This window comes from Pongo abelii, chromosome 11, assembly GCF_028885655.2.
Source record: "Pongo abelii isolate AG06213 chromosome 11, NHGRI_mPonAbe1-v2.0_pri, whole genome shotgun sequence".
In the NCBI taxonomy this organism is placed as follows: Eukaryota; Metazoa; Chordata; class Mammalia; order Primates; family Hominidae; genus Pongo; species Pongo abelii.
In genome coordinates, this window is record NC_071996.2 from 62,735,622 (window position 1) to 63,023,979 (window position 288,358).

Sequence of the window (288,358 nt, forward strand, 5' to 3'; positions counted from 1 at the left end):
CTGATGTAGCAGAGCTGTATGTATGGGTGAGCTTTGTGTTGTTAAACAAAATAATCATTTTAATATTACAATTCGACATATCTATCAACCTCCCATGGGGCTCCCCAAAGAGGTAGGATATTTCAAAGGAGAGAAGCAGTTAGGGCATAGAGTAGATAATGGTTCAGAATGGCTAAGTACAAAGCTGAATGCCAGTAGTGTGAAGGACAGTTAAGGGCCTTCTTTCGGGAACTCCAACCTAAAATAGCAGTCTGGGCTGGCCTGCCTGGACTGGCAGGCCCACGCACTGTGGCCAGGTTGGGGTGCCATGCCTGTGAGCAGGCTGGATGGATCCCCAGATGACCTTGGCCTGTAGTTAGCTCTTATAACTACATCTTGGGTGTGGCTGATTTCCAAAGTAGCAGCAATGGCAGCTGACAGCTTTGGAAGTGTTTATTTTCTGCAAAGAAAAAGTGCCCATAAGAAATACACCTCCCAAGTGGTTGTTCCTCCTGGTTTGACTAAGAGCTTCTGTGGCTGAGAATATGCCTATGGTTTTTGTAAAGCCATTAAAAAATTAATCGCTTTTTTCTTGAGTCAAAATGCCTTGAATCTCTTAGGTAATTTAGAAAAATCAGTGTAAGTTCTAACCCTGGGAAATATGTCAAAGAAATGCCTGCTTGCACGCTTTAGTTCATTAGAGTATCTTTTCCCCTTCTGCATATCACAATAAAAGTAAATTCCAATACAAGGATTCAAAGGCAGAGAAGGAACCTAACCCTAACAATCAGATTAGAAATAAATGCCTTCTTTGAGGATCTGAAGTTGGAATACGAGATTCCACTAAGTTTGAGGCTCTCTGATTAAAAATTCTTGCTGTCACCTACAGCTCACAAGGCCAAAACATCTGGTGCTAAGTTTACTTTAGTGTATGGTAAATGGGGAAAACATTGAGAGATTGCAGTAATAGGATTTTGTTTGTTTGTAAATTGAACTTTAGCTATTGTACTTCATCCAGGGAACACTAGAGGGAGTAAGTCAGATAGAGGAAAAAGATTACAATGGGAATGAATGGGGAATGAAGAAAGGAGAACTCTAAAGAGGACGGCGTTTTTGCATATCGCTAAGGCACAAAATTTTCCTCAGGCAGACACCAATATTTGTATTATGACCAAGTGACTTTATATTCAAAACAATGTATTAAAAAACTTTATGATCTTCTGAGCCTGTTCAGAATCTAAAATAGGAGAGGAAAACTATTACTTTCTGACCAGAATCTGTATTCTGTCCATTTTAGGCATTTTATGAGCCAATACAATATAGCTCTACCTGTGATTTTTTAATTTTAGAGGGTACATTATTTGGATGAATAACCTTTCACAGATATTGGATTTTTTTTTCTTTACAGTGGTCATACTTCCAAAAGTTCTCATGGTGAATAGCAATGATACCCGGCATTTTCAGACACTTGTAAGAATAAAATATGCTCTTCATAGATAACCTGAATTGGAAGCTCTTTTCTCTCCATTTTCTCCATAATTCTCATGTATTAGTTCTACACTAAAACACCATTTTACAATCCAGAGATACTGAAGTTAACTGGCCCAATGTCATGCATATGTCAATGCAAATATGAACTGATATTTATTTTCCTGTTTTAAATTTCCAGTTCTTCATTTCCTTTATGCCTCTTGAAGATGCCAAAAAAGTTAGTGAAGACTAGAGTCTCATCACTGATTTATTTTTTAAACTTTAACAATTAATAGCACAATCAGAAACAAATATCTTAAAGTCTTAACGAGAGACTGTTCAGCTGGTTATTAAAATATTTTACTGAATAATGAACTAAGGCTTTTATGAAATACTGTCTTTAAACCATAGCAGATTTTTAAAATGCAGCTGTTAAAAGCATATGTGAATCCAAATATAAGAAAAATCACAATAAAGCATGCTAAGTTAATAAGGATCTGCTCTTTTACAAACCTTGGGGTAGGCTCACCTGGACGTTAATATCAAGAGAGTAGAAATGACATTACGAACTCCCTAAGGCAGCGTCTGTTGGAAACGATAGGTGATACTGACAAGAAACACTCAGCTCTGAAATTTGGGTTTGCATTTGTTAGCCATGCATTATCCTACTTACCTCTCAGGGTAGAACCTTTAATTTCAGAAAGTGCTGGCATGCATTACTGCACCCGTTATCAAAAGTCTTTGGCAGAAACGCCATTTATCCTTGTTGTGGTAATGAACAGATTTAAAACATTCTGGTGTCACCATCCCTGAAAAAGCACATTCATTTGAATATTTCTTCCACCAGCATAATGAAATATTTCATGAAGGCACATGGGTGTAGAATACTATGGAGAGATATTGCTGGTGAATGACAGAACGTCTGGTTGATTTACATGAAACCCCAAGTGCTCATATGAGAATAGGTTAGGTTTAGATTGACGAGCAAATGTGTAACCAGACTTCTGGCTGACAAATGGCAGAACTATGCCAGTACATTAGCTTCTCTGGAGAGAGACCAAAAGTGAAATGGGAGGATCAAGTTCACTCCATAAAGGACATTCAAACCTAGTGGATGGCAGTGTGGCTGGGATATTAAGCACTTATAGATATTAATACCCCAAAATAGTATTGAGTTTACAGTTGAGCTGGCCAACTGTCAGCCAGTGGTCAAACTCTTATAAAGCATTGCCGTATGCTGTGCGTGTATATTGACATTCCTTCAGGAGGATCCTGGTGTTTTCAAGATAAGTCTATTTTATTGGCAGCTTTGGTCACTAACTCTAAAAATGGATTGTTTGGGTAAACTAGAAACTGAAAATAACAACTGATGAGATTAGTGTAAAACATGGTGCCAAGCATTTAATGGTCCGGATTGAATTAGATTTATTTTGGCGCAGCACAGCCGTGAACAGAAACATCCACACAGGCTTTGTAGAGAAGGATGAAGAATTTGGACCCTTACTCTCTTTTCCTGACTAAGACTGAAAGTTCAGGACTTCGGATATGCATTCAAGGAAGTAATATGATAGTAATAACAGATACTTCTCAAGTTCCCATGGTTAGCCAGGCTCCCTGCTTGGCACTTAGTGTACATTATTTCATTTGATTCTCACCACCACACTGCGGGTAGGATTCACAATGTTTGCTTTATAAATGACCCTTAGGTTCAGAGACGTTGGTTGACTTATCCAAGGCCATACAAGTAAGTGACCAAGTCAGGATTTAAACTCCAGTCTGACTCGAAAGCCCTTTCCATCATGTTACAATCCTTCCCAAATGTCTGATGAACAGTACTGGTTAAGGTTTGCAGCTTGCAGGCCCTTTGGTATTGGCAGAGCATTGAGGCAAGAACAACAGACAGAGCCAAGAGTCTTGGGTTTGAATCCCGGCTCTACCATTTATTTGCTGTGTGATCTTGGAAAAATATCTAACCTTTCTGGGCTCTATCCTCATCTATAAAAATGTGGGTATGTGTTGTGTGGTGGGTAATAGAAGATTTATAAGCTACCTTTCATTTCTAACTTTTGATGATTTTGTGAGCTTTCAAGGGGCTTTTAATTTCCTGTAATTGAGGTGCATGTTTGGTCTTTTGCTCTTTAAGTAACTCAGCTGTGACGAGACACTTCCATTTGAAATTCAAGAACTGACTTAATTTCTGCCATAGAGACATTATTTCTGCCCTCTGTAAAATTCATTTCTCTAAGTGGGTTGTCTCAACACAAACTACCTTTTATTTTCTTGGTGGACAACTCCACTGTGTACTGAATGTGGTGCTCTGCTCATAAGTGCACCATAACGAGGGTCGTAGGACATGCTAGGAATACAAAATGGTATATCATAATATTACCACAAAGGAATATCACTAAAGTTGGCTTTCACATGAAGGCAATAAATATTACTTCTTGCGGGTTAGAAGACCAAATATGCAGGGAGCTGCCTATTTTGGATGTTTTGGTTTATTTCTGTAAATTAATGAAATTTTATTTATCACATGTCCCTCCTTATTTATAATTCTGTACAATATGCTGACACCTCTGCAAATGGCTGTCTATGCTTACAGCGTACCACTCATTGCTAGTTTGGCCTGCACCCATTCCTCCTGTTGATGGAAATGTATACATTGGCTCTCATGAACATTCATCACCCACTGCTCTGCATTCTTGAAGATCAAATGACATGGGCCATGCTGTATGTGGGGAGCAATGTTTCAGAATTCCTTTGATGTTGCTCCTTGTGACAATGGCTAAATCCAAGCTTTTGCTATCTGACCAAATGCCAAATGTGTTAGCCTGAATCTCTACGATCCTATAGATAGCTGGATGGAAAAATAAGATACAACCACTGCAAAAACCTATTTTCCAGGGCTAATTAAGGTAAAGTTTTGATTAATTGAAAAGATAGCTGAGCAGGGTGTTCTTGCTAATTAGGAGCTAATGTATAACACTTAAAAAAATTCATTTAATATATACTTTGTGCCATCTATGTACACAGTATTAAGTATTCAAAGAGGGGAAATGTTCCTATATTCTTTGTATCCAAAGCACTTTCTGATTTTCTTCCACCAATTACTTCTGAAAAATTTGTTCTAGTTGTTCTAGTCCTTTCTAAGGCTTTTTTGTTGTTGTTTCTGTTACCAAGATGTGATCATGTAGAATATGTATTTTGAATCAATTTTTATTCATTTAACATTACAAGAATTTAACCCAAGTATTCTGTTAAGTGTATATGACAGTGTGCTTAAACATTCCCTATTTGCTTAAAATTTGGATTGTTTCCACTTGTTTTCCATGATAAAAATGCTATGAAGAAAAGCTTTACATATAGAGGTAAAGACAAATTTTCATATGTGGAATTATTGGATCAAAGAGGACACTTTTAAACGGTCAATATTATCAATATATTAATTGCAGTTGCTTTCCAAAGGAGTAGTACCATTTTATACTCCTTCTCTCATTGTGTGATGATAAGTTTCTCCTTACTATCTTCATCAGCATTGGAGTTTTGTTTACATTTTTTGCTTATGCAACAGGCAAAGTTCTTTTGAAAAAAAAATGTAACACCCACTATCTATTGAATTCACCCAATAATCTTACAAAGTCAACAGTTTACAGATGAATAGATACTGAGATGATTAATTGATTTGCTTAAGTTCATATAACTATTATCAGAGCTGGACCTTGATCTTGCTTCTTCTGAATCCGGCCCTGTTGTGTGTTTCCACTCTACCATAGCTACGCACTACGTAACAGGAAGGGTAGAGGCTAATGAGCCCTTCAAGATAAGCTTGAAGAAGCTCAGTGGTTGGTGTGTATCAAGGTGGAATAGATGAGCAGGACTAGAGAGTAAAATGTCCAAATGGCTTTGTTTCTTAAAAACCAAACATTTCCTCAAAAAGAGTGAATAATTTTGATTAATTTATACATGCTGTTTCACTCATCCACATGCACATTGAAAAGGTTTAAAAAGAAAACAAGTATGTTATTTAATGGCGGCTAGGTGTTGGAATATTTTAACTAAATTCAGATATATATGAGTAACTCCAGTTGGAAGTTGTTCATGCATATCTGAAAGCAGAATGTGGCCTTTTGACTTTAGCCTATTACACACAAGAAAATTCATAGTTAAAATTCCACTCTTAACTCCCCAGCCAAGATGGGAATGGCCCCAGCCATAAAACATGATGGACAAGGCTGCTACCAGGCCCAATAATCTGTTGGCATTATAGAGTAGGGTAGGCAAACCACAGTAAATCAAGGCCTCGCCTTCATTTTTCAAAAAGCCGAATGGATTAAAAGTGTGTGCGTCATTCTTTACAGTGAGAAGGCAGACAGGTTTTGCAACAAGCTGGAGGATGGTGTGTGGAGTAAGTAACAAATGCCTCTTGGTCGGAGGCTGTTTGATTGCTTCAGGTGTCCATGTGGAGGGTCATCTTGAGAAAGGGACTTGGGACTATGTGCTTTCTTATTCTTTGCAGGCATGAAAAAGAGGAAAACCCAGTTTGGAGGCCATAGTCTGTAAAATGGCAGGATCTGCCAGCCTTGGCACCGCAGAGTGTGGCTTTGGGCAGAGCAGTTTGTGCTTCTATTTATCTGGAGTTTCCTGGTGTGTAGAAGCCCCACCCCTGTGCACAGCAGGAGGTTGAATAATGAGGATTGGCAAAACACAGGGATGCGCTCACCTCCCTAGATTATGAAATCCCATTGTCTAATCAGACCATCCCATAATGGATATTAAAAACAAACAAACAAAAAAACAAAACCACAAACCAAGAGTATTTATTTTTCAAAGAGATGATTGTGACCGTGGATGGCAGAAATAATGTCTTGCTAAAATGACTCAATTCCTTTTAGGTAATTGCAAGGGCGGCTGGTTTCTTCAAGCATTCAGATGAGCTCCTCTAGAAGCTTTTCACAGGGCAGTGAAACTGCTTTGGTGCCTCCTTCAGGGCTGAGACCATGATTTGGATTCACCCTGCTTTAAAGGAGAAAAGCTGGAAGCAGCAGGAGGCATCTGCAGAGAAGTAGCGAAGTGAACATCTCTAGGTCCCTTGTTTTGTAACCAGATTTTAATCAGTGAGGAATTCTGAAAAAATAACAGATAGCAGTTTGGAAGAAGCTTTCATTACAAAACTGTATAGTCATGTCTCCAAGCCACCAAAGTATTTTCATAGCCATTTGCCTGAAATGTCAGAGTAAATAGGCATATCGTCCAGAGCGCTGCCTGGAACCGGAGTCTCGTTTTGTTGGAGGCATTAGGGGAAAGGCAAGGGAGATCAGCTCCAGGGGTATTGCGCCCTAGTCTAGTCTAAATGGCTCTTCTCTCTGATGTGACTGGAGTGTTTTCTGTCACCTCTAAACATTGCCTGCAGTGATAACATTCATTCCCCAGGCTCAGGCCCCCTGTGACAGTCAGGAATGCGCGGAAGAGGCCAGAGTGGGACAAGATGGCTGCCCCGCCCAGCCCGCTGCTGGCCGGATGTGGAGCTGGGAGGAGCTGACCCTCATTTTGCCCCCTGTTGTCTTTGGAAGGCTTTCGTTTGGGTTTTGACTGGGTGGTCCCTTAGGTCTCCTACTACATTCCAAATATTTCCAAAACGTTCTGAGAAATGGTGGTGCAACTAAATGAACATACTCTCCTGACTAATGTGGGAAGCTGCGTGGGGCTGGCAGTTCCTCCTTCACATCCCCCACTTTCGTTGACACATAGAGTGTGTCAATGTGAAGTTCTAAGATTCTGGGTGCAGATTTTTTTATTTTATTTTACAGCCCCTTATGGTTTTAATGCTCAGTGGTTTCCATGCTTTTTGGATGGCTCACTGGATTCAGTAAAATGTTTTTAAGCAGATACTCCCAATACTTGTTATTTGTAAATTATATATATGTTATATGTACTATTGAACTAATATATTATAGTAATTAAAAACAGGGAAAATGTTAAAGAATGAAGCAAGGAGTTCGGGGTGGTGGCTCACACCTGTAATCCCAGCATTTTGGGAGGTCGAGGTGGGTGGATCGCTTGAGGTCAGGAGTTGGAGACCAGCCTGTCCAACATGGTGAAACCCCATCTCTACTAAAAATACAAAAATTAGCTGGGCATGGTGGTAGCTGGGCATGGTGGCGCAGGCCTGTAATCCCAGCTACTTGGGAGGCTGAGGCAGGAGAATTGCTTGAACCTGGGAGGCGGAGGTTGCAGTGAGCCGAGATCACACCACTGCACTCCAGCCTGGGTGGCACAGCAAGACTCTGTCTCAAAAAACAAAAAATGAAAAAGAATGAAGAAAAGATGAAATAATATTATTTTATTGATGGTACAAAACCCCCTTTTGCTTTTTGCTTTCCTATTAAGGTTCTATACTCATTTTATATTTATATGTAACTGAACTGAATATGCTTCATTTGAAAAGTTTGATATAACACTTTGTGACACAATTCAAAATCTGCTTCTAAGATCAGTCTGTTTTGATACCTGGCTTTAGTGATGCTCATGGTTGAAACAATACTACAGAGATAATGCAAGAAGGGCATAATTGGCTGTAATTGCTAAGTTAGACTCACTTTTTTACCCACATCCACCAGCTATGCAAAGGTTCTGTTGAAAGTTTACCAATTCATTTTCATCTGCCTTGGGTCAATCAATAGTTCTTATATTCTAATCAAAGTGCTTCCCATTGACCAAACCCAGAGAAAGTCAGAAGGCAAAGAAGTCTGATTGATGCACCATTTTTACGTAGATAAATAGAGACAGAGATAGACAGATAAAGATATATTCAGTGTTCTCTGAAATTGTACATTTGAAAGATTTTTAAATAATTTAGAAAAACCCCACTTCTCAGTTTTTTTACACTTTATTTTAATTGAGGTAAAATACACATTTAAAATTTACCATCTTTACCTTTTTAAGTGTACAGTTCAGTGGTAATAAACACATTTATATTCTTGTTTTCCCTTTCATCTCTCCCTCTTCCCTATCTTTCTTGGTCTCTGGCAATCATCCACTTTTTTAGCTCCCACATTAGTGAGAACATGTGATATTTGTCTGTCTGTGCTTGGCTTATTTCACTTAACATAATGGCCTCCAGTTCCATCCATGTTGCTGCAAATAACAGGATTTTATTCTTTTTTATGGCTGAATAATATTCCATTGTATATATATACCACATTTTCTTTATCCATTCATCCATTGATGGACTCTTAGGTTGAACCCATATCTTGGCTATTGTGAATAGTGCTGCAATAAACATGGGAGTGGAGATATTCTTTTAATATATTGATTTCCACCCTTGTTTTTGGACATAAAGATATGTCCAAAGCTCTCTGAAATTGTACATTTAAAAGGTTTTTTGTTTGTTCATATAAGAGATGATCTTGCTGTGTCACCAGACTGGAGTGCAGTGATGCGATCATAGTTCATTGCAGCCTCGACCACCTGGGCTCAAGCAATTCTCCCACTTCAGCCTCCCAAGTAACTGTGACTACAGGCAAGCACTACCATGTTCAGCTAAATTTAAAATTTTTTGTAGAGTCCGGGTCTCACTTTATTGCCCAGGCTTGTCTTGAACTCCTGGACTCAAGTGATTCTCCCACCTTGGCCTCCCAAAGTGCTAGGATTACAGGTATGAGCTAATGTGCCCAGCCTACATTTAAAATATTTTAAAATAACGTAGAAAAGTTCCATTTCTCAGTTTTCGACACATGTACATATTAGAATTTTTAATAACGGTAACACTGTTTTCAGAACCAACATTTCTCAATGGTGGAAACAATTCTAAATATCCACCTTCAAAGTGTTCTCTCCATAGCATACATTTCTTTCGTCAAAGCAGTCAGTTTCTCATTCATTAGTTACAATTCAGTACCTTCATTTTTGCAGAGCTGTTAGGTTGCATATTCCAACAGCTTCTTGTCACCATGGAAATCTTAGAAAATACTTTTTACACAGTAATGTGACAGAAATGGGCTCACCTGATAAGCCATTTTGGTTTATTTCTGCTAGATAGGATTACATTTTAGGAACAGCTCAAGCAAATAGTGAGGGAAACAAGTGGATCCATCTAAGTTCCTGTAAGTAACACCTGGTGCACTGGGGTGGGGTGACTGAAGAAGAGTCGAATAAAGGCAGTTACAAAGACATGTGCGCAGTTCAGAGAAACCAGCAGTGATAGGGAAGCAATAGCAGGGGCCCTTCCTGCTTTCTCCTAAGCCTGAAGGGGTAAGGAGAGGATGCTGTGATCCAAGCCCAGGGAGAGAACTGGAGCTCTAGGAGTAGGGGCATGGACTGCAGCTGTGACTCTGGTAGAGGGATTGTATTAGTTTGTTCAGGTACCATAACAGAATCGCACAGATGTGATAACTTAAGCAACAGAGATCTATGTCCTCACAAGTCCAAGATGCAGGTGCTGGCAGGGTTGGTTTCTTCTAAGGCCTCTCTCCTTCCAGTCTTCACATGGTCTTCCCTCTGTGCCTGCATCTGTGTCCAAATTTCCTCTTCTTATAAGGCCACTGGTCATATTGGATTAGGGTCCCACCTAATGATCTCATTTTAACTTAATTACCTCCTTTAAGGTCCCATCTTTAAATACAGTTACACTATGAAGTACTAGGGGTTAGGAATTGAACATATTAATTTGGGGCACTTAATTCAGCCCATGACATGGACACTGCCAACCTGTGGCCCACAGGGAGGAAGTGTTAATCGATCTTTGCTCCAGCCCGCCTGGCAGCCTACTGGTCTGCCAGCATCTCTCATTGGCCAAACCAGATGGAAGTCAGAGGCAAGTAAGCTTGTTTAATGCCATCTTTGAAGGTCAGTCTCTTGAGATATAGACAGCAGAAAACAGTAACCTGCAGGAGCAGAGAGTTTCCAGCTCACAAAGTCACTGAGCTGAACTTAGAACACAGAGATTTCATGACAGGCTTATGAATGATTTAATGTAGAAAGAGGGAAAGAAGTAATGATCAGAATGAGCCAGGGTGTTTGGTTTTGTGGATCTCACAAGAGATGCTAATTTCAGGGAACTGCTGTTACTAGGCTCAGCACTGCAGTGACAATTTGAATCTCTTGTATGGTGCTAGTCCTTGTGAGAATTAGAAAAAGGCATCCCCTACGGGCAGAGAAATGAGAAAACATTGCCTTCTGCTGGACCAAGCAGTCTTTTTGGTATACAGCTTTTGGTGAGCAACCTGTTCATCCTACCCAGCCAAACACGCACTGTATGACCCTGTCAGCACCCCTTACCATGGGCTCAGCTGGAAGGCCCACACTCTGCCAGCCCTTTCTTTCCAGCCCCTAGCAGGAACAACTTGAGGACAAATTTTGATGTTGTGCCTGCTATAGTCTGCAAACTGCCAGCCTCCTAGTTCCACATGGAAAAAAAATCATTAAGCCATGAAAAAATTCAAATCTATCACTGGCTGTTTTATTAAATCATTCAAGCCCCTTGTGCTGGCAGTTTCTGGCTGATCTGAACTTAAGTTTTTGGTGGATCTTCCACCTAAAGGGAGTAATTAATGTTAATTTAGATCATTGTTCCTTGTTAGCACTTCTGGGAACCCCATTTTGAGAGTTTAGAATTATTAGCAAAAATGAATATAAGCATTGGCTATAAGCATTGGATTTTTTTCATCCATCGAACAGACTGCAGCTTACGGTGAGAAAGCCACACACTGCACAACTCTGGGGGCGCCATTCATGTAGTCATTGTACATTTGTATGGGCTTTCTGACAATTTTCTAGGAGATGGCAGTAAAGACTTCTAAGAATAGTGTGCCTCCTCCATCCCCAGTTGATCTAAAATTGCAGTTTGAGTAAGTGGCAGGTTAGGTATCCATGTGTGTGAGGCACTAGGAGTGGGGCTGGGGAAAGGAAAGGACCCAGTGAAGACAAAGGCATGATCCCCATTTCTCAGTACAGTGGAGGAGGGAGACATATGGGCACCCCCTTATGAAGCCTCAGCTTCAGAATAATATACCCAGATGCACTCCTTCCATCTGGCCCACCCTATCTGGTTCTGTGATGAGGTGTGAATGAGAAGAACATTCCACCATCCCACTCAGGCAGTGGCAACATAGGGCTATTAAAGCTATTCTTCAGGCTCATAGGGCCAAGACTCTGAGAGACCCATGATAGCCACTGCCAGGCCAGGAGAGGGAGAGTTGCAGAGGCCCAGGGGACTGGGGTGGACGGTGAGCACGTGGCAGGCCCCGGAGCAGCATGGTTGGTTCTCCAGCTGCCACGGCTGTCTTTTGAAGCCACTGGAACAATACTCAATGCACCAGAGCCCCTGTAACCAAGAACTGCATCCTTGCTTAGCCAAGCCTAGTTTCCTTTTTTAAGGAGAAAGGAGGGGAGCTCTTTTGCAGTATCCACAAAGCCAATACAACTACACATGGGAAGCCGCTTATATCCCTGCTACCCTAAGCCCAGCTCCCCACTGCCCATGAGGACTAGCCCCCTCTCAGCTGCATTCCTCGGGCTCTCTGCTGGTCTTTGCCAATACTCATCCTCTAACCCATGGGCTCTTCCTACTGTTCTTTTTATGACAGATGCAGCAAAGAGGTCATTAGATAAGGATTCTTTTACTTGAGAATAGGATTCTGACCCTCCATGCATGAAGAGCTTGTGGCAGATACTAGACTGCAGTAAGACGAGGTGGAATGGAAGGTGGGCACATGGAGACAAACGGGGTTGGCAGCACTGACCAGTGGTGCAGAGAGCCAACTGGAGGACAAAACAGATGAGATGAATTAGATTGGGGAATTCACACTTCCCCATGACCACAAGGTTGAAGCTCTTTTCATTCTCAAAAACTCAAAGGCATTTATCTTAGAAATTTAAGAATTAACTCATGGTTAATGAGATGGTTCAATTGGTGAGGATAAGTCTCTGTGCTCTGTGAGGCCCTTTTCTTGGGAGGCACTTGAAAAATACCTGGGAAGATCCAGAGGCTGCTGCATTTGAGTTTCTGCAGGAAGCTGGAATTGTGGCCTCAAAGATAGTAAAACTCACTGCTGACATCTTAGAAATATCACTGTTTCCTTAATTTAATACATGCCAAAGTTGGTGGCTGAGAGATTGTATCTTACAAGCCTATTACCAGCCGATTTAGTAGGCCTTCGGTAACAGCTTTGGAAAGGGGAAGTTAATCAATCGTTCATTTTATCTTCTTTTTCTCCTACACTTTTTACTTTTTCTTCCTTATATTATTTTCTCACTTACCTCCCTAAGTCTTTCTTTTCTACTTCCTTTCTCTCCTTTATGTCACCCTCTCATTACTTCTCTTTATATTTTTTTTTCAGATTTTACACTTCCACACCCTTCCTGCCCTTCAACTCTGTTTCAAACTTTTAGCACATTCTATATGACAGTGAGACATAAGCAGACTTCATGGGGCAAATTTATGGCATCACAAAAGGTCTCTTCTTGTGGAGGGTACTTGCTCTCTTATGGCAGAATTACTTCTATTCTTTAATATGTGGTTCCCTTTTGCTTCTGGGCAGAGAGTAGGAGAAGAACCAACTTGCTCACCACCTCCAAACTCCCACACAGAGCAAGGTATCAGAGCCTGAGCAGGGTGAGCTGGGCTAAGGCATTGCATGGCAAAGTGGCTGGTGCCAGCAATGGGAGATTGGTTGCACACAGGGGGACTGAGCAATGAGTAAGTGTATTAGTCCATTCTCACATTGCTGTAAAGAACTACCTGAGACTGGGTAGTTTATAAAGAAATGAGTTTTAATAGACTTACGGTTCTGCATGCAGGCTGTACAAGAGGCCTGATAGGGAGGCCTCGGGAAACTTACAATCATGACAGAAGGCAAATCAGAAGCAAGCATATCTTCACATGGTGACAGGAGAAAGAGCTACACACCTTTACACAACCAGATCTTGTGAAAACTCACTCACTATCATGAGACCAGCAAGGGAGAAGCCCACTCCTATGATCTAATCACCTCCCACCAGGTCCCTCTCCAAACACTGGAGATTACAATTCAACGTGAGATTTGGGTGGGGACACAGAGCAAAACCATATTAGTAAGTAGATCAAAGATATTGGGAGCCAGGCTTCTTACCGTCAGAAAACTATTACAAAAATTGGAAGGGGCTAGTCACAGTGACAATCCCAGCATTTTGGGAGGCTGAGGCAGGAGGACTGCTTGAGTCCAAGAGTTTGAGATTAGCCTGGACAACATAGTGAGACCCTCTCTCTGAAAAACAAAAAATAAATTAGCTGGATGTGGTGCTGTGTGCCTGTAGTCCTAGCTACTTGAGAGGCTGAGGTGGGAGGATTGGTTGAGCCCAGGAAGTGGAGGCTGCAGTGAGCTACATAATGGCACCACTGTACTCAAGCCTGAGTGATATAGTAAGACTCTGTCTCTAAGAGGAAAAAAAAAAAAAGGAAAGGGAAAATGAAATCTGTGGTTGAAAATTCATGCTTTCCAGTATTTACAGACAAGGTATAAATATGTGTGTGGACATACACATGTGTATATACATACTCCCTAACCCTGTCTACTGACAAGACTTGGGAACAGTGACATGCAAGTAGCAAAGAGTATACCTAGTACCTAAACTTTAGCTTCTAAATGTCATTCTCCATCAAAAGAAACTAGGGCTGACTGGGCATGGTGACTCATGCCTGTAATCCTAGCAGTTTGGGAGGCCGAGGTGGGCGGATCACTTGAGGACCAGCCTGGCTAACATGGCGAAACCCCGTCTCTACTAAAAATACAAAAATTAGCTGGGCTTGGTGGTGCACGCCTGTAATCCCAGCTACTCAGGAGGCTGAGGCATGAGAGTCGCTTGAACCTGGGAGGCAGAGATGGCAGTGACCTGAGATCATGCCAGGAAACAGGGCTCTTTGGAGAATTCCAGGGCTGGGGCAGGGAAAGTACAAAATAAGCCTGAAACATCTTGTGGTGCCAGTAGGCAAGGCAATGCTTAAAGAATGACAGGGACATGTCTAAAAACTAGACGCTGGCTTGCAGGGCTCCCACAGGCCAAACTGGGGATCATTTGAACATCAAAACAAGTAATGACTGCAACCGATTAGAATCCACTGAGTAAAACAGGAAATTCTGAGTCCATACTTACATAAAGTAAATGAATAAATTAAAAGTTTGAGGACGTTTGGGGTATTTCCATGGTTTCAAAGCACTTCCTCACAACATATTTATTAACTGCAAAGTGTGAAAGGTAACTTTACAGTGGAGATGCCTGGCAGACACCACCTTAATTAAGTGATCAAAGAGAGAATCATAGGTAATGAAACATAGTGAAATCACTCACCTCCTGATGGGGTGCAGTGAGGAGAACACAGCTTCACTTTGTTGATATTCCTGCCAAAATTGGACCACGCAGAAACTTCAAACAAACCAATCTGAGACACTCTGCAAAATCACAGTCTCATAATCTTCAACTGCGTCAAAGTCATGAAAGTCAAAGAAAGACTGAGGAGCTATTTCAGACTGAGAGAAACTTAAGAGACATGACAATTAATGTGTGAAACTTGACTGGGGTCTGAGGTTTAGTTGGTAGTAATGAGTCGGTGTTGCTTTGATGGTTGTGTTGTGGTCATGTAAGAGAATGTCCTTGTTTTTAGCAGGTAATGGAGCATTTGTTCTGTGATCTGCTCTCAGGTAAATTAGGATACAAGTTCTTTGTGTTGTACTTGCAACTTTTGTGTTTCAAAATTTAAAAATATTTCATAAATCAAATGGTATACCCACTTTGGGAAAAAATAAACATTATCAGGTAAACACAAAATTCCCATTAATTTAGAACAAAGCACGAGAATTTTCGGAAATTTTATGTTTATGGTGGGCCACACTGGGCTATCTCTGCCTTGCATCCCTGGGGCTCTCTATTCTCTCTCCTCGGCTCTCAAGGGTCCTTTGATGGCAGAATAAAAAAGCACTATGATTTGTGAAAGCCCTAGCTACAGTATTAGGTAATGGAAAGGGTCATCATCTTACCTCCTGACTCACTGGCCAGAGGAGGGAGCGACTGCCCAAATCAGCCAGCTCAGGGACTCACCTCTGAGCTGCTGCTTTGGGTGGAATGGAAGAAACTGGTTGGTGTCTTAGGTATAACATGAAGTGCTCAGTAAATGGCAGGAGGACTTGTGGCTTGCATCTCTTTTCCCATGTGAAGGGCCGAATGTGGAAATAAAAGGAGGATGCAGAACATTTTTGCTGTTGCAGAGCTGTTTTGTCCTTCAGAGTCATAGCAATGGGCTCTGTGAGAGGTATAAGGTATATCACCTAAGAACATGTGACGAGATCAGAATACCTATTATGAGTCTATAGCCTACCAGAATCACTATCACGAAATGGTGCCTTGCTGTGCCGCCCTTGACTTTTATGAATGAGTCCTATCTGAAACAGGCTTGGGAAATTGTCATTGTATTGGTGGAGAAATGTGGTGGACACTGCCCTGTACCCCCTGCAGCAGCCCCTGTACAAAGCTAGTAAATACTATCTTTCTCTAGAGAATCTGGCAGGCTTTATTCTTTTTGACAGTAAGAGCTACAGATGCAAGTTCTTTTCTCCCTTTTCACCTTGGCTGCCAGGAAACATAATTATTGAAGTTTAACTGTAGTGATGGTGGAGAACTTTTGGCCTATAGAGCTACATTCTGTGTACTCCTTATGTCTCTTCCCTGTTAATTTATCAAGTCCAGATTTCTATGTTTGTAATTAATTGTGTTTCCTATACAGTTGCCTCAAATCTTCGTAAAATACAGGTTTGTAAAACAAAATAAAACAAAAAACCCAGATCATTGGAAGAATTAAGTTGAAGGATACAAAATCTTATCAATAAAATTGAATAAATGTTAGGGAGAAAATAACAGTAATGGAAGTTCCTTCACGTATTTCTTGGGAAAAACTGTTGTTCCTGGCTAGGAGGCCAGGAACAATATTTATGGTCTTGAACATGTGTCAAAGACATGAGTTACAAAGTGGATAAAATGGGATTCCTGCCTAGGCTTCCCTGAAGAAAATAACAAATAGTTCTCAAGATATATGAAGGGCATGGGAAAACTATACAGGTGTTTGCAAATCCATAATCTGATGTGTGGAGAACACATGACCAAGGGTAAAAGAAGTCAAAATGACATTACTTGGAAAGTATCCCACACCCTACTTGATTTTTTTTTTTTAATTTTCTAAAAGGACAGTTCTTTCTTCTTACACATTCCAGTATTTTCGGAACAGAAGTGACAGCAATGTCAACTCTTTGGACATCTGCTCCAAGTCTCATTCTGGCAAGGGCAGAGCTATCAAAGACTTTGTCTGTCTGCCTGACAATTTCATCTCTCAGAAGGTAGAGGAACCCGTGAGGAAAATGGCTGCTCTCAAGTGAATTCTGATCAGTAAAAAAGGAACTGGTTGGAAATGTGGAAATACTGAGAATCTCAGGAGAGATGTTTTCATTATCTTCGCCCCCTCACAGAACTCCCAAAGCTCTTTATTTAGATCTTTTCTTACTTCTCCTTATAATATTGTCACTTATAGACTTGTGTCTCTAAGATTGTCCCTTGAGGACTGGGACCATATCACATCATCTTTGTGTCTGTATTGCTTGGGGCAGTTATCTTTTAAACACACAAAAAAATCGATCAAATGTGCTTAGTTGGAATATGAGCACAGCGACTTGCATAATTTCAGGATAAAGTGACGACACTCTTTAAGAATATTTTTTCTTGATCATAAAATGTTTTCATGGTTGAAAACTGGAAAAATCATTCAGGGAAGTATAAATGAGAAAATACACACTTTCTATAATCCTCCCACTTGATAAGCATTTTGAAGTACTTTCTCCTTGTTATTTATTCTTGAGACAGTGTATCTCTCTGTCACCCAGGCTACAGTGTAGTGGCGTGAACATAATAGCCACTGCAACCTCAAACTCCTGGGCTCAAGCAATCCTGTCTGAGCCTCCCAAGTGGCTAGGACTACAAGTGTGTGCCACCATGCCAGGCTAATTTTTAAAATTTTCTTGTAGAGATGACTCTTGCTATATTGCCCAGGCTGGTCTCAAACTCGTGGCCTCAATCAATTCTCTGGCCTTGGCTTCCCAGTGTTGAGATTACAGGCATAAGCCACTGTGCCCAGCCTCTCCTTGGGTTTTATACTTATTTCATACTTTTGATCATACTGTATCTACAGTTCTGTTCCTAACACTTTTTATTCACGTTGTATCCTAAGCATTTTCCATGTCATTAAAATGTCTTCATTTTAAAATGACTTCATATTATCTTGCATGTCTTTAGCATAAACACTGTCATTTAAAAAATAAAGCAACGTAGGGATTTTCACTGGCTACAAGTTCTAAGAATTGTGGTATGTCTGAGAAGTCAAAAAGGAACCGGCAGGGCAGGGGAGACAGGTGAAGTCCCAAGTTCTTCCTCCGGTTTGGGTTTTATCCTGAGTCAACTGTGGTACATCTGGAAGGTGAGTTGATGATGTGGAGTGACCAGGGCTGACGAGGAAGAGTTAAAGCTGGAAGGAATGCTCAACCTAGAGAAGAGCAGAGCCATGGAGTCACGTTTCCACACTTGAAGTATGACTGACTGACTCTGTGGCATCCCGGTTGGCAGCACTAAGGCCAGTAAGTGGGAATTTCAAAGCCACAATTTGGACTCCTCTGCAAACAAGTTTGAGAGCTGTTCCCTAAAGATACCTGATGCCCTGTGAGGCAGGCAGTGCCTGATCCCTGGAGGTGTTCAAGTAGGGCAGGTGGCTTCAAGGATACTAGAGAATAGGAAATCCCTGCAGTCTGGTTTATGGTGTGGGTCTTGTGTGAGCACTGGAATAGCCTACATCAAATCTTAAGTCTCTCAGAGTCGCATAAAAACCCTATTATTTAATTCAAAGCCACGTTTTCAATTCTGAGCAGCCCAGAGACCTGCCATCGCTTTCTCGCGCCGAGTCACGTGGTCTGGCAAGGCGCGCGGTTTCCTCCCTAGCCGCCCTCAGCTTCCCTGAACCTTCAAAGTCACATTTCAGTCACTCCCCAGTCTGACCAACAACGCTCACAATGAGGGCGCTGCCAGCACAGGCGACGGCCTGCGCTCCAGTCTTACGAGGAACCCCAAATTCAAGACCCCTGTGACCCAGCCTGTGTGCCCCGAGAGGCTAAACCTCCGCGCAGGGGCTTCCCGATGTCGGCTGCCACGGGTCTGGGTTTTCGGCCTGCAGAGCTCGCGTCTGACGGCTGAGGAACAAAACGCCCTCCCTCTAGCGGCTCAAGCGCACACACTCTCTTGCCCTCCACAGCCCCTGAGCGAGTCACGGTAGACACTCTGGAGCCATTTCACGGGGCTGGAATTCCTTCGCCCGGCGGAGCTCGGCGCGCACCCCTCAGCTGTGCCGACGACCCTGCGCCCGGGGCGCCCCGCGGCCACGTGACCGCCGTCTGGCTCTCGGCCTGGACTGAGGGGGCTGAGCTCATCGCGTTGCTATTCGAGGGGCAGAGACTGCCTGGCCTTCCTCAAACCCTGAGCTCCCGCCTCTCCTCCCTCCCCCACCTACTTAACATCTCAGGCTTTTTGTGGAAGGGGCAGGGCGGTTGAGAGGTCGGTGACCTTTGTCCCAATGGCGCTGGCTCTTTTCCTTTTTGGCTACCCTAATGGAATGAGGATATAATCAGTCATATCTTAACATTCATTGAGCCCCGGCTCAGGCTGGGAGGCACTGCCTTTCTCCCAGTGAATTTTAAATCAGTATTTGTGGGATTTAAGCTCCAGCAGATAAACCTAGAGCCACTGGCCATGAAGGGTGTGGCAGTGGGGTGAAAAACGGGGCTCCTGCCTCCACTCTCTGGCTTTCCTCATCCCAGCCACTATAGAGGGGAAAATACGTAGACCACAGAGCAACGGCCACACCCTCTTTCCTCTCCTCCAACCCCAGAATTTCACTTCAGTCTCAGAGCTTTCAGCTAGGTGGGGTTTATCCCCAAACGGGCCACAACCCCTCTAGTTATATGCGAGCGGTAACTGTGAACCACCATCGCTGGCTTGATCCTCCCTTTTCCGTGGATTGGTGCTCCTGAGTGTGTTTATCGGTTTCAGTACATAACACAGCCAGATGGAGGGCCGCGGACTTCAGCGGCGAGAAGCTACAACACAAATAAGGTGAACAAAAACGAAGGTGCCCAGGAGCCTGAATTGCATTTCTTTCTTACCTTTGGTCATAGGAAGGAGCACTTAGGCGTGTGGCTGGAACGCAAAGTGAGACCAGAGCTTACATTCTTAGCAGCCTGGGTTTGTCTCAAGAAGCCATGCTTCTCTCCTGACAAATTTGCTCTCAGAAGCACCAGTTAGCATCAGAGGAATGTTGTTTCCTTCTCTAAAACAGCCATCAAGTACCAGCGCTTTCTTGGCTCCGGCAAGTTAAGTGCTCTGACCCCTCCCTTATCTAACTCACCCCGCACACCATCCACATGGCAGCGGACGCAGCCAGAAATGGAGCGGACTGCATCTTTTCCTTGCCCACTCTTTTTATCACCATGACAGAGCCACTGGACGCCAGAAAATAAATACTGAACCACCACACTAAAACGTTTACTCCACTTTGGGCAGAAGGAGCCTATTTTGCATGTCAAGTGCCTCCTATAAAGCAGTCAGTGAGGGAAAGAGGAGTTCTCGCTCCTCTCCGTGAATGCTGCATTCACGGTAACAGTCGGGAACAGCTGCCTCCAGTCGGGAACAGCTGAACAGGTAGCTCTGAAAGAGGACCTTGGTCATAAACGCATAGATAAGATTATCCCGAGGTTCTCGCCCACATGCTTCCTTACCACAGGTGGGAGGGCTGCTGTTAGGCTGTCTTCCTTGCTGAGCATTGACAAGCAATGAAATAGTTGAGGGGTAGCAGCAAGAAAGGAGGAAGAAAAAGGGCCTGGTTCTTTGGTCTTTAAGAACAGACCACTAGTGGTGTATTTTGGGCTGGATATTTGCTGAGCCGACCGTTGACGTGCTGAGCCGACCGTTGACGTGCCGAGCCGACCGTTGACGTGCTGAGCTGACCGTTTACGTGCTGAGCTGAGGGTTGACGTCTCTGGTCATTACACAGATTTAAATAACCAGCAAAAGTGGGGTGGAAAGGTTTTTCCAGTTGTTTTCAAGGAAATGTATTTTGAGGATACATTGAATCTGACATAACTTTCAACTCACTTTCAAACCAATCTACTGAGCTGAAGAAAGAGATCAGAAATGAAATTCTGATATATACTTAATCGACTTAAAAAATTGACAGGAAAAATAAAATTTCAGATGTTTTTTATTCAAAGGTTCTCAAAAGAAATAAAACAGAAAAGCTAACAATCTGATCAAATGTACAGTTCAAAAATGTCTTTTGGCGTTTAACAACAAGTCCTAGGAAAGAAAACTACAGAGTTATCTTGAACCGGACAAATAAGTTACCACTGGCAAGTCTGTGGCACTAGTAAAACAAAAATAAAAAATTAACTCTCTTGATCATATAGATATCTCTATGAAAATCTTTTTTTTCAATCTGTACAAAAGGTCTTTCTTCATAAATTAATTTTTTTTATAATTTAATGGCTGTCTACTATGTGATGTTTAACTGATTTTTTTTATGTACAGAGGTTATGTTTCCCAAATCTTACCCAGACGAGTATGGCACTTAGTTCAGACATTTCTAGCAGCAGATTTCCCCTCCCCTCTAACCGAGCTATCAAATTTCTGTCTTAACTAATGCAAAAATATCAAGTAGTGAGAGACCCAGGTTTATAACTGTACTAGGTACACAGAGGGTGCTGCGTTCAGTCTGGACTTTCACAAAGCAGTAATATTCCAGGGAGCATAGAACCAATAATACCACAACTTTAAAAAATGAAACAAAAACAAAAACAAAAACACATTTCTCTTATGACTATGTAATTTTCACTAGAATCTACACTTCTCAGAGCAGCAAGGACTTTTGAAACTATGAAATGTCACTGACATCTGTCATCAAATACAAGCATAAAATTTAAGAACTAAAAAATACTTGAAAGAAATAACTGCTTAGCCCTAGCTCCTGAGCTAGGAGGATTTGGTCTGTGGAAACAGGGAGGGCCAGCAACCTGTCCCAGCACAAAAGAAAATAGACTCTGAGGTAGATAACTGATCATACACAGCTGACCAGACAAGTACACAGTTTTGGAAGACAACTTAATTTACCATTGCTTTTAAAACATATGCAATTGCCTTAATAAAAGAGCTTTAATAACAGTGAATTATCTTATATGTACTAAAGTAGAAATAACTGTGTATTTATGAATCAGGAATTTCATAGTTTCAAAATTGGTTTTCTTTACACTTGAACACTTGTAGTGATGATGTAAAGTGTGGCACTGCTTGGATCCAAATCTTCCTTCATGCTTTTTTGTTTGTGTGTGTCCATACATCAATTAAAATTATAAAACCTAAATGCAAAGGTACAAAAAAGGCACATTCTCCTAACCGCAAACTGGTCCGGCAAAAATAAAGAGCACAGAAGATGTGATGCTGAGACAAGTTGGAGCTACTGGTTACTGGCTCTTCGGTCTTTGGTGAAGTTACCTTTAAAAGTGCCAAGTCATTTTTATTTTTCAAATTTACCTAATAGAGAGAGAGAGAGCTAGTAGCCAATCGTTTTGCTTCTATTCGTATCTCAGCTTATGTTTGAAGATAAATCCTTACTTTTAGCTTTTGCCACTTTGTTGCAATAGCAACATTTTTCGATTTGCCAGATTTCAGGCATAATTCTCATTCTAAAGCACTATCATTAGTATAAAGGAAGGACAAAACATTCAGTGACTCCCCTCCCCTACCCCCCCGTCCCCAACCCCAACACTACCTACACTAAATCTAGTACATCAAGTTAGTTTTTTTTTTTTTCCTGAAAAAAGGCAAAAGACTTTACATTGCATCATACAGCAGATATCCTAAATCAGTCAAACTATCAGAGGAAACTGTTGGCGTACAGCCTTACAAACAATTTACCCTAATAAAAGTTCCCCAGTCAGAAAATGTGTTTCACACAAAACATTTTTCCCTTCTTGCATTTCACTACCTTACACATTATGTGAAAAATCATTAAAAACACCTACTACATATTTAAAAAAGCCAAAATTTCAGCAACTTTTATTGACTACCTTTTAAAAGCCCTATGCTGCTGTTTTACAAGGCATAATAGACCAGCTCATTTGGTCAAAGCATTCTACATCATTAGTTTGAACTAACTTTTACTGAAACAGCTACAGCATCAAAAGAGTTAAGGCAAATTGGAATTCATAGAAAAGGATAAGACACTTCACACTACGTTGAAAGAAAGACAGAAAGCTGAGAAAAGAGACACTGACGGCAACACTGAATTACAGCAACACTCGCACTGCAAGCACAGAACACCATGGGTGAAGTCGCACTATTTAAACTTCAGAAAGCCCATTTCATACAGCTGGAAAAAAAAAACACACAAATTAAACACAAAATGAACAAAACCACAAAAATCCGGTCATGCACTTGGATAAGTCTTCATGGTCTTTGTGCATACCCAGAAAATTGAAGTTTTCTTTTCTTTCTTTTTTTTCTTTTTCTTTTTTTCTTTTTTTTTTTTTGCATCATAACATTTGATAAAAATCTTTTGTTTTTGTTTTTTGTTTTTTTTTTTTTACTAAAATAAACCTGTTCGGGGGAACAGCTACTAGATGAATTTAAGGGTTTTATGCACCTTATAGAACTTATAGCAAAAATAGTTTTAGTTGATTTCATTATAAATAACGTTTTCAAGAACCTGTGCAAAACTGTCAATAATTTCCTAAAGCACAATTGATCAGAAAAATCCATGATTGTTCAGCCTTCACACCCTTCTTCATGTAGGAACACCTTTCTGTACATCTGGAAGAGAAAAATAAAAGACAAATGCTTTTGTAGATGTGGTGTGATACACTACAGAGCTTTGTAATCTGTTTCTTGTTTTAAAGAGATATGTGTTTGAAAAAGGTTATGCTCATCACTGATGGTAGACTGATAAATGCAAACTCTGTAACTGATGGTTACTTTCAATGCCTGTCACATCCAGGACTTGCAAAATACTTTCTTTTCTAATTTAGAGCCAAAATTCATGTGGGTCTCTAAAGAGTGACTTTATGAAATCAAAAATACATGTTATCACCAGGGCAATCCAGAAACCAAGGTATTCTGTATCACCAGGGCAATCTAGAAACCAAGGTATTCTAAGTTCTACACAGCTATTTTATTACAGTCTGCATGGTAAAGCGAAAAGTTTTGAAATCTGTGGTTCAAGTGAGAGCTGGAAATATAATCTTTCAATCTAAGGATATTGACATTTATCTAAATTCATAATCAAGATGTTGCTAAACTTGCAATGCTAGATTAAGCAACATTTTGTGCTATAGGTCCTCCAGTTTCTGAGTATTAAAGTAATATGATATAGGATACTTGTATTACAGGACAATTTTGGTTCTTGGTGTTCTCTGATATTACAGATTTTTATTTTTTTCTTTTTAGTGGGGAGAGTAATTATACATTTGGCTTCGGTATAAAGCATTCTTTTCAGACAAAATGATTAATCTTAAATTCATAAAATCACTGATTTTAATATTTCAACAAGACTGGATGCCTTGGCCACGATTAAAACAGTATGATAAAATCTGAGTTATCCCAATCACCATTCTGATTTTAAAAAAAGCCCCATAGATTGTGCTTGATTTGAGCCCCCCAGTTATGAAGACCTTTCCTTCATACCTCACAGTTACTTATTAGGTTGAAAGGTATATGGAGAATGGTCATTAGACGTCTCGACAGCCACCTGCTGTTGACCACTTGCCTCCTACAACAAACAAAGCAGAATGGATGAGACATGTTAGTGAAAAAACCTCAGCTCTGCTACTTAGGCCTGACTGAATCCAACAGTGCCTTAAAAACAGTTACTCTTTAAAGTAAATTTCTTCACGTCATGTAGAGCTTTCAAGGTTAATCATTTCCCTAAGCAGCTGGCATGTCTAACAGACCCAAAGCACCTCCCATCCAAATGTTTATGACTTTCCTATTCTTATCAAGCTACAGCATATCAAACAAATTTCTTACCCTCTTACCCCTGGGGACAGATGTGATTTGGAATTCAGTACTTTCAGATTTTATAATCTGAAATGTGGTATGCATAATGCTGTATATGATATAATGCCTCCAGTAGTGTCTAGGGCTGCACCTCATAAGCAAACATATTAATAGTTCTACACTGGAAGCCATGAAGCAGCACAGTTAAGTGGGATCAAGATTTTGTCTCATCTCAGTTCAGGCTGAGTTTTGCCATAGGTCATGTTTTATGCTAAAGCAGTTACAAAGATAATTTTTATTTTCAGATTTCTTTTTGGGTTTCAGATTGCAGGTAAGGAATTGTAGGCTCTGGTAACTGTGGTTGTCAGTAATTGCACAAACAAGTAAAATACTACTACCACCACCACCTCCACCAACACCTACTACTGCTACTGCTACTACTATCACCACCACCACCTCCACCAACACCTACTACTACTACTGCTACTACTATCACCACCACCACCACCACCACCAACACCTACTACTACTACTGCTACTACTATCACCACCACCACCACCTACTACTGCTACTACTATCACCACCACCACCACCTCCACCACCTACTACTACTACTACTATCACCACCACCACCACCACCTCCACCAACACCTACTACTACTACTGCTACTATCACCACCACCACCACCTCCACCAACACCTACTATTACTATCACCACCACCACCACCTCCACCAACACCTACTACTGCTACTGCTACTATCACCACCACCACCACCTCCACCAACACCTACTACTACTACTGCTACTACTATCACCACCACCACCACCACCTCCACCAACACCTACTACTGCTACTGCTACTATCACCACCACCACCACCTCCACCAACACCTACTACTACTACTGCTACTATCACCACCACCACCTCCACCAACACCTACTACTACTACTGCTACTATCACCACCACCACCACCTCCACCAACACCTACTATTACTATCACCACCACCACCACCTCCACCAACACCTACTACTACTACTGCTACTATCACCACCACCACCACCTCCACCACCACCTCCACCAACAGGCCAGAGTCCTACGATCCTTTCCTGGAATTGGAACCTTTGGGATGTGCCTAGTGGATAAGATCAACTGGATTGATACATTTCCTTGAAATTGTAAGGATACTTTGCAGGAAAATGCTACGTTTTCTCTCTAACCATAATACAAATGCTAGACTTCTTTCTTTCATATCAGTATCTTCCATAACAAGAACAGTTATCTAGCCACACTAACAGCCTCTGTAAAAAGAGGTATGGTTTCTTCTTCATCCCTGTAGCAGTTTCAAAACAGCTTTCTCTTTTCCACTAAGTATCTTAACTACAACTGATTTCTTTTCGTCATTTTTATCATTGATACGATCTTTAGTACTGGGACTGCAAACTCCAGATTTATCTTATTGTGTCTGTAGTATCATTTTATGAGAGACAAGACAGAACCTCCGAGGGGTATGAAAGGCACTATAAGCTTAGAAAATATTTCTGGGAGTCTTAAGAGGTGTGGCCTGGATGTTGTTACACTAATTTGTCATGATCATAGCTCACTGTAGTCGCAAACTCCAGGGCTCAAGGGTTCTTCCTGCCTCATACTCCTGAGTAGCTGGGACTACAGGTCCATGCCACCATGTCTGGCCAATTTTTAAACAATTTTATTTTTTGTAGAGATGGGATCTCACTATGTTGCCCAGGCTGGTCTCTAACTCCTGACCATAAGCAATCCTCCCTCCTCAGCCTTCCAAAGTGTTGGACTTACAGGCATGACCCACCACATCTGGCTAAATGCAATTCTTTATGCAAATATTTGACGTCTGGTAGATTTTTCTGAGTTCTATTTAATTTACCCATTTCTGAAACTACTTATAGCCAGAATGGTCACGGGATGGTCTCTACCAACCTCAACAGGAACCGCTGTCGTCTGCATATGTGCATACTGTGGCAAGTAGGCTCCTTGCATAGCTGACGTTGCAGGCATGTACTACAAAGAAGAATGAGGTCAGAATGGGCAATGGTAAACCATGCAAAATTTGGAGTACGTGGGGGGATTGTGAGATGGATATAATGTATTTGGAAATCTCAAAGAAGAAATTTAAATGAGCTACCTCAAAGCTTAAATAGTGCATATAAATATGTCATATGGAAGGCAAACTGTTTTCTACTTTTTGAATCTGCTAAACTAAAAATTCCACATTTCTTTGGATTTGCTAACAAAGTGAAGATAAAAAAGTTTATCATGGGTGAAGATAAAAAAGTTTATCATGGATGAAGATAAAAAAGTTTGTCACTCTCAATAATTCAGTATCACTAATGTGTGATTTTAGAAGATCTCTCCTCAAAGGACTTCATTATTTTCTAGCAGCCCCCTCAACTAGTACCTAGTATTGTTTCTATAGGTGGAGCCCACAGGGGTAAATGACTTATTAGACCTCTAACAGGTCACTGCAGATTAGGCAGCAGAGCCTGGCTTTTCTGACACTGACAGTCATCTTTTCCCAAAGGCAGGAGAAATTTCTAGTCAATCTCATTGGATATGTGTGGCCCTGGCTTAGCCTTCACAAGAAACGGCTGTAGGTTTTGAGTGTCTAAGGGGAAAACGCACCACCCTTTGTTCTTTTAAGCCACTACAGAATACAGGCTAAATTAAAATCCTTTAGCCATCTTACCAGCAAAATGCTAAGCATCAAACCTGGAAGCTGATCTGGTGCCAGCTCAACCTCATTACCCAAAGGAGTCCCCTGGACTTTGGTGAAATATTTCAATATAAAGATCATGATTCAATGCTCCCAAACTCCATAAAAGAAGAAACAAGCGAGAAATAATTCCCTGCTTGTTTACCTTTTATTACCTTTGTCTTTTGCTTCATGACACTGCCACAGGGACGGTGGTACTAGTTATATAAATGTCACTAGTCATAAAAGGCTAGATGTGGTCATGTGTGGGTGCTATATTCTCGTAAAGGAGAGATACCCAGAGAATAGACTTTCAGTTCATCAATTAATCAAGAAATAGCTGAGTATTTACTTTATGGAAGGTCATGTTGGGGGAAGAGAGGGGATTAGACATGATCTGTTATCATAGAGCCTGTCATTTGATAGGGAAGATACAGGCTGCATTAATTTACCCTCCTCTGTTTACAGAGACACATGATAATTATTTGCCACCTACTGTTCCGGTGCTGCCTAGTGACAGATGACTCATCTGCTGGGCCAGAGGGCTGATCATCGATGCGGGCTGTAGTGACATGGTGTGCTCCATTGAGGGAGTTAACACGGCACCCTGGGGAGTTGGAGACAGGAGCAAAATTAGACAAACTGAGGCAAGAGTTAAGATCCTGTAATTACTTTTTGCAAAGGAAATACCTTAGTTTGTTTAGGAATGTGAAGCAAAAACAACCTCCCTCAATCTTGCAAATGGCATCACAAACAGTTTCCTAAAAATCTTCTAAATTGCTCTTTCTGAGAGTTTTGTAAGAGCATTAGGGGAAATGATATCTTGGCATTCACTTCACAACAATCCCTGTATTAAAGGCAGTGTCCCTCTTCTCCTTTCCTTTCCCTTCACTTCCAGTAACTGGAAGCAAGCTAGTCCAGCAGGAGGAGCTATCAAAGGAAAAACAAACTGATTATCACTGCCTGCCTAGGGTTACAAAATGCTTTCTTAAAAAAAAAATCTGGAAAAAAAAAGGCAGTTGATGTTTTCTCCAGTCACAAAACAGTGTATTATATTTAATAAGATCAATATAGTATTTTGTTTAACAATGTTCTATCCAGATAATCGTTTGGTTCAAGATCAGGTTGTTAGGATCGAGAGCACATTTCTTCATTCACTCAGTGTTTCTCAGAACTTTAAGTTACATTTTGGTGCCTGGGAGGGAAGGCAATTCAGATATGATTAATAATCTGAGTCCAGATTCTTTTATTTAATTTGAAAAAATGTTGGTCATTAAAATCAAATTAAATATATTTAAGAAAATAGGAGGGGAAAAAAAAAACAATTGCTTCTAACTCAGCCAGTCTAATACAACCACTGTTAGCAATGTCAGGGTACTACTGCCAGATCATAGCCTGTGTGTGTTTCTGTACAGGTTCAATCAGAGCACATCAACAATTTCATATCCTGGGTTTTTGGTCTTAACTTAGCATTCTAACCATTTACCTAGCTTGTTGAAAAACTATCATTATCATCATTTTTTTAATGGTTACATTGATTGCATAAACCAAAATTTAATGAACTCTTTATTTTTGGACTTTTGCAATCACCTCATTATCTGAGAATGCAAGTATTCTGACACGCTCTATAACTACTAATGTATGTTTTGGTATCGCTGTACCTGGCATCCCTTAAATACAACTGTTATTTATTGATAATTAGATAGACAATCTAGGACAGAGTTAAGTATACAGGAACTTTAATTCTGATTTAAATCAGGCAGTTTAAAGCTGGGTGGGGAAAGGTAATGAATCCTCAGATAGCAACCTTCTGCTTACATTCCTAATGTCTCCTCAAAGATGTTAAGCTCAGATACGTGCAGTCTTTTTCTCAAATGTTGCCAAAAAGAAAAAAAGATATAGATGTGTGTCAGAAATAATGTTTGTCATTAATACATTCTGTTAGAAATTTTTTTTTTTAACACGCATCATCAAAAAGCAAGTGGTAACACGGAAATGACTCAGAAGCCTAGAAGATGGTGGAGGAGTTTCCTGCTCCTTTTTCTCATTCATTGGCACCATCTGTAATAGGAAGTCCTCAAATTCAAAGTAGGTTGATTTCCAAGCATTCCAAAATAGGGTAGCATGGAGTATCAGGGACACAGATTGCTACGGGCCTGTGTGGATCAGTGCATGTATATTATGTACACATGTACAGGTAAGTGTGGGTTTGAAGATGTGTCTATGTATGTGCACATGTATAGATCTATATGTATGTGTATATATATCACACAAAACGTATACATATATCAGAGAGCGCCTCTCCTATGTCATCACCTAAACATGTTTTATCTGCTTCTTAAAGGTCATCTCAGCAATTTCTCATTCAGAACCTCTTATCCCTGGATTGCTATTTCATATACATGGTCTTACATTGCAGTATCCACTTTAAAAAGGGATCCCAAGACAAATTGCTGTTTGAACATAAGGCCAAGAATAGAGTTCTTTTTCTAAGCAACCAAATCTGTTTTTATTTTACACATATTGTGAACTGTATTACTTACCAGGATTCCCATTTTGCATCAGTTACTAGAAAGCTTAGAGCCAAATTTGTGATTTTCTCACGTGAGCATGCAGGTCATTGTGTTGGACATCCTTAGCCTTATTGTAACTTTGTTCTCCATATGTATTTTTCAATTTTCAAACCCTTCTTCCACAAACTACATCTTATGTGTCTTTGAAAAACACATGAAATACACTATATAATAAGTATAACTCACTCAATTAAAAAAAATGTAATATATATGAATGCTCACGTCATTAAGAAATCACATTTGTTATTTACCAAATAATGTGCTACCACTTTAGTATTTATAATCTCCATAGAAAGGCCAAGTAACACTGATGAAAATCTTCATCTCGGTTTTGAACTTTATATCTGCATTAAACAGAATGTAAAAAATGAAAGCAGTTTTATCCCAAGTACTATTAAAAATGTAGCCTCTCATTTGAATGATCTCTAAAGAGCTGGTATGAATAAGAAAATGGTACCCTGCCTCAAATATGATATATTTTAAGTTCTTATAGAAAATGTAACTTAATATCTTCTACCAAGTTGTTTTATAAGGATGAGAAGTTTTATAATGAAATTGTACATTCTCATATTCCATGTTTAAAATTTCCCAAATCCTATACCACCCTTGGCAAATGGTTTTAACCCAGAGAATATATACACATAACTTACTTGTAAAACACAAAGTCATTAAGATGAAAAACTTACGGGGTGCTGTAGAATATATGGTTGAGGTTGCATCCAAGAAGGACTTTGCACCTAGAAAAGGGAGGATTTCAAAAGAAATATTGATTTTCATTGTAAAGCTTACCTATTTCTTTAGAACTCTTTTTAATCATGTTAAAAATCTACAGAAAGAAAACAAGGAAACAACACTATCAATGATTAAAAAGATTAAGGCAGTCAGAATTCTTGGCAAACTGGTCACTCTGAACAGGATGAAATGATTATTTAGAAACAATTTCTATTTGCCCACTCAAGAACTAATTGTTGAGTATCAGGCAACAAAGAGAAAAAGGAGAAAAAGACATGGGCCCCACCCTCAAGAAATTTACTATCTATGCAAGGGAGATAAACACAGCAACAACTCAAATAAATAGTGAAAAGTGTTAACAATCAAGGTATGAACTAGGTGCTTTAGAATTACAGATGAATAACGATTAATTCCAGCACATCTTATTAGAAGCTAACCCTTAAAGTATGTGCTTATTTAATACAAAAAAAAATTCAATTTCTCTTTCATACCTAGGACATTAACTTTAGAAATCTTGCATTGTGGTCAACAATTTCTAGTTAGTGCAGAAAATAAAAATCTGAAATTCAGATTAAGGAAATTAAACTTCAGTGACTAGATTTTGACATCTATAGTCAAATGGGCATCCACACAGTAGACCCTCTGAATTGAGAAATAGATGTGAGAGTCAGGTTTTGTGGCAGGAAAGAAAGCATGTGTAGTCTGCCACTCAAGAGAAAAACATATCAGCCCATTTCTTGATGCCCAGAGCTTTCCAGAGTCTAAGTAATTTTATAATAAGTTTCAGTTTCCAATTCTTAACAACAAAACCCTCCTGCATTTTATCCCCTATTGTTAACTTCAGAGGTTCAACAGAGAGGATATGGGGAAGAGTCATGGGGGAAGAATGTATTGTGATTTACCTTGATAGCAGAGCCCCGATACTTGTTTTCTCTGGTTTCCTTTGCCACCTAAGGCAGACCAAAGTTAAGTGCTTCTGCCTTGTTAACATTTCAGTTATCTGGACTGTAGCCTTTCCCCATTGGGGTTGGTGGTTTCTTGCAGCTGCTAATTTCTCAAATCCAATTGCATAAGCTTATGGTGGTTTAGTGGAGAAAGGCCCACTCCAACACGAGTGCAGGGCCCTCACTGGATATATGATGGGAAGGCAAACAACTCCCTACAGACCCTAATTTGGGCCAGATGCCCCCATTTTTTATATGCTTCAGTGGTCTTAATAATCTAATAGCTTATAGCATTACAGGATTAGGGAACTATGACATCTAATTTTCTTTCTTAAGCAGCAAATCAGCTGCTGTCAATTTCTATTCCTCAATTTTCTAATTATAAAATGGGAATAATAATGTTTTGTAAACTCTTTACTATTGGTTCTTAACTTCTTTAGGTTCATGGAGCCCTCTGAAAACCTAATTAGGGAAATAGAACATTTTTCCCCACTTAATTGCACATACACAAGCAACATTTTGCAAACAACTTAAGGAGTCACAGATCACTTAAAGCTCATCCACTGACCCTACTAGGTCCCTGAACTTACGTAGTTAAAAATCAGTCTTCAAGGCTATGGCACTGAGTGTCAGGCAATGCAATGAAATTCCATATGTATCTTAGAGAAATACAGAATGCCCAGGAGAGGAAATAAGGCCTCTGAAATAATATGTTGTTTCCAGTTAGCTATATCAAATCTATTACTGACACAGATCTCCTAATTTTTATTGTACAAAATGGTTCTGTGGCCAAAATGCACACTGGTTTTATATTAAAGAGGGAAAAAGAGGTGTTGGAGAAATGTGTTAATAGCTGTAATATCTATAGCAACATAAATTCAAATTAATACTTACAATCTTTCATTTGCCCGAGAATAACTTACACTTGCCCCTATTTTTAGTGACATATAAATGACAGAGGTTTCCAAGTTCAGACAGTTAAGAAAGACTACCTTTCCATACCAGACACAGGAATTGTTAATTAGGGAAGTGCACTAGAGCAGATCTCACTGAGTCTTATACAGTCAAGGAAAGGATAGGAATCCTAAATCCAAAACAACTAAAGAGGCATTAAATTAGTCAATACTACGCCCAGCAGAATGAAGCACCAGAATAAGTAACATAAGAATCCAGAGAGAATAAAGAAAAGAAAATGAGTGACAACTCAGGGAAAGGAGGCTGTAAGAGCCTAGAAGCTTAGGAGACTGTGAATGATAATGCCAGCCCTCAGTTTTAGTGCATCTAATCACTTCTGTTATTCAAAACCATTTTTATGTTTTTAGACAGAATTAGTTATATGACATTGCTTATTTTGGACAATTCATTATTTAAACATATAACTAATGTACTCTTATTATCAGCCACCTAATCGTGCATATTAATGATAATAATCATAGCTAACATTAACTGAGTGATAATGATATGCAAGGTCCTCGGCTGGGCTCTTTATACAGTCTCATTTGGTTTTCATAATTCTCTCAAGCCTATGAGATAGAAACTATTATTATCCCCATTTTAAAGATGAGGAAACTGAGGCTTATAAAAGTTAAAGTAATACAACTATTAGATTACATATTGTAGTCCTCTAACCCCAGAAATTAGGACTGCAACAATCTAATTCAATTGTTTTAAAATCAAGAATACACAAAAATTTAGTCACACAGGATCCTGACGGTCAACAAAAGGGAACTCTGCTCCCACATGTCTGCAATTGAACTCCATTATAAGGTTCCTATCTGGGTCCAGGAAGCAATCCTGTTAGAGGTTTTCTGACACAGGAGGAGAAATGCATGTACACTACTGGGTTCATGGCAGACAGGAGCTACCTCTGCATTAAAATCAAATCAAATCTTGAAATACAAGACACTTCAAGAGTTTTTGTTTCAAAGTTGGGAATTTATTTTAAGGTAAAGCCTCCTCATGTAATAACCTAAACAGGAAGTCACCTTTTTGCTTTTATATTTTTACCTCAAATGTCAGCTGCATTGCTCACTTAATGCTACCTACTAGAGACACATCTTTATGTATTACCATGTTTACTTGTTCTTTTATCAGTTCCTGCTGATGAATAAACAAAAGCAAGGGTACACACCTATTCTGTATTATATCTAATGGCAATTATCTTAAGTTTCAATTTTTGGGACACATGGTGTCCAAAAGCAGGGCCCCTTGGTGAAGGAAGTGTTTGGGTTCATTCCAATTCCAAAATGCTATGATTCCAAGGACTGACCACTGACATTTTCCCTTGCTTTACATTCTCCTATACATAAATCACTCTGCCAAATACAAAGCAGCTCATACTAAATAGGGTATCCAAGCTGCATAATATTTGACTCAAATTTCATAAACACTCAAAATTTTAAGACACATAAAAATGTAGCAGAGATTCATGGTCCGCAAGTGGTTATACTGCTGACGAATCCTAAAGGTACAAACCTGGTAGGCAGATACAGGAGATGCAATATAGGGTGTAATAGAAGTTTGAGTGATCATTCGGTTTGTAGCAATACTGTATGGTGAAGGATAAAATCTAGAACAAACACAAAAACCTTTATTAAGTAATCCTTTAAATAGAATAATTCATGGAACAAATGTCTGATATTTTCCACCTTCACATTTTCCCTCAAGCCATTATGGATTTATCTTAATGACATACCCGTTCTGTATAGCAGCTGTAGTTGGGTCGTAAGTAAGTGTCATTCCAGCCTATGGGAAAGAGAAAGAAATATAAACATTCATCTAGAAAGGCATGATTTAAAAATTCTATTTTTAGCCGGGTGTGGTGGTGTGCACCTGTAGTCCCAGCTGCTGGGGAGGCTGAGGTGGGAAGATCCCTTTGAAGCCCAGGAGTTCGAGGCTGTAGTTAGCTATGATTACATCACTGCACTCCAGCCTGGGCAACAGAAGGAGACCCCTGTCTCTTAAAAAAAAAAAGGGGAGGGAAGGGAATTTGTACTTAGAGTCTAGTAGCATTTGATAAAATTGGGAGTTTCTGTTAGTCAAAATGACTAAAAATATGAGAATTAATCTCTGGACCTGCACTGTCCCATGTGATAGTCATAAGCCACATGTAGCTATTTAAAACTACATAAAAAATCGATCTCTCTAGCATAGTAGCTACATTTCAAGTGCTCAGAGAGCCACCTGTGGCTGGTGGCTGTTATTGGACAGTGCAGATTCTAGAACATTTTCCCTAGACATTCTTGGATCAATATGTTATTGTTTTTAAAATAATAATTCATGGGAAGTCAATACAGGGAAATGGAGGTCCAACATTTTATTAGGAAATTGAGAGTTTTAATTAAAAAAAAAAACTATTCAAAAGAGAGGTGAAAAAAACCCCAACTCGGTGATAAATGTACTATTTATATATATTTAGATTATTATTTAGGATAACTTCTAAATATTATAAATATAAACCCCTCTAAGAAACCATGCCAGCCTGGGCAACATAGTTAGATCCTATCTCTATAAAAAATTTAAAAAATTAGGCCAGGCACGATGGTCCACGCCTGTAATCCCAGCACTTTGGGAGGCCGAGGTGGGTGGATCATAAGGCCAGGAGATTGAGACCATCCCGACTAACACAATGAAACCCCATCTCTAGTAAAAATACAAAAAATTAGCCAGGTGTGGTGGTGGGTGCCTGTAGTCCCAAGCTACTTGGGAGGCTGAGGCAGGAGAATGGCATGAACCCGGGAGGCAGAGCTTGCAGTGAGCGGAGATCGTGCCACTGCCCTCCAGCCTGGGCGACAGAGCAAGACTCCATCTCAAAACAAAACAAAACAAAACAAAAAAAATTATTTTAAATTAGCCAGGAGTGGTGGCATGTCCCTGTTGTCCCAGCTACACAGGAGGCTGAGGTGGGAGGACTGCTTGAGCACAGGAGTTCGAGGTTGCGGTGGGCTATAACCATACCACTGGACTCCAGCCTGGGCAACAGAGACCATGTTTCTTCCTTTCTGTTTTTTTTTTTTTTTTTTGAGATGGAGTCTCACTCTGTTGCCCAGGCTGGAGTGCAGTGGCATGACCTTGGAACACTGCAGCCTCTGCCTCCTGGGCTGCAGCGATTCTCCTGCCTCAGCCTCCTGGGTAGCTGGGATTACAGGCATGCACCACCACGCAGGGCTAATTTTTGTATTTTTAGTAGAGATGGGGTTTCGCCATGTTGGCCAGGCTGATCTCTAACTCCTGATCTCAGGTGATCTGCCTGCCTTGGCCTCCCAAAGTGCTAGGATTATGGGTGTGAGTCACCGCGCCTAGCCTACAGAAACCCTGTTTCTGAAAAAAACCAAAAACAAACCCAAATCACTTGTGTTTTTCTTATGGCAATTTAGAATGCTCTTCTACTTCATGTATAGCTAGCTGGTAAACACAGCTGCTTCCACCACCTATTGGTCCATCTGGAGAATCACTCCGTTATCACCATATATAATGAAAAGAATTTTAATTTGACATCACTTGAATTATAATGTACCAAAAGGAAGATTTAATCCTGGCACCTATTTCAGAAGTGTGCAGCCAAGTCAAGATGCCTTTTTGTGTTACTTTTCATGTGGGCATTCAAGATCACACACCCCCCACTAAAGTTTCAGGAAAGGACTTACAAGTCTCACCTCTCCTTCTCTATGCCATGGTCTTCCATTAGGGATGTATTTGTTTGGGTTCTGTCTCTTTTTCTGTCCTCCATCAGCAAACTTACACAATAAAGGTTCTGTGGGGGCTAAGTAAACAGAGAAAAATAAAATGAAACCACAATGACATGTGTATGTGGATGACAAAATGTATTACAAAAATAGGAACAGTGTTCATGCTACAAGAAAATTCATACAACACTTTTAAGGCAAAAGTAGTTTACTCAGACCTTTGTAAAACTGTCCACGGTGAAAAACATAGTGCAGAAAAACATACTAGTTATTATTTCTGAACATTTAAAGAACTATTCTGAGGAAGCAAAAGAATCTTTTGATTCACTTTCACGCTTAAGAGCAGACACATTTCTTTTGGTTTTGGGCCCTCTCCAATTCCACCTCTGGACTGTCACCAAAATAATCTTCAAATTCAATAGGATTGTGCCATCCTCTCCTCCCCCAACTTAAAATGGTCCCTTAGCTTCCCATTATAATTCCTAAGAGGGACCCTTCACTTCTCCCAGTAGAAAACAAGTCACCTCTTCACTGCTCACACACATATTTTTATTCACAATTTGTAACAATTGGTGAGTATGTTTACTTGTTTGGTGTCTGTTTCCCCTTCTAGACTATATGCCCCATGGGGGCAGTAACATTTTCTGTTTTGTCTATCACTGTATCCCCAGTGCCTAAGTGTCTGGACTTTGTAGTTGCTTATTATATCTTGGTTGCATCAATGAATGAATAGAAATAGGTCTCATGTTTATTTTTGGGATACGTCAGTGAAGATGGCTGTTGTGAGAAAGCTAAAAATACTCGTCCACCCTATTTAAAGGTTTTCCTGTGCCTTTAATCATACAACTGGGTATTGCTTTACTATATATCTATACCACCATATATAGATCTGTGTATTATTACTGTATTACTTATAATATATATTACTATATATCTATACATTTATATAAATTCTTCTTACAGAATCCATGAGGCCAAAACAGAAAAGCAGAAGATGTAGAGAATATTTTCAAGGATATATACTCATTAGAGTTAAAAAAAAAAAAAAAAAAAGTCTACAGACAGCACAATAGGGCACCAGCGACTTTTCCTTTTCTTTGCTTTTCTGCAATGGAAATAGCAGTGTATTCCAGAAAGTTGTGCATTTTTCTGTGTTTCTAGTTAATGTAATAAAGGCAATCACACCTTCCTGTCTGGTTCCCACATTCTGTCCTTTGTCTACTGTAGAACCATGATTACTACTTTCAAGTTCTGTTTCAAAGTTAAATAACCATGAAGAGAAAAATATTACTTGTGGAAAATTTACTCCTTTCTCCTGTGCCTCTTATTATCCTAATTCATCTCTTATTTTATTTCATGATTACCCACCCACTAATGACAGGGTGGAAGCAGTAATGTCTTTCAACACTTCTCTGCCAAAAAACAAAACAAAACAAAACAAAAAGCCCAACTGTAACTCCTTCTGGGTGAGCTGTCTGGGCTGCCGCCTGGCACTCCTTTCTTCTTTCCCTGGTGTGAACCACTCTGGAGGGATGGGTTGGAATGCCAACTCACTTCTGAATGACAACTGGACTATGGGTATGAAGAGTCAGGAACAAAAATGTTAGGTGTCTGGTGAGACTATCAGCAAGCCTTGGCCCAGATCTAGAGAGGTTTATCCACTGACATTTGAGGTTGTAAGATGTTGACTCCACATAATCTCGTAGAGCAAGAGAGAAGATAATAAATTTGGTGGTGCTGGCACATAGTGGGTCTTCTCTAAAAAGAGGTGCTTTTATCTAGAGGGTTTATGAAAACTAGGTCCTAGACTCAAATTTAACCTTTTTTTTTTTTTTTTTTTTTAAAGAAGTTACTTGGCTCAGCAAGTGATCCCAACTGGCCGTTTTTCTCCACTGGCATAATTTCTTTCAGAGACAGTAAATGATCAGGTTGGACTCATTCTAGAAGTTCAGTGCAGGCCACCTAAACAGGTAGGTGTGAATAAAAGCAGGTAAGCAGCCAGACCCTGATGCCTGCCTAAGCTCAACATGTGCTGAATGACCAAGTGTCCCCATCTGTGGATAAGGTGCTTCTAACACATTTTCCTTCATCTAGACTCCGGCCTGTCAAAGAAAAATAAATCTCAGGTGACAATAAAGCCTGCTAAAAATGCATAACAATGAGGTAAACATCAAGTGAGTGATGACATATTTGCAAATAGATCATTTAAAATAAACAAATGGAAGAGGATATAGCTGAATCTTTCAAAAAACGAATTATATTTACTACATGATTCTATGCTGTCATTAAGCTATTTTTTCCCCTCTAAAAGCAAAAAGGGAAGCAGTTACAACCGTTTGTATACTGGCAGGCATTTCATATCTTAGGAAAACAAGCTTTTTAAGAATTATAACCAGTAAAAATGACACATTTCTGAGATAGTTGCTGGCTGCTTGTTCAGGGAAATGGGAGTACCCCAATATTCCATGTGAAGCAATATAAAATTCTAACAGCTTCTTTCCTCTTTAAAATTCTCTTGGTCTATTTAACCACCAAAATTTTAACTTAATGTCCACTATGTGCCAAGTACACAAGAGCTGGGGATACAGTGGTAGATAAAATAGGGTCCTTGCCTCCCTGGGGCTTGCAGTTTAATGGAGAAAAGAGTGTACCTGATCTCATGAAAACCCATTTAGTCATTTACGGAACAGAGCATTGTTTTTAGAGGTATTTGTTTTCAATAAAAATGCTAACCAGAAGCAAAATACTTTTGATGCAGAAACAGCTGTACTTTGACAACTGCTGTTCCATTTATTTGAAGGACATTATTAGAAACAGCTTCTCCCTATAAGTTCTTAATGTTTTACTCATTACAAAGATTGTCCATGTACCCTAGGAAAGCAAATTACATGAAGATTTAAGAAATTTTTAGGTATTTTAGGGTGGCAAAAGGGCCTGACTTACTGTAATTGATAGGTGGTCTTACCATGATGTTGAGCAAGGGTTAGATGATCTGTTAGATTTTTGGGTAGGAAAAACAAACAAAACACACAGATGTCATGATCCACTTATTTTTAAGTGTGTGTGAGCTTGTTACAAAATGAGAGATCCTCATTTGGCCAGCATCTCCTGTGGCTTCTACCAAACCAGGGGTAGTCCTTAGTTTGCCTTTTGGAGCTGAATATACAGGTTCCAGATTGAAGAATCAGGAGATCCTATGTGATAGCAGCTTGTTCTATAGAGCGTAACTTTCAGCTGAACTCCAATTGTTCTTTACAAGGGAGAGATACCGGAAGACTGACATACAGAAAAGGAAGTGCCATAAATACTAGTCATATGACTTTGAGTGATATGTAAGTTTGGCCAAATTAATATAAAAATTAATATGTAACTGTCAATCTTCTATATGCATGGTTACTTTTCCAGATTAGCAACTTTTTACCTTATTCTGCAAAGCAGTGATTACAAAGAATTCTGACAAATGATTTGTGATTTAAGATGTATTCCTGTATTAAAGTACTATAAAAATTATATAACCTACCCTTAAATCAACTGATTTTGCCAAATATGCAGAGCATTCTAGGTTAAATTTCCCCTTAATTAGTTGTGATCTTTTGGTTTTGTAAAGGGATTCTCATTCTCATCACCCAAAACTAAAGAGTTATTTTCCTGTTCATCAGAACCAACAGGAACATGCATCTCCAACAGCTTGAGAACTGCAGTGTTACCTTGAGCATTTGTTAAAGGCCCCAGGCAACACTGCAAAGCAAACACTGATCTAATATTTTCTGGCATCTCTTAAGAGCCATCTAAGGTAATCATGTCACTAGATTCTCCAGTGTGCTCTCAACAGAGCTTTGAAAGTGGGATGGTCTCTTACACAAGCTTGATTTTGTGGTACTAACAATCCTTCCCGAGAGACTGTGTGCTCCATGGATAAGGCTCAGGCTGACTTGCTGCCCATCTCCACCAAGTATTTTCCTTAACGATCTCCTGAAACTTAACTCTACAGTGATTTGTGCTCCAGTGTCTTTCCTTGATATTCGTACTAAAAAATCACTTCGAGAATGCCTGCTTTGAGTAAGCACTGTAGCTCATGATGAGATCTGCAAGTCCTCCTCACTTATCAAACAGCTTGGAAGGACTTGGAGCTCTCTAGAGTTTGTAACAGAACCGATCTTTTCCTCAGTAGGTTCTAACGAAGGTCTTCTCCATGCTTTTCCCCGTCAGATGCTGACAGCAGTTAACAGCTGGAGAAACTGCCACTTCCAAACTTCCATCTTTCTAGTTATGCTGTAATTTTATCCTAATCAAAACACTGTAAAATGTAAACTGCCCTTGATAGAAACTTCTCCATCCACTGTGGAAAACTAGTCCACTCAGCAACTGTAATTAGCTTTCTTTCTGATAATGTTGGCTACTTTCAACACTCCTCAACTCACAAAATGCAAGGAACTAGCTGCTGCTTTTAAAACATTTCAGTAAGGATCCAATAAATATTATCTATTTTTTATGGGCACAACATCGTTTCCTGTTTCAGCCCTCTCCTTTTCTAACTGAATTCTGTTGACTTATTCAACCACTAGGAAGAGCTACAGCTTTTCTCTGTGGACCTTCTTCCTCCCGAGGCTGTTTAGGTTTCTCCTCCTCCCCTGTGCCTTAGGTAGTGTTTCTATCTCCAATCCAGTTTGAGAAGAGAGTAACATTTGTAATATCGTCATGTTACAATCATGTTACCTGATTATACATAGTCATGCTTTGCTCCTGCTGGGTTTGAGTTTTCTTCTTATTGAAATTCTCCTTCACCTCACTTCCCAACCCATCCACTAAGAGTTGTTTATCAGTAAAACAATGATTTGACAATATTAAAGTCATATTAAATACAAAACAAAAACTCCATACCTCCCATGACTCCAATAAACACATTTTAATTTTCTATATTTACTACTTTTCTAAGTCTATGTAGAGCCATTTATTTTTAACATTTGCAATGATAGGTCCTTTTTTTCTACCATTTATGTTGTGGGTCCTTCCCTACCTTGTTTAATGGTGACATAGTATTTTATTTGTATAGTTTATTATTGTAACTAACACTGCAAGAACATCTGTGTGTGGATCTTAATCTTTTAATTCCAGTGCCAACTGCTATAGTGGTGGGTATACCGTATGGTGGTATTCTAACCAGTATTCTAACTGGCTCATAATTAGTCTCTAAGGGTTTAAAATTCTGCTTTTGTATTTACTTGCTAGTGACTCTGGGAAAGTTATTCAATGTCTCTGGTCTCATAATCTCTGAAATGGGGATGATAATAGTGCCTACTTCAAAAGATTGTTATAGTTAACATAACAAGTGCTTAGAACAGCTAGTGTTCTTACTACTGTGGCAACAGGGGCAGCTCAAATTTTTGAATTATGGCTCCTCCTCTTGTTTTCGAATTAAGAAAAATTCTCAGGAGAGGGACACTTCTGGTTCAGAAGGTCTAAACACTTGGGGACTGGCCTGTTATCCATGGGATTTGAATCTGAGAGATTTAAGGAGCTGGCTAGAGTTGCTGCCTTGGCTTCTCACAGAATGAAGAAATGTTGAAGTTATAGTTAAGGATAAAGTTACTCGTCAATGTCTTTTAGAAAACTGTTACACAGTAACACCTACAACTTCTATCCAAGAGCCTTGTGCTTTAATAAAATCTTACTCCACTATTTACTCCTCATTGGCAGAACCTGATCGTGAAAGGGTGTAAAATGTTGATTTGTGAGGCTGGCTGTAGGCTGGGTGTGATCGATGGTGATAATTGTTATAAGGCAGCCTCACCATAAGCCTGGTGTGGGGACTAGAACACTGGCACATCTCAGGTTGTGGGCCCCTGTCACTTTTTAAAAACTAGTCTTCTCCTCTTCAGTAGGAATGAATTTGAATTCTGGATCTGCAAGACTGCCCTTGCCCTACTGGCCACCTAGGCCTGTTCCAGCGCTTTTGCTGTCACAACAACAATTCTTCTTAAGAGTATAGCCCTTGAAAGGTACAGCTCATGATGCCGTGTGAGTTCAGATCCAGTTCTGTTGTATGTACCGGGTGAGGGAGATACGTGACTGCACGTCCTGAAGGTACCAGGGACATTGCACATGTCTTCAAGTATTTCTTTTGTCCTAGAGCTACCAAAATTTTCTGTTTTTACAGGGTAACAACGCTTAAGAGAAATATTAAGGGAATAAAATGGGCAATAAAAACCTTTGAAAAATCTCCAGGCCTTTTACTAGATTCATAATTTTCCCTCTAAACATTATCTTTTCTGCTACCTGGCACAGGACAATGCCCTCATAATATCACTATACACACAGAGTTATGAAATGTGGGCAAGAGCGGTTTTCAAGCCCCACTGGACACATAACTAATTGGAAAAGTCAGAGTAACACAGAAAGCAGATGTAAAACAAGCTGAAGTCTTTGAAGGGAGTCTGCCAGCAGACACATATGCACTTCATTGGGGCTTCTCTGTGACAAGATGAAGCTGTGAGCGATGTGGCAGAATGATAACAGTGCAACACTGAGAATCTAACAGGCACTCCCTGCCCTTAGCACACAGGGACTTATTCACACTCCATTAATGTCATGGAGAGGTTCAGAAAGCGAGATGGGAAATCATACTGTCTCCTGCAGCACTGAACACACTGTTAGCCTTTGTCTTTGAGAGGGGGTGGTGGCAGCGGGGGGAGAGGCGTTTGTGCAGGGAGTCAGGGCGCCAGAGCTGTTCTCAGCTCTAGGATAGTTCCAGCTCACATGCCATACGCATTAGTCTTCTAAAAGACTGTACTCTCTTCCAGGAAGGTCCTAGAAGAGCATTTTTAGACAAACCACTGAATCATGATCATGTGTTTCAGTGTTTTTGCCTGAGGCATGTCTCCTAATTTGGACACTGGTTCTAGATAACTAAAACTTCCCATCTCTGTTTCTAACATTCATTGTGTAGAAAACTGCTACCATAGTATTTCTGCATAATGGAATTTTTATCAAGCAAGTATTAAGTGGTTGTGGAAAACCTCTGTGGAATTCACCTAGGCTGTGTCATGAAGAAGCCATGGGTTCTTTTACCCTGGTTGGGGACCTTCCAAGTAAATCTGACTTACTACAAACAAGCCACCTGCAATATTTCAGGAAAAAACGCAGGACTGGGTGGGGAAAGACAGAAGGAAAGGCCACATAAGCAATTTTTTTTTCCCCAACAAACTATAATATACATTTAAAGAAACATCTGCTATAAGAAAAGATAACGCCTCTGTTAAAATTTAGTGACATCAGACACAAAAGCACAAGATTTTAAAAGAGCATTTCAGAAAGCAGACGGCACTAGAAATTGTGACGTGGTACATTAGAGTTTTACAAAACTGTAACCATGTGCTATATTATGTGCCATGCCCCAGGCCAGAGTGGGACATGGCTGGCATGGGGGACCCAGCCATGCCACCAGGGTATGGAAAGAATATGGTGGCAGGAGGGCAGGCAGTGTAGAAGTGACAGCTCATGTGCATAGCTGACTTCCTCCTGCTTAGTCATCTAGAGACTTCCTTAAGAGTGTCACAGCTAGGATGAGTTCATTGTTCAGTTTGTTCATTTTAAGAAAGTATCTTTCGGGAATTTTGTCTAACGTGGGTTTCTTTTCTGTACTTGGCTCCAATGTCATGGGCAAACTGCCAGCCATGCAAGAATCCAAGTACTCTGACAGGAATCATCCCAGATAATTCTGCTTATGCCAGCTAAACAACTTGCATCATTAAATAAACCGTCTTCTCACTGTATTTATGAAATGTTATGTCTACCTAGCAATGAGACTACATTATGCAAACATTCAAGTGGAGGCTCATTCAACTGACCCCTGCCTGACAATATTTTTGTTTTTTATCTGGTTCTTCTGATAATAATCACATGCCCTCCACAGAGAAACTGATGCTATGGAGTAGCCATTCAGGGGATATAAAGAAAGAACAGTATCTAATACACAAACTGGTACTCAAAAGAATTCTGAAGTCACCATGTATACAAAAAAAAAAAAAAAAAAAAGGAAAAAGAAGTCCAGAGAAGTTGAAAACTCTTTCACATTCTTTGTGGATTTTCAAGTCTACTGAGGACTTGTTTTTGGGAAAAGCTGAATTCACTGTGACAGTGTGCTTCCAAGTCTGGCATTATAAATTTAACATTCATGCCTAAAGGCAATTTAACCTCCTGTGCAAAAAGGTGGTATCCAAAAAGGCCCTCAAATTAGCAATGATTCTTGGGAAGAGCTCTGCAGGAGAAATGCTCTTAGAACCCCGTTGGTAACTTCTGGTGGTAGGGTGATGCACAAGCTCCCTGAGTCTAGCACAAAATTAAAAGAAAACATAGCTCCTGCCCTCAAAGAACATGCAATCTAATTGTCAACCAAGACTTATACACTCAAAAGATCATTACACATTCAAAATGGCACAAAATTAAGTGCTAATTCAGAACAAAGAGAACAGCTTGACTGAAAAACTGTATCCCTGCAGTAATGCTCTCAATGTAGAAGGAACTAATCTGTTTCTTGTGCTCCATTTGTAACTTGGCACAGCTTGGAAGAAACTCCTCTTTACTAGCTGTGAAGGTGAAGAGGATCCTACGATCATTTACATGTGGTTTGGAAATCTAGGGCTTTTATTTCCCTTGAATGGATGTGACCAATAATCTGCAAACCCCCTTCAAAGAAAACACCAATGACAAAACCATGAAGTTCTTCAGAGAAAAAAAGAGACTGTCTAACCTTGATCTGTGACGCCCTGAGATCTACTTTACTCAAGGAACTGAAGAGCTTTTGTTGTTATTAATTTAGCAAACCATTCCTTCAACAGGGAAGATCTTATCTTAGACGATACACCATCAAAACAAAAGTATCTTAGATGTTTTTCCTTCTCAAACTTTCCTTGGTGCACACAAGAATGAGTTAAAAAAGCAAAGAGGTCACAAGTAGGTGGATGAATAGGTGGTCACAAGTAGGTGGAATAGTCCCTTCAAAGGGACTAATGTGTGGGGGCCCTGCTCATGCAAAGGCTGACACAGTAGAAGCAAGAAAACACCAGCTGGGCACAGGTGCTCAATGCCAGAGGCTGACAGGGTAGGTTTTACAGAAGACTCCCACGTACAAAATTTCTCCTTTGTCTTTACTTGGGCAGAAGTTAAAAACATTTTCTCTTTCCATGTTTTTTCAACTCTACTGATGTTGATGGGAAAACAATACTAACTTAAAAAACAAAAAAAGGAATCTCTTCCACTAGATTGAGTTTCTTGAAATAATTACTTCTAGGTTTTATATTTTATGCTCTAAATTTGTGTATGTAAGCAGTTCAACTTCAGATACAGTCACTGATGCAGTGTGCTCTCAGGTTTTAGTATTACAAGATCAGGTGTAGCCTGTGGAACTGCACGTACAAATTAGTTTCTCTATGAAATGAAAAGCAACTGAATACAGAAAATTAAAGTGAATTTCTAATGCCAATCATTAGTCATCTAGCTAAAGATAAAACAGTGGAGCTACAGCAGAATAAATACTAAACACTAGTTATACGCGCACAGCCTTGGAGAAACTGCTCTCTTCAATGACTTCTGGCTGGAATGAATCCAACTTCAAAACACCTCAATGTTTCTTGGCTGTCTCTCATGTGAAAAACTGGGATAAATATTCTATATGGCCTCTGTGCTTGCTTTCAAGATTGGGCCTGACCTGTTTTTTTATGTTATTTAATAAGGTTCAATTCACTGAATCTATTAACTTCAGTGTGTACATATTTTTGCATAGAAAAAGTGGCAAAAATCTGTGTTTTGGCAAATGGGGCACTCTGTTCTAATTCTTGTGGATTCTGTGGCAGTTGCTCACTTTAGAGACTCCTCCCCCATTCAGAGATGAGCACCAGTGTCTGCTCTCCCAGCCTGAGTATTCGGGATAAATCTTGTTGCTATGGCTAATCCACTTGAGACTCCAACAAACAGGTGGCCAGGGTAGCAGTTAAAGGCTCCCTCTCCAGACCTGTACCTAACACTAAGTGAAACCTCAACTTTAACCCTTGGGCATGCTTGAGCAGAAGCTGGAAAGTGGGACTTTTAGCTGACATGGACCTAAGGCTCAATGAAGACTTGCTGATCTGGGATACAGATTGGGAAGTGGAATTACAGATATATTATGCCGGCTAAGGATAAGATGACTAAAATTACAGGGAAGAAAAGATGGAGGAGGGTGTATGTGACTTTTTTTCTTTTTCCCCATTTTAACAATTTCATTACCTCCCCCTCAAAGCAAGGTGATGTGGTTTCTAAATTTTGAAACTTTCTCCTTTCTGGCAGGCGGCATGCTAGTGGCTGGCTGCAAATCAGATCAGAAGACATTTCAATTTCCCCCCACATGGTAGCTGGTTAAGAACATAGTATTGGCTTGGTGTTACAGTGTAGTAAAATTTATTCAAAACCAACAAATATTTGTTGTTGCATAGTATGGCTCAAATGTTGTGGTGGGCATGAAAATAAAAAGCTGAAGATACAGTTTCTACTTTCAAGGAGCTTCTAGTTTAGTGGGACTGACACATGTAAACATGTTAAATGCCACAGCACAGGGAGGTGTCCTCAAGGTAATGATCTGCAGACAGAGCATAACCCAACTGGGTCAGAGGAGGTCCCTGCAGGGAGGAGGCAAGCCCTGAACACAGTCTTGAAAGCTGAGGAAGAGACAGCCAGGCTAAAAGGAACCAAAGGGATCCGGGTCATTGGAAACTGTGACAGAAAGCCAAGAAAAATGATGCAGCACGCTGTGTTGGGAATACCATTTGTAGTTCAATGTTGGAGGAGGATAAGCAGGAAGGCAGAGGATGGAGGGAGACAGGACTGCAGAAGTAGGCAAGGGCTCCTGTCACCTTTGGCTTTCCATGCCATTCCAGGAATCCTCGATCTTTCCTTCTAACTGAGAGGGTTGCATTTTTAACAATAAAGTGACACATAGATATATATTTTATCTAAGTCTCTCTGGCTACAGTCAGGGAGAATACCTTAGAGAGGTAAGAAGAAATAGGGCTGATGCAATGGTGCAGATGAGAGATGATCAGAAATTAAACTAGGCAGTGGCAGGCGAAAGGGAGGGAGAGGGTAGAGTCTAGAAATAATCAGGAAGAAAAATCTGGGGACTTGAATGATTATTTGTATGTGAGATACAAAGCACAGGGGAGGTAGGGGAGTCCAGTCCTGGGTTTCTAGCTTGGGAGTCTGGGTAGATACTGGTTCTACTAACTGAGAGTAGGAAAACAGGAGGAAGAGCAGAATTAGATGGGAAGTGAGGTAAGGGGGACTAGTGTAGTTCTGGAGAGGATGAATGTAAGGTAACTGAGGTCAGGCAGTCTGACACTCTGGGGAACAGCCAGGATGAGAGATGAATGAGAGTCAATGACTATGAATATAAGTAGTAGTTAAAACCTTGAGAGTAGATGAAATTATCAGAATCCTGAGCCAAAAATCGAATTCAAGGAAACACTAACAATTAAAAGCAGATAGAAGAAATAAGTTTACAAAAGAGAAAGGACTAACACAAGATGGGAAGAAAACAGAGACAGGTATAAAAGTAGTCAAGGGAGGATGCACTTCATGGATGAGTGAGGGGCCAGCAGTCCCAAATACATACAGCAGACAGACACAGGATAAAAAGAGGGGAATTCTCCAGACGGGGTAATCAGGAATTAAGAGTTACAGGTTGAACTGTGTGGAGTCCTAACACCCAGCCCTCAGAATGTGATCTTACTTAGAGACAAGGTCATCAAAGTTAACGTAAGATCATGGCGAGGGGGTAGGCCTTCATCCAATATGGCTGCAGTTTTCCTAAGAAAGGGAAATCTGGGCACAGAGACAGATGCACAAAGAGGGAAGGTGCTGTGAGGACATTCGGGGAGAAGACAGCCATCTACAAGCCAAGGAGAGAAGCCTGGAACAGATCCTTCCCTCATAGCCTGGCTTGGGAGTCTGGGTAGAAGGAACCAACCCTGCTGACATCTTGATCTGGGACTTCCGGCCTCCAGAACCCTGAGACACTAAATTTCTATTGTTTAAGCCACTCAGCTTGTGGTACTTTGTTATGGCTGTCTAGCAAACTAATACTGCACGTTTACCAAGAGGAATTTCAACCACACACCAGGGAATGTCAGATTGGAGAGAGTGAGGCATAAATGGGAAGTAAGGAAGTGAAGACTACACTTTTAAATGTTGACATGAGAAGGTGCTGTAAGGAACCAGAGTGCTTAGTTTAGTTTCTAGATTGCAAAGACTTAAATGATTTCAAACACAAATGGCTATCTTCTTGAATATTTTTGGCATGAAGTAGTTCATAGTTTTTGTTCACTGAATCCTGTGATTTTAAAAATGTCTATTGTAGTTATGTTCACAAGTTTTGTTCCTAGTGTTACTTGTTTGCATGTTTCCCCCCATTTCCTCACCAATTAGTCTTGGTAGATATCTATTTTAGTAACTGAAAATCAAATTTCTTGGCTTTGCTGAAAAAAAAATGAACAAAAGCAAAAGACAGAGACTGAAATTATAGGAGAGCAAGGCAATGACTGGCAGAGCAATGTCTCAATGAGACGGGACCTCAAGGACAGCTTCAAAACCCTTGTCCATGAGACTTTAAGAAAGGGGACCGGTAAGACTAGATGTGGGTGTAGGTCCCCTTGCTGGGAGAGAGCAGGAAGCTGACGGAGCTTCTACCTGGTGATTTCAATTTTATTCATCAAGTAGGAAGTGAAGTCATCCACTTGAGATTAGGGAGGGGGTTAGGTAGGGGACTGAGCAGGCTGGGGAAATTGAGAACTGCTGCTAGGGAAGAGTAAGGAAGCTGAGTGAGGACTGGTGGTGCTGAGCAATTGATTAAGCTGAAGACATTTAATTTGTGGTAGTGCCGATCTCTGGCTGCATGGATATAACAGGAGTGGTGTGCGTGAATTATAGCAGGATTAACTCAGGTTCAGCATTCTGTCATGACAGTGTGAACAAGGGATGGGGTGCAAGAAAAAGGAGAATGCCACTTAAGAAATGATTTTAACACTCAAAAATGGAGACCAGACTTAGTAGGAAAGAGAAACAGGTAAAGGAGGATGAATAAACAGTGAAAAGAGAAGGATCCCTTTGTATTTCAGATCAGGTTTGTGGGAGTTAGAGTAAGTGTGACATTGGAATGAAAAACCCCTGAAATGTGGTGTTCTTGGTAATGACAACACAATGTAAAACCATGGGAGAAAGTGGCTAAAGTGGAGTGGACATAAAGGCCATAGGAACTGAGGTCCAGGCACTGCTGGGATAGAAAGGTACCACAGTGCTCAATGGATATGATCAAATGAAGGGAGGTTCACTGAGGATGGTGATAAGGTGGTTTAGAACCTGGCTGCTGCATCAAAAGAGGAGTGAATTGCACAATGCTTTACAAGTCAGCTCCTTACCACTGCTTCCATTAACATTTAAACATCCAATGCCTATGCCTAGGGAGAGGTGAATTTTTAAGTCTTATTTGTAAATCCAACAAAATGCATCTTAAAGAGTGAAATGAGGGGTTTTTGTTCTATTGAAGAGTCATCATGTGCTAAAGTTAAACATACATCATATAGAAGACTACTGATAAAGTTTCAGACAAACAACATACCAGAAACTCCTGGTGGTGTCTTAATAAATTTTCCATTAAAATGACCAATAACAGCTTCACATTTTTCTGTTGATTCCATCCTATTTATAATAAAAATAGAATACATAAATATTTAAAGGTCTCTTAAGTTTCATCTTGTTTGGCGCATGCATAAACATTCTTATAGGTTTTTTGTATATAAATGAAACCTAGTAAAAATGTGAATATGATAAAGGGTCTATTCTACCTTTTATCTAACTGCTGCTTTTGTACTTCTATAGTAAAATGATAACTGATAACAATATATTCTGAAGCAAAGCAAGAATCAATTATATTGAGTGTGTAAGATCAAGTATATCAAATGGATAATTTTATTGTAATTGTTGTAAAATTGAAAAATCAATACACAATAGCTTTGTTAGCCATAACAGTGAATTGAAGAAACAACAGTTTAAAATACTAGGGTATTTTCTACTTGCTAAAATACTAGTCATTTTAAAATTGTCTTTGCTTTCATAAATTCACAAAATGACAGACTAAAAAGTCATGATAACAGCCAGTATCAGTGAGAGGGTGCGCCTTATATGCTTCTTACATTTGCTTCAGGTTTAAAATTAAATTAGTGAAGTCAACTATATACCTTCTTTGTCACCTTGGCTTTGGAGGAGTAAAGGCTGGAGGCTAACTTTACAACTTAGTCTATACCTATAGGTGGCTGAAAGTATCTGAGAAACATTGCTGGGAACTTAAATTACTTCAAATCATTTTTCTTTAATGGATGAAACACTGAATAATCTATTAAAAATGCTCTATACTCCTGGACTACTCAGAGAGTTACACCTTAGTTTTAACAAACAGTGATAGTTTCAAAAAACAAGGTAATTTAACTGAATTCTGTCTTTGGATACAGAAATGATACGACTTGATCTGTTTTCAGAACACCCACAGAGGTGACAAAATGATGCTGAGCTATTCAGTGACTCACTTGCATCATTTTAACCAGTGAAGCATACACTGGAGATGCTGGCCTTGGTGACTTACTACTTCGTAGGATGTTTTAGTTTTATGATAAAATTATCTGGCCTGATAGAAACAGCAATGAACTAAAATCCAGATGAACCAGGTACTTGCCCCTGCTTCATTATTTGGCAGTTAGGTAACTATGGAAAAGTTCCCTTTTTTGTCTCAATTTTCTTATATATAAAACAACATAATAATAATGCTTTGTTGATATATAACAGGTCTGAGGTAAGATGTGATTGTCATTTGTGTATAAAAGCAAACTCTCAGAAATTCTTCCTACAAAATCAAAGTCAAAACTTTAAAATATGTATACATTATTTGTTATTGCAGAGTATTAATAAGTTTCTAATTAATGCATCATATAAAAATCAGCTTTTATACATGGGCTTTTAGATTAGAATTCTGATCAAAATCAAAGAGCTTTCTATTTAGTATTTTTCCATCAGAAACCAAAATAACCACTATTCTGAAGTGTTTTTTTTCTGGGAAGAAAAAGATAAAAAATTAGATGGAAGGAGTGAGGGCACTTTAGTTATAACTAGACTTTTAGACTTTTTTTTTTTTTTTTTTGAAAGACAGGTCTGTCACCCAGACTGGACTGCACTGGCATGATCAAGGCTCACTGTATCCTCCAATTCCTGGGCTGAAGCAATCCTTCTGCCTCAGCTTCCCCTGCAGCTGGGACTATAGGGATGTGCCACCATACCTGGCTAATTTTTAAACTTTTTGCAGAGAAAGGGTCTCGCTATGTTGCCCAGGCTGGTATCAAACTTTTGGGCTCAAGCAAACCTTCCGCCTTGGCCTCCCCAGGTGCTGGGATTATAGGTGTGAACCACTGCGTGCAGCCCCTAGAAGATTTTATTTATTTATTTATTTATTTATTTTAAGACAGTCTCGCTCTGTTGCCCAGGCTGGAGTGCAGTGGCGTGATCTCGGCTCACTGCAACCTCCATCCCCCCAGGTTCAAGCGATTCTCATGTCTCAGCCTCCCAAGCAGCTGGGATGACAGGTGCCTGCCACCAGGCCCAGTTAATTTTTGTATTTTTAGCAAAGACAGGGTTTCGCCACGTTGGCCAGGTAGGTTTCGAACTCTGCCTGCCTGGCCTCCCAAAGTGCTGGGATTACAGGCATGAGCCACCATGCCTGGCCTAGGTTTTATTTCTTGGAAAAAAAAAAAAAAGTCTGAAACAGAAATTATAAAATGTTAGTATCTGTCATATCTGTGTGGTGGTTACACAGTTATCATGTCCTTGTCTTACTTTTCTGAATGTTTTACATATTTCATTTTAAAACCTAACTCATTTACTTTATTGATGAATCAAATTTCCATCGAATAAGAAAAAACATACTGATTTATCTATTGAATTTAGGAGACTGACTGTTATTTTTAAAAAGTTAGAAGCATCCTGATCTAAGGACACACACATGTTCAGAACTTTTACTCATGTGATAATTCCTTTCCATAAGGACCCAAATATTTAGTGTGCTGAGCTTCATGAATTCTAATGAACTTGCAAAAGATCTGGAAAAATGCAGTCTGGTATTTACACATAATTTAAGTTCACGGTGCAACTGCTCCCTTAACCCTAGCTGAAACTCTCTCTTCTTGGTCATTTTTAATTTTCCAAGATAACTTGGCAAAGCTATTATTGTTGACATAATAAAGACCGGGCAGAAGGCTTACCTAGCAAAGCCAACACCACGACTTGTACCACTGGAATCACGTAGTATCCTTGTAGAAATAACTTGTCCAAATGGTTTGAGCATATTTTCTAGTTCTTGCTCATCCATGGAGAGTGGCAAATTAGAAATGTAGAGGTTGGTAGGATCTTGTTCCTGTTGCTAAAACAGAAGAGAGTGTTGTCCATTAATTTCCAACAGAAGGTGAGATACTTATGTTAACACACCTATTTTTATTAGCTACTTTCTTTGGTCAAGTCCTTTTAAAGTACTCAGAACCTCAGAACACCAAAGTCACCTTGGACGCTTGAAAATAGTGTCTGAAGCTTGGACAATCTGTGCAGGCCAGACACGATCCCACCAAGCCCTTCTTAGCAGATCTGGAAATGGCACTACTGAGTTGGAGAGGATGCCCTCATGGAAACACAACTCTCAGTTGTTTGCGGTGTTTCTAAAAATAACCGATCTCTCCTCCACTGTTATTTTTAGGAGTCCATTTCAGGCACACTATTGCGCAGGAAGCTATTATTTCAATTTAATTATTGCTAATAATTCAATTTAGAGATACATGAAGGATTCTGGACCAAGTCATCTAGAGTCCAATAGGGATCTGCCCAAATTCCCGTCCTCTGCTCTATGGCAAAGTTCACATTACTTTTGAGTCATGATCACCAACAGTAAAAACAGATAATTTAATGAAAACAAGAAATCACAAAGCCATATAACATAATCAATTCTGGGTAGAGAAAATTTTAGACTCTTGGAAAAGCTGAACTCAGGAGTAGATGGGGAAGGAAATACTTTGTTCAGAGGACATGGCATTGACTTGGGACCCGAAGATCAAGCAGAAGTCAAGAGGCTTGCAAAAGGCTATCTAAGGAGTTTGATTTTACTTTGTCAGTCACTACTGCTTCAGCTTTCCTACTTAAGCAGGGCTAAAAGCAAGGAGAATAATTATGTAACTGTAGGCAAAAGGCAAGGTAGCCTTGCCAGAGCTGCAAAACGTTCTTGAAGTCTTGTGTTTTATCTTAAAAAAAAAGTCATGTAAATTTTGCAATCTACTTCCTATCTAAGTTTATTTTAATAGAGAAACAATGTTTTTGACCTAATACCAGTAAGTAATACTGACACTCCAGGAAGATTAGCCATGCTTATCTTGTGATACTATGCACATGAGCTGCATAATGACATTTCAGTTAATGGCGGATGGCATATACGATGGTGGTCCTCTAACAGAGATGAAAACTTCCTATCACCTGGTAATGTCTTGATGATCCTGACACTGTGTAGCCCTGGCTAATGTGTGTGTTAGTGTCTTAGTTTTTTATAAAAAAGTTTAGAAAATAATAATAAATCTTAAAATAGAACAATGCTTATAGAATAAATGTATAAAGAAAATACTTTTGTACAGCTGCACAATGTATGTGTTTTAAGCTAAAACGCACACATTTGACAAAAGTCAAAAACTTAAATTTAAAGGTTTATAAAGTAAAAAAGTTACAATAAGCTAATTCATTAATGAAGAACAAAAATTTTTCTTTTTTTGAGATGGAGTCTTGCTCTGTGCCAGGCTGGAGTGCAGTGGCACGACCTCAGCTCACTGCAACCTCTGCCTCCCGGGTTCAAGCGATTCTCCTGCCTCAGCCTCCCGAGTAGCTGGGATTACAGGCGTGTGCTACCACGCCCAGCTAATTTTTGTATTTTTAGTAGAGACGGAGTTTCACCATGTTGGCCAGGATGGTCTCGATCTCTTGATCCACCCACCTTGGCCTCCCAAAGTGCTGGGATTAAAGGTGTAGGCCACCGTGCCTGGCCAGAAAGAAATTTTTTAAAATAAATTTAATGTAGTCTAAGTGTATAGTGTTTATATAAAGTCTACAGCAGTGTAATGTCTTAGGCCTTCCCATTCACTCACCACTCACTCACTGACTCATCCAGAGCAACTTCCAGTCCTCTAAGCTCCAGTCATCGTAAGTGCCCTATAAGGATGCACCATTTTTATCTTTTATACCATATTTTTACTGTACCTTTTCTATATTTAGATACACAAATACTTATCATTGTATTATAACTGCTAACAGTATTCAGTACAGTAAGATGTTGTACAGGTTAGCAGCCTAAGAGCAAGAGGCCATACCACATAGCCTAGGTGTACAGCAGGCTACACCATCTGGGTTTGTGTAAGTACACTCTATGATGTGCACATGATGACAAAATCACCTAACAATGCATTCACCAGAATGTATCCCCGTCATTAAGCAACACATGATCGTATACTGGTAGGTGACGGGGAAACAGGAGGAAGAAGAAATTGCAGTTTGAAAGCTACATCTTGAAAAATAGGGTGGTTTCGGAGGCATGGAAGCAGGGGAATGATATGATCAAACCCATCTTAGTTTTGATTTTAGGTTCTATCTTTTAATGAAGATGGGGACCCCTTAATTAAAGGGCACTAAAACACTCTTTGGACAGAGATATGGTATAAAAAATGTTACAGAAGAAACACATATCAAAATATTGTGAGGCCAGGCACAGTGGCTCACACTTGCAATCCCAGTATAGGCCAAGGTGGGAGGATCATCTGGGACCAAGAGTTTGAGACCAGCCTAGACAACACAGTGAGACCTCATCTCTTAAAAAAAAAAAATTAGCCAGATGTAGTGGTGCCCATCTGTAGTCCCAGCTATTTGGGAGGCTGAGGCAGGAGGATTGCTTAAGCCCAGGAGTTCAAGGTTGTAATGAGTTGTGATCATGCTACTGCATTCCAGCCTGGGCAACAGAGCAAGATTGTTTCTCTCACATATGTGTGTGTGTGCGTGTGTGTGTGTGTATGCGTGTATATATACATATACATATATATATACATACACACATATATATGGAGTATATATGGAGTGGTCTTTCTTTTAAAATTACAATTAGGAAAATCTAAATGACATATTTAAGAATATTCATAGGATAATTTGTTATGTATGAAGAATTTTTAGAAGGGGATCGACAATGTAGGCACTAAATCTGTGTTTTAGTTGCTTCTGTTATTAAAATATTATTAAAAATATTACACATGCTTTAAAGTCTTGATTCAACTTGAAAGTTTACCGATGAGGAAATAATATTGAAAAATGCTATAAATCAGAATCCCAGAAAGAACTGGGCTCTTAACCCACTCTTCGATATAGTGAAATAGAGTAGACTAACGCAGGTAAGTATTTCCTATGATGTTAATGCATTTGTTTTCAATAGCAATGACCCTGTCAGTTAGAAACCTAATTTCATTTGGGATGACCTTTAGCGCTAATGTTATTTATGTTTCTTTTCAAACGGCCAATATATCCTACAAACATTGTCCACGAAGTTGCAGTAATTTAAAAAAAAAAAAAAAAGAATGGGAACAAACTCCAAGCTGGCAGCACATGCCACAAAATAACAAAGTGTCCATGAATTCTTTTTTTTCTAATCCCTTCTTTTCATGGGTGTTTTTTTTTTTCTTTTTAAATTTTACTTTCTTTTTAGTTGTTGTCTATGCATTCTTATAACCACACATTCACTGTGAACAGGACATATAATACGTGCGATAACTGGTGGTGGTTCTTGAAATGAGGATAGTTTAGTATCTTTAAAATCAGTGACAACCATAACTGGTTTATTATTTACAATACTATGTCTGAAAAAAACACTTATTCTTTCAATTATAGGTGACCAAACATAAAAATAGGGTCAATGGGCCTCCTTTGTCCCTAGGCATGGAAGGGTTCAAGGGCTTCCATAACAAGTAGAAAACTAGATCCCACATTGGCCGTCAGAGCGATAAACAGCTACTAACGTTCATGTGAGTAGAAAAGCCAGGCTCAGAAGTCCTGCACAGCGTAAAGCACTCAGTCATCATCCAAAAGAAATTAACAAAAACCTCCCCGTGCGTGTGGAATGGTTCCTAAAATGCAAGAACGGGGACTTGGCAGTAAGAGCAGACATCTGTTTTCTCTTGTACAGAATAGGTTCAACAACCAGCAGATAGCCGGTCACTGGCATGTGACTGCAAACTGCTCAGAGCATGGTGAAGCTCTGGATGGAGAGGGGGGATTACATTCCTGCTCGTGTGACTGCCTATTTATTGAAAAAAAAAAGTGTAAACTTCCCAACAGCCAAACAACATATGAGGATTTGCTGACCCCCATTAGGCCACAGGAGGAAATGAAAGGCCTACAGAAGTCACTTTGTTAATAGATACAAACAATGTCCATTCGCGTTTTCTGTCTTTGTAGCTCGATATCTGCGTTTCTTTTCCTTTTATAGAATGTGAGTCTTTTATTTGAAAGATGTACACCTTTGTAACATTTGCCTAGTTTAACATAAACAGGTTTTCCAAAAGGCCCAAGGCCATTAGGTTAAGGTTCATCAGTGTACTTGATGGATATAATTTTAAACTGTCCCTTTTTAAATTCTCAATATCTGCCCAAGCTTGGAAAAAAGTTATTTTCTCAATTAATGTATTTGATCATCAACAAAACAAACACTTAAAACCCGCCACATGGCAGGTACCAGACAAAGCACTGACAATTAAAACAAGAATAAAAACCAACCACTGGTCTCTAATGCTCTCATTTTGCAGTTTTGCAATTTAGTTTTGAATATTTGTGGGGTTCTTTTTCAACTTAGGTACCCAGTATGTCAAACAATATTATATTTCTGTCCCATCCTCTAAGTGATTGCTCTTAATTTTTTTCTGATTATATAAAGATGAAAGACTTTAATATATGGCAATATGAGTTTTCAACACATTATAGTATCCTGATTAGCTCATTAGAGGAGAGTGGAAAGTGACGGGTACCCTCCCTATCACCCAAGCACAGGGGCTGGACTTAAACTCCTTTTAAAAATCATTTCCCTGCTGGGTGTGGTGGCTCATGCTTATAATCCTAGCACTTTGGGAGTCCTAGGCAGGTGGATTGCTTGAGCTCACGAGTGCAAGACCAGCCTGGGCAACATGGCGAAACCCGGTCTCTGCAAAAAAATACAAAAATTAGCCAGGTATGGTAGTGCGTGCCTGTAGTCCCAGCTACTCAGGAAACTGAGGGTGGAAGGACTGCTTGAACCCGGGAGGCGGAGGTTGCAGTGAGCCGACATCACCCCACTGCACTCCAGCCTGGGTGACAGAGCCAGATCTGGTCGCAAAAAACAAAACAAAACAAAACAAAAATCATCTCCCTGAAAGATGTGTTTCAGGTGTTCCTTTATCCAGACAGCATAAAGGGGCTAAGTCAAGTCTAGATACTCAAACTCATGGTTCTATGGTATAGAACAATAAATGACTGACATTTAAAATACCTCTTGTAACTATAATGATATCATAAAAAAGAAATCAGGTCTAGGAATCTCAAGTCATTCTACAGGGACCTAAAGAAATTCACAATATGCAGAATGTTGGCAGCTGGCCAGCACCTCTGAACCTGAGTATTGGTCCTCGCCACAGATGATGGAGGAAGGGGTCCTTTTCCTTAGCCAATGTATAGTATCAAGCTTTCAAAAGAGGTCTTTGAACAGTGCTCATTTTCAGCCTGGGGGAAAGCTAGTATTTGAAGAGCGCTGTAGACACGACATATAGTGCCAATCCATACCGAGTCCAGTTTTGAATAAATGCATTGTAAAGGCTTCTTCAAAACAGTGTATAGTTAATATTCTATGCTGCTTAATATTATAGGCATTGAAAATGATGCCTAGGTAAGTGTTCAGGGGCCACTCTAACTGAAGCCTCTACATTCTTAACAGATTGCTAAAATAGAACTCTTTCTAATTCTGTTTGAGGGGAGACCACAAAACAATGGGTGTCAGGCACTCCCACATTCCAGAGTGAGAAATCAGACCACCTAAAGACAGCCTGAAAGGAGCTGGCTGAGAACTGGTTTGGGACACTTAACTGACCGCTCACCTCCTGTCTATGTCTAAGAGACTGGAGAGACTGAGAGTGAGCATTTATGGGGAGAGAAATGGTGAAGCGTTCCAAGTCTCACCATGTGAATCGCTTTCCTCTCACCATCAGTCAAGCAAGAGGGGGCGACCACTCAGGGAACTTGATCTGTGTCTCAGGAACCTGAATGGATACAATAGATAGATGTCTAACTTAAAATCTAAGGGAATCTTCAAGGAGAAAGGCTGAAAGGCTGAGAAGTATGGCTGGGAAGTAACTCTCTCCTAAGGATGACTGGCAAAGGTAGATCAGATGTGGGCCACACAGGTAGAGTTGGCCCAGGGTTGTGTTAGATCCTCCCAAGAAGGCTGCTTCGAGGGGAAGAAATCCCAGCAGAAAGGGGCTGAAGATAGACCGTTAGATTATCAGGAGCTGACCATGTTAACCTGAGGACATGTATTCTTTCACTTCAAGGAGCTATAGGAGAGAAAGATCAATTTAGGGAGGTGGGGATGGAGTTGGTTAAAGATCTCAGAAAACCAAAGCATTCCATGAGAGAAAACATCAGCATGCTGCTTGGCTAGAGAAATCAACATCAGATGACCTCACTGTCAGGTCATCCTTTTCCAGCACACCATCCCTGGAGGGGTTAAATGAAGCCATGGCTAGTGAGCTGAAGGAAGAGTGAGAAAAACACAAGCTTTGGAAATAGGAAAGAAATGAATCATTTGCTCATCTCACTATAAGCTTGCTACTTGAAGCAGAAGGGAAGGGAGAAGCTTCAGCTGAAGATTCACTACATGATACTCAAAATTTTTGTCAAGTAAACAGTATTGGAGTATTAAATTACAGGCATCACACACACTTAACATCATAATCTGTTCCTGAAAATCAGAAATTCAGCATCAAAATGTTAACCGAGAGCCTATTTCACATTATGTTAAACAGGAAAAAATTATAATGTATTACACATCAGTCATAATCCTCAACCAAATTTTCTAAAATGTAACTATTTTATTTTCCTATTTTTCTATAATTCCCTAAAATGTAACTAAATACAATCATCATTACATCTGTCTCTGTATGCGTATGCACACATATAACAAATGGTTCTGTTGGGATGGAAACACTGCTTCCTGATCACCAAATAATCAATACGGATGTCAGCCAACAATTGCTTTTTAGGCTGTGATGTCTCTCTCAGCACCAACAATATCCAAGACACACATCCCTTATGTTGACTCTCAGCAGTTTTAAAAACATCTACATATGAGTCTGACATTCTATAAACTGTATTTGCTATGTAACTTGAGACTCTGACTGAAAATGTATTGAAACATATGTATGCTTCATGGAGTTTGGCTATGAAAAATTGAGGCATTCTACCAAACACATATCAACCAGAAACACCTGAAATGAAAGAAGATGGAGGAACTTCTTGAAATAACGACAGTGGCTGCGAAGTCATGAGACTTGCCCTGGATTTTATCCAAAAGCAAGGCCTTCAGTGAGTGCATTATTAATAGAATGGACAGTGGGGGAAAGAAGAAAGTTGTTTTCCGAGTGTGCCCTAAAAGTCCTGCTTATACAATGCCGGGTTACCCATTGTTTACAGAACCAGATTAAACATTCTGCAAATCATTATGCAACATAGGTATCACATAGTCACAATAAACATATTTAAAACCTCATAATCACTGTCTTTCAATAATGTCACAGAGAATCTCTATATGATGGACAAATAATCTGAAAACCATGGTGCTCAATATTTACACTTTCTGAGGCCAGGTGTGGTGGTTCATGCCTGTAATCTCAGCACTTTGAGAGGCTGAGGCAGGCAGATCGCTTGAGATCAGGAGTTCGAGACCAGCCTGGCCAACATGGCAAAACCCTGTCTCTACTAAAAATACAAAAATCATCCGGGCGTGGTGGCACGTGCCTGTAATCCCAGCTACTCAGGAGGCTGAGGCAGGAGAATCGCTTGAACCTGGAGGGACAGAGGTTGCAGTGAGCCAAGACTGTGCCACTGCACTCCAGCCTGGGTGACAGAGCGAGACCCTGTCTCAAAAAAAAAAAAAAAAAAAAAAAAAAAAAAAAAAAAAAAATCTATATATATATAGTCTCTGTTTATTTTAACTGCTTACTCTGGAGTTTAAGAAAATCTAAAGTAAGTCCAACTCAATGCAAAGTTTTAAAAATATTAAATGGCAATGGCTACTTAGAAAGGTGATTCCTCTTACTAATTACTGAAATCTTTATGTTGATTCTTTCATTCAAAGTACATCTCTACCCTACAGCTGCACACTGGTTCTTCAACATCCTTAAGGTCCTGGGAGGTAACTTATCTGCTTACCAGAGTCCTTTAACTTCTATGAACCTTCTTATGTGTATGTAAATGCTTCTCAGGGAACAATTACGTGCTATAATTCAAAAGTAGCAGAAGACAGTATAAAATTACTTTCCTCTTTACTTGAAGAAGCCAGATAATATAAAAGTATTGCTCTTTTAAAAAAGAATACTCAAAAGATCAAACTGCTGAGTTTCAGGCTTGAAAATATTTTCTGTAGCAACTGAAGAACTCAGGTTTTAAAAAATTTACGTAATTACACAGATGTCTTAATAACTGCACTGTAGGTAGTAGGTATTATGATGTAACGCAAACTTACATTTGGGTAATAAAGACTGGGACATAAATATCAATTTATTCAACAGGGACTCCTAAATGTGTTTGGTGCATAACGGAATGTGTATTATAGAAGGTAAGCACTTAAGAGATGCATGTCATTCCAAGTGTGACTCTCGTCATTGAGCCTTAGCTCTTTTAATGAAAAGGCCATGCCCGTTTGAAAGTGGGGTTGGGGGCAGATGCACAAGACAATCTAAGGTCCCTCCAGCTTTAGAATTATGACTACACCTGAACTAGGGATTTAGATCATGTAAGGCCAACTTTTTCAAGGCCATCAAGTCTATCTAAGGCATCATTACTTTTGGAAGAGGGTCTGAGCATCTTAAACTAACTTTCAGGATGAACCTAATGCAAAGAGAAAGACACAATGACTGGCTGATCAACTCCATTTACATCCAGAAACTGTGATATTCAAAGTCAAAACCATAGAGGGAAACTACCATAATATGAAAGTTTTCAAGAAAAATGTACCTTATCATAATTAACATCCATGTGTACTGTGCTAAAATACATTTTAAGCATGAAACATGGTCTCCCATTTTATAATCCCCTAACATTCAAGCAAATTACTCACCTGAAGAAATTTTCAACAATATTGCTCATCTAAAATATGCTAAAAGTTCATCAGAAATAAGTTTTGAATAAAGTCATTATAGAACTACTAAAAAGTAGATTTATATCCCATTAATAATCAATACCTAAAAATGTCTCTCTATTGTACAGTAGAAATAGCATCTGTAGCCCACATATGCATTAAAACTACTTGTTTTATTATTTGTATAATATATGTGCCAGTTATATATATTTTTGAAATACAATATGTTATATGCTATACACAATTATCTTTTGAAACATGTCTAGAAGTGTATTCATTCCTTGGGCATTGACATTCAAATTTAAAAAAAAACCAACGAACAGTACAGATCTTAAAGACTCACAAATACCTAATTACCTGAGAAAATATGCTGCTATTTCTCAATTTACTTATGGGGTTACATAATTTACTATGTAAATTTTATATATTTATAAATCCCCCTTCATAGATTAAGTTACAAGGAACAGTCCTCTGCACAATAGTGACTGTGGAGGCTGTGAAGGCACAGGACAAGTGTCCAGAAGGTGCTGTGCTGAGTGGGATGAAGGGGAGATTGCAGATGCAGACAGAAAAAGCAGACCTGTTGGGCTTCACAACCAAAGCTGTGGAACAGAGAAGCAATTGCTGGCTCTCAACTCACCTTTGCCATTTGAGCTTGAATCCCACTGGCCTTCAGGGCAGACACAGCTTTTTGAGCTGCTGCAGGGCTGTCAAAGTCGACAAAACCATAACCTGAAATGCAAAAACACACTTAGTATTTAAGCCATTATTCTGTGGTTAGGTAAAGGGTAAAAGAACAGCTCTACTTTGTTTCTGGTGCGGGCAAGAGAGATGAAAATGTCCTGAGGGAGCTCAGGCGTTAACAGCTGCAGGCCAGCGGCCTCCTGGGCCCTTCTTCCCTGTAGTCTATCACCCGTCTATCACCAGACAGACAAGCCTCCCTTCAGAGGGAGTTGGGGGAGTAAAGAACCAGCGTTTCCCTATTCAAGATCTTACGTGTCTTGTATTTACTGGGGGGGAAGACATCTAAGTTGCCAACCAAGTTTTAAAAAAAGAAATTTTAAAAAAAAGGAAGAAAAAAATCAACTTCAGGGAAATAGCATTTTAATGATTCGGTAAGAAAGATGGAGCCATCCTACAGAGTTTACAAATGACAGAAACAAAAATTATGTTTATTTTGTAGATAAACTTGTATTTTTAAAAATTAGAATAAGTACAACTATTAGACACCCCCAATAAAGTTTAGTACTCGGTTAAAGATATCATATTTATTTTCTTAAAATACAGCTCATCACACCCCTTCAAAATAAAGAAGAGCTGGGGAAAATGCCTCAAGACACCTAAAATATGTTTTGGCAGTTCATGTTCTAAAGTCTAAAAACAAAACCTAACAAAACAAACACATAAAACCTCCTTAGAGATGCTCTGGTTCAAAGTTTCCTTATCCATAGCTTTACAAACATTTTTAATGAGCTGGTCATCTGTCTTCCCAGGGCAAAACAAGTCAAAAGCAGAAAATTAGGGGAAAAGGGGGGCTGGGGTGATGGCAGGTCTGCTACAAAGTAAGTATATGAATGGCGTCTAACAGTGAAAACTACTAACAAGCAATAGAAGAGAAAAACTATGCAAAGCATAGGACTTACACAGCATAAGCACTAACAGCCTCATGAATCTCAACAGATCCCATGAGTATCATTGTATCAACATAGAGAATCACAGACTTTTCACTGTGATAATTCTTAAGTTATTGAGAAAAGGGTCAAGTTATATTTAGTAGACTAAAGAAACGGTACCAGGCAAAATACCAGAGCCTTCCATGGAACTCAAACTAATTATAAATGAATAAGAATACTTTGCAAAAGAAAAGCATCATTGGAAGGTTGCTTAGAAGAGGAGCCAGCCCTATCATTTACTTACAGAAATATTACTAAGTAGTAGTAATTTAGATAGTATGATACTAGTGACAAAATCAACATCAATAAAGTCAAACAGCTCAGAAACAGCTCAAAGTCAGTTTTGCAGTATTAGTACCAAAAATATTGCCTGGTAATGAAATAAGTTATAATGAGATGGAGCAGACTATTGACTACAGAAATAGATGTTTCAGGAGAGATGAATGTTACAGCTGAAACAAGAAGCAGCTTCCTTATTTATTACTTGGAATTGGGCTGAAATAAGGCTTAATTTGATTTAGACAGTAGAGAAATAGCCAGGCTGGAGAGCAAAAGGAAGAGGTTGATCTAGGTAAAACAAAGAATGCTACTCAACTGCCAGGTTAGAAATAAGGTTAAACATATCTTGGATGTTTTTTTAGACATCTGTTGTCCATGCTAACATGCAACAAAGCTCTGTGGATACACACACGGGCGTGTACATGCACATACTCTCTCTCTCATACAGTTTCAGCAGGTCATAAATGAGCATCCAGCTACAATGAAATGATACAGCTTTTACTGATGGATATTTAAGTTTTTTCCTTCAATTTTGCTATTGTCAACAAATTACAGTAAACAGAAGATCTCAATTTTGATGTTATTGTATTTGAAGTTACTATCAACTCAGGTAATATTTGCATTCTGTTATCTGTTACCTTCTTATAGAGAAATCCATAATGCCTGTATTTTAGTTAACTGTTTACATCCTTTTCTGGCCTTTCCCAATGCCTACCACACTATGGCTGTTTTATAACCATTTGCTGAAGACAAACATAATAGTTAAGTATGCAACCTTGTGCTCTTTCATGCTATCTGTATTACTTTCAAGTAAATAGAAGACAATATAAAATTTGAGTTATACAGACTCTATGGATTTGATTATATAAATAGGTGTAAAGACGTTTTTGAAGGCAGGGTTCACTAAATAACATGGCATCCTCTCACTGAGGCTTCCCAGGAGAATTCCTCTCAGGTTTCAGGACCAGGAATAGTTATGTAACTCCTGCTCTCCTCTCACATTGTGATGACTGAATCATGGGGAGAGCTATGTTTTCTATTTTTGCCTTGGCCAGTAGGAAACACAGGGACATTTGGTAATAACTTAAAGCTGCCCGCTTTTACCCTTATTTTTCTTGTTAGTCTAATTCATCCTGAAACTATTTTTGCTAATGTGTATAAGTGTTCTGGTCTTACATGCACTTCTGTAAGTATAAATAATGAATCAATCAATTTCATAACCAATCTTTTGTGAGCTTTTCTTTTTGTCCTGAACTGACATATTTACCAGTATTGGAGGGCTTATAAATGCCTTTTGTTGGCTAAACTTTGAGAGAAATTGAAATGTAAAATAGCAACTGAATTGTGAATTTTAAAATTTAATAACTTAGGTACATGTTATTCTGTTTCCTTCAGCTTAATTCTCTTGAAAATACACGTTCCAAAAATATGTTTTGTGGCAAAAAATGTTCTGTAACCCTCTAAGATCTCTCATTCCCATATATAAAGTCCTTTGATCTGCTTAATTTCAAAAAATTAGTACATAACACAAGTACCTTTCATTTATATTAATATTCTATAATCTTTTATGCATTTATTTATTTATATTCATTTATCAATCAGTCATCTATATGCCTATCTATCTACCTATCACGTCAAGTTATCTTGGGTAACACGTTATCTAACTTTATTATGAGCTAAGTTAAGTGTTATTTCTTCTCATTTGTCCTGAAATTACTTTTTTCTTGCTTCTAGGATTTTATAAACCCACTCTTACTTACCCTCTCCACTCACTCACTCACCTACCATCTCAACCCACCAGATATCTGTTGACACCTATTGCTGGGAGGCTTGTGTGAAGCAGAGAGCCCTGGAAGACACCCAAAAGCAGTGTCTCCCAAAAACCACTTTAAAGGAAGGTCTCCAGGAGACTTCTTGTATCTAAAATAAGTTCTGAATTAGTCCTACCCTTAGAAGTCCATAAATCTCTCTACTATGGACCCCTACCAACTGTTAAGGGTTTGTATTATGACAACATGTTAGATTTAGCATTAGTTTATTTTTTACCCATACCTTTTCTAGATCATGTAGAGCACTTTGAGGAATTTTGGCTTCTATGGAATAGGTTGCTTTTGGAGCAGAGTGTAAAATAGTGTGGTTTTAAGTTCAGGGATGTGGTGAAGCAATCAACCTCTGTGTCCTTTCTTTTACTTAATTAGGTCAGCTCTGCTTTTTAACACACTGAGCCGACATGTAAGATTTCTTTTGGGGTGGGGAAGAAAAAGAGAAGAGGTAGGGTATGGATAAAACCACTCGTCTACTCTGATTTCTCTCTAGTTTCAAAGTGATGTTGGTGATCAGCCTCCTATTTTTATTCCAGCAAGAGTCTATTTTTCTTTATACAACCAAAAGATTTTTTTTCTGTGTCTCTGCTCTCCCAAATCATTTATAAATGTTAAATAAGACTAACCTTGGAAACTAAGTATATGCATTTCAGTCTACAATTTGACTCTCTCTAGTTTAATTCATTTAAAATATTTATTGGGTACCACTCTGCATAAAGCACGCTCTATTCACTGTCCCAAGGCAAAATTGCCTTAATGTGCCATGTTGATTAAACATGAGCTTAGCTATTTGCTACAATAGCTCCTTTAAATTTAGGCACTTTGAAGAAGAGACAGAAATACAATGAACCACTTCAAGTCTAGATTAAAGGAAATGCTTGGCTTATAAGGAGAGGCCCCTACCATAGGGTTCATTTATGTTCTCTGCCTTTTTCAGATTGTGCTAAGCCACTGCCCCGTCACCACTACTTGAAAAACTGGGGTCTAATTAATGAGGAGATTTGCCTTCTCTGCCTATTCCTGTCAAGTTATTTCAATTCATGGGGTCAGTAGTTAGATTCAAAGTCAGCTGACTCTATTCTTCCCTTTTCCTAGAAATCACATGCCTATTGTTAAGATGCTGGATCATTAAAAGTCAGAACCACAGAGCATCAGTGCTGCCTACTGTAGACGCCTCCTCTTCCAGCTCATGGGGCTGGATGAGCTCATCCTAATTACATGGGAAACTGAAGGTCAGTGCATCAAATTAATGCAGCAGCATATTTCAAAGGGGCACATGACCTCCCCTCCCTATTACAATTTGGTCAGTGAAAATGGTTGTCTCCTCCCTGCTGCCAATATTGTCAACAGGCATTCAGCAGAGAACAATTGGGAGTATTGAAACATGTAATTAAGTACTGCTTAAAACTACTCTATTCTAATTAATAGAGCCAATTTGCACAATATGTAATCTTTTCAGTTCTTTAGTACAGTCCAATGGTCTTCAGTAAGCAGCTCTAATCTCCTCAGGCTCAGGAAAGAAAAGCTATTTTCTAACTCTACTCCCGTTTTAAAAGCAAGGGCTAAATGCCAACCCGTATTTTGCATGTTAACTCTACTGGCGTCAAATCTGGAATTCTGGCAAACTGCTAGCTGCTGTTGGGTTTGTAGCCAAAACCCAACCAGGGACAAATGTAAGTAATATGCTGACACTGTGCAAGACAGAAACTGGGTGATATATAAGATCTGATTTTTAATAAAACGAAGGTGGTTTTGAAACCAAAGATCAGGTTTTAAATTCCATCATTTTTCTAAAGCTATCATTTACCAAATAACCAGCCAAGAAAACATACCTTTGCATTTGTTCGTTGTCTTATCCAAAATTGCCTTTGTGGAGACTATTTTCCCATATCTAAAAAAAAAAAAAAAAAGGAAAAGAAGTTGTAACGAACCCTTATTAATGCCTAAATCCAAAGAACACATTCTTTTCAAACATCTGCAAACTTTAGAGTACAAAATGTTCTTTACTAAGAGACAGGAAATGAGAATTCTAAACTCAAAACTGAAAAAAAGGGAATGGCTAGGCCTCTTGTTTGAATTGTGGGATTGCAGTTTGAAGTTCAATTCTGAAGAAATCAGGTACTCACCTGACAATCTTAGGACAGAAACATGGGATGTGAGCTCTATACAAAATATTTTCTTCTAATAACAGTATATCAGTGGTAAAATACAAAGCCAAATGCAAGGTTATAGAATTCTAACAGGAAAGTACCGTCCTATGATCCATACAGCTTTTATGAAATAGTAACAGGGGAAAGCTGCTTGCATTATTCTATTCATTTTGGTTCTGTGGACAGCAGTGCAAGGCTCCATATCGCCACAGAAAGGCAGGTGTGCACGCATGTTTATGTTTAGCACACTTAATGGTGTCAAACAGATCCTTTTTACTGAGGATTTTTATAACTGTTAATAAATACACTTATTTACACCACTTGTAACTCAGTAATAATAATTACACAGTAAACTCACTAACTTTGTGTGCATGCACATGTGTCTAAGAAACGGACAATCAAGAATATAATGAAGAAGAATATAAGAATTAATCAGGGATTAATCATTAATTTTATGAAGTTTCTATGAGAAATATGTTCAAATTCCTTTATGTGCCATAGATGCTGGGGAATATAGGAAAAATTAAGAACATTAAAATTTAGCATACTGCTACTGAAAACGAAGCGACAGTATAATGTAAATATGAATTGAATCCCACACTCTCTCCATAGTGACCATACTATAAGGAAAAGCACTGTTATCTATGCTTGCCTTCTAAAAATTGAGGAAAAAAAATTTTGAAAGATAACTTTTAAAATTGTTTCTTAAAAATCAAAGTAAGGCTGGGCACGGTGGCTTACACCTGTAATCCCAGCACTTTGGGAGGGAGGGAGATGGATCACTTGTGGCCGAGTTCGAGACCAGCTTGGCCAACATGGCAAAACCCTGTCTCTACTAAAAATACAAAAATTAGCTGGGTATGGTAGTGCATGCCTGTAGTACCAGCTACTTGGGAGGCTGAGACAGGAGAATCGCATGAACTGGGGAGGCGGAGATTGCAGTGAGCCGAGATCGCACCACTGCACTCCACCCTGGGCGACACAGCGAGACTCCATCTCAAAAACAAAACAAATCAAATCAAAGTAAGACTCTGGGAAATGCACGTAACTTACTTGATGCATCTGAGTCTCACGTTTCCTCATTTACAGTCTACTTTCCTAGACATTAACTTCAAAAATTCCACATTTGCTCTACTTTAATTTTCTCATGAATGATGTTGAGGACTAAAAAGCATATTAACATTTTTAGGAAATAGAAGTATTCTGTAGCATTTTAAACCATTGTGAATATTACACACTTGTATTTTATGCATTGAAACAAGCTGAAATATATTTATCTAGAAGAAAAAAAATGGCTTGAGCCACTTCTCTCCTTCAGTTAATCTTCCTTATGTTCACTCCGTGTAATCATGTAATCAAATGATTACTAACTAGGCATGAAAGTAAAGATAATTTCAGGTTCAAATGACAATTACATCTAAGAGGCATAATGCTGCACAAACACCTTCAATTCCCTGTTGAGATTCTGAGCATTTTAACAATATTAACACAGATCACTAGGCTTACAAAGAAATAATTTATAAAAATCTACAAATGAGAAAAAAATAAGTGATTTAAAGACAACCTTTCAGTAATCATTTATCTACCTAGGTTACATGCTTGATATTTACCAGCTCCTATCGTTTGAATATTTCACCCATCCAAATCTCATGTTGGAATATGATTCCCAGCTGAGCATGGCGGCTCATGCCTGTAATCCCAGCACTTTGGAAGGCCAAGGCCAGCAGATGGCTTGAGCCCTAGAGTTCAAGACCAGGCTGGGCAACATGGCACAACCCTGTCTCTACCCTCCCAAAGCACAAAAATTGTCTGGGCATGGTGGTGTGGGGCCTATTGTCCCTGCTACTTAGGAGGCTAAGGTGGGAGGGTTGCTTTAGCCTGGGAGGCAGAGGTTGCAGTGAGCCGTGATCTCGTCACTGCACTCCAGCCTGGGTGACAGAGTGAGACCCTGTCTCAAAACAAAACAAAACAAAACAAAACAAAAACTCCCAATGTTGGAGATCAGGCTTAATGAGAGGTGTCTGGGTTGTGAGGGTGGATCCCTCATGAATAGCTTGGTGCCATCCTTGTGGTAGTGAGTTCCTGCTCTATTAGTTCCGGTGAGAACTGGTTGTGCAAAGAGCCTGGCACCTCCTCCTCTGTTTTCTCTCTTTCTCTATGTGATCTCTGCACACATCTTCTCCCCTTTGCCTTCTGCCAGGAGTGGAAGCTTCCTGAGGCCCTCACAAGCAGCAAGCGCTGATGCTGTGCTTCTTGTACAACCGGCAGAACTACAAACCAAATAAACCTTTTAACAAATTACCTAGCATAGTATTCCTTTACAGGAACACGAAAAATGGACTAAGACACCAGGACTCTCTCATGTGCACAAGTCCTTGACAAAAGCACTTTTAGATTGTATCCCTGCTTCATACTTTTCCAAAAGCGGGGGGACGGTAGGTATGACTCCAATTTGGGGTAAGGAGATTGAGAGTCACAGTGATTAAGAGACTGCTCGAGCTCTCAGAGTTCAGGGCATTTTGTAAACCAAACAGAAGAAAGGCTATTTAGGAGAAGGAAGGTAAAGAGTTGGCCTTTGACACTTCTAGTTCTGCTTTCAACATTTAATGATGGGAAAGACAGGAAAAGGCATGGAGAAAGGGGAATGAGGAAGTAGGCAAAGAGAAAAGGCTCAGTAGTGCTGAATGCAAGCCATGCCACACCCTCTCTCAGCTTGTTTGCTATGTCTGGCATGAGTCTGCTATGCCAGTGCACCTCCCTTCTCTGTGGCAGGTACTCCCCCATCTCATTCCACCTTTCACAGCCCTCTTTCAGGCGTTCTTTGCCCATTCAGCTTCCTCTTCTCCCTCCTTAACTAAGTACTTTCATCAAATTTAATATTTGGTCTTCAACTGTTCCTTCTCTTAGGAAATTCATTCAGTGCCATAGTTTTAATTAATGAATCTCCTCTGATGCTGCTCAGTTCTTCCTTGTGTGTGTATGTGTTTTTTAAAACTCACCAAAGCTTTGGTTTTTCTCTCTTCCTCTTTCTACTTAAATACCTTAATATTTTATTAGGATTCTTAAATATCTAGTGAAATATTTAAGTAGTGAAATATCAAGCCCACCACTTTCTAAATCTCATCTTCAATAGTATCTCAAACATGGCTTTCCCTGTCTCTCTCCATATCTCTTTTCATTCACTAGCACTTTCACTCTCCCAATCTCCTACCAAGCTCAGGGTCCTTGTGCCATCACTAACTCAGTAATTCTTGAATCCAGGTGATCAATAACTCTTCCGAATTTTGTCTTTGATACGTTTCCAATATTCACTTTCTCCCTTCACTGTTTCTAGACACATGCAAAAAACACATAATAGTTCTCCCTGCATCCAGCTTTTCAACCCTGTCTGTTGCATTAATTTACCTTAAATACCACTTTAAACACCTCTCCATTACCTAGTCTACCCATGCTTGAACTTGAACATTATCTTTTCCATGAAACTATCCCTAATCTCTTCAACTATTTAGTTGGCTATTTTCTAAGAAACTAGAAAGGGCATTACATTTGTTGACTTCCTACTTATGTCCTAGACACTGTACCAGGTACTTTGCATGTATGCTTTTATTTAATTAATTTCACAACAATCTTATGAGGTAGGTGTTATTATTCCCATTTGTGCATGAGAAAACAAAAAGCTCATACAAGTTTTGAGCATTACACCTTGCCTGAAATCCCAGAGCTCACAAATGAGTAAATTTTCATGGCAACTTATCAATGAAATGATTTTGAGAAACAATGCCCTCTGAGTATGGAAGAAAGGGTAATGGAAGGTCTGTACAGTACTCAAATATTCATTTTCCAAGAACAGGAAATTTTTTACTCATTTGTTTTAAACATAAGAAATAAAACACGTGGCTTATGGTTGAAAGAGGGATAACAAGACAGAGGATGGTGAGTAGAAAAAGAGTGATTTCTGACATTTATCAGTTTTACTTTCTATTGTGGTTTTCCTTGCAAGTTGTGGAGTAAGACTGAAAGACTGTGATTTCACAGAACATCAGAAAACAGATTCCACTCTGTCTTGTGGGGCAGCTGCATACGGGCCTTCTGCAAACAAGTGGCACAGGAAGCTGCTTATTTGGATTTACCTAAGATGCTGAAGGGCTTCCCTTTCCTAAAATATTCTTCTTTTGGGCTGTCCACTCAATTATACCACTTCCAGCACAAGAGGCGCCCATTAAAATACAGACCCCAGAACTGGAAGATGCAACCCTTGAAATCCATCAGGCCCTAGCTAAGTTAGCTCCTCAGTGGGCAACTTGGATATCTTATTGCGGCAATGGAGTGTAGAACCAGTAGTTTTTGATGTCATGACAAAAGGGCCAGGAAAGGTCCAGATCTAGAATATGAGGAGGAGCCATATATCAAATGGCACCTCAGGGACTGGGATAACGAGTGGGAGGGTTCACAGCAGTCATCATCTCTCTCTACTCATTTTACTTGCAGTAAGATTTAAAGTGAGGGGTGAGGGGGAGCTGTTACAGACAGTGAACATTTAATCTAATTCTGTTGTCAATCACCAATGCCTGTAAGAGTAACAGACATCTGGGTACAAATTCATAAAGCAACCAGATCTTCACCTCCCCTTGCTCCTATCTGTAGCTTATTTTTTATTTATTTATTTATTTTTAAATCATCGGCCAGGCACGGTGGCTAATGCCTGTAATCCCAGCACTTTGGGAGGCTGAGGTGGGCGGATTGCTTGAGCTTAGAAGATCGAGACCAGCCTGGGCAATGTGGCAAAAGCCCCTCTCGACAAACAATACAAAAATTAGCTGGACGTGGTGGTGCGCGCCTGTAGTCCCAGCTACTTAGGAAGCTGAGGTGAGAGGATCACTTGGGTGTGGGAGGCAGAGGTTGCAGTGAGCCAGGACTGCGTCACTGCACTCCAGCCTGGGTGACAGAGTGAGACCCCCTGTTTAAAAAAAAAAATCACTGTTACAGAATAGGGACATATGATGTACTAGGAGAAACAGGCCTCCTGACTGGCGGAATTCACACTCTAAGGACACTAAGAAAGTGCATGACCAAACAGCATGATGTAGAATTTTATGAAAAACAAAAACAAAACAAACAAAAAAAAACTGTGACTATTAAGATTCTTTGGATTTCATCTGGCTTCAAAGTAACTGGGTGAGACCACAGCCCCAGCTACCCAGATTATAATATTCTTTGCTAGAGTAGATAATCCACTCCAGAGCAAGCTCTGACAGTAAAAAGATGAAGAGTAATTAAGAGACATGACTATATAATAATATGAATTTCAAAGGGAGAGGATAACAGGTAAAAGCTCATGTTCATACCTCTTGGCCCCAGTGAACTTGGCTAATAAAACCTTTTGCTTAGAATTTACTAAAACTTCTTTAGTTTGCACCACAGTTTTACTCATTTCTTTCTTTCCATTTAGATCTCCTCTTTCATCTGCCGCAATATAAAATTTAGGTATATCTCAGTTTGCACTTAGTATATAAAGCTTAATTTTCTCCTCTGCTTCTACCACTTAGTTCCTCCTAAATTCTACCTTTTTCGTAATTTATATTACAAAAGAAACACAAGCTTATTGTAATTAGAAGACAAAGAAAAGTAGGTTGAAAAATTAAAATCACCTGAAGTCCTGGATATGATTATTGGTGCATATCATTATAGATTTTATCCACTGGCACGTACAAATGTATAAACGTATGTGTGTGCGTGCATGCATGCACGCGCACGCCCACACACACACACACACACACACAAATTTTCCTGTGTGCTAGGGAACGTGCAGCTTTTGAAGAGTCCCAGTTATAAGCCAAAGCTCTGGAGAGTGGCGTCCACTCCAACCACCACCAACAGATGGCGACAATGGTTGTTAAGTTATTTTAATATTGGTCATTTCAGTTGTAAATTCATTTAAGGCACATGGGGTCATTTGCAGTGCTTGTGCTAGTTTTAGAATATTTTATGAACATTATTAAACCTGAAAACACAATGGGTGTGTTTAAAACAACAGTAAAAAAAAGTGATATGTATAAACAAAACAGATACTTTAACTTTGAGAAAGGGCAGAATATCGCTCATGCATATAGGATGACAGTTTTCATAATAACTGCTCCTGAAGGACAAACAGGGATTCACACATCCCGTAAAAGATGCTGTGCCTATGTATATGACCATAATTAGCAAGTAGGAGGGACAGGGGATTGAAATGAGAAAAAGAAGAAAAAAATAAAACAACATCAGAAAACGTATGACCTGGCGAGTTAATTCAGGGGAATAATAAAAGTAATTACTTAAAGGTATACAGCTCCTACTCTATGCCAGGCACTATTCTAAGCGATATATATATATATATACACATATATATGGCATATATATGTATATATGGTGAATATATGGTATATATATGTATACATGGCATATATATGTATATGTGTATATATATGCATATGTATATATGGCATATATATGCCATGTATACAGACATATATGCCATATATACATATATATGCATATACATATATATACATATATATGCATATACATATATACATATATATGCATATACATATATATACATATATATGCATATACATATATATACACATATATATATGCCAATTATCTTAATCTTCGTAATCTTTTGGGGAAGTGGAGTATTACTCCTACTTTGTAGATGTGAAACTCAGGAGCAGAGTCAGTAAGGGACATATTCAAGATTACACAACTAAGTAGCAAAGATGGGAGGTAGAACATTTGCTTTGGAGTTTAAAGGCCAAGCACGTTGACAGCTATAGAAACTTGGGTCACCCACCACAGATTGAAAGTAATTCCCAGTTTGACTCTGCACACAGCTCCAAAAGAGTAAGGAGATGAGGGGTGGACTCTGTAATTGCTAAGGTCCTTAAGACAGATGCTGATGACATTCAGGAAGAAGTTACCTGCCTAAAGACCTTCTGGATACATGACATTGGTCTATCTTGGAATAACACGCCCAGTAGAGCACATACCTCAGTGAGGGGTCGGCAGGACTGGCTTTAAAGCTTAAAAGGAATAACTAATGTATCTATTTGAGGGAAATGAATTTGAGGACTACAAGTCAAACCCCCTCTTGTTATTTTGGAGTTGCTGGGAAAAAAGAAAAAATACAATACACGCCCTCACACATGTACACACAGATGAATGCAGTTTTCTAACTCACTTTTTTGGCTGCTTTGTTTTTTCAATGGCCTCCCAGACAAAGGGGATTTCCTAAAACTTGCTTTAGCTCTTTCAACAGTGGTTGGATAGGGGAAGGAACACAAAGTATACATTACGTCTGTTCAGCAAATAAAGTTTTTTGGAGAATGAGGCCCAAAAATAGTAGAAAGGGTCATTACCCATGTTATTCTGAATTCTCACTACCTGGAATAATTCAGGTGGTTATATTTCTTTTATTTACTTGGTATGTAAAGTGGTATTTGGAGATGAGACAGAAGATGTAAAAATTTATTAGGCAATCAAAATCAAATAAATTTTATATGACATTTACTTCTTTTGCCTTGATGATTTTCAATGTTTCTACTTCCAAGACACAAAAATTAAGGGTATAGAAAGATATTCCCCATTTCATTTGGTTGTTCTGGCCTAACTCTTACATTAGATAACTGCCCCTCTTCCACTTGTGTTATATGGCTGAGTGTACCTTTGTGAATAAAAGATTCCTGGTGTATGTAGAACAGGAAGCTACATCTTATGCAGCTGGAAGTGAAGCCAGGGTTTAAAGGAGAATGCTTGGCAAGAAAAGCTACTGCAGACCTAAAGGTCAGAAACAACTGAAAACCAGGCGCTGAAGGTGAAGGGATTACAGGAAAGATAAGTACAGTCAAGAAAGGAGATATCAAACCAAGAAATCAACTCACAAATATTTATAGCATGTTTACAGTATGCCCTTTCAAGGCCTATGCAAAATACAGCGGATGCCACACCTACTATTAAGGAGGACAGTCCTTTGGGGTATGTAAAAAACTTTTAATACTAAAAAATAACTAAAAATATGAGACCCTGTATGATGGATGCTAAATAAAGGAGGCATAAACATAGAGGGAAGGTCAAGTTGAGTAAGAAAAACCGGGGAAAACAAAAATCTAGGTGGGCTCTGTAGGACAATAAAGAATCTAATGCAAACCTATGTAGTGAGTTATGGAAGCTTAAGTCTCCAAAGGTCTTGGAGGACTCTGCATTCTAAGAAAAGGACAGAGAGAACAGAATGAGACTGGAGGATTTGGAACTGTAGAATGAAATCACAAGAGCAATTATTTTAGTAAGATTAACAAAAATTTTTGTCCAGGATTAGCAGAGAGAGATGCCACATTTTATTTATTTTCTTGCGTTTTGTACTTTGGCAATAACACTTAAGTTCAAGAAATTACAATGAGGGATGACGAGATGGAGGGGGTGAATGGAAAGGCTCTACAGGGCAGGAGAGATTAAAGACAAAGGATTTCTTTGAAGAAGCCTTAAATGCTTAACTTGACATCTGAGAAAAATAATCCGTGGTATCTGTGCAATGGAAAGCCAGTGGCTTGTCTCTGTGAATTTAGAAGATGGGGAAAAGGAAACACAAAGTTCACTTTTCTGAACTGTCCTGGAAAGGAAAACAATTTCAGCTCCAGCCACAGATACAGAGCCTGCAGATTTGGGGTGATTTAGCAGAAGTTCAGACAATCCTCATGTGGTCTAACTCTCAGCTAGCCTAGCTGCCTTACAGCATGTGAGCTGATGAAGAATGAATTACAGAAGCATTGGGACAAAGTTATCACATTTTTTCAAGAGAAGATACAGACATCTACATACTTGATTTTTCATAACTTTGAAACTTTCAGATCAACACATCCTTTGAGAGTACAAATGACACTGGTCATCTCTACCCAGATTTTGAGACTAATAACCTTTTCTCACTAAATTGCGAATCATTCCTGTTAATGTCTTATCAACATTCCTGGGTGAATCCATTATAAATAGTATATAAAGGTAACAATTGATGCTGTTTACTGTATGTATAACTTGGACTAAAAAATTCATATAAAACACTAAAACTACCTCATTAAAAATCGCTAAGATGCATTTTTTTGCCATAGTCTATGAAAAACTTATAACCTCTCTTCTAAATAAAAGAGCATATTATAAAGCATTTGATTTATTACACAGACTTGCTATTACAGTTTAGTATCAAGTCTATTATGATCTGCAATCAAGGTAAAGTAGCTTTACATTATTTTATGGTCTTTTAAGAGCACATTGCACACAAAAGGTCATTTACATTATCTTATGACAACATTTTTACCACAAGTCACTGTACTGCAGTACTTAAGGATGCAGTCACAGATGGCCAGACCCAAATTAGTGCTCCCGAGTACTAACATGTCAGAGGAAAATAATATGTGCCGAAAATGAAACCCCGAATTTTGCAAGTAAAATGTATATTATCTATCATAAAAATGAATCCCTAAATGTCTCAAACACTGATTAATGTCCAACTCTTAAAGCAAAGGCAATTTGATTATAGAAAGTGGCCTTTTATTTCTGAATTGAATTTATGAACTGACAATAATTATTTCTTAAATTTTCTTCCTCTCCCACTAAAACTTGTAATGTATTTTCTTTGCTCTGACAGTGTCACCTTTGTGTTTATATACTACTTAACTTTACTGAAACATAAGGAAGACAATGTTATAATGGAAAGAAGACAGAGTTGCCACCAGAGACACCATATCAAGTGCTGATATGGCCAATGGGCAGCCCTGTGACTCTGGTGTAGTTAGTTGCCTGGCCTCAGGATCCTCATCTGTAAAGTTGTATGATAATGTCTCCCTCACAGCACTGTTATAAATGACCAGTACGGTGCCTGACATATAATGAATATTCAATGACTAAGAAATGTTATTCTTTTCTCTCATACCCTTCAATTAAGGGCACTTCTAATTCTAATTACTTGAGACTTGAGAGCATTTACCTAGACTACCTTCTTACCCTAATATCAATGTGATCCAATGTGGCAAAATGTTGACAAAAGAGAGACCCAACTTTTTTGTAACTTTTCAGCACAGTTTTTTTATTTTTCATATTGTAACCTCTCAACATACATTGGTTTGAGTGAATAAAATATAAACATGTAATATGATTTTCCCCCCAAAAGTGTTTGGTGTGGGGAATTGGCAGCAGTGAGGAGAAGGGAAATACATTTTGCCTTAGAAAATGAATATGACCTCATATTTTATGCCAATTTAGCTCATAAAATCACAGGAGGGAAGCAAGGCAATTTAGGAACTTAAAATGGAATTAAAAATTAGCACCCTCTCTCTGCCCCCAACACCGCAGAAACAAAACTACAAGGGGCCGGGGTGGAACACGCGCAAAAAACCCAGAAAAGCTTTCGTTCCTAAACTGTTTTTCAAGTGTCTCTAAATTTGTCACTGCTTTTAAAGTAAATCACACAACTGGAAATCTTACACACACATACACAACCAGATAACTGTGTCAGAATCTGTAGAAAGTGAATGCATTAAACTCCAACACTGAAAACCATAAATGACTGCTTCATTCAAAACAAGAACAGCGTGACAGAGAGTAAAAGTAAACACCCTCTCTGAAGCAAAACAGAGTTATCTGAAGCTATTAAAACAGTGTGCAAAATTACCTAGAAATTTCTCTTGATTCTGATACAAGCTAAAAAGGCAAGAGTCAAATTGGACATTTCTTCGACTGAACACTAATGCTGGCTTTGATCCAAAACACTCCACCAGCATATTGATTTTCAAACGTAGTCCATCCTTTTCTCAAGTAATAAATCCTGACTGCCCTGTGACCTTGAAAAGCCAGTCTGAAGAACAGACTGACATGGAAAATGATATCTATTTTACTCACTTCAGCTCTAAAAAATTTGGGGATAGGATATAAACATATCCCTAGTAAAAGACACACTTGGACTGTCTAAGCAAGGGAATGCTACCACAGCCTGCCAGCAGAGTTGACGTTTCTAAACTTAGACGTTTAGCTCAAAGGTCACTTGTGACAATGGTTACAGCTGTAAGAGCAGATCTGATGGAAAAGGATACACAGCCCCCCATATTGATTTCTTACTGGTTTGTCTGCAAACTACCCCGTCCTTAGATACTGCAGATAAAGATGAGCAATCACTGCGGAGGTAGGACAGTACGGCTCCAAAAATTCACAATCTTGAAACTTAAGAAAATCAGACAGGAATTATCTTTATATGAAAACATGTAACTAGAAAGAGCACCAAATGCTGTAAAATTACTTTAGTATCAGTTTCTCACAATTACCGTATCCTAAACGAAGTTTGTAAAGATGCCTCATCCTCAATAGAGCTTGAATCCACTGTTTTCCAGATAATGATGTTCTTCTGCTTGTAGTTGGCAAGTGTAGGGTCTGGGTATGGAGATCAGGGCTAAAAGTGTTTCTTATCTATATGATTGTCAGTAAGCATTTACCAATCTTGTTTTGAGAAACCTTGCATAATAGGAGAGCTGTTGATAGGATGGCAAAATGCTATTCAGATTCCTTAAAAAACAAAAAAACTAGATTCTAGAAACTAAAGGCAGATAAGGCCAATGTTGATCTGAGGCAAAATTCTAGATTGGATTAGTAAACAGAAGGTCAGAGACACTTATGAAAAGAACAAGTACTAGCAAAGTCCTTAAGAGCAAGTCATGACACCTTAATTTTAGACTTCTAACCTCCAGAACTGTAAGAACATTAAATTTTTGCTATTTCTCTTTGGGGGGTGGTGAGAAAATCAGGGCTGCTTAGGAATGTTACATAATGTATTCTGATTTGAGTTAAATAAAAAATCATTATTTGCTCACAGATCAGATGAAGAAACCTGGGAAGATGAAATGTGGCTTGAGTGAGTGGGTAACTGGATGAACGAGTGATTGAGTTGTCAACTGTTGGTTAGCAGTCATGGCGAACATGAAGGGAGGCATCTGGAGATATGCCATACAGCTCTGTTCTTGGCCAGCACTTGTAAAAGACGTTTTAAACAATGACATAAATCAGGTCATTGGTGGCACACTTATCAAATATATAAATGTCCCAAAGCTGGGGGGGATGGTGAATGTAAGATGACAGAATTAACACTTTCAAATTATTTCAACAGGCTAGAATGAATACTTAGCCAAAGTCAATAAAATAATATTCACTAGGGAAAAATAGGTCTTATATATAAGTTCCAAAGGGGCAAAATCAACTGTACAAATTTAGAAAAAGCCTTGGCTTGTTCACATGAAAATATCTGTTTTTTTTTGTTTGTTTGTTTGCTTTTGATTAAGCACAAGTTCAAGTTCCCAGAATAACTAAAATATAGGTTGCACTGAAAAAAAAAAAAAAATGAGCCGATCGTAGAAAGACATTATGCTCTTGGGCCTTTCTGCTCACCATTCTCCAACACTCACTGTTATGGGTTGAACTGTGTTCCCCCAAAAGATATGTGGAAGTCCTACGCCCCAAGACCTCTGAAGGTGATCTTATTTAGAAACAGGGTCTTTGAAGATGTAGTCAAGTTAAGATGAGTCTCTCAGGGTAGGCCCTAATCCAGTGTGACTATTGTCCTCATAAGACGGAGATGTGAACAGAGACACATGGGGAGAAGGCTATGTGAAAACGGAGGCAGAGATTAGAGGGAGAGATTCCTGCAAGCCAGGAACTTACTAAGGATTGCTGACAAACTACCAAAGCTGGAAGAGGTAAGAAAGCATGTTCCCCCACAGATTTCAAAGGGAGCATGGCCCTGCTGACACCTTAATTTTGGACTTCTAGCCTCCACAACCGTAAGACAGTAACTACTAGTTGTTTTAAGCTACCCAGGTTGTGGTACTGTGTTACAGCAGTCTTAACAAATGAATAAAACTCCAGCCAGCTTGCCTGTATATCGCTATACAGGTCCCTGTCCTGCCCTGCTCCACCTTAATTTCCTGCCTTTTAAGATTTTCCTTCACCAGGGAAATTTAGCATCTTTCTGCAAGACTCAGTTTAATGGCATTCTCTAGCAGCAGGCCTTTTCCGACCTTCCCCGGCTGAGCTGAGTGCTGTCTCTGCACTCTGCCCATGGCATCCTGTCCACGCAGCATCTTGGTGCAGCAATCAGCACACTGCTACATTATCTGCATGGCTGTCATCCCCATTAGGTGTGTGCCCTTGGACTGTGTGTTTTCCTCCTTGTATATGAGGCCTCAGCATAGTGCCTGACAAATAATAAACATTTGACATTCAGAAGAAAGGAGTGGAGGAATAAATAAATAAGAGCCTGTTTTCATGAAGTGTTTTCTACATTCAGCGCAATTATTCTAAACATCTCCTTTAACCTGATCTTCTGAGCTCTTTCAGAAGAGAGTAAGCACCATAAACAAAGAGCTAGAAATCACATCCTACAAGGAAGGAACAGCTGAAGGTCTTACCAATGCTTACCTAGAAAAGGAAAGACTATAAGGCAGGCCTTTCCAAAAACTGGAGTCGAGTGTTTGCAGCCACTAGAAGTTTTCTAGCAGAACTAGCCTGGGTCAGGGAGGGTGCTGCAGAGCAGGGTTTCACGAAAACTAACCTGGGGAAAGATGATCACCACTGTGTCAGCAGAAAAATAGGTGCCATGGATTTGTCAAAAAATTAAGTTCGATTATGTACTCCTAATTTTTTTGGTAGTGAAATGGTCTTTCTTTTTAAGAAAGAGTGATAAAAGATGGTGGTTGTTGCAGTTTGTGTTCTTTTTGACTCTATGCTGGATCCCTAACCCTAATTATTTTTGTTTAGTTTACTGGTCCTTAAAATCTAAAAATCTAGGAAACTACTAAAATATGGTGGGTTGGTGGATAGAGGCTTTGATATCCCTGCTTTGAAAGAGGACTGGACATCCTGTTGATACAAGATGAATGTCAGTAAATGTAATGGTTACATGTATAGAATTACTGAGTAAAAGAATAGTGGCAAAGATACCTTTTAAAAACCACACCTCACAGCATTCAATTTATTTTAATTTCAAGTTATAAACTAGGACAAAAACGGCCCAATACAATTTTGTAAAATTGTGTATGAATTGACCATGCCACAAACAAAAATCCACATAAGAGAAAAAAAAATCAAACAACAGGGAGAGGCATCTGATTAGCTTTTCTCCTCATTCTCTCTGGGATTCAGCTGAAGTGAGCATGTTATCAGCAATGATGCCTCCTCACACTTCCTGTGACTATCCTGCTGAATTAGCAGAACACAACCCCTCCACTCCCCTAACTTCCTGCTTCCTTTCCCGCTTTGTTCAGGGCTTACTTAACTTTGTATGCTTAAATGGTCAGGGTAAAAATGGGTCCTGAACATCCATGCAGGATTTTACAGGTCTGTCAAAAGACCCCTCAGAGCCAAAAAGGAGTGAATCCTCCAAGGGGAGCTGAGATCCTAGTGATACTAGAAAATCACTGAAGACATGGGGTCAAAGCATGGAACCAGAAAGCTTCTTTAGATGACGTGGTTTTTTAAATATATATATATATAAAGTATGTTTTTTATATATATATATAAAAAATATGTTTTATATATATTTTATATATATAATGTTTTATATATATTTTATATATATAGTTTTATATATTTTTTATATATATTTTATGTTTTACATATTTTATATATATTTTTTATATATATAATGTTTTATATATATAAAACATACTTTATATGTGTATAAATGTATACACGAGTGTGTTTATATAGGCATACACATACACTCATATGTGCATATGTCTATACACACACATACATAAAATAAGTATAAACTATTTTATACTTTAAAAAGTAAATGTACCAGCTCTGGCATTAAAGTGGGATTCAAGACGTAAGGCAACCTAGGTGGAGGTGAGCTCACTCTTTGCAGACCTCACCCCAGAGGCTGCTGGGTGATGATGGAGGTGGGGGCAGAAAGGGTAGGTGGGCTTTCTTTGAGATCGAGTTGAGGGAAAGGCAGGGATATGAAATGATTATCTCTCCTGTGTTATTTGAGAAATAGGTATTATAAATCATCTATATTGTGATCCTAATAATAATAATTTCCATTCTCTTGTTAGGAATACAGTATGTGTTGTAGAATGGAGGTACAATAAATGATACAGTCCTGAAGAAAACTTATGTGCCCTTTCCCACTACTTAACTGCTCAGAGCTCAGCTTATCAAAATATTTGTTTTGTTTTACCTGGGTCAGCCCCCACCAGGCCAGCCTGGGACCCTTCCACAGGCCAGTCCCTGTTCCAAACCACATCCAGAAGGTGATAATGACCCCGTCAACACCCAGGCCTGCACTGGGCTCAGTAATTGCTCCAGGCCCCTGCTTCTTTCCTCTCACAAATACCTTAACTCAGAAGGAAGGCAGGGAACGGCTTGAAGCTGAAGCTCATTTCCTAGACCTAACTCCAAGCTCTTCCCAAACCACACACTTCACTGATGGAGCCAATAAGACAGGAACGGGGCAAGTGAAGTACGGGATGGGTGGTGAAGGGTAATAAGCACTTTTAGGTCCATTAAATGAAAAATCAAATTTCCTTCTAGTGGCTGAGCATAAAACAGAAGAAACAATCATAGAAGAATCAGAGAGATGTTGTGATGGAAACTCAGGAGATAACAACAAACCCGTTTTTCTAAAACCAACAAGTACTTCAGAGAGATGAAGCCACATAACATTTCAGCATGAACTCTAAATAGTGAACTTAAAAAAAAAAAGAGATAAAAAGTGCATTCGTTTTAAATGCATGAAAACATGAGTGGTACAGCACTTATTCTAGTACCACAGAAATGAGATGCCCATATTTATAAATCCTTTTTTTGACAATGATTATTTTGAGAACTCAGTTCTATCAACATTTTCATTCTTTCTAATGAGGAAATCCTCCATCACTGTTCATAGAGCATGTATCTACAGTACTTAAAGATTTCCATTTAGCTGACACAACATTATGTAAGGAGATTTTGCAGAAAAGGAGAATAAGATGTAGTAATGCATTTTAGGTGCTCAACAAAATATTTTTGAGTAACCATATGAGCTAACAGAAGGAGAATTTGTTATTTCTAATGAGTTTAGCAATGAATATGTGGGCAGTTAGAGTAAAAACCAGGAGAGAGCTATGACAAGTACTTGACTTCTATGACAAAGTTTTAAAAGTACTGTCACATTTGACACATTATCTTGTCCAAGCCTGTGGCAACCTGGCAAAGGCGGTACCATTAATCCTGTTCTACAAGGAAGGAAGCTAAGGCAGAGGGGACAAGTGACTCATCTTTCCCCACTGCACTGCAGTTGAAAGAAACCAGAAAAGAAAATCAGGTTATTTGGTAGGTCCTCAGTAACAAGAACGAGTCTGAGTCAGGTTCCACTGAAGCTCTTTGAGTAGCCACTTCCAGTGACTGTGTGTGTTAAGGAAACTGTTGGCTAAGAAGGGAAGAGATCATTACCAGAGCCAAGATTGGACCCGAGCCAGGAGGAATGTATGGAGCCAAGGAAATAATGCAACACAGCCCTCTTCTTTAGGGAGATGAAACAGAAAAATTTCAACCTAAAATTCAACCCTTTAGTCACCATTCCAGGCTAAGTTTAAATCACAAGTTTTAAATGTATACTAATATGAGTAGAGATTTGAAGTGATTCTGGGGGAAAACACAACCCAAAATGATAGTTTTTGAGACAAACACTTAAAGCTATAATGGATACCTAAGATTTTATCCTGAAATGTGAAGAAAAAAAAAAAAAGGGGGATCTTTATCTCAGAAACAAAAAGGTCAAAACCCTTCAGCTCATCACATAATAAAAGCAAAGTAATGAGGATTAAAATCTGTTCCAACCAATCCTGTAGAAGAAAGAGGATGATATGTTTAGAATCTAAAGAATATGGTTTGTACACACAAGCTCAACAGAGAGATAGAAATGATTCCTGGAGAAATGGCATGTGGTGGACCTATCCACCACTTGAAAAGGGGATGAGAGAATGCATAAAACATCATTTAGGGGGAAATTTTTTTAATGTATTTTATTATCAAACTAATGAACCAAGTGAAAAAATGCAAAGGTATAATGATTTGCAGGACCATCAAGCTCCTACTCAGAATATGGAGTAGCTGGGAGAAGGAGGGTGGCAAAGCAATGTCTGGCAGCATCCGATTCACCAATGGGCTGAGATGCTCTTACTGTTACACCATGTAGCAAATCCAGACATGACAGTTACAGAACAGCAAACTCCTAGAGAACTGTTCAAACTGTTGTGTGTAAAAAATGTTAATGTGCTGGAGACAACAGTGACAATCAATTTCATAAGACCAACTCATTCCTGCTCTCGCTAAATGAAAAGAAGGAAAGCTAAAGTGTGTTTGGGTTTTCTTTTCATTTGTTCTCAAGTTCAGGAAGCACAGAACAGATTTTTGTAGAATCTTGGCTAATTGGACTTGCAATCCTGATGTAACTGTATCCCGTATAGTCATGCCAATTAAAAACTTCCCAGTCGAGAAGGACTCTTTTCCCCAGGATCTTCATTATACACTTCCAAAACTACATGTAATGTTAACTGTTCTTAGCTTCCCTTCGTGTCTAGGGCACATTTACGGATTGGTTCCCACAGGATTCATCCTGCCAAGTATTCTGTGCATTTTTAATTATTTGTTTCTTATGGTCTTCACAGCTGACAAAGAGGACCATTCATTAAAAATATAATTTGGAATGGTCACTGAGTCTGATACTCTTCTGCATAGACTGCAAATTAATTCAAACCTTTAGCCAAAGTGGGTTAGGATAAGCTGTCCTTCATCATTTTCTCCTGTTATTTTACACTGAGCAGCTCATGTCAGGGTGTGAAATTTAGGTGTGTTCCCTTTTCTAATAGAGATAACACACACTATCAAATTGGCAAAGATAACAACAACAAAAACAAAAAGTGAAAAATCCCAGGTCGGAGAGAAAATGACAAAATAGGCATACACATCTGGTAAGAGTAAATTGGTTATACCCGGAGTGCAATTTGGCAATCTGCAACAAAAGCTTTAAGTCACTTCTCCTAAGAAAATTATTAAGAATGTATACGAACACTCTGCGGCAAAGATTACATAGAAAAGTTAACAATCTAAATACTAAGTGAACTGCAGAATAGCCACAGAGTGGAAAAAGCACGTCATCAGTGATACTGTACGGCCTTGTTTTTTAGCGGGGAGACAATCCATGCCTCTAAGAAAGAGGGAACAGGATATTGTATCCTGGGAGACACAGACCATGAAGAAACCAAATACACATTCCCCTCCTTCTTTTCTCTTGAAATACCTAGATCAGTGCTGTCTAATAGAAACAGAATGCAAATCACAAATTGCAGCTGACATTTGTAATTTTAAATTTTCTAGCAACCACATTAAAAAAACAGATGAAATTATTTTCAATAATATTTTCTTTAACTCAATACAGTATATCCCAAATATTATCATTTCAACATGTAATGAATATAAAAATATTGAGATGTTTGACATTTTTTTCCTACTAAGTATCTGAAATCCAGTGTGTATTTTATACTGCCAGCATATCTCTATTTGGACTCGCCACATTTCAAGCACTCAATAGCCACATGTGGCTGGTGGCCACTGTGCTGTGTACGCAGATATAGATGTTTATGGGCTGTTGCCTCTTTCACAGTTTATTTCCCTTGCCATGGGAAATAGTAGCTTGGCACCATTTAAATCATGGCTAACACAGTTGCGGACTCTACTTTAGATTGTTTATGGTAGTTGCTTTAAAGTGGGCTCATATTAGGGCAATAATCCAACTTTTGTACTTCTGAAGTTATTTTTCTAACCCTGGGTCTCAGGGAGATAGTCACTCACTTTTGGGGTTAATCTCTGAGAATGTCTGAACAGCAATGCATACTTGAAAAGTCCCATAAGCATTTTCTTTTCTTTTTTCTTTTTCTTTTCTTTCTTTTTTTTTTTTTTTTGAGCCAGAGTCTTGCTCTATCGCCCAGGCTGGAGTGCAGTGGCATGATCTCAGCTCACTGCAACCTCCACCTCCTGGGTTCAAGCGATCCTCCTGCCTCAGCCTCCTGAATAGCTGGGATTATAGGTGCATGTCACTGTGGCTGGCTAATTTTTTGTATTTTTAATAAGGCGGGGTTTCACCATGTTGGCCAGGCTGGTCTCGAATTCCTGACCTCAAGTGATCCGCCCCACTCAGCCTCCCAAAGTGCTGGGATTACAGGCGCGAGCCATCGTGCCTGGCCCCCAACAACTTTTTCCTTTTAATGTACTTGCTAAGACTAATAAATGGTATAAATTCAGTCTTGTGGCACAGCAGAACATCCTACAATTCTTCCTTCATTCCCAACTCTTAGGACTTTGAATGAGCTTTAATCATATACTTTGAGTGAAATGAATCATAATATGACTTGAGAACACACATCAGAATGGTACATTTGTTTGATGAGCTTCATTTTAAGAAAAAAATTGGGGGGGAGGGGAACCACATATTTATTTATTCACTGCCTAAAAAACAAGAAATTGACTAAATCTGAAGCCAATTGACCCTGCAGATCTGCAGCCTCTACTTGTCTCAGATACCAAAATTTAACCACATGATGTTAGGGGAGCAGGGAAGCCACTAGCTCTTAGGGCACCTTTCTTGCAAATTAGAAAAATGTACCCTGTATGGGAAGGGTCAATCTCTGAAGTACAGGACTTGGTGACTCAGTGTGAGATGGATATCAGCTCCATTCACCCCCGACCAGGCATTCTTGTGCTTGTGCAGGTGACAATGCCCACAATCGTACATGGAATCCTGGGAACAATGTCCCAGTTAGCATACAACAGCAGACACAGGTAGAAAGCTTTGGTGACAGCAGTGAGCTCAGTATGTAGGTTACAGATTTCCTCTAGACATCCCAGTACCAAAAATACCATCCTTATTAAATACTGCAAAATTGGTAACTGTCCTCCTTATGGAAAGGTGAGGCAGAAAATAAAGAATACCAGATTTTCAAAAAGTAAAACTACTGTTATGCATCCAAATTGGAAATTAAAAATTTAAAGCTTAGGGCAGTTCTTAATATGAATAAATACGTGATGAACTTAATGAAAATATTTTCCATAAATCTTTATAAAATAGGTAATACATGATTCTGGGAGTGTCCACCACCCAATGATATAACTGAGAAAGCTGGAGTTTGTTGATTACACACTTTTTCACTCCTCCTTTACTGTAGTGACTACAAGAGAATATAGAGTACTCAATTTTATGTATACTAGAAAAAGTTACAGTACATTCTATTGTCCATCTGAATAAGGTCTAGATGAAAGTGCACAATAATGGCATGTCAAGCTCATCTCCCCAACCAAATCTGGTATTCCTTACACATTGGGAAAGCAGTCATCATATCCTGCTTGCTATCTATATATCTTTTGCTCACATATATTTTAATCTTGTTAAGGATAGAAACTGTTTTATTCATTTTTATGTGCTATGCTATCTACCACAACACCTTTGACATAATTGGTGCTAAATAAATGGTGGTTGCTTTTTAATTTAAAAAGACTTAAAGTGCAAAAAAGAAAAGGTAGTGGCCATAAGACAGAGAAGACAGGGTGTGCACAGAGGAGCCTCTGATAATCAACCACTCAATAGGCGGAAGAGGAGAGTTGAGGAAAGAGAATGAAGCAAACACTATTGGTTCCAGGCCCTATTTGTGCCAGGCACTGGCCAAGGAGCTTTACATATGTTACCTTACTTAATCCTCATTACAGGCATTATAATCCCTACTTTATGAACAGAGAACACTGAGGCCAGGAAGCAAAAGCAAGTTGTCCAGGATCATCCACCTATTACATAGGCAAGCAGGGTTTGATTAGGCCTGCCTGAGACAAATCACATCTCTCTCCCCAGTGCCCTCAGCACTGGAGGCCAGGCATGGTGGGAGGAGCTGCTGAAGAAAAAGCCAAGAAGCCAGCTGCACAGACTCTGAAGAAAAATTCTATTGCATGTCATCTAACAAGAGAGTTACATTTTCCCTTTTTCCTTTAACTGTAACACAACTCCTTCCAGTCCACTGAAACAAATGTTTTCATTTTGAATAACATGACCATCTCAGCACAAATTCTAAATTGATGAACAAGTTATTTTAATAACATTCAGGATAAAATTCCAGGAAAAATATTTTGAGCTCTTATTCCTTTGAAGTTTATGGTAACAATGATTTGTTACTCGTTTTTCCTGTGTTCTGGATGTAGTTGGAAACAAACAGATGTCAAAGCCATGGTGATGCTATAAAATCATTTGTGCTGATCTAAAAGTTCTGGCAAAAGCATCTGTAAATTAATTTTTACCACAGTGCCAGGAAGTAAAACACAAGAGTGTATTTATTACACACCATGATGTGTCTTTTAAAAAGGTTCTTATTGAAAGGTCCAAAACAGCAAAATGAATATAGTCTATATCTTCCCCATACTGGCATACATCTTTACATACGTGTGTGTGAGAGATGCAATTAAAATAAATACACACACACACACACACACACATACACATATATATATAAAACAGCCTTTGTGACCAAAGTAAACCGTTATAAGCTACTGTGAGTAAACACACAGCAACATGTTTTAAAGGTATTTACCTTGCATTGATGTTTAGATCATTACTGCTCATCAAATGTTCACAATACCCAGAGTGCTATGTAACTCTACGTCCTCATCCTTCAGAAGCTTGTACTGTTTAGGTTCTGATGTCTCAATCATTCTCACTCTTAGACACACACACATAACACGTACAAATCTGTTGCTCTGTTGTATAGACCTTAAAGGATCAGTTTAGATTAATTTGAGTATTAGCCAATCAACTGTTGAGAGGGGTTCTTCACCAACGGTATTACTTTTTGATTCTTACTTTCTTCTATATACTTTTTAATGTTTTTTTTTCTAATTTTTCATGACCTATGTTACTTTTGAGAGAAAATATTAAAACGTACTATTTTCTTTGCTGTCATTTATTAATGGACCAACCTTATTTAAGGACGACTATAGGTTAAAATACCTAAAGTAGCCAGATGAGACAATTATTTGAAAACATCTCTAATTCTGCTCAATTCCAGTGACAGCTTTAAAAAGAGACATCTTTGAGTTTATTTTCTTATGGCAGATATGAGACTCTGGAAGTCTTTAGAAGGAAGAATTTCTCAAAACATTTTCCCAGGAGGTAGAGGCCCAACACTAGCTTTCGGTTCTCCAAGGTGTAATCTAGTAACAGCAGAAACACACTAGCATACCTCAGGGTACATGGGCGAAAAGGTGGAACGGAGACCCTAAGGAAACAACAATAGAAATTATAGGGGGCTTGGAGTGTGAGGAACCAACAACACTTGCAAAAGATCCGAGGCAGGTGCAAATTCAACTAGGAAGAAATGTAGAGAAGAATTTTCTGATATACAAGTTATAAAAGATGGGCAAACTGTTACCACCATCCAGGGAAAAAAAAACCTAGCAAAACAAAGAAAACTTCCTAAGTCTAAAGCTAAATAAATAGCAGTATTTGTCCATCCATTAATGAAAGGTAAAACTTCCAATTTACTTTTTTAGAAAACTGGGATACTCATAGGCATGTTAGTAAACATACAGATTTTTTAACACTTGCTATTGTAAAACACATGTAAGTCTTAGAGGCATGATCAATACCTTTAAGCCAACTTAAATACCCAACTTTTATAAACAGTGTCATACACCAAATGATAGTTCTGAATCTGGTGACTAAGTACATTTTCACAGTTTACTCTAATTTTCCCTATTTCTCCCCTTTTATAAAATGTTCTTTTTTAAATATTATAAAATTGCTCTTGAAGAATCAGAAAAATTATTAGTTATTTTAGAGCTTAAAAAAATATGTTTGAGTGCGTGGAGGGATAACGAAAAATTTTTAACAGAACTGGGATGTTGGCTCTGAAAGTATTAAATTCTTTTTACTTAATCATATAGTGAAAATTTTTTCATGTCATTAAATATTCCTCTAAAGCAAGATCTGCAATAAATGTTTTAATGAACACACTATAAACTCATTATTTCTGAGTATTTATATTGTTTCCAGTGTTTTGGTATTACAAATGACATTGTGATAAACACCCTTTTACTACCATCTTCAGTCCCATAATGACCTTCCCTCTACCAGCACCCATCTCACTGTTCCTGCAGGGTGAGCGACCGTGGCGGAGGAGAGCCCTGAGTCCCGGCACTTTCATCCTGACACTGAAGCTGATTACTTGGTACCACTGTCAATGACAGAAAGTCTCCCTCTTGATAGCCCAAAAGGGGAAGGGGAATCTCATCTTCACTGTGAGGAGGGGAGAATTCAGAATTCAGGGCCCAGAAAAGAATCAGAACTGAAAAAACAAACCATAAACCACAAGAAAATAAATCTTAATTAGACAGTATCTCAAGGACATTGTCCCTGTTTTTAGGGACTCCTAGAAATGGGTGTTCATAAATAGGGAGGCAATAGGGCAGTTGTGCTGTGCTACCATCTGTTTTATGTTTTAAACTGAACTAGCAAGGTACATTAAAATGTTCAAATAATTTTATCCAACATCTCAATTTCCCTTCCATTTTGAATCTCACAATAAATATTTGTGTTGATAAAATGAATCTGGGCAAGACCTAAGGTTGACCTTTCACCTCCGATCTAGTTATATGTTTTACAACATTTATGACTAAAATTTCGTTTTGCAGTCTTAAAATGTGATCCTAAAACCTAGATGAACTTGCCTGTGAAATCAAATGATAGTAACTTGTTTTTCAAAGGGCTAATTGAGATGTCCTGAATTCTGAGCAGCTGCTTTATTACTGTCATTTACAGAAATTTACCTTAAATATCTGACCCTTCTCCTCATAGAAAATGGCTTCTATTAATACTTGGCATAATATCATTAAACTGTGAGACAAAAATCATCTTCTGAGAAGCATGTGTTTTGAGTATCCAGTAATCTAAATCTATGTTCCCATAGTTTTAAACATAAATAAGCTAAGCAGCTATTCACTAGTGTTCCTTACAGTAACTGAAAGATGTAACACATGTAATGCAAAATAAGAAAAACTTATTCTTAAAAGCCATTATATTTATTTGTTAATAGTGCCAGTGGACTATTTAGAGTACTTAAATGTTCAAACAGTCAAGTCTCCTCTTAAGATTAAGTTAGAATCACAGCAGAAATAGAGCATATTCTGGAGGTCAGACAGACACTCACTCCACCTGGAAGCAAGCATCCATATCATCTGCTCATGTCAAAGTCCGTAAGAGGCACATATCAAGTTAGCATTTCAGAAAGGAAAATCACAGCCTTTATATATATATGTGTGTGAAAAATGTTAGATTGCCATTACCCCATTACCAGTGGAACTTAGGGATGTCCAAATGATATGTGAAAAAACAATTACAGGCTCGGTGAGGTGGCTCACACCTGTAATCCCAGCACTTAGGGAGGCTGAGGTGGGTGGATCACCTGAGGTCAGGAGTTTGAGACCAGACTGGCTAACATGGTGAAACCCTGTCTCTACTAAAAATACAAAAAAATAAAAAATAAATAAAATAAAAATAGCCGGGTGTGGTGGTAGGCGCTTGTAATCCTAGCTACTTGGGAGGCTGAGGCAGAAGAATCATTTGAACCCGGGAAGAGGAGGTTGCAGTGAGCTGAGATCACGCCATTGCACTCCAGCCTGGGCAACAAGAGTGAGACTGCATCAAAAACAAACAAAAACAAAAACAAAAAGAAAAGAAAAAACAATTATCTCCCATGAACTGGAATAAGGGACCTATGAAGCCACCACGGCATGGAGCTCATGGAAACTTACTGATAAGACAAACTGAGATCCCAGGCAACACTTCCATTACAGACCACATCCAGAAGAAGACCACTCCCAGCTGGGCAAAAAGGCTCACTTCAATCAAATGCTACACCAAAGGAGGGACAACTGCAGAGTTCTCAAAGATTCCTCTTTTCACAGAATCTCAGGCAAACAGAATCAGACTTCTAGTGAATATTTCTAAAAATAAAGGCAGAGTGTGCATTACTTGTATCTTCAAAGATGGCTGATTTGCATTTCAGAAATTCTCTTGGAATGTCATAAATTTTTAAAAAATTAAAAACATGAAGTCTACATTAAAATGACAGACTGATTTTAGTTAGCAATACAGCAGCACTGAGTCACATTTTGCTGTCTTATTGTAGCCAAATTACAGCCATGGCTTTGTCCTGGGTCTGCATATGAAAATGGAACAAGTTCAGTGGGGCCTCCTGTTTCATTATTAAGCCTATCGGATTACTGGTTCTAATTAAGGATCGTGTTACTGGCTACCACACAGTTATTAATGTGCATTATTGCCATTATAGGAAGTTCTGACCTCTGCTGTGAGTCACCTGGAGTAAAATTTAATTATCAACCAGAGAAAATGGGAGTAAAGACGATATAAAATGGCTTCTTGTGAGGCATCTGCGATTGTAAAATACTATTTTATAGTACTTGCTCTGCCATTAGGAGAATAATTAGAGTGAAGCCCCTTTCTAAAACCTAAAAATAAACCATCCAGAAGGCAAGACCACAATATGTTCTATTCTACTTTTGATGCGTTATTAATTTAGCAAATTGCATAATATATTTTTCAAAGTTCAAGAACATGAGCTACAAGAAACTGAATTTACTGAATGAAATTAGGCTAACATTTAAAACAATATCATAAGAATTGCAAATATATGTTTTAAATAAACATATTTTCCTATCCTACTCTTTGTTGGCCAAATATAACATCTTCAAAAGATATGAATGAGTAAGTTATTTTTCACTGGTGTGCAAGATTAAAGATATGAAAAGTAATTAGGAATCTGAACAACTTGTCATTAGGAAAGCAGCTGCTACCTTTTAAATGGACATTTTCTTTCTTTTAACCTGAAAGTTATATTTTTTAAAAGTCAAGATGAAATCGGTAAAACAACCCACTTCTGATATTTTAATTATAAAACTAACGATGTCACATAGTCCTTGTAATGGCCAGTAAAGAAGGCAAAAGAGGCAACTTGTAAGCAGCAACTGGGGGGAACAGCAGGTATTACTAAGAAAGACAGTGGTTTATTCCTCTAGAAGTTTTAACCAAGATTAAGCACTTAACTTTCTGAGATACTTTCCATGGAGCCACACCCAAAGGCAGAAGATGGGCAGATATATTTCTGCATCCCATTCCCTATCTATGATGTTTTGCCTGCCTTGATGAACACTTCATTTTTCTTTTGTTTTTTGTTGTTGTTATTTCTAGAAGTTGTTTCATTCTTAATGAACACTTTAGTCTACAACTCTAACAGTGTATGGAAACACCAATGGTTTCTATAAAGGTGCAAATTATTCAAAAGGAGGTCAAATTTTAATTTTCAAGAGCCAAGTGCATGGAAATGGCAAAACACTTACAACTGTGTCATTTTGCAACTATTTACTGAGTGCCTACTAAGTGTTAGCATTCAGTTCAGACACTAGAGAGAACAGAGAAGAAAACCCTTTACTACAGTACAGATGGGTGTTAGGTACCATGAGCTATGGGGGGCTCTGCTGGTTGGGCTTCATATCATCCCACCATTTAGCACAGTGCTGGACACATAGTAGATGCTTGAATAAAAGCTTATTAAACTGGACCTAGTATACAATAACTCCCCAGACTAAAAAAGTGACGTATCATCTTTAACTTAACATATAATGACAAAGATATATTAATAGACATTTCTAGCTATGAGTGCCTATGGGTTTGGTGGTCTACATGATAGGATACATACATCTATGTATCTCCTACAAATAAGCTTAGAATGTTACTATTTTATGCCTGTTTTACAAAAAAGGACACCAAGTGTCAGGCAAATTTGCCCAAGATTACATGGTAATTTCAGAAGAAATGAAACTGGAAACTCTTTTTCTTCCCATTGTGAAACCCGCAATGCTAACTAGAGTAACTCAGAGGGCACTCAAGTCCTAGAGACTAGTAGACAGAAAAATAAGGCAACAGCCCAGAAAAGAGGGCTACACCAGACATTTTCATACCAGAAATGATCAGTTTATAGAGAGCAGCTGAAAATAAGGGTGAGGGAGGAAAGGGTGATTTACTAACATTTAAAGGCAGGAAGTTAAGCCTATAAGCAGAGGCTAGTAGTGTTTCAGGGGCCACTGTGGAGTTCTTTAAGTGGGACCTGAAACCGCCCACACCTGATGAAAGTGAGGAGACCTGAAGTAGAGATTAGAAATTCATATTCCATGTAACAGCATTTCCATTTTAAAGATAAAGAAATGGAAACTCAAATATTCAGTGCATTCTTAAAGACTGGCTTGTAAGCAACCCTTGCTGGTAACTGGTAGGTCCAAGGTCCGAAGTCAGGTCGTCTGTTTCTAAACTGACTCCAAGTCATATGCTTTGTCTTTTACTTATTCTGTGAGAAGACAGCTCACATAAATCATATCCCTTAAAATCCCATTGAAAAATGTCAGAGAAGTTCCCCATGGGAGGGCAGAATGGGGATAACATTCAGTTTTCCAGTGCTTGTTCTGATTGGCTAGAGTCTGTTTTCTAACTGTTAAATATTTTGACGATCACTCCAGAAGTGGGTGGTGAGTAGTGGGAACAATCTTTCCTTATAACGCTAGATTTAAAACTTAAAGAAGGTTGGATACCACTGTAACAGTCCAGGCTATACAAAGTATGGTGTCAAAATTGGTATTGCAAGCAGATAATGGCTGTTCAGAGTGAAGGAGCGTTAGTAATTTCACTTTTCATTTCCCAGAACCCGGCATAGTAGGCACTCTCAATAATACTTGCTGAATTACTTGATAAACAAATTTTCCCCAAATCTTGGAAGCCTTCTCCAGTCTTTAGGGTTTTCTCAACCACTGAATTTCTCCCAGGTATGCCCCTTCTTAAAAAAACTTTTAGCTAGAGCTTTGGCTCTTGACCTCTTTTTTTCCGGGTCTTTACAGTTATCAGGGATGGGCTGCGATATTACTGACCGTAGGAATGTACTCCTTAACATGAATATGCCAGTCCAGAAGTGATGCTAAAAGTATTTAACTCCTCGTATGACACAAACACTAAGCAAAGTGTGCAGCAGGTCATGGGGTCTCCTGGTGCTGCACGGGGCCCTGGGGCAGCCTGGGCATTCTTTCAGAAGAGTGGCCTGCTTTCCTGTCTTTCTAAGGGGGGATTTTGTTTATCAAAATGGTATAAAATAAGAATTAGAACATATCCTTAAAACAGAGACAAATCACAGAAAATATCCAAATCTCCTTTATATCCATTTAAAAAGTGAACCTAAGTTGATCTGAGTTCTCATGTTGTAAAACTGGAAAATCTTCCATCATCCGTCCATTCCTCCTGAAGATACATTAATCAATGCAGGAATGGGGTTAGGATGAAGACAGCCAGCAAGCAACAGGTGCTACATATTAATTCTCTCAATGATTAATCCTAAGACTGAATCTTTCAATTGTTTTAAGCCTTCCCAAAACTTAAGACTCTGAAGGCAATGCAATGGAATGGAAAAACTGAAGAACAGAAATTAGCAGTCTTAGACAATAACAAAATCCTCTAAACACTATAGAGTTATGAACAAAATTTCTTAAAGCTACCTTCCAAAATACACCAAAGAAAACCTTATTTTTCATTTGGATTCCTTGATAAATTGAAACTAAATATAATTATTACAAGGAAGTTCTGCTTAAAAAGCAAACTTTGAAAAGAATGATTATGAAAGAAATTTCATTGTTTCCTTTTCTAGCAGTACTAAGAAAAAAAGATATTTTCTTACCGCCAGTGAAAAAAATAGGTATAAAACCACTGTCAGAGTCTGAGCTTTAACTTAAATCATGTAAGAAATGAATATCAGAAAAATGAATGACTTTGAACTAAAGGGAAAAAAAATCCACTTTGAGTATTAATGCAGAGGTGGGACCATGGCTTTTTTCTTTTTTTTTTCACTAAGGGCTGGCAATTAATTGCTTAGAATGCTAAAGCTGTATTCTATTGCCTCTATAGATGTACTAATTCAAATGGTTTAAAGTTTCAGTGAAAAATTCAACATAACTGCTCACAAGACATTTCAAACCACTTAACCACCAAAGCAAATACAACCTTGCCAAAACACAAGATTCTCAAACAAATTTTAATGTAATGGTTATAACACCATACTGTGTTTATTTAAACACCATCTTAAACCTTACTTTTATCACCTCTTATAGCATCAGTGTGATATTCAGTGATGTAAGAGACAGCCACAATAATGAATTCCATTGATGCCAAAGATCAAGTAAGACTACAGAACTGGAAAATTATTCTAAGCAGAATGGTGGTGAACACAAGACAGTAGTAGAACTAATCAGTTTTCTCATCGAAGGTCAACAAGTACCAGTCAGTATAAACCAGCCCTGAATACTATGGGTGAAATCACTTGAAGGTCTGTCTACCAATTTCTATCTGTGGAAGGTGTCATTTTGAGAATTACATTTTTACTGATCTCTAACACCATATAAAAGCACCTTCATATATATTAGGATTCATAACATTTTTAGACTAAGGAATTTTGCTGCACTTCAAGGGCAATGTCTCAAATCTAGCCCAATAACAAACCAGTAGAAGCCCTGATATCCCTAATCTTCTGTTTGAATAGAGTGCTTTATTACTTAGTGCTTTCATATTCATTATTTCAATCTTAATTCAGAGTCCATAATTGAGAAATGAGGCTAAAATAAACAGCAACAAATTAAGCATTGTCCAATGCATGGAAAATAGGCAGGGGTGGTATTTCCGAGCTTTGACCATTCTAGAACAGAACAATGGCCTGCACAGTCATTATCTCTAATTTTATTACCGGAAAAAGTTTTCCTAATTGTGATTCAATTAAAGGATGCTATGTATTGCACCTAAAACATAGTGATAAAGTAAACCATGATATAAATCCACCCCATGCCAACACTGGATTTATTTTCCCAAAAGAGTATATGCATTTGATATCCCAAATGCTCCCCAACAAGATATTTTAAAGGTGTCTCATTCAAAATATCCTCTTCACCAGAGGAATGAAAAGTTTCTGGTTGATGTTTTTCATTTTACTTACAAGAATAAAAATGACATTTACCCATCTACACATTCAAACATAAACGCTTGTGTGCAGGTATGTATGTAGCACGTATACATATTACAGCCTGTCTTGTTCTAGAAAGGACTTAGGGTAGCTTACAAAGAGACATACCCTAGAAGGCAAAGGTAAAAAATCAACAGCAAAGAACACAGGACAAAGGCAAAAATGAGGCAGGAATGAAATGGCTTTCACAGAGGCTGACTATTTCAAGTGCTTCTCATTGATGGCTGAGCCTGAAGAGCTTGTCTAATGACTATCAACCTGCACTGATCAAATACAGCATATGACCTAGAGATGAAGCACCTGATTGACAAGAAATCTATCATAAGCAGCTCTTCAGCACAAGCATAATTCAATGGTAATTGGTCCTAATGATGAGTCTGGAATGCAAGTGATAAATGTAATGTGAATGATGATACGAAAATGTATCTCAATGCATCCTATTGCTTCGAAAATTGGCAATTCATATAAGACATATAAGGTAAAACTCTATAATCTGAAAACTTGATGAATTAGTATAACTTATTTCTTGACTATACTGGAAGACAGCCCAGTTAATGATTACTTGAGTTTATTAATGTTTTATAGAGGGATATTTAATACCAAAAAATCTGAAACAAGCAAGGTTCCAGGACCTTGGAAAGATGAAGAGAAATCCTTTATTTCTCCTTTTCTGGATCACAGAGCAGAAAGGAATCTGCCAAGAGTTTCAAATAGCTTTCCTCTTGCATGCCCGTTCTGATGAGTTACTAGTGGTTGTACTGTATAGGGAAAGATTCCGAGGCCCAGCCAGGCACAGTAGGAAAGAGTATTCTCATCTATTTATTAGCAATTCTGCCAGGAGAGAGGAAATGAGGTGGTACATGGCCACTTGCTTGTTTATTTCTGATCTCTGGTTTAATTTGCTGATATCAACAATGAAGAGCCAGAGGCTAAAAGTATTTGATTATTTACCATTTCTTAAGAGATGTATTTATTTGTAGCCTGCTTCATTACAAAAATGACTTGATGTGTTACAGAAATACACATAACAATAAATAGATGAAAAAAATCCAGGATGATAGAGAAGAATATGTATCATGTGGGAGGATAAAGTTTGTTCTTGTGGCAAATTCTAGAGCCTTCATTTTCAACACAGCCTTTCCCAGCAGTGAGTAATCCACATTCACTACATTTTAGTTGCTCATCTCAGAGATAGAAAGAGAGAGATAGAAAGGAAGGCAGGGAGGGAGGGAGGGAGAGAGGGAAATATGTATCCCAGGAATAGGTCATGAATTTGGCTATCAAGATAAAAATGCCTCCGTAATTAGGGATTTGGGCTCATACCCAGCCTTCCTTTGTGCCATATAAAGCAGCATTTTATTCTTTCATTCAAAAATATTTGCTGATTTTGCTTATAATAAATAAGCAAAAATAAGCAAATTATACAATATGTTAGGAGGTGGTATTATGACAATAGGACAAGCAAAGCGGGGTGGGGGGCGTGGAGGGGGGTTGAGATTGAGAATGCCCAGGTGAAGTGGAGGCAGATTACAATTTTTTAAAGGGTGGCTGAAGTAGGCTGATGGAAAAGGTGACATGAGCAAGGTCCTGAAGGATATGAAGGGGCGAGTCAGGAGGATCCAGGGGAGGAGCAGTGCAGGCAGAGGAGGAAAACCTGGTGTAAGGCACGTGGAAGACCTGGTGCACTTAAGAAACACCAAGGAGTCCACTATGGCTGAAGTGAAGTGGTGGAGGACAGTAAGGGGAGATAAAGTCAGAGAAGTTATGGGGAGAGGAGGCAGAAAATATAAGGTCTTGTAGCCATCGTAAGACAGCCTGGCAACTGTGTCAGTGTGGCAGCAGCACTCCGACCCTGCTGATGGAAGTTTTAAACACTAACAGCATTACAAGTGGAGAATGGGAGACTGCCTAATCTGCTCCCATCCAAGATCACTTAGGAAGCATCTCCTCATTTCTCCTCAATGTGGTATTAAAATTCTTCTGCCCTGGACATTTGTCAGTGGTGGGACCCATGGAGTACACCTTGGTCTAGCAGTATCAGAGGTCAGAAAAACCATTACATCTGTGTAATAAGATTGAGGTACAAATGAACAGCCCTGTAAAGAAGTAAAAGCAATCCAGAAAGACTCACAACAGATATATCATTACTGTCTATGCAAGCCAAGGAAAGGCTGGTGCTGTTAGATAGACATTGAAAGGAAAGCAGGGGAGAGGAGGAAAAGAAATGAATGAACAACAACAGCATGATGAACTGCTTCCAGAAGGATGTTCCTCCATGCTCAAAGCTGGGAATTTATCAAGAGGTTTATCAGGAACTCAGGTAGAGAATGAAGCAGATGGCTGCATAGTATTCCATGGTGTATATGTGCCACATTTTCTTAATCCAGTCTATCACTGATGGACATTTAGGTTGGTTCCAAGTCTTTGCTATTGTGAATAGTGCCGCAATAAACATACGTGTGCATGTGTCTTTATAGCAGCATGATTTATAATCCTTTGGGTATATACCCAGTAATGGGATGGCTGGGTCAAATGGTATTTCTATTTCTAGATCCCTGAGGAATCGCCACACTGACTTCCACAATGGTTGAACTAGTTTACAGTCCCACCAACAGTGTAAAAGTGTTCCTATTCACCATAAAAAAGGACGAGTTTGTGTCCTTTGTAGGGACATGGATGAAGCTGGAAATCATCATTCTCAGCAAACTATCGCAAAGACAAAAAACCAAACACCGCATGTTCTCACTCATAGGTGGGAACTGAACAATGAGAACACCTGGACACAGGAAGGGGAACACCACATACCAGGGCCTGTCGTGGGGTGGGGGGAGGGGGGAGGAATAGCATTAGAAGATATACCTAATGTAAATGAAGAGTTAATGGGTGCGGCACACCAACATGGCACATGTATACATATGTAACAAACCTGCACATTGTGCACATGTACCCTAGAACTTAAATAAAAAAAAAAGAGAATGAAGCAGATGCATACCTCCTCACAGGAGGTTTAAAAGTCAGACCAATACTTTTAAATTGTGATTTATTAAGCAGGCAAAATACAGGTAATACAAACCTCTGCAGCTGAAACACATATCCAGGCAAGTTGCTGAATGTTTCCTGTCTTCAAATAATTAAAGGCGGGGCAAATTAATTCAATGCCAAAGTAAATTCCTACCAAGAATGGGTATAAGAAAAATCACATTTTAAAAAACGTACCTTTCAACAAAGATGTCAATCAAGCTAAAAGTTGCTAGAAATCATGATTTTGAGTATTTGCTGACTTTAATGTTTACTGACAGTCCAGGAAACTGTTGTGCATCCACTAATTTCTTTGCAGGACCATTAAGAGAAGGGACCAGATTCCCCTTTCCAATGGAAATGCATTAGATATCCAAAATATCAACATTCCCAAGTGAGCCACTTTGATAATAAAAATAACGATTGCTACACAAACTGAAAAAACAAGGTGACTAAGCAATGTTCCTTCTGTGATTTTAAGGGTAGTCAAACAGAGAGCATGAGAAACATTTGCTTCTACCTCTTTCCCCAAAAAGTTTGAGGCTGCTGGCAAAAATATATGCAACACCACAAGACAAAAATAGATATAAAGTTCAAGGTAAGTGAAGAAAAAATAAACCCAGGAGTAGTTTTTCCACAGATATATGAACCTGAAAGTGAGATCCTGCAGAGCTGCTAATGTTGGATGCAAAGTTGACTCATAACTTCTTAGTAGTGAACATAACGAAATACAACATTACGAAATTGAGTATTCATTAGAGTAAAACTAGGTCCTGGGCTTAAGAGAAGTTCCGTTTTTCCCAGCTCTAATGCCGGAAGGAGCGTCTTCCTGTGGTTCCTCCTAAAAGCCATACTCTATGTGCAATGCATGGTCAAAGGATCACCTGGGGCCCAAGTACTGGAATTCTACAAGGGCAAATAGCTATGTGGTTAATACACAAGGCTTTCTGATAATATTGCTGCATCCAGGGATAAATGGCACATTCCTTGGAACAGTGGCTACCAAATTAGGCTCTAAAGAAGTACTTTAGGGGTTCCATCAATTTTCCATATGAATATTTTGTATTTAAAGACTTCTTAGCCTTTAAGTACAAAAACAAGTAACAGGAAATGCAGGCAATATATAGCACGACAAATGTTAACATACTGATGACCACATCTACATTAAGTTGCTTCAAGTGCTGACACTAGACAAATGTGTCTCCTGCTATCTCTTTGTATAAGTGAATCCACTGATTGGAAAGTTGTAACTCTGCGTTGGTATTCTTTTGGAAATTCAAGTCTGCACATGTCTGTTCATATAAAATTGTACAAATGACCTACACATCCATCATGCTCAAACAAATGCCAAGCCAAGAGCAGGTACAACTAGTTGGCACACACCCTCACCATGATCTAATTGACAGTTGTATAATACTAAAGTGCCTACCGTGTTGCATCATGATAAAGTGACATCATTGACTGGTACTGATGCTAAGTTTTGGGTGCTTCTGGTCTGACTTTTATATCTATTATGAGGCATGTGAATAGCTATATTATTATGAATTCAATGTTGAGGCAAAAAAAATTATTTCCAGTTTCTAATAAGATTAATTCAAGGGGATATCAAGAAAAAATAAGCTTGTTAAAAATTAAAACCTTTTGCAGCTGCTTATGGATATGCATAAGGATTTTCCAAATGTCATACAACCAAAACAAAATACATAAATAAATTAGGTATGTTACTGATACTGTTCTGCAACTGTTATCCACATTTGAGTTTATCAAAGCTGTCTCACTGTTCTCCCTGATAAGTTTATAAATGTAAATTTGTACTTATAAAGCATATAATTAAAATACCACTTTTAAATATTTTTGTATATAGTTTTGTTGAACATTTTTTTAAAACCACACTTGCTGGAGTAGTTCTGTTAAACGTGTCAGGAGATGCTGATTCTGTCAACCCTTGGAGACTGGGTGGGGCCTGTCACCTCCAGCAATGACCAGCCTCATCCATAGGTGGCAATCCAACATAATCTAATTCAATGCCAATATAACATAATACAAATATTATCCTTTCCTCTGTTTGCCAAGTTGGGAAGCTCTGTGATGAACAAAGAAACTCCAAATCCTTCACACAATTTTTCATAAATCTTATTTCTTCCAAGAGCTTGTGACAAGACCTGCCCAGTGGAGAGGACAAAGTTAAGTTCTTTGGCAAGAAACTGAAGTACAGATATTTCATCCTCATGATTAAGAGGAGAGTTAAGGGTAACATTCACTCGTGAAAAGTAAAGTGGCAAATCAAGATGAGTGAGTATTTCAGGAGACATGGACTCTTTTCCCAAGCCTGCCCCTTCCTAGTTTTGTGACTCCAAAAAGGTCATTTAACCTTCCCTGAGCCTCAGCTTTCTCAGTTATAACATAAAAAGACGAAATCAAGTTCTCAACTGGGATTGACCATTAGAAGCTTTTAAAAAGCTTCCCAGTAGCAGTAACATTAATACATGCCAAAAGTGTTCAGAGCACTGGACATTAACCCACTTAGTCCCTACAAGAACCCTATGTTGCAGATACTATGATTATCCCGACTTTATAGGTAAGGAAACTGGGGCACAGAGAGGTTGAGAAATTTGCTCAAGCAAGAGGCAGGGCCAGGTGGAAAGCTCTGAGCCTGTGCTCTTTAGTATAAGTGCCTGTTATGCTGCTTCTCCATTAAGTATCTCTCTGTCTTCTGACTCCTGAATCTATGGAAGGACCTGACATGTAAATTTTGATTCTGGTGCGTGCTTCTCGTTAACAGCCACTTGACTAGAAGAGATGTAAAGTTCTGTAATTCAGACTAGAGATGAAAAAAGTTCAATAAACTTTTTAATTAAATAAATGCTCAAATTCTTGTGCCTCAAAAATCAGAGCCAAAATTAAATAAGTATGGCTTTTAAAAGCTAATTGCATGCTGTCAAACTTAAACTAAGGGTAATGAATAGGGGTGGTGGAGGAAAATCTAAGAAACAAAATATTATCTAGCCAGCTACACAGGGGCATTGAAATAGGTTAAGCATTGGAGCAAAAGCTATGCCTCATATTAAGGGACAGTGAAAACAATTTCACAATTTATGGCCTGGCTTTGAAGGTGAAGATGAAACACTTTGGAAGCCCACTTGGAAAGCATCAGTGCTCCTGTCCAAATGGGCTAGCAGGCCCAATTTGTTTCGAGGACCACAAATGAATGTCTCTTTGTTTCATCTTTAAAGAACTAGTCCTTATGCTGTAGGAAAGTATCCTTTGTAAATCTGCAAGTCTAAAGCTGTACGTGCAAATGCTGATGCTCAAACACATGCTGATCTCCCATGCAGATTCCTTCATTAACATGTGACACTTAACGGAGGCAAGAAGATGCTATGGCACAAAGAGAAAATGAGGAAGACAAGTGGTCCTGGTCCCATAAGCAATTTAGACAAGCATTAAGTCTGGCATGGCCAGGTTAGTAAGCGCATAGACAGCCAAGAGGAAAGTCCATGTGCCCTGGCAGCACCATAAACTTGGTCAGGATTGTTTGTGCTGTGAGTCTACTTTCTCACTAATTCTAGATATACCATTTATGGAAACTCATCTTCCTTTCCTCTCGCTCAGTTCCATGGCTCTCTCACGAAATTTCGTCTCAAAAGTCTCCAGTTTGAAGCCAAACAATTCTAATCACGGGAGTTGCAAGCACTTTATTAAACAAAAAACAACTTTTCAAATAATTTATACACCTAAAACAAAGCATAAACATCTAAGAAAATAATTAAGTACTGGAGATCATTGCTGACCATACAGGCTATCTCGACTGAGAGTTTCGAATCCACTATAAATAATCAGTGAGTAATAAACAAACAGATCACCTGTTTCAGCTGACAGAATGTTTAATTACTAGTCTCTCTTCTGCACTGAAGATTCACCAGCCTGGAATTCATGCATTACTTCTTTCTGTTTAATAGCCACACCAAAAGTACACTAACTCATAAAGCAAACAGGCACTCAATTTGGAGTTTCCCCTGAGAGTAGACGAGAATTTCCAGGTAAGAATAAACACAAACTCTTCCTCCTGGTCCCTATATTTGTTAATGATATCAAATTCCCAGTTTCTTAGACTCAAAATCAAATCTTACACTCATCTTTGAACCACATTCTTCCTCTACCTTCCCTCTGGCCCACATTTCATGAAGGACAAACCTTGGGGCAGCATGTATCACCTACCTTCTCAGTGAAGTACAAGTCCTCTTCTGGTGTTAAAGATCCCCCCCCCATTATGGCATCAGTGAATACCAGACTGGGCAGGTAGGCAAGCTAGTCCTGTCATCAGTGCTGGGGTGGGGCTGCCGAGCTCACCCTGAAGATTCATTCAAATGCTAAGCTTTGCCTGATGCCCCCCATCACATGCAATCACTCCCTACTTTGTAATCTCAGTAGCACTTTCTATCTCCCACATTCTGATCTACATTATGTGTGAAGTTCATTTTCTATACCTCCTTAAAGGTGGAAAATGTCTCAGTGCAGTATCTAGAAAAATCACTGGCATAATGCCTAATAAATATTTGTTAAATTACAAAAAAAGGGATTCACCACTCAGTTCTCCCCAAAGTGTCTTGATCTTATGTTTTAATCAGATTTATACTTATAGCAAAATTATAATGCTCTTACATGCCCATTATTTTCTAAAGCAGTATTAGGACTTGTAAGACAGTGAACCCTAAAAAATTGTTTCTTTTCATATATGCACAAACCCTCTCAGGCGCCTAGCAAATGACAAGTTGGATACCTTCTCTATGCTGTGTAATGTTGGGGAGCTGCACATTAGACAGCTAATCAGGAGCTGAGTTTCATATGACCAGCTATGCTAAAAGGGATTATTTTGCTAGATGTCAGGAAAGACAGGTTCCTCCTCTATCCTCCTGCCTTTATTTTGAGTTTTTTATTTTATTGGCTATTCAAGTGGACATAAGAAAAGGTGCTTTTTCTAATAAAATCTTGTTAAATCTATCACGGCCCAATATCTCTTAGGGTCCTGGAGAAATTAGTCTTTTGTAGTTTGTGGTGCTGATGAAGAAGCAAGGGTGCTGATGAGGTAAAGAGGAAGTTAATAAAGTAGCATTCAGGGTACACTTGGAGAGGCAGAAAGCACAGTGGTTCAGAGGATGAGCTCTGGAGTCAGACTGTCCATTCTTAAGTTCTGGCTCCACCATTATCAGCTATATTATCCTAAGCAATAAGAAAAAGAAATATCTTTCAACTTCATTTTGTTCTTCCTCCATATTATGAAGCAGCAAGAAGGCCCTCACCTGATGCCAACATCATGCTCTTGGACTTTCCAGCCTCCAGAATCATAGCCAAATTAACTCCTTTCCTTTATAAACTACCTAATCTGTGGTATTCTACTATAGCAGCAGATAACAGACTAAGGCAGAAAACCAGAGATGATAATGTTGCTCATAAAACTGTTCTAAGGGTTAAATAATAAAATACTTGGCATAGTCACTGGAAGACAGCAAGCATTAGACAATTTTTGGCTGCTAACATTATTTAGATGTTTACACATTACACAGAATTTTTTTTCACATGCATTTATTATGAACTAAAGATGAAGGGAAAAGTTATACATTTCTGAGATTCAACAGTAACCCAATAAGGAAATTCTACATAAAACCAAGCACAACTGCCAAATAAAGATTTTAGAGGCTTTTATTCCTGAAGACAGTACCTTCACCTTCATATAATGGTTAAGTATCCCCAAGCTGCTGCTACAGAAATCCAAGACTCATATAAAGGAACAAGGAAAGGATGTAAATACTATCTTCAATCACAGAGAAGGAAAGGGTAATTTTTTAAAAAATTCTTATGGTTATGATAATTATTTTCAGCGCCGGCTCCCCAATTAACTTCTGCTAAGGCTGATATTAAAATGGGGTTGCCAACAGCTTGTGCAGTATTTGGGCATTAGAAGAGACAATGGCTCTTTATCACGCCTAGGAGTAACAAAAAGATACCCTAAAGAAAAAGGTCAACTGACAATAATGAAGATTGGCTAAATTTCTAAATATCCATGCTTACCAGCAGATTTTATACTAAGGATAAATTAGAAAATATAACTGAGATTTTCTGTCAAAATATCAAATACATGTATAAAGTAGGTACTTGGTAATAATTAATATTTGAGGTTTCAACAACTCACGATGACATTAAAATTCCCTGACGTGCAGTTATGCTTAATACTGCAACAGCACACATTTGAATTGTGGATACTCTCAGCAGAGGACAGCAGGTCATGAAGCCAGTGAAGAAGCATAGCCCATTACCTAAGGTCCATATTTCAATAAGGTTTTGTTCTAATTGTGTACACAGCAATTTTCAAGAAGGGATTAAACACTGTGTTAATTTTTGAAAACTGTCACCCTCTAAGAAGACAAACCAACTGATAGTTCTAATGATAAAATTGAAGAAAGTATACACAGAGGTGTGAGATGGTTCTCTATTGGGAAGCAGGTATTTATTTCATGGGATTTTCTTTTTTTGTGATGCTAAAATTATTTCTGTGAAATCTGGGGATTTCCAAAAGTCTTCAGACTATATACCTTGGTATGTCAAAGAAGTACTGTACATAAAGTATTACTTAAAGTGCCAACAATCTTCTAAACCAAGAAAAGAAATGATGCAACTAACATGAAAAAGAAAAGGATTCTGTATTTCGCTTACCCAAGAGATGAATGGGAAGAAGATTCAGTTAATTACACAATTGCTCTTAAGCTCTCAACTCTGCTTTGGTGTCCATTTATTGGGCAGGGGGCGGGGGAAGATTTTGAAAGTTCTGTGTTTTGCTCAGTCTCAAATGCATCATGTGTTAAACTCTTCGACATGGAACCTTACTGGAATACTGTCCATGATGAGAGAATTTAGTTACAATCAGTGACTCAACATTTTGACTTAGCAGATTGGCATTCCTTTTTACAACGATGAGACAAATTCTGTAAACTGCGCATCGTATAGATCACACTTTTCAGCAAAATGCTCAAGTTCCTTGGTCTAAGCCCTCATTGTGTTATTTATTATGTGTCATCCTATTATGCTAGCAATAACAGAAGCAAGCCAAGTTCCAGAAAATACTGTTATTAATATTTTATGTATGGAGAATCTTCTAGATCAATGAAGAAAGAACTTGAGAGGATAAAAATGAGTCGTTTTCTGGAACAAAAACATTTGGAAATCAAAAGAAATCCTATGATTTATAAAACAATTTGTAAATGGGTGCAAGAAGCTATATAATAGCAATAGACACAAAAATGGAATGCATTTTCTATAATTAACTGTAGAAAACTCATCACCTTAACCCAATTTTCACTTTTTGGGAAGACTAAAACATTTTTTACCAGTCAATAAAGACTAGTTGTTTTTTTTTAAAATTTTTAAAGGACACACAATGAGAAAAGAACTATTTGCCCACAACTCTACGTTTTTGTTTACTTTTATTTTTCTTTCCTTGTCCCTCAAAGAAACGTAAGAAATAAAAATTCACTAGATACAGATTTCAGTAGCTTTGTAAAATACCATTTAAAAAAACCCAGAAAATTCAAACAACTACAATACTATATAATATAGCTCAATATGCCCTAATCTCAATTATCTGAGATGTAGTAGCTACCAAAGAAAAAATCATCTGTGGGTGTTTTATTGTAATGCCTGTGAGTTAAATACACCATAACCATTATCATCATCACCAGCAGTAAGACAGTTCTTCAATCTGCTTGGAAGATAACACATAAAGGGTAAATTATATCTTAAAGAGAAGCTATTTCCTTATATTAGCCTCTAATTTAATCCTACATGAAGAGCTTTGGGTTTCTAAGACTCAGAGGCGTTGCTTTAGAATGATGCTGAATGCAGGCAATGAAACCTTTGGTCTATGTCTGTCACATCTGCATAGCTATCTGAATACTCCTGTGTAGAATACATGTGAAGCATGTGTGTCTCTTTCTTTCTAAAATAAATGTAATAACTAAGGGTATGTTCAGGCTTTTTGGACTGAGTCATTTGACCTTGGGTCCCCTGACTCAAAATTCTCTCTTCAATTTTAAAGTGAGAACTGAGTCCCTTCTGGGTGGAATGATTTTCCTACCTCATCATAGGATCATTCTTTTGTATTGAAAATAAGGGCTCTCCTATTTCAGGTAATTTCTATACATTCCAAAGGATTTCCTATTTACATAGAGATTTCAAAACACTAGGTCTGTTGGGCCCATTGCTCCTTTCAGGGTAAATGTTGAAGGTAACTTCATAATAGGGTAAAAGCTGATTAAGCATCAAAAAACTATTCAATTTATTAGAATGCCTTCACTTTCAAATTTTACCCTAAAGGTAGCCTAATCATTTTGCAATAAAAGCGATGATTGTTTAATTTCAGGGTGGAGAGAAACATCCTTTAGCAAATGGATTGCTTAAGAAATCTTAGTATTACAGAGATCAATGGAGATGTACAAATAATACAACCATTTCAAGTTGTCCTTTTCCTGTTAGTTGCCCTAATTTCTTATGACAGTAAGAATAACTTAAAATATTCTTTTAAATCCCAGCTACTTGGGAGGCTGAGGCAGGAGAATCGCTTGAACCCGGGAGGCAGAGGTTGCAGTGAGCTGATCGCACCACTGCACTCCAGCCCAGGTAACAGAGTGAGACTCCGTCTCAAAAAATAATTTAAATCAGCATTCAACAAAGTAGCTAGTGGTTTCAGAAAAGTGGTTCATTGGGCCCTATTTGTAGATAACAAAAATAAAAGGATGGTCAAATCTGGGGAACACACAGAGACGCTGGAGTTTTGGGACTAAGAGAGAACCACTAAAAGTCGGTGCCTTTCATGTGTGCTCTCTCCCAGTTAATGCAACTGGAGGCTTCCCTCTCACCTATAAGAGTCCTTGCCTTCTCCAATACACCCTTCCTACTTTTGTCAAAATTAGCGTCTGAGAGAGACAGAAAGAAAGGAGAGAAATTCATTATGCTACTCTTCCACTCTAACAGCTAACTTTTTCTCTGTAACTAAAGAATAAACTCCAAACTAAAATGTTGGCGTTAACTGTCTTAGTCAAGATGCTAACAATATGCCCCCAACCTACACCTCCAGCCTCATTTTCCTTTACACCCACTGACACCCTGTCATGGGAACCCTGGGTAACTAACAACTGCCGAGTGCCAGCTCTGTACCAAGAAGCCCTTTCTGTGCCTTTTTAAACATCCAAGGGTTCTAAAACCTCTTGGGCACTTCTTGATGCCTGGAGGATACTATTGCTTTCACCCTTCATGAAATTTTCCTTGTCCTTTAAGACTGAGATGTCATCTCCTTCCTGAAAGCTACCCCAATTTCTTCACATCAAGGTTAGCCTTCTTCTGGCTTCTCCCAGTACACCACATTGATGATAATACTATCCTGTCTCTCTGCTGACTTGTCTTGCTTCACTGTTTCACCTTTTAAGATCTGTGCTGTGTTCAAAAGCACAAGGAAAACTTACAGAGAAAATAAAACATAGGGATAGAAAATAAATATGTATTGAATATTATAAATGATGAAACAGATTACATTTCAAAACTATTTCATTTTAAATAGTAACAGGCTATCATATCATAAGCTAGATTTAATTTCACATTTCTATTAAAATCATGTTTTACTGCACTTGGAAACAAGTTAGAAATTTACTGAATCAAGAATTGGTTTAGGAATGAAGGAAGGGCTGTCTGTAGAAGATGGAAAGAGTAGAGATACCTCATTTTCTTTTAATATCAAGTCACTGGTTTTTCCATTAAAATAAGTTACTGCTACACTGAGTTATCTAGAACTCTGCATATGATGTCAACACCACAGCAACCTTTAAGCTACCTAGCCTTGGCCAACAGAGACTCTCAGACATTTACTCCACTACAAATCAGGGAGAGCCATTACCAAATCTTGCACACCTATGCTATTTATAAATCTTTAAAAAAGGCTGGACATAATGGAATATTTCACATGCCACAGTAATTATTATGATGAGCAATAATCAGGGGTGGGTAGCGTGTGGCTGAAACAATTCTTCTGCAAACACAGGCATATCTCAGAGACACTGCAGGTTTGGCTCCAGACCGCTGCCATACAGCAAGTATTGCAACAAAACAAGTCAAATGAATTTTTTTGTTTCCCAAGCATATGTAAAAGTTATGTTTACACTATATTGTAGTTTATTATGTAATAACATTATGTCTAAAAAAGCCCGGTGTGCATACTGGAATTTAAAAATACTTTATTAGCCAGGCAAGTGGTGCACACCTGTAACTCCAGCTACTCAGAAGGCTGAGGCAGAATCACTTGAGCCCAGGAGTTCAAGGCTGCAGTGCACTACAATCATGCTTGAGAATAGCCACTGCACGCCAGCCTGGGCAACACAGTGAGACCCCAATCTCTTAAAAAATATTTTATTATAAAAAAGTGTTAACAATCATCTGAGCTTTCAGCCTAAGTTGTAGCTTTTTCATTGGTTGAGGATTTTGCCTTGATGCTGATAGCTGCTGACTGATCAGAGTGGTGGTGGCTGAAGGCTGGGGTAGCTGTGGCAATTTCTTAAAATAAGACAACAATGAAGATTGCTGCATCAATGGACTCTTCCTTTCATGAAAGATTTCTCTATAGCATGCAAGGCTGTTTCATAGCATTGAAGAGAGAAGGCTCACTTCTCTCAGCCTTCACAGAGTTAAAGAATTAGGGTCTTGCTCTGGATTAGGTTTTGGCTTAAGGGAATGTTGTAGGTGGTTTGATCTTCTATTCAGATCACTCAAATTTTCTCCACATCAGCAATAAGGACATTTTGCTTTCTTATTCATTTGTTCACTGGAGTGGCACTCTGAATTTCCTTCAACTTTTCCTTTGCGGGCTGTTTGGTGCAAGAGACCTAGTTTTCGGCCTGTCTCGGCTTTTGGCATGCCTTTCTCACTAAGCTTAATTTTGATTTTAAAAGTTTTTAATTTAAAGTGATAGATGGGAGATTCTTCCTTTCACTTGAACACTTGGAGGCCACTGCAGGGCTATTATGTGGCCTAATTTCAATATTATATCTCAGAGAAAATGGAGGAGAAGGAGACAGAAGGGGAATGACCAGCCAGTGGAGCAGTCAGAAGACACACAACATTTATTGATTAAGTCCTATATGGGAACGGTTTGTGGTGCCCCAAAACAATGAACATTAAAGATCACTAATCACAGATCACCACAACAGACATAATAATGATGAAAAAGTCTGAAATATTGTGAAAATTACCAAAATGTGATCCAGAGACATAAAGTGAGCATATGCTATTGGAAAAATGCCAATAGACTTGCCCAATGCAGGGTTGCTACAAACCTTCAATTTGTATTTTTTTTTTAAAAGCAGTATCTGCAAAGCAAAGTAAAATGAGGTCTGCCTGTACCCCTTCCTCCCAAAAAAAAAAGCCTCAAGGAAGAGGAGGTTGGAGGTTATGTTAGCATTAAGCTACTTCCCTGGCTTCCTCAGCTTTCAAAATCAAAATCTGGTAGAGCTTCTTCCTCCTTTGTTTTAAATGTACAATTCAATATAAATTAAGCTTATTCTAGCAGAATTTCAAGGATGGAAGAAACAAGAGATACTAATATTTGTTCAGAGACAATTGTGTTGTAGGCTCTGGACCAGCTCTTTTACTTACATTATTTGATTTAATGCTTATCACAATTTTTGATAATAGCATTATTTGACCTATTTTACAGTCTGTTGACTGAGAATCCAGAACTTGCCTAGCACTTTTAGGTAACTCTGGGATACCAAACCTAGCAATCCTGACTACAATGCTTTTGTAGTCTGGGTGACAAATCTGTATAAGATGATATGCTGTTAGCATCATATACTGTCACAGACGTGGCTAAGTAATGTAACAGGCACTTGGAGAACAGAACTATATGGAAATAAGATGCTGATTATGAGCTGGCAATACATAAAAATTTAGAAATAAAGAGGAGAGTTACTGGTGTGGTCCAAGCACAAAGGAGGCAAACAGAGTTTGGATCTGGCCTTGCTGAATAGAGATGGGAGGGGAGGCACTGGAGGGGAGGTAGCAGAGGAGCAAATGGTTCTCCTGTCACACTGTAGGGAGGGAGGAGTCAGCCGGTTCTTCTGGCAGGGAGAAGAAGGAAGAAGGGCCGGAGAAGAAGGAAGAAGGGCCAAAGAAGAATCCACAAAACTTAGTGACTAAGGGACAAAGGGAAGGAGCTGCTGACTCCTGAAGCTTTCCTAAAGCTTCATGTTTAAGAAAGTAAATTTGGAAAACAGACAGTGTTGAGAGAGAGGATATTTTGAATTTGAGGTTGAATATGAGGTAAAAATAAAATATTCAAATGGAAAATGTGCAGGAAAGTAGAAAGAGTGGAGAATAACCCTAACAGAGGATGGGACTATGGAGGAGGCAGCCAAGAAAACAGAAACCAGAAGGGCAGAGGGTTGAGGAGGAGAGGGATGAGAGTGAAAAAAAAGCTAGGTAAAATAAGAGATATTTAAGATGCTAGTGCAGTTTCAGTTGAAAGTCTGAAGGCAAAATAAAAATGGCTAAGATGTCAAGAAAATGGACACAACATGAGCCCTCAATTCATCCATCTAAAAAGTCTGCCTGAGAAGTCTCAATGAGAGAAATATTGCATTGGCAAATATTTATATGACAAATACACCACACAGATAAGCACGGTCAAGCAGAGTGTTTGTTTGGCTTGATTTCAGAGAAGGAAGAGAATTAGGCCAAGGGATAGTAGATGAATCCTTTCGGCTACCTGGATTGTTCCATTTCCTGAACTTGCTGGTTAACTGTACTGATATCTTCTTTGTGAATAGATAACCTCTTAGAAATAGGGAGCAAAGTTGCAGCAGCCTACAGCAGTCAAGGTTCCAAGATTTCTCGTATGTGTTTCACAATTTAGAAGTTAACTAGAGCTGGTTGACATCTTTCATTAAATGTTTCTAGGAAATTTATCTCTTTTCAATCCAGATGACCTGACAGCACTGTCACCACCCTGTATCAGGAACTTAGGCTGGTTGGCTTCCAGTCTGAGCTCCTACCCCACATGCCTCCTCCTCTTAGCCAGGGTGATCTACACTTTCCAGGGTCATGACTCCCTCTTTCGAGTCTGGGTGGGGCTGCCTTTCCCTGTCATCTCAATATCACAACATGTGCTTTTCCATTGTAACCGCCTCTAACATTACAGCATCTCTATGTTCTACTTCAAACACAGTTTTTAAAAAATATTTTTTGTTTTCCTCTCTAGTTTTTAAAATCTTCATGTCATACTTGCCTTTGGACTTCATGCACTGTTTGTATGGAACTGGGCCACCATGATAAACATCCCTGGTTTGTCCCCATCTTTCTGTTAAATAACCCTCTAAAATATCCAAGCCCCCTGCAGAGCCAAATCATTTGTTTCCATCGTTACCCCTCCTAATTCAGCCTCATCAGGTCAATTTGTAATTACAGTGCTAAATTTTTAGTTCTAAGTATTTATTTTCTTTTTTAGAGGTATGGATTTATATCTTTTTTTTCTGAGATGTTTCTGATACCTACTTTTCTAAAAATCTCTAATTATGTCCAGTGGTTTTTTAAGCTCTAGCATGAGTCCCTTTCTCATAAGGTTCTTGTCACTTCTATGTTACCAACTAGCTCTTCTTTATTGGAAACAATTAAGTTCAGAACAGGAATGCTCTTTTGTGCTTTCTCTACATTCTAAGGCAAGAAACTCTCAGCAAGTCAAATTTGGTATTTACTAGATTCTCTGTGTTAAATGGAATGAAGTTTCCAGCAAATTTTGAGATAGACTCTTCTGTTATTGTTATGTTTTGCCTCTGCATGGTACATATCAAGAAGACTATTATCAGACTTCAGTATGAAACCTGGGATTGTACGAGAGCCTTCCTTTGCAAGTGACGGGAGAGAGTGAGGGCTGCAAAGCGTTATTGCTGCTATTGATAATAGCAAGGAGAGTAATGTTTACACATGTTAAGAAAATCCATACATGTCAAAGAGAACAACAAAAAAGAAATGAATATTCTAGGAAAAATGATAAAATGTTCTTCTGCCACATTTGTAATATGATTCGGTTCAATAAAAAAATTACTGACTCAATTTTTCAAGTACATATTTACTGTATATACAACATGGCATTACTCCAGTATTTTAGGGTTAACTGTCTCCTTGACATCAAAACTCACCCTACATAATTCAACACTAGCTGAAGAACAATTTGTTTTTTGAATTCCTCTCCTCTTCTCTTACACCTCAAGAATTTGAGAGTTAGCTTCATTCTTCTGTTTCTTGCAGTCATATTTTTAGTTCCTTAGACTTTACAGTGCTCTACCTGTAATTACGCTGCAAAAACATAAGACAACGCCACTGAAAGGCCAGCAGCAGAGGAGATAGCAAAAGGCCTATTTGTGGTCTTGAACAGCTGCAATAGGGCAGGGCGTGCCTGGCAGGGTTCCCTCTGCCTCCAGCCAGCAATGACAAACCCCAAGAGCTGGGCTTGCTTTCACAGCAGTCGCTAGTGCAGGGCATTATTTCACTGCCCCAAAAGCCAAGGACTGGAGTCAAAGTCTACAAGGGCTGATCAAAAAGGGGGACATGAGAAAAACACAGGGAGAGTGCTGGGAGGGATGGCCTTCTAGAACGCTCTCCAGATCCTGAAGAGCCACCACCTACTGTCCCACCCCTCCCCTTTCAAAACAAAACACAGCAAAACAACCAGCACTCCTTCCCCCACCCATGGAAGGCCAGATGTTACTTTTAGTTCCAGTTTGGAAATAACTGACCAAGTTAGTTTTGAATTTTTTTTCTTAAAAAAATAAGAAGTAATGAATCTGGATTTTAACCAGGAAAAGAGAAATGAGATGTCATCAATCAGATGTTTTGAAATTCAGGTAATAGGAAACATTCTCTAGCAAAAGTCTTCTTCTGCAGTTATGCAAAATTCTCTTTTTAAGGGACCATTGTTGTCTTAGGATAAATAAAAAGTACGCGTATATGTGTAGGCTTTTATAGCTCGATGCAATTTGATGCTTTCAGTCCTTACACAATGATCTTTGCACTATACAGTGCTTCTGGCTCGTTTTAAAATTAGTGCTTTCTTACTTAGTGAGTTAATGTAATTGCAGCAAAGAAGCACATTTATATTCTATTCATTGACAACATTAGCATATAATGCAAATTTACTTTGGAACTTATGCACATGCACACATTTCTTCAGAACACTCTGAAAGGGTAGAATTGAGTTCTTTTTCCTAAAGTGATGAGGGTGTACAATCCAGACCACAAAACTATGGATGCTAATGGGGACAGACTAATATGGTTCCAGCTGGAATTAAGAGCTTACATTCAGTATGACGTTAGATGATTAACAACCTTTCTGACAAACAATGATAGCTAAAGTTCCTCTCACAGGATAGACCGGCCCTCAGAGGTGCATCCACAAAAAATGAGAACTCCTGGAAAATATCTAGCCATAAGTTTTTTTTTTAAAAAAAATCATATTTTACTTCTCATATGCCCATAAAGTCAAATTCTATGGAGAAAATGCTCCAATTCATGTAGCCAGTCTGATGATGTTAATATTGACTGAATATGTATTTAAGAAGTTAAAACTTGAAACCCATTTTATGGTTGTGACACTGAGAGTCCACAGATACTTCTTATAAACTTCTCTTATAATGCAGTATATATCACTCTATAATATGATCAAGAAAATACTTAGCAGCTAAAATAATAGGAATAACTACTACTTACGGTTGACAGAGCTTCACCAGGTCCTGGTCGGTGGTGTGGGGAGGCAGTCCTCGGATATAGAGGTTCGTTTTGCTGAGCTGATCCCATCCTGAGTTGCTACTGCTGCTACTGTTGTTATTACTGCTGGTGGTGCTAGGACTAGGAGGGGCCATGGGGTGGGCTGGGACCAGAGACTGCTGGAAAACAAAGATGAGGAGCCTTAGTATGCTAGCATTAGGAGGCTGACACCATTCAGAGGCTGTACGATCTCCCAAATAAAATGAAGTTACCAAGATTTAAATATAGATTACCTTAAGCTACTTTGAGGTATAAATTTTAATTCACACTTTAAAAAAGGTCTGTTCATGCTACTTTAAAAAAGCCCTCTCCTTCAACATAAAATTGATAATAGGGTTTACTCAGTAAAAGTTCTCTATGTGCACCTTAAATGTGACTAAATTTATGTAAGATTAATTTATTCACGCATTTTTCAGGAACACATCTACTGAGACTCACAATTAACGTGCATGAAGTTAGATGGTACCATCTTAATACACAGTAATTTAGAAATCACTAGACTTTTGAAAAGGTTTTCAAATTCTGAAGAACGTTTGATTGAAAGTTGCTTAAAATTTTATTAGGATGACTCTTAAAAAAAAAAAATTACTTCTCAAGTACAAGAAAGTTAGAGTTTAATCCAGATATACCAATAAGGACGATCTCACCTAGTGCTAAGACAGGCACACGACTTCATTGAGACATCTGGGTAAGATTCCCAGGCAGGCTGCCTTTCGCTCTGGCTAACCTTGTGAAATTTAACCCCTGTGAGAATGGTGTCCAAGCTGGAAAACTTCCCAGCTTGCAGCACCCACCACAACTCGAAGTAAAGCCTGCAACCAAAGGACTCAGTGTGGTTTTACAGTCGGCAGCCACCTAGGAAGAATGTCTGAAATTGTACTCATACCAGACAATTCTCTGTGCACCGACAGAAAGAAACCACAGTTCTCTGACCCAGTGCCACACACATGACTTTGAGGAAGTTAAATGGCTCAGCTTGAGACGAAAGAGCACATAACCCCAAGTGTCCTCACAGCAAACGCGCAGCAATTTCACATCAGGACAGGGACGTTTTTTCACCTCACATTTTCTAAATCATAAATATACTGTACTAACTCAAGGACATCACTCATGAACAGTTTGAACATCCAAAATTAAATAGTCACTAGACAGTCAAAAGGTTCAAATCTCATGGCTTGGTTTTTACCACCACAAACAAGAAAGTCAGGCCTGTCTATAGAAGACAAATCAAATCCCACAGTGGAAAGTTGGAGAAGCAGACCCCTTGCAATAAGCATACCCTCATTTACCCTTGTCAGCAACCTCCGTTGCCCACTATAGATTCCTAGTTTTGTACCCAGCTTCTGCCATGGTCATCCTAATTCCATAATATCCCAACATATGGGGATCTCATTAATTTATTTTTATTTTTTATTATTTGAGATGGAGTCTTGCTCTGTCACCCAGGCTGGAGTGCAGTGGCACGATCTCGGCTCACCGGAACCCTCCACCTCCCGGGTTCCAGTGATTCTCTTGCCTCAGCCTCCTGAGGAACTGGGATTACAGACGCACAACACCATGCCTGGCTAATTTTTGTATTTTTAGAAGAGACGGGGTTTCACCATGTTGACCTGGCTGGAATTGAACTCCAGACCTCAGGTGATCCACTCACCTCGGTTTCCCAAAGTGCTGGGATTACAGGCATGAGCCATCGTGCCTGGCCCCATTAATTTAGATATGTTACCATTTTTTCTGGTCCTATATCTTTCAGATTCTTCCTTCCACTGCCCAGGTTCCTTGCTAAGATATCATCTGAGTCCAAACACCACTTTATTTAAAGAGATTCTCTTTTAGAAGGAGAGCAGCAAAGGGTCAATAATAGTCATTGCAGAAATGCTATTCACTGAAGGTTGAACTTGAACTGGGAACATCAGTATTGCTTAATCCCAAAATAAAAGCAGCCTGAGATCACATCCTACCAAATCTATTTGATTCATGCCCTTAATGAGCAGCTGAACTCATATCCTTTCTCCAAACCACTAGTTTTTCTCTAGGGGCTAACTACTTACTAGATATAAAACTAAGACCAAACTCTGACACTTGCTCTGCCACAGGTGGCACCTCAGAGCACTGGCCATGCCCCACAAAGCCTGTGCTCCTTCTCTGAAGCCACTGAGTTGCTACCTGCCATCCAGCCCTACTCTATTTTTCACATCAGTGAGAACAGAGGTGCTGGAAAGTAGCCCACACACCTGCCTCCTGTCCCAAGCCTTTGATTGACGCAGAGAACTTGTAGCTATTAGAACTTGACAGGACTGAATTTTCTCTTAAACCTCCTTTGATTAGTGTCTCAGAAACCATCCCTGACACAAGTCACACTGTTTTCACAGTAGGACCCAGTATGTTTAGCGTAGCTGTTGGGCGATGAAACGTGGTCATCTGGGATGAGACTTGGAGAAGTCAGTAAGAAGCTGTGGATCAGGCCTGCCCCTACCTCTTAGTGGGATTACATCAACATGAAGTAAATGAACCATCAGGCATTTTAAAGACTGCATTCCAAGCCTGCATTCACTTGAAACTTTGATTTTGCCACAAGTGGAAAGGGAGTGGCGGGCATGCACTTGTATAATTAAAGAAACATTTGAATGTATGACTTATTTGGAGATTATTTAGACATGAAAGTAGTAGGTTTTTTTATTTATGTATTCATTTTTGGCAGAAATACAACTATGATTTACTTGTCTGAATTTACAGAGCCAGTTTAATATAAATTTGATGGGCATCCATATTTACTGCAGTATTTTCCCACTGTGGGAAGGAGATACAGCCTGTGCCTCCCTGCTTCCCCTCTTAAGTTTGCCCTGTGAGGGAATGAAATCTCCCAGCATCTGATCCCAGGCAGAAGAGGGTTCCTAAAAGTACCCAATGAGGACTACTAGCCTCTGGTGAATCCTATACAGAACAAAGTTCAAATTCAAATTTTATTTCCAAATCAATTCTTTCTTGGGGCTAACTGAAGACAGAGAAAGAAAACTGAAAGAGAAGCGTTGAATTATTCTAGGTTGTCAATTTTTAATTTTCTGGTGCAGACATTTTTAAACCAAAGATTACGTTTTTAGAAGTCACTGAAACTGGGCCAGGCGTGGTGGCTCAAGCCTGTAATCCCAGCACTTTGGGAGGCCGAGGTGGGTGGATCACGGAGTCAGGAGTTCGAGACCAGCCTAGCCACCATGGTGAAACCCCGTCTCTACTAAAGTTACAGATTCTGCTGAGTACTTTATATACATTACCGTACTTAATTCAATCAAACAGGCAGGTAGGTTATTGTTCTCCCGTTGTGCAGATTAGGAAACTGAGTCTCAAAAAAAGTTAGGCCATGTGCCAGGGCCACACATTTAGAAAGTGGCAGGGCTAGAATTTGAACGCAGGTCTGCTAGAAAACAAAGCCAGAGCAGAGCCTTCAAACAGTACTCTACGTGGGACCCTAAAACACTTTCTATATCCTGAATGCTCTATTTGTATTCTTTAATTTTCTGTGCCCATCATTTTTGCTGACTAATTACCAAATTCCAGCTTCTCTGAAATTTGATACTTAATACCATTGGCAGATATGTTTTTTAAGAAAGTAAAAGGTGCCTTTAAGTTGTCTTAATTAACACACAGTCTGATAAGTGTTTAAAAAAAACAAAGATTAGCTCTTAAAAAATCAGTTTTAAAAATTCTACTTTATAAAAATCTTTTCATTAGAGAATAAATTCTACAAACAACTTTTGAAAGCTTCAGCATATTACTGCTAAACATTAGAGTCAATATTTTAGGATGACATGACTTAAAACAGTGAAAAATTAAACCTTCATTCATAGATTAAAATGCAAATACTGACAAGCCTTTAACTACAGCTTCAGAACTCTGATAAATTTAAAGCAATTACACTGTCGTTAGATTAGGTGTCTTGGCAGCACAAATGATAAACAAATTTTTAAAAAGCTTACAAAGGGACAAAAAGGGACAATATTTTAGCCAGTTCCATTTTCATCACTGGTAGTCCTTCTACATTTTGCCTCTCAAAACCCAGAAGCTGCCTTGGAACTTGAAAAGACCCTCTATGGATTAAGGTTGCAACTATTTACATACATTCAATCTAATTAGGGGACCTGGTGGCTGGATAAGCATGCTAAGTGCCCACCCATCCCGAAAGAGCCTAGTAGTCTCTCAGCCTTCTCTAGCCTAATTTTTTCCTGTTATCAGGTCAGGCAAACAAACTACATTCTTGTATCTCCAAGGGCAAAGGAAACAAGCTAATTCAATTTTCTTGATAATACTTATATGGGCTTAATTTGCATGCCAAAATGGATAGAAAACAAAGTCACTCGTGAATAAAGGGGTGGTTGTATTAGACCTTCAGCCTTTCCTGCACGAGTGGTTTGGCACCATCAGGAAGAGCGTTCATCGGCACTCAGAGAGAACTTCCTGTATGGACAGCACTCAGAGAACACATCCTGTGTGGGTGGCACTCAAGGAGGACTTCCTCTATGGATAGCAATCAGGGAGCACTTCCTGCATGGACAACACTGATGCCTCCTTCTGGCCAGAAGTCCCACTGGGCCTCCTACACTAAAAGGATCAACAATAGGCACAGGGCAACTATACACAGGGTAATACTATCTCCCTCTCTATCACATCACCCCCTATAGAGAAGAGAGAAATAGTCTCTCCTCTATAAATACAAAACTAAAGGTCATTTACAAAATTAACCACATGTGAACTAAAATACATTAGTAACCATGTACATTGTTGTAGATTTCTATGCAGCAAAGATAATTTTAAAACAAAAACTTGTCATTTAAAATTCTATTGTCTCATTTCCTTCCATTACTAATAGGCTAAAGAACAGTGCTCTGACCAATCTTATAGCTGAAGCTGTCCTCTTCCCACCCCCACCTTACTTAGCCACTTCTCTAAGAATTCTAGTACATTTTGAAGGGAAAGGAAAGCTAGGACCTGCCCTTTAATTTTCTTCAAGTCTTCTTTAAAGTTTTCATCCTTATAGCTCAAGAAGGTTACCATTCCCACCCCTGTTGCCCCTACACACACCCCCCCCCCCCCACCACCATCCCAAACAGCAGGTTGGTTTAATACATCAACTATTTCCTTCATCCAGAAGCAAAATAATCAGTACAGTTGCTCCTGAAAGCAGACAGAAGTTTACAGAACATTATCATTTTCACAGGGAAACAGTATAAGATCAAGCCTGAAATGAACTGAGTACTATGTGAAGACAATGTCTGCTACACTTATTTCCATACACCGGTTCCCCTCTGTATGCTTTCAAGATGTAAAAGGAATTTAACAATTTAAATAAACTATCAAACAGGAATGAGGGGGACCCCCACATGGGCCAGTTATCACCACAGTCAGAATATTTTCTTTGTTTCCTTTTGGCCATATGAGTGACTGAGAGAAGGCTGGGAATGGTGGCTGGAAAGAGAAGTTCTGGCACAGGGAACTGGAAAAACAAAACTAAATGTGGGAGGTGAACTGGAGAGAGGTGAGAAACTGGCCAGGAATCAGTTGCTCCTGTGGATAGGTCAGGGAAGGAATGCCTGAGGCCAGGATGTTAAAAAACACATAGCAACTAGATTAATGAAGGGTAATGCCCCTTTACACAGCCAGTGTGTCTCACTTATACATACCATGGAGTTAGGGAAATAATCAATTAATCCCATTTGATAACAAGGATATCAAAGCTTAAAATCACATAGCTAATTAGTTAATGAAACTGGTTCTCCTATCTTCACTGTTCCTTGTTTGGAAAAAAACTTTGCAGCTTCTCAAGACTGTGAAACTGACCAATAGAGTATTAAACTTTTTTTTTTGGTTGGATTAAGCCTGTCAAAGGAGAGGGGCCCATGTTACCTTCACTACTCCAATAAACCCTAAAAATAAAAATGCCCAATATGCTTCACAATTAATTCTCTAAGATATCCATCAAAGTTGATCCTTGCATGTAAAACTGCAATCTCCACAAAGAAATCTCTTTACCTAAGTTCACGAATAAACCATCATTTTCTTATGCTTCAGATAAAAGAATTAAAGTTAAGACTTGCATTGTCGAATACAACATGACTGACTGAGATTTCCTTCCAGATCCCATCAAGACACTAGATTCCTTTGAATTCAGCTCTGCACCAAGCAGACCTAATAGACATCTACAGAACTCTCCACCCCAAATCAACAGAATATACATTTTTTTCAGCACCACACCACACCTATTCCAAAATTGACCATATACTTGGAAGTAAAGCTCTCCTCAATAAATGTAAAAGAACAGAAATTATAACAAACTATCTCTCAGATCACAGTGCAATCAAGCTAGAACTCAGGATTAAGAATCTCACTCAAAACCGCTCAACTACGTGGAAACTGAACAACCTGCTCCTGAATGACTACTGGGTACATAACGAAATGAAGGCAGAAATAAAGATGTTCTTTGAAACTAACGAGAACCAAGACACAACATACCAGAATCTCTGGGATGCATTCAAAGCAGTGTGTAGAGGGAAATTTATAGCACTAAATGCCCACAAGAGAAAGCAGGGAAGATCCAAAATTGACACCCTAACATCACAATTAAAAGAACTAGAAAAGCAAGAGCAAACACATTCAAAAGGTAGCAGAAGGCAAGAAATAACTAAAATCAGAGCAGAAGTGAAGGAAATAGAGACACAAAAAACCCTTCAAAAAATAAATGAATCCAGGAACTGGTTTTTTGAAAGGATCAACAAAATTGATAGACCGCTAGCAAGAATAATAAAGAAAAAAAGAGAGAAGAATCAAATAGATGCAATAAAAAATGATAAAGGGGATATCACCACCGATCCCACAGAAATACAAACTACCATCAGAGAATATTACAAACACCTCTACGGAAATAAACTAGAAAATCTAGAAGAAATGGATAAATTCCTCAACACATACACCCTCCCAAGACTAAACCAGGAAGAAGTTGAATCTCTGAATAGACCAATAACAGGAGCTGAAATTGTGGCAATAATCAATAGCTTACCAACCAAAAAAAGTCCAGGACCAGATGGGTTCACAGCCAAATTCTACCAGAGGTACAAGGAGGAGGTGGTACCATTCCTTCTGAAACTATTCCAATCAATAGAAAAAGAGGGAATCCTCCCTAACTCATTTTATGAGGCCAGCATCATCCTGATACCAAAGCCTGGCAGAGACACAACAAAAAAAGAGAATTTTAGACCAATATCCTTGATTAACATTGATGCAAAAATCCTCAATAAAATACTGGCAAACAGAATCCAGCAGCACATCAAAAAGCTTATCCACCATGATCAAGTGGGCTTCATCCCTGGGATGCAAGGCTGGTTCAATATACGCAAATCAATAAATGTAATCCAGCATATAAACAGAACCAAAGTCAAAAACCACATGATTATCTCAATAGATGCAGAAAAGGCCTTTGACAAAATTCAACAACCCTTCATGCTAAAAACTCTCAATAAATTAGGTATTGATGGGTCGTATCTCAAAATAATAAGAGCTATTTATGACAAACCCACAGCCAATATCATACTGAATGGGCAAAAACTGGAAGCATTCCCTTTGAAAACTGGCACAAGACAGGGATGCCCTCTCTCACCACTTCTACTCAACATAGTGTTGGAAGTTCTGGCCAGGGCAATTAGGCAAGAGAAGGAAATCAAGGGTATTCAATTAGGAAAAGAGGAAGTCAAATTGTCCCTGTTTGCAGATGACATGATAGTATATCTAGAAAACCCCACTGTCTCAGCCCAAAATCTCCTTAAGCTGATAAGCAACTTCAACAAAGTCTCAGGATACAAAATCAATGTACAAAAATCACAAGCATTCTTATACATCAATAACAGACAAACAGAGAGCCAAATCATGAGTGAACTCCCATTCACAATTGCTTCAAAGAGAATAAAATACCTAGGAATGCAACTTACAAGGGATGTGAAGGACCTCTTCAAGGAGAACTACAAACCACTGCTCAAGGAAATAAAAGAGGATACAAACAAATGGAAGAACATTCCATGCTCATGGGTAGGAAGAATCAATATCATGAAAATGGCCATCCTTCCCAAGGTAATTTACAGATTCAATGCCATCCCCATCAAGTTACCAATGACTTTCTTCACAGAATTGGAAAAAACTACTTTAAAGTTCATATGGAACCAAAAAAGAGCCTGCATCGCCAAGTCAATCCTAAGCCAAAAGAACAAAGCTGGAGGCATCACGCTACCTGACTTCAAACTATACTACAAGGCTACAGTAACCAAAACAGCATGGTACTGGTACCAAAACAGAGATATAGATCAATGGAACAGAACAGAGCCGTCAGAAATAATGCCACATATCTAAAACTATCTGATCTTTGACAAACCTGACAAAAACAAGAAATGGGGAAAGGATTCCCTATTTAATAAATGGTGCTGGGAAAACTGGCTAGCCATATGTAGAAAGCTGAAACTGGATCCCTTCCTTACACCTTATACAAAAATCAGTTCAAGATGGATTAAAGACTTAAATGTTAGACCTAAAACCATAAAAACCCTAGAAGAAAACCTAGGCAATACCATTCAGGACATAGGCATGGGCAAGGACTTCATGTCTAAAACACCAAAAGCAATGGCAACAAAAGCCAAAATTGATAAATGGGATCTAATTAAACTAAAGAGCTTCTGCACAGCAAAGGAAACTACCATCAGAGTGAACAGGCAACCTACAAAATGGGAGAAAATTTTTGCAACCTACTCATCTGACAAAGGGCTAATATCCAGAATCTACAATGAACTCCAACAAATTTACAAGAAAAAAACAAACAACCCTATCAAAAAGTGGGCGAAGGACATGAACAGACACTTCTCAAAAGAAGACATTTATGCAGCCAAAAAACACATGAAAAAATGCTCACCATCACTGGCCATCAGAGAAATGCAAATCAAAACCACAATGAGATACCATCTCACACCAGTTAGAATGGCAATCATTAAAAAGTCAGGAAACAACAGGTGCTGGAGAGGATGTGGAGAAATAGGAACACTTTTACACTGTTGGTGGGACTGTAAACTAGTTCAACCCTTGTGGAAGTCAGTGTGGCGATTCCTCAGGGATCTAGAACTAGAAATTCCATTTGACCCAGCCATCCCATTACTGGGTATATACCCAAAGGACTATAAATCATGCTGCTATAAAGACACATGCACACGTATGTTTATTGCGGCATTATTCACAATAGCAAAGACTTGGAACCAACCCAAATGTCCAACAATGATAGACTGGATTAAGAAAATGTGGCACATATACACCATGGAATACTATGCAGCCATAAAAAATGATGAGTTCACGTCCTTTGTAGGGACATGGATGAAATTGGAAATCATCATTCTCAGTAAACTATCACAAGAACAAAAAACCAAACACCGCATATTCTCACTCATAGGTGGGAATTGAACAATGAGAACACATGGACACAGGAAGGGGAACATCACACTTCGGGGACTGTTGTGGGGTGGGGGGAGGGGGGAGGGATAGCATTGGGAGATATACCTAATGCTAGATGACGAGTTGGTGGGTGCAGCGCACCAGCATGGCACATGTATACATATGTAACTTACCTGCACGTTGCGCACATGTACCATAGAGCCTAAAGTATAATAATAATAATAATAATAAATAAAATAAAATTTAAAAAAAGTAAAAAAAAAAAAAAAAAAGACACTAGATTCCTTATCATTCAAGTATCTTTTAAGGGTTGGTTCTGTGCTCCTGCATGCTAATCAGCCCAATTGTTCTATTTCCTCCAAAAGTTCTTCTAAGAACTCCAGCGACTCGCCAAGTTGCCCACTGAGAACTCTGCGCCAGGAAACACACAAGAGTTTTTGTGCAATTTGTTCCATCTAGTTTTTGTAACAGCATTTATAAGGGGTATGGGTGTGTGAATATGAAGATACCAGACTGAAGACATTAAATTTAAATTAATCACCAGAAAACTAGAGGGCCAAAAGAGAAAGTAAGGGGCCTAAGGCAATGGTTTCAAAATTTCCTTGCCAGATAATGCATTCATCAGAAAGAAAAAGCTTTTAAGAGTGTGTTCCTAGCCTTAGCTACCCTTAATTGCATTGCTTATAATGGTGTAGTACACTATAGTTTCTAAAAATAGAGTTCAACCAAGGGAAGATCAGGGAGGAGGGAGGATGAAAAGACAGGGGACAAAAAGGTTGAGGAAGGCTTCACAGACGGGGTGGATGGCTGAGAGAGCTGAATATAAATGACATGTCATTAAGAATAAAAGGGGTGGTGGCTCATGTCTGTAATCCCAGCACTTTGGGAGGCCAAGGTGGGAGGATCACTTGAGCCCAGGGGGTTGAGACCAACCTGAATAACATAGCAGGACCCTGACTCTACAAAAAAAATTTGGTGGCACACGCCTGTAGTCCCAGCTACTGAAAAGGCTGAGACAAGAGGATCACTTGAGCCCAGGTCAAGGCTGCAGTGAGCTGTGATTGTGCCACTGCACTCCAGCCTGGGTAACAGAGCAAGACCTTGTCTCAAAAAACAAACAAACAAACAAACAAACAAACAAAAACAATAAAAGGAATGGCAAATCTGAAAGAAAGGTGGGTAGAGTAAGAAGAGGAGTGACCAACAAAGACATAGACTGGAAGGATCATTCTTCACAAAAGCCAGAGAATTACCCAACCTGGTTGGTTCAGAGGAAGCTCCCACAAGTTGATGTTGGGGTAGGAGTGTGGTGGTACTAAAAACGTAGTAGGAAGAATCTAAAAAGCAAGGTGGAATGTGGACATGATGTCACAGGCTACCAGTCTCACATGTAGAAAAGAATTTAAACACAGTAAATGAAGAGCACGGCTTCTGGAGAATGCAAAACTAGAAAAACACTTCCCTTCCTTCTATGAAAATAATGTTTATAACAATAACAATAAAAAAAATTGGCCGGGCACGGTGGCTCACACCTGTAATCCTAGTACTTTGGGAGGCCAAGGCAGGTGGATCACCTGAGGTTGGGAGTTCGAGACCAGCCTGACCAATATGGTGAAACCCTGTCTCTACTAAAAATGCAAAAATTAGCCAGGTGTGGTGGTGGGCGCCTGTCATCCCAGCTACTTGGGAGGCTGAGGCAGGAAAATCATCTGGACCCAGGAGGCAGAGGTTGTAGTGAGCTGAGATTGCACCATTGCACTCCAGCCTGGGCAACAAGAGTGAAACTCCATCTCGGGGTGGGGGGGTGGAAAATTGAACGGAAAAGTTAGAATATCCAGATTCAAGTTTTGTGTTGGCCAGGAACAGGAATGAGTATTATCCCTGGAAGGCTCAGGTCTTCACGTGTGAAATAAGCAGGTTAGACTGGATGATTTCTAAGCTTCCTTCCAGCTCCAAAATTCTCTAAAATTCTGGATAGTGCTGGACAGTGCCATCTCCAGCTAAGACATATCAAGACAGAACCCAGTCAGGACCTTTAGTACTCTCGTCTGTCTGCCAAATACAGAAATGGAGCAAGAGTCTGTTAAACTGGTAGACTCCAAGGCCAACTTCTGTGACATTATGCAACTTAAGACCAACAGACATCACACTGCAGCACCATTTTCCTACACCCCTTAGGCCAGCATGGATTCCCGACTTAGTCATAAGTGATTCTAAGAAAATATTCTAAATATGTAAGCTATCCTAAAACAACAACTGCAGCCTAAAGGAACAAATGTAAAACAAAAAACAATCTTAAAGAGCTCCTGAAACCAGAGTATCCTTAAGGTAGAAACAATATTACAGCTGAAATAACCATAATAACTTAAGATCTATCGAGACTGCATGTTACTTAGTAGCCTGCCATCTTTGTGTTTCAACGTGTAATCAGTATAAAGAGTTACATTTCACATTCTATTCAATCTCTTCTATATAAAAGGACCCTGTAACCGCTCCAAAACCACTTTAAAAGAAAATTCAAAACAATAAATAAATTACAGCCCAAACAAACAGTAATTAGAACGCAGTAAACACAAAATCCCACCCAACTTCAGGTGCAAAATTAATTATTCTTCTGAATTCTGAATGCAGGTGTGCAGTGTTTTCCTCCTCCTTGAATTTCCAGATCCATGCCAGTTTTCTTCCTCAACACAGAGCCCTGTGAAGGGGACAAGAGCAAACTCTTCCTTTACTTTTTACTCAAAATAAATGGGGAAAAAAAAAAAGAAAAAAGAAAACTTCCTAGGGGAAGTGAAACATTACTTTTATCATGACAGTTCAGAATACCTCTGCAATGCATTTCCTGCCTCACCCCAGTAGAGTTAGGATTCCAGGGCTGACAACTTCCTCTCAGCTGTTTTTTAAAGTCTATCTACAGTACAGTCTGTATCTTAGTATTTCTTGTAAGTAATGAATTACCGCTGAGATTGTAAAGTCCTCAGGGTGGAAAATACCCATTCAAAAACATACTTTCTCCACATTAAACAAACTTACTGAAAGTATTATAAGGTGATTAAATATTAAGTTAGAAAACTTATATGAGTAAGCTTACAAAAAAAATACTCCCACAAAACCAACTTATTTATTTATTCTTAGATCCAGAGGGACATGTGAATGACCTTGCAGTACTATGGGTTTCACAATTTAGCCCCTAGAGAAAAAAGCATTATCTGTACTTACAGGAAACTGAACAAGTATTTGCAATCTCCCCATAAAAATAACTTAAAAACATAAAATCTTATCTGACAATGTTGTAATTTTGTGTATAAACATCACTGAGAAAATTTTTTGAATTAATATAACTCAACAATTACTGTCTACTTTTGTTTCTTTCTCATGGTAAAATCTAGTAGCTTACATCTGATATGAATAATTAGAGAAAGTGAGTGATACTAGAACAGCTCTTCTATTATATATCAGTATATGTATTTCTTTTTTATATTTTTTAATTTATTTTATTTTATTTTTTTAAGAGACAGAGTCTCACTCTGCCTCACGGGCTGGAATGCAGTAGTGCAATCATGACTCACCACACCCTCAAACTCCTGGGCTCAAGTGATCCTCCTGTCACAGCCTCCCACGTAGCTGGGACAATAGGAGCATGCCATCACGTCTGGTTAATCAAATAAATAAATAAATAAATAAAAACTTTCTTTGTAGAGACTGGATCTCACTTTATTGCCTGTGTTGCCCAGGCTGCTCTTGAACCCAGCTTCAAGAGATCCTCCTGCCTCAGCCTCTCAAAGTGCTGGGACTACAGGCCTGAGCCACTGGGCCTGGTCAATCTGTGTATTTCTGTGTCATGTCTGCATGTGTGAACAGTCCTGTTTGTGTGTGTGAATAAAGATAGAGGGGAACGGATGGCTGTCTCTAAGCTATACTGCCTGAGAATGGGGTTTGCTGGGGTTTTTTTTTAACATTTTCGTCCAAGATCCACCTCAGAAGTTAACTTTTTGCCTGACCTCTCCATCCTGTATATATAAATAGGCACAGACATATAAAACTGAAACGTAAGTTTTGTGAAACAATATTTTCCTTTACCAAATGCAATGTACCCTAATGTTATCTTTTCTAGTATATTTCGTTAAAAGAAATAAATGCTGGTTGTAACCCACTGAACTGATACTTCCCACTAATATTGCCATCTACAGGTTAAAAAACAGTGGTCGGCAGCGTTTCTCAAACTGATGTGCAGGTGAAGCACCTGCACTGTTAAAATGCAGATTTTGATTCAGCCATTTGGAGTGGGGTCAAGTTTCTGCATTTCTAACACAAGCTTCCAGGTTTTGCTCATGCACAAGGCAGGACTCCTGGTCTGTGTGAATGAATTTGGGAAGGGCCCCCTTCCAGCTTTAAGGAGGAGCAAGCTGCATCTATTCACAAAGTGAGATAAAAACCTTTGTTCAACTGATTTCAAACCCAGTATCTGCTCACAATAACAAAATGCTAGAGCTGGGAGGGGTATGAGGGATCATAAGAGCCAATAATTATCCACTGGAAGTATAAGGAAATCTTGAGAGATGGCAGGATGGGAAGCAGAGGTGGGGGCATACTTGAATTTTTAGCAAAGGGAGCTTGGCTTTGAAAATGCTGAGAAACACTGATGTAATGCAACCCCTCACTTTTCAGGGAACCTGAGGCCAGGAGAAGTCAAACCACATATCCAAGGCCATACAGCTAATCAGAGGGAGAACTGGGCTTCCAGTCCTGACACTGCTGTCATAAAGCACCAGTCGTTGTTTGTTACCAGGATTGCAGCAAAGATGATGGTACAGGCCAAATTTTCTTAATGAGTTTTTAAAAACTGAGTAAAATTGATATGCTAGACCTGTTAAGACAGCAGACAAAAATTATTTTGTGCAGCCTCTTTTATACCTCAGATTTTATCCACTGTCAACTTCTAGATCACTTACATAGATGTCCAGGTCTATGCTAGACATCCAGTAGCTTGCTTTAAAGAAAAAAAAAAAGGAAACATACCTATGAAATTGATAATTTAAAGCTCCCAAAAAATGCTCGTGAATGCCACCCATTTCTATTTTTGTATTTATTTATATTAAGAATTTTTGAGTAGCATACAAGATCATTATCTGTACCATCTACAAGAAGATACAAAAATCAAACAGGTTAATTAAAGCAGTTTGGAGACTGGACACAGTGGCTCACGCCTGTAATCCCAACACTTTGGGAACCCAAGGTAGGTGGATCACTTGAGCCCAGGAATTCAAGATCAGCCTGGGCAACATAGCAAAATCCCACTTATACAAAAAGGAAAAAAAAAAAAAATTAGCTGGGTGTGGTGGTTCACACCTGTGTCCAACTACTGGGGAAGGTGAGGTGGGACGATCACTTGAACCAGGAGGTCAAGGCTGCACTAAGCCGAGATCATGCCACTGCTCTGCTCTTCAGCCTGGGCACCAAAGTAAGACTCTATCTATAAAAAAAAAAAGCACTTTGATGCTTTTCTGTCATAAGAGTACACTCAGAGTCAACTACCAATTTAACCGGCTTGAATTAGGAACCCTTAAAGAATCACTAGAATTGCCTATCCATGGTCAAGTCTCCCTATACATGTCACAAATTCATACACTTAAAACAAGTTACTTCATACTCTGTTTCTTTAAAAATAAAATGGAGAGATTTGTAAGACTGTTTTCTTTTGTGAACTCCAGTGTTTGCTTTTTCCTAAAGCTTCACAAAGCATATACTCAGATAAATTCTCTAAAACAAACTGGTTTTCCTTCAGTTAATGTGGGCTGGACGTGGTGGCTCATGCCTGTAATCCCAGCACTTTGGGAGGCAGAGATGGGCAGACTGTTTGAGATCAGGAGTTCAAAACCAGCGTGGGCAACATTGCAAAACCCTATCTCTACAAAAACACAAAAATTAGCTGGGCATGGTGGTGCATGCCTATAGTCCCAGCTACTCTGGTGGCTGAGGCCAGAGGATCACTTGAGCCCAGATGGCAGAGGTTGCAGTGATCAGAGATTGCACCACTGCACCCCAGCCTGGGAGGCAATAGAGGAAGAACCTGTCTTTAAAAAAAAAAAAAAAAGTTAATGTGAACCCTGCTTCCAGCAGCCCACCATTATACTCTGAAGGGCTGTTTCTAATTTGACCTAAGCATTTTCCCATTTTTACAGGGACAAAGTTTATTTCAGGTGAAATTTCTGTTTAATGATACTGCATATTTGGATTGAGTATCTACTGCTAACAACAGCCCTGAGACTTTCCTGTGTTTTATGGAGTCAGCCCATGCACTATTGTCTAATCATTTTAGTGGTGATGGTATCAACCTTGGAATACGTAGGTGCCCTGGGAGCTAACCAAACCAAATGCTGGCAAGCCTCATTCCTCTCTTCATCTCTTCTGAAGCAGATAAATTGAAGTAGAACGTCATTCTGTGGTAAGCAGGATCTGGGAAATGCTTTCAATGTTTACAGAAATCAGATGCAACGTTTTTTCTTTTCGTTTTAAAATTATTTCACAATATTCTATTTGGAGTAGGAAGTTATTGCTCAACAAGAAAAAAAGTGAAGTCTTTCTCTACACCTTTTTATTTTTCTGTTGCTAAAGTTAATCATAAAGCATCATTTCATCTCTTTTACCAAAATGTGCACATTGCTAGTTATTGAAAATGTCAAAGAGAGTTTCTTTTCCAAAGAACCTTGGACAACATAAAGTTCTGGTCTCTAGAACAGAGACCCAGGACCTCTGTGTGTTTGGGGGCTGGGTGTGGAGATCAGTGGGCAACACAGGACTCAGTTCCTACACTTGAGTTTTCTGATCCTTCTCTTCTTTCATGATATTTAGTTTCATTATAAATCTTTTATCTTTGCTGTGCATGATCAAACATGCAATCTTTCATTGTCCATTGTTATCCCAGATTAAACTAATTAGTGACGAGTACCCAAAATGAGTTTTATAAATCTCAGCCCTTCTAAATGCACAAAATAATAAAATGACACCATCTCTCCTCACTCACCACAGAGAAACACATTTATGAAGAAAATGATGCCTAAGTGGAAACTGGCTTCAGGAGCCTAACACTCAATGACCAGTGACGGGGAGCAGCTCTCTGCCTACCCCCACCTAAGCCAAAGCCGCCAGTGGGCTTTCCAGAACAGGAAAGGGAAAAATAGACTAGAGCCCAAACATGGAGAAACACTATGGTGGACCCTTGCCCAGAGGACAGGGCAGACAGGAACAGCCTTCTAGGTGTGGCCTGCAGCTACGCCAGGACCTCAAAGTGAAGTAAACAGAAAAAAGCAGTAGCATGGAAACTTCAGAGCGCCCCGTACAATATCAAATCATTTTGCTAAAAAAGAAAAAATGCAGGAAGAGGATATACGGTTTTAAAATTTCTATTTTTTTAAAAAGACAACTTCACAGATTCCTAAAATTCAAGTCTTTGGATCTAACAGCTTAAATCTTAGAGCAGAGCAAAAAGAATGCATTAAGAGAAATGGTGGTTTGTTGTTGTTGTTGTTTTGTTTTTGGTAAAGATCGGAACCAAGCATGATAACTTCTAGTATGGAAAACAATTTAGGAAGGAATAGACAAGCTTCCTTTTATCCACTGTGGCCAGGAAGCTGGGGAAGTCCACCCACACCCTCGTGGCAGGGAACGGTGGCAGCCACTCTGCTCTTCCCCGCAACCCAGTAGTTGCTCCAGTTACATAAAATTTGCTCAAATTAAAACATCATCCTACCTTTAGAAGAGCTTCCATCACAAAGCAAATTAAATGAAGATAAAAATCTGAAGGACAGTTTAATCCCGCCTGGATATGTTTTTTTAAATTAATATATAAATTGTAAATATTGCAGTGAGAACTTATCCATAAAATCCTAGAGAGGTTATCTCACTCTGTTCCCCCCAGGAATACATGTAGAAACTTGGTCGGCCTTACAGACTCTAACTAATTTCATCTCTGTTCTCCCTAATTGCAAAATTCAATCTTCCCTTACAATAATAGCTTATATGCAAATTCTGGATAGCAGTTATCCTAGAAATAGATAAAACACTGGGAACAATGTTTTTCCCTTAATAGGGGGATAGGTTTAGCTCTCTTTTTACCCATTTTAGTAAAATGGGTAGAAATTGATCTATAATATTTTATCTTTTTGTTACTATCAAAATAACCTAGGCAGTCCTTAAAAATAGTTTAATAAGCAAAAACTAAAGAGGAAAAACCCAAAGCATGACAATTTCTGGAAAATATTTTTTCCTCCGAGAACTAAGTGTTATGCATAATACTAATTGTTAACATTATTGAGCATTTACTCTGTTTTTGGCATCAAGCTAAATGAATTCTTCATTCAGTTTACAGATAAGAGAACAGAAAAGTTAAGGGAGTTCCCCAAGGTCACCGAGGAGGTAGCAGTCAGGTTGTGAAAGATCAGTCGACAACCTCTTCAGGAGCTAAGTGGAAGAGAAAATGGGAGTGAGGGAGGCATATGCCATTGAGTTTCACCATACTGGGGGCTTTGTTTGATAGAGAACTACTCTGAGGCTTTTAGAAAAACTGACCTTTGCTATGAATGGTATATCTATGTGATGGTTACTAAACGTCTTCCAATAAAACATAACCAAAAGGTTTGGCTCAAGAAACTGGTTGCAAAACAGTACAACTGAGTGACACGGCCTTCCTTCCTTCCTCTAATACCAACAGCACAGCATTACTGTGAAGGATTATTGCTAGAAAACATTCAGGAAACCTGCTTTTCTTTAGATCTCAATATATGATATTTCAACTCAACAAAAAGTCAGTACTTTCTAAATGGTGTTTCTACATTTGGATTAAAGAACAAATCTCACCCACCAGCCTGTCAACCCCTTCAGGATAAGGGACCAAGCCCTGCCTAGTAATCCCACCCTATGTCTTAGAGCCTAGACTAACAGCTTTATGTGTTTGGTGAAGGAACATAGATTAACATTATGTTAGAAACCGTGAAGCTGCTGCAGTGATTAAAATGTTGTATGTTGAACACCTCCAGGGTATAAGGAAGTGGGTGAAGTTGGCAAGGGCTAGATGGTGGTGGAACCTAAGTATCTTAGAAAGGAGTCTGAAATCTGGTGAGAAGTGCATTAATCATATAATTTTCCTCACTGAAACAGAATCTTTCACTTGAAATTTATTATATTTCCTTTCCAGACTAAAGCATCTCCAGAACAATTTCCCAACTCCATGACAGGTGGACTTTTAAAATTCCTAGTTTAGATTTCAAAACACCAGGGACAGTAGACAAATTATGATTGATAGCAAGAATTATAATTCAGAAAAAAATCTGAGCCCTAATAATCTTAATCTTATTACCTTTGCATACATGGGGTATATGGGTATCTGTCTTTTCAAAACAGATTAATCAGAATTACTATAAACCTTCAAGAAAATGTAATCACTTTGGGATCCTCCTGCCTTTGGTAATGGCCACATCTGGTCAGGCAGTTGTTATTCATTCTTTCCAGGATTTGCTTTATTAGACTTTCAATTGAAAAATGACACCTTCACTCCAATCCTTCTAATTGATTTTTAACCTTAGAGAAGTGTGAGAGAGTTCATTAGAGGACTAACTTGTTAATAGAGTCATCTGGGTGGTTTGATAAAATTCTTTCAGAAGAATCACAACACTCCCACCCCACAACACTAACATAGTTTACTTAATTTTTTTTTTTTAAAAAGCTACTCCTTAAAATGCATTTCATCTCTTTAAAACATTCAGTTCACAAATAGAGCCATCCTAATACAATTTAAATGTGATTGGCTCCTGTCAGGAAACGTAAAATGTACGATTTATACAGTAACTACAACACTGTACATGGACATGAACCTATTCCAAAATTTAAGATGAAATATCAATGGAGAGAGTGGAAAGTGGCTGTTAGTTTCCAAGGGATGCTGTAACCAATTACCATGAACTGGGTAGATTAAAACAACAGAAATGCATTCTCTCCTAGTTCAAGAAAACAGAAGTCTGCAATTAGGGTGTTGGCAGGTCAACATTCCCCCTGAAAGCTATAAGGGAGAAGCCTTCCTTGCCTCTTCCAGTAGCAACTCCTGCTGTTCCTTGCCTTGTGATGGCAGAATTCCAATATCAACTTCCATCCTCACGTGGCCTTCTCTCTGCATCCTATCCTCTTCTCGAAAGGACACCAGTCAATGGTCACTGGTCATCTCAAGATCCTTAATTAATTCTACCTGTAATTAATTAATTACAACCATCCTATTTCCAAATAAGGTTACATTCTGGGGTTCTGGTTAGACATGAATTTGGGGGGGGAAACTGACCCACTACAGTGGCTTTCTCTAAAGGACTATTTTATTTTTAAAAAATGGACAAATAATAATTATACAAAATGATGGAGTACTTAGTGATGTTTCAATACATACAATGTGTAGTAATCAGATCAGGGTAATTAGCATATCTATCATCTCAGACCTCTATCATTTATTTGTGTTGGGAACATTCAATATCCTCCTTCTAGCTATTTGAAACTATATATTATTGTTAACTATAGTCATTCTATGGTGGTATAGTGAGCTATGTAATCAGAGCACATACAGAGAATTATTTTACAGAAGCAGCCACTACGTTGTAATACCAATGAGTTCTTTAACCATATTTAGATCCAGAAAACAACTAATAGGTCATCTTGTCCAGTCTCATATCCAAAGTAGGAATTTTCTTTAAGGCATAGAGATTGGGGATGGAGTAAATAAATAAAAACTTTAGGCCGGGTGCAGTGGCTCACGCCTGTAATCCCAGCACTTTGGGAGGCCGAGGCAGGCAGATCACAAGGTCAGGAGATCGAGACCATCCTGGCTAACGCGGTGAAACCCTGTCTCTACTAAAAATACAAAAAATTAGCCAGGCGTGGTGGCAGGTGCCTGTAGTCCCAGCTACTAGGGAGGCTGAGGCAGGAGAATGGTGTGAACCTGGGAGGTGGAGCTTGCAGTGAGCCAAGATCGTGCCACCGCACTCCAGCCTGGGCGAGGGAGCGAGACTCTGTCTCTAAATAAATACATACATAAATAAATAAAAACTTTAAATGTCATTTTTTAAATGAAAAAAATTGAATTTTCTCTACGGCATAGAATTTTACCCACAGCATAGAGATTTGGGGTGGGGGTAAATTTAAGAAATTTAAAATGTCATTAGAAAACAGCAGATGTCCCAATTTATTTCTAAAACATTTCTAACTGCTACAACATAGAAGTCTAGTCTCCCCTTCTTTTAACCAACTTTAAATCTTTAGTGATAACTATTATCCCCCAATAATATTCCTCTAAACCTCAAAACAAACAATAACCAAACAATTTCTTTGGCCTAGGCAACTTCTAAGGAGGCAGTACAGCAATTCGGAATGAAAGGATGGATTCTGAAATTACAGTTCAGATCCCACCATGGCCACTCACTAACTAGGTGACCTTGGGCAAAGCATTTAAAGCTTCCAAGTCTCATCTCTTCATCTGTAAAGTGAGGAAGAGGATACCATCTATTCCATACTAGCTTGCAGTGTTGTTGTAAAGATTACACAAGCTAATTAATAAACTGTCAGGTTTCTAAGAAGTGCTCAATAACTGCTACCTACACTTGAGTCCATCTTTCTCAATGTCTGATATGGTTTAGATATGTGTCCCTCCAAATCTCACACTGAAATGTGATCCCCATTGTAGAAGGTGGGACCTGGTGGGGGGTTTGAATCATGTGGCAGATCCCTCATGAGTGGCTTAACACCATCCCCTGGTGATGAATGAGTTCTTGCTTTGAGATCCAGTTGTTTAAAAGTGTGTGGCCTTTCCCTCTCTCTTTTGCTCCCTCTCTTGCAATGTGACACATGTGCTCCCACTCTGTCTTCTGCCATGACTGTAAGCTCTCTGAGGCCTGACCTGAAGCCAAGCAGATGCTGGTGCCATGCCTCCTGTACAGCCTGCAGAACCATGTGCCAATTAGATCTCTTTCTTTATAAACTACCCAGCCTTGGATATTTCTTTACAGAACCACCAACAGACTAACAATGTTCATCTCTAAATTTTATTTCCTGATATCCAGGAGGGCTCTGCCTAGGGCACACATTACCAGTTCTAACCTTAAAATCAGCCCATACATATAAAGAGCTTCTCGATCCCCCTCGTCCTACTCAGAGGCTTGGAGGCGTCTTTGCACAGCCTCGTTAAAAAAAAAAAAAAAAAAAAAGAGAGAGAGAAAGCTAACTAAAACAACAACAGAAACCCCTAGATTCAAAAGTGACAGGCAGGTGAAGCTGGGAGAGCCACTTCCCCAGAAGAGGTCCCTGGAAAGGCTGGCCTGTTCCAGACTGTTATCGTTCTGGGATTTTGTCACTTGAGATTGTTTTATCATCTGAAACTCTAACGAGAGAGGCATTTGAGTTAGGGCCCCACTTTAAAATCTCAAAACTTCCAGGACGTGACGTGATGAAACGCTCATCACTTAGGACAATTGAGAAGAGCATCAGGAAGGGAATGTAGAGATGCCCACGTGTTCTGTTCGGGGTGCCTCCCTTTTATTATTCTCAAGCTTCACAGAGAGAAGAGAATGCAAAAGATCATTCCATCTACATTTTTCAGTAAGATTATTAGATGCAAGGAAGATACTCTCTTCCTCTATGTACCACATGACAAACCTGCACTCACAAGAGACTCAGAATGGATGCTGGCAATATTGGTTCTAAACGCCCACTGAAAGGCTGGGTTTCTGTGGTAACCTGGCAAACCTGGGAACCTGGCTACCAAACGTGGTACAATGTTTCTACACACAAAAAAATGTATTCTGACTGCAAAAATCCAAACTTAGAGAACTTTTGAACTAGAACTTATTTGTCTAGGTAGTATGATGATTTCATTTCTTAATCAAAATATCATAATTTTATTAATATAGGTAAAACTATGTTAAGGGCCTAAGCAGCTAAATTAATTTGTTGGCTAATACTTATTTATAGTCAAACCAAATACTTTGAATTGAATGTTTATGTCCTCCTAAAATTCATTTGTTGAAATCCTAACCCCTAATGTAATAGTATAGAAGGTGGGGCCTTGGCCAGGCACAGTGGCTCACACCTGTAATCCCAATACTTTGGGAGGCTGAGGCAGGCGGGTCATGAGGTCAAGAGTTCGAGACCAGCCTGACCAACATAGTGAAACCCCGTCTCTACTAAAAATACAAAACTTAGTCAGGCATGGTGGCGCGTGCCTGTAATCCCAGCTATTCAGGAGGTTGAGGCAGGAGAATCGCTTGAACCCAGGAGGCGGAGGTTGCAGTGCTGACAGCTGAGATCGTGCTATTGCACTCCAGCCTGGGAGACAGAGTGAGACTCCGTCTCGAAAAAAAAAAAAAAAGGTGTGGCCTTTGGAAGGTGATTTAGGTCATAAAGATGGAGCCCTCATATATAGAATAGGATTAGTGCCCTTATAAAAACATACCCCAGAGAACCCTATGGCTCTCTGCCACATGAAAATACAGCAGTCAGCAGTCTACCACTCAGAAGAAAGCCCTCACCAGAACCCAATCATGTTGGTACCCTGATCTCAGACTTCCAGCCTCCAGAACTGTGACAAATAGATTTCTGTTGTTGATAAGCCACCTAGTCTACTTTGTTAAAGCGGCCTGAACTAAGACATCAACCATTCAGGTCTTTTGATACACCTAGTCATGCTAGAATTCCCTCAGTATTTTTCACAGAAATGCAGAATTTTATGATTATTTATTCCTATTACACTTCCTTTTGTTAACGTGGGCTTACCTTCCAGTGTGCCGCTATCTTTCTGGAAGCTACTGTTATTTTGTGTACATCACCACTTCTCCTAGCTAGGCGTCAGCTGAAGAACTGGGAAGCATGTTTTCTACATGGTGTACAAGTTGCTGCTTTCAACCAATTTGATCACAGGACACTGTCTGTTTATCAAATTCTAAGACTGTCCCCATCCCTTGATATTCCTGGCTGCTTTCCCCTCTAGCTGTTCAATAGCCCTATATATGGTTGTCAGTACAGAAGTTAAAAATTTCAAAATGTTATTAGCTGCAGCAGCTGGGGATGCGGTAATGCTAATAAATGGGAAAAGACTGAGGCAAGTGAGATTACATTACAGTATCTAGTCTTTTTATTTTAATGATTTTTTTTTTTTTTTTGCAGTCTTCCCTTAGGAGGGATGAATAAGAATTGGGTAAATCTCCACATTTTAGCAAGAGCTTTTAATCACTAAATGTTTTTTCCTAAAAGTAGCATTAACTGGCAGGTTTTAGGGATGGTGCCTGAACAAGCAGTGGCAGGGAGAGGAGCCACGTCACGGTCTGGGTGCCTCTCTGATTAGACAGCTGACCAGTTTCAGGGGAGGAAGGGGTTTCTGCAATGGCACAAGCCCTGGAACCTTTTCTGTCTCTGCTGCAAATGACAGTCTTTCCTACTTTGTGTACAGCAGAGAGGGTGAGGAAAAGGGTCAACAAAAGGAAAGAAAATGGAAACTCATTCTCATCGCTCACAGTATTTGGGCTCAATATATGCTCAGGAATCTCTCCTTTTTGTGATAGCCTCCCCCACAAAACACACAGATCCTCCCACCCCATAATGTGCAAATGCATACACTGCCACCCCACCAGGCAGTTACTTTAAAAATTATACGGCAGACATTAGACAGGAAAAAAAAGAAAAGAAAAAGCTTTTCCTTATCCTAGATTTCAGAGAGCTTCATCTGAACCCAGATGAGGTTTATGCCTGGCCCTGGCATCTTAGCTGGCTCAGCATGTCCACAGGCTGACCTCTGAAACTATTTCCAGTGTCCTAGAGGAACTCAGAATGGCTCTCATGCATCAGTCCAGCTGCTCCGGTACTATAGCCAAACAGGGTTCCAAGTAACATGTGCTGTTAGCTTTTCTGACGTCAACCCTAAGCAAAGTATCCCAATTTTTCTTTGGACTCAATTTTAACTCAGTTACTCATAAGACTGTCATTCTCTTATTTGGCACCCATTTACATTTCCTGCCTGCATCACCCCAGACTTAAAAAGATCACTGCTTTAGAAGACAGTTCATTTCTCATCACTGAAAGGTTCAAACACACAGAGCAAACACTCTTTGAGGAATAATTCACCCAGTGGTCCTTAGCCTTCAGTGAGATTCCAGGTAACCTAGATAGCCTAAAATGCCCCCAACATTGTTTTTGCCGGCGACAGAGGGACCCAATGATTTACATTTTTAATGAGCACCCCAGGAGTTTCTGATGCAGGTGGTACAGTGAGGGGTAAAACCAAGACAGCGAGTCTTTGAAATTCAGAGACCCCATGTCCCTGCTACTCTGGAAGGGCTACTCCACGGGATTCCGCAGCTAATCGGAATCTTCTGGGCACTCTAGCTCTGGGTCTGTGCCACTCCCAAAGCAGCCCTATCTTGTCCCTTGCTCCACACAGAGTCCACCTTTCAACTCTTCCAAATGACACTTGGCTTGTCACTCCCCAGCAGGAAAAGGCGTCTCCTTGTTCTAAAACTGCCTTCTCTCTGCCCGCACCCTTCAGATCCTCTTTTGTGTCAGCTGAGCCAAGCAATTTCCGGTTCCCTGAACTGACACTTCTAACCAACCCTCCCTGTGATGCGAGAGGTTTTCATGGCTCCTCTAATTGACATGTAGGGAGTTCCTAGGTTAACAGGTCTACAAACTTTATTGGGATAAACAAATTACTGGGATGAATCCCCCTGGGGGGAGGCCTTCCACAGCATCCACCCACACAGTGACAGGCCAGATCTTTCTGTTCCTATTCAGGCATAGAGTCATTTCCACATGTGCTCATCTCACATGCTGTCTCCATCCTTACTTTAGTTGTCGTGATTGTTTGTGGCAAAAATTTCAGAAAACAGCTGTCCTGGTCAACCCAATGACCTCATTTTAATCAGAAAGGGTGGAGCACCTCTAGGTGCATCCCTGACACACAGCACTGTCACACACTGACAAATTCTTGCTGAGATAATGACTGATAAGTATACCTAACTTCACACCCTGGATGTGTTCTGGAAAAATTTGATATGAGCAAATCCATGTTTTAAATGCGATGAGGAAATACAATTTTTAAAGAAAGCCTGAGAAAAATACCAGAAAATGCTGTGCCCTGCAAAATATGCATGAAATACATAAACGCTATGTTACAAAGAGAGGTTCCAGTGCTCAAAGATATTAAACAATCTAGGTGGTAATGAGAAACATACCTAAACAAAAGCTTAAAAAACAACTCAGCAGGATGGGCGTGGTGGCTCATGCCTGTAATGCCAGCACTTCGGGAGGCCAAGGCAGGTGGATCACCTGAGGTCAGGAGTTCAAAACCAGCCTAGCCAACATGGCAAAACCCCATCTCTACTAAAAATACAAAAATTAGCCAGGTGGGGTGGCGCACACCTGTAGTCCCAGCTACTCAGGAGGCTGAGGCAGGAGAATCGCTTGAACCGAGGAGGTGGAGGTTGCAGTGAGCCAAGTTCGCACCACTGCATTCCAGCCTAGGCAACAGAGCAAGACTCTGTCTCAAAAAAAAAAAAAAAAAAAAAAAAAGGCAAAAAAAACCTCAGTAATTAACCAACAATAATATAATGAGGAATCCTTTTATAATGAAAATTACTAGCTTTTTTTTTTTTTTTTTTTAACCAATGCCACCTAAGATGTGTCCCCTGTATTCTGGCGGGGGGAGGGGGGGGAGATGAAAATTTTACCAAAAACCTGAACGTTGAGAACAACTAAAGAGAGGCCCCTCTAATAAAACATATGTACATCTTTAAATTCTTACATAAGACTCAAGAAACTTAAGTTTTAATGCTCCTTCATATTCTTACAGAATTGCAGCTCTGTAATAGCTTTCAAAACAAACTTACAAATGGGCAAGAATATTACAAGAACTCACTCCCATTCCCTAGTGGTAACCTGATACCTTAATGGGTAGTGGTGTAACCCATCCCTTTCTCAAGACAACAGGCATTATTGCTTTTCCACTCCACCCACTTACACACCCCAAGTGAGATGTGGTGGATGAAACCCATCACATCAGAATTGTTCTAATGTAATAAAGAGCAGGAACTTTAGAAAAAAAAAGAGATCATCTGCCTGGAAGAGGTAGACCTTGAATTTCAACTTAAAGAAGAGAGGGACACAAACTTGAAGACAGGACGCTGGAGTTCTGTGGCCATTTGTGATAGCCTAACAAAAGCTTGGAGGAGAGGAAGGAAAGACTTCAGAAAGAAAGGAAGGGATCAGGACTGATGGCTCATGCCTGTAATCCCAACACTTTGGAAGGCCAAGGCAGGAGGATCACTTGAGGCCAGAAGTTTGACATCAGTGTGAGCAGCATGGTAAGACCTTGTCACTATGAAAAAAAATTTTTTTTTAATTAGCCGAGTGTGGTGGCACACGCCTGTGGCCCCAGCTATACAGAAGGCTGAGGTTGGAAGACCGCTTAAGCCCAGGAGGTTGAGGCTGCAGTGAGCCATGTGCATGCCACTGCACTCCAGCCTGGGCTGAGACCCAGTCTCAAAAAAATAAATAAATAAATAAATAAAGCAAGGATGAACTTTTGGCTGGAATGGCAGGTATGAACTTGCACAAAGCAGAGGATGGGAAGAAAGGGACAGTCACTCAGGACCCTTGAAGGCTATAAATGGAAGTGGACATTGCCATAGCCATTAACATATTTAAGCTATTAATATTTCTGTAAAGAAATATCTTCTAACTGCAAGTTAAAAACAACCACCAAAAAAAAAAAATAACATTTCCATATACATTATGTACAACAGAGCCACCAATATAATACTTCTGCTATGGAAGCTAATGTGACCACAAGTGAGTCATGAAGTATTCTGCCTTTATTTCAGGTCCAACAACGTGCCCAGTTAACGAATTTTGCCTAAATTGAATGTCTCTGGTACCACATTGTTATGGGGTGAATTGTATGCACCCAAGAAGACAGACTGGAGTCCTAACCCCCGGTACCTTGGAATATGACCTTATTTGGAGACAGGGTTTTTACAGAGGAAATCAAGTTAAAATGAGGCCCTAATCTAGTATGACTGGTAGTCTTATTAAAAAGAGAAGTTTGGACACAGACAGGCAGGCACACAGACAGAATGTCATGTGAAGACGAGTTATGTTGCCACAAGTCAAGAACTACTAGAAGCTAAGAGAGAAGCCTAGAATGGATCTTTCCCTGGCACCTTCAGAGGGAGCATGGCCCTGCTGACACCTTGAACTCAGAATGCTAGCCTCCAAAACTGAGAAAATTAGTTTCTGTGTTTAAGAAACACAGTTTGTAGAACTTTGTAATAGCAGCCCTAGCAAACTAATACTCAGGTGCTTCGGTAGTCTGCTTGGGCCAGGTTGTCTTGTTGACTAGTAAAACACACATTTTGCCATAAAATATTTTTTAAAGAAAAACATTAATATTTTGCTTCCATGATGCAATTTCTATTTTACCATGGCCTTCTGTCTCACCACTTCAGAATTATGGACAAGTCTTAGGGATTCAAAACAAAAATAACCAATGTAGGGCTGGGCACAGTGGCTCATGCCTGTAATCCCAGCACTTTAGGAAGCCAAGATGGGCACACCACCTGAGGTCAGGAGCTCGAGACCAGCCTGGCCAACATGGTGAAACCCTGTCTCTACTAAAAATACAAAAATTAGCCGGGCGTGGTAGCACATGCCTGTAGTCTCAGCTACTCGGGAGGCTGAGGCAGGGAGGCGGAGGTTGCACTGAGCTGAGATCGCACCACTGCACTGCAGCCTGGGGGACAGAGGGAGACTCCGTCTCCAAAAAAAAAAACCAAATTAATTAATTAAATAATAACCAATGTAGTAACGATTATACAGATACATGAAGGATGCTTCCCCAAATAGAACCAAGCAAAAGAACTATCTAGTCAAGATTGAGCTCTTAATCCAAAACCTTTTAACCAAACCTATGAATTGGACCTACCTTCACTTGGTTTTATTTTGTACCTACCTATACTGATGGTGCTAATAAGTATTATCTGGTTTGGGTTTCATTTTCTTTCAAGCCCTTCTGTGCATCTTCTGGTAAAAGTGTCAACAAAGAAGGATCCTACACATCAGGGGTCTGCAAACTATGGTCTGCCGGTCAAACACTGCCTGCAGCTGGCTTTTGTATTTAAAGTTTTACTGAAACACAACCATGCCCATTTGTTTATATATTATCTATGGCTTCTTTCCAGTTACAAAGGCAGTGCTGAGTAATTCTGACAGAGACCTTATGGCCTACAAAGCTTAAAATATTTACTATCTGGCCCTTCACAAAAAAAAACCTGTTGATCCCAACTATAGATAGTGTATGAAATATATGAGCAGTTCCCACATAAACCTTTATTGCTTGTTTCTCTCGATTGTCAATAATCCCAATTCCACTAGTACTATTTTCCAATGCTATTTCACACATTTCACTATTTCACTAGAGAACAATAAAAAGAGGAAGGGCATTCTAGCACTTTGGGAAGTCAAGGTAGGAGAACTGCTTGAGCTCAGAGTGGTTCAAGACCACTCTGGGCAACATAGTGAGATCTTATCTCTATAAAAAATTAAAAAATTAACTGCATGTGGTGGTGTGTGCCTGTGGTCCCAGCTATTTGGGTGGCTGAGGTGGGAGGATTGCTCCAGCTTGGGAGGTTGAGGCTGCAGTAAGACATGACTGCACCACTGCACCACACTCCAGCCCAGGCAACAGAGCAAGACCCTGTCTCAAGAAAAAGAAGAGAGAGAGAAAGGACCTCTTAGAATGTTAAATACTATCTTTTTTTTTGCTTAAATTTCTCTTAACGCTCGCCAGTTTTTCTGCACCCCTTTTAAAGAAATACAACCAAACTTGGCAATGAATTGATGTCAAGAACATGGAAGATATATTTCCTTTTTTTTCCCTATTCTAATTTAGTATCCGAATAAGCAGTTTAATAGAGTCAGTTAAAGGGTAGAGTAACTCTAAGGTGACAAATCAACACAAAACAGCCCATTGAGAACTTTGTTTCTATACAGGAATCAAATCAAATGCACCTGGAAGAAAAATGGTCAAAATTCAGGTAAATTATAGCATGTCAGCTGCAAATTAGACATGTTCTTACTAGGCACTTCTTAAATATCTGAAGCTCTTATGACACTAATTTCTAACTTATATAGTTATTTATACACTTGCTCCATACTCTCTCCTAGACTGTAAGGTTGACAACAGGATTACTAATTTGTTATTGCCCTCAGGGCCTAACACAGTTCTTGGCCCATAATGTACTCTAAAATATTGACTGAATGAATGATAATCCAAGCTGAATTTGGTTGAAAATGGCCAAGCTGACAGGGCGCGGTGGCTCACACCTGTAATCCTAGCAACTTTGGGAGGCCAAGGCGGGCAGATCACTGAGGTCAGGAGTTTGAGACCAGCCTGACCAACATAGAGAAACCTCATCTCCACTAAAAAGACAAAATTAGCCAGGTGTGGTGGCACATGCCTCTAATCCCAGCTACTCGGGAGGCTGAGGCAGGAGATGCACTTGAACCCGGGAGGCGGAGGTTGCGGTGAGCTGAGATCACGCCATTGCACTCCAGCCTGGACAACAAGAGCGAAACTCCATCTCCAAAAAAAAAAAAGAAAAAGAAAATAGCCAAGCTTCACTGGCAGTCAGGATCTATGGGTTCTAGTCCTGGTTTTGTTACAAATAAGCTATGCGATGTCCTCATCTCTAAAATAAGTACTGGGAAAAGCTGATCTCTGGGTCCTTTTGGCCTAGTATACTACACTTCTTTTGTAATAACACATTATATAATGAACATTCCTTCAGATCACTTCATCCGAAACAGTAGTATCACATCGTAGAATTCATTCAGGATAAAATTTCATGTTGTAGACACCAGAAACAGTTGGTGAGGGAGACCGACAGACTTCCACCCACTTTTCTTTGGACTATGCAACTAAGAACCTTAATATAGATTTTTTTTTAGATGGTACAAGTGAACAATTTAGTCTAGATTATCTATTATAACAAAGGATGATCAAGTGGCCATTCAGAATTTTCAAGAACACATAGCAGTGTGTTCCTCACAGACGAACCTTCTCCACAGTAAGGTTGTAAAGTCCTAACTGTGGTTTCTTCTATACAGGAACTTACAACCTAGAAACCACAGAGTAAATTCTGCATGCTGTAATAAGTCAGGCAGGAAGGGACTGAAAGTATGCAAATTTTTCTACCCACAGCCAATTATATGAGAAAGACAAAACAAATTTAGAGGACAAAAGAATATTCATTATTAGAATGTGTGAGTTTTCCAGATCACTGACATTTTAAACTAGATTGATTTCTCAAGTCAGCTTTCTTGACTTTGTAAATGCTTTAAAAAGCAATAAAACAGGTGGAAAAACTGACCTTAACAGAGGAGAAATTAAAAGCAAAAAAAGAAATGAGAGTTGGCAGATACTAGTTTACTTTGCCTGAAGTTAACATGCAACTTACTATTGCTAAAGGCCTATTCTGTTCAGAGAATGACTTTTTAAACCTCACATAAAAACAATTCTGAAGTCCCATCAATGATTTTTTAAAAAGATATACTCTTTAACATTCATTAGAAAAACATTAGTACAAGTGTGTGCCATACTTGGAAAAACAAAGATTTTAAGGTAGGATGGTGAAGCACTAAGTAAAAGTCAGAAGATCCAGCTTTTCAAGCTGTGAGAATTTAAACAAATCACTCAATGTTTCTGGATTTTAATTGTTTAGGAGTAAATCAAAGGGGTTGAACCCGATAATCTCTAATGTCCCTTCCAACACTAAAATGCAAAAGCTTCTTTTAAATAAGTGGTTCCCAAACTGTTCCAAGAACACAATTAGTAAATATTCTAAAACTAAATTATTCCATGATCAAGTAATTCTAGGAAAACAAAGAAATGCATAAAGTCAGACAAATATCTCCACTGTAGGACTTCTTGAAGACTTTTTACTGATAATTTACACTTCTACTCTCCTGGACAATACTACATAGTATGTAGTGTTTCCGAAGTTTCTTTGTAAAATGAGTATTTTAATTCCTTGAACACTTTCAACCTTTAATAGAATCCGTGTATCTTAGTAAGCACAATTAAGGAAAGCAGCTTTGAACAATAAACTTCTGAATTTAAAATCAGACGCTGAAGACCGGGCGCAGTGGCTCACGCCTGTAATCCCAGCACTTTGGAAGGCCGAGGCGGGCGGATCACAAGGTCAGGAGATCGAGACCATCCTGGCTAACACGGTGAAACCCCGTCTCTACTAAAAATACAAAAAATTAGCCGGGCGTGGTGGCGGGCGCCTGTAGTCCCAGCTACTTGGGAGGCTGAGGCAGGAGAATAGCGTGAACCCGGGAGGCGGAGCTTGCAGTGAGCTGAGATCGCGCCACTGCACTCCAGCCTGGGTGACACAGCAAGACTCCGTCTCAAAAAAAAAAAAAAAAAAAATCAGATGCTGAAAGAAGGAAAATGCTCACATAATAGTCGAGGGCATCTATTTCAGAAACTGTAATAACATCTCCATAGTGTTTACATATCATAAAGCACTTTATCTTACATTAACTCTTTTGACCCTTAACCCTGAGAAGCAAGGACAAATATAATAATCCTCACAAGTCTTTTTCATCACAAGGATTTTCGGCTAGTGAACAGAACGATCACAATTTTCTTTCATGATTACAACCGTAGGCTTTCCTTGACCCTTCCTCCAAAATCCTCTTTTGTATAAACTGACCTGTTAGGAGACACCCCAAGGAAGGAGGGAAGCATCCAGAGTACCTGTGCCAGGTAATGTGCCACGTGCTGTCACCCAGATGATGTCATGTAATCATCTCAATAACACTGAGTAACTATTATCCCTGGTTTTGCTGCCAAGGAAATTAAGACCCAGAAAGTTTAAGAAATGTCCCTTCAAGTGATAAGAGCTGGGATCCACACCAATGTCCACCTTTTTTTCTTTAAAAGCAACCTGTGTTTTGAAATGGTTTGATGGTGAATTTTTTTTAAACGGACGTTGGCCATGTGGTTCAGTTGAAAAAAATTAACACTTTATTTTGGTTTGTGTTTCATGGTTTGTGGAATCTGTTTCAAATATGATTTGATTTACACAAATATTACAACAGTAGTTAGAAGGAGGTGTAATTTATACAAGAACTTCATCTTAATAATTATAACCACCTGAGTTCTTACTAGGTGCCAGACAGACCCATATGTACTATCTCATTTAATCCTCCAAACAACTCCACAAGGAAGGATCCCAGGACTACTCTACCTTCAAGGCTTTTACCTCAGAATTTCCTCTCTGAAGCAGCCTGTTTCACCTCTCTCTCCCAGGGACTTTTCTTTTTATCTTTTTTTTTTTTTGAGACGAAGGAAGTCTCACTCTGTTGCCTAGGCTGGAGTACAGTAGCGCCATCTCAGCTCACTGCAACCTCTGCCTCCCGGGTTCAAGCAATTCTCCTGCCTCAGCCTCCTGAGTAGCTGGGATACAGGCAGGCGCCACCAAGCCCGGCTGATTTTTGTATTTTTAGTAGAGACGGGGTTTCACCATGTTGGTCAGGCTGGTCTCAAACTCCTGACCTCGTGATCCGCCCACCTCGGCCTCCCAAAGTGCTGGGATTACAGGCGTGAGCCACCGCGCCCAGCCGTGGGGAATGCCTATCTGCGCAAGCACGTGGCACTCTCTGCCCGAGGTCTGGAGACTTGCCCCTAGGCGGAAGGATCTTATCAGAATCTGCAGGCCCTTCCCTATCCCAAAAGCTCACTGTCTTTCTTGATTTCACCTGTTTCCTTAGCCTTTGGAACAGTGCTCTCAATTTTCAGAGCATACTCATCTTACCAATGTCAAACCCTATATAAACCCATTATCCAGATGCTTTCCCTTACTTACTGCTGATGGAGGGTCAGGATACCATGCCAACTCATACCTCTGAACTCCCATGGCTCCTTACTACTGCTTGAGTCATCCTTGCACTCATCTCTGTTTGAATGCTCACCAAATTCCCAAGAGCGTTATTCCAAATCTTTTGTCATACTCCTTAAACTGAAAATCCCATCTTTTTTATTTTATAGAATCTGAACAGACAACCTCGCCTCCTTACTGAATTCTAAGCTTTTATAAAAAGGTGAGCTTCACTGGCCTTCCTGCCTTCTCTAGCATAACCCACTTTCTCCTTCCTGTAATCACTGTCAGGAAGACTTCTGAGGAGCCCTTTCCTATAAGACTAATCCTGCCTCAACCTTTCATAAAAGTAAGCCCTATTTCCAAATATTCCCTCTTTTTTCTAGCACCTTGCTTTACCTACAAACACAGATGCTGAAATAATCTTGTCTCTAGGCTGTCACTTGAAATTTTCAGGGAAAAAACTCTCTCTTTGCCCTCTGACTTTCCTAAAGACACACCATCTTCATTTATTCACTCTTTAAACCCTTTGGAATGTGCTTCCCTCACCCTTGCCTCCACCCTCCTTTCCTGCCCCACCACACACACAGGACTCCACTGAGACTTCTGTTTTAAAAGTTTACAGAGACCTCCCAATGGGTATTTCCAATGGCCCTTTACCAGGCTTTCGTCTTTCTTGACCTCTTGGCGACATTTAATGGAGCTGACCACCTCTTCTTAAAACTTTGTTCTCTTTGGCTTCTGTGACACTCTCCGGATTCTCTGTTTTGTGCCACTTCTTTCCCCCTACTGTGCCTAAGTCTCCCCCCAACTCCTGCCCAATATAGAATCTGTGCTCCCTGAAGTCTGTCCCATCTCTTGTCTTGACACATTCTCTCCTCGGAGTGCTTTAATCCATTCCCAGTGCTCCACCTATTAAGTCTGAGAAGTTTCTGTGCTTCTTCCCCAGAGCTCCAGTTCTCTAACTGCTTGCCAGAAATTTCTGCCTGGGATGGCAAGTGGGAAGAATAATATGTAATTCATGTGGACAAGTTAAAATGGCCAAACCAAACTCACTGCCTTTCCCCCAGAAACTCTTATTTTGGTAGGCTGAATACTCTAAACCACTCACCACTATATCTGCCCATCTTCCATATTCCTTTGAGGTGGGAGATGTTTTAATATAACCAATGTACTTGTTAGACTATAGATATTAAAGGTGACTGTATAGTTATGAATGACATATATTACCAAGAATGAAATTTGCCATATAACAATGTGTTTGAGAAGATCCAGGACAAACACGAAAATCCATGCAGACATGTGAGGCAGCTTCTACTCTGATTTCAAGGTAATCTCAAGGGAGTGGTAAAGAAACACTTACAACCATCTACCCAACCAAAATAACTTCTTAAAGTGGTTTTTCACTAGGGGTGTGTGATTAGCCATTTAGGCTGGACGAATTCTTCCTCATGAGAAACTGACCTGCCCTCCCCAATTTATTTTAACAGCAAAATAATAATAGTAATAATAATAATGAGGATGATGATGTGGAAAATCCCTGTAATAGAAAGGCTGGGTTTTTCCTCATCACTGAGCCCCAGAGCAAAAAAGGTTGCAGTAACTTTTCATTTTCCCAATCATTTAAGACTAGAAGCCTACGATGGTCTATTCCCAAGACCTTCCCCTCCCCATCCAGCCAGTCACCAGCCAAATCTTGTCAATTCTTTCTACACAATATCTTGAATCCATTCTATTTAATACATTAACACTGCCACATTTTACATCTTTATTTCAACTGAGACAATACCTTCTAAACTCAGGCTCTGCTCTCACCCATTTTAGCAAGCTTGCTCCTATTGGCCTCTGTTCTTCAAACTCTACCCTGCAGTCAACCTAACCTGAACTACCCACTACTTCCCTGATAAAGCCCACGTTTTCTATCTTCAAATCTTTGCTGAATCAATGTTCTTTTTACCTGAAATGTCGCCTTCCATGATGCAACCAATTATCCTGTCTCCTGAGTTAGAAATTTTGGTCAAGTTCTTCTCCCTCTCCTTCCAAATGCAGTCACGAAAACTTTTGGAGGACACAGATCCCTCTGACAAATGGATGAAAGCTACGAATCTCTACCAAAGAAACAGCCAATGTATGCACATTTTGCATACAATTTTAAGGGCTTCCTGTATTTGAGTATCTATAAAATTTGGTCACTCCTCCTGCCTACAATTTAACTGACTTCTTTTGGGTCCTCACCAGTTCTCAGCAGTTTTAACAACTAGCTTCTCCCCTAATGTGCACACCAGTGTTATCTCCTGCATGCCACCAGTTTACTTCTCAAGGATTCCTGTCTGCTTTTTTAAAAAAAAATCACTTACACCTACAACTCAATTAATTATAACTCAATGTTTCTGAGCCCCTGTTAAACTTTCAGTTAAACAAAAGAACTAACTATTCACTGTCTTAGAATTGGTCTGATACATTTAACATATAAAACTGAGAATACAAAATAGAGCCAAAGTATTTTCTAGAATATCTGAATTGGCAGGGTTGGGTTGATCACAAATGGTCTTCCAAAAAGGTGATTTATAGGCAGTTCTCCAAAGAGGACAGAGACAAAGAGATCTTGTCTTAGAACAGAGAAAGAAAATGCTGGATGATAGGACTGATAACTAAGAAAAAAAAGGGGGAGATTTAAGAATCTGAGATAATTCAAAACAATGAGGCTACATATTTGCTCCCAACCTACACAGCACCAAAACAATGAGACTGGAACCGATTTTGTAAAGTGATACATCAACTAGCAAAGTAAGAAACAAACAAGGTAAGAGTGCTTTCTTCTCTCTTAGCCCCTACTTCCCCTTCCCTCTCTTCAGCACTCCCTGCTCCTCCCCCTCTTGCTCTGGAGCTTTGCAGCCTCTGCAGCGCACACCTAAAACTCCCCAGACACACTGAAAACTCCCCTGGGTTATACACTAACAGCTGCTTCTACAATGCTGACATTATCTGTACCTTGTACTTCTTACAGAAATCCTTACTCTTCCATTATACATTAAAGAAACCTCTAAAGAAGCCACACCTCCCACTGCACTGCCCTTTCAAAAAGGGAAAAGCTTGCACATGTATCCCAGAACTGGAAATTAAATTAAATTAAATTAAATTAAAAAAAGAAACAAAATTAAAAATACAAACATATATGAGGAAAAAAAAAAAAGACGCTAAGAGCCAAAAAGCAAGTTTGCAATGAAGACAATCATATGTATTCATAATAAAATAGACCCAAAGGATTCCAACATAGGTAGGACAGTCTTGGCTTGTCACATTTAATACAGAAATTAAATGTGGAGAAAATTTATCTGTCCACAAAACAGCTGTAAGTCAAATGAAAACAGGTGATTGTGATAATGCCTCCATATTTAGAATATTTAGAATAGCTACTCTCCTGAAAAGTAATCTAGAATATGAAATTTCATATATATAGCTACGTTTCCCCCTAACTCATGTACATAAATTTGTGCCTTAAAAATATTTTAAAAAGTACAGAGGGCCTATTTAAAATATGTATAAAAAATAGGAAAATTTTAAGTTATTAAGTTAAAAAGTATCTGTCAGAAACAAGTGATTTCTAAAAAGGTAGGACAGGAGTTTGCAGGAAACAAAAATAATACATAAAGAATAGGAAAGGACCACCCCTCAAAACTCAGGCATTTAGAAACAAGCAGTACCTTCATGCGTGATTGAAATTCTCAAAATGAATTCTTTGCGGTTTCACCACAATTTTGAGACATTTAAAAAATACAATTTTCTAGGTTTCGTTTTGTTTTTTCACTGTCTTTTTCTTGATAACCAAAGGACTGCATGCTCATTGTGGGGGACAAGAGAGACTGGATGGTTGAAAAGAATGTAAATGATCATAAAAAACAGCCACTTGTGATTCTATAGCAGAGGAAGCCATTTGTTAATATTTTGGCATATTTCCTTCCAGTTTTTAAAAATACATTTTTGAGATTGTATTGCATACACAACTGACAAACAAAGGATAATCTTCTCTAGTTTACATTACACTGTTATGAAATTCTAATGTTTAAATGAATAAAGTGGAGCCAACATAGATTTCTATGTATTAGGGTACTGTTGTTCTGCGTTAACACCAAGTTTCTTGCTGCTGCTGTGGTTATAGTAAGTGTTAAGTCCCAACAGTTATATTGATTTTTTATTTTAGTCCAGGATTTCATTTGCTCCATTTAATTCTTTCACCTTATCCTAATTCCAGGAAATGCTTTCTTCCTTTCCTCACAGTGTGTTCTATACTATTTTAAAGTTTACACCAAGATTTTAGAATGTGTTAAGCAAAGCATTCTGTACAGATGCGAGTTTAAAAACAAACACCCACTAAACACCTACAGATGTCCAAGGACAAAAAAAATGTTTATTTTTCTGAGTAATGCAAAGACGATATCTTTGAAAATCAAATATACAAACAAGACAAAGGAAAGAATTCAGGAAATAATTGTGCATACACTAATAATCAAATCTGTTTTCCAGCAAATTAAAAAGTAGCATTTTTCACTGATAAGAATGATCAATGCTCTTTTTACCTTCCTAATAGATTTGCATGAAATAAAGGAGAAATGATTGAAAGTCTTCCCCAGAGAGGAAGCAAATTCTGCTATCGAGAGTATAAACCATGACCAACTGTTTAAAAATATGGTGGGATCCACTTTTCTACTTCTTGGTACTTTCTTTTTTTAAAAAAATGTGGTTGAGAATTTCATTTTCAACCTCAGGTCCTTACCCTTTTTCAGGCTGCCCCTCATTCTAAACACAGTCCATTCTCAGAGGCTGTAAACATGGTCCATTCTTAGGCGACTGTGTCAAGGTCTCCCTAGACCACACAGAAGTCTCTAGGACCACCCGCTGTTGCTTGCTCTGTGGGGACATTAATAATAGCACCTTAGAAGGATTAACAACAACAACCCTGTGAAGTGGGCACTATTATCTTTACTTAGCAGAAACTCAGACTTAGGGAGGTTAAGTGAAAAAGCATGCAAATGGTAGAGCCAGAACTTAAGCCATAGTCTTTCAATTAGGTAGAGTGCAGGCGGAAGCGTGGACCAAATGGTTCAAGGAGGTAAAATGTGAAACGTGCGTTATCAGAGCCTAAGGAATATGCTAAGGGGCAAAATTTTCAGTGGAAAAATTAAGAATAGTATGTCTTATTATCATGATTTTTTTTATAACGAGTTTTAAAAAGTGAATTGGACTTCCCTGAGAGAAGGTTGCTAGATTTAGCAAATTTAAAAATGCAGTATGATGAAAATCTGGGACATACTTATACTAAAAAATTATTCACTGTTTATCTGAAATTCAAATTTAACTCAGTGTCTAGTATGTTATCTGTGAAAGCCTTTATAAAACAAACAAAAAAACACTAATACATTCAAGAGCTACAATTCCCACATCTGAAATCTGGACACTGTGGGCCACATGTCTTTGGGAGGCCAAGTAAAGGGAAGTGTAGTGAGGCCACAGCTGTTCTTGATGGGCTTTCTTTTTCCTAGCAGCAGACACAGCCCTTGACTCCAGGGACCTAGCTTTCACCACATAGGCCACTTAATGTCACTGCCTCAAAACTCCAGACCTTCTCTATACGGATGCTATGAAGATTAAATACGACTGAAGTTTATACATCCTTAAAATATTTATTTATTGGGTGAATACTTTATAAATATATTCTCAGAAACCTGGATCAGATACACTCTTACCCTCCTGAACAAGAAAGATCCCAAAAATAAAAGTACTAATATATGGTGAGCCCAGTTGACAGTAATCTCTAAAAATAAGGAAAAGCAAAAAACTAGAAGTATGTTCAAAACCTGAAGTGAACTATGGAACATGTAATGAGATGCCAAAATGGGTCCCTAGTAGAAAAAGTGGACAATCACGATGAATTGTACAGTTTTCAAATGGCTATGTATGGGTAGATTTTAAAATATCATCATCATGACTCATAGATCCTACCTGATCACAAATACACAGAGATAACATAAAAATGGGCCAATACCTTACTTATACATACCAATTTACCTTTCTGTTACTCTCCACTAAACCTCCAATCTCTGTAGCTTGAAAACGTTTACTTTATTTAAAACAACAACAAATTGGGACTGTTTCAGGCAGTGTTCATTTAAATATCTTCTATGCACAAGTTTAATCTTCAAACTTTAACAAAACTCAATCTACTAAACACAAATTGCTGTGAACAGAAACTGCCTGAAGAGGATTAATCAACAGCTTGTATGTCATCCTCTAAACAAGGCCAAACACTGAATCACTGTTGAATTCCTCACGTGCAGCTACACCCAGTTAATCTTGAAGAAGGTAGTAAACTATGTAAATCTACTTAAACTGGGAAGATAAGTACTTCCCTCATCAAAAGTTAGCAACATTTAACAAGTACAACTATTGGAGGGCAAGACCATTAAACACACAGAGATATAAACATACACATATACACACGCAGAAAAATTCTGTATTCACTCCCCTACCTCCAAAACCCTACTGGAAACCACTAGGACAGCATACTGCTTAGCAAAAAAGGCCTTCCTACATGCCACGATGTGCAGAAACCAAAGTATGGTTGGTTTGTAACTTAACTACCTCAAGAAAGCAGTTCCAAAATGGAAGTAAGGAAACAGGAAGAGTAGCTAATAAAAGAATTCAAGAAACAACACAAAGGAAAAATGAAAATACCAATTTTCTATATCTAAAAGCCTTTGAGTATAAATCACTTTTTTTGTTTCAAAACACAATAAAATATTTTCACAGCTACAAAAGTCCTGATAAATGGTTTCATTTTGGTTTTTGGGGTGCTCTTTTCATACAATCAGATTGGATTTGCTTAATGAACATCATATACTTCAAAGTCACAGTCAACAGTAATAGAAAGTACACATTTGTCCACTGAGATTTGAACCAATCTTTATTTAGATACTGCCTACTGGGTTATCACTCCATTCAAAAGCGTCTCACTTTGACTTGAGCTGAGCAGGTGTATTTCTAATGTGCTCACAGGCCTGTGAGGCAGGAAAATCCTGTTGATCCCAGATGATGCCAGAGATCACTACTCCCTGATGCCCTGGCTACCCTACGTGGGGGCAGGTGAGGGATGAGTACCAACCACCTCTGCTTTAACTGAAACTAGCTCACTCCTACACAGTCGGCCCTCCGTATAAAGAGGTTCTGCATCCGCCTACTGTGGATTAAAAATATTTCGGGGAAAAACAATAAAAATAGCAATAAAACAATTAGAAAATAATACAGTATAACAATTATTTACATAGCATCTACATTGTATCAGGTATTATAAGTAATCTAGAGATTAAAGAATATGAGAAGATGTACATAGGTTATATACAAATACTATGCAATTTTATATCAGGACCTTGAGCCATCCTGGAACCAATCTCCCTCGGATGCTGAGAGATGACTGTATATGTAAAATGTAAAAAGCTTTAAGAGTTGTACAATCATTCAGTACAGCCACATTTTTATATCAATGCTGCTTCCAAACATCACAAACTTACCATCTGTATCATCCATTTACTTCATCATTCACCTCCTAGCTCACAAGTTCTCCCTCCCCAAAAAGGTGGGAGGAATCCCTAAACTGGACTTCTAAGATTAGAAGGGTGATGGGCGATGATGCAGATAAGCTCTCTATGGGTTGCTGTTGAGCAGTACATGTAGGCAGGCAGCCGTAGTGTGGTGGCTTGGAAGGGGGTGATTGTCAGGGTTCAAATCCTGGCTCCGCACTTTGAGTTGAACAGACTTTGGGCAATCTGCTTAATCTATGCCTCAGTGTTCTTAATTGTAAAATGGATATACAAATATTGCCTGCCTCATAGGACTTTTAAGATGACTAAATGAGTTAATCTGCCAAAAACATTCAGAACAGCAATCAGCAGGTAGTGAAGTACTCAATGAAAGTTAGCTACTACTATTATGTATGTATAACGCAAGTGTGATTCCGAACCATTACGGTGTTTTTTCCAAAGGTGACTGTAAAGTATTCCTTACATTCCAATTTTTTTTTTCTGGCAAATTATCTGAGATTAGCTTTAACAGCTGATTATGTATTTCTAGACTGAAATCAAACTGCAACATATACCTAAAATCTGCCAATTCTTTCATCAAAATGAACAAACTAATATGAACTGCAAGGTTGAAGCTTAACATCACAAAATCTTATAAAAAGCATTAATTAGACTTCCCATTTAGGCTAAGCCAGGATGAGATCACAAAGTCACTCATGGTAACCAGGTCCCCGCGATGGAAGTGTGCTTTCCCAGTGAATGGCTAAATACTAACAAAAGAAAGCTTTGACTCAAATACCACTGGTACCCGGGGTCTTGTGTCTGTATAATGCCTACACATTCATTTCTTTCCTTGCCTATAGAAAAAAGAAAGTCTGTTTGTTTTTCTGATTCAGTCAGCCCTTTTAGTCTTTGAATCTAAGGAGAGCCCTGTGAAAAGAAGAGCATCTTATCAGCGTGCTCCAGACCAGCAGGCCACCCCCCTTCACACACAAAACCTCCAGCCCCTCACAGCCAAAGGCCTCGCCCTCAGAGCCTTTTCCCTATTTCAGAGCTAACACCCCGCCGAGTTTTGACAACAAATAAATGAATACACAAGGCCCTAACATAATTAGCCATCTTTTCAGGTAGAGTGAGGTGGGTGGGGGAGGAGGGGTTGCAAGGGGAATGTTTATTGTAAATTGGCTGCATTTATGAAGTGATGTAAGTGTACTGGATCCGAGAGCATTTCTTTTAAATGAATCCACATGAAATGACTTCGAAATGCCTGCTTCTGAATCTTGACTATCTTAGCATATCCTTCAGCCGAGTCATAAATGCAGATTTTATTTATTTAATTAATTAAAGGAAAGAACTTCTTAACCCAAGTAAAAGTTCCATGGACTTCCACATCAAGGGCACACAGACCACGGTGTGTGTTTACTGCCTCTTTAAAGGAAAGTTAACATAGAAAAGAACCAAAGACCAGAAGGCAGAAAACATTTCTTTTTGACACTGCCAAAATACTTGCAAATACACTTACGCTAGGACATACACACAAAAAAGAATGACTCTGACAAGACCTAAACATAATCAATAATCCTGTAAATACCTAAAGGGAAGCCACCAAGCATCACTGTCATCGGTCGTGATCTTAAGAGAGCCACGGTCTGCACGGAAGGCTACAGTTCGCTTGTATCCTTTTTGGGATAATTACTTAATTGATTTGTCTCAGTGGCTAAGGATGCAGAAAAGAGATTTATTATGAAGGAAAAATATCTGCAATCCTGTTTTTGTTTTCTCAACAAGCATCTTGCCACTGACCTCTAAATCAGTTTAACCTTTTCTAAACAGACTTGCACATTTTTTAGATAATTTAAAGCTAGGTTTTGTTATTGCTGCTGCTGAAAGGCTCTGTGAGATATATCACAACATGGCTTCAGTAACCTTCTTTTAAAAACAAAGATGAAAAACAAAAGGCCTCAACTATAAGCTCCCAGCTCCATTCCTTTTCCCAGCAGGGGACTGTGATCTAACCACTGAAGTGGCTTTCCAGTTCAATCTGTTAAAAAATGTATGAAACGGTATTAAAATAGGAAACAGCATGTGTATGACTCAGGCATATCCAAGTATCTTCTGCAACTAGGATGTCACAGGATTTCCCTGTGCTACTGAAAACCTTGAGAAAGTGACAGTACAAGTTCCTGTTTCTTTCTTTTTTTTCTTTAAATGAGGGGGGCGCGCGCGAACACACACACAGACACACACAGAGACACAGACACACACACACAGACACACGTCTTCCGGGTTTCCTACGAATCAGACAGGTTCTCTGAGGTTCCTAGCGAAGACTGCACACCAGCGTGACGACTTATTACCGTACTCCGCTACACACAAAGGTTTCGGGAAAAACCCAAACTTGTTGCAGAGCTGGGTGAAGCCCCCGGCCCGACGCGCTTCTGCCCTCGCCGGCTCTCCGCTCCTGCCCCTGCCCCTTCCTCCACTTCCCACCCTGCCCGGCCCGGGCGGCGGCGGCGAGGGCATCTCCCTTGCTCAGGTCGCCGGCCGAGCAGTCCCCGCGGGCCGCCTTCCTGGGAAACAAGGTCACCGCCCAGCCGGTCCCTCCGAGGAGGCGCGGAGCCCCTGAGCGCGGCCCCCTTTGTAACTCGGGGCTCGCCGGCCTCGGCGCGGCATCCCGGCCACCGCCTCACCTGCTTGCGATAGGGCGTCCGGCAGTTGCTGCTGCCCCCGGGGTTGCCACTGCTGCTGGGGAAGATCATCGCTGCGGGCGGCGGCGGCGGGTGCGGGCGCGGGCGCCGGCGCGGGGCAGCCTCGCCGCGAGGGGGAGGGCACAAGGAGGGGGCCGGCCGGGCCCGGGGCCGCGGCAGCTCTGGGAACTCCCTCTCGCCGCGCGGCGGCGGCCGGCGGGGGCTGCAGCTCCGCGCTGACTTCCCCTCCGCCCTCGACCTCCGCACTCGCCTAAAAGTGCGGCGCGGCGGCGGGCGAGACTCGAGCAGCTCGGGCAGCCGCCGCCCTGCGTGCCATGGACAGGAGTTCGCGCGCGGAGCTGGCGGCGTCGCCGACTCTCCCGGCGGCAGCGGAGGAGCAGCGCCGCCGCGTCCCCACCTACCGCGGCCTCAACCACCGCCCTGAGAGCGCGCCGGCCGGGGGCGGGGAGGCGGCAGCGCATCGCCTCGCGCCGCGCCCAGGCCCACCCGCGCCTCCCCGCCCGCCCGCTGCGCGCGGCGCCTGCCGCCCCACCGCCCGCCCGGCCCCCGCGCTCTCCCTCCCGGGATCGGGGCCGGAGCCGGGGCCGGGCGGCCCGGGGAGCAGCCGGCGCCCCCGCTCTGGTGCAATGGTTGGGTCTGGCTCCCCGCATGCCGCACATTCCTCGGAGTAGCCAACCCCCCTCCTCTGTTCTTTTTCCCCCTGGGTTCTTTCCTAAGCACCAGCGGCAGCTTTGCACCCCGGCTCGAAGCCCCTTTTAAGGTCGTCGCTTTGGGGACCACTCTGGCACCTGGGTCTTCCCTCTCTTCTTCACCTTTCGAACTAGGCCCCCCCGCGCCACTCTTCAAGAAAAGGTGTGGACAATCACCCCTACTTCAACGAACACACGACCCTCCCGTCAAACCTCTGCAAATCTCCATCCCCCGATTCACACGCTAAAATTTTAGCAGAGGAAACAGCTCTCCACTCCCCAGCCCCTCACCCAAATACGATCGGTAAAGTTTTGTTTTATCCCTAAGCCAGAGTTTACCAGCTTTCCTTCAAGATGATAATATCAAGGAGCGAAAATCATTTAAGGCCATCAGTTTGGTAAACCTTTCTCCCTGAAAACTGGAACAGTGTAATCCTTCCTTATGTTAATTATTAGATGCGACACAAATGTGTTCTCTTCGAAGGACACAGAAACTCGGCAAAAAAGAGACAAAGGGAGGAGGGACTTCCCTTTGTTTCCCGATGTAAATGACCTACGGCTGCTCAAGCTGTCCCTTTTCTAGACCACCTTTCCGTGGACGTATGAAGCCCCGAACCTGTGCAGTGCAGAAGACCTCCACAGCAGCCCGGACTGACAGAGCCTGCGGTCTCTGGATAAGCTACTGGGACGGGCTTGCCATCCTTCAGATTGGCCTGTTCCACGGTGACTTTTACAGAATACTATCGCTGCAGTAAATATTACAGAGTTCTTCCTTGGTTTTTGGTCTCTTAATACCTTCCTGGAAAGGCTCATCTGCCATGATAATGAAAAATCCTAACTTGTCTAAAAAGTGAAGGCGTATGCCTTCTGGCTTCCCTAAGGAAAACAGTGTCCCCTATGGAAATGAAGTCTTCTGGCAAAGCTGTGGACATTCAAAGGCTTTTCGCAGCAAGGAATTGGAAAAAATATTCATCCTAGAATATCCTGCTGGTGACTTAGTGAACCTCTTCCATACTCAAGCTCTTCCAACATTCTCCAGCCAGATAACTGGAAAGCCTCACCTATTAAAAATAACCGTATAAAACACACATGTAATTCTTGATTCTTTTCATTAAAAAAAAAAAAAAAGCAAAGTAACTTATTCTGGGCACAGTGCTAGGTGCACAATGGACGAGTAAGAACTTGCCAGACAAAATTCACATAAAAATCTGTCCTTTAAAGTGATTAAGTATCAAACACAGTATCATGAGCATTCATTAAAAGTTGGTGTATCTGGTGGAACTATTTTCTGCTACTCCATGCATAAGACAACTGTTTTGACTGTCCTTTTGCTGTCGCCTCTCACTAGGACCCTTTACTGCAAGTTATCAAGCACAAGTATAAAATAGAAAACATTCATCAGAATGTTCAAGTCATAGGTGCCTTTCTCTGAGAACTTACTGCTCAACACCCCAGCAGCTCAGACCTGTCATCTGTGCATCTATGGAAAAAATTCCCTGTACAACCTCAGTTGTCAAGAGTGGTCTCTTAGGAAACCACAATGTAAACCACAAAAGAACAGCATAGATTAATTTTTCTATGGCTGTACTCTAAGGTCATGATATTTTGGATGCTGTGCAATCCAGAATGCTAAAATTTGATTGGATACACTCTGCAATCGTTTTATGGGGATAAGAAAAGTTTTTAAGTGATGATGAAATTTAAATTAGAAAACTAAAAGAATTCTAATACTAAATACTAAGATATACTAAGAATACTAAAAGAATGTTAAAAAGACTCTGGCCGGGCGCGGTGGCTCACGCCTGTAATCCCAGCACTTTGGTAGGCTGAGGCAGGCGGATCATGAGGTCAGGAGATCGAGACCATCCTGGCTAACAAGGTGAAACCCCGTCTCTACTAAAAATACAAAAAATTAGCCGGGCTAGTGGCAGGCGCCTGTAGTCCCAGTTACTCAGGAGGCTGAGGCAGGAGAATGGCGTGAACCCGGGAGGCGGAGCTTGCTGAGATCGCGCCACTGCACTCCAGTCTGGGTGACAGAGTGAGACCCCGTCTCAAATATATATATATATATATATATATATATATAAAGACTCTAAGACTAGAGAAGGATATCTAAAAGCCAACAAAATGTATGTTCTATAATGGTGAATGACATAAAAGGAGAGAATATAAGGCATATATGTTTTAAAAAAACAATGTCCACGGGGGTTCAAAAGTTCCAAACTTAAGTAGGTACTGTGTTCTTAAGTAAAGCATTACAAAGAGATAAGAGAGATTGTCTACCCTCAACAAAATATAAAATGTAATGAAGTCACTCAAACACAGAGAATGCAACGTAAGAAAAAAACGTAACTATGAGACCCTATATACAACATACACACTCAATTATAGATTATTCATAAGTGCTTAGTTGTAAGAGTGATTACAGGGACAGATCCTGGTGAGGTTCATCTGAAAAAGTTCCTCGACCTTTGAAACAAATATGTTCTAAGACATAGAAGGTAAGAAAACAGTCCAGAGAGACTGCAAGTTATCATGGTAAAAACAGGGCTTTGGAAGAACCTGTCCTAGAGATGCTCATCCTCTTTTTTTTTTGAGACAAAGTCTCGCTCTGTCACCAGGCTGGAGTGCAGTGGCGCGATCTCAGCTCACTGCAACCTCTGCCTCTTGGGTTCCAGCGATTCTCCTGCCTCAGCCTCCCCAGTAGCTGGGACTACAGGCGTATGCCACCACGCCCACCTAATTTTTGTATTTTTAGTAGAGATGATGTTTCACCATGTTGGCCAGGATGGTCTCGATCTCTTGACCTCGTGATCCGCCCACCTCGGCCTCCCAAAGTTCTGGGATTACAGGCCTGAGCCACCGCACCTGGCCGATGCTCCTCCTCTTTCAAGGGAAACAGACTTTGCTGCCTGGGCTGTCCTATGTCTTCCTCCCTCACCTCACTCAGCTGGTAGGTAAAGAAGCTGAGGGAATCTGATCCAAGGGCAACTAACAGGCCAGTGACCTACGACTTGGCTGGGAGTGAAAAAATGAGCAGGACCAATCCAATTCTCACCCTTGGGGATTTGATTCTGAAAACTCCAATGGCTGAACCAGTTACTAAGGAGGCAGAAACTACAAGAGTGCCAGGGGTAGAGTTGAGGCCACAACACACCAAAACCATATGCAAGCCAAGGTTATGAGGAAGCAGAAACTATGAGTAAACAGGAAGCTTACTGGCAGCGGGCAGAGAGTAGAGCATGCCAGGAGTGGGTGAGCACTTGGCCGTGAAATGATGGAGAGGGCTGCAGTCCCTAGAGCTGCTTTGGCTCTTAAGACTTACAACAGCCCCTCCACATGTGTACTTAAAACACCCTTCTTCAGAGAGCTTAAAGGAATCTGGACTTTGCAATCCAAGGAACAGAATTAAAGCAGAACCAAGCAGATCTGGGTCCATATTTCAGCTTCCCACTTGTGCTCTGGGCAAGTTTGCTAACCTCTCTGAGTGCCAGACTCCTCACAAAATTGTCTTAAGTACAGTACATGGACAAAAGTGTCAAACTCAGTAAACAGCAGTTGTTGTTATTGTTTTTCCAGGTTTTATCATGGTGATGCCTAGATTTAAATGGTTGCACTGTGCAAATAACTGATGCTGAACATCAAAGAACAGGAGCAAGGGTACAGCAGGAATTAAGGACAAGCAAATTTAGGCAAGGGGAGGTCATTTTTTTATAGAACTGTTAAATGGCTGAATGAATATGCTTTCTAAGGTTGTGTATACTGCAGATTTAACTTTAAAAGGAAAACGAAAGTCTAAAAAAAGGTCTGTTTCAAGAGCCTAGGTGCACTGAAGTTTTTCTTCATCTGTTTTTGTCCGGTTTCCTTTAAAGAAGTTAGGTGTTGGAGAAGAGCCATTTTTGAATGAATTGGAAGACTGTGAGCAGTATCAGAGATCTCTCATAAGCCAGGAGGTGTATACCACTAGGATAATAAGGATGCAGCCACCAGTACATGCAGAAGCCTGCAATCTAAAATAGGAGATGACACACATAGGTAATAATGCCTTCTGCCACTTAAAAGAGCTCATATACCTGAAATTTGAGAATTGAATTTGAAAGACATTTGTCCCAAAGCAACAATTTTAAAATGAAACTTTCATTTTTAAACCTTTCACGTCTCATTTAACTTTCACAACAACCATTGAGGTTGGAAGGGTTATAAGCCTCAATGTACAGATGAAAGAAAAAAAGTTAAGGCTGGGTGACCTATCCACAAAGCTAGTAAGCAAGTAGCAAACTAGGATTAAAATCTAGACCTGGCTAGGGTTAAAAGATTTACTAAGTCTTGTGCTCTCTAAAACTCTGTAATGCCGTATCTCAAAAAAAGCCTTATAGATAATGCTTCAATTCCTAGGTGAGTACTTGTAAACCATAGAGCACCCAAATTGCTTGCTGTACACTAATAATGCAAGGCATTAAGTGATAAGTGCCAGGCAAGTGTTCTAGACAATCGTGTGCTATGGGAGTCCACAGCAGGGAGAGATCAATATAGGATATAACATAGGTGTGGGAAGCTCAACTGTATAAATGTTTTGTTTGAGGGATACTCAGAAAGAAGCATTGTGCAGATGATCAGAAAAACAGAACTACAGATAGAAGGCTAGCATGAGGGAGAATGCAGACTTGGGGTAATCACTGCTGAAATCATTGCTAATTGATGAACTCCTAAAAGGGGAAGGTGAGGCGTCCTAGAGGACCCAACACCCTTATACACATATTACCGAGCCCCACATAAAAGAGTAAGCTTTGAATGAAATTACTACAAAGAAAGTATGGTGGCGAAGCTAAGCTTTGAAAGAAGGAAAAAGAATGGGGACAGAGAAGATGTCCAAGAGATAAGAATAGAACACCTCTATCAAGAAAAGAACTGACCTACAGCAGGTTCTATCCCTCTATTGCTGTTGAACTATTTCAAGCACCCATTTTTATTTGGGTAAATTGAAAGGTGAAAGGAATTAAGAGGAAAAATTCATTCAACACTGTATCAGACTACAACCTTTAATGCATAAAATATAGCCACACTGTATAGGTTAGTATATGCAGTTCACACCAAAAAAAACTATTTACTTTTGACAGTCTATGTATAAGAGCTCACAAAGCCTCTGGCTCCCAGCAAAACAGGAGAAAAAAAAGAAGAAAAAATATGGGGTCAGCAGATTCTTTCTGTTCTTTCCTCGTACAAAATAGAGTTGATAAAGTACCCTATTTCTAAAGTAGCAGCAACATTTTCTATTATTTACTATTTTGCTTTTTAAAAAATCTGCAATTCTTATTCCAAACTTAAAGGCTCCCTAGACATGTATAAAAGTACATGTGTATAAAACTGAAACCACTGTAATAAAATAAAACTATAGCTATAATCCTAGAAGGTATAGAGAGCAATACAAACATAGCCATATTCTGATGAGTCCTACCAGAAGCCATAGTCTGATTATTCTGTCCTGGTTAACAAAACAGAATAAATGAGTTTTGTCCCACTGCTGCTTCTCTGCATGTAGTATTAAATAATAATAGCTGTCATTTATTGAGTAACTACTATATTCCAGGCACTTTCTAAGCACATTACACACACACACCCCCAGAACAGAAGAATGACTATCCCATTTTACCAAAGAGAAAACTGAGTAACTTGCCCAAGATCACAAATCCAATACATAGTAGAGTTGGGGTTTGATCTTGGGTCTCTTTGACTCCAAAGTCCCCTGTCTCCAATAATATTAATAATGGTTATTATTACTATTAGCTATGGATCAAGTCCAAGCCCCATGGAGAAAAACTTACATGGTATTAACAGCCAAAGCTTGGGCATCAGAGCACCTGACCCTGAATCCTGGCTTCACCATTTACCATCTGTGTGACATTGGGCAAGGCACTTATCCCTTCTAGAAGCCCGCATTTGCTGAGTTGTAAAAGCATATGGATTTACATTGAATTTCCATTCCACTGAATATAAATGCAAACTTTCCAATATTCGAATATATCGTGAATAGTACAGGTATATATTGAGCCCCAACCTAGCATCTAAATCTCACTTCACTGATGGTTGCTAAGGTATAACTCCTCTCTTTAAACCAGTTTTTTTTTTTTTTCTGGAATCATTGGTGGGACAGAGTTGGGAGAGAAGCAGAAAAATTTATCTTCTGGGATATTGTAGGATGGCTGAGATGGTGGTTAGGTGAAAGTTATTTCCAGAATCCTGAACTGGAACCAAGTTTTATTTTCCCTCAAAAAAGGGTGAGAGACCATATTAGATATTAGCTACGTTATGAGATTCATAGATGCTTATTTTAGGTAAACTAAAATCCTAATCACCATTTACAACATCTCTCTATGAAGAAACATCCTTCAAATTTGAAACAAATAACTTATAAACATTTTGTGATCTAATCTGTTCATAAATTAGTTATTGCTCTGCTCTTGCATAATAGTTAATAAAAATTCAAAGCTGACAGCAAGTTTTGGCATAAGGGTTATCTATAAGTTTCTGTCCCTAAGTTTTTCTATTAAAAAAATCGTTGAGTTAGCTAGCCCAACTAACCTGGGAGGCTGAGGCTGCAGTGAGCCGAGATTGCACCATTGCACTCCAGCCTGGGCAACAGAGCAAGACCCTGTCTCAAAAAAGAAAAAAAAAAAACTATAAAAACAGGTACATGGAGTTATATCCTTTTCAAAAATACAACATCTGAATAAAATGCCATTTAAATTAAAAATTCAAGATTTTGCTTTGGTTTAAACAACAGTGAATTTGTAGCTATAGATCAAATTCCACAGCAAAATAAGTAAATTATTTGGGATACCAAGACAAAGAGAAGGTCCATTTTTCATATATTGTGAATTGCTGTTTTCCTAAATTGACTGGACGATGTCTCAATCTTCTATACTCTGATTGTGAAAATCTAGTATGGAGCTGTTATTCTCCATGCCTATTGTAAGCCTATAAAAATGTTAAGTGCTTATTTTCAGAATATTTCAAGATAATTCAATGAATTTCCCATGAATTATAGTAAAACTCATAAATTATGACAGAAAGATATTACTAGGTAATCTCTGAAATTACAGTAGTAGAGCTGGAGTTTGATCTTGGGTCTCTCTGACTCCAAAGAGATGGAAGTAACATAATTACCTATGTATGTGAGCAAACTGTGGGTAAAAGACAAGAGCTGAGGTGAGGAAGGAAGGAATGGGTATGCTGGGAAAATTTCTGATCACATCCACTCTTGCTACTAGGACCTGGGAAGAGACAGAAAGTACTTAGGAAATTAAAAAAAAAAAAAATTGTGGAAAACTGGAGCCAAAAATCTTTATATCATGGGAAACAAAATTAATTTGAACCTGGAATGACCATGTCCTTTACATGAGTAAAAATCTAACTCTAACAGCAAACTGTACCCAGGAAAAACAAAACCCTCATGTAAGCTAAGAATGGCAAAAGGTTATTTAATAAGAAATTCCTAATTATCTGTAGGGAGAGGGTGCATAACCAATGTCTATCCAAAACCTAGGATGAATAGCACTAGTAAGGTTTCAAAGCATTCAAAACACAGAAGGAAAGAAACAGTAAGTTTCCTTTCTCTTCAGTTGCTAAAATTACCATTAAATTAGGTCTATTTCACTTAAAGAGGAGGATGCTAGAATAATTAATGACATCCTTTATGTAAATGAGAATGCTGAAAAGCCTTTCATTCTCCCCTGAATTATAAAGGTTCAAACAAGAAGATATAGAATTACAAATGAATTTCTATTCAGTTGAATATGTATGAAGGTAAAGTTTCCAACATCAGGATATATAGTTAAGAGTACTGAAATAGGATATTTAAGGAGCTTATAAAAATTCCCCACCCTGAGTATCTTTAAGAATGACTAGTTCTGGGTTATCTAGTATGTTTAACACATGGGGTGAACTGATGACAGACCTGTGGCAAATTGATACTCCCCAAGCGAAGAGAAGGCAAATGAGGAAATTCCGATGTTGCCATGATAATGTGACTGATCATGACATCAGTGATTCCTAATTCCAAACTGTAAAAAACACTCCCAGAACGCTGACAACATATTAGATACTCCCAGAACCACCCTTCCTTCACCTCCCAATCTAATGTTTGATCTAGTGGCAAATACAATGTTTCAAACAAAGCATTATTAAGTGTTAAAATCCAGTTAGACTCTTTTAAACTGGAGAAAGTGCCAGAAGGAAGAAGTAGATAACTTCTGAAGACATTTACATTTTTGGGGGCTATTTACATTTTTCATATGTAAGACATAATAATTTATAAAAATGTTACAATTTATAAAATGCTTTATTATGCATTATCTCATTAAAGTCTAGGGGAAGGAGGCAGGACAGGTATTCTTGCCACCTGCCCCTGCCCCGCCACCACTGCCCACGTTTTTTTGAACAGGTAGTTACCCTCAGGTCGATCAGGCAACTTGTCCTCTGACATGAAGCCCTAGAAATATAGAATTTCAGAGGTGGAAAGAATTATTAAAGGCCAGTCCTTGTAATTGCTATACAATAATCATTATCAGTAAATCTTTCAGTAATTGAATGAATGCTACTGTCTCTCCTTGGACACCTAGACCAATAATAAATTCATTCCATCTATTCATATTTAGCCATATCTACAAGAAAACTTTGTTAAATAGCCTTGAAATCTGAAACCATCCATCATATTTCTACCACAGGACTAGAATCGGTGTCTTCTATAGATTGTATAGTGCTTTTTCTCTGTATTCTGTACTGGTCAACTTATAAAAGTGAGAGCTAAGTCATCTTTTCTTGAGCTTTAAGAATCTTGTAAGATTGCTTAAACAGTCTGTAAATCTCTAACAATTTAACTTAACCTAATGTCCTGCACATAGTTATGTTTTGTTGCAGGCATGAATGGATGAGGTAAAAGTTTTCTTGCGCGTGCACACGCACGCACGCACACACACACACACACAGAGGACAGAAATAATTTTCACCTTCTTTTCAAAACCATGAATATCTGGGTTAAAAAGAGTTGATGTAAAAAATGTAGTGATGCAGTAATCAAATAAGAAAGAACATGCTTTATAAACTACATAGTGAATTTGCATCCTAATCTTTAGATTACTTAAGATCATAAAGAGAGACTGTAAATAAATGTTGCATTTTGCAACTGCATGTGACTTACTTATTCAGTAAATGAGATTCTATGACCAAATAGTTTCTCTTGACTTCAACCATTAATTGTCAGAATAAATCTTCTCACTTTATTTTTTGGGTAAAAGAGAAGTATCACACTCAACTCTCTGTATCAGTGTCCTACAAATATTCAGATATAAACTATATGTCATGCAATCTAAGATACCACTGATTGTGAGCTGCCTGAAAATTACAGAGATGTTAATTTACATCTGAAAAAGTGGACTACAGTAATTAAAAGACACCATAACTTACAACCTGCATTTCAACTGCAGAGATGTTGAAATGTAAAAAAGGTGAGTCTTAGAATCTATAAAGCATGGCATACAAGTACATGAATACACAGCATGCAAATGCATATCCATGTCCTTTCTATTCATAACCTTGGCTTTAGAAATATATTTGTCAAACACTCATTTTTAACCTTCCTAAGAACACAGAGCTACTAAGTTTTTACAAGTAAATGACTCATATGCTCAGTTTTTCCAAGGAGATCTGACAGTGTGTCTTACAAGTAGTGGGCACAGTCTGCATGCATCAGAATGAGAAACTTTACCCTAATCTCACAAAGACATCCATCACAAAGGAACAAGCTGAGCTGTCTGCTTCCCTCCTCAGCTCTCTCTCCACAATCACGTCATTCTACTTCAAGTGTTTTTCAGTGCATTTATATAATAAGAAAGATGAAAGGGAGATGAACCTAAATCTATAGCTATTTATCAGACTTTGCCACTGTACACTTCTTGCTGTTACTGCTTTAAACTGTCAGTTGCAAACGTAACTTGAGAACATGATACTGGACTGTTACTTCTTTGGCAAGTTTTAGTCAAATGCGTGCCTATACACAGACACACATACACTCCAAAGATCAGTCATCAGTACTGTTCCGGCACACTGCATCAATTCCAACCGACGAGCCTCACAAATTTCCACCCTTTTACGGTACCTGGAGTGCCAGTTCTTAGTCTTTCTGGGGCTTCAGATTGGAAAAGTAATTTTTACATAGATCAGGTAAATCAGATAAAAAGACATATATCTGAAATGATTATCACAGTCCTTAAAATTGATATGAAATAACAAAGTGAATCAAAAGCAATAACAACAGTTAAGATGACCCAGTTATAGGAAAAGATGTAAATGATTCACATTTGGAACAACGACTATTAGTATCTGATACTTCATATTTGTTCAAGAACTGACTAGTTCCTGGCATTTCCTCTTCTTCCATATGCAGCATTCCTTTTAGTCATTTAACTGCTGGTGTGCTGATAAAACCAACATGAAAAACTGAAACAAACTGGCCAATTTATTTATTGACTGCAGGTTGATTAACCTGAGGCTCGGGGATTATCTATTAATTTCATTTATCTGTAATGTTCCCCTTGTTATAAAAGAAAATTATAATTGATCTCACCTTGAAAGTCATCTAATAAGAATTATTAACATACCAAACTACTGATATAGCCAAGCCTCTAACACAGGGCTTGGCACATATTAAGTGTTTGAATATTGGTTCATGAATGTTGGAATGAATGAATAAGCAATATATTAAAAATGTATGCAAGTCCTATTCAAACAGATGTTATTATTCTATAAAGTTAAAACAAGCTTATGACTGAAATATTTAAGAAATACTTAAGAAGGTTTGTAAATGATTCACTGTTATCTTGGGTGAGATAATTAATCACGGTTAATTCAGTGATAAATTTTACATTCTAATTTACTAGCCAAACTTCCTCAATATTAAAGAATATCATGCTAAGTTCTGTAATTTGTAATTTCTTGATTGATTTGAAAATATATTCTATTTTAGGGGGGCTCTTTTAAGAAGTCTTAGAATTCACTTAAGCTATTTGCTATGAACATTATTAAATATATCAGGCTAAAAAATATTGCAAATCACTGTAGGAACTGTTTTCCTCTCTTTCTATGCCCGTCTGGCCCTTTATTTTAAAAATGAATCATAATTTAAGTTTTTAGTGACTGACAGATTTTTTAAAGTAGGTGTATAAACTCTTTAAAAAAAATAATTTGTTTTAGTCCCATGTCTACTCCTAGGTGTATAAACTCTTGTAGTCCAAAATCATATCATTTGTTTCATTCTATCATTTAACATTTAAAAGGTTATATCAGTAAATAAGAATGGACAAAGTGCTGATAATTGCTGAAGTTTTTCTTTCCGCCTTATTGTATGTTTGAAAGTGTCCGCAATTCAAGTATTTTTAGTGGATGTCAGTGTATTAAAAGACTTGTGAGGTTGATTCAGAGGATCCCAGACAATCAAAGTAAACTGGTTCTTGGTGCCACAGCACCTAGGAAGTGACTACATAGCCGGTTATGAGTTTTCTTTTAAATAACTACTTTATCTGCCCATTTACCTTTTCCTCATGAATCTCTCCTAAAAAAGAAAATGGGAAAAAAACAAACATTTAAAAAGTTGAAATATGAGACTACAGTCTGGATAGTACAAAGGTTACAGTAAACCCATTGAGAAATGCTGCAAATCTGAGTGATGAAACAGATAGGAGGCTGCTAATTTCTACAATTGACAGTGAAAATACACGATTTTTAAATTAGCAGCTTATCTGTGATTCATACTGACTCTCTTCTCTTTCTTCATATCTTTTATGGAGTTTTTCGAGCTTGAACTGCTGGAACTCTTCTGTTTTTCCCTCTGACTGGTCCTTATTTACTCCAAATTGTTGTGTACCCTGCTTCCAAAATAATTTTTTTCTGGCCTCTTTGGCTGTATCACTCTACTTCCTAAAACTCCCACATCAAATGCAAATTTCTGAACAGCACTTGTAAAGCTCTCCACTTTCTAACTCCCTTGTCCCTTTACCTCTATTTCCAGCTACTATTTGTGTCTTGGCTGCCCATGAACTCACTTTTTTCTGGCTCTGAGCTTTGCCAGGAAACAGCCTCTGTTTTTCCATCAGCCAAACCACACTCATCCCTCTGTTTACTCTGTTGAAATCATGGCTCATGGTCTACCCCCTCTGAGTTTTTCCTACTCTCATCTATTTTCCAAGACCTCTTGCTACATTTTCTAAGGATGGTATTAATGCCTAAATTAGGCCAACTCAGTGTCTTTACATTATAAACTCCTCTATTGAAGATACAATGATGGCCAAGATTTAGCACGTACTCCCCATACGTACTCTATTGAAATGCAGCCTGCGAGAGTCAGCAAGTACCCATTGACCTAGCTTCACTGTCAGTCAGTAGTTCTCGGCCTCCTTTCCAGTCCAGCTCACCTGAGGATTATGATATATTCCCCTCAGTCACTGTGGCTCACTTCTACATGATCCTGAGCCAGAAATTATGAGGACACATGCTCCCAACTTTACTGAAAATTATTGTTACAAAGAATGAACCAGAACATGGTTACAGGAACCCAGAAAAGATAAGCATTAACCTCAGTACCCCCTACAACTTTCTCTGCTATAAAACAAGTTTTGCTGTCAGATACATAAAAATTATAGCCTCTTGAGCTAAGAAGGTTTGGAAATGATTCACTGTTATCTTGGGTGAGCATTTATTTATTAAAACCCAAGATGGTACCACAATGTATTTTAGAATGATTAGAGCAACCAAGAATTACTTTCCCCGGATGGCACAACTTCTGTTGAAACTCCAATGGTTGACCGTTCTGTCTTCCCCACACCAAGAGGCACCTGTCTCTTCCTTTTCCTCTTCAAGGTACAGCAGGACAGCCCTTGAGATCCACTCTAACTCATTCTTTTTTTTTTCTTTTTTTTTTATTATTATACTTTAAGTTCTAGGGTACATGTGCACAACGTGCAGGTTTGTTATATATGTATACATGTGCCCTGTTGGTGTGCTGCACCCATTAACTCCTCATTTAACATTAGGTATATCTCCTAATGCTATTCCCTCCCCCCTTCCCCTACCCCACGACAGGCCCCGGTGTGTGATGTTCCCCTTCCTGTGTCCGAGTGTTTTCATTGTTCAATTCCCACCTATGAGTAAGAACATGTGGTGTTTGGTTTTTTGTCCTTGAGATAGTTTGCTGAGAATGATGGTTTCCAGCTTCATCCAAGTCCCTACAAAGGACATGAACTCATCCTTTTTTATGGCTACATAGTATTCCATGGTATATAAGTGCCACATTTTCTTAATCCAGTCTATCATTGATGGACATTTGGGTTGGTTTCAAGTCTTTGCTATTGTGAATAGTGTCGCAATAAACATAGGTGTGCATGTGTCTTTATAGCAGCATGATTTCTAATCCTTTGGGTATATACCCAGTCATGGGATGGCTGGGTCAAATGGTATTTCTGGTTCTGGATCCTTGAGGAATTGCCACACTGTCTTCCACAATGGTTGAACTAGTTTACGGTCCCACCAACAGTGTAAAAATGTTCCTATTTCTCCACATCCTCTCCAGCACCTGTGGTTTCCTGACTTTTTAATGATCACCATTCTAACTGGTGTGAGATGGTATCATTGTGGTTTTGATTTGCATTTCTCTGATGGCCAGTGATGATGAGCATTTTTTCATGTGTCTGTTGGCTGCATAAATGTCTTCACTCTAACTCATTCTATCACTGCCATTTATAGTATTGAGTAGCAGGCAAGGAATGGGCTTTCAAGAAGAACCACTGTGTCAAAAAGACAGTCCTACCAGCTGTTAGCCACTTTCACCTAAATCTACTGTTCAGCTGTAAAAAGCAAAAAGACAACAATATCTTCCACACAGAGTTTTTGCAGGGAACAAAGCAGACACTTCAGTTTGTTAAATGACAAAGATATTTATCATCATTTATTTACCTTCTTCTAATGCCCACCTTTTTCAGATAAATGTAGCATATAGCTAAGCACTCTTCCTGGGTGATATCATTTCATCTAAACCTAAGCCTTGAGTTTAGGGGGTCGTGAGTAAGCCTGACAGTTCCACTTCAAGAAAACCTATACATCCACTTTCTTTCATTGACTGACATCATTGTGTATCATCAAGTTCTGTAATTCCAATTCTTCCATCTATTCTGTATTCTCTCTCACAAAAATTATAGCATTAGACATTTTAATTGTGCCAGACATTGTTTTAAGTATTTTACAGGCATTATTTCATCAATCCCCATACCACACTATTATTCTCATTTTCAGATGTGGAAATGTACGTTTCTCCCTCATTCTCTTTATTCTTCCATCCTGTAGTCTATGAGATCACCATCACCACCACTAGCACCACCAGCACCCACCCCTCACAGCTCCCCCAGCCCCAACACATTTAATTTACTTAACAAATCTAAATTCCCCAGTCAGCCAACTCAAGTTTGTTATTTCTAGTGCCTGGTATTCATAGCCCTTTCATCCTGTCTTTAAAATAAGCATTTTTTTCACCAGATTTTTCTATTCCTCTCCTGAGTTACTCACAACCTCCCAGGCAAATCATACTATGCTAAAAACTCAATTTTAGTTATACCTTTACTGCTGTATAGCATTCATTTTACTCATTTGCAAGTGGCTCCCTACCCCATCTCAAGCAGAATTAATTCCAAACCTTTTAGTTTTTTTCTCAAATTCCTAATCCTACCCCTACAATGATAAGGTAGAGATCATTCATTATTTACATGAAATTCTCTCAGTTATCTCTCAAATACATATCTATACTTTTGCATCTCTTCTTGGCACTCTTCTCTATCCCAGCTAGATAGCTTCTCTGTGTTCAAGATTTAGGTTTCCATTTGCATCCTTGATTTCGAATGAACTTCTCTATAACATACCCTCACTTGACTTTCCCCAGCCCAACTTCTATACCAGTTTGATTGCTTGCTTTTCTTTTTCTTTTCTTTTCTTTTTTTCTTTCAATTTTTCTTGGCAACTTAATACATTTTTTACTATAAAAGTAATACATTAATATATTTTCCTTTTAAAAATGTGAACAGCAGATGCAATGGCATTTTTCCAGTAAACTAACTTGCTCAAGTCTTCTCTATTCTAAAAAAAAGCGGGGGGGAGTGGGGGAGGGAAATTATTCCCTTGCTTCTTATGCTACTTTGTTCCTTCTCTCTTTCACTGCTGGAGTTCTTGAAAGACTGTCGGTCAGTGGACTTTTGCACTTCACTGCCCATTCCAGATACAGACCACTATAACTTGGCTTCTGACTCCCACTTGTCCCCACACAACACGATGTAGTTTTATGACAGCACCAGCCACTCATCTTCATGGAATTCCAAGTTGTCTACTCTTTTGGGGTCCTCCTTTACTATCTTTTTTTCTCTGCTCTAGGTTCTTTTCCACATATGATCTCACCCAAAACTAACACTTCAGTAATTACCAGTGAACAAAAGAATACCACAGCCAGAGCTCCAATCTTGGCTCTTCTCTTGGGATCTAGACCCCTGGTTCAAACTTCCTTGAGGTCCTGTGTCCCCTGATTGGCCTTCACTCCTCTCTCTCTCTGATATCACCACTGAAACTGGTGTGCCCCCCCAAGGCGATTTGTATTGTACTTTGGTTCTATCTATCTGTCCATTTCACTGGAGGGTAAACTCGTCCACAGCATCCGGTCTACCTCAATGCCTTGTACACTGTTGCAACTCTAGAAAGAAAAGTTATTTAAAATTTATTGACTTGGAAGTTCAAGTAAAAAAGTGCCATTTCTTTTTTTTTTCAAGACAGAGTCTCACTCTGTTGCCCAGGCTGGAGTGCAGTGGTACGATCTCAGCTCACTGTAACCTCCGCCACTTGGGTTCAAGTGATTCTCCTGCCTCAGCCTCCCGAGTAGCTGGGATTACAGGCGCCCGCCACCACGTGCTGGCTAATTTTTGTATTTTTAGCAGAGACAGGTTTCACCATGTTGGCCAGGCTGGTCTCGAACTCCTGACCTCAAATGATCCACCTGCCTCAGCCTCCCAAAGTGCTGGGATTACAGGCATGAGCCACTGCACCCAGCCAAGTATCATTTCATAAAATTAAGAATTTAAGCCAGAAGTGAGAGACTGGGGGGGAAAAAACAAAAAGAAAGACGTCTCATACTTATAAGCACTCTTATTGTCTGTTTTGTCTGGTTTTCACTCAGAAAGCCTTCAGAATCTGAGAAGCACGTTTTCTCTCATGAGTGAAAATACTCTCAAATGCATTTGGGACTGCTGGTCATTTCCAAAGTGCAGGGGAATGAAGCCCCATTAACTGGCCACTTCTGGATATTCATGCTATAACCAGGAAGCTGAGCAACTGAATTTTTTTTTCTTTTTATTATTATTATTATTATTATTATACTTTAGGCTCTATGGTACATGTGCGCAATGTGCAGGTAAGTTACATATGTATACATGTGCCATGCTGGTGCGCTGCACCCACCAACTCGTCATCTAGCATTAGGTATATCTCCCAATGCTATCCCTCCCCCCTCCCCCCACCCCACAACAGTCCCCAAAGTGTGATGTTCCCCTTCCTGTGACCATGTGTTCTCATTGTTCAATTCCCACCTATGAGTGAGAATATGAGCAACTGAATTTTAAACTGCTGTTTGGGTTCTTCTTCAACCCAACATTCAGTTAAAAACTTTATATGATTAAAAAAATACATATTTGGGTCTGCTTATGTCTAGTGTCTATTCACTCACAAATGACTATATGAATAGCAGAAATTAAGAAAGATTTTACAGAATGTTTATAACCTTTCATATTAAAAAAAATAAAAGGCAGCAAAGGGATGAAGAATTGAGAACTCTTTCTTGGTATTTATTTTTGTCCCCTGGGCAACTAAAAAGGGGGAAAAATGAGCAGCAATAGGAAAGTGGGGGATTTAAAAATCTTTAAAAAAAGACTGCCTTAAAAATAATCAGGAATTGATCATCTATTCGCAGATAAATTATTAAGATGAAGATCTGAAGGATTAAAAAAAAAAAAGTCTTCAGATCCTTATTAGACCTTAATTTTGGCTCCTAAATGGAATATGGTCAATAAAAAATGACTGCTTCCCTTCTTGGAGTCTGAAGTTAAATTATCATCTCCATTCCTGCCAGTGTGGCTGCTTAAATGGGGCAGTGTGAAGTGAGAGCATTTAAAAGCACTACTATTTTTTATAAGGTAGTCCAGACTCTCAAGTTTAACTGTATACACTTGTTCAGTGCCTCTGTAAATAAATAATTTCTTACTACTATTACAGTGAATCCTTTTTAACCTAAAGGGAGATGATTAGGTCTCTTAAATTTTTCAAAATAACATTTGTCTTCCAGCTGGTTTTTAATTAATTTATATCTTCTTAGCTCCTTTAAAGGCTAACTAAAAGAAAACACAAAATGCTTACTTTTTATAATTCCCTAACAATGTTCCTCATCTATTCATTCAGTCAGTGTTTACAGGGAGCCTAAAACCACTGGGTACTGTGCATAGAGAAGGAGGCCATATATAAGGTAGCTGAGGGGCCATGAGCAAGCAATGCTGGGAGGAGGGAGAAGCAATGCGGTAGAGGAATCATCACTTGAAAAGTGAATCACAGGACAGTGAGACTCAGAGAGTAGAAGAATGGTAGTAGACAGTAAGAAGCAAAGCAGCCGGACTCTAACCCAGCTAAACAAAGAGCAACTAAGTGGCAGAAATGGCAGAAGTTCAAGAGGAAAAATTCAAAACTCCTGCTCTTGATTTTGTGCCTTGAATGGAAAACTGTCATCCAACTGGTCTCCATAGGCCCACATAGGAGGCTGCTTTCTCAGGTTCTGTTGAGATCGGGTTTCATAACTGAGATTCTTATTCCCTTATATATTCTCAGAACAATTCCACCTCATTACTTAACACAAACAGTAGTGGGTCTCTATTACTGTGCTTGCAATCAGAAGTATCCTGCTAAACAAACACTAATAAAATTGTGCAAGAAACTGCTTCTTGTAAGTTAGTACTTAGCAATAGCAAGTCCACTTAAGAAGGAAATAATTTAATGTCAGGCAGCACCACCTGCTCATTTAAGGTAAGTTATTAAATTATTTCCATGTCTTTCAAAACACTTATATTAAGAAAAATCTGCAGTTCTTGCACTTCCACGATTAGCAGGCACCACGTTCATTTTATCGTCCCAATTAAAGTGTTGCCTGGTGTCTAAACAAAGGAAAGGAAGAAAGAGAGAGAGAAGAAAGAAAGAAAGAAAGGAAGGAAGGAAGGAAGGAAGGAAAAAAGAAAAGAAAAGAGTCTTCTCATACACAATCTAAGCTGTCTCTAATTTTTTAAAAGGAATGGCAAGATACATGCTCCCTCTCCCTCAACAAACACATAAAAATTAGATTATCCTTTATCAAGTTTAAAATGTTTTTAATGTTTATATTTCAGTGTCTCTGAAAGAAACTATCATGTGACATGCACGAGTTAATTTTATTTGTTGCCAATTCTTATAAAAAGTGGATATAGATGTTGTTAAAGTAGGTTTTAGAAATTCCATTTTAGTTTCAAGTGTATACATTTTAAGTCAAAGGAGGTACTTTGTTTCTATTAGAAGCCAACAGATTTTTGACAAGATGGCCTTAAGGACTGTGTTATATTTAGGAATGAACACTTCCTCTCCAGATCTGTGCCGCCACCTCATTCCGGGTGACTTCTAAACAACCTAGGGTCACAGTGGCCTCTCTTTAATTAGTATCTCACTGCTGGAGGGAGGGGAGCATGTCGGGGAAAAGAATGTAAGAAGACATTATAAACAAAGGTCTTCAAGGCAACTTAGTGGTTTGGTCAAGGAATGGAAGAAAGCCTAGCTCCTTTTTTGTTACCAAAGTAAGGCCGGAAACGGTTTTGATTCCTACAAATTGAGATGGTTGGAATTTTTCTGTATGTTTGTTAATTCTGCCTTAATGTGTTAGACTTTATCTCTACATCAATTTGATAGCCTATGACTGAAAACTCCACATGCATTGTTTAGATGACAAAAGAATGGTCCATAAAGAAAACAGAAGATTCAGTGAACACTTTTCCATCTAAGGGATGATTCCATTAAGGTTTTAGCAATATCCAAGTTACGTTAATACAACATTTTCCTTCTTTAAAATAAAGAAGTATAATATTTAGGAAAGTAGAGGTCAATAATAACTATCTAAGAGATATTTTTTAAATCCATAATAGCTAAAACTGTACCTCCCATATATATACCTACAACTAATTTTATGAGGCCAGGAACAAAAGTCTATTTAAATTGAGTTCATTGCAATAAATAAATGAGTGAATAGGTAAAGAGAACTGAGTCAAAAATAAATTTTACCTGAAAATCAAGAATGACACAATTAAAAAAAATTGTTAAAGCCTAAATATATAAACATATATGTTTATCTGTATCTATATTTATGTCTATCTGATGGTATATATTAATGCATAGAGATAGAGATTTCATATAGATCTAATGCCACAAGGGAATTACATTTTTAAAACATCAAAGACTAAAATTCTTGAAAACTAAGACTGTTATGTGTATGAGTAAGGAACACTTTTAGAATATTAATTCTTCAGTTAAAAACACTGACACTGATTAATGGTTTCTGTTGGGTATTATTTACAAGAAATCATCTCAGCAGGGTGCCTGTGTCCAGTTTCATAATCACATAGTACACTCACCCTACAGGATTATGTTCTAGGCAAGTTCGAATGTTAAGTTGAATTTCATTCTCTTCAGGAAGTGACTTTTACTCAAGATTGAATACAGCTGTTAGCACAGATCACTGTTCCAAAAACATTTCTATGAGAGCTGGAAGAAAACACCATTTTAAGAAATGCAAATTCACTTTCATTATTTCAAATCTGTGCAAGCAAAGCTGGAAGGGAATCTCTGGTCTCTGTTAGTTAAATTAGGTTCTTATAAATATTCAAGAGAAAACATGCAGGATGGCTACGAGATGGCTATAAGACTTTCCATGTACTTCTGGAGCCTACATATTTTAATCACCAGTTTGTTTATAACAAATACAGTGGCTTGGTTTTTGTTTCAAAAATCAAAGTTATACTCAATTTCTCCTTAAATTTCACTCTCTAATACAACTTGGTTTTCTCTCTCTATATTCACAGAAATGTAGCCTGGCAAAAAACATGGGGTGGCCTCAGCGGAGGAAATGCTGCCAGCTGAAAACACCGGATGTAATCGAGACCACAAGAGACACAGACTTAGTTATAAATGTCGAACTAAAAAGAGGTATTGGAAAGAAACAAAGTCTAACTTTTTATTGGCTGGATTAATTATTGTAGTGAAATCTTACTATTTCATAGTTTAGTCCCAAACAAAACAACATATCTGGGAATTATTTTTATAATCCTAGGTTCCACTTTCTAGAGCTTTAAAAGAAGAAGAAGAAAAAAAACCCTATGGATTCTTACCATCCCTGGCCATTTTCCTACCACTGTGGGTAGGAGAACAGAGGTTTTGGGTGTCAACCTACCAGACAGCACATGATAGGTTGGTTCAGCTTCCACAAATAGCTGGGAAAAGAGCATTTTTAAAGAATGTCTTTTAGCATCACAGAAATGTCCTTTTACTATATGAAGAACCAGAATAAATTTGTCTATAGATGGACCCGTAACAGACTAAGTTAATTAGTATTATTAATTCTCTTTGGCAATGGGTGGGGATAAGAAAACTTAATTTACAAAGTCTGTAATAGCTGTTTTTCTATTCCCGCCCTTTGACATTGTGCTTCCTTTTGTATGGCGTAATGGTGATAACTATGTTCCTTCCCTATTGGCTATGAAAATCCAAATTTGAACTCAAGACAAGCATAACACTTTGGGATCCCTATGATCCCCCTAGTTTGGCTATTAGTGCTTTCCAAGCTGCACATTTCAACAGTTACCTATTGCTCTCTATGTAAAGATTGTTTCAATTAAATACATTTGTCTGTTCAAAAAATAATTCTTCAGGCAAAAATTTAAAATTTAATTTACTTTTTAGTCAGGGAAAATGATATTTTAATTGTCAAAATATAATAGTTTTTATTTAAGACCTTGACTAAAGGGAGCAGTTAGCAGTTTTTGCACTTTAAAGTTAACAGGAAGTCTCCTTTCTTCCTTTTTTTCATATAATATGATCAATGTTTCTTAGAAAGGTTAACATTTCTCATAAGAGATTAAAGGACCTACCATAACTCACACAGGAGAAAGTGGGCATCTTCTGATGGTAAGAACAGGTCATTTTTGAAACTATGTTGTTATACACGTCAGCCATCTTATTAAGTAAGCTCTTGGAAAAAATAAAAGAAAATCTTTTGCCACTAGAGGGAGTTCAAAATTCCCTCTGTATCAGTAAACATGTAAAGTGCATTTAACTTCTGAAACAATAAAAACTATGATTGTAGTACACTTTTTAAAAAAATAAACAATAAGACTAAATCAAGAATTAGGTTTTTAGGGGATATATCTTTTCCTTCAGTTAGAATAGCTATGGTGAATATATGCCATGGTTATTATGTACAGCACACATATATTAAGGGTAACTTAATAATTTTAATATCTGGAAGCAGTTATTCATTGGGACTGTAATCTTTTACTCTTTCAAGCTGTATTTAATAATAACTGTGGTAGACAGTTCCAAAAATACCTGCCCACAATCCCTCCCGCTCTGCATGTGCTTTCCCAATGTGATTCTCTCCTCCAAAGTCCAGGACTGGAACCTGTTTCACCTCCCCTTGCCTATGGGATGGCCCTGTGTGACTGGACCAGTAGAATGCAGAAGTATGGCTGAGTAACTTTCAGATCTGGGCCTGAAGAGGCTTTCAGCCAATCACCCTGTAAAGAAATCTGGGCTAGTCTGCCTTCCAGTTAGAATCCGCATGGAAAGAGAGGCTGTACAGAATGAGAAGCTACACAGAGGAGAATGGAGGCACTCCAGCCAACAGCCAGACAACTGTGAGGCATGTGAATGAGGCCATCTTGGACATTCTATCCCCAGCTGAGCTCCCAACTGCATGCAGCTGCCTGAGTCAAATGGAGCAGCTCCAGCCAAAAGTCAAATGGAGCAGAAGAGCCACCCAGCTGATCCCAGCCAGCCCAGGAAAATGCAAAATTTTAAGTCATTTTTAAGTTTAAGTCATTTGTAAGTTTTAAGTCATTTCTAAGTTTAAGTCATTTTTAAGTCATTTTAAGTTTTAAGTTGGAGGTAATTTGTTACTCCATAATAGATAATTGAAACAATAATACTAGTAAATATGTTTGTATCATGGTCTATATTTTTTAAAGGCCCTTTTACATCCACTATTTCCTATAGCCATACCATGCAGTGGGAAACTAGATCAAAGGTTAAATATCCTGGCCAAGATCTTGGAGTGCTTAAAAACAAATACAAAGTTTAAGAGAGAGATGTTTCTCTTAAGTAAATGCTATATATCCCTATTTTTCTACTTTTTATCTTATGTAGTAGTGATTATCAAATAATCAAGTATTGGTTAACAACTACTCTCTCCCATGCTTCTTTTCCATAAGAACTAGTTAATCTAAACAATTATATTCATTTATTTTTCTATTAGTCCTACCAGTTCAAAAAGTAAACACAGTATTTTTGGACCTGTGCCTCTTTATTTATGCACACCTCTAGCTGTGTTTTGATGTTTGAGAAATGTTAATTATTTGAAAGTTCTACACACAAAGCACTGACAGCTTCAAGTGGTAAGCTGAATTTTTAAATGTGAAATGACCCTTGATTCTTTCCTTGCTTATTCTCATTGTAGACAAGTTCTACAACTCTCCTATCTGTTTGACTTTCAGTTGAACAAAATAATGATGGGGCACTTAGCACCAGGTCCTTTGCATTTTGGTTCCCCATCCTCCTTTCCCTCCTCCAGGGTTACCTGTGAGACTGTATATGACTGATATGGACAAGACAGTCCCAGCAAGAGAAAGACACTGGATTTTTCCCACTGATAGCTAAGTGTTCTTGCGGGGAGTTGTGTGTGGCAGGAGGAATGGTCTCAGAATCCAAGAACGGCCTGGGTTACCTAGGCAATAGTCTAATAAAATAGTCTAATAAAATTAGACTATTGCCTAGGTAACCCAGGCCGTTCTTGGATTTATTAGTTTATTCTGAAAATCTGCTAGAAATCAGATTTTCAGAATAAACTAAGTGGTCCACATTCAAGACAGAATAAAATTCAAGTTTTGAAAGCTTTGGATCCAGACCGAATCAACCTACTAGCCAGATTCTTTTCTGAGGAAGCAAGCATCCCACTATCTTTTGGTAGAGAGGTTCTCATTACCTGCAGAAGACATGCTACTTCCTCGTTTCCCACAGCAGTCACAATGCAAATGAGAACGATAAGTATAAATGTTAAGTTATAGAGGCTGGAAGCCAGGAATCTACTGGGAGGCTGTTAAGATAAATGTAGATTAAGCATCTTCTACTTGATACCTTCCAAAGTCTGTTTCGTAATCTTAGGCTAAAGAACCAAATCTTTCACATGGCCGACATACCTCTGCAAGACTTGACTCATATGTATTTCTCCAGTACCATCTTGCACTATTCTCTTCCTCACCACTAAGAACCAGGTAATCTGGACTTTCAGTTCCTTATACTTGCAAGGCAACCAATCCAGCAATATGTTTCACACATGCTATTCTCTATGCATGGAATGCTCCTTCTCTACCTCTTTGCCTAGTTAACTCCAACTTATTCTTCAAGGCTCAGCTTAAATTACTTATACCAGAAAATCTTCCCTCTTAATCCCCAGAATAGGCTGGGTCTTCCTGTTATATAACCGTCATATGGCATACTGTATATCTCCTTTTCTGGACTCACCAAGCTGCAATCTAAATTATTATTTAATGTCCATCCTTTCTGCCTCATTATAAAAGCTCTTTGAGAAATGGGGTTGTGACTGTTTTGCTCATTGTTTTATCACCAGTGTTTTGTATAGTACAGAATAGGTATTCAATACTATTTATTGAACATGAATCTATTATATTTAAAGAATTTAAAAATGTATGTCTACATATAAACTTGCATATGTTACATTATATTATATGTAATTCTGAAGATACAAAGAAGAATCTGACAGTTTCAGTAAGAAAAAGACATGCACAAATGACCAAGTGGTAAAGCAGACTCTGATCAGTAATATGAAGAGAACTAAATAACGTACCATGGAGAACAGGGAAAAGGGGATTGACTCTAAATGGTGACCATAGGAAGCTTTGTGGAGGAGAATCCGAAAGTGCCTCTAAGAACAGGCAAGATCTATACCTACATTTTTCTGGCCCACTAGAAACAGCAATGTTCACAGTGTTTGCCATCCCACTAACATTTTTCTGTTCTTCACTCTTCCTTTTTACTTGGTATGCCCGAATGCCTTCCAAACTCCAGGAAATAAAAGAAACAGTGGTTTAATGGGGGCATTGGCAATGCTTAACTCAAATAAATGACATTTTGACAATAAACTATTAGAACTGTGTGAAAACCGCTTTAACGCCTTGCAGCAATAACAGCTTGGCAACTGTGTAAGAACTCAGATTAGGAACTCCAAATCAACTGTCCAAAAGAAGTCTTTTCCTAAATCCAGATATAAGGTATAAGGAATGTAAGATGTTTGGGCGGGGAAAAGGGAGTAAAGGTCACGCAGGCCACCTGGTGGCAATGTGTCAGAGAAGGAGCCAGAGCTTTGGGAAAAGCGAGGCTCACTGCAACACTGCAGGAAATCTTTGTGACACACTGGTGTGTCATGAAACAATGATTGGGTATCACTAATGACAAGCATTTCACTTAATGGTTTGGAATTCTGGATATACTACATAGCCTGCCCAACCACCCAGAACAAAGCAGAGTTAGACCTGGGAAATCACCCTAGTTGCCCAATCCTCAGGGAATTCTCATCCTGTTGGATCCAGCAAGCTGAGTTATGAGCTACTCTTCTTTTCTGAAGTTCCTGGCTCCTAGCTAACTGGTCACATCTCCGGGGTGAGCACCTATTCTCACTGGTTTTGATACGAATATTAAAAAAAAAATCTTTAGACTGAGTGAGGTAGCTCACATCTGTGGTCCCAGCACTTTGGGAGGCCAAGACAGGTGGATCGCTTGGACTCAAGAGTTCAAGACCAGCCTGAGCAACATGGTGAAATACTGTCTCTACAAAAAATACAAAAACTAGTCAGGTGTGGTGGTGCACACCTATAGTCTCAGCTACTCAGGAGGCTGAGGTAGGAGGATCGCTTGAGCCTGGAAGTTGAGGCTGCAATGAGCCGAGATTGTGCCACTGCACTTTAGCCTGGCCCACAGTGTGAGACCTTGTCTCCAGAAAAAACAAAACAAAACACAAAAAAACTTTAAAACAAGTTTGTTCACAGTTATGAGAACTTGAGTTCACTGAATTCAAGTTTTCAGCAACAAAATTCCATTTTTAGCTTCACAATTAAAACAACTGAAATTTGGTCCAAATAACAAACATTAAGTGACACTGAGGTATAATTCTGATTCCTGGATTTACATAAAGTATGTCAATGTTAAAGTGAAAAATAGGCTTCCTTTATGAAAGACACGTTTGGTAAGCCACACTGCCTACACAAAATTTTCTGATTCTGATCCGCAAAAATGTGGCTTGGCTTTGGAGACTGTTCTTTTTCATATCATGTCTTCACAGTGCTATCTTAAAGGCTTTTGGCAACAATTCTTCATAAAGTGAATTTTAATTCCCAAGTATATTTTAATATCAATCTTTCAACACAAAGCACTATAATTTCAAAGCAGTTTGGAATATCTAGGAACATGTCTGTGCAACTGAACTGCGCTTCCTCTTAAGTATGACATTGTGCAATCCTCGTTTACTTTGGATTATGTGATAAGGACTCAGCTCCTAATCATTTTAATCTCACATTTTTTATGACCCTTTTGTTTAAAGTCAATATTTTAATTGGCATATATCAAGATCTGAATGGATCTTGGATTAGAAATTGTGTTTAAATTGAGAAAAGGGCATATACTAGTTCAAATAACTTCGATATGAGCACAGGAGCCGAATTTTCACTGTAGTAAAGGAGCTTGTTATAAAATAAAACTTTTAAAAGTAATGAAATAACATTCAATAGAAAAACTGTAGTCACTAGTTCATGAGAAAAGTTTAGCTGATACAGGATTCTAGTCCATTTAAAAACCAAACAAAAACCTCTACAACTACTGCTTTGGGCAATACATATATATTAAATTCAAAAATATTTTCAAAATCTTACTCTAGCCAATAGTTTCAGTCCATCCAATTACCAACTATTTCATCAACACTACTAAAACATAGGGCATGAGTGTGAGCTCCTTTTCCCCCAACATTGCTCACCCAAAACAAACAAACATGAAAGAAAAAGCCTTTGAGGGAGATAGGAAGGAAGAAAAACAGCAACGCACAGGTTAGAAAGAAGTCTCTAACAGTGCTATCCATTAGAATTTTCTGTGATGATGAAAATGTTCTACATCTGTGCTAATACAGTGGCCTCTAGCCACATGCAGCTAATGGGCACTTGAAATATGGCTAGCATAACTAAGAAACTTAATTTTTAATTTTAAGTAATTTAAATTTAAATAGAGTTTGTGGCTACCCTATTAGACAGCACAGGCTTATAATTAACTAAATCCCTGAAAAATGAAACTATTGTTTATGATCAGTTAAATATGGCAATTATCTTGTGGCCAGCAGGAGTCTAGAATTATTTTTATCTAATGGTTATCTGATGATCTTTAAAAATCATTACTAAATCAGCCGTGAAAAAGAGCTTGGACTACAAATAAATAAAAGGAGCTTTGACTTCCTGGTCAAAGATGGCCAGAAATGGTAAGAATCCCAGGGCAGAAAAGACAAGCCCAACCCTGAGTCCTATTGTTACTGTCCTGCCATGTTACCCAGCTTTCTCAGGAATTAGACATTTAAAGGGGACTGGTATTTTAGCCAGGGCAGTTCAACATGACCCCAACTTTCTACAGAATAAGTAGAACCAAGCAGAAATGAAAAGAAAGATCTTGGTAACTTTCTATGGAAAGAGTGGGGTTATTTTAAACTATCAGTACACCTTAACTAAATAACCTACTGGATATACACTCTATTGAGACCATGAGCCCCTTATGGGGGACATATAAATATTTAATTGAGGTTTTTTATCTCTTTTTTATTGGTATACCGACAATTTTTTAATCATACAGTTATTATGCCTTATGTGTGGTCCTGAATACTTTTATTCATTTAAGTTTCACAAACACTGAGGTAGGTGGAGAAGAAATTATTCTCCTCATTTTGTAGATTAAAAGAAAGGCTTGAAGTTAAGTGATTTGCCAAAGGTGACCCGAACATCAGTCCTCTGATTGCTATTCCACGTCTCTTTCTTCCGAGTATTTAATAAAGCAACGATTATATAGTATATTTTATTGTTTAACAGTTGGAATGCAATAGGAATGGCAGATTTTTATACTGTCCAAGCCTTAGGCTTTTTTTTTGTATTTTGGAGGACCTTTTACATTAGAATTCCAGCCTTATTTTTTTCTGTCAAAAAAGGCACTTATTTTCAAGATCATCTCTGGCTATGAGAAAAGAAACCTATACTCCTCACATAAAAAGCAAGTAAAAGCAAGAAGTTATATGAGCAATTGAAATAGAATGATGGAAAATCTTGAATTATTTTAGGTCCAGACTATATTAATCTTCTTTGCCTAAATTTCCTAGCACTCAAGAACGCATTCATTATAGTATCCTAACGACTTAGAGTGTGTAACTAAATGTTCCATCAATAGCCAAGTTATTATTTAATGAGAATGGATAATTTGACTGGGGTATAGAGGAGCAGGAGGCGTTTTGATGAACATTACAGGATTCATCAAGTCACCTCCATGAGTCCATGAGATTATCAATAAAGGTTTCATGATTGCTACTTGACTTGAAAAAAGTTAAAGTCACCCAGTTTAACTGCTACAATGGTCCCTTCCAACTTAATTAACATATGTAAGTAACTGTGATAGATAATCTCCAAAGAGCTACTGTCAACTCCTTCCTTTCTGGTCCTCACCTGAAAAGGTAGAATCTACCTCGTCTCTGCTTGAATTTGGGCTGGCATGGTGAGTGGCTTTGACCAATAATGTGTAGTGGAGGTGATGCTGCTCCTGGCAGCTTATTCCTCTCCTCTTGGAAGCTGACCGCCAGGTAAAAAGTCCAACTATCTTGAGACCACTGACCTGTGAGAAAGGCCAAGCTCCCCATGTAGAGAGAGAAATGCTAACAACAAAGCAAGAGGCACCAGCTATTGAAAGGGAAACCTTCCTAATATTCTAGCCCATCCAAGCTGCCTGCTGAATGCAGCCCACTGACTCGCCCAGATGATGACATGTGGAAAAGCCAACTGCCCCTCCAAATTCCTGAGCCACAGAATCATGAGAAATAATAAATCATTACTTTTTTAAGCCACAAAGTTTTGGGTTGATATGTTATCTATTACCTTACTTGATTACCAAGCTTGCTACTTCTCCTTTTTATTCTGAATTTTAAAAGTAACTTGAAAAGTAGTAATCTCTCTTTCTCTCATTCTTAATATAAGAATTAACTTTCAGCTGTCCGTTTTCACTCAAGTTTAAATATGTCTGAACACAAATATTTCCGAGGGTGCTGTTGTCATGGAAAAGGCCTACCCAGACAGAAAGCTCATCCCTGAGGTTTCCTGCTACATTCGTCTCATTCTTATTGCCACCATCTAATAAACATAAAATTTTAAAGGAGCTAACAGAATAATGGGCTCCTGGAAAAGCATAGCCTCCATTTTCACATTGTTTGAAGACAATGTGTTTAGCAAAAGAATCTGTAGCTAAGGTCTTTATACAGAAATTTGAAGGGCAATGAAGAAAAATAACCAGATAAACCTGGGGAGCATAGCTAGAGAAGTCTACAATGCTCAAAGGGAATACTCTCCAAGGTAAAACCTACTGTATAGTGCCCCATTCATTTAGCTTGGACCCTGGAAGAGTGATGTTAAAGGAAAAAAGAAAACTTACACAGAAATAGAATAGCAAATTGACAACTACTATCCCAAAGGCCGCCATCCCAGAACTTCATGGTTGCCCTTAGGGACACCTAACTTATCTCCACCACTGCCACCTGCTTCATTTTTGGTCTAGTTTGTTGCTCCCACCTGAGCCCTTCTAAAGGAACTCTTGGGAAGGGAGAAGTGCAAAGCCTAGATTGTTCTCATTTTTCTTGAAGTCCCTCCCAGTTTCGCACAATTAGCAAGAATAGTATATAAACCATAGGAAAGTAATATAGAATCCACAAAGCAGTCTACCTAATGCCTCACTCAATTTCAAAAACTGCCAGTTCTGTCAGAAATGTCAACACTCCAATCAAGTATTCACTACACAGAATCTTCATCTTTCCATCAGTAACAGCGAAGGAGTAACAGATGTTGGAATATGACCAACTTTGTGCCTGACAAATGAATCTTGAAATATCCGTAGCAATATGAACAAAGGCAGTATGTGAATACGACACTTGGTCTGGATCAAGTTCCCAAGGGTTTGATGGACAATGTCTCAGAACATTTTTGCATCTTAAGAATGTATAACATAGATGTTCAAATTCTGAGGGCTACAGATACAAAGGAATGGTCCATATTGCCTGTGCTACACACATAGCTGTCATTCAGGAAAAATCACAGGCACTGATTATCAAGGGACCTGAGTTACATGTCACAGTTTTTCTAAAATCAAGTTCCAATTATCGCCATATTGATACTACCTCATTTAAGGGATTAATGATATACAAGTGAAATTCTCTAAAACAGTTTCTAAGAGCCTGACTCTTAAAAGGCAGGAGAATCACCTTGTTTATACCACTTTTACTCCTGTGATCAGGGAGATTAGCTAAGATTTTTGACAGAACCTGGACAAAAACTAAGAAATGCCTTAGGGTCCTCCTGTTCCTACCATTGCTGGAAGGGAAGAAGTCACTTTGATGTTGATACCCTCTCTAACTTCTCAAGTCCTTTTTCTTTTCAGTGGCATTGAAAGCATTCAGAAGTCAAGAATATTCTTCGAGATCATTATACGAGACTCCATAGGGGAATCAAGTTATATAAAAAGTCCATTGTTTATGCAGACGAAAGGCAATCTTCGGAGGCTCAATACTTTCTTGTAACTGTGAACATAAAGGATTTATCCTTCTCCATTAGGAAGCCTGACCACATGAACTTCATCTCCTATCTGAGGCAGGACCCAACATCCCTGGCCTCAAGAAACAATGTACAAGAACAATTCTGACATCTAAAACGAATCCAGCATCCCTGACTTGATGATGCTTCCACCTCAGCTCCACCTGCAGCATACACTCACCAACTGATCTTTCATCCATCATTTGACTCCCAAGCTGAAGAACACCTGAAATACCCCAGGAAGGATCTCCATGTACCACCTTCTCCACTGGATGAGGCATGAGGGTCGCCATACTTACTGCTAGCAAAGCCTGTCCCCATCTCTCCCCCACCCTCACCAAAATCTAGTCACTCTAAAATGGCCACTCCAGTGATGTCCCTAGATCTGCTGGTACAGAAATGGAAATGTACAGTACTTTCCATTTCCATTTCCTTAGTAGGTTGTTGACTCGAGGTCACTCTCTGTAACATTCTTTCTAGGGATTCTTATAGCACAGACGTATTTGTGCACATTGTAGGCAGCTATCACCTTCTCCCAAGAAATCTCACTTACAATATCTTCTCACATCCTCTAGGTTTCCATCTTGGATTATTCATCAGTGTGTAATCATTTTAGTGGGGGAAGGTAGATTGTTCTGCTTTTTAAAAAAAATGAGACATAATTAACATAGAATAAAATACATAGATCTTAAGTGTTCAGTTCATGAGTTTTGACAATTGTATACAGTTGTGTAACCACCACTGAAAACAAGACATGAGACATTCCCTTCCACGAGTGTTCCCTCATGTCCCTTTCCTGTCAACTCCCTCTCCAACCACTGTCTGATGTCTGTCATCATAGAGGAGTTTTGCCAGTATCTGGATTTCATGTAGATGAAATCATAGGATAAAGACTTTTTTTGCAATTGGCTTCTTTCACTTGGAGTGTTTTTGAGAGTCATCAATACTGTTGCTTGAATCAGTTGCTTGTTCTTTTTTTATTGCTAAGTAGTATGACATTTTAAGATAATTTGTTTACCCATTCTCCTGTTAATGGACATTTGGATTGTTTCCAGTTTGGGGCTTTAAAAATAAGGCTGCTAAAACATCTTTATGTAAGTCTTTTTTGTGAACCTATGTTTTTATTTCTTGTTGGTAAATACCTAAGGGTGGTATTTCTGGGTCATACAAGGTAAATGTATTAAATGTATGTTTAACTTTTAAGAGGCCGGGCACAGTGACTCACACCTGTAATCTCAGCACTTTGGGAGGCCAAGGCAGGAGCACTGCTTGAGGCCAGGAGTTCAAGACCAACCTGGGGAACATGGCAAGACTGCACCTCTATAAAAAATTTAAAAAATTATCTGGGTATAGTGGCATGTGCTTGTAGTTGCAGCTACTAAGGAGGCTATGGCAGGAAGATCTCTTGAGCCCAAGAGTTTGAGGCTGCAGTGAGCTATGCTCATACCACTGCACTCCAGCCTAGGCAACAGAATGAGACAAAAACTTTATAAGAAACTGCTGAACAGTTCTCTAATATAGTTAGACCACTTTACATTTTCACTACGATTAAGAATACCAAGTGCTATACATCCTCCCTAACAGTAGGTGCTGGCCGTCTTTTTTATGTTATCTATTCTAGTGAATGTGAAATGGCCTCGAATTATGGCTATAATTTGCATTTTCCCTGATATCTAATGATGTGAAGCACTTTTTCAAGGTTACTAGCCATTCATATATCTTCTTTTATGCAGTGCCTTTTCAAGTATTTAATTGGATTGTTTGTCTTTTTATGGTAGATTTGTAGAAATTCTTTATGTATTCCAGATCCAAATACTTTGTCAGATGTATATGCTACGAACATTTTCCAAGTTGGAACCTGTCTATTCAGTTTCTTAAAGATAGTATATTTTGGTAAGCAGAAATGTTTAATTTTGATAATGTCCAATTTATCAATTTTTTGTTTATGATTTGTGCTTTTTGTGTCATGTGCAAAAAAGCTTTGCCTACTCTGAGATCACAATGACACTTTTCCATGTCTTCTTCTAGAAGATTTACAGTTCCGAGTTTATATTCGGGTTTATAACTCAATTCAAATTAAATTTTTAGTATAGAAATAGGTATAAAATTTCATTTTTTTTCCCAGAGAGACTGCTTCTTAGTACTACGTTTGCCCATAGTTTGGGAAATAGTAGTATCCAGTGTATTTGAAATATAATTTAAACACCTTAGTTTACATGTAAGTTGTACATGCCCACGCCATGCTGATTTTATTTTCTGCTGCATTCAATATTCTAGCAGAACTAGCCATCCCAATACTGAGAAGTATTACAAGGATAGATCATTTAAACTGCACATCCTACAGCAGCTAGAGACCTTGCGTTATATAAATATTTCACTTTGATTTTTTTAAAGCAGGAGCTCAGATATAAAAAGACTCTTAGGTTCTAATTTTAGTGAAAGTCTTATAATTTGACTCATAAGTACAACTATTTAGAATGAAATGTTTCTAAGTGTAAAATATCCATGACTTGTTCCTGTACTTGAAATGGAATAGAGAGGCAACAGGAGGCCCAACTCAGGCAGCAGAAGGCAGGAAGGAACAACCGCCTGCTAGAAAGGGCACTAAGGGAACTCATGGGCAGTTTCTTTCTTTTTTTTTCCTTCTTGTTTCTTTTTAAGCCCTGCCTGCCAAATAAAAATGACCTTGAGGCTGGGCACAGTGGCTCACGCCTGTAATCTCAGCACTTTGGGAGGCAGAGGCGGGTGGATCACTTGAGGTCAGGAGTTCGAGACTAGTCTGGCCAACATGGTTAAATCCCATCTTGACTAAAAATACAAAAATTAGCCAGGTGTGGTGGCGGGCACCTGTAATCCCAACTACTTGGGAGGCTGAGGCAGAAGAATCACTTGAACCCAGGAGGCGGAGGTTGCAGTGAGCCGAGATTGCGCCACTGCACTCCAGCCTGGGTGACAGTGAGACCTTGTCTTAAACAAACAGACAAACAAACAAACAAAACCTTGACTTACGCAGAAAGAGAGCACAGCCCCTCCTCTGGACTTAGAAGGAGCCCAGAAGAACTGAAGACAGCCTCACAGTATAATGACAATCATGAAAGATTTGACAATCAGTTAAGCATGTGCTATAGTTTGAATATTTGTCCCCACCCAAATCTCATGTTGAAATGTGATCTCCAATGTTGGCGATGCAGCCTGATGGGAGGTGTTTGGATTGTGGGGGTGGATCCCTCATGAATAGCCTGGGCCATCTCCTGGTGATGAGTGAGCTCTTGATCTGAGTTCACACCGAGATCCGGTCATTTAAAAGTGTGTGGCACCTTCCCCTACCCCCACTCTCTCTCTGGTTCCTGCTTTCGCCATGTGAAGTGCCTGCTCCTGCTTTGCCTTCTGCCACGAGTCAAAGCTCCCTAAGGCCTCCCCAGAAGCTAAGCAGATGCCGATGCCATGCTTCCTGTACAGCCTGCAGAACTGTGAGCCAATCAAACCTCTTTTCTGCATAAATTACCCAGCCTCAGATATTTCTTTATAGCAATGCAAGAATGGCCTAGCACAGTGTGCTTTCTGTCACATTTTAATTCAAATTCCATTAACACAAGAAATAGAATACTGGCCAATGAATTAGGCCACTCTACTTTACTTGTAGAGTTTCTGTACTTGTAGTACTTGTACTTCTCTACTTCTGAACTTGCAGAAGCTCTACTTGTAGAGTTTCTGGTAAGATGTCAACTGCTCTCTACTTAGCTTCCCAGATACTAACTCAATGGGGATATCTTTGACCCCAAACTCTCTTTAGGAAGAGTCCAAAGATTACTGGATTTCTTGTTATGAATGAAGTACTTTGATTTCCACAGTAATAAGGTCTACAACAACATTGTGTTTTTTATTGTACAGGTAGAAAACAAGTGTGTGTGTGCGTATAAGAGTTAAGTGGGAAAATGGAACAACTTCTTTACAAATATTATAAAATACATTTTATAAAATAAAACACACTCTATTCCCTTATATTTAAGCATCTATCAAGATTCATGGAAAAATTTTTCAAGGCATACTCTGAATCCTGATGCCAAAAATCATTTGATATGTAAACATAAAGTACGTGGAGACCACATATAAAAAATCATAAAAGTCTCAGCTAAAAGCACAAATATCTAGTTACATATTTATTAATAATAACTAACTTTTATTGAGCACTTCATAAATGCCATATACTGTTCTGTGTACTTTGCATGTCTTACTTAACTCATTTATTCAACATGATAAAGCTGTGAAATTACTATCGCTATTCTCAGTTTACAGAAAACCGAGAAACAAAAAGGGCAACTTGCCCCGGATTACATTCAAATTCAGGCAGTCTGACTCCAGAACCCACTGCCTTTGTGCTGTGCACTGAACTGTGTCTCCCCAAAATGGCTATGTTGAAGCCCTTACTCCTACTATGATTGTATTTGGAGATAGGGGCTGTAGGAGGTAATTAAAGTTAAATGAGGTCAAAAGGCTGGGGTCCTAATCCTACAGGTCTGGTGGCCTTACAAGAAGAGGAAGAGAGAGGAAGAGATCCCCCAACCCCAGCACCAAACACACATGCACTAAGGAAGGACACATGTGCACACAGCAGGGAGACACTCTCTGCAAGCCAGGAAGAGCCCTCACTAGAATCTGACCATGCTGGCACCCCGATCTTGGACTTCCATCCTCCAGAACTGTGAAAAAATAAATTTCTGCTGTTTAAACCACCCAGTCTATGGTATCTTGTTATGGCAGCCCAAGCAGACTAATCAATCCACTCTGGAAATTTCCCTTCCCAGAGACTTCCAAATAAGGGGAGAATCAGAAAGAATATAAGATCTAATTTTTACTCCACCTATAATTTCTTCTCATACTAGTAAACTTGCCCCCTTTTACCTTTTCACAGGGTACTAAAAGCAACTGAGAAACTGAAACCTTATTGGATTTTATCATTATAAATATTCATAGATATTTTTAAATATTCACATCAATACATGCAGGTTAAGACATGTTTACTACATTGATCTTCACAAAAGAAACATATAAAAGCTTCCAATCAATATAAATGTAAAAGTTTCTGGTCAGATTTTTAGCATAACTAGATTTTCAGGCAATGACTCTGGGACTAAAATGGAGTAAGAATGAAGACCTTAAATGGTTGCTGTTACAGTGTTCCTGATTTATTAAAAATAATCACAAAGCATTACTAGCAATGCCAAATCTCTAGCATTCTGATCAGTGAAAGGAATTATCGGTGTCTAAAAGGTCTTTGTCAACTCTAACATCTATAAACATTTAAGTGGTATTGAGCAGATTCCATAATCTGATCTGCTTTTAACTGTGGAAATCAATACAGTTATTAAGAAGCTATTTGAATAATTCATGTTGTAAGTGAAGGCCTTCAGAGTAGCTATAATGTGCTTGCATCTTAATGGTATTTTAAATAAAGTTGTGTCTTGCTACAATGCACATGTAGTAAGCAAGACCAATCCCCATCCATCAGTTCAGTGGCAGTGATGAGAGAAATTCTGACAGTTTCAGAGGAACAACTAAGCTATCTGGTTTTTATAAACAAGGGAGTTAAGGGAAAGTTTCTTCTCCCAGTATCTCAGAGGAAGATAGTATCTGCCTTTTCATTCACCCCACTGCCTTGTTGCTGAGGTCTGACATTCTCTTGGAGATACCGTTCAGTGATATCATTGCAAGGCCCATCTGGCTCTGTTAACTGGATTAAATGCATATCCATCAGCTCCAAAAAAAAAAAAAAAAAAAAAAAAAGTATTAAGTGTCAAGTGGTTAACTCTAGGTAAAGACATTTGGGCAAGAATAGTTTTCTTTCTTTGAAAGTTTTTCAACCTTATATCATTATCATAATGTTTCCCTCACATTAAAATCAGAGTTTAAATAACATCCGCCTTCAAAAAGTTTTACATTTCAGACAAGTATCAAAGAATATGAGACTATAAGCAAAGGCTCCAAAAGTTACCTAGTCCCAGCCTCATCCAATACTTGAACCCTGTCTATGACAGTCCCTCCATGTTAAGAACCAGTCTATTTGAACTCTTCCTGTTCATAAACTCATTGCCATCTTCTCCAGGATTGGCCGAATGCTCTTCAGGCAATTATGACAAAGTTCTTCCTTATGCTGAGCCCATATCTGTCTCCCTACGCTTCTACCTGTTTGTTCTAACTCACCCTTAGGGGTCACTTAGTCAAGCAGGACACCTTTTTTACTTGCGATCCTTTCTGACACTTGAAGGTAGAGATTATGATCTTTGTTTCCTCTTAGGCCAAAGCGTTCTCAGTATCTTCACTTTTCTCATGCTCTGTCCACATCCACGGACACATCAACATCAATGGAAGGGTCTAAGTTATATACCTTTGGAAACCGTGTATGTGAGAGAACCCAGTGGACATGTCCACTATCAAAACTTATCTCCATTATAAGAAATTGTTTCTGTTTTAAACTAATTACCAGATACCAGCTAGCACCTTTTCTTTGTTGTTTGTCCACCCCATTTTACTCCCCATTCCTCGGACTGCTGTCCCCTCCGGTTGACAGGGTTTTCCTCTCCCATCCCACAAAATGTTCCACGTGCTTGCCTTGACTTTCCTCTCCATTCTCATCATGAATACTGCCCTCTACTGCCGCTGCACCCTGGCCACACCAGACTACTGATTGGCACCTGAAAGTTCCAAGCTTTCTTGCCACCTCATGCTGTTCTCCACCAAGAACACCTTGCGCCCCTTCTCCATGTAACTAATGCTTACTCCAGGCAGGCAGCCTGAGAATGCAACATAGAGTGTGTTAATCAGTATAGATGAAGTACTTACGAAACAACCTTCAAATCTTAAAGACACAGTGAAAGTTTACTTCTCATTTATACTCCAGTTCAATAGTCCAGGGGCAGGGATAGTATTTCTAGGTGGGCGAGTGAGCTGCACATGGCCATCCTTCAAGGTCCGAGAATGTGGCCACCTTCTACACCTGACCTCCAAGGTCATCTCAGAAAGTGAAGAAAGATCATGAAGGCTGTACAGGAGATTTTATGCCCAGGCCAAGATGTGGTATATGTTCCTTCTGCCCACATTCCACTTACCACAACTCAATCACAGGCCTCCAAACTTACTGCAAAGAAGCTAAGAAATGGAGCTGCAGGAAGAAAATAAAACAGGGTTGCTAAATTCATAACTCTATTTTGTTCTTCATGAAAGTCTATGCTTACTGATATTACTAGAACTGGTATTTTGTAAATGATACAAGAATATTCAGTATTAGAAAAGGATACTTATACAAGGATAAAAGCACTGCTCCACTGGGTGGTGAAATTCTGCATATTTACTTGTTTCTTTCCCCAGCTGAACTAGAAGTTCCTGAAGGCCAGCAATGTGGCCTTCATTTTTATACTGCTAGAATGTAGTGCAGGACATTCCTGCTACAAATGTCCATTTATAGTCAAGACAGAAAGAATGAGTCTTTGTCTATTCTTTCTGCAATTCCTAACTGGATTGCTAAAATGGTACTTGAAAATCCAAAGATCAAGAGATACCGCAGCATGCTCTTCTGAGTGCTGGGGGTCAAGAGATGCTACAGTAGCTCTTACAGAGAATTGGATGATGCCCTTGATAACCATGGGGAAGATGCAGCCATCTCCTTTCCCCAAGACTGATCTGAGTCTTACTCATCACTGAATCCTTAGCACTCAGCCCTCTTAGAAAGGGTTGAACAAATAAATGTAAAACACTGAAAAATATTGTTATAAATAGGCTAATCAGATCATAGGCTATGTTAACTTTCATTTTCATGCCAAAAGTAAAAAAATCTGGTAACAGGACCAGCCATAAAATGCTGTCAAACAGTTTTTACTGGCTTATAACAATTATCTTTATATCCTTTTATAATATTGTCTATTCTTATATTCTTTCCATAATATCAGCTCTAATATATTTTAGTCTAATAATTTTTTTAGAAAGTTGTATTCATTTTTAAATAAAGTGAAATGGTAGAAATCACTTGACTACTTGGGGATTTGAAAACCATTAACCCAGTTTGTAATAGTGGTGGTTTGTTTTGCAGATGTACATAGAATGCCTTCTTCCTTTGGATTAAATCACTACAAGCTGGGATATCATCATTAGGAAACTGCAAAAGCAGGAAATGCTGTCTTCCTTTTCCAGTCTATAATTAAACAGGAAGATAAAGATAAAGACTGAAGTAGCTCCCAAGCCAATATTTTGAAACTTGTGTTGACCTGACTTAAATACCTTACTTAATACTGTGACTGATTTTTATTAAGAAAAACAACAACAACAACAACAACAACAACAACAAACTCAAGTATCTAAAACTAGAAAAAGGACAGGTGCAGTGGCTCACGTCTGTAATCCCAGCACTTTGGGAGGCCAAGGCAGGGGGATCACTTGAGGCGAGGGCAACATAGTGAGACCCCATCTCTACAAAAAACTATAAAAATCAGTCAGATATGGTGCTGCACGCCTGTTGTCCCAGCTAGTTGGGAGGCTGAAGTGGGAGGATCCCTTGAGCCCAGGAGTTTGAGGCTGCAGTAAGCTGTGATGAGCACCACTGTATTCCAGCCTGGGTGACAGAGCAAGACCCTGCCTCAGAAAAAATAAATAAAAACTAGAGAAAATTTCATAACATGTTTATTTTCTTGATGTTTTGTATTAATTGTCAAAGAAACACTCAGGATCTCTAAATTTATCTGCTTGTGTTAAACCAATGTTTGCTCTTTGGGTGTTGGTTGTTTTGTTCAAAATATCCATGATTAACCCTGATGAGTGTTCACCTTCCAGTACCTTCACAGTTTTTATCTCCTTTGATAAATGAAATAAAGAAGCAACAGGTACAAAACTAATCCAAAAAAACTATTTCCTTTACAATGTACAAGTATAATCTATATTTGGATTAAAATGTAAACATCAATGATTTATAATTTTGGTAGTAAAATAACCTTAGTGTGTTATTAGTAATTTTCAAATCTACTTAAACCCAATGCACCAGACAAAATATAGAAATAAAACGTTTAATGCAGCACTATTTTATTTTATTTATTATTATTATTATTTTTTTGACAGAGTCTTGCTCTGTCAGTCAGGCTGGAGTGCAGTGGTGCAATCTTGGCTCATTGCAACCTCCATCTCCCAGGCTCAAGCAATTCTCCTGCCTCAGCCACCCGAGTAGCTGGGATTACAGGTGTGTGCCACCACTCCCAGCTACATTTTGTATCTTTAGTAGAGATGGCGTTTTCACCATGTTGGCCAGGCTGGTCTTGAACTCCTGACCTCAGGTAATCTACCCTCCTCGGCCTCCTAAAGTGTTGGGATTACAGGCATGAGGCACCGCGCCTGGCCAATGCAGCATTATCTTAAAAAATCATCCTTTTATTATTATTATATATTATTTCCATCTAAGTTTTTTTTCAAATTATAAAATCTTATATTTAGGTTTTATCTATCTAGTGAAAACCAAATAAAACCTGAATAAAAGCAAACTTGAACCCCTTAAAGAGGCTGTACAAAGAATTTAAGTATCAATCTTGGCAGGACTAGAGTCTTTGTCATCTGGACCTCCATGGGGATGTGATCTAGTTTGAGGCCTAGAAAATCAGATCAGTTATGAGAAGGCTCTATGGAATTACTGGAACTTAGAGGAGATGGAAAAAAAAAAAAGATACAGATTGATATGGAGGCTTCTGAGCTCCCAGGAAACCCCAAAGTCCTCATCTAAAGGTCCCAGGGCTATCATGGTGAGCTAATAAGTTCAGTCGTTCCTCATCCATGGGAGATGGGTTCCAGGACCCCCGGAAGACACCAAAATCCCCAGATGCTTAAGTTCTTTATATAAAATGACAAAGTATTTGCATATAACCTAGGGACATCCCCCTGTATATTTAAATCATCTCTTAATTACTTATATTAATAACACGTAATACAACATAAATGCTATGTAAATAATGGTTATACTATATTTTTGTTGTTGTATTGTTATCGTTGTTTATTTTTAAAAATATTTTCAATCTGTGGTTGTTCAATCCATGGATGCAGAACCTGCAGATATGGAAGGCCAGCTGTATTCCTTCCAAGGTGTGCACTTTTACAGGTCAGTGCAACAGGCTTAGAATGACCTTATTACAAGAATCGTGATCAACAGTGTCAAGTGCTTGGTTAACTGAGCACCCTACTATGTACCATGTAATCACAAAGCTAAGCACTGGAGGGTATAGCAGAGAACAAGACAGACGTACTACCTGCTCTCACAGGGCTTACAGTCCAGCAGAGAAAACTGGCATTCATCAAACAAGCATGAGTATGATAGAAGTCTCCCAGGAGAAATTAGGAGCTTATGAGATCACACTACAGGGACTCCAAACTTGGTGAGGAAAGTGATAAGTTGTGATATTTACATTTGCTCAAGTCACTTAACCTTGTAATGCCTTAGTATCTTCATCTGTAGGATGGGGTAATAGTAGTGCTTACCTTACAGGACTCACGTAAGGATTAACAGAGCACTAACCACAGGGACAAGCACTGGATAGGTGATTGTTGTGTGTTTCTGCAACTACTGTTATGATGATGATGATGATGATGATGATGATTATTATTATTATTATTATTGTTACTATTACTATTGGTCTGAATAAGGAATAAAAGTTTGCCAGGCAAAGAGGGGAGAAGGGAATAGCAGGAGGAACTAGTCCGGAGAGAAAAAAAAATATGTGCAAAACCCTGGAGATCCAAAAGGTTGTGGTGCTTCCAGATGGACAAAATTAATGCCTGCAAAAAAGAAATAAACTAGAGATCTCTAAAAGGGAGGATCCTTCTGGATCCTTTCCAGAAGTTTCCCCTCTCACCCTTACCACCGTAAAAGCATTTCCCCTTGACTCTGCTTTTCATTCCACATACCATATTATGATTGTTCTTTTCTTTTTTATAATTTTCTGCATTTTCCAAATTATCCCTGTAACCATGCATTACTTTCATAATTTAAAAAAAGAATTTTAAAAGTGATCCTTTCATTCTTTGTCTCCCCATAACAACCTAACTTCTGCCAAATTTGACTTGTATTCATTGCCATCTTATGTCACTTCCCACTCACTTAACAATGCATTGCCACCACTCCAGCGTCATATTTCTCAAACACAGTTCTGCTCTCTCATTCCCATGCTTCAAACATTTCATGGCCTACAAAATAACACCCAAGCTCCTCAGGAAAATCACCCAAATGACCCAGAACCTACATCCAATCTATCTTTCTCATGTCATCTCCTACCACTCTTCTCCTTACCCACCCTTCTTCACAAGCACCCTCAGCCACATAGAACTTCTCACCAATTTCCTGAATCCGGTATATACTTTGGTGCCCCTCTACCTTAGCTCATGATAGTTTTTATGCCAAGAGTGGCTTTCCAGCCTTCTTCAGCTAACAAAATTCACTCCTCCTTCCCAACCCACTAAGCTTCAATGTCATCTCCTCTATGAACGTTTCTTCCATTCTCTCCACCTCGCCCCCAAACACAAGCCCTTGCAATGACCTCTATGTTTATCTCCTGCTTATACTGAGTTCTATCAAAGTAGAAGCCATATCTACTTTACCTTTGTTGCTACATGCAGATCATAACTCAATAAATGTCTGTGTTGTTACTGTTCAAATTAAGATAATAATATAATGGTTTCTTTGAGGAAACCTAATGAGAGGTAGACTGTTTAAACTAGACATAGAAAAGATGCAAGGACAACACACCATTTCAATTATTTACTCTTTTCATGCAACGTTACATGAGTATTTACCAAGTTAGCACACAGTTACTGACTGCTTACTATTTGTACTAGGTACACAGTTGTGAATAAGATGCTAAAAATACTAAAGAAACACACAAATAAATGCATAGTTATAAAATGCAGTAGGTGCCATATAAAGAAAGAACAGGAGACCATGAAGGATGGCAACTTTGAGGTCCTGGGGTACCAGGAAGTGCCTCTCTAAGGAAGCAACTGGAACAATGCAAAGTGAAAGTGGAGGAGGAATTAACCATGTAAAGAATGTGAGAGTGTCCCAAAAGAAGGGGAATATACTGGGAGGTCCTGAGGCAGGAAGGATCTGGGCGTGTGTAAGGAAGTGAAGGCCAGCATGCCTGGAACCCAGTGAAGAAGAGGAGTGGTGAGCCAACCTAGAACTCCTCTAAGGAGCTGGTCCTGTGAAAGAGACTGCACTTTCTTGTAAAGGCACCAGTGAGTCACTAAGGGTTTTAGGTAGTGGGGGTGGGGCTGGGACAGTGACAGGATCAGATTAACGTTTTTAAAATATCATCATGAAATGAACAATTGAAATTTCTTTTAGGTAGAATTACTAGTGAGATGGAAAAGTTCTCCATTTATTTGATTTTTCAGTATATTTAGAATAATAATTATTTGAACATCCTTCAGTAAATATTATATTCATCAGTCAAATATTTGTCTCTGATCATTCTTAAAAGTTAAACTCAAACCACCTCTGTAGCTGTCTCTCTGTTTCTCTGAATAGTATACATACAAAGTTACAGTGCAGATCCTGGTTCATAGAATGCCACATTATACATGCCATTAAACGTTTAATCAGAACTATCATTCCAAAAAATTTAAAGCCTCTTGCCAAGAAAAAGACCGGTATCTGATGTCAATCGAAACTCAATTTTTTCATTTTTACTTCAGTTGAAAACCTGGCCTTTTCTACCTGAGCTGATGCTTTATAAATGGCAATATAAGACACGGTACAGGCTGTTATTTTTGTTTGTTTAGAAATGTCACACTCCTCTCTGTTGCGAACAAATTTGCTCAAGTTACAATTATGTCAGAAAAAGTAGATAACATGCAGTATCATTTTTTAGAATGTGCTTGTGACATTTTGTTAAACCAAGAGAAATGTTACAACTAGAAAGGGTGAGAAGAAAGAAGAAGATAATATAATTGCAGACTGAACAAAAATGAACAGGAACACACTTGCACACTTCAGTTTATTAACTGTGGCTGACAAGCAGTCATGCTGCATGGATACTATTTACTGCTTGGGAGGAAAATTGTGAACCTGCCTGGAGAGGACACCAAAGGAACATCCAAGCCAAGGAAAGAAAGAGAAGGGAGAGAAAATTATAACCATCACATACAATGTAATATAAACTCCATTCCCAAGCTTTTTATGGGCAGTGATTTATCCATTATAAAAGCAATATCTGGAAAATCAGTGAAAGAAAAAGAAATACAGATCAAACAGGGGAGCAGAGAGCAAGGACCTACAGGCAATGTGAAAAGAGTGGACCTAATAATTTCAGGAAAAAACAAACAAACTTAAAAAGGTAAAATAGTAGTTGTAACATTGATAATACCACCACCAATAATAAAACCTAATGTATTTAGCACACACTACATGTTAGGTACTGTGCTAAGTGCTTTCTATGGTTTGTCTGATTTAAACCTCTTACCAGCTATAGGGTGAGTCGTCTTTTTCTTTCCACTGGAAAGATGAGGAAATTGCTGTTCAATCCAATGTCAGGAAGCTAAAAGGCGTACATGAGGTCATCTGGCACTTTTGCAAAGGAATTCCAGGTAAGTTTTTTGTTATTATTTTTAATCTAGATAATTAAGGCTTAAATAAAATACAGTATAGATTGTTACCTTACTCCTTTTAATGGAAAGTTTTCTTAGCCATATTGTGAATTTTCCTTCTCTTCTAAACACAATACCTTGAGCATAATTTAAAGTTCCCTTAATAATTCACAGTAGACTAAGCATAATTTAAATATCAGCTATCATGCTCTACTGTTAAACTGCCTCCGAGCTGCTAAGATATGTAAGGATGATTTGTTCCTTCACCACGTGGAAGCTGAACGCTCTCCCGAGCTGTTCCTGTTTCTTATATTTTGACTGTCTGTTCCCTCACCGCCAAGTGATCCACTCTCCAGCAGCAATGTGACCTCCCCTTCTTCCAATTTGGCTTCTTCTCCAACCTCCCCTTGAGCCACCCAGGGCCGGCTGAATTCCAATCAGTTCAATTCAATACATTTTTCACAAAGTCTACTTTGACCTGTACTTGTTCTCTGTGGGCTATTTTATCAACAGTGATAGTAGAGATAGTGTGCCAAATCAAACAAACAACAAAAAACCTGGCACTTCTTTTCTAATAAACTTCAGCCAGCCAGATATGAGGGACTTTGTATATCTCATTAGAGGCTGAAAAGATTGACAGGCCTGTGAATTAGCAGTAGTATCCTCATTTTATTTTATGTATTATTATTATTTATTTATTATTTTTATTTTTATTTTTATTTATTTATTTATTTATTTTTGAGACAGAGTCTTGCTCTGTCGCCCAGGCTGGAGTGCAGTGGTGTGATCTCGGCTCACTGCAACCTCCGCCTCCTGGGTTCAAGTGATTATCCTGCCTCAGCCTCCCGAGTAGCTGGAATTACGGGAATGCGCCACCACGCCCAGCTAATTTTGTATTTTTAGTAGAGACAGGGTTTCTCCATGTTGGTCAGGCTGGTCTCTAACTCTCGACCTCAGGTGATCTGCCCGCCTCAGCCTCCCAAAGTGCTGGGATTACAGGCGTGAGCCACCGCGCAGTATCCTCATTTTGAAAGGAGTAAACTGAGGCTCTCACAGCTGGTAAGTAGCAGAGCTGAGATTTGAACATGGTCTTTCTGATTCATGTTCCACTGCCACAAATGAGGTGGGAGAAGGGAAACACAACCATTTCTTGCAGAACTAATGGCTTCAAGAAATAGCTACAATTTGCTTTATGTATTTGCTGTATGGCAAGTATTGGATAATATTACAGATTCATATTGAAATGATACCACCATGAAAGATGATCTTACAATTTTATAAGGATTCAGAGCACAGACCAGAGATTGCTAAATAGGCAACATACAATACATGATCCGCTGGGCAGGGCTGCCTATGCACTAACAGGTGCCAGCTTGAATGTCGCACTTTCACACATCGTGTGACCTTCTCGGTGATTTCCTGGCATTCTCGGGTGCAGCTCACTACTTTTGAGGCAGATTATTGTGTGAGTGTAAAACAAATATGCAAAAAATAAAGGTTTCTCTGACTCATTTTTTAAAATTATTTTTGGGGCTATTGGTTTGTTTGTTGTTGTTGTTGTTGTTATTGTTGTTTTGAGACAGTGTCTCACTGTGTCACCCTGGCCAAGTGGTGTGATCATTGCTCACTGCAGCCTCAACCTCCTCAGCACAAGTGATCCTCCCACCCCAGCCTCCTGAGTAGCTGGGTCCACAGGTCCTTGCCAGCACACCCAGCTAATATTTTTATTTTTCATAGAGATATAATCTCACTTTGTTGCCCAGGCTGGTCTTGAACTCCTGGTCTCAAGTGATCCTCCAGTCTGGGCTTCCCAAAGTGCTGGGATTACAGGCGCCAGCCATGGCATCTGGCCTAAAACTGTCAATATCTAAAAAAACAGATCCAGAAACTTGCCACGGAAAGTATTTTCAATGTCAAATTACATTTGAAAGCATTTTCTTCCCAATTTACTCATATTTAAAGTTACTTAAATCTTTACACAGGATAGAGAGGTCTTCACATGGCAACCACACTCCACAAAACTTCCTCAGATCTGTAGTAAAAATTGTTGGTCACATCTTGGGTTCCTGGATGTCAGAAAACACTGACTAAAAGAAATCGCCAGGCTGGGCGTGGTGGCTCACATCTGTAATCCCAGCACTTTGGGAGGCCAAGGTGGGTGGATCACCTGAGGTCAGGAGCTTGAAACCAGCCTGGGCAACATGGTAAAATCCCATGTCTACTAATAATACAAAAATTAACTGGGCATGGTGGCGCATGCCAATAATCGCAGTTACTCCGGAGGCTGAGGCAGGAGAATCACTTGAACTCAGGAGGCAGAAGTTGCAGTGAGCCAAGATCGTGCCATTGCACTCCAGCTTGGGTAACAAGAGCAAAACTCTGTCTCAAAAAAAAAAAAAAAAAATCTCCAAAGTAACTTTTTAAACACGAAGGCCAATAATGTATACTACATGCACAGAGTTATGGAGAAATGGCTTACCGGATGGGGCAGGCCCTTACACTGCATTCACTTTAGATGCACACAGCCCTTATGTGCTGCTTTGACTTTTCTGTAGCCACAAATCAGAAGTGCCCAAGCAAAAATTGCATGAGCTCAAATAGTTCCTTAGTTCAGGCAGCTCCTTGAGGATACTGTTTTGCAGAAAAGACCTAATACCCATCATACAGTCTAATCATTTTTTTGTGATGCAATTATGTTTTGAGATTGTTTGGGTTAGGGCCAGTCTGTATTTATGTTCCAAATAATCCCGTTAATAGATGGTTTTCATTCATGTAAATTCATGCTTTATTTGTCTCATTTCTAGCACTGGCATATTTATTCCTACTTCCCATAAGTATCTACTATTTAGAGAAAACACTGGGTGGCTTCCCGAGTACGTGACATTTAATTTCATGTTAGAAAAATAAACAGGACACCACACAAAGTACTATCATTCTTTCTGCTTCTAAGATTTACATTTAAAATGCTTTTACTTGATCCTCCATGATCTTTTTAATAGCACAAATTCTTAAAAGATTAAATATATTTTGGGGAAACTTTTAAATCCTTAATTCTTAATAGCATATTTCAAATAACTGAAAGTGATACACATGTTAATCTTTTAAAATTTCAAGCAGAAGTATAAACCAACATAAGCATTATGTTTCTGACCTATTTAAAAAACATTTTCCTCTTTCTCCTCCACATTTATCATTATTAACTGTTGACCAAAATCATGTATTATTTCACATGTTACATGGTTAATCTTATTGCCTCCAGTGACCAGGAGGTATTTTATGACCAAAGTTCTCAATAAATAATTTACTCCACTTTTCCATTACTTAGAAAGTAATGTTTCACAATAGGGCCTGACACTAATACTCCAAGCATAGCCACTGATTTACTAAATAGATGATCTAAGGTCTAATGCACATATCTTCTTTCTAAGAGATCAGTTCATCAATATTGATTGAAACCAACGTGCACAAAAGTATATATTAGGAACACAGGAACTTCCTCTAAACACCACTTTACTTCAAGCCTAAGCCTGCTGAGCCAGGGGAGGATGTATTGTTTTTCCTACACCAGTATCATTAATTGGGGAAAATTCTTAATTACAATCTAACACACAATTCAATCCATTAACCTTGTAGATAAGTTAAAACTAACCTCTGGGCCCACAGAAGGCAGATGCTCCCTGAAGCAGGTGATGGCTCCACTCCTCCTCCAGTGGTTGTCCTTACCCAAAGCAAGGCAATCAAGGTGAATGCCCTGATTCTGGTCATAACTTTGAAGAGGCATCTGCTTTTTGCTTTTCGTGGGGAATAGGAAGTTGAGGGCATTCAATGACTCTGAAAGGCACCAAGTCAGAGGAGCAGGAGGAGAAGGAGGTGGTGACCAGCCTGGGTGCCTTCACCACTCAGCATGTCACCATGAGGTAAGGGAATCAACACAGATCACACACACACCTCAATCCAGGGGCTTTGCAGATGACAATATATTTAATCCTGGCAACAGCTCTGCAAAGTCAGCATTGTTTCCCCAGTTTTGCAGATAAGGACACTGTGGTTCAGAAAGAATAGCAGTCTCACGTAAGGTCACGTAGGACAACTGTGATATGACCACAGGTCAGTGGGGTGTGACCACAGGTTATCAGCTAGCTAGTTACCAGGGGAAGGGAGTCCTGGCTCTGCCACTACACAACAGTGCCTGCTTCCTTTTCTAACACAGGCCATTGGACAACCTGTTGCTTTTTCGTAATTTCCTCTCTGGCTGTTTTGCTTCTTTTTAATGATGCCCTTGAGTCAACTTATTCTGATTCCACTAATATATCTTATTCTGATTTCACTGATGTATCTTATCCTGGTTTCACTAATATAACCATATTGAGTTGTGAGGTAGAAGAAAGGATGTGTGTTTTCTCCCCAGTCTCTAAGCTCTGTGAGAAACATCCGTGCCCTCAACCTCCCTTTTCCTATGACCTTGTAAGTCATACAGCATCCTCTTGCCCTCTCTGTCCTTCATCTAGTCTACAATAATAAGAGTTAAATGAGCAATAAAACTTAACATTATCCCTCCTAGAAAAGGTGTTCTTGCTGGGTAAGGTGGCTCACGCCTGTAATCCCAATACTTTGGGAGGCCAAGGCTGGAGGATCACTTAAAGCCGGTAGTTTGAGACCAGTCTGGGCAACACAGCAAGACCCCATCTCTTAAAAAAATTATCCAGGTATGGTGTTGCATGCCTGTGGTCCCTGCAACAAAGGGGCTGAGGTGGAAGGATCACTTGAGCTCAGGAGTTCAAGGCTGCAGTGAGCTATGATTGAGCCAATGCACTTCAGCCTGGGCAACAGAGCAAGACTCCATCTTAGAAAAAAAAAAAGAAAGAAAGAAAAGAAAATGTGCTCTTTTAAAAAAATCAATAATAATTCTCTGATGAAAAGAATAAGGAGAAAATGGTGGCATTTCTAGCATCTGAGTGAGAGGCAGGGTGGCTGTGGCCTTGCCTGAAGTTCTTCACTTTAATTCCAGTAAGTGGAGGGACAGGAATGACTTCCTGTCCCTTTCATTTCATTTTTGTAAAGTCAGCGCAACAGTCACTGAGGGCAAGAGCCTGCACCTTCATCACCTCTGGAAGGAAAGCCACGGTTGGCTGGTCCTGCTTCGGGAGCGCTATAGGCCACAGCATGTGCGCAGGCCTGCAAAGGCTGCAGAAGATAACCCAGCTGGGCTCACACCCATCACTGCCGCTCACCGCTGCCTTCCTCTTTGCGTTATAACCTCCACTTTCACTGCTCTATACTCCATTAGGCTCACACAAGTATTTGCCTACAGCTAACAACTCAGAAATTCTTCACAAATACACATTTCCAGTAGAAAATAATAGGAGATCACAGAAAGGAGAGAGAGTTTCGTTTCCCTTGGACTTGCTGGTTATTTTCTTTTAGGCATTAGCCATTGAAGTGGCCATTTGTTTCGTTGTAAAACAATCCCTCAGGCTTGTAGACTGTCGAGTAGAATCATTATTGCCATCTTCTTGATTTAATAATTTCAATCAATATTCAGTTTTCTATGACAATGGAAGGCAAGTGGCAGAGCAGATGGCCCTGAACAACAGACAGCACAAGAGTTATTACTATTGTTTTCAGCTAGTGGATGCCTCACAGGCTCTTCCCCACCAATTTCCTTTCCAAGTTCTCCTTTGCTTAGCTCAACGGGCCCCAAACTTGGATGTGCATCAGATTCACCAGGGGGAGGGTATTCAAGTGACCTGACAACCTGTTGCCTTGTGAGAAAAACCAATCTGTTTTGTGCTATTTATTACAGATAACTGGCAAGTGGACACTCAAGCATTTGACCATGCTTAGTATTTACTGCGTTCACAAATGTGCTAAGTACTATAACGAACTAACAAGGACACAATGCCTGCCCTCTGATCTGTCTTATGCCTTTTGCCCAAGATTTCTAGGTAGCAGCCCTGAGCAGACCTTTAATGTTAACATATGACACCAGTCAAATTAGGGCAGAAAAGGAAGGAGGTGAAGAAAGAAGAAAAGGTGCTATTTTGTTGAAAAAGCACAGTGAGTGGTATCTGGGTGGAAGACTTTAAACCTACGCGGTTTTTGAGATTCTAGTACTGGGTAAGTAGAAATAACACTCTGAACAAGAAGAATATTTGGCAAGAGGAATAGAAACTTTAGGCAAAAGATATGGAACATCATATTAGCCAAGGTCATTTCTTTCTTTTTTTTTGAGATGGAGTTTCACTCTTGTCACCCAGGCTGGAGTGCAATGGCGCAATCTCGGCTCACTGCAACCTCTGCCTCTCGGGTTCAAGCGATTCTCCTGCCTCAGCCTCCTGAGTAGCTGGGATTAGAAGCGTGCACCCCCATGCCCAGCTAATTTTTGTATTTTTAGCAGAGACGCGGTTTCATCATGTTGGCCAGCTGGTCTCGAACCCCTGACCTCAGGTGATCCGCCCGCCTCGGCCTCCCAAAGTGCTGGGATTACAGGCGTGAGCCACAGCACCTGGACAGCCAAAATCATTTCTAAATTTAGATAGACATTTCAGTTAAAGAATGAAACCCCAAAAAGAATGGAAGAGATGGGAAGTTAGAAGGCAGTCTAACATTTGTTATTTACAGTATACATGAAAGGAAAAGCATAGCAAGGAAATGGGCTCTTCCTGCAGAACTGAGAAGAAAATGGAACCCGCTGTCAAGAGAAGAAAGAAAAAAAAAAATGTTATCCATAAAATTAGCCAGATGCTTTTTTTTCCCCTTCTGACAAAACCAGGTTTCATTTCTGCCAAAAGTAGTTTTCACATAAAAGAAATGATAACCTGTTCTAGAAAAAAGAGGTTCAAAACGATGTTCAGAGTGGTCAAGATGGTTAATCCAATAACTGTAAAAGCTGATTCTTACTCAAGCTATTAAATCCAGGACCTTTCAGTAGATATCTACTTTCATTTTATAACATGCCTCTCAAAAAACATCAATTCAGGCTGATACAAGACTAAGTATTTAGGGCTGAAAATGATAATGATGTAGTCTTTTCAACCAGGATTGTAATCAGGAGGGTGAGCCACCGGCCCTTTCAGAATGAGACGCACTTCAGTGAGTTCAACAGCAACTTCGGGGCCAGGCACAGTGGCTCAGGCCTGTAATCCCAGCACTTTGGGAGTTGCGAGGCAGGTGGATCATCTGAGGTCAGGAGTTCGAGACCAGCCTGGCTAACATGGTGAAACCCCATCTCTACTAAAAATACAAAAATTAGCCGGGCATGGTGGCGGGTGCCTGTAATCCCAACTACTCAGGAGGCTGAGGCAGGAGAATCGCTTGAACCCATGAGGCAGAGGTTGCAGTGAGCTGAGATTGCACCATTGCACACCAGCCTGGGTGACAAGAGTGAAACTCCGTCTCAAAAAAACAAAATAGCAGCTTTGATGGAGAGCAACAAAGGCAATTTAACTTCATGTCTCCTATTTCATTCCATGGCTGTTCCCTTTTTTCATTCACAAGTGTTTTGTTTATTATGTGGTCTGTCTTTCTCTACAGTTATGAAAAGGAATTTGAATTTTGTGAAATTAAATGCAGTTAAGCCACCTACGATGAACTTAAAAAAACACACATACACAAAACACTGTCTATTTTACTAACTAAATGTCAAAGCCTTTTAAAAGAAGTATGGAGCAAAGTGCTCTCCTATATGCCAGTGGAAGGATAAATCAAGACATCCCCTTCAGGAAACACACACCATGCCACACCACGACTCCCCACTCCACTTGCAGACACGTGTCTCAGAGAATCTACCACACATGCACACAGAGATCCACACAGGGATGGGCACCATGACATATCTGTAACTAGAAAAACCAGCAACAGCTTACATCATCAAAAGGTAAACAGTTCAGCAAATTATGATATAATTAAAAAACAGAAAACTACTACGCAACAAAATGAATAAAATAACACATTTCTCAAAAACAATGCTGCATGAAGAAAACTGCAGAAGGATACACAGATTATGACATCATAAATGTAGATTTAAAAACACAAAATACAGTTGTACGTATTTTTTATTAACATACAAAAATGTAGGAAAAGTGTGCATATTAAGAGTAGACTTGAAATTCATGGTGAGAGGTGCCTCTGAGGAAGAAAGGCGGGCAATATTTTATTTCTTTTATGAAAAAGAAAAAAGGAGGTAAAGCATATGGTCAATATTGTAATCTGTTAACACTATCAGGTGGATATATTGGTATCTTTTATATTGTCCTCAGCAGCTTTTCGAATATTAAGTTACTTTTTAAATATTGTGTAGCTTTCACTATTTTCCATTTAAAAGCCACACATTTTCTTGAGTTCATTCAATTGCCCATTTACTTATGCATTTGACAAATATCTGTTGAACATGTCATTAATCCTAGGATGTGAAGAGTTAAGAAAATATTCTTGCCCTTGCAAGAACCACATGAAATGGACTAATTCTTATTTAAGAATCCTGTCATATTCCGTAAGTAGGTTTCTGTACACCGTAAGGAAGGATTTCCACTAGGTTTGATATTGTCCAAGAATAATTGCAATGTGCTTATTTATAGAATAGCATGCTACTGTAGTTCCATAAATAAAATGGTCAATATTTATCTTTATCTTTTTGTCAAGAGTTTTTATTAAAGGGCATCTAAGCAAATGAATCTTGAGGATGTTCCAAAGTGAGTTATCATCAGATAATCACCATGACAAAAAGTCAAATAAGCTAATCTTTCTTTGAAGGTTTTCCAAAGGGACAGATTAATTGGCCAACCTGTCACTATTAATGACAAAAGCATGTAATATGGTATAACTTGTATTTGGCATAGTCGTTATGATAGTACTTCCAACATCTTATGACGCAATTCTCTAGAAATTCAAGATTAAGTGTTTGGTCCACCCTATCTCTAAGGTAGCCACCAATAGTCTTTGCATAACAAATATCAACAACTATATTGAACAAAAAAATCAAACAGTACTCAATATTGCTGGCTAACTGTAACATTGCTCCTGCCCAACTCAATCCTACATTTTTTATTCAGATTTTTTATTTGATAAAAGAAGCACCGCTTTTTTGGTCATCACATGTCAGCCCTCAGGCTTTCAGGCTACCTAAGTATCTCTTACTCTCAGAGAAGTACTCTAGATCTTACTCAGGTAAGAAAAGGTCAGACACTAACCAGATTACAACCAATCTCAGGAGTAAGGAATCCCAGCATCGAATCATTAAAGCAGGCTTGGCACAGGAACCAAGCTGGAGAGGACTGCGGGGCAGAATCTTCTCTTCTCTCTAGGGCCTTCTCCTGAGTGTTCTCATCAGTTACCAAAGCTCAGAGCAGAGCTCATCAGATTACGAAACTGATTCAGATCATCTAAGCCTATGCTTGGGTCTGATCAAGAAACAGGCAACAAAACTCCAGGTACAAAGGGGCTTTGGCAGAGCTACACCCTCCCCATACCACACACACGCACACACACACACACACACACACACACACACACTCACTCTTACATTTCTAAAATTTCAATCTTTACATAGTAGTTAAGAATGTCATCTAACTTCCACAATGCCTCCCTGTCATGATAATTCTAACACTTATCAGAAAAGTGTTTATTATTTTAAAATGTATTTATGTATGACTATCATATGGAATATACACACACAAAGTGTTTTAAGTGTTTTATTGTACTTTTATTGCAATTTATTACCATCTCAAGTGAGTTACATTATGTCTGCCAATCATACCTATAAAAACCAAAACTCCTAAAATCATTCTTTTATGACATTAAATGTATTCAATAAATTATATGGTACTGATATATTCTAGAGATTCTATATTCTGCCAATCATGCCTATAAAAACCAAAGCTCCTAAAATCATTCTTTTATGACATTAAATGTATTCAATAAATTATACGGTACTGATATATTCTAGAGATTCCTCAGAATATAACAAAATATAAATATAAAATATTGTTTGCTTTCAATTGATGCTTTGCCAAACTCTAGTTAAAGAGGAAAAAACCCTCTAAATTAGACAACCATGTGAAAATGAGACACCAAGCAGATGTCAGGCTAATTTTAAGATTTTTAAATTTGAGAATTGGAACAGTGAAGTCCTCAGCTTTTGTTTTTATCTGAAGTACTCATTTCTCAAATGTTAACACAGTAACAGAAAGCCAACATGTATACAACACACACAAAAACAAAAACAGAACAAAATTAAAGCCCAAATCTCAAGTTCCAGAACCCATACCTATGATGCCATCATTTGCCTGTCTGCTTTTAGTTGACTTCTTTATAGTTTCGATCTTTATTGTGGATAAGTAACTTAAGTGAACCTAAAAGGAGATAAAGAAAAACAAAAACAAAAAGCTAAGTGAAGCTCTGCTTCAAGGGAAGCAGTGAGGTGGAGTGAAAACAGTGACTTTAAAGTGTGACAGAGGTTTCAAATCCTGGCTCAACTCCTTACCTGCCATATGACCTTGGGCAGTTGCTTCACCTCTGTGAACCCCAGCCTCGTCTTATGTAAAATGGGATAATAATAATTATTTGCTACAGTTGTTGATAAAATAATTTCTTAAAGTGCCTGACAATAGTAGGCAATAAATAAATAAATGTTAACTAATTCTCTTCTTCTTGTCTCTTTTCCCAAACAAGATGCGAATTATCCAGGGAGAGAGCATTAGGAAAGTGAGCAACACTATGGAAGGAGAGAAATGCATAGAATGTTACCCAGTGAAGACTATCAGTCAGGAGGACATTCTAGTCTGCACATGATAACAAAAAGATGGGCGTTCCTGCAGATCATATGGGGGAAAAAAGAAAAAAAAAAAAAAAAGGTGGGCAAGGACCAACTGCTGTGAGGAATGCAAAACGAACGCAGCTGACCAGTAAGTGTACAAAGTGAAAGCCTAGCCACAAAGGAGAAGAAAGGTCATTTAGTGAGAGCCAATGAGAAGAACCAGGATTTCTGATTAAACACCACTTGGATTCCTAGTCTTATCACCTGAGTGCCACCTCTAAGTGAACCTTACGCACAGCAAGGAACAGTGACGAAAGAAACTACAGCCAAGTTTGTTTCCCAGACGTCAGAGAGGTTTAGCAGAAATAACACTGTGAAGACATGGTCATCCAGACTTACTCATAATTTTCAATGTATGAGAGCACCACAACCATCTTCTATACAAAATAAGCTTTCTGGTCCCACTGGCAGTCAACAAGGCGAAACCTGTCTGGGCTTTCAAATGTCATGGATCAGCTGGATATATAGCAACATAAACAAGTTTTCATCAGGTCTAAAATGCCATCAACAGTAGGATACACCATTAGTCTATGTACCACTAATAAATTTTTTAAATGCTCCAAAATGAAGAGTCTGACAGAAGACTGCTACAGAAAACTGAGACACCAAAGGGTCACATTTTCTAGGGAAGGGCTAACAAGAAATAAACTTGCCACGCTGAAAGAAACAGCAAGTAGACATGTATATCTCAAGCTTGGGACCAGCTGAAGAAAAAAAAATCTCTGAGAATGCAAACTACCAACTGGTACTGCATCCACACAACCAGTGTGGTACAAGAAAACCTCAAGCAGATAATTGAATATCAAGCAGTCTCAGATTGGTAGTGTCCCTGAATGGCTATCACAAGCAAACACAAATCTCCTCTGAAGAGCTTGACTCTAATCCAGGCTGATGACCCACTGAAACATGCCATCAAATGTAAGACACACCCCAACTTCAGGGATGTTAAAGAATGGGGAGGAAAGGTGTGCATTAGAATTAAAGAAATGTAGTAGCCATTTTCCTAAAAGAATAAGGTGATATTATATATGGGTCTGGGTCACTCAACAAATATTTATTAGTGGGTATCCACTACATGAGTAACAAAGGTTTCAAAGAAATTGAAGGCACGACCCCTGCTCACAAGTGGCTCATTAACAATATCTCTGAGAACATGGATTCATGTTTCTATCTGATTTAGTTTTGGACTGTTTGCCAACATGGTTATGGCACAGTTACAAAATGGTTAGACAGGTAAATGCACCCTGCTCCAATCTTGAGTAGGCGTTTTTACTGCCTAGCATTGGAAGTTTATCTATGAAAAGTCAGCCTTAATATAAGTAAACTTATTTTCATTCCTTCAATTTCAACAAAAAACATACAATCTATTTTCTGATTACTTTGATTAGCTTTCACTCAAACTAATAGTATTATGTACAGCATGTGGGACATGTAAATTTGATCATTTGGTTAAAATGTATAGATTAAGTAGATATTATTAACTTCTATTTGGGGCAGGAAAGTTTGAGGTAACTTCATCTTCAAGGCTTTTAAAAAATCTACAATGTAAGACATCATTAAAGTAATTTGTATCCATTAATTCAACTTTGAAAAGTGAACATATATTTTGGTCAAGAGAGATTCAAACTCTTGCATGAAAGGAAGTATCAGGGGTTAGCTAAATCATGGCTCACAGAAAATATTATTTGTTAGCATTAGTTTTGCCCTTACCCATGGATAGAGCTACCTGTGTTAGAATTACTATATATACATGTGCCAAAACCCAGCCCCAGAGGACCCTTCAACACAGTCTCTAATGCCATTTCTTGGGAAATGTTCTGTTACCGTCATCTAAAAGAATACAGGTTTCCCCTCCAAAGACAGAGCCACTTGGATTCATGCCTTTGTACTTTTCTTGGAATACATTCATCCCTGATTTGGGTCCTGGTAACTGTTTACAAGAAAACACAAAAAGAGAATCTTAGGAAATAAACTACATACAAATTAGACATATCATAGATGCCCTTTCAAATTCCACATGGTCTGGCTCATCTTTACACATTAAATCATTCTTTCATGGCACTTGCAATCTCTTTTCTGAGTTTACCCTCGTTTTCGATCTTAACTCAAACCAGAGTCCTGTCCTCTTTGCCAGAGATGCAGGACAGGACCCAGAGCTTCTCGCCTGGGGCTGTTTCTCATCTCTTTGGTTCTTGTTACCACCCTGCCCTGACTCCAGGCTTCCCTGGAGTCCGCCCACACAAGGTGTCTGCAACTCGGGGCTGCAGGGCCTTGAGAGCTTCTAACCATTCTCTAAATGTGTTGTTTCTTTAGTGGGTTCTAGTTTCTTCTCAGTTGGCTAACACTCTGCAAGAATCACTATCCAACGGTTTCTAGTTTCCCATCTTGGTACCCACCTCTCCACAGACTCTTTTCTTCAGGGAGTCACTACCCTCAGCATTTCTATCCAGACCTTCTGTTTCCTCTCAGGACTTTATTGGTATCCTGTAACTAACTCTCACACAAGTGTATCAATGCAGAAATGATTCTGGGGAAGTACCCAAAGAGCTGTCATGAGATAACATAGAATTACAGGGCAGACTCATTCTGGAATGTGACTCTGAAAGAGGTTAACAGATTTCAAAAAACTGAAATAAAATAAAGGAGACGAAAAGTTGACCTCGTAGTGAATAGACACAACAGTGAAAATCAGGGAGGGGCTAGAAATTTCTGAAAGGAGGAATGATAAAGAAGATTCTTAATAAAAAATGTCTGGCCTGTACTGGCAACATCTGAAGCCTTATGCTGATAACTAGGATTTCATTGAGTATGGTACTCCAGAGCCAAGACAGTAAAACTGCACAGATATATTTTTAAACCCATGAGGCTGTTGTGCGGGTGTAGATGTAAAAGAAAAACAAATGCAAGCTGGTGTTCTGCTTGGAATAGCTCCACATCACCCTCCCCAATATTATTCTATAAACCCAATTTATTTTTACTTCCTAGCATATGTTAATTATCTGTATTATAGAGTTTTTCGATTGTCAGTATAAAACAACAACATTATTTACTTCTCACAGTGCACAAGTATTTTCCTGATTATATGAAAAAGTATAACATTTATAAATTAAATTTATTCTATTTATCAACCACATCAATTTGTTGTCCTCTTCCTTTTTCCTATTACTTACTCTAACATAAAATATGTTCATACTTATCTATGTTTTATATTTTAACAACAGTGATTTGCATATATATAAATTTTCTAGAACAGTGCCCATCACATGGTAAATATTTAAAAATGTTACCTGTAATCACTATCATTACTATCGTTATTGTTGTTAATAACAATGTTCCTTATTACAGTAAATTCTATCGTAGTCTATACCTGCCAGGAAATTCCTACAGCTATGCGAGATGGATGTTGCCTCATCCATAGAACATTTTTTATCTTTCCTGGACAGAAATTAGGTCTATTTCTCTAGTTTTTCTGCAGATCTCTCTCCTGATACCATCTGTGGCCCTCATCTTAGATTGTTAATGTCTGTTTACTATATTCTATTTCCTGTATCAGACTGTACTGTACTCGCTCTCAGAGTGGGGGGGTATGTCCAACCTATGAATCCCCCATATGCCTGGTTAAGAATATCTGTGCAATGAATGTTATTATGTAAGAAAATGTAACAGGAAACCAACATGGTGTAATTCTTGCCTTCAGTTCCAAGAATGGTCTCTCTCGGACCCATGTCTTTTTATTTCAACATTTTTATACAGTATTAGAAAGCATCCGTCCACAATAAAATCTCCAGATCTGCATATAACATCCTACCCTTTCATTGCACTGACATACTGAGTTGATGGGGATAAGCCGTGGGCAAAGTGGGTCAGAAAAGTGACAGATGATCTTCAATATCCATAAGCAAGACTTAGCCCACTAAACCATCAGTTCTAACTGGAACCATTTGGGAGTCATTTTGGACAGTTCCTGAAAGGTAAGAGCCCAATATGAACCAAAACTCAAAAGGGCAATAAATGCTGGGCAGGGAAATAAAAATTATTTATTGGAAATAAAACTGAAAACATAATGCTTCTATGTACAAAATTCGAGTGCGTGTAAATTGGTCACTCTAGGAGGTTGTAATGATTGCCCTTTGAAAACAATGAAATGCAGAACTACTAAAATGATTCAAGGAATACAGACATTTCTATGTAAGTATACATATTAAAACTAGGAGTCTCTAATCCAGAAAAATATTAATTTAAAGGAGATATTTTAAGTTTATAAAGTCATAACTAAATTTATTCATCAACTTATGGAAAAATTAGGAATAGAGGAAAATGTTTGAAATACATATTTTTGGGGAGAGAGAAGCCAGTAATACTTCACAAATACGTGTGAATCACATTGCTGGGTTGTTTAAAGATATCTGGAGCAACTGGCTGATCTCTCGCAACTCACAACTTGTACTTCAAGAAACTCCCTCCCTCATTTCCAAAAGTAGAGACAAAATCATGTTTGGGAAATCCTTTGGTATACATATATATATAAAAAATATATATGTGTATATATATGTATATATATACACACATATATATACACAAATATACATATGTATATATGTATATGTATATATGTGTGTGTATATATACACATATATACATATACATATATATAATATATATTCATATATATTACATATATATGTAATATATATAATATATAATATATATTATATATTATATATTATATATATATAAAATATATATAACCTTTCATACATTCTGATTATAAGTAGAAGCCCACTAGGTATTACAAGAAGTGAAGAGGATTTATACTATAAGAGAAAGTAAAGGACGAAAAGTTGTTTGTATTAAGGGCTCTAAACTACAAGTTTCAGGCCAGGGTTAGAGGGAGGCAAATATTTCATTTCTCACTGAAAAATTACATTTTAGGAACTGTTTTGATATTTTGAGGTACGTTAGCACTCAATCATTCAAGTATCCTGCTGTAAATCTTCTATTTATCAGGCTGACAGTTATTTATGTTTTTGCTAAATAACAGGTAAACTTGTATGAAGCAGTTAAATCCTCTTCTAGAAACATGCTTAACAAATTCCCAAATTTCAGACAACAGACTAGAAAACAGAAGCACAAACAGCTGGCGTCACTGGCTTCAGTGACCTAAACTGAGCCCAAATCTTCCTCCTCGTTTTGAGTCAGGCATTTTTGTGTCAGTTGACATAACTATATTTTATTTTGGTGTTGATGTAAACTATTTCTCAGAATTACAAAGCCAAACATTTCTGGGAAACAGGCAGAGAAAGAAAACTTCAATAAAAACCCAATACCTAGATTAAAAATATATATATTTGTATTTCTGAGTGATAGAACTATAAATCAATCTTTTAAATATTTCTATTTTCCTCAAAAAAAATTGCTTCAGTTGTGTGTCATTCCCTTGTACTGTTGCTAACAACACCGAAGGATAAGACATTCTGGCCGAGCTATAACTATAAAGTTAGCCTAACTAACTTTAACAAAATATGATGTGAACTTAAAAGTTAGCTTGTGTTTTGTTTCAGTTTAATCGATAATATTGTTGCCTCTTTGCATGTGCTATTTTTTGAAAATGTCTGAAAGAGGAAATCAGGGAAGTGCATTTTGTATTAATTTCTAGTGTTATTTTCAAACAATAAAATTCACTTTGTAATTAATTTAAATACAATCTCCCTTTTTTATACAAGCTCAAATAAAAGTCCAAATAAGGTGAGCGCTCAAGCTCAGTTGCAAACAATAAAAGTATTGCATTCTTTGACCGTCAAAGAAATAATTCTCATTCAGTGATCCTTTTATTATTGCTATCTTTAGTTTCCATGGGGGTTTATGTGAATAAAATAAAATAAAATCCCACATGTACTCAGATAGAATTACAAATGAATGTTCTCTATTCCTGTTTATGTTAAGAGTTCCAAGAATGACTATCGTGAGTACATATAATGGTGCTCTTTTAGCAGTGCTGACATAAAAGGGCCGCTCAACTATGTTGTTTAATTGTATATATTCCAATGCTAGGCAACTCTCCAAACTTTATTGTAAACATTGTATAAGGTCTGTAAGTTCGGCAAAATAATGGAGCTCAGGCTTTTACAATTAACGCTAAGTGACAGTTGACTTCTCTTTAGGATTGTATATATTGTTTGCCTTGATTAGTGCAGATTGCTCTGTCACATAAAACAAGCTGGCATTTGGAAACTCAGCCTAATGTTACGCTCTAAGGGTGTCACTTTTTCCCCATGCACACTGACTTGGTGCAGTGTTTTGTTTCCAGGTCTATAGAAAAAAGTAATCTATTACAGATTCTTGTGTTAAGGCTAGAAATAGAATAGAATAGGAATATTCAATCAATTGCTGTATTGAACATGTATTAAGTACATTGGTATTACACAGCAACAGAGATTTTGTTAATTTCATGGAATTTGTCATTTAAAAGTATTTTTTAGGCAAAATTCATGTTTTTATATACTCTTGAAGTAGACCCTAATTTCTGTGCTATGATTAAGGAGGAAGGAAAGGCAGAGAAACATAGGATAAAAGGTAGTACATTCCTACCCTTGAGTTTTATAAGAATGAGGCTCATTTACTGTTCAAAGGATTGTTTATACATTCCAGACTTCCATCTTATAATTGCTCTAGGATTTGTAAAAAGGAAATCTCAGCAGGGCAGCAAAATTTATTCAAAGCAATAGCTGCACATAATTGGTATAAAATACCAGAACAGTCTGCTCTGAAAACTCTTTTTCTCAGCAACGCAGATTTCCACCCCCTCAACTCTCTTTCCATATGCAAATAAAGTTTGACTACTTCTCCTCTATTACTTGAGTCTTTTCTTCCTATACTCAGATAATCTATTTTTTAAAGGTCCTATAAATATTTTCAATACCTTTTATATGAAAAACTTTTTTGATGCCCATTTGGTTTTATTAGTGTTTACCTGGTTACTATGACAACAGGTAAGAAGAACCCATGTTGTAGAGGAAAGCTAGTTTTATCTTTATATTTTCATAAAACATTATGAGTTAATTATGTGTTTTATCATACATAAAGGTTAAAAACTTCTCTGCTGTGTTATTACCATCTCAAGAACTCAATTAAATGAACAAAGGAACGTAAGTTTGAGTCTGGATATTATTATTCAAATTTGAAAAATACATTAAAAAAAGGTGAGTCACAAAGTGTGGCATATTCCATACATTACAACCACCAGTCTAGAGTGTTAGCTGGACTTCTGACAAAATTCCTTCAGAGGTGAAATAAAAAGAAACAAAATAACAGCATCTTCCTGTTTAAAGGGACATGTTCATTCTAAAAGTTATTTCCAACAAGTTCTTTTTTGTGTGTGTTGATGAACAAGCTTACAGTAGCTTTGCTAATTTAATACCACTTTAAAACATCACTTGATAGGATTTGGGCAGATGTTTCTTTACTGATATGACTGCAAGATCATGGGATTTTGCTGTTGTTCTTTTTGAAAGAGAAAAACATCTCCGTGAAACTAGAAACACCACCTCTCAATAGGAAGGATTAAAAAAATTCTTCAGTCGTGATGGTTGCCTAATAATGTGAATGTACTCAATGCCACTGAATTGTACACAAAAAATGGTTAAAATGACAAATTTAACATTATTTACCACAATAAACAAAACAAAACTTCTTGAGTATGTATGTACAGGAAGAGTCATTTCAAACATTTGTCATAATCAAACTTAGAGCTTGTTCCTTTTAAAATGCAAAATCTCAGATATAATTCTTATGACCTATTAAAGACAGATTAAACAAACCATAACGTAGAAAAGGTAGGCAAAAAGTAGGCTTGAGTAGTTTAAGAATAACCAGAAAACAAATATCCATTAACTCAATGTCCCGCAAAGTATTTTCAGTTGCATTGCAAGTAATATATCGTATTTATGATGTGATAATCTTTCACATCCTTGTTGAATAATTATGAGATTCAAGTGATTTTTTTTCAGGTTATGGACTTAAGATAATGCAGATTTCTGAAGACAGCCTAAAAAATTCCACTAATAACTAATTTTCTTAGAAAGTTTCCACTATTGATTTGCAATAGACCTGTAAAAATGCTATGGTAGGCACTCATTAAATACTGCTTATTTAATTCATTTGAGTAATCACAGCAGATTTTTAAAAAGGCAATGGGTAGCCATGTTAACTGAAAGAAATGAAACTATCCATTAAGAAAAGTAGTAAGCAGCCATTCCTTTATTCAACAAAATTTACTGACTCCCACACTTCGTTCGCCTCTCCACCTTCTCCCCTCTATCCTGTGCCCTGGGGGCCAACCACATGCCCTGCATCACTGGTATCCTCCTCTCTAGGGCTTCTTATTGCTTCCAAGTGGAAGCACTGGCAAATCTAGGGGTAGGAGGAAAGTGAGAGATAACTGGTCAACACGGGCTTGGTCCTCGGCTGAAGGTCATCACCTCTCTCAGGGAGCCCCCTGCACCGGGCTTCCCCTCTAGGGTCTGGTAACTGCTCCCACCCTTTGCTCTTTCAGACTTTGAGTAGTAAAAGCACTCGTATTTTGCTGGCCTCAGAACATGTCATTGTCTCTTTTTGGTTTCCCTAAGACCTTCCAACACATTTGTAAACATTCCTTAAATACCAAGTTTGCGTATGTATGTCATGCATTGCCTATCAGAATCCTAACTAATATAATCACATATTCTTGTCAGACAGTTTTAGGTCCTTAGAAACCTTTAGCAAATCCTAAGAAATATTGTTTTTAGATATGTAGCCATTTATTTTGCTTTTTAAAATTTAATTGCTTTTCAATTAATAATGCCAGATCCATATGTTATTTTTAAAATTATACTAATAGAGTAGAATGGGCCCCCCAATTTGTTTTTTGTTTTTTTTTTTTTTTGAGAAGGGGTCTCACTCCATCACCCAGGCTGGAATGCAGTTGTGTGATCTTGATTGACTGCAACCTTCGCCTCCCAAGCTGTCAATCCTCGCGCCTCAGCCTGTCATGTAGCTGGGACTACAGGAACAAGCCACCACATCCAGTTAATTTTTGTATTTTTTTGTAGAGATAGGGTTTTGCCATGCTGCACAGGCTGGTCTCAAACTCCTGGACTCATGTGATCCACCCACCTCGGCCTCTCAAAGTGCCGGGATTACAGGCATGAGCCACCGCACCTGTCCACCACTCCCCTTTTCTATACACATTATATTCATTATATTTAACTTAAGATAGTCATTGAATACTTGGTTTTTGCATTTTATGAAGTGTTTATGTGACAACGACAAACTAACTTAGTAGTGATTGCCTTTGGGGACACTATGAGCAAGTCTCATAGTAAAGCTTGAGACTGAGAACATTACTCAGGTAATTTAGGCTAAAAGCTCGTTTTTATCCTAATCACGTATGTATCTGAAGCAGGAGCATTTCATCACTAAAGAATTCTGTCTGTGCCTCATATTCCTCTTTATCATGTTGGTAAACAAAAAATATGGATTCAATTCAATAAACACTTACCAAGTACCTACTATGTGCAAAACATTGTAATAGGCACAAAACTGAACAAAACACACTTCTTGTCTTTAAGGATCTTATGTTCTTGTAAAGGAAGCCTGCACATACACAAATTACTGTTTATAAAGTATGATATAAAACTATTTCTAAATACACATGCAACCTCATGCTACGCCTTTTCTTTCCTGATATTTTGTGACTTTCTCAGCCTTTTTCCCTAGCATTAAATGTTATACAGCATAGTCTAAATGAAATGTCACTTAATGAAAGTTAAAATATAAGAAGAAGCAAAAATCAAATTAGTAAGCAGTCTCCATTTTTTAAGTAACGAAAGAATGAAACTTTACAGGTGGCCTAAGAGTGACAAACAACCAACACAGAATTGCATATATCTAGCAGGGCGTGGCGGTGCATGCCTGTGGTCACAGCTACTTCGGAGACGATACAGGAGAATCACTTGAGCCCAGGAGGTTGAGGTTGCAATGAGCCGTGTTTGCACCACTGCATTCCAGCCTGGGCTACAGAGCAAGACTCTGTCTCAACAACAACAACAAAAAAAATTAATTGAAAGAATTTTATATACTTGCTTCAGTTTGCCTGCATTTTTTTTTCCCTAAGAGACAGAGTCTCACTCTGTCACCCAGGCTGCAGTGCAGTGGCACAATCCTAGCGCTCTAGCCTTAAACTCCTGGGTTCAATGGATCCTCCTGCCTTAGCCTCCAAGTAGCTGTGACTACAGGTGTATGCCACTATGCCTGGCTTTTTTTAAAATTTGCGTGCAGATTCTTAGATAACGTGGGTAAACTGTGCTAAAAGCTTCCTAATACATTAAGAAAGTTTGATGAAAGGTACTAAAACCAGAAACTTTTATTTTAGGAAGTAAACTTGTATCAAAAAGAAAACTCCCTGTATTTCCAGGGATAATAATTCCTCATCTGCTTATCTGACCCTCACTTTCCTTTTAGACTTTATATCTTTCTGATTGAATACATAGATTTTTAACTCAGACAAATAATCCACATGACTTTTAAGGTGTTCACCATGCCCATCTTTCACCGTTGAAAATTAAACAAGTAAAGGAAGTCCAAGTACAAAGCTACCACTATGTTTTCAGAGAGATTTGAAACAATCTATTTACACATGAATATTATTAACATCAAAAAATGTTTTGGCTCAGCATGTTGTTTAAGATGATTCTCTCAGTTCCAACCAATCTTCTAGTCCTAGCGGGCCAACTGCTCTACCAACAAAGCACTGCATGCTGTCTACAAAGGCATGTCTCTCCCCATTCTTAAAACACACTTCCTCACTGGAGACCTCCTTGACTATGACACTTGTCAAATAATAATGGTACACATGCAACTTAGGTTTTCTTACAGATAGCACGATTTTAAATTGTCCACGGTCCTTTCCTTCTGTGTATCCCAACACTTCGAGAATTCACCAGTTATGGTCACACACACGGGAAGAAAAGTTTTGAACCAACCAGGGCAAAGGATGCTTAAAACAGTGAGAAATAAACAAAAACAAACAAACAAAGCTAGCTACAATTGTACCTTGCTTTTACTCCATCATACAATCGTAAGAAGTTGGGTGTAAATCAAATATAATAAAACAAACTCATCCTTTTCAAAAGACTTAGGAAATTGCACAAACCATTTCTCCTAATATGTAATTAATCTTTAGTATGCCATGGTTCCTGATAGCTTAAGTTTAAATTATACTTTCTATCAAAGAGTTAGTGACCTGTAATCATCTTTGAAATATGTAAATGAACTAAGGTGGCATTTTTACTGGTAAATCTTTTGTAAATTGTGGAAAAATCATTCTCTCTTATTTGCTCAATATATCCCAATTTCTCCTGTATTTGATTTCCCTAATGCATGGCACACAGCCAGTTGTGACATTTTCAGCTGGTGGACTTAATGAGTATATGATCCAAACAGCACGAGGGAAAAGCTGTGCCCAAAGGCACAATGAGCTTGTTGATGCCACCTACTGCGCATTTTGTTTTTCCAAGGTTATCCACATAATTGACTAAAACAGAGCTCCTGAAGCCTAATGGTATGATGATTCCTGAAGGCTGCCCACCTGCCAAGTGTATTCAGATAGCTCAGGGAAAAAAACAGAGACCAGTGTGGAGTGCTTGGCATTAGGAAGGTGGTTCCCATCAGAGTGGTAAACGAAAGGGTTGGCTTCAACAGAGAGAGGTGGTGTTTAATCAGAGCCTCACTGGGTTGTTGTTGTTGTTGACCAAACTAATTACAACAGGTAGTGATGGCAGGATAGAGAAACTTTACCAAGAATGAAGTAGTTTGAGTCCATCTGGCCGATCTGGGAAAATTCCAGGCATGCTGAAAAAGTGAAGAGGGTTTAGGCCCCACAGCCATAACAACAAAAATCTTTAGGAATGTGGCAAAGAAAGACTTCAGAAACACAACAAGGCCATGAATAGGCCAGGGGCCATGGAGTGTGAGCAGGGCGCAGCTCTGGGCTACCCAGCTCATCTACAACAGGTTAGACACATGAGAGCAAGGCAGAATCAGCTCTGGATGCTGCTGTTGTGCCAAACCATGAGAAGCAACTATGCTAGTTGTAGAAAGCACAAAAGTCTGGCCGGCCCTGACTGCCAGGTAACCTCAGACAGAGTGACCATTACTGATTCCTGCTCAGACACCAGCTGGTGCCACTGGCCCCATTCGCATCCCATCCAACCTGTGATCAGTTTCCTGGAGTGATGCTGAAGCTCCTGTGTGGTCTCCCTTCTCCCTCTTTCCTCTGCAGGCCATGGATTGACCAGTCCTGTGAGGTTATGCCCAGACCCTCCCCAGCTCTGGCCCTTCTGCCACTTCCCCTCTCTCTGCCTCCCTAGAGCTCTACTTCTGTCTCTACACTCTGGGTAGCCTTTCTCATCTGTAAAATGAGTGGCTTAGACTAGATGATCTTAAAGTTCCTTCCCATTCTAACATTCTGTGATTCTTGGATGTTATAAATTCCCAGAATCATAAAATTTAGAGTTGAAGGAACTTCAGAAGTCATCTATTCAACCTCCTACTCAACCTAGGCTAACCTAGCCAGAACTAATAAGCTTTGAAGGTTCTATGTAGTTGTTTTTGGCTGGCTGAATATGGCAATAATCAAAGCTTAAAACTTTCAATATAAAGCATGAAAAAAATATATATATATATAAGATTTTTGGAACATTTAAGAAAAGGTTTGAAGGAACTGACGCCCATTGAGCAGCATGTTTTATTGCTTAGAAGTTAGTATCTAAGCAGCAATTCCCAATCTTTCCTTTCACAATATCAGGGGCATATTAAAAAATCATAAGGGATGTCAGAAAATCCTCCAAAAAAAACTAATTTTCAATTTATTATTATGTTTATAAATATATAAGGTAGGGTGATGGGGTGTCACAACACCACCAAATAAACAAAGCCATCAAATAAACAAAGAGAATAAAGAGTATAAAGGGGAAACACAGTTATATTTTGACTTGCATGCAAGAAAAATCAAAAAGAATGTCATCTGTTCTTAAAGAGTAAGTTTCAGTGGCAAGCTCCTTTTCAAAATTAATTTTGATCTGTGATAATAAACATACTCTCTCTCTTCAAAAGAATTATTTTCTTCATAGAACCTATGCCAACTACCATAATACAGATCTTGAAGAAATCATTGGGTGTATTTAAGAAACAAGTACTTAAAACAATAACTTTTCATTGTGTTTTATTATTAATTACTTAAAGGGGTAAATTAATAAATAAATAAGAGATATACCATCCTTAAAGTTTGGAAGATTCATTAGTGTTAATATATCAATCCTCCCCAAATTGATGTATAGATTTAGTATGATTCCAATAAAAATCCTAGCAGATTTATTTTTACGGAAATTGACAAGTCGATGCTAAAATTTATAAGGAAATGCAAAGAACCTAGAATAGTTAAGACCACTTTGGAGAATATGCACTTACTATATTGCTACAGTAATTAGTATTGACACAAGGATACATATGAAACAGAGCAAGAATCCATCGGGAGGCCGAGGTGACGGATCACCTGGGGCCAGGAGTTCGAGACCAGCCTGGCCGACATAGCGAAACCCCATCTCCACTAAAAATACAAAAAAATTAACCAGGCATGGTAGCGAACACCCGTAATCTCAGCTACTTGAGAGGCTGAGGCATGAGAATTGCCTGAACCTGGGAGGCAGAGGTTACAGTGAGCCTAGATCACGCCACTGCACTCCAGCGTAGGCAACAGAGTGAGACTGCCTTAAAAAAAAAAAGCAAAAAAAAAAAAAAAAGCAAGAGTCCAGAAAAAGAACCACACAAACATGGTCACCTAGTTTACAACAAAGGCAACAATGAAATTCAAAGGAGGAAATGTCTTTTCAATAAATTGGGCTGGATCAATAACAGCCATACTGGGGCAGTGGGGGTGCGCAAGGTGGAACAAACAACAATAACAAATCTTGAGGCTATCCACACCAAACACAAATATTAATTGGAAATTGATTGCAGGCCTAAATGTGAAAGATAAAACACAGCTTCTAGTAGGAAATGTAAAAAAAAACTTCACAATCTTAAAGTAAGCAGATTTCTTAAACAGACACGAAAAGCAATTATCATAAAAGATTGGTAAATTTTACTTCATTAAAATTAAGAACTTCTATTTATTAAAACTATCAATCAGAGAGTAAAAAGGAAAACTGAAAATTAGGGGAAGATATTTTCATACATATGTCTGATGAAGGTTGTATCCAAAATATATTTTAAAACCTACAAACCAATAAAAAAGACAACCCAATTTAAAAAGTGAACAAAAAGTTGAATTGCATGGTATGTAAATTCTATCCCAATAAAGTTGTTATTTTTAAAAAATGATCAAAAAATTTGCAAAAGACTTCTCAAAAGAGGATATCTAATTGGCCAATGAATATATTTTTAAAAGTGCTCAACAACACTAATCATCAGGAAAATGCAAATTAAAACCACAGTGAGATATCCACTCACCAAAAGGGCTAAAATTAAAAGACTGACAACATCAAGTTTTAGTGACGACACAGAGCAATTAGATTTCTCACGCCTTGCTGGCAGGAGAAAACTGGTAGTGTCTACCCAAGCTGAACATACACATATCCTATGACCTACGAACTCCTCTCTTAGGAGTAAGTGCATATGTTGAACACATGATATGAACAATTACAGTAATTTTATTCAAAATAGTCTTAAATTGAAATAATCCAAATGCTCATTAATAATAGAATGGATAAATAAATTTTGATACAATATATCCTGTAATCCAATACACATAGCATTAAAAAAAGAACCAATGGCACACATAACAACATCAATGACTCAAACCAAAATAATAACGAGCTAAGGAGGCCAGACAGAAAAGGATACATACAATATAGTTTCATCTTTATGATGTACAAGAATGGATACAACCAACCAACAAAGATAGAAGTCGCACTAGTAGTAACCTTTAGTGGGTACAAGTGAGGATGCTGTCTGGTTCTGGAAATGTTATATCATCCCCTGAGTGGTTATTACATGAGTATATCAACCTATAGATTTAAAATTTGTGCACTATATAAATTTTAAATAAATAAAATTATTCCACTGTGCTTTGTGATGATGCACACTATGTTTTAATTACATATCACACCTTCCAGGGCCTAATACCATGCCTTCACAGTAAGTATTTAATTAAACTGAATTTAATTAAACTGACCAGGTAGTTCCATTTGTATCAACTTAACTAGATGATTTTTAGCATAATATGTCTGATTTGCTAATAGAAGAACTATGGCTGTGCACTTCCTGAAGACTCCTTTAAAATTCCCAGTGCATTCATTTATATTTAAAATATCTGGCTTCTTTTTCCCCAAAAAAGGGAGATAGGAGGATTTGCATACTGAAAAACAAACAAAAATGACTCATTTGCAGGATTTAACAAGATTCAAATCAAAGAAGCAAAGGAAGAGGAAACAAAGAAAGGTGCTGTTGTGGCGCCCTAGAAAGCAGATGCTCATTAGGGCTCAGGCACAGATTACTATCACAATGTACTTATCTCAACATGCTATCGTCAGACCACACAGTCAAATCAAATTTTGAAGGCTCAAAGGATATGTACTGAAGAACATCCTGTACTGCTGAAACATGAATTTGAATTTTGTGACAGAGACAGAGAGGTAGAAAAGAACACCAGATATCACCCACTGTCATTTTAAATCCTATTTGTAGGTTAAAAAATAATCTCTCTTAAAAAAAAAAAAAAAGCAAACAAAATCAAGGTTAAAGATTTCTTCTGCTAAACTTAAAGTCTGAGAAACTATCACCAAATAAGAAACACATCTTTTTTTAGGTTTTTGCCAATTGAAAAAACATAACTTTTTTGTGATTATTTTTTAGGTAAAGAATAATTAGTATTCAAAAAGTAGAAAAAATGGTTATACATAATTTTCAATTTTAGTATGGGTTAACAAAAAAATGTAAACCGCTTGCTATTTGACTTTATCACATTTAACTTTCAATCTCCTTAGGAGTATACATTTATCATAAAAATACTTTCTATTATGCTAATTATGTACTTTTGTTCAAAGTATTACATCATGTCTATGGTTCCATAGCACACTTATACATTACCAAATAAAATTTTCTTTAAAATTTCCACATAAAATTGGATAAGAAGAGAAAACCCAAATCAGGGGCAATTGTTGTTAGCAAATACTTAATCATAATCTACAGCATTAAGAAGTAGTAAAGATTTTTTAGCCAAATTATGTCAGACCCTCTTGGTCCCTGATTCCGGCAGATGGAGTCGGAGTAGCTTATACGATGGTCACACTGGTGCATCTACCACTATCACACACACCTGTTAGTGGACAGAAGTCAGTCCAGAGTGGCTTAACTCTAAGAGTACAAGGAGCAAATTGGAGAGCAGGAGTGGAGAAGAAGAGAGAAAGTAAACACACTTTGAAACTGTTCAGACCCTTGCTGGATAGGGGTATGGACCTCATGGACCTCATGCCACCCAAGCCCACTCTGAAGGACACTGGCTTTTGTGCAGCTCTTCATCACAGTCTGCTGAGCTACACAACCCAGTAAAAAACATGAAGGGATCTCTGGTCTGTCTGATTCATCCTCTTAAGCATGGATTTGTTCAGTATTTGTCTTCCTTCCAGGATAAGATTCTTTTTTTTTTAAACAGACGGTGTCTCACTATGTTGCCCAGGCTGGTCTGGAACTCTTGGCTTCAAGCAATCCTCCCCCATCGGCCTCCCAAAGTGTTGGAATTATAGGCATAGCCACTGCTCCCCACCCTGGGTAAGATTCTTAACCTGTGCTCCACAGGCTGATTCTAGGTAAACATTTGAGGTTAATAAAAATGTACGCCATCGGCCGGGCACGGTGGCTCATGCCTGTAATCCCAGCACTTTGGGAGGCCGAGGCGGGCAGATTACGAGGTCAGCAGATCGAGACCATCCTGGCTAACACGGTGAAATCCCACCTCTACTAAAAATACAAAAAATTAGCCGGACATGGTGGCGGGCGCCTGCAGTCCCAGCAACTCAGGAGGCTGAGGCAGGAGAATGGCGTGAACCCAGGAGGCGGAGCTTGCAGTGAGCTGAGATTGTGCCACTGCACTCCAGCCTGGGCGACAGAGCAAGACTCTGTCTCAAAAAAAAAAAAAAGTTACGAAGCATCAGCGAACCAGGAAAAGGTAAAAAGAGAATTGGAAGAGATAGACAGAATTTTTACTTTGTCTTTTTGTTTCCTTCTGGTTGCCAGCCTCAAGAGATGTTTGCTTGATTCAGGGCTGAAGGAGAGTAAAGAAAAGCTGTGAGGCTGTAGTAATCTAGTAGTGGTAAGCTCAGCATGAGAAGCACTACTAGGAACCCTCGGCTCTTAAAAAGGAAAAGATTTTATTTCAGTTAGGGGGAAAAGGGAACGAGTTTATCTCTGAGGCCAGCACAAGAAAACAGGAGCGTGGGTCTAGAAGTGAAGAGGGCTCTCAGGGGACCCCCAGAGGAAGCTCCAGCACAAACTCCCTGATCCCTGTGACTTCACAAGCTGCACCTCCCATCTTCTTGAAACCCCTCCCCTGTCATAAAAGCGCAAAGCCTTGTTGAAAGATTGTAGAAGAACCCTGTCTTCCCACTCACCCAAAGAAAGCAAAGACGGGTTCCTGGAAATCTAACTCTGAAAACTCACCCCTCTCTCCAAGAAACATCTGATGTGGTGATTTGGTTCAATGGCAGTGTTAGTAGAGAACTATACGTGAATTATAAAGTGGGTTACTTTTACAGACTCTTATAGGTTCACTGGGGGCCATATCATTAAGGATAACTATTTATTTATGAAATGAATTTCAAGTTTTAAATAACCAAATGACAAGCGAACTGTTTGGAATAAAATTGTTGGAAATGCAACTCACTTATAAGTTAAGGTATACCCAATTTTTGAACAAATCACATAGAGCATGAGAAAAACATCATCTAGTAGCCAATTCTCTGATAGGTAATTCTTTCTGTGTTGTTTTTTAAATAGAAGTATACAAATGATCATGTGGAATGAAAACTAAAAAGAGGTTGAGATTAGCCACCTTTTAAAAAGAATGTCATTTTAGAAACAATGAAATTAATCAGAGCTCTACTTTGTAGGAGGCAAAGAGTGTCATGGGAGTATTTCAGCTAGTGACTTGAAAATACATTTTTCTGACAAATTTTTCTTTTTATAAATGTCTGCATTTGTCAAAAACCTGTTGGATGATGAAATGAAATTGTTGTTGAGAAGACAAAGGTAAAGTTGACAATATTACAAATATCAATATAATTTACTTTTCCTAATGACTAAATATTTTATCTGAGACCTTATTATATAAACTGTGAAAATCTTTCATTGTAATTCTACTGGTAAGGGAGGGTTTAGGGGTTCTCCAGTTCAAATATACTCCCAATTGCAACTCAAAATCATCATGTTTAAAAAGTATTTAACAGGGGAAATAGTATAGTATTATTTGAGGATAATATAAATGTAAGCTCATAATATAAAATTCTGTTTTCGCAATTTGATTGCCTGTCTTCCACCCCCACCCCCAGTCCAAGAAACTCAAGTTCAGAGCATGTCATTCTATGATGTATCCATCCAATTCTGCCATTCTAAGTATTCAGTTTTTCAACTTGTAGAAGAAACACCTCTAGTATTGTGTGAAATGGGTCTTGGAAGATGATGCATTTTTCCTCAGGACCAGTGAAAATATTTATGATATCTATGAGATGATCTCATTTTGTTGCACAAAACCTTTCCCTGAAATCACTGTTTATCTGGGACCCAGCAGCCCAACTGCATAGCACATGTTGTTCAATGAGCAGCCTGAGGAATGGATTCCAGGGCCCACATTGAGGCCAAGTAGAGGACAGCAGGACTCCTGAAGCACTTGGATCCAGTTGCAGAGGTGAATAATATCTTATTTTGAAAGAATTAAAGCTGGCTGATGACCAGATAAAGAGATATCCACTAAAGATCAGGAATAATTTTTTAACATCTTATTTTCTGAAGAAATGCCAGCCCACATTAGACACATTATCAATGTGTAGATTGCAGGCAAGCAATGATCTAATTAGCAGCATTACAAACCCCAAACTTATTTCTTCCCCTTTGCCGGAAGCAAAGCTAATCAGTTAGGAGAAATAAACATCATTTCAAATGGCTCAAAACAATCAAAGTTATATTTCTGTATAACCACTATGTCATCATTTAAGGACTACACTTCCAACCTGCCACACCTCTAATAGGCTGGCTTAACAGCACATTTGTAAGCATAAAACTAGAAAAATAATAGGGTAAAATAAATTAATTGAATATGAAACTTTAAGGAGAAGGAGTTAACATAGAGTACAAAAAATATTATTCATTTAAAATTCTAAGTACTCTTAAAAGAATTTATACAGCAGAAAAAATGCAAAACAATGCTGATAAGTAAAAAAATTCATTTGTTCATTTAAAGCCTTATTTCTTTCTAAAATTCCAAGGTTTATTGTAGCTTTTATTAGCACTTTTCACTTTCTTGCAAAAGACATGGCAAAGTGTTTAATCCTACATATATCTTAGTGCCTTCTCAGTCACTCAAACCCAGGACATCAGCTGGTGTGCTGCTTTCGTGGGTGTACTACTTTGTAAATATTCTGTGCTTATTTCTTGCATTGTGTCTATTCTGTCCTCCCTGGTAGCTTCTGAGGTGCTGGAGAGCAGGTACCAGATGTTCAACTCTCTAAACTTTCCCAATGTCAAGTGCAAAGAATGATGTACTGGGGTCACTCAGTAAATACAATTGATTGGCTAGTGTTTTAGTCCTTCATGATGAGCCTCAGCAATTTTACAACAACTACCAGCTTAAATCTTTACCTAATCCAAAACACAGATATTATAGTGAATGTAGGAAATCACCCACCAACATTGATTTAGCATGTTTACAGTGCCAGATCTTCATGCAAGCTAACTGTTCATATCAGCATCCAACCTCACTTTTAGAATCTAGGTTTTCATATTCAACATCCAACATATTCTCCATCTTCTAAAATGCATCCATTTAAGAATTAGTTAAGAGACAACATAGGGAGAGAATGACATTGCTTAATTTTATACATTTTTCTCCCCAGGAGGTTCAGATGTTGATTTTTTCTCTCTCCTTTTTGTTTTTCTCTCATCATTTTGACATGCTTATTTTCCAGGGCTTGTTTGAAAAATTAAAATATTCACATAATTTTGTTAAGGAGACTAGATGCATTGAGGAATTAGATTATGGGAGATACATGTTCAGTTTGTGGTTGGCTTAGCTGTTACCATCCTCTCTACACTCTTCTATTGACCTCATATCTACCAGACTAAGAAATGCTTTGTTTCTATTATCAAATTTGCATATGTACTCAAATTTGTATGTGTGTTCAACACACACCGTTTGTTCTAAAATGACATTTTGCTCTGTATCACCTAACCAAACTACCTATGGTAGACCTCCATCGTCCAATTGCTGCCTCTCATGAGGCACAGCTGAGTTCCATCAGGTTTCACTATTTATTCATTAAAATAAAACAGCAGAGGCTGGGCGCAGTGGCTCATGCCTGTAATCCCAGCACTTTGAAAGGAGGCTGAGGCAGGCGGATCACGAGGTCAGGAGTTCAAGACCAGCCTGGCCAATGTAGTGAAACCCCCGTCTCTACTGAAAATACAAAAATTACGGAGGAATTGTGGCACGCGCCTGTAGTCCTAGCTACTTGGGAGGCTGTGGCAGGAGAATTGCTTGAACCCGGGAGGCAGAGGTTATAGTGAGCCAAGATCGTGCCACCACACTCCAGCCTGGGCAACAGAGCAAGACTCCATCTCAAAAATAAATAAATAAAACAGCAGAGGAAACAGAACATTTAAATTCATCCTCCATAAAATCCCCGAGCCAATGTTCAACTTTTGAATATTTGGTTTGGTTTTATACCAAATGTTATGGTGCTGCATTTGAATAACTGACATGTCATTACTACATTTCTTTAAAATAAGCGATTTTAGATTGCATAAAACACTTCCACTCGAGAGTAGCTTGACATACTCCTATTTCTATAATATTCTATTATTTCTATAATATTCCAATAAATAGGATAAAACTTTACTGTCTCAATGTAAAAGCTAGACGCCGAAATGGTTTCAATAAACTATTAAGCAAAATACAAAGTCAGAGCAATATATTAGTAAAAATTCTTTTCTTGAAAGTATATTACATGGAAATTCCCCACATTTGAATTTAAACTCAAAGCCAAGATTGCCTAAGATGTAAGGTATATGTAGTTATATTGATACTAAATGACTGAATACTTTCCTAGCTCACCTATCTTTTCCTTTTCCCTTCAAGGAACTTAAGATTTGGCTCCCAACATAGGGGGAAAAAAAAAAAAAAGTTGTATGGGAAATTCAAAAGAAATAGCTATTGGAAGAGAAGGGTGCCACACTGTTGCATTGTAATGCATCTTCATTTTAATAGTTACATGTCCTTCAGCCTTCCAATACCACTTCCAGAGAGTCATACATAATACCCCACTCACTTAAGGAAATAAAGTTGATTCATCAGTGTAAAATACTGCATTACCAAACTGACATATTTTAAGCAGACTTTATTTACCTCATAAATGTGGTTACTTCTTATGACACAAAGCGCCCCATGTCTGAATATTATGCCTGTGTACTTCCACTTAATTAGATGCAACAGTTTTATGTATCAAATCAGGACTACTAGTTTCTAGAGAAACAGACTGATACAATATTCATTTGGCTACAAGTAAGTAAGAGTTAAGGAATTCAACAAAAATTGCATGCAAAAGTTCAATGCAGAAAAACCGCTTTGTTGTAGTAGCCTTTATTAATAGAATAAATTATATCATTTATTATTTTCAGATTCTGAAGCTAGGTTCAGATATATTCTGTGCCATAAACTTATGTAAAAATGGCGTAAAAACAATTGTTTTGTTTTAGAAAGAAACATATCTTTTGTATAGACATTTCTTTAGTATGGAAAACAATACTTCTTCATACACAAAAACTTAAAAAAATCAAGCTTTCCATTTATTTTATAGAAATATATTCTTAGAACTATGTGAATAAAGATTACAACTGTCCCAAATTGCTTTTAGTTGGTACAAAATAAGTAGCTAACTAATCATGGAAAGAAAATTTTGTACTTCCCTTTCTTCAAAAGAAACAGAGTATTTCAATCCCCATAACTATTTACATACATGCACTGGCAATAATGTATATTGTAGTATCTTTGAAATAAACAGACCATAATTCAGGGGTTGCTTTTACAATAAGTGAAATTAATGCAGCCACTGGTTGAAAATGTGTACATACAAATCTTTAAGTTAAAATATGTTAGATTATCAACATCTTTTTTCTGTGTAGCTAAAAGATGGATATTAAATTTAATATAATACAGCATAGGTCATTTTAAAATTGAGAAAATTATTTAGGACAATATGTGGTTATGTTTATAAAGCTACATCAAGCTACATTTCAGAATGAATGTGTCAGCTGATAAAAAGAACCTGCTATGATAAGACCATCCTCACTGAGAAATACAAAAAAAAAAAAAAAACCAACAGCATGTGAAATCAGGTTACTTGAAATTTATGTAACTCTACACCAAGGCACTATGAATATTACACAATCTCATTCATTTCCACTCATGTCCTGCTCTTCCATAGTACACTCAAGTTTATTTTATGTTTCATGGAGACATATTACTTTTTCTAATGATTTTTTTTCTTTCTGTCAAAGTACAAAGCATACCAATATGGTCATTTGCTCCAATATAGCCCAATGGATGGTATTTTTTTATTAATAAAATGTGGAAGTAACTAGTATGTTTTTATCGAGAAAATTACAAAATAAATTTACAAAAGTAGACTGGATCACTAAAACAAGAAGAATGGTTTGGCATATATAACTTTTAAAAGTACGGTAACAAAACAAACTGTTAAGTTCCATTTTACCTGGTATTATCTATTCCTTCTGATTAAAAGAATCAGATTTGAGAAAATCACATCTATCTCTTGAGTACAAATTAGCTATCACTTTTTAGATGACCATGCCATTCTTCAGTTTTTGATATAGCTTCCAAACAGAAGTTTCAAAATGACTCTGCCTAGCAAACACATCACTGTACTTTAAACAGAGTGATGTTTTCTAGCCCATATTTTCGGAAGGTTAAAGCACACACAGAGGCAAGAATCATGACAGACAGCAGATCCTAAGAGAGTTTATTAATTCTTTAGATAGATTAGGCAACACTTGTTTTTAAACTAACTACAAATCAAAGTCTATTTTTTTTAAATGACTCAACATTACTAGCATGCTACCAACAGATACATAAGGGAGAGAAAAAAAAGGGCTACCTGTTCCGAACTCTGCTTACCTAAAATTTGCATCTAGTCACGTGCCATTTTTAGAAGATGTCCCCTTCTGAGATAATCAAGATACTTGTACAACAGGGAATTTAGACTTAATTACCAAACCTTAATACCATGTTATATAGGTCAAGTGAGTATGTATGTATACCTTTCTCCAGAAACAAAGGAATTCCGAATAATGGGATTTCAGATTTAATTGCAGAATTAGCAAAATGTTTTGAGAATGTCATTTACCGCAACACAAATCAATATTAAATGCTTTATGCAGGAAGCACACTTTCAGAAAATGGGCCGTAAAGCTTTCTGGGATCCGACCCTAATTACTAGAGCAGGCTCTTGCCGTTTGTCTCTCTCTTCAATTATTTACAGGGCAAAAAAGCCAAATGGCATTGCATTAGCTACATTAAATGGTATGGACTTGGTTTCTAACTTACTAATGGTATATAAAAATTACTAAGGTAAATGTGCCTGTAGAAACATGGTTTTCTTCTTCCTCACCTGAGTGGGTGTATTTATTATTCATATTGTCAAGTGTTGAATAAGCTGTCCTTTAGGCACCCAATGCTGCATAATTTAAACAAGTGCATTAAATATATAAGACATCTAAAAGGTAGTGCATTGATTATGCCACAAAATTTCTTTGAACAGCTACCATGTAGCTCACAGAAAACTAGAATCTCCTGCAAGTTCCTGAAAACAAATACTGTGAGAACTACACAGAGATGAATAAGGGGTATCCCTGCTACCATTTTGCTGCTTTCTGGCGACTCAAAGTAAAGTGGGAATTGGGGGAAGTGAAAATGAGGCGCTGGATTGCTAGGACATTTCTGGTCTCGAAACTGACAAGTGTCCTTTTTACGTAGACAAATACAGGGCTATGTCGTAAGTACATGAAAACGTGGACCACACACATTCTAAGAAAGAAAAGGCTGAATCAGAGATTCTTTGTACCAGGCCGGAAATGCCCAACTACCAGCAAGCAGAGCATGATTACAACCTCCCAAAGAAAGTTCGGACACTGCATCCATACCTGATTCTTTTGTGATCTAGAAGGGCACCCGGAGTTGTGATAGATGTTAATGGCTGAAGAAGGCTGCTGCGTCCAACTTCCACCCTCCCAAATTCTGGCGGCTGCTTCCAAAGCAGTGAAATGTCCAGTCTTCATGGCCCAAACAATTTTTTTAAATGAGTTCGGGAGGCATCAAATTCTTATTGTAAAAATAAGATAGGCCCACTAACAAAGTACCCAGGGTCCCTAGAAAGCCAGGCGCAATTTGTATGGCTACATGTCATCAGCTGTTGTTACCCAAGAGTGTGCCGAGGTCACTTTTTAAAAAGCAATATTGGAAATCGATCTGTGGCAAAATATAAGCTAGTTTTGTTTTTGTTTCTTTTTTAACCAAATACGAAGTCACTTCTTTCTCTGCACTGAAATCTGCCCATTGTCCCTCCTTTGCAAAACCTCTAGAGATTAGAAGGGACATCAATGAACGCGAGTGAACTTTGGCCACTTTTCTACCCAAAACACCAGCGTAAAAGTAGAAATCAGTAACCAGGTGAAGTGCCACACCGCACAAAGATCAGAGGCGAGGGGCGGGCGCGCAGGGCCGGAGGCGGGGAGGAAAATGTCTCAGCCCCGCCGCCCCTCCAGCCCCAGTCAACGCCCGCGCGGGAGGTGGAGGGGCGTCCCTGGGGGGCGGGAGGCTCCGCGCCACGGCGAGGGGAGCGAAGAGTTACAGCTTACAGGGCGAGGCCCTTGGAGAAGGGGTCGAAAAGCCGGGCCACCAGCGGATCCAGACGCGCACGCCAGGCGACGGCCGCCGGCCAGCCTGGGCTAGGCGAGGGGCGCCGCTCGGCCCCGCGACCCTCCCCGCTGGCCGGGCCAGGAAGGGGCTGGTGGCTCTTTCCTGTCTAGTCTCTCCCCCCGCGGCTTTCTGTAACCCGATCCCCGCACTCCGCTCCCAGGGAAGCCGCCGCCCCGCGCGCCGCCCGGCTCTGCCCAGGCCAGCGCTATAGTTAGCAACCTTCCAACAACTCCGCCGGGGGGTGGCGGGGGATCGCCGCGCGCCCCTCCCCCGGCCCGACCCCGCGCGCGTCCCCGGGCCCCCTCCTCCGGCCGTCACCTCCCCCCGGCGCCCCTTTACCTTGGCTTGCAGATACTGGGGGTAATAGTAGGTGGCGTACTGAGGGTACATCTGCTGTTTCCACACTTTGCCCATGAAGCTGGAAGGGAGCCTGCCGTGCAGGGTCGCGGACACTTTGGGGTTTCCAAGTCTCGGGCTCTCCTGCCTCTCCCTTTCCGGCGGCGGCGGCAGCGGCGGCGGCGGCGGCGGCGGCTGCTGCTGCCGCTGCTCCACCTCCCAGCCCGGACCAGACGTCCTCCTCCTCCTCCTCCTCCTCCTCTTCCTCCTCCTCCTCCTCCTCTTCCTCCTCCTCCTCCTCCTCCTCCCAGGCAGAAAGAAAGACACTGCAGAGCGCAGAGGGCACCCCGGACAGGGCGCTCCCAAGGAGTTTCCTCCCCCAGCCCGACTGCTCCGGGGCTGCCAAGGGCTGGCGCGCTGGCCGCGGTCCGCTCGGGCGAGCCGGCTGCGCGGGGCTGAGAGATGATCAATACAAGTGGAAAGTGCGGCAGCGGCGGCTGCGCTCGGTGCCAGGCGGCATCTGGGGTGGGTGCACCCGATGTGGAGAGAGGAGAGGGGCTGGCGTTCCGAGGCCGTGGGGGAAGGGCGGGCGGGGGCGGGGCCTGGGCGCCGCCGAGCCCGGGACCCGCTGGAGGTGAGGGCTGAGTTTTAACCACTCCTCACCTCCCAGGCTCGCGGTTGGACGGGCGGAAGCCCTGGGAGTCCAGATCGCTTTGTGTCGGGGGTGGGGAAATGGGAGTGGGAGCGGAGGTGGAGGGGGAATGGGGGGGACCCAGCTTAAGAACTGCAGGGCGGGCACCTCTTTTGCTTTCCCGAGTTTTTATCTTCGTAAGGGGGAGGGGAAATAAGGGAAAAGAGGAAATCTGATTAATCTTTCACTTCCCACCGCCCAGTAATTTTTTTTCACAAGGGAAGGAAAATGATTTAATGCCCAACAAAGCTGGAGTCCGGACACCTGGGTTCTGTTCATCCCACCCACCCCCCAACCGGGGCCACAAGACTAATCTAGGTGACCTTGGGAGGGTTAGCGTCCTTCGGTTTGGTTTTCCCAGATGTGAGAGGTGAAATCATGCCCTTTGCACAAGCGGAGGCAAAGCACATACACACACACACACACACACACACACACACACACCCCTCACAACAAATAGACGGATCCTTCTAAGAGAGGGATGCCGCAAAGAGGCAGAATGTTATTAGAGGACACAATATAGACATCAGCTTTTCTCTGCCTCTTTCTAATGCTGCCAGACAGTCTGTCAACTCCCACTCAGGAGCAAGGAAACTCCCTGAGTTTGGAATATTTTAAGGCCATTTTGAAAGTCACGCTGGCATATTGTTGCAGTGTGCTTCAGTGACATATAAAATCAATCTCTCTTTCTGCCTCTCTCCATCTCCTAATTGTCACAGCTCTAGACAGCCCCAGACCAGCAGTGGTTCAGTTCACTACATAACTGGATATAATTTAATGGAGTTAATTGGTCCCCGAAGCTGCCTGCAGAAGACTTTTATATTCCAGCTCAAAAAGAGAGCTAATACCAAAATGTACATACGGATAGCAGAGGTAAGCAAGCATCCCCAAATTAGGGTTCCGGCACATCTAATAAAATGTAATAAAAAACTGTGTTTGTTATTAAATAGACCTTGATTACTTTGTCATTTTGGTTTTTGAAGAGTCTTTTGTTAATAGCACAAGGTAAATTAAACTCAACTGGAATGCATTATTTTGTTAAACAGTTATTTTTATATGATAACATTTTAAAATAGGTTTAGTAAGATACTTTAAAACATGACAAAATAGGGACCTGAAACCCTTATAATCGTTATATGGTTTAGACAAATTTCTAGATCTTACATATTTGACAAAAACAAAATAAATATAAGTATAGGTGAGAACATTTTGGCTCTGCCAGGAGGCAAATCATGTCCCTCTCATTTACCTATGTAAAATCCTATAAGAAAGCTAATATTTACTGTGTCTGCTATATTGTAGGCACTGTTGAGGTGCATGCAGACCTGAAAGGTGGAATGGGTCACTGTCAGACTAGGGGAGCCTAAAATATTTCCCATATTGTTTCAATGTGGGCCCCTTTAATGTTTTTAAACAGAGAACTGACATGAACTAAATTGTGCTTTAGGAAGACTAGGAATGATGGTTTGGAAGAGTGACAGAAGGAAGAGAAGTAAATCGAGAACAATCGCAGAAGTTCTAGGTTTGAGGTAATAAGGGAAACTACCAAACTTAGACTGTTCTACTTACTGTTTTTTCTGGATGATGGAAATTCAGCCTGTTTTAGAGAGCCCAAAAGCAGACCCACACTTATATAGACACTTGATTTATGACTGAGTTGGTATTATAGCGCAGTGGAGAAAGAATTAACTTTTCAATAAATGATTCTGGGTCAACTGGCAATCATATGGAAAAAATGAAATAGGAGCCCTGCCTCACACATGCCAAGGGAGGAGGGGGGAAAATTGAGGTGAATCATGACCTGGATGTGAAAAACAAAAGTATAAAGCTGTTAGAAGACAATATAGAAGAATATCTTTTTGACCCTGAAATAGGAAAGATTGGTTAAATAAGGGGAACAACAGTGTAAGATTGAGAGATTTGACTGTTAACATTAAGAACACTGGTTCATTGAAGGATTTTATAAAAAGCGATAAAAGCCACAAAATACTTGTAATACATATAACACAAAAGGTTAGTATACAGAATGTATAAATAATCAATAAGAAAAAGAGAACTTGTTAGAATATGAACAAAACAATGAATGTGTATTTCACAGAAGCACAAATATTCAGAAAACATATAAAAAGATGCTCACGTTCATTAGTAATAAGAGAAATGCAAATTAAAATAATAATACTATACCATTTCATATTCACCAGATTTGCAAAAATTAAGAACTCTAAAAATATTAAGAGTAAGTAAAAATGTGGAAGGGGGGATATCTGAAAACACTGCTTCCTGGAGGAAGTATAAATTGGTGTAACCACCACTTTAGAAAACAATTTGGCATTCCTCAATTTCATTTGCATGTTTCCTACAACACAGTAACAGGTACGTACCTTAAATAAATTATTTTATATGTGCACCAGGAGAAATATACAGGAATGTTCATAATATGCAGAAAATAACTCAAATGTCTACCAACTGTAGAGTGGATTTAAAAGGTTTTAGTATATGCACACATTGGAAGTCGTTGCAGAAACAGAAATGAATAAACTGCAGTTAAAAGCATCAACATGGATCATTTCAAAATTGATGTTGAACGAAAAAGGCAAGTCAACAGAATGCATAAAGCATGATTCCATTTGTATGAAGTTCAAAAACAGAAAAAATAACTAAACAGTATGTTATGTAAAAATAGGTGCAAGAATAGTTTTTAAAAACTTTTATATGGAAAATCAAGAGTAAGATAACATAAAATTCAAAACAGTATCTCTTAGGAAGAAGAAGGATGAAGTATTTAAGGAGGGGCCGAAGGAGACCTCTAGAAATGGTAATGTTGGATGTTTTGCTCTAGGTTATTGATACATGAGACTACATTTCAATACTTTTAATGTTCATAAGTTCTTTTGTATTTTTGCTGCATTTCATGTGAAAACATTTTAAAACAAAATCAGCTTTTAATTTTAAGCATGATCATTTTCAAACAAATACAAAAGCAGAGGAACCCTCTGTTGCTAACACCCAGCTTCAACATTCATCAACATTTTGTCATTCTTGTTTCTTCCCTCTTCTCTCTTTCTCTCTCTCCCACACACTTTTATTTTTCTAGGGTATTTCAAAGCAAATTCCAAGCATCATATTTCACCAGTAACTATTCTAGTACCTTCCTCTAACAACTTTTTTAAAACATAATACCATTGTCACACCCAACAAATTTAACAATAATTTGTTAATATGAGCTAATACCCAATTCTTGTTCATTTTCCACTGTTGTCTAAAAATCATTTTTTGTAGTTTGTCTATTTAAATCAGGTTAAAACAATGTCCACATATTAAATTTGGTTGATATGTCTCTTAAGACTCTCTTAATAAAAAAGTTTGTCCCCATTCATTTTTAAATTTGATATTTACTTGTTAAAGGTTTTGGGTCCTGCAGAATTTCCTGCATGGCTGATTGCAACTTCATGGTGTCATTTGCAATGATGGTTAGTTCTAGAGGTTTGATTAGATGCAGATTCACTTTTTTTTGACAAAGAATAGTTCCTAGATGGTACTGAACACACACAGGGAATGTGATGTGATGTGTATCCCATCAGAAAACCATAATGTCTGGTTGTCTCATTTTTAGGGATGTTAAGTTGATCAGAAGTTCAGGCATTATCAGTCTGACTTGTTCATCATAAAGTTCCCCATCAACCATTCACAGGATGTTTTTCTACATTCATGAGTTTTACCTCAATCTATTTTTTTTTAATTAGGAGTTACAAATTGTGGTTTTTCTCCTTTTATAATTTCTTCTGCACTTACTAGTTAGAAATTGTCTACAGAGAAGAACTTTCTGTCTTCAACTCTTTGGTTAACTTAAAATACACATAGCAAAGGAAAGGTAGGATAAATTTCTCCTATTTATCAATTTTTAGGAGAATGAGTTGGTGCCCTAGGAAACTTCAAAGCTAACCAGTTTTAAGTAAGATTCTGGATTTGTGGATTTTAATGTACAGTATTTGAATTGCTTCAACCCATTGCAGTCATTCTTCTTGTTGGTGCTCAAATTGTCCCATTTTTGGGCAATAGGAGCCCCTTCAAATTGCCTCATGTCAAAAAAAAAAAACCCTAATAGTCTTGACAGTTTTTTTTTTTTTTTTTGGCTTTTTAGCATGATAAGATTGTCCCAGGTTCTTACACAGTTCATACCCAGATCTGAGTCAGCTATCAGCCATTTCTCTTTAAAAAAAAAAAAAAAAAAAAAAAAAAAAAAAGTCAGCTTGCCTTAAAAATTTTAAATAATGACAAATTTTTAAAAAATGTGTATTAATGTTTAGCACTTTTGTGGGAAGGAGCTCATGAAGGAATCTTAATAAAACTGTGCCAAGATGACCTAGGAAAACGTGACCCATTAAGTGCTTTTTCCCAAGAGAAGTTATACATTGACATCTGTGCCAGCATTGAAGAAGCATCCTCTATGTGCAGGACATTGGGGATATAGCAGACTTGATGCCTGCCTCACGGAGCTTACAGTCTCGTGAGAGAGACAGTAAAACAATGATAAGTTGTGATAAACTCTATGAAGAAAGCAACAGGATAATAGAGGGAGAGTAACTTTGTGGGAGTTGGGTTACGAATCCTAAGTAAAGTAGTTGGGGACAACCTCTTCCAGGAAGTATAATGAATAAAAATGGGTCAGCCATAAGAACCTTTTATGGAGTAAAAAATGGAGGGTTGTATTCCTACAGAAGAAGCAGCAAGTTAAAAACCTTGAGGCATGAACTAGTCCATCCAAGATCTACAATCTGTTTTCTCTTATAACCAAAGGTAAACATTTTTTATAGTTAATCAGAAGTGGACCAAACAAATCAGTTTTGATTAATGCCTTTGTTCTAATGCCATCTGCCTGAGACTGTTGGAATAATTGGATAAAATGAGACATTTTGCTACAAAAAGCCCCTGCGCTACAGCATTAGTGAATTGTAAATGAGATTTAGGTTCATGAGAAAGGTCTTATGCAGAACTTGGAACATTACTGAGTGGTTACTTTTCTTGTTTCTATAGTAGGTAACTAGGTTATATCTGCAATACATTTACTGAACACTTAAACAGAAAGGCAATAGTTTGATGAAAGTGTTGCTGGCATATATGTTAGCATTCTTAGAGGGTTAAACAAGCAAGAACATAGGTAAAAGGGAACCAATACTTATAATCTACGATGAGGTTTCATCATGAATAGGGAATTGTTTTATAATCTTCAGGAATGTTTATGTATAAATCTTCTAGCCTGATGTTCCTCAGATATTAATCATCAGACCCTATTTTGTGAAGCCCTAAATTAAGAAACTAAAATCTTTTATGTCATTGCTAAAGAAAAATATTTTCTTTATAAATGGTAATATGCTTTTAAAAACAATTCATCAAATGAAACATACCATTTTAAAATTCGCAGAATGTGTTCCCCAACCCCACCAGAGCTTGAGAAGCACTATTGACTTCATACTTCTTACCACAACTCATAACTTCCTTCCTGACCAGGCCCTTCCCATTTTTCCAGATTCGTTTCCACTATGTTACCTCTTGGCATAGAGTTCTTTCCTCCCTTCCATTGCCTGCTTCTTCCAACCCTCACCATACAACAATATGTTGTATGGTGAGGGTTGGAAGTGTTGGAGGGTTGGAAGACCAACTTTGGCCTTTTCTAATCCATTTGCCTAGGCACCTTTCACCTTTCTTCACCTGGTTCATTCTTACTCTTTCTATGAGACTCAATTCTATCCAGACTTTCTTCAGCCGCTAGGTTGGGTCGAGTACCCCTCCCATGGTTCCCAGTCTGAACCTCTCTCCAAACATCAATCACATGAATTCATTCAGTAAATAAGAACACAACTGGAATGGAGGAGGAGCAGAGTTGGAGGAGAGTTGGAGGATTATAGTCAAGAAGATGAGTATGTGCAAAAATGTATGCCTGGAGATCTACAAATCATTCATTGTAACTTACAATGCCAAGTACATGCTGCTATGGTCTGAATGTCCCCAAAATTCACATGTTGAAACTTAATCCCCATTGTGTTGGTATTAAGAGGTGGGACCTTTTGAGAAGTGATTAAGTCATGAGGGCTTTGCCCTTATTAATGGATTAGTGACTTATAAAAGGGCTGGAGGGAGCTAGTTTGGGCCCACTTTGCTGTTCTGCTCTTGGCCATGTGAAGATGCAGCAAGAAGACTCTCACCAAACACTGAATGCCAGCACTTTGATCTTGGACCTTGCAACCTCCAGAACTGTAAGAAATTAATTCCTACAGTTTGTTTCTGTGGTATTTTGTTATAGCACATGCATTCTGTTAAGGTATATGCAGAGGTGAGTGAGACTGGAGCTGGAAATACTTAAGTAGGGGCCCACATCATAAGAACTTTATTAGAATACCACTGTGCAATGAGTGAAATTTTAAAAATATATTAAGCATAGTCAATAGAAAGAGCCTTGTGGCAGGGCATGGTGGCTCACACCTGTAATCCCAACATTTTGGGAAGCCGAGGCAGGCGTATCACTTGAGGTCGGGAGTTTGAGACTAGCCTGGCCAAAAAGGTGAAACCCCATCTCTACTAAAAATACAAAAGTTAGCCAGGCGTAGTGGTGGGTGCCTGTAATACCAGCTACGTGGGAGGCTGAGGTAGGAGAATTGCTTGAACCTGGGAGGCAGAGGTTGCAGTGAGCCGAGATGGCACCACTGCACTCCAGCCTGGGTGACAGAGTGAAACTCCATTTCAAAAGAAAGAAAGAAAGAAAGAAAGAGCCTTGTAAATCATCTGGGCTTTATCTGTTGACCCAAGGGCATTATTGAGGGGTTTTATGAAATCTGAATTGCAATCTAAGTTACAAGGTCAGATTTATGATTAGAAAGAATACATTGTCATCAAGATGGTAGATAGATTCAAGAGGAATAGGTGAGACTAGAATCAGAAACAGCAATTGTCCTGGAGAAGAAGTGACAATGGCTTAAACTAGAGCCAAGATGTATAAAAGCAGTGTCACTGATCCATTCTAGGTACAGGCAGTAAGGAGTGCATTGCCTGTGGAGAATGTAGCAACAATAAGAATAACTAAAAATCTGTCTGCTTTCCATTATTACTGAGCACACTTTTCATCACTAAACAATATTAGTAATAAGTATACACTCTCAAAAAATATTTTGTTGGTCTGAGTTCCAAACAATTGCCATGGTTACTGTGGAGGTTTAATAATTGTATTCATTATCTATTACTGATGAATAGTTATTCCCCAAATTTATCAGCTTAAACAACAAACATTTATTATCTCATATGGTTTCTGAGGGTCAGGAATTTAAGAGTGGCTTAGCTGGGTTCCGGCTCAGGGTCTCTCATGAGATTAAGCTGTTAACCAGTGCAGTAGTCACCTGAAGGTTTGACTGGGGCCGGAGGATCTGCTTCCAAGCTCACTCATATGGCTGTTGACTGGCATCCTCAGCTTCTCTCTATATGACCCTCTCTCTGCAAGACTGCTCCTGACATGGCAGTGGCTGTCTCCAGAGTGAATGATCAGAGAGAGAGAGTGTGAGATGGTGTGATCAACTGAGACATAAGCTGCAGTGTCTTTTATAGCCTGATCTCAGAAATGACTTACCATCAATCTGCCATATTCTATTAGTCACCATGTGGCAAGGGACACTGCCTACATAAAAAGGTGAATACTCTTGGAGGCTGGCTACCACCATAATGTATATGGTGAAAACATTCTTATTACTTAGTCTACTTACTTACTCATACAATAAACATCATATGCTACTTGGAAGTTAATTTAGAAAATTACTCTTTAAGCGTTACTCCCCATTTCCCGCTCCTCCTAGCCCCTGGTAACCAACAATCTGCTTTCTGTTTCTATGGATTTACCAATTCTGGATATTTCATATAAATGGAATTATACAACCTATGACCTTTTCTCGCCTGGCTTCTTTCACTTAGCATAATATTTTTTTTCAGGTGTATCTGCTTGTAGCATGTTTCAGTGCTTCATTCCTTTTCATGGCTGAATAATATTCTGTTACACACATATATATTAAATATATAATATACATGTATATATCACAATTCATTTATCCATTCACCCGTTGATGGATATTTGGGTTGTTTTCGCCTTTTGGCTATTGTGAATAGTGCTGTAATGAATGTTTATATAAAAGTATTTTGTAGGGGTTGGGTGTTACTGATTTTGACATGCCAGTGAACATTTGAGTGTGTTCAGTAGGTGCTCATGCCTGTGAGTCTAAAGCTAAGAGAAGAGGTCAGAGATTGAGACAGACCTGAGAGTCAGCAATGATATATGGGTTGTGGTTAAAATTAAAAGAAAGATGGCCAGGCGTGGTGGCTCATGCCTGTAATCCCAGCACTTTGGGAAGCCAAGGCAGGTGGATCACCTGAGGTCAGAAGTTTGAGACCAGCCTGGTCAACGTAGCGTAACCCCATCTCTACTAAAAATATGAAAAATTAACTGGGCATGGTGGCAATGGGACTGTAATCTCAGCTACTTGGGAGGCTGAGTCAGGAGAATTGCTTGGACCTGGAAGATGGAGGTTGCAGTGAGCAGAGATCACACCATTGCACTCCAGCCTGGGCAACATAGTGAGACCCTGCCTCAAAAATAAATAAATAAATAAATAAAAGAAGGATGAGATCACCTAAGGAGAGCATGCACAGAAAAAAGAACAATGGACTAAGGGTAGGAATTAAGTCAAAATATTTATGGCATAAAAGACTTGGTTAAAATCTTTAGACATTCTCTGATCTACTACCTTGGGCATCCTTAGCATCAAACCGGCTCACATAGGCAGAGCTTCTCATTTATTCTTAACCTATGAACTTTATAAGACTATATAACTTCCCTCAATTACTTACTCAAGAGTTTAGTCATTTTTATTATTAAGAAATCCCCTTTTATTTCTAGGTGCTCAAATTGCAATTTATGACATTAAGAAATCCCATTCCATTCTGTGGAAGATAGATAATGTTTTGTCAGTGCTCTATGATATAAATAGCTTCTCAGGCATCTTTTCTATTGACTAAATAATCCCAGGCCTTTCATCTTTCCTTTAAATATTTTCTCATATTTAGATGCATGTTCTAGGTCTCCTGTAATTTGCTGCATCATGATTCAGTTGGATAATCTAGTAGGGTGCTATCATGCTCAATAAAGTATGTGTTTTACTGAGTTCTTGTCGTGAATCCTTCTTTTAAGATAGTATCATGTTCTGTTATTATAAAAAGAACAAGACAAACCCACTATTGATTTACTAGTATCTTTAACCTGTGTTCCATTATGATCTCAAGCCCATTTATTGGCATTTATGTCTAGATCTTTATTTCTCTTATTCTATCAGTAGACAGTATTTTAATTTCAGGGTACATGTTAATATTTCCTTCAAAATTTTCAATTAAAATCTTTTGTTTTACATATATCTCTAATTTGCTTAAAAAAACAATATTCTTCTTATATTTTTAAGTGTTAATACTTTTGTCCTATTTGTTATACCAGGGTTGAAAATTTTCCCAATTCCTCTTTGTCACTGATAGGGGATACTGAACAACATTGGGGACCTAAAATTCATCCCAATGTGATAGCTTTCAAGCAGATTGACACTAAGCTGTTCGCCTGCACTTTTGGGGATATTACTCTCCATCAAATTATGCTCCTAGGATTGCATGAGCCTTTTTATGTTGCAACCTTCACACTTTAATGGATACTGGAGCGTAAGCAAGACTGTAAATCTGTCTACAGGACCAAATTCCAGCTCATACGAACCTCAATTGTTTCCATTTCTTGTATGCTCAATGTAGAATGCAGTGATGGTAAACCACCCAATCTTTGCCAGGACTTTTTGTGTTTGGCATATACATTGTGATGGACACAGCAAGGATAATGAAATGCAAGTAACTCTGTGCTGCCAAAATGCTTTTGTTGGAAATTTTTTCTGTTTGGAAGATGCCTGGCCTAGCGAGTTGAAGGAAATCTAACCTAGCATTCAGAAGAACAGTAATTACACCCTGATGTCTGGAAGAAAGTGACTCCTGAATAATGGGATTACAGGCCAGTGATGTTAATTGCTGTGCAATCATTAGGATAACCAGACTTTTTAAAAGATTGGTCTTTTATGTGCTCAGAGGGAGGAGCTAACATACCTTATTGTTATGCAGGGAGATGAGATCACCTAATAATTTCCTGGGTTACCTACTTAGTTAGTTATCTATTAAACTCCTGGGTAATTGGTGTTGGTGGAGAATGGGCAGAGTCTGTATAGGTCAGGGCACCCACCAGGATCCTGCAAGAAAAACAGCTATTTTCTAGTTGGCTTCCTGGAGGTCATGCTCACATTTGACTTCCATGAATTTCTTACACTTGATAAGTCTTATACAATGTCAGACAATTACTTAATGTCATCTCACTTAATCCTCACAATCCCCCTGCTATGTAGGTTACTGTCTTTGCATTTGCAGATAAGAAGACAAAACTGCCTGAGGTTACATCTTGCCCAAGCCTTCAGAGTAGAGGAATCATGATTTGAATGGGGTTTATACTCATTGCATTATGCCTCATTATTTCACTTTAAGCAAAGAGCCAATGGATGATATAAACAATTCAGTTAATTTTCTAATTAATTTTGTAATTAGTAGAAACATTTATGTAAATTTTCTGTAACATTGTATATTTATCTACTCTCATCTTGTAAAAGCTTCTTCTGATCTTAATTCACATATAATTATGATTTTTATGTAGTTATAACAAATGCACAATTTCAGGTTCAATCACTCTCATGTAACATTTTATTCACATTTTTCTATCTTGTATAGCTTTTATAGTTATAATTTTAGTAACTATACAATAATGCACTCGGTAAATATTCAATCATAAAAGAAATGTAGCAGTGAAAATTAAGGCAGTACAAATATACCTCACTTTAGGAAAACCAGAATTATGGACAAGCAAAAAATGCAAAACAGGCTGAATATTTTCTTAACAAAAGGATTCAATATAGAATTCCTTTAAATAGTGTGCTCCTCTGGATCCCTGGGGAAATTCAGGTTTTCAAAATATGTGAAGGTCCCCCTAAGGCTGGATAATTTCTGAGATCCTTTCTAGCACCACCATGATTAATGCATTGGTTGTGTAAAACGAGGATACCGATATATTCTAGGTGTTATTCAGTTACAGAAACCTACAGAAATGAAGGATGTGTTTACTTCTTAGGCCTCGGTGGTTCAATAAAAACTCAGAAGAGTTTTTCTCTCACTCATCCCCATGGTGCCTGAATCCAGGCATTTCTAGAATTGTAGCGTCCTCAGGATGTCAGGGACAATGTGCGGTCATCTATTCTAGTCTGTCCTCTTGCCTCCAGTCGGAGCCACACCCAAAACCAGCCCAGACAGATGAGACTCTGTCCTATTTTTAACAAGATCCAGGGATGGGAGCATTCCTCATTTCCTCAATAACCCCATTTCAAAACCTGTATTCACACTTCCTGTTTAATTTTCATGCCATTAACAGAGACTCTCCATGCACTTCTTAAAACTTTAGATCTAATATAGGATACATTTTTCATGGATTTAAAATTAAGGAAATAATAAATAGGGCTCACATAGAAAACAATATGTATTTTAGATTGTCTGTGACTTTAGATGTTTCAGTATAATGTCATATTATAACAGGATATACAGTAGCCAATATTATTTACTAAAAATCCCAAATTTTATAAACTGTAAATACATATCTTAAATATCTGGAGACATTTGACTGGGAATATGATTATATTTAAGAAAGAAGATAACAATATGCCCTCACTTATACGCCCCCCACTCGCCAATGATTTTATTCTTGCTTAGTGAGATTAGATAATATTTAAGTGAGATTTTATTTAAGAAACGCAAGAATGAAAAAACTATAGTTTTATTTTTATTCAATGAGGTTCGATCGCTTTAAAGAGAAAATCACTATTTACCATACTGCTGATATTCTGCTAATTGCCTCCCATCAACTTTTATTTTAGTTCTTTTAAACACTAGGAAGCTGAAAATTTTAAGAAGGCTTTTTAAAAGGAGAAAGATTAGTCAAGGATAGAACTGGTGACTTTGATTCAGACCTGATGAGCATCCTTACTTTCATGTTTTCCACACAGCCCTTGCCTCAAATCAAAAGCTTGTTCTGTATTGCACAGGAATCTTTCTTAGTAGGCGAGATGTGCTTTCCTAAAGCATGAGTTAATTGCTTTCGTTTGGGCTACTTTATTTTATAAATCTATCCTACAAAAACACATTGATTATTTGACTCTGATAACATTCTGACAGGCCTGCTTGCTTCATTTTCTGTTTTTGTTTTTGTTTTTTTAAGGAAAATTTCTGTTGTGAAGAATGTAAACAATAGTGTAAACACTCCCCTTGTTTCAGTCTCCTCTTGTCTGTTTTGTTTTTTTCTTTTTCTCCGTTTGGCACTGAGACTGATATGCAGCCGCAAGCACTAGATAAGAATTGTGTATCAGATTTAGCCGTTCTGCACATGATTAATTTTGTTATGGGCAAAACATAGTATGTTTTCTAGGTTTCTCTGGCAGTCACTGTATCAGGTGATACTTGCCCTTAAATCATCTTAGTTTATGTGGAGTAAAGCATGTCAGGTTGAAACAATTGTTTTCTTCCATTCATGCTACGGTACCTCTTGGGCTTTCTAGGATCATATTTTCATTCTTATGAAAATGGTGGCTGGGCCCGGTGGCTCACGCATGTAATCCCAGCACTTTGGAAGGCCGAGGCGGGCAGATCACAAGGTCGAGAGTCCAGCCTGGCCAACATGGTGAAACCCCGTCTCTACTAAGAATACAAAAATTAGCCAGGCATGGTGGCGCACACCTCTAGTCCCAGCTACTCGTGAGGCTGAGGCAGGAGAATCGCTTGAACCCAGGAGGCAGAGGTTGCAGTGAGCCCACATGGTGCCACTGCACTCCAGCCTGGATGACAGAGCAAGACTCCGTCTTGGAAAAAAAAAAAAAAAGAAAACAAAATGGTTAATATCACTTTGACAGATTATCTTGATCTTTTTCTGTGACTTATAAAACCCCTATGACAAAGACATGACTTTATTTTTCATGTTATAACTAATTTTGAGGCAAGTTAAACTAGTGAAAAAGAGAAAAAGAAGATCGTGTGAAACAGATAACAAAATAAAACAACCACAAAGCAGAAAGATGTCTTTCCTGTCAGGCTCTGGTAAAAAGATAGAAACTCCTCAAGGGCAATAAAATTTTGTATTTTACCAGTTTTCAGTGGCTGTACGATCAACAAATATTACTGAGTGGCTAACAGGTCTGCGGACTCAGAAAATTTCGTCAAAAATGTATTTCCTAATAATATGAAACTATAGTGCAGTCTCTTTTTATTGTTTATACAGATAGATTTTTGAGAGAAAGTCTGGAGACAGACTTAGGTTTGAACTCTTGCTGTTTTTATGTACTTACTGATTTAATTTTTCCAGCTTTATTGAGGTATAATTAACAAAAATTTCACATATTTAAGGTATGCAACGTGATTTTTGAAATACGCATATATTGTGCAGTGATTACCACAATCATGCTAACATATCCATTGCCTTGCATACTTGCCTTTGTTGTTGTTATTGTTGAGCCCTTGCCTTTAATTGCTGTGTGACCCTGGACAAGTTACCTAACCTCGCAGTGCCTCAATTTCCTCATTAAAAAATGGAGAGGACAATTGTTTCTTCTCAAAGGTTGTTGTATTTTATACATATGAAATATAGAATGATATATATATATATATGCATTGAGAAATGTGCCTGGTAAGTAATGAGCACTATGTATGATAGCATATGTTAGCTATTATTGCTCATTTTAAAATGTAAGATCTCATTGCCACTATTATTATAGTGATCTTGGGCATTAGCAAAAATTATGGTGTTTGAAAATGATTGCCAAGAGAACAGGAATTCTTCATAGAAATTCCAGACAGTAAAGGAACTCCTGGGTGGTGTGTAAACATGAAGAAAAGGATTTACCCTTTACTGATCAAAGTTACCACTATTTTGTGATTAACTGAATACTTTTTTTTTTTTAAAGAGACAGGGTCTTCCTATATTGCCCAGGCTGGTCTCAAACTCCTGGGTTCAACTGATCCTCCCTCCTCAGCCTCCCGAAGTGCTGGGGCTATAGGCATGAGCCACCAGGCCTGGATGATTAACTGAATCTTAAAGTTCAGTTTAAATATCATGAAGATTCACAGAGGCAGTTATGACTTTTCTTGAGATATACAGAGCTGGCCTGATCTTACCAAGCCTTCAGAGGTCAGGACGGGTGGGCACCGATCTTCCAAACTTCCTTTAGTTAAAGGAAACCTGCAATTTCCCTAAACTTCATACTTGTCATCTTCTCTGCTTGTCCTACTGTGCTATCTCTAAGCTTCATCTGTGTCCTCCACATTTGGATAAGCACTTGCCAAGTTTCAAACTTCTTTGAATGATATAGAGCCATCCATAAAAATCACTAGGTCTTTTGTAAATTCTCCTTCTTCTTCCTGCTATATGTAGGAATTGTTTAATTTCAAAAGCATCACAAGCAGATTAAAATATTTTCCCATTTTGAGTATTCATTAATTTATTAGACAACTATTTACTGAACATTCCTATGTGTTAAGCACTTGATACATAAAGATAAATCAACTCTGCTTCCAGTCCATATGTCCATATTTATGTTCTAGTAGTTTAGTGTTGATCCATTCCATAGTTGATCCTCATTATTATTTAGTCTACTTGCTAAAATTTTTTTGTAATTCCAAAGTCAATACTTGTGGCACTTTTGCAATCATTTTTAGATATGTGCAGAGTTGGTGAAAAATTTGAGTCCCTTGCTATGCACATTTCCAGTTGAGGTTGAACAAGGCAATACTCTGCCTTCTTGTTTCAGCCCTCATGCGGTCCTTTTGCAGTCTATTTATTGCCACTTTTTAATTAATTAATTAATTTATTTTTGCATGTTAGTGTTTTTGTTGGTGACTTCCCTGTTTTTAAAAACCCCAACTATAATGCTGAAGTGCTGCCTGCAGTTTCTAAAGACAAGGTTACTGTATTGTGCGGTATGGAGAAAATACGTGTTGGGCAAACTTCATTCAAGCATGAGTTATAGTGCTGTTGGCTGTAAGTTCAATGTTAGGAAATCAGTAATACTGCACATTCAGAAAAAGGAAGAGGAAATTCACCAATCTATACATGAGACCGCTCTGGAAAGTGCTCACATAACAATAGTGCATGATGAAGCTATGGGAAAAATGGAAAAATTGCTGAATTTGTGGATTCATGAGATGAATTATGAGGCTGAAAACCAAAGATATATATGGTTGTGTTACCCAAGGTCAGGAAAGTGTTAAACCCCTCTAAGTTAGTGTTTTATTATAAAGAAATACTGCATATAATTATTTGTTAGAAATATATATTAAATATGCTGTCTTTAAACACACATAAAATAAGGTTATATATTGATCAGTTGACAAAAAACCTTGTGGCCAGAAGCTTGTAGGAACCTATCCCTGTATTTCCTCTAGGAGCAATGGCACAGTATTTGTTAATCCAGTGTTTCTAGTGACTTTATAGAATATAACTACTATGAATCACAAAAACTGACTGTACGTTCTTTGATACTCTATAGCTGTGATTCTCAATCAGGGTGATTTTGTACACCAAGGGACATTTGGCAATGTTTACAGGCATTTTCATTGTCAGGACTAGGTGGAGGGTGGGGGATCAGAAGATGGTGCTATTGGCATCTAGTGGGTAAAAGCCAAGGATGCTGTTAAACTTCCTATAATGCACAGGACAGCTCCCCATAATAAAGAATTAACCTGTCAAAACTGTCAAAAGTGACTGGGTACAGTGGCTTACACCTGTAATCCCAGCACTTTGGGAGGCCAAGGTGGGTGGGCAGATCACCCAAGGTTAGGAGTTCAAGACTACCTGGGCCAACATGGTGAAACCCTGTCTCTACTAAAAATACAAAAATTAGCTGGGCATAGTGGCTGGCACCTGTAGTCCCAGCTACTTGGGAGGCTGAGGTGAGAGAATCACTTGAACCCAGGAGGCAGAGGTTGCAGTGAGCCAAGATCTTGCCATTGCACTCCAGCCTGGGCGACAAGAGCAGAACTCCATCTAAAAAAAAAAAAAAAAAAGGAACTGTCAAAAGTGGCCAGGCGCGGTGGCTCACACCAGTAGTCCCAGAACTTTGGAAGGCTAAGGTGGGTGGGTTGCTCAAGCTCAGGAATTCAAGACCAGTACGGGCAACTTGGTGAAACCTCATCTCTCCAAAAAAAAGTCAAAAGTGCCAAGGCTGAGAAACGCTGCTTTATACCAAGGTCTGCAAATTATTTCTATTAAGGGCCAGATAGTTAATATTTCCACCTTTGTGGGCCATGTGGTCTCCCTCACAGCTACTCAACTCTGCCACTGTAGCATGAAAGCAGCCACTGACAATATCCCAGCTGATGAATAGGTGCACCTATTTTCCAATAAACTTTATAAAACTAATCAGCATGTTGGATCTGGGCCTGAGTTTTTGAATCCCTTCATAGCAGTGATTCTCAGTCTTTGGATGCTTGTTAGAAGAACCCAGCAGCTTTTAAGCAGTGGTATTTCCTGAACTCCACTTCTTAAAATTCTGATTGGATTGGTCTGGGATGTGCCTCCAGGGTTGATATTGTCTAAGAGCTCTCCAGGGATTAGAAAGTACAACCAGCACTGAGAGCCACTGCTCTGAAGAGCTGCTGTTTGTGTATTTGAAGGTCGACTTGCACAGTAAACCCTTATCAGTAATCAGCAGACCCTTTTCTTGCAATCTGGCTTTTGTCCCATGCACTCTCCTGCAAGTCCCCAAATTAATGGCCTTTTTTGTACTCATTCCTCTGAACCTCTGAGGTTCAGATTTAGAAACACTCCATGTTTCTTGAAACTCCTCACTCTCCTAATTCTCCTCCTGTGCTTCCAACTATTCCTCTACCTCTTCTTCCATCTGTTGAACCTTAAATATAGGTGCTCCCCTAAGAGCTGTTCTGAGACTTCTCTCTGACTAATTTTCCCTGGACTTTGTCATGGCTCTGCCTGTCTATAAACAACATTCACACTGCTGTTGGCTTGATGTTTCCCACAAAGATTGATTTAGTAGGTTACCTGGTGACTCGAGTCTTTCTTTTCTTTTTTTTTTCTTAAGACAGGGTCGCACTCTGTCGCCCATACTGGAGTGCAGTGGTGCTGTCGTAGCTCACTGCAGCCTCTACCTCCAGGGCTCAAATGATCCTTTCTCCTCAGCAAATTATTTTATTTTTATTTTTTGTAGAGATGGGGTTTCACCATTTTTCCCAAGCTGGTCTTGAACTCCTGTACTCAAGTGATCTGGCTGCTTCGGCCTCACAAAATGTTGGGATTACAGGCATGAACCACCACACCCAGCCTCTAGTCTTGGTTTGATATAGTTTTGGAAATTAGACATGAAAATAATTACTCTTGAAACTAACCAAAAGTCTCCTTTTCCAAATATCAATTCCCACCGCACAGGAACCTTCATAGAACATTTAAGAAAAAACTATAATCCTTACTATGGAACCATCTTCACTGGAAAAAAACTGCAGTAGTGTCATTTGGGGAATTTGTAGCTTACCTTATGCATCTAGACCTACCTCATGCTGAATAGAAAGTATATACAAATTTAAATAACACTTAATAAGTAGTATAAATGCTAATTTTGCATTTTATATCACCAGAACTCTCCTAGAGTTCAGAATTATAATAATGAGGCACTTACTCATTGGAAGATGCGATCTATCTGGTAGACCTTGGCAGGAGATAAGAAGCACATGCAAACTGTATAACTGGCGAGAACTTTAAGAGGGTCAGTTTACCAAGGTGTGGGCGGGTGTATTTGTTTCCTAGGGCTGCAACAGCAAATTACCATAAACTTGGTGGCTTAAAGCAAGAGAAAAGTATTCTCTCACTGTTCTGGAGTCCAGAAATCTAAAATTACGGTGTCAGCAGGGCTGCACTCCATCCAGAGGCTCTAGATAATTACCTTTCTTCCTTCTTCCGGCTTCTGGTAGCTGTTGGCAATCCTTGGCCTCCTTGGTTTGTGACCACATCACTCCAAGCTCTGCCCTTGTCTTTGTATCACTTACTCCTGCCCTTTCTCACTTTTGTATCACTTTCTCCTCGGTTTGTCTTCTTCTCTTTTGTCTGTGTCAAATCTCCCTTTGCCTTTCTCTTATAAGGACACTTGCAATTGGCCTTTCGGCCCACCTCGATAGTGAAAGATGATCTCCTCATCTCAAGAGCTTCAGCTTCATTACATCTACAAAGATCCTTTTTCCAAATAAGGTCATATTCATTCACAGGTTCTGTGAATGGGGACATGTCTTTTTTGGGGGCCACCATTCAATCCACCAGAGCAGAGTTGGGGGAAGCCAACAAGGAATGGCAAGGCCCTGTGAGGTCTGTCTTTACCACACCTAGGCCTGCAGGGAAAGGGGAGGAAGCACACAATGGAACCTGGAGCCAATCACTATCACTGTAGGGTGGGGAGGGAGGTACCTGACAGCAGTGTGGCTTTAGAAAGAGAAGTTCAATTAATGTGTGGGCTGCCATAAAGAAAGCAAGGAGAATAAAGATCCAGTTTCATCCTCCTCCTACCCTCCTATTTGTGCCTCCCATGAGTCAAGTCAAGATAAAAGAAAAAAAAAAAAAAAAGAAGTTCAAATGAGGTTGCCTTCACAAGTGCAGCAATAGATTTAGTTCTTCCTATATGCAAAAAACAAATGAGAACTTTTTTTCCTGTAATTTCAGACCATTACACACTGGTACTAGGAAGTACTAATTACCTCTGTGTTTTGGGAAAAGCACTATAAGCAGAGTATAAACCACCTTAGTCCTTTCCATACACAAGAATAATTCCATTATCATAAGCATCGTTACTATTATTTTACTCCCCTTATTTATATTCCTTCTCTCTACCAAAAGGAATTTAGGTGGCTCATGAAGAAGAGGTTATATTATTATAAGGATGATGAAACTGAAATAGAAAATCAAGACCATGGAAAGGAGGAGAGAGAAAAAATGTCAAACTGAAGGGCTGTTAGATTTGCTGTGATGGAGCATCAAATTCAGTTCTGCCTTCCTGGCAGCCATCGTTATGATAACGTAGTTATGTCCACGTTTCACTTGAACAGAGCTTCCCTTATCTAGTCACGAGAAACTCTGCAACACACAGTTCCACAAAGACTGTCTCCTCTCCGGTTCATGTAATAGTCACTTTCTATTATTAAAAATTACCAGATAATTTGCAGAGCTAATCACTTGTGAAAATAAAAACTTGTGAGTTGGAGAAAAAAGACGGTAGAGGAATATGGAAGGACTAGAAAGAAAAGATATAATGAGGGAATGAAGAGGGAACATAGTTACAGTCAATGAAGCTCTTCTAATCATTCATTATTTAGACATTTTCTCACCCCTCCTTTTATATTTTTGTGTTATTGAGGGATAATTTATGTACAATGAAATTCACACATTTAAAGTGAATTGTTGATTATTTTTGACAAATGTTTACAGCTGTGAAACTGGCCTCGCAATCACGATACAGAACATTTCATCACCAGCCAAGATGCCCTCATACCCTTTACACTTAAATCCTTCCCTTCACTGCGGGCTGCTAGCAACAGCTGATCTGCTTCTTATCAATATAGTTTTGGCTTTTCTAGAATTTCACATATATAATATTTTATGCCTGACTTCTTTTACTTAGCATAATGCTTTTGAGATTCATCCATGTTGTTGCCAGATATCATAATTCATTCTCTTTTATTGTTGACTAGTTAACCACGTTTTGAAAATATCACAGGTTATTTATGCATTCACCAATTAATGGACAATTGAGTTGTTTCCAGTTTTTGGCAATTATGAATAAAACGGTTATGAATATCTGAGTACAAGTCTTTGTGTGAGCATACATTTTCATTTTCCTTGGGTAAATGCCTAAGTGGGATTAGTTATATGGTAGATGTATATTTAACTGTATAAGAAACTGCCAAATTGTTTTAAAATTAGCTGTACAATTTTACATTCCCACCAGCAATGTATACTATTGTTTTGCATATTTGTCAACAGTTAGTATTGTGAGTCTTCTTCATCTGGCCCATTCAAGTGCGTGTGCGTAGGTGGTATTTTTTAAGTTTGCAGTTTCCTAATGATTAATGATCGATATGGTTTGGCTGTGTCACCCAAAATCTCATCTTGAATTGCAATCCCTATAATGCCCATAATCCCCACGTATAAAGGGAGCGACCAGGTGGAGGTAATGAAATCATGGGGCCAGGTTTTCCCTATGCTGTTCTCGTGATAGTGAGTGAGTTCTCACGAGATGTGATTGTTTTATAAGTGTTTGATAGTTCCTCCTGTGTTCATTCTCGTTCCTGCTGCCTTGTGAATGAGGAGTCTTGCTTCCCCTCCCACCATTATTGTAAGTTTCCTGAGGCCTCCACGGCCATGCGGAACTGTAAGTCAATTAAACCTGTCTTCTTTCTAAATTACCCAGTCTTATAGCAGTATGAAAATGGACTGATACTATGATGATGTTAAGCATTTTTTTTAGTATTTGTTTACCCCTCTTTGGTAAAGTGTGTGTTTAAATCTTTTGTTCATTTTAAAAATTGGGCTTTGTGTCTTATTAAATCCTAAGAAGTTCTCTTTGTTTTAAAATAGTCTCATTTAGACAAATCCATAAGCAAATGTGTTTTGCAAATTTTTTTCTTATGAAAAATATTATACCATACAGCTGTTGTAAGAAATTAGGTTAGCTATATGCGAAAGTTCTGATACCTAGCAGCCACTTAGGAAATGCAAATTCTCTTCCCACATCTTTTCCCTTCACCAATAGATTCAAGTCCTCTAGAAAAGTTGAGGATGCTGCAAGCAAGAAAAAGTTTTTGGGTGAGGACATCTTGGAGAGAATAATTTCAGGACACAGGTGAGGTTGTAAGGGAAATTGCAAAGGATTAGAGAGGAATGGTAAGGATTGAATCAAGAAGCACAGATGATTCAGATATTTGGGAGATGAGGGAAGAAGAAAGAAGGCAGTAGCATAAGTGTGAAGCAGCACAGTGTAGTGGTTAAGCACAGGAGTTTGCAGCCAGGTTTCTTGCTTTGAAGCCCAGCTCTGCTGCCTGCGAGCCATGTTGAGTGTGGGCAGTCATTTAACCTGTGTGTGAAAATGCAGGGAAGAGAGCAGCTTGGGGGTTGGGGAGAGCTTAGATTTGCATTTGCTAAAGAATATCAAGTACAGGGACCACACAAATTCTGCAGGATATGTCAACTCAGATGATGATTTCTCTTTTCAATTAAGTGTGATGTTAAAGCATCCGCCTAGAAAGAGGAAAATCAAGGGCAGCTTGAAGCTTAGGGGAAGTGAAGAAAATGAGGGATAGCAGCAGTTGTTGAGACTTAGTGACTTGGCAAGAAAGGCATTAAAAGATCACTAATAGTCAAGAAGGAATCAGGTGAGCTTGGAGGGCATGAATAAAAAATGGCTTCCATCAACAGATTTTTGTGACTCACTCCAAATGACACTTATCAACCAGGAAGCAGGAGAGGGAGAAAACAGAACACAACCTACAGAGGGAAGAGATAGTGGATGGCAAAACAAATTTATAAAGGATTCTAGATGAGCACATTGTCAAAATGGTCAACTGTTTAACATATATCAAGATGATGGAATAGCAAGACACTAAGGAAGAAAGTGTTCATGATCATGTTCTATTTCTGTAAGTAGAAAAAAGAAAGGATCGGGTAGGTACGGTGGCTCATGCCTGTAATCCCAGCACTTTGGGAGGCCGAGGCGGGCGGATCACCTGAGGCTGGGAGTTCGAGGCCAGCCTGACCAACATGGAGAAAACCTGTCTCTACTAAAAATACAAAATTAGCCGGGTGTGGTGGCAGCGCATGGCTGTAATCCCAACTACTCAGGAGGCTGAGGCAGGAGAATCGCTTGAACCCGGGAGGCAGAGGTTGTGGTTAGCCAAGATCGTGCCATTGCACCCCAGCCTGGGCAACAAGAGTGAAAATCTGTCTTAAAAAACAAAACAAAACAAAAAAAAACAAGAAAGGACCATTTTTTTAAATGGCAAGTTTTAAGTGGCAGCTCAAATGAACCAGAAAGTAAGATGGAAAGTAAAGCTGAAAATGTAGTGGCTCACATACTTCAAGTTTGTTGATAACTCAATGTGGATGAAGTTGAATTGATGCATGGGGAGATATCCAATGGGAGGCTCTCTGATAATGGGGAATTTTAGAGTGGAGAGTTTCAAGGGAGAGAACTTTGGAGGTTGAGGCACATGAACTCATAAGTATTAGAGTTAGAGATGGAAGAAATAGCAAACTGGTTGATTAAAGGACTGTCAGGTCAGTGTCAGGGAGTGTAATGCTGGGGGTGGAAAGTGAAGATGCTCACACACACTGTGGAAGACAGAAGTCCCCATGGGACTAAGAGGCAGGTTTTAGAGATCAGTAGATTGTTGCAGAGATTTCTCAAGTATATTGTCTTGCCAACTAATCCAGAAAACAGGTGGTAGGTCCGGGTCCAGCTGAAGATTTGCTTGGCCTTGTCTTACACCTAATGCTAAGTGAGTTTTTGTATTACCTTCTGTAATTGATGTCATCTCAGTATTCATAGCACACCCACACTGTGCTCCAGAAAACATGAAACTAACAAAGCCCAGCTCTCAGCATCTTCCTCCTCACTCTCAGACATAACAAGCCTGCTGGGACAACTCCAATGAGCTGCCTTTGCCTGGGACAGAAACATAGGGCTGGAGAGGGTGGAAAACAAAGTAATCTTCCTACCTGCTTCCTGTGGGGCCATTTTAAGCGGGTGGGAGAGTGGGAGGGAGAGCTTATCTATATTTCGGTGCTGGTTAAAAAACATACCTTGGCTTTTGATTCAAGGCACTAATTTATGTAGTTTACATATTTGCACTCTGAGCCCCACGGTTCTTAACCACAAGTACACAGGCGTGTAAAAGGCCATTTAAGATGAGTCACTGAAATCTTGAGGGGCGTTTGTTCTCCCTCCTGCCTCTTCCACTTCTAGCATGTTAGGTGAAGTTGTATTTGGAGGAGGCCCACAGGAAGAGCTAAGCAACAGCTTCAGAATTCAGCTGGAGCTTATGGTACATCATGTACCTCACTGGAAAAAAAAATTAAATTTGCTAGTGTCTACATTAAAAGTTTTTGACATTTATTTAAACAAGGTCAGTTTCTTCTTTCTCTGTGAAAATAGGCAAAATATTGCCACCTAAATGTCTTCATTTCAAGTAATTTGCAACACATACACAAATCATTGAGGGGCTAAGGTGACGTTATTGATAATTCAAGTTTCAAAAAGGGATTCTGAGAAAATGTTTTACTGCTATGTGTTCCAGACTGACTGCCTCCATTAAGTACGTTCATTAGATAATCGCCTGATTTTCCACTTTCCTTTTCTGGTGAAGCCACATGTAACATGTCAAATGTCTAGGAGAAATCATGGAACTTGTGCACATGCATACAGCATTGCTTTTCAAAAAGGACAGAATATGTTCAAGAACTATTTATATTCTGGGAAAGCTTTGAATTTGTATATATTATGTGCACAGAAGATAATTCATTATCATGTACACCAAATTAAATGACCCTTTGATACTGAGGTCATGCCCATTCATATTAGTAGGAGTTAAAGACACCAAGAGGACCAAAAACTGATGCCAAGAATGCATGGAATGGTTTCCGTGGAGCATAATGGCACAATTGTCTTATGGAACAAAATTGAAAAGAACTGGAGAACAGGAAAAGGGCGTGGTGTCTGCAAAAATGAAAAACTTTATTCATGGATTCAAATTTATGCTTAAAATGAATTGAATGTGATACACCATTCTTAGTTTTCAGACAAACTTTAGAAACTAGCTAAATAGTGATGGAACTTTTAGAGTAGTCTGGCAAATTTTCCTGGAAATTACTTTCCCTCAACCTCAAGTATTATCACCAGTTCTTTTTCACTCTTCCCCAGAGGATGAAAGAACACCCTACTTTTAATTTTGGTAGAGACAGTGTCTTACTCTGTCACCAAGGCTAGAGTACAGTGACATGCAATCATAGCTCAGTGTAACCTTGAACTTATAGGCTCAAGGAATTCTACTTCAGCCACCTGCATAGCTAGGACTATAGGAGCACACCACTATGTCTCTCTAATTTTTTATTTTTAGAGACGGGGTCTGGCTACATTGCCCAGGCTAGTCTTGAACTCCTGGCCTCAAGCAATCCTCCTGCCTTGCCCTCCCGAAACACTGGGATTACAGGCATGAGTCACCACACACAACGTACTTTTATTTTTTAACCAACGCTTTTGAACAGGTTCCTTTCAAACTCCTTCTCAGGACTTCATGACACCAATCTTCACATTACCTTATAAACCTGCCGTTTCTCCCTACACATCTTGAAGGGCTTGTTAGTAGAGTCCATTACCATGAAGAAACCAATCTGACCAAAAGATTGTTAAATTTTTGCCCAAGCGATATCCAAACCATTTGTTTTATCTTCCTATTGAACTGTTGGTTACATTTTGTTGTATTCTATAACCATAATTAAACCTTCCTATGATTGTCTACAGCTTTGTGAATGCTGAAAACTAATACACTGCTTTAAACATTCTTGTATGTAAATATTGGTCACTCAGAGGCTTCCTGATAGTACAATTTGGTGCCATTCTAAGGACTATTGTGTTAAATTCAAATTAAGGTACCTTTCTTATGCCACCAATTGCTTAAAATCATTCCACAGTTTAGTTTGTTTCATAATTTCTAGTTTAGATTGTTTGTTATGGTGCTTTCCCCACTATGTATCTAACTAGTTCCTTTCATACTCTTTTTATAATTTGGAATCTATTTTATTGTTCCCTAAAGCTCCTGACTTTGTTTGAATTTGAGAACTTTGGTCATTTGTGGACTAATACTTTCATAGTTACCCCTCTCCCAACTTTTCCCACAGATCTCCTCCTTGGAATCCTTGTACCTTACTAGTGTTATAATTTGGACTGATTACTTTCTAGGTTTTATGTCATTCTATGGCTCCCTTTTACTGTGCTCCTGGATTGGATGGATGTACTTTCTTGGATCCTACATTTTTTCCTTTGATTACTTTGCTCCTTTGTTTTGCTGTAGTACATTTTCAAGAAACTACTTCTGAAGAGATACATGGAATGAAATGTTCTGAGACTTTACAAGTTTAAAAATGTCATTTCTTCTGCTCTCACCTCTGAAAGCTTGACTGAGTATAGAATTCTAGGTTGGAAAAAAAAAAAAAAATCCATTAGAACTCCCTAACATGATAAAAGGAATTTATGAAAAACCCATGGCAAACATCACGCTCAATGGAAAGATGAACACTTTCTCCCTAAGACAAAGGGACAAGACAAGGAGGTCTGCTTTTGCCATTTTTATTCAACTTTGTACTAGAAGTTTTAGAGCAATTATTCAAGAAGTTGAAGTAAAACTAGTCACAGATGATATGATCTCATATTTAGAAAAATTTTTAAAAATTTCCCCAAATTATTAGAGCTAATAAATGAATATAGCAAAGTTGCAGGATACAAGATCACAAATTCAGTGGTAATTCTACAATGAAGAGTCCAAAAAAGAAATCAGGAAAACAGTACCATTTATAATACTATCCAAAATAATAAAATACCTTATAAATTTAACCAAGGTGGTGAAAGATTTTTGCACTGAAATCTATAAAACATTGCTGAAAGAAATTGAGGAAGAACTAAATAAATGAAAAGATGTAACATGTTCATGAATTAGAAGATTTAATACTGGTAAGATGGCAATATTAAAGCAATCTAGACATTCAATACAGTGTCTATCAAAATTCCAACAGCCTCTTTATTTATTTTTTTTGGCAGAAATGGAAAAGCCAACCCTCAAATTCATATGGAATTGCAGGGGGCCCTAAAAAGCCAAAACAATATTGAAAAAAGAAAAACAAAATTGGAGAGCTCACATTTCCTGATTTCAAAAGCTACAGCAAAGCTATAGTAATTAAAACACCATGATACTGGCACAAGGATAAAAATATAGATGAATAAAATCATGAGTCCAGAAATGACAGATCTGTGGCAAATTGATTTCAACAAGGGTGCCAAGACCATTCAATGAGGAAGAATAGCCTCTTCACCAAATGATGCTGGGACAATTGGATTCCCCATGTAAAGGAATTAATTTGGATCTTTACTCCATATACAAAAATTAAAGACCAGCCTGGGCAACATGGTGAAACCTTATGTCTACAAAAAATATAAAAATTAGGTGGGCATGGTGGCACATGCCTGTAGTCCCAGCTACTCAGGAGGCTGAAACGGGAGGATCGCTTGAGCATGGGAGATTAAAGCTGCAGTGAGCCATGTTCACACCACTGCATTCCAGCCTGGCTGAGAGAATGAGACCCTGTCTCAAAAAGAGAAATAAAACAAAAAACGTCAGAATGGATCAAAGACCTAAATATAAGAGTTAAAACTATAAAACTTTCAGAAGAAAGTATAGGAGTAAATCTTGATGATCTTTAGATTTGGCAATGGTTTCTTAGATATGACCCCAAAAACACAAGTAGCAAAAGAAAATAGAGAAGTGAAATTTCATTGAAATTAAAAACTTCTATGCATCAAAAAACACTATCAAGGGAGTGAAAAGAGATAGCATGATAGGGTGACTACAGTCAATAATAACTTAGTTGCATATTTTAAAATGATTTAATTACATAATTAGATTTTTTTTTTTTTTTTTAAGACAGAGTCTTGCTCTGTCACCCAGGCTAGAGTGATCTCTGCTCACAGCAACCTCTGCCTCCCGGGTTCAAGCAATTCTCCTGCCTCAGCCTCCTGAGTAACTGCGATTATAGGTGCCTGCCACTGCGCCCAGCTAATTTTTGTATTTTTAGTAGAGACAGGGTTTTGCCATCTTGGTCAGGCTGGTCTCCATCTCCTGACCTCGTGATCCACCTGCCTCGGCCTCCCCAAAGTGCTGAGATTACAGGCCTGAGCCACCGCGCCTGGCCTGGATTGTTTGTAACTCAAAGAATAAATGCTTGAGGGCATAGATACTTCATTCTCCATAATGTGCTTATTTCACATTGCATGCCTGTATCAAAACATCTCATGTTCCCCATAAATATATATTCCTACTCTATACTTGCAAAAAAAATATAAAAAAAATAAAAATATTTTTTTAAAAAAGTGAAACCATGGAAGGGGAAAACATATTTGCAAATCATATATCTGATAATTGATATCTAGAATATATGAAGAGTTATTACAAATCAACAACAGCAAAATAAATACCCAGTTTAAAAATAGGCAAAAACCTTGAATAGACATTTATTTAAAGAAGATATACTAGTGGCTAACAAATACATAAAAAGATGGTCAACATCATCAGCCAGTAGGAAAATTCAAATCAAAACCACCATAAGATACCCTTTCATATCTGCTAGGATGGTCATAGCTAAAAACCAAACCAAGCAAGTGTTGTCCAGGATGTAGAGAAATTGAAACCCTGAAACATAGGCTAATAGACTACTTGTTTCCTAGTGTCTATTAGTCAGTTTGCTATGATGAAGTTTACGTTAAGTGTATTTTACCACAATTTTTAAAAAATAAGGGGAGGGATGGCAGGCTAAAGTACCTGTGACAGTTTTGTCAACTGGGCTAGGCTATAGTATGTAGCTACTTAATCAAAAACTACTCTAGATATTGCTATGAAGATATTTTGTAGATGTTGTTTACATCTACAACTGATTTTAAGTAATGTCAATTTAAAGCTTTGCTTTAAGTAAAGATTATCCTAATGTGCTAATGTGGATGGGAAGGCCTTAAGAGCAAAAAAAAAAAAAAAGAAAAAAAAAATCCTGCCTCAAGACAGCAGCATCAACCCCTGCCTGATTTTCCATGCCTGTCCTACAAATTTCAGACTTGCAATTGCCCACAATTTTGTGTGCCACTTCCTTAATATATATATATGTGTGTGTGTATCTCCTTTTTTTTTTTTTTTCTGGAGAACCCTAATTGATACAGTGCCTTAAAAAAGATTCTCTTAAAATATTGAAGCTATTCTTCCTAATCTTTTAGTTGTTGATGAGAATTTTAATACCATACTTTTGCAGATGATTTATTGATTTCTCTTGGAGGCCCTTGGAATCTTCCTATTTTTGGTTCCAGAGTTAGACAATGGTATCCTGAGTGTCTTTCATTGGAAGGAAAAGAGTTTTCAAATATGAAGATGTGTTTCTCCCTTCAGGTCTGGAATGTGACTTACGAAATTCCTTTGTTTTCTCTTCGCTGTTTTCTTTATTCTCTGTCTGGCATGCCTATTAGGTAGATATTTGACCTTTTGGTTAATTTTCTTTGTCCCCTTACTCTGTTTTTGTTGTTGTTGTTGTTGTTGTTGTTTTATTTTTTAAAACAGGTTCTATGAATTACTGTCCTACCTTGGGTTGATAATATTTTTCTGAAATTATATTTGAAATGTTCAAAAGTTCACTATTCAGTATTTTTTTTTTTATTTTATAAGTGTTATATTTTCTGGAATTTCTAGTTAAATTTTATTTGCTCTAAGCTATCTCTTCTGTTAGTTTTCTGCTTATTTATCATTAGAGGCAAAATTGCATAGTAGTTTATCACTGCAAACTGGAAGCAAATCAAACCCCACCTCTAATAAGAGCTAACTGTCCAAACTTGGGCAAGTAACTTAAGCCATCTCTGCCTCAGTTTCCTGGGGCATAATAACTAAGCTTACATTAATTTTGTGAAGCTCTAGAGAGTTTGTTTATAAGCATACTCAGATAACTCCCAGCACATGGTAAGCACTCAATACATGTGAGCTATTCTTACTGGTCTATTTCACATTGCAAGCCTTATTCATATGACTAATGAATCTTGATTGTCTACTCGTATTTTAAAAAAATCAGACTGCAAAGTTGACTTCATGCTGTTTTTGTGGGTGAGACTTACCGACTGGAAAACTTACTGTTAGTATGAGTCAGAAGTGGACACTGAAATAAGCTTAAAAAAGAGAACTTCACTATGGAGCACCAACACTTATACTCTAGTTCTTCCTAGATAATCAGCTCCATTTCTTTAGAGGAGAACCCTCAAATAAGTTTGCTTTGCATTAAGAGCTTGACTGCAAGCTCTTCTATATGGTAGGAAACTGGGACGCATTGATTGCTGAGTATATTCACCTAGAAATGATTCCCCAATTTTTAGCCACACTCTTTCCCAACTTTTGGTCCTACTTGGCTGTGATTGAGTCATTAGCCTTTTCTGGGTTCAACTATGTGGTTGTGGTTGCCTCGTTCATGGGCTGTAGCTTCTTCCATATACGTTCTGAGCTGGGGCTTTTTTTCTCTTCATCAATAAGAAAAAGCACAAAGTAAAAATCGGCTGTAATCCCATCACACCAAGATAATTATTGTTAGATTTTAGTCTTTTTTTTTTCTCTTTAAAATCACCAAATGCCCTTCTCCAGTATTGTTTCTACCCATTTAACAGATTCAGCAGCACTAAAGCCCAGCATACAATTTGACAAAGTCAGAATTTCTCCACAGGATGTGGGGAAAGGCTAGGGACACTTGTGTTGATAATATTTATCTCTTCACACTTTATATTATTATAAACCAGACAGTGATAATTATCTTTGCAGCCAAATCTGTGAATATTCATTCATTTCCTTAAATTTTCCAGAAGTTGAGACAAAGGATAAAAGCACTTTCCAAAGGCTTTCCATAAACATACGAAACAGCTCTCGGGGCCAGTTTTACCAATTTAAGCACAAGCAGCAAGGTTTGATAATATGCATTCTCCCCATTTTCAGCACTGGTGATTATTAAGTTTCCTGGTAATTTAATGGATAAATACCACCTTACTGTTTCAATTTGCATTTTTTCAACTGGTAGTAAAGTTAATTTAAAAAATAAATTTATTTTTTTATCTGGCTTGTTCTTAGCAAATAGCTCATTTTTTGTTGGGAGTGTTCATTCTTTGTTTTTACTGATTGTTTTCAACCTTTCCACTAATTTTTTTTTTTTTTTTGAGAATCTAATATGCTAGGCACTGTTCCACATTTTGGAAATACAGGAGTAAATAAAACATAATCCCTACCCTCATAGAGCTTATATTTTAATGAGAAGAAAGACATAATACATAAAATGTAGTAGGTCAGATGGTGGTAAGCACTGAGAAAAAGAAAAATAAAGCAGGCAAGAATATGTCAGGAGTGGGGCCTTCTGAGGACCTATCAAGAGGGCAACATTTGAGCAGATATCTGAAGGAGGTACGAGAATGAGCCATGTCTTTAACTGGGGTCAGAGCTTCAGGCAGAGGGACTAGCAAGTGCAGAGACTCTGGGATGGAAGTGTGGTTGCTATGTTTAAGGAACTTCAAGGAGACCAGAGTGGCTGGAACTGAGCAAGTAAGGAGAGTATTAGAAGGAGAGGTCTGAGAGGTGGGAGTACATATGTGGGGGGCAAATCATGTAAATACTCAGAGATAGACCCTTGTAAAATCTTTAGCTTTTACTCTGAAGAAATGGCAAATTATTGGAAGGATATGAGTGGAAGAATGACATGCTGTAACTTATTTATTTTTTTTAATCAACCAAATGCAATATCTCGACCTTGTTTTGTTTTTAGTCCTGTTCAAACAAATCAACTGTACAAGGATATTTTTGAGACAACTAGGAATATTATACACAGTCTAGGGATTAGAAGGAATTGTTAAATCTTAAATTTAAATTATAAATTTAAATTTAAAAATTAAAATTGTAAATTTATATATATATTTATTATACTTTAAGTTCTAGGGTACATGTGTACAACGTGCTGGTTTGTTACATATGTATACATGTGCCATGTTGATATGCTGCACCCATTAACTCATCGTTTAACATTAGGTATATCTCCTAATGCTATCCCTCCCCCCTCCCCCCACCCCACAACAGGCCCTGGTGTGTGATGTTCCCCTTTCTGTGTCCAAGTGTTCTCATTGTTCAATTCCCATCTATGAGTGAGAACATGCGGTGTTTGGTTTTTTGTCCTTGTGATAGTTTGCTGAGAGTGACGGTTTCCAGCTTCATCCATGTCCCTACAAAGGACATGAACTCATCCTTTTTTATGGCTGCATAGTAATTCCATGGTGTATATATGCCACATTTTCTTAATCCAGTCTATCATTGATGAACATTTGGGTTGGTTCCAAGTCTTTGCTATTCTGAATAGTGCCGCAATAAACATACATGTGCATGTGTCTTTATAGCATCATGATTTATAATCCTTTGGGTATATACCCAGTCATGGGATGGCTGGGTCAAATGGTATTTTCTAGTTCTAGATCCTTAAGGAATCGCCACACTGTCTTCCAAAACGGATGAACTAGTTTACGGTCCCGCCAACAGTGTAAAAATGTTCCTATTTTTCCACATCCTCTCCAGCCCCTGTTGTTTCCTGACTTTTTAATAATCACCATTCTAACTGGTGTGAGATGGTATCTCATTGTGGTTTTGATTTGCATTTCTCTGATGGCCAGTGATGATGAGCATTTTTTCATGTGTCTGTTGGCTGCATGAATGTCTTCTTTTGAGAAGTGTCTGTTCATATCCTTCACCCACTTTTTGATGGGGTTGTTTTTTTCTTGTAAGTTTGTTTGAGTTCTTTGTAGATTCTGATTAGCCCTTTGTCAGGTGGGTAGATTGCAAAAATTTTCTCCCATTCCGTAGGTTGCCAGTTCACTCTGATGGTAGTTTCTTTTGCTGTGCAGAAGCTCTTTAGTTTAATTAGATCCCATTTGTCAATTTTGGCTTTTGTTGCCATTGCTTTTGGTGTTTTAGACATGAAGCCCTTGCCCATGCCTATGTCCTGAATGGTATTGCCTAGGTTTTCTTCTAGGGTTTTTATGGTTTTAGGTCTAACATTTAAGTCTTTAATCCATCTTGAATTTTTGTATAAGGTATAAGGAAGGGATCCAGTTTCAGCTTTCTACATATGGCTAGCCAGTTTTCCCAGCACCATTTATTAAATAGGGAATCCTTTCCCCATTTCTTTTTGTCAGGTTTGTCAAAGATCAGATGGTGTAGATGTGGGGTACTATTTCTGAGGGCTCTGTTCTGTTCCATTGGTCTATATATCTGTCTTGGTACAAGTACTATGCTGTTTTGGTTACTGTAGCCTTATAGTATAGTTTGAAGTCAAGTAGTGTGATGCCTCCAGCTTTGTTCTTTTGGCTTAGGATTGACTTGGCAATGCGGGCTCTTTTTTGGTTCCACATGAACTTTAAAGTAGTTTTTTTCCAATTCTGTGAAGAAAGTCATTGGTAGCTTGATGGGGATGGCATTGAATCTATAAACTACCTTGGGCAGTACGGCCATTTTCACAATATTGATTCTTCTATCCATGAGCATGGAATGTTCTTCCATTTGTTTGTGTCCTCTTTTATTTGGTTGAGCAGTGACTTGTAGTTCTCCTTGAAGAGGTCTTTCACATCCCTTGTAAGTTGGATTCCTAGGTATTTTATTCTCTTTGAAGCAATTGTGAATGGGAGTTCGCTCACGATTTGGCTGTTTGTCTGTTACTGGTGTATAAGAATGCTTGTGATTTTTGCACATTGATTTTGTATCCTGAGACTTTGCTGAAGTTGCTTCTCAGCTTAAGGAGATTTTGGGCTGAGATGATGGGGTTTTCTAACTATACAGTCATGTCATCTGGAAACAGGGACAGTTTGACTTCCTCTTTTCCTAACTGAATAACCTTTATTTCTTTCTCCTGCCTGATTAATGGCCCTGGCCAGAACTTCCAACACTATGTTGAATAGGAGTGGTGAGAGAGGGCATCCCTGTCTTCTGCCAGTTTTCAAAGGTCATGCTTCCAGTTTTTGCCCATTCAGTATGATATTGGCTGTGGGTTTGTCATAAATAGCTCTTATTATTTTGAGATATGTCCCATCAGTACCTAATTTATTGAGAGTTTTTAGCATGAAGGGCTGTTGAATTTTGTCAAAGGCCTTTTCTGCATCTATTGAGATAATCATGTGGTTTTTGTCGTTGGTTCTGTTTATATGCTGGAATGCGTTTATTGATTTGTATATGTTGAACCAGCCTTGCATCCCAGGGATGAAGCCCACTTGATCATGGTGGATAAGCTTTTTGATGTGCAGCTGGATTCAGTTTGCCAGTATTTTATTGAGGATTTTTGCATCGATGTTCATCAGGGATATTGGTCTAAAATTCTCTTTTTTTGTGGTGTCTCTGCCAGGCTTTGGTATTAGGATGATGCTGGCCTCATAAAATGAGTTAGGGAGGATTCCCTCTTTTTCTATTGATTGGAATAATTTCAGAAGGAAAGGTACCAGCTCCTCCTTGTACTTCTGGTAGAATTCGGCTGTGAATCCATCTGGTCCTAGACTTTTTTTGGTTGGCAAGCTATTATTGCCTCAATTTCAGAGCCTGTTATTGGTCTATTCAGAGATTAAACTTCTTCCTGGTTTAGTGTTGTGAGGATGTATGTGTCGAGGAATTTATCCATTTCTTCTAGATTTTGTAGTTTATTTGCATACAGGTGTTTATAGTATTCTCTGATGGTAGTTTGTATTTCTGAGGGATCGGTGATGATATCCCCTTTATCATTTTTTATTGCATCTATTTGAGTCTTCTCTTTTCTTCTTTATTAGTCTTGCTAGCAGTCTATCAATTTTGTTGATCTTTTCAAAAAAATTAGCTCCTGGATTCATTTTTTTTTTTTGAAGGGTTTTGTGTGTCTCTATTTCCTTCAGTTCTGCTCTGATCTTAGTTATTTCTTGCCTTCTGCTAGCTTTTGAATGTGTTTGCTCTTGCTTCTCTAGTTCTTTTAATTGTGTTGTTAGGGTGTCGATTTTAGATCTTTCTTCCTTTCTCTCATGGGCATTTAGTGCTATAAATTTCCCTCTACACACTGCTTTGAATGTGTCCCAGAGATTATGGTATGTTGTGTCTTGGTTCTCATTGGTTTCAAAGAACATCTTTATGTCTGCCTTCATTTTGTTATGTACTCAGTAGTCATTCAGGAGCAGGTTGTTCAGTTTCCATGTAGTTGAGCAGGTTTGAGTGAGTTTCTTAATCCTGAATTCTAGTTTGATTGCACTGTGGTCTGAGAGACAGTTTGTTATAATTTCTGTTCTTTTACATTTGCTGAGGAGTGCTTTACTTCCAACTATGTGGTCGATTTTGGAATAAGTGTGATGTGGTGCTGAGAAGAATGTATATTCTGTTGACTTGGGGTGGAGAGTTCTGTAGATGTCTATTAGGTCCACTTGGTGCAGAGCTGAGTTCAATTCCTAGATATCCTTGTTAACTTTCTGTCTCATTGATCTGTCTAATGTTGATAGTCGGGTGTTAGTCTCCCATTATTATTGTGTGGGAGTCTAAGTCTCTTTGTAGGTCTCTAAGGACTTGCTTTATGAATCTGGGTGCTCCTGTATTGGGTGCATATCTATTTAGGATAGTTAGCTGTTCTTGTTGAATTGATGCCTTTACCATTATGTAATGGCCTTCTTTGTCTCTTTTGAACTTCGTTTGTTTAAAGTCTGTTTTATCAGAGACCAGGATTGCAACCCCTGCCTTTTTTTGTTTTCCATTTGCTTGGTAGATCTTCCTCCATCCCTTTATTTTGAGCCTATGTGTGTCTCTGTAACTTGCGTTTTAAGAAGATCTCTTTGGCAGCTGTGTGAAAAATAAGCCATAGCAGACTATGGTGGCATCAGGGACAAGGAGTTAGGAGGATTATTGAATAATTAAAAGGACAGATGATGGCAGCTGGGACCAGGGTGGTTGCTGTAAAAGTGGTGAGAAGTAGTCAAATTCTGTCTATATTTTTGCATCTATATTTAAGAGTGAGAGTTATCTATTTATACACCCACCCGCTCACCCATCTGTCCACTGGCCTGTCACCCATCTGTCCATCCATCCATCTATCCATCTATTCTCATTGTAATGTTTAGATTTCAGCATCTGAATTTAGAAAATGTCTATTATTTTAATGCCCCAAAATTGTTGAGATAGCATGGAAATTGCATGTTCCTTGAAGTCTGAAAAACCTTGTTCAAGTGACCCTCTGTGCCCTGTGCTTTTCATAGAGATAAGGCTTTGATAGGCCACGTGCAATGGCTCATGCCTGTAATCCCAGCACTATGGGAGGCTGAGGCAGGAGGATGCCTTGAGCTCCAGAGTTTGAGACCAGCCTATGCAACATGGCGAGACCTCATCTCTACCAAACAAAAAAAAAAAATCAGCCAGACGTGGTGACCTGCACCTGTTGTCTCAGCTACTCTGGAGGCTGAAGTGGATCTCCTGAATTAGGGAGGTAGAGGTTGCAGTGAGCCGTGATGGTGCCACTGCACCCCACCCAGGGCAGCAGAGCGACTTTGGCTTTTATAGCTTTTTATATATCTTCCATATAAGTAGTCTGTTCAGATCTTTTATCTCTTCCTGAGTCAATGCTGGTCATTTGCATTTTTCTAGAAAGTCCATTTCTTTGATATTTATAAAATGTATTGCTTTGAGGTTTATAATATTATAATTTTCAATGTCTCTTTATGTTTGTGGCTAAGTTCTCTTATTAGCTTTATGTAGTTGTGTTTTGTCTTTCAATGTATTAGACTAAGTAGTGGGATGTCTGTTGTATCCTTTTCCCCACAGAATAGCAGCTCTTACCTAACTTTGTTTACTGTTTTACTGTTTTTCGGGTCATTTTTATTTCTTAATTTTTTTTTCTTTTTCCTGCTTTCCTTGCTTGTTTTGTTGCTGTCTCCTGATTTCTTGAATTAAATACATAAAACACGATAACAAAAAATGAACTGAGTTTGCTTCGGACAAATGCTTTGGCCATATCTCATTAATGTTGACATGTCATGTTCTCATTATTGCTCTTTTCTTAGAACTCTGTAATTTCAGATTTTTCCCAAAAGCTATTTATTAGTGGTTTCTCTTCATTTCAAAATGTTTGTTTTCAGTTTGTATTTTTGGAATTAATTTCTAGTTATAATTTGTGGTCAGAATCTATGTCTTACATGATTTCTGTTTTGTTGAAATTCATCGAGCTTTTCTTTGTGGCTAAATGCATGATCAGTTTTGCACATTTTCCATGGATCTTTAAAATAGAAAGTGTATTCTTTGTTGAGTACCATGTTCAGTTTGTAGTTATTAGATCAACTTTATAATAGTATTCAGCATTTCAGTATTATACTTTTTTCCTTGATTTATATGTCAAGAAATAAGGCCACCCTCAATGTGAAGCAACAAGGATGAAGATTTTTATGATAATCCACTTAATATATCTATTTTCTCTTCCTTTAAAAAAAAAAAAACCACAAACAACAACAACAACAAAACAGAGACAGAAGTAGTAAGGTCAGGTGTGATGGCTCACCTCTGTAATCCCAGCGCTTCATGAGGCTGAGATGGCAGGATTGCTTGCACCCAGGAGTTTGAGATCAGCCTGGGCAACATAGCAAGACCCTGTCTCCAATTAAAAAAAAAAAAAAAAGTAAGACAGATATATGTAAGCCATCCATATTTGTTGTGTTGTTTACTTACCTTTTTTACTTTATGTATTTTATTTGAAACATTTTCATGACTTTTAATAACTTTGATAGCTTCATTAACATAAAATATCCCTTTGTTACATAATTTTCCCTTTTAATATGGTTTTTGCCTTGGATTCTATTTGGACTGATATTAATATTGTAATCACTGCTTTCTTTTTTTTTTTTTTCTGACATAGTTTACGTATGTATAAGACTCCATCATTTGGCTGAACAATGAAATTTTAGCTTCATTAAAAATCAATTGAGGTGGTCTGTCAGCCAAGGAAGACGTTGGTGCTGAGGTTGATACTCCTGTTAAGAACAGTAACTGCCATGGCTTCCAGTGCTTTGACAAAACCTCGAACGCGTGGCTGGAAGGTTTCATGGTTTCATGTTGTTGGAGCATTTGTTGTATCCCTGGCGGGTTGCAGGTCTCTAAGTTTGCTGTGGCTAAACAGACAAAAAAAAGACATACACAGATTTCTACAGAAATTGTGAGTCCATGAAAGATTTTGAGATGAGGAAGGTTTGTATCTTTCAGAGTACAAAGTGATTTCAGAATATAACGAATTTCTTTGGACTGTATTACCTAGAAGTTTGTCACCCACATGTGTTCCTGAACTATTATGAAACATGAAAATGTGGGCCAAGAAATAGTTTATCTTGATAAACAATGAACAACAAAATCAATCGAGATAAGTTAATATTGATAATTTGATTTTTTTCTTTAAAAATCATATGCTATGTTGCATTATGCACATAACCTACCTATTTTACATTTTCAGATTGTTATAACATGTGTGTAAATTTATATGCTATAATCTCAAAATACATTTGAAATGGAATGAAAATGTAGGATAATTTTTTAAAATTGGGTGCCACAAAACACTATTTTAATAGAGGATAATTATAGATGTTGCCTTCAACTTATTTTTCAAATTAATTTCAGAAAGACCCTTCTGTGTCAACTTTTGGTAAATAAAAATGACAAGCAATCAAACAATAGCATAAGAACTCTAGATGACAATGTTTTGTCTGTAGTTAATTATCAGGTGATATAGAAAATGTTGATGAGATCAAGCCTCTCCATTATTATTGTGTGGGTTGTTCTCTGCTTTGTCTTCTGATGCCCCTCACTCAGATCCCTTCCTGCCCTTCTTTGACCTGCTCTGTTCCCTGAGAGGCTGGTCCCCTGAGTGCTGCCTCATCTACTCTTCCTTACTGACAGCTTCCGGTAGAACTCAGTCAATGAGAGCACAGACAGGAGCCTGTAGGGTGGGGCAGGGGGCAAGAGAAGAAAAATGTTGGAGTATTTCTTCCCCTATATTGCGGAGCCTTTTCCTTCTTGGCTTCAGCTCTCATTGAGTGACACCATTTCCCCTCCTTCCTCTTCAGGCCTAGAGGTGGAAATGGTGCTGATCTCTGGTGGCTTCCACACCCCTCACTGGTCCCTTTAACCTTCCCCACACCTCTGTAAATTGTGAATTATTAAAGTCTCTTTAGAGGAATCATCTAAATGGAATTCTATTTTCTCCTGGTATCCTCCAGTGCAATATAAGCCTGAGTTCTTTTTTATGAGCAAGAGAAAACAACTCAGCCTTTTAAAGGGTTAGAAGGATATCATGGTGCTGAGAATTAATGAAGCTTGACGACAAGGCTTTTGAGAGTGGTCAGGAGGCAAAGTGGGGTCCAAGAGCATGGCAGAAGCCACCGTAAAGGCTATGGACATGAGCTATGGATATGTTTGGGTCACACGCTTCCACCTCAGATCATCCTGAACCCACCCAGAATAATTTTATCCCTGACTTAGCATTTAAAGTCCAAGCAGAGGCCAGTGATGTATCCTTCTCCTGGTTGTTGTGGGGAGGATGGAAAGGGGATCTGGGTTATTTGGCTTCTGAAATACAAGGTGTCCACAGAAAAATTGGACAGAGAGGATGGAGAGGTGGATTCCAAACAGACGGAAACGACTAATGCCCGCTGTAGATACTATCTTTAAAGGCATCTTAACATTTAACACATACTATTATATTCATGCCTATTCTAATACCTTAGGGACTTAAAGCGTGGTCAGGTTAATTGACTTCTCTTAATTATGCAATTATTTGCTCATTTGTTTATTGATCTCTCCTTTTCTGTGTCTGCAGTTGAACAAGAACTGCTGGTTAAGTTATCCAGGATGTGTTCCATAGATTTTATTTCTGTCAACCCAGTATATATGTTCAAGTAAAGCAAATATACCCATGGCAAGAAGTTCAGAATCTGTGAATCAGATTCACATATAAATATGCTATCATCAGCCTTTTCCAAGAAACAATATTGTCAGAGGTTGCTGATAACCCTCACAAATGAATTTGTTCTTGGTTATCAGGATAGTAAGTTCATATTGAAAATCAATGTTAATTCAAGAATTCTCAGCTCAAATGCAGCTTGTTCTGAGCTCTAGGAATTGTGCAGGAGAGGGAGAAAGGGATGATTTGTGATCCGAGGAATATGCTTTGACAGCCCAAACCCCAACACATTCAAAAATTTCCACAGGGGCTTTAAAGGTGACCTCGATGAAGAAGGGAAAGCAATCTTTACCTGGTGAAGGCAGAGTAAGAAACGCTGCCTAGAAAGATACACACATGCAAATTAAGGTGAAAAGAATTCTGGATTTTACCAGTTGAGAGCTGTGGGATTTTGGAAATATAGTTTAAAAGGCTGGCATCTCCACATAAATAATGGAGAACCTGGAGACTAGCTATCAGACGGTGGCATCTGCCCATAAACCTCCAAGAGCAATGAGAAGATTCAGCTATGGTAAAAGAGCACTGGCCCCTGCTGCCCTAAAGCTAAGGACTGTCATTGAAACAACACTCCAAAGGGCTTCTCGGAAGCTGCCTCTGGAGCTGGTCCACAGGGTATAATTATGAGATTCCTGAGCTCCCATGCCACTGTTAACTAGAAATAAAGGTCATCTGACTTATAGTTCAGCTAGAAATCCCTGTCCTGAGTTAAGTCTGAAAATACAAAAGTAGAGGCCTTATACTTTAATTCACAAACTTTTTCCTTAAAAGGAAGTGCTGGTAGAATTCATGCCACCTCTTCATTGTTTAGTGTGTATAGAAATAAAATGCTAGGTATTTAAAAGTAGCAAAAGAAAATCTCAAGTTTTGTTCAAAATAGAACACATAGGTTCTAAACTATAAAGTCATAGTAAACTGATGCTTATTTCTTTAACGTTAAAAATACTTGCTAATAATTACGACCTCATTAACCAAGCAGTATTAAGGGACAAAATGGGACACAATGCTGCTGGAATTAGTTAGAAATTGAGTTTAGATACATATAAAAAGCTTTGTTTCATTTTCAAAATGAAAGATGATATGGATTCTTGCTTTCCTAGTTTTTTAAAAGAAAGTATTAGATAAAACATATGAAGACAGATTGATCTTGGGAATATTTCTAACTTAAGAAATCAAAATCCATGTTCTCTCAAAATTGATATGAGTTTCAAGGATGGTTTTTTTTGTTCAAAGACTCTTTTAACATATTTTGGGCCTATTAGATTTTTTTTTTTTTTTTTTTTGAGTCAGTCTGGCTCTGTCACCCAGGCTGGAGTACAATGGTGCAATCAGTTCACTACAGCCTTGAATTTCTCAGTGCAGCCTTGAACTCCTGGGCTTAAGCTATCCTTCTGTCTTAGCCTGCAGAGTAGCTGGGACTACCAACGTGCTCCACTGTGCCTGGCTAATTTTTAAATAATTTTGTGGAAATGAGATCTCGTTATATTGCCCAGGCTGGTCACAAACTGTTAGAAATATTATAAACTATCACAGATATATGTCTATTTAATGCAATCCATGTGTATCACAGTGTTCTAAGCCATTAAATTGGAAGACATGAGCCCTGGCCCCAAGGGACTCACAATATTAAAATCGTAGATTACAGATGACCCAATCTCTGAGTTATGGAGGACAAAGAGTCCCTGGTCAGGAAGCTCAGGTCCTGACTTTACCAACAGTTCTTTAGAACCTTGTCGAAATTAACTAAATGTTTAGTATTTCCATTTCCTCATACTTCAAATGTAGGGTAATATCTGCCCTTCTTATCTCATGGGTCCCTGACCTAAGAACATAAGATAATGACTATAAACATTCCAAAAAATCCTAACACATTATTGTTATCTATACTAGACTCAAAACTGCAAAAGGATTTGTGTTTCCTTTTAAATAGCTTTAAGAAGCATTATTAACATTTATATAACACTGAGAATCTTTTTGCACCCCAAGTTACAGAACTGTGTATTTAGCTACAATTTGGGCTGTGACTTAAGTGGAAGATATAGGTTACGCCTTCTCTAACCAGAAGCAAAATGCAGATATTTTGAAGATTTTTTTTTTTTTTCTGACGCAGAAGTGTGGAAATAAGCAAATTGCAAAAGAAAGAGGAACATTATACTTAAGTCCTGAAATCTAAAAAATTTCAGTTTAGGGCTTTTTAAAAATAATGGTAAAGTTCCAGGGTTAACCTACTTTGTTGAACCTTTGGGCTGTCCAGTGTGGAGCAAAATTCTTTAGGGATACAATGATGCTTGAAAAAAATATTTGAAATATATAAACCAGGCCGGGCACGGTGGCTCACGCCTGTAATCCCAGCACTTTGGGAGGCGGAGGCGGGAGGATCACGAGGTCAGGAGATCGAGACTATCCTGGCTAACACGGTGAAACTCCGCCTCTACTAAAAATACAAAAAGCGAGCAGGGCACGGTGGCCAGCGCCTGTAGTCCCAGCTACTCAGGAGGCTGAGGCAGGAGAATGGCATGAACTCGGGAGGCGGAGCTTGCAGTGAGCCGAGATCGCACCACTGCACTCCAGCCTGGGCGACAGAGCGAGACTCCACATCAAAAAAAAAAAAACAAAACAACAAAAAAAATATATATATATACACACACATATACATATATATGCCATTGCTCACTTATAAAAAAGTATAGAGATCTGAGTAGATACATTAAAGGTAGAAGATACTGGTTTTCATTCTAGGTTCATTCATTATAAAATGAAACCTTGACACATGTAAAAAAACTTGATTCTCAAAACTGTTAAAGGTGTTTTGTGCCACTGCTTCTGATCATCTTACTGCTCTCCTGGCCTCCCCCAGCGTGTCTGAGTTTCTGTCACTGAGACCAGCTCTGTTTTCAAGTATTTCACATTTAACCTTCCCAGGAGAGGATTGGTTGGGTTCACCAATCTATTCAGTATTCAGTACTCTGTAAGGTCTCAAAATAGGTCACTTCAGAGGTTACTGGCCAGGCAACTGCTGTTCCAATTAGTTGTGGCTGTGGTGTTGGGGTCATATGATGCAAAGCGCATCCCAAGAGGAGGATTTCCATGCATGCCCATTTTATATAGGAAGTACAGGAAACATTGGTGGAAGAGTGGGGAAGTGGGATAGGAAAGGTAACCAGTAAAGGGTGCATTATCAAGCACCTATAATCAAGCACTGAGGGTGGCTGGAGTTTAATCCATGGGGAAATCTTGGGAAATGGCATAAAACATTTCCCAGGGTTATCCTAATGAAAGGCAAGAGAGCTGGAATATTGATACACCAACTGCTCTTAATCATTGGTTAAGAAGAGCTGAGAGGGAGGTAGAAGAGGAGTGTTCATTGCAGACTGCATTGTTCACACCTTCAGGTAAAGGGATGCAGTTCAACTAGCAGTTGAAAGTGCTGGAGCTCATAGAAATGGTCAGGCCTGAAGGATGGGGGCAGGGTGCCACTGCATTAACTACACATGGTAACTCCAGGTAAAATCGCTCACAGCCAATTTACCAACAGGCTTCTCATATATAGGCTTTGTGGAACAGCCAATACCATTTTTATTAGAACAGTAATTCAACTTAAATTTTAAAATCAACTTACTTTAAAAGAAACAATATAGTTTTGTTTTGACTTTGGGACAACCTTATAAATGCCTAAAACTCTTTTTTGTATTGAATTTAAATTTTTGTACATAAGCTGATAAACGAATATTAATCTTTTCTGTGGTGAAACTGGGTGTTAATTTTTCAGTTTTGTCAGTGTCAACCTAAATAACAAAAACTGAAAGAAAATAGTGTTTATTTGGGAATAAGCATTGCGATGGGAATAGATGTGCCGTAGTAAACTATGTATTCAGGGAGGTAAAGGAAGGCAAAGGTTTTTAAAGAAAACGAGGAGGATTACATAACTGTTTTGAGATAACTATCCTTGGCTACAAGGATCAATAACAAGAATGGCATCTGTCTAAGTTTAAATAGGCAGTTGCTGGGCAGACATCCTCACAGAAGTGTGTTTTTGTGTAAGGCTTTGATGGCCTTTTGCAAGGTTGTGGTTTTTGTAGTCTTTTGTGATAGTTTTTGTTATCTAGCATATGTGTGTGGGAACCAACCCTCCCTTCATGTCCTTCCCCAGGTCTGTTTTTCAGTTTGTTTTTAACACCAGTGACTCCATTTTTATTCTGACAACTTTTTACAGTGGTATCAACATCTTTGTCAGTTATTTGAATTAGGCAATTAGTTGCATATTTTATTTTTTGTCCCAATCTTAATGAAAAATAGAAGTGCTAATATTAATCATTGAACTTTTTATATGCTTAATAATGACAAAGATGAAAACCATAAAGCTTGCCAAAAACCTGAATTTTTTTTTTTTTTTTTTTTTTTTTTTTGAGTCTTTGAGTTTTGCTCCGTCACTCAGGCTGGAGTGCAATGGTGTGCTCTCCGCTCATGGCAACCTCCACCTCCCTGGTTCAAGCGATTCTCATGCCTCAGCCTCCTGAGTAAATTCTTTAGTCTATTTGAACTCAAGCTTTGTTTTCAATTTCAAGAACAAAATTAATAAGAACAAAACAAGATTATGATTTGAACATGAAGTAAGACTAGGACTTTTAGAGTTTTTTGTTTTATTGTTTTTAGAGACAGGGTCTTGCTCTTGTCATCTAGGCTGGAGTGCAGTGGTAAGTGCAGTGGTACAATCATAGTTCACTGTAACCTGGAACTCCTGGGCTCAAGTCATTCTCCCGCCTCAACCTCTGGAGTAGCTGGGACTACAGGCACCCACCACTATGCCTGGCTTTTATATTTTTTTTAATTTCTGAGAATTGGCGTCCTTTAAGACATATAAGTCTGCTAATTGAATTTTACATTTTCAACTTTTGTGCATGTATCTGGAATGCTTTATGTACAGAAACTGGAGACTGCATAGCAAAACTACTTTATGTAAACATTGAAATAATTGAAAATGTCATCTTAGTAAAGTTGAGCCCTAGTAGAGATGGAGTTGTGCCTGGCCAAGTGACTCTGTTTGAACCTCCCATCAGGATCTGAGTTCTGTCAGTTCTACAAGGTCATAAGGCCAGGCAGGCCCAGTCACCATCCAGTATAGATGGCAGTGATACATTTGGGGCTGAACACAAGCAGGACCAGAAGCAGCACAAGCAAGCTGTGTGAGTATAGCTCTCAGACCCCATGTCAGAGAAGCATCTTAGCTGACGTCCGTGTTCATAAGGATAGTCATTACAACTAGCCGATGGAAGAGGAAATAACCTAAACACGATTTATGGGTGAATCTGACCAATTTGTGGTACAAACCATAACTCAAGTGTGACTTGGAAAGACTATTGTGTATAGCAAATCCTCCCAGTAAGCCAGCTGCTTGTGGGTGATGCAGGATATAATTCTGTGGCTATGAACTCATAGCCACAGAAGACTTGCATCTTCTTTGCTGAGAAGTGGGTCCTCTGGTCTGTGTGGGATCCTCTGCTAGTGGATCCGACACTCTGTTAACCCCCTGGATAGTGGTGCTGGCTGAGGTCTTGCAGGCAAGAAAGGCAAATACATATCTGGAGCATGCGTCTATTTTGGGAGAACAAATCTCTGGCCCTTCCAGGATGGCAGGGGTCCAAGAAGTGAGGTTGCTGATGTCAGATGTCCAGGTCATTCTACATGGTTGGTTAGTGTGTGTTCTATGGTGGATGGTCTCTGGTGGGTGCTCTCATGTGATATATAGATCTTCATACTTTGTGCCCATGCCCATATCTATTCACATGCTTCTATCTTAGAATTTATTGCACTTAATCTTCCAATTTCCCTTTTACAGGTCTCTGACCACTTGACTTTTTTTTCTATTGGCCAAAAGAGCTAGGCCATTTGCCACTGCCTCTGAATCATATACCTTCAAACCGTGGGACAGTTCTCTTTCTACTCAAAGTGGATATAACCAGGTACCATGAGCATTTGTGTATGTTTACATTCTATGTTGTCATTTCCCTTGAGTAAATATCTAAAAGTGGAATTTCTGGGTCAGATGGTAAGTGTATGTTTAAGAAACTGCCAAAGTGTTTCCAGAATGGCTGTAGCATTTTGCATTCTCACCAGCAAAGTATGAGAATTATATGCCAACGCTTATTTTTTTTTTAGTCTTTTTAATTTTAGTCATTTTAATTTGGATGTGTCCTAGCATCTCATTATGATTCTAATTTGCATTTCCCTGGAAACTAATGATGTTGACTAATTCATGTGCTTAATGTCCATTTATATATCTGCTTTTTGAAGTAGCTGTTCAAGTCTTTTGCCCATTAAACAATTGGATTACATTTTAAAAATTGAGTTATGAGGTATTTTTATATATTTTAGATATAAGACCTTTTTCAGGTGAACGTATTGCAAATATTTTCCCCAGTCTGTGACTTGCTTTTTCATTTTTTAATAGTATCTCTTGAAGATCAAAAGTTTTAATTTTGATGAATTTCAGTTTATCAAGTTTTTCTTTTATGATTTTTGTGTCCTATCTAAGAAATCTCTTCTTAGTCCAAGGTTGTGAAGATTTTATGTTTTCACCTAGAAGTTTAATAATTTTAGCTTTTATGTTTTGGTCTATGATCCATTTAGAGATTTTCGTTTGGGGGTGTATTGTGTGAAGAAATATCAAGATCGATTTTTCTTTATATGGCTATCCAGTTGTTCCAGCACCATTTGTTGAAAAGACTATCCTTTTCACATTGAGTTACCTTGGCACCTTTGTCAAAAATCAATTCTCTATGTATGTGTGGGTCTATTTCTGGACACACTATTCTGCTTCAGTTATTTATATGTCTCTTCTTATGCAATGATACCCAGTAACAACATTTATACTTAACATCCCCATCTTGGTTTCTAAGTACCTTTGAGCTGAAAGAAATCATGGCTGATTCTCAGGTATGTGACACAGGAAGTACAACATGAACCTGGGATGTCTTATACCCAAAAGCAAGGAAGTAAAAAAAAGACCAATGCACACGTGACAAAAGTACATGACAGACAGATTGAAGATGCTCCCGCTGGCCAAATTTGGGACAATTTTAACATTAAAAAGATCATCAACTGTAACTGATCATAACCCTTAAATCCACAGTGTGGGAGAGTAAGGGAGAGAGAGAATGTTTCAGTGCCACATTGAAGGTGACTTTTACATCAAATCCTCACTCTGAAAATCTGTAAT

General features: G+C 38.8%; 1 protein-coding gene across 27 annotated transcripts; it reads right to left on the minus strand.

Moving 5' to 3' along the window:
• Window positions 1-20,746: 20,746 nt before the first annotated feature.
• RBMS1 (RNA binding motif single stranded interacting protein 1) lies at window positions 20,747-242,261 on the minus strand. 27 transcript variants are annotated; one of them, XM_063712828.1, is made up of 15 exons: window positions 241,475-242,146; window positions 116,678-116,853; window positions 67,332-67,390; window positions 62,365-62,456; window positions 52,543-52,700; window positions 49,857-49,936; window positions 36,182-36,288; window positions 34,222-34,271; window positions 34,002-34,095; window positions 31,485-31,532; window positions 30,537-30,587; window positions 27,774-27,884; window positions 26,506-26,586; window positions 24,238-24,322; window positions 20,747-23,367 (listed from the first exon to the last, which is right to left on the minus strand). In XM_063712828.1, the coding sequence occupies exons 1-14, from the start codon at window positions 241,547-241,549 to the stop codon at window positions 24,245-24,247; spliced, it is 1,260 nt and encodes a 419-aa protein (XP_063568898.1). In that variant the 5' UTR covers window positions 241,550-242,146; the 3' UTR covers window positions 20,747-23,367; window positions 24,238-24,244. The 27 variants fall into 27 exon arrangements, with proteins under 27 accessions (XP_063568898.1, XP_009236047.1, XP_063568899.1 ...); XM_009237772.4 differs by having other exon boundaries at window positions 36,173-36,288; XM_063712829.1 differs by having other exon boundaries at window positions 116,678-116,850; window positions 241,475-242,053.
• Window positions 242,262-288,358: the final 46,097 nt, after the last annotated feature.

Coding starts and splice junctions, on each gene's coding strand:
- RBMS1 (XM_063712819.1), bottom strand. CDS start 240,495: ATGAAGACTGGACATTTCACTGCTTTGGAAGCAGCCGCCAGAATTTGG. Junction 62,457..67,331: donor GACAACGAACAAATGCAAAG/GTATGTTTTCTT, acceptor TTTGCATTTCAG/GTTATGGTTTTGTCGACTTT. Junction 52,701..62,364: donor TTCAAGCTCAAATGGCAAAG/GTGAGTTGAGAG, acceptor CTTCTGTTTTAG/CAACAGGAACAAGATCCTAC.